General features: G+C 37.9%; 1 protein-coding gene across 1 annotated transcript; it reads right to left on the bottom strand.

Annotated features, from left to right (window-relative positions):
* Positions 1-95018: 95018 nt before the first annotated feature.
* On the bottom strand, positions 95019-270305 carry ASXL3 (ASXL transcriptional regulator 3). Its single transcript, XM_060613566.3, has 13 exons — positions 270128-270305; positions 237621-237703; positions 226644-226646; positions 202950-203058; positions 201609-201717; positions 185561-185682; positions 173991-174108; positions 172913-173032; positions 160398-160561; positions 111332-111428; positions 109137-109242; positions 102159-104100; positions 95019-99316 (listed from the first exon to the last, which is right to left on the bottom strand). The coding sequence occupies exons 1-13, from the start codon at positions 270179-270181 to the stop codon at positions 95606-95608; spliced, it is 6738 nt and encodes a 2245-aa protein (XP_060469549.2). The 5' UTR covers positions 270182-270305; the 3' UTR covers positions 95019-95605.
* Positions 270306-288358: the final 18053 nt, after the last annotated feature.

The following is a 288358-nucleotide window of genomic DNA, read 5'->3' as shown; positions in this document are numbered from 1 at the left end:
TGTTAATATGTTTGAGATGCAGAGATTTGGCAAAGTAAGGATTGAGCAAACGCTAACCTCCAAGAGCTTACTGTATTGGAGCTCATATCCACTCTTAAAGATTTTGAAGGGAGATAAAACGCTGTGAGTAACCGATCTCCAGTGTTAAAGTCAATGATATTCAACATTTAATTTTGTTTTTTGTTTGCAAAAGAAACTTGGGAAATAAGACAGAAGAAAAATAGTCCATAGAAAACCATTACCTAAACAAGTATATAAGTATTTTCGTGCAACTTTACTGTCATATAGTGTTACCTCAGCTGCTTTTCTAACCTAACATACCATGATTATTTCCCACATTACATGTTCTTTTTTCTTTTTAATGTTATTTTTGAGAGAGAAAGAGACAGAGCATGAGCCGGGGAGGGGCAGAGAGAGAGACGCAGAATCCAAAGCAGGCTCCAGGCTCTGAGCTGTGAGCACAGAGCCTGACACAGGGCTCAAACTCACGAAGCTGTGAGATCATGACCTGAGGCAAAGTCAGAAGCTTAACCGACTGAGCTACCCAGGTGTCCTACATGTCCTTCGTAAGCATTATGTTTTAATGACTGTGTACTATCACATTGTCTGACTGTACCTGTATTAGTGTTCTATTGGTGCTGTAACAAATTACCACAGACAACAGAAATTTATGACAAATATATTTTAGTCCATGAGACTTCCAACCTAAGTTTAAGTAAAAGTGTTCCTCTCTAGAGGCTCTTGAGGAGAATGTTGCCTTGTCTGCTCTGCTTTTAAGGGCCCTCGTTGACTGGTGGCCCCTTCTTCCATCTTTAAATCGAACTCTGACTTCTTTTACCCTCCCCTTCCACATATAAGGACTTTTGTGAGTACCTTGGGACCACGTGGGTCAAACAGGATAATCTCTTTATATTAAAGTCAGCTAATTAGAAACCTTAAAATCTTCTTCAAACTTAATTCCTTCATTTGACATACAAGCAAACATTGACAGGTTCTGGTGATTAGAACGTAAACCTCTTGGGGAGCATTATTCTGACTACAGTACCTTAATTTCTTTTAAAAAATACTTCTCTGTGCCCAGATACTAGAGACGCATTTTCCAGTCATCTGTGTAGTAAAGATCCTAAGTGAGCAACGCAAACATTTTTCAAATACTGGTCAGCGGCTGTACCACACTTTTTTTCCCCTGTATAAAGGATATACTCTTGTGGAAATTTTAATGGAATTTTCCTCAAATGTGTCATATTCAAACTAAATATAATGAATAAATATGGTAAAAGTACCACTAAATTTTCCAAGGGAAATAAAAACAAAAATACCTCTGAACCCTGTCTTCACTTTGATTTCTTAGAAGGTGGTCCACCTAAGAAATTCCCTGATAGATGTGGAGAAGCTTCCAATTCATTAGGCCAGAAAGGGTACATGAGAATCTAAGCTTCACTAAATTCAACTGCATTTATAAAACTTCTAGTGCTAATTCCTAGTGGCGTTTTATTTACTCTGAACAAATGATATATTTAACACTAAATGTTATCAGGTGACACTTCTTTTTAAAAAGGAGAGTTTCGGGGTGCCTGGGTGGCTCAGTTGGTTGAGCGTCTGACTTCAGCTCGGGTCATGATCTCGCTGTCCGTGAGTTCGAGCCCCGCGTCGGGCTCTGTGCTGATAGCTCAGAGCCTGGAGCCTGCTTCGGATTCTGTGTCTCCCTCTCTCTCTGACCCTCCCCCATTCATGCTCTGTCTCTCTCTGTCTCAAAAATAAATAAACATTAAAAAAAATTAAAAAAATAAAAAATAAAAATAAAAAGGAGAGTTTGGCAATAACAAATATATTGTATTTAAGATGACCAGCTGAGTTTAAAAATTAAACCTCTTTGTTTCCTTGCTGGGACAACTATTTTTATCTACATGTTAAAATTTTTCTTTACTTTTCTTTACTGTTTTTCCCTTGAAAGGCTAGCCACCGAATGAAAGAAGATCAAGATAATTCAAGACCATTTTTAATGCTATGAGAGAAAAAAATGCAATAAAAGCATAGACCACAGAGACCAAATGCTATTACTAACTGTGTGGGATTGGCACCATTCCTTTTTTTTTCCTTGAAAGTTCTGATTTCTCATATTTTTTACTGGAGAATGAATTAGATCAGTCTGCCTGCGAGAAAAGTTTTCTACTTGTTGAAGGTGCTCCATGATGGTGACCCAAGTGACCAAATCCCAGCATAGATTATTTATTCGTAATCCCTTCATGGATGGAACGATTCTGAGGTCTGCTCTTCTTGGAGTAGTAAGCCTCTTAGCTCGTTTTAATTTTTCATGTTAATGAATATATATTCTTTGACCTATTATGTGCTAGACATTGTGCTGTCATACAGAACAAAACTATTCCTGCTTCAAGAGGTCCCAGCTAGTGGAGAAGAGGGACAGATAATTACAATTCAAAAGGATAAAGATTAACAGTGCAACATGTCACAGTAGAAACATGCCAGACAGATCAGAGGAGAACACAGACCCTGCCTTGGCAGTAGAGGGTTGGGCTGGAGCTAGCTGGTCACCACAACTGGAGCTGTGGGCAATACTTGGCAAAATTGTCGGTTGTGTTTAGGGAAGAAAGAGGAAGAAAGATGCATCAGCGAAGGCCATTTCAACTATAGGGGGCAAGACAAGGAGAGCATAGAGGAGATGCGAAATAACACGATGTGCACAATAACTCAAGCAGCTTAATGTTGCGATCAGTAGCATTCAAGAATGGAGAGAGATTCCTGCCAAGGAATAAAGGAGGCCTAGCATGCAGAGCCAAAGAGGCCTCGCCTGCCATGCCAAAGAGCTGGGCTGGGAGCTGCAGAGGATGAAGAAGCAATGTCCTATTAGTGAGATGGTTAAATGGCATATGCTGCCTCCACTTTTGACTCTTTGAAATTCTGGGGAAGGAAATGAACTAATGCTGGATCATAGGACCTCCCTTCCCGAGAGAGTTAAGTAAAACTCTTACCGGTAAGAAAAAAAAAAAAAAAGTATTACATGAGCAGCATGCTGACAAGGAAGGACAGGCTTTGTCCCATAACCGTTGAGAAGTAAGAACCAGGAAAATTCAGGAAGGGTCACAGATTAATGTGACTTCTTCCTCAGAAGGCAAATCCAAGAAAAGACAGGTAAGTAGAAGGAAATTGTGAGAAAACTCCACTATGAACTCCTTAATTTGAAAAAAGGGAGAATGAGGGGAAGGTGGACCACCTGGGGAAGTAAGGACACAATGCTTCAAGAATGCAAGTCCCTCCCTGTCCCCACGGGTCTCCCCAAAATAGAAGCACTGGCAAAACTTGCTATTTTGTGCATCCTCTGGTGGAAAAAGAAAGTCTGAAGAGTAAAGGAAGGAAAATGGTGATACCCAGGGCAAATGTCCTATAAAAAATGAATTAAGATTTCAGCCAACACCCCATCTTCCTGTCCTGTCTTCGTTCTCCTTTCCTTTACCTCCTCCCCACCCCTGACAACACGGTAGCCAAAACTTACGAGCTCAATTTTTCTTGCTTGATTTTCTCTGAGAGGGAAGCGGGGGGGGGGGGGGGGGGGGGGGGGAGGACATTAAGAGAAATGAATGATTGGGTTTCATTGCCCCCTGTCAAAAGCAAAGTTTCAAAGGACCCACCTTGAAATTGAGCAATTTAGAAGTCTTCAGATTAATTTCCCATTCCTAAATCCCGGTAACATGAAGTCCTACCCAAGTGGAGTTATAAACCAAGGACACTGCAGAATAAAATTATCATAGACTGCTGTTATCATCTCAGTGACTAGCAACACCTCCTAGGACAGATAGTAAAACAATGAGCATATCCCATGAAAATGAGTAAGATGTAAAGAAACAGCATGACCCCCAGATATCCAACCGATAGCAATGAGTGGAAGGCAGGCAGGCAGACAGGAAAGAGTTCATAAATGTGAAAAACAAAATACATTTGAAATAAAATAACCTCTGAATACGTAATTTTTTCTGCAATAAATACTTGGCTTGCAATAAACTGAGACCAGGGAAACTTTTTTTTTTTTTTTATCTCATTTGACAACCTGAAATTCTAACAATGTCACCCATGACAAACCTTTCACTTTAAGAATCGTTCTTCCATACTTCCTAAGTACAGAAATGTCTTTTACTGCACACGTTTTCTATCCACTATAGAAACAGATAGGGAGGATGCCTTCTACACCACACCAGACCAAGGCATACGTGTGGCGCCTCTGGAAACTGGATAAAGATCATCAGAGTTGCTGTAGGGAGCATGGCATGGGAGAGGGTCTTATTTGGCATAGATCTTGCAACCATATAACATGGTGTGCCTGGTGGGATTTCATTTTATTTTGTTTTCTACCGGTGCTATGAACATTACTAATGAGTTGTGTTTCCGTTGGGAGATGTGACAGTGTCACATTCCACGTGTCACTTGTGTTCTACACCTCCCATGCAGAGAGCAGAGTAGTGGGACTTCAGACCAAGCGGCAATGGGAGAAAGTGCCTCTCTCACTCCTAAATCAATTATTCACCTTCTCTTCATTATTATGCAGCTCAGCCGCAGATACTGCCAACGCCAAAGGTCAAATTCAATTTTCTACATAAGATCTTTCAATTAAATAGAAAGTCATACTCCAGACTGGTGCCTTCAATGTCATGTTTGGATAGGATTTCTCTCTCATAGGATATGCCCCATCCAGGACTTAATCGGTATATCCTTTCCAAAGCCACTTGCAGTCTGGGAATCTTCCCTCTTATTCTACATTTATGGGCAGACCGGGATGGGTTTGACTTTGCTGAGCTATCCGAGCTCAGATTCTCAGCAGCCCACTCTCACCGGCTCTTGGGTCCTGGGTGAGCGATTGCAGAAGGCTTAGCCAAGTGACCCCATGTCCAGACAGGGTATGGCTGAAGCCCGGAGCGTGAGGAGGAACAGCTGGAAATGGAAAAGACCTTAGTGAACTGTGGATCTGTCCATGTATAACTGGGCACCTTGCTCCGTGGCCAAGGTTTCAGGCCAGCAATGTGTTCTCCTCATTAATCTAAACACTGCAGTTGGTGTTGTGACAGAAAAGGCCTGCTCTACTGATATTTGAAACGAGTCCCAAATATACAGTTGTGGATGCTCAGGAAAGGAGAGCCTAGCTCGGCTTGGCAAACCAACAGCACCCATCTCACCACCTCATCAAGTCCCTCTCAGGACCTCACTGAATCATAGGCAGAATATCATAACTTGTGAACGGATTCTGATTATACATGTAATAGCACATTGTGTTTGTGTTTATTTTTTTTTTAATTTTTTTTAACGTTATTTTATTTTTGAGACAGAGAGAGACAGAGCATGAATGGGGGAGGGGCAGAGAGAGAGGGAGACACAGAATCGGAAGCAGACTCCAGGCTCTGAGCCATCAGCCCAGAGCCCGATGCGGGGCTTGAACTCACGGACCGTGAGATCATGACCTGAGCTGAAGTCGGACGCTTAACCAACTGAGCCACCCAGGCGCCCCTGTGTTTGTGTTTAAAGATAGAACTTTAATGGGCAATTTTGAGAGCTTTTAGAAAGTACCCCCCTAGACGTGGATTTATTCAATCCATATTATAGGGAAGACAAGATTTTATCATCCTTTTCTGAAACTGAAGCTCAGCATTTTGAGACTTCTAATTATTACAGCCACGAAGAGAAATCAGGTCTTCTAATTCTGAATCCCGTGTTTTCCTTGGCCCCTACCCCATTATTTCACAGTGCACTTCGAAGAGTTGTTTCTCCCGTGTGCCACAAACATGCATTATCTGGGTTTTCCGGCTCATTTCCGATACCCATTCTCTGACATGGTCATAACCTCAGAGACATTCAGACCAGAATATCTTTTGATTTTCTCTCCTCCTTTGCCTGTAGGTTTGTCTTTTTCTTAATAAAAATTCATTAGGAGAGTCATTCAAGCAGAATATATGAAATACAGAGCCCCGTGCTATTCTGGCGTCGGAGGCGGGGGGTTTCTATAGAAAAGAGGTACATGTTTATGTGGAGTCTGCAAGCCAGCAGTGAGGGTTTTAGCACCAGGCCCTTTGCTGACAGCCACTGGGCTGGATCTGTCTGTCCATGTGTAAAGTGAGAATAAGCCTCTTCACAATATAAACACGGCAGTGAATATGAAGGGAACAGGTTTTGAGGCACACACTAAATAAAATTTAGAACCTTAGAGTGCCACTCCTTACATTTCCACTTGAAGCCCTCGGCAGTGTTACCTGTAGAAACTAAGACCGACTCCTGCCACACCAGTATAACCAAACGAGAACCAACAACATTAGGAACCTGTCCCCGTACTTGGCAAGACACGTGCTTCTCTGTGCCCCTTTCCACTCCTAGGCAGCCCAGTGATGGTCCTGAACATTCCAGAGGTCGCTTACACCAGGTCTCTGTTGGGTCTCCATGTACACTAAAAGCACCATGCGTCAGAAAAATAAGGCACGCTTGAGCCAAACCTAATGTTCCGTCGGTTTGCTCCATTTTAGACACAGATATTTAGCAATTGGACATTTGAGAAAACAGCATCACGGGGCGCGTGGGTGGCTCAGTACGTGAAGCGTCCGACTTCGGCTCAGGTCATGATCTCACATTCCGGGAGTTCGAGTGCTGACGGCCCGAAGCCTGGACCTGCTTCAGATTCTGTGTCTCTCTCTCTCTCTCTGACCCTCCCCCTGTTCATGCTTTGTTTCTCTCTGTCTCAAAAATAAATAAACATTAAAAAAATTAAAAAAAAAAAAAAAAGAAAACAGCATCATGCATAAAGTTTCAATTCCTATTTAAAACCTGGGTGGGTTGCTTTGCTAATTCTTTAAGGCTATAATCCAGACAGGCCCCAAACCTACGTCCCTCACCTATAAAAGTCACCAAATTGGTTTTAAGGAGTCCTCTCCCTCTCCTTGCTGGGCCATGGGATTCTCTCCGTGTCCCCTTCCTCTGTCGGTCACCAACCCCTTGGCATTAAAATAATGCCAATAACTAATATTTGGTGAGCTCTTACTATGAGGCAGGAACTAAGGGTTTCCCATATTTTAGTTCTCAAGCCCACTGTGAATTCAGGAAAGCTTGTATCATCCCAGTTTTGTCCCTGGGGAAACTGAGGCACCAGCAGCTTAGCAGTTGTGATACCCTGGTAAGTGGTGAATATGTGATGCGAGCTACCGCTGTCTAGCTCCAGAGCCCATGATTTTGGCCACGCTGCTGAAATGCCTTTGCCATGTATATGCCACAGAACTGCATCCCTGTATGAAACTCCCACCAAACCCCTAAAAACGTAGCTCTTGTTCCTTTTGTTTTTAAATGAAAAAGGAGAATCAGTGCAGGACTTACTACATTAAATGAAGAGTTATGATGCTCCGGTCCATGATAGCCAGTGTGCTTTGAACAGTACCGTGTGTCAATTCTATTCGATTGGTGTAACTTATTGCCCTTTTATCATATATGTGAGGGAGACAGCATGGCCTTCATTTTACAGACGAGAAACTTAAAGCACAGACGGGTAAAATTAGCTTTTCCAATGCCATTCAGCTAAGAAGTGGCAGTCTTTTTTTTTTTTTTTTAAATGTTTATTTATTTTTGAGACAGAGAGAGACAGAGCATGAACAGGGGAGGGGCAGAAAGAGAGGGAGACACAGAATCTGAAACAGGTTCCAGGCTCTGAGCTGTCAGCACAGAGCCCGACGCGGGGCCTGAACCCACGGACCGTGAGATCATGACCTGAGCCGAAGTCGGACGCTCAACCGACCAAGCCACCCAGGCGCCCCAAGAAGTGGCGGTCTTAATTACCACACTACTCTGCCGAATAATTTAGTTCACATTAATGAAAAATCCTAAAAGTTTTACATAAAACCTTATGATGAGAAAATAACATGAGCGCACTATATAAACACAAAGGCACATGCCAAGTTTCCAGTCCTAATTCTTAAATTCCCCTAATGATGCCTTTTTTTATGCCATAAACACCATCTTTATGCCATCGCACATCTGATTCCAGCTCATTTTTTACCTTAAAGAAGACTTTCTCAGAACATGAGAGTAAAATTAGTTTTGACTAATCTTTTGATTAGGTTTTTGTGGGGAGAGGGCAGGGGGAGGCGTGCAAGGTAGCCATGTTTACTTGTGAAAATGTTTACGCTTTCTCTCGTGATCGATAGATGACACCCGGTGCTTCTCTAGCCACAAAGAGGTGGCATCTAACACTGGGCGGGTCTCTGTGGGCTGGGCCCAGCCTCCAAGGCGTATTAAAGGAAGGCAGCCCGCCAGGCTGCACATCTTCACACATGCTTCTACTTCTCTTCCCTCCCAACTCCCTCTCAGGGCCCTCAGTTCCCTGTGTGCTTCCCTGGGTGCCAAACTTCCTAGTTAAGGTGATGAGAGGTAGTTCTGTGGCGTCAGAATGGCCTGGCGAGGAGAGAGAAAGGAAAGAAAGAAAAAGGATCTGTTTTTCTCTCCTTCAGAGAAAGGGCCTTGCCGTTACGCCAGTCCGTAGTTCTCCAAAGGCAAACAATTGTTTGAGGTAGCGTCTGTTCCCATCATTACACAGGGAGGCCATTGCTGCAGCAGCCTACGTAAACAAGTCAAAATCTAAGCCTGTCAATGCCTCGTGGCTACAAAATCAAACTCTAAGGACAACCAATCACCAACAGCCCACTAGGCTTTAAGCTCTCATCAGTTTCTTTTCTTTGCTTCCACACTTTCTCTGCGTAAGTCTCTCCCCGCACCCCTGTTGGCCGAGTGTGCCTAAACACTTCTGGTTCAGTGCTGCCCTATCGAGTCACGTTTTGTTGAAATGAATTCTTCAAATGTTGACTATGCCTCAATAGATCTTTTAGCAATTTATAGGTGTGACTAGTCTAGACACCTGAGCACCAGCATAGTGGTATCTGAGTCAGAATGGGGCAGGTAGGGGTGGGTGGCCTAACAGTGTAGTTAGGATAAAGCAATCTGCCTTTTTTAAAGTCCTCCCAAGTGATTCTGATGCAACTTTATCATTTCAAAACTAACTGAGACTGGAGAAAAGGAAGAGAGAGGGGGCCAGTAGGTGGGCATGTTTGAAGGAAAATAAAGGGATGCCCAGAAAGCTCGGAGTTTCATAGCATTTCGCAGAAGTCACGCTGTAGAGAAGATTTGAAGCCCATGGCAACTTTCCCCACAAGTAAATCACCTCTCACTCATCCTAGAGATTCCACTATATCCCTGAGCAGTTCTGCTCTGACAGAAGCACAGCCCTGGGGCCATGGACTACTTCTGACTTCTAGCAAGAAAAGACTGGGGAGGTAGGAGAGTCGCTAGCTCTCCAACAGGCTAAAGGCAAGTTCCTGGCACAATGGGACACTACTGAATGCCTTTTACCACAGAAATAGTGCTACACCGGGTGATTTGGTTCCGTTTTAATATATTCCAGTTACGAGTACTTTTATCAATAGTTATATATACATATATTCCAGGGCAGGGGTTATAAAATTATGGCCAGCTGGCCAAATCCAGCCTGCTCACTGTTTTTATAAGTCAAGTTTCACTGGAACACAGCCACGTTCATTCACTTACATGTTGTCTATGGCTGTTTTCACACTGTAATAGTCAAGCAAATGCAACAGAGACTACATGGCCCATTAAGCCAAAAAATCTGACCATTTATAGAAATGCCTGTCAACTACTGGTCTACAAGATTATATTATGGACCATAGCTGTTCTCCACTATATGCCTGGCAGTCTACTAGGCCCCTTTCTTAAGTTATCTTTAATGTTCCCAATAACCTTGCTAATTATGGTATTTTCATGATCTTACAGGTGAGGAAAGAATGTTAGGTCAAATGAGCATCTAAAGCATACTAGGATACTAATAAGTATTCCAACCAGAATTCAAACACTGTTTTGTTTTGCTTCGTTTTGTTTTTTTCTGACTCAGTTCTTTTACGAGCTGTTTTAGGAACATAATCCCCATGTTTTATTTTTAGTGGGAAAAGTGGTTCTCAGTGGCAAATCACGGACCTAAAAATGAGCTAGTAAAAAGCAGCCCATTTAGAATTTGGGGACTGCCTCCTAGTCCAGAAAGCTCTTCCCGACCACCTGATCACTTTCCAACCTATTTCATTTTGTAACAATTATGAGTGCCTATATATATTTTATTTAGGCAACAATTTCTGTGTGGATCTGTTCTGTAGAATGCAGGCCGCTCACAGGCAGAGCCTTTGCACCATTCACTTCTGCGACCCACAGCCTGGAAGAGGGCCGGGCAAAGCACCTCATACGTGAACCCCTCTAGTTAAGAATAAACATCTACGTGGTCTTCTCATCCTAGCATACAACACCTGGGTAGAGCCTGGCATGTGTAAAAATTTCCATTTGTTTATTTATCAACAATGGAAAATACTCCCTTGAAATCTGTGTAAGCGTATAGGCATTCTGGAAGAGAACTGGGCTACGTGTTAATTTGTTACAATACAGTATTTTGCAAATTATCACAATCTCACTTTGGGGGACTTAATTAATCAGAACATATATATCAGAGAAAAAATAACAGCTTTTTAATTAAACAGTAACTTCAAATGAAGGTGATACTGCTCCTCATTTAACCCCTGAGAAGTTTGAGTTTACAGATTGCTACATCCTGCCCCCTACTGGAAGAGAGACTAACAACAAATAGTAACTAGCCCAAAAGCTAGTTTTTCAAGCTTTTACAAAATTTTTCTTTTTGCTAAAAGAAATTACATGCTCAGTTGCCTTTTACCCACATCTAATACTTTCTACTTCCAAAATAAACAGTGAAACAAGAAGGAACATAAGATGGCTACCAGTAAAATAGAGGGAAAAACCAATATATATATATTTTAAAGCCCCTATATATATACATATATATGTATATATATGCATATGTATATATATATGCTTAAATATTATATATACACACAGATATATATATATATATATATGACACATTTTTAAAATTTTTTAATGTTTATTTTTTGAGAGAGAGAGAGCACAAACAGGGGAAGAACAGAGAGGGAGACACAGAACTCAAAGTGGGCTCCATGCTCTGAGCTGTCAGCACAAATTCTGACGTGGGGCTCAAACTCACGGACCACGAGATCATGACCTGAGCCAAAGTCGGTTGCTCAACCAAATGAGCCACCCAGGTGCCCCAGACACGTTTTGAAAATAAAGATGATTTGTGATTTCTGTAGGGTTATTTAAAATGTGACCAGTTTAATAATTAGCTCTATATAAACTTACCATATAGCATAACCTGAAGGAATGTAAATGTAAGGGTGAACTTCTAAAAATCAAACTCTTTCTGAATATTAAAGGCAACACATATTCATTATTTATTAGTATTAACTCATTTATTTCGGGTTCTTTTTAACTCTTAACTAATGGAGTAAATTTCATGTGTAATATAATATGTACGATCCCTGATTTTAAAATGCATATCTTGTAGGATACTTTCTTTTATAGATAAGAGCATTTAATTACATAATTACACTGGACGTTTTTTTTTTTCCTGCCCAAATTGGTCCCTTCCACTTCCATAACTCCCCATACCAAACCCCACGTCTATGTGGAGATAAAGCAAGGCATCCCTAACCATTACCCAGTGCTCATTGAAATAACACCATTCTACAAACCAGCATTGTGACTTTTATAGGTACAGGACTTTAATCAATAATCTAGACTACATAATTTTTTTTAACGTTTATTTATTTTTGAGACAGAGAGAGACAGAGCATGAACAGGGGAGGGGCAGAAAGAGAGGGAGACACAGAATCTGAAACAGGCTCCAGGCTCTGAGCTGTCAGCACAGAGCCCGACGCGGGGCTGGAACTCACGGACCGTGAGATCATGACCTGAGCCGAAGTCGGACGCTTAACTGACCAAGCCACCCAGGCACCCCAAGACTACATAATTTTAAGCATTGGCTAATCTGTGCTAAGTTATGACGTTATAAAGCCAAGTGTGTACATCTCTAAGTTAATTAGCTGTTCCCCTAATTTTAAGATAGCGACACAAGAAGTTGCCGTGTGGAGAATGTATTGTTTCTCTTGCGCAACTGGGACCAAGATTTTGATTTTCATTTTTCTATTACATTCTATTCTATTACATTTCTATTACATTACATTTTCTATTACATTACTGAATATATTTTTCTTAAACTCAGGGCAAGAAAGTCTTTACCTCATGGTGTTCCCTTACTGGAGAGTAAGGAATCATTGTGCTTAAGAGCATAAATCCTCAAGTCAGATTATGTCAGTTCAGATTCCAGCTCTCAGGTACTAGCTGTATTACCCTGGGCAAGTTATTTACCTCCCTCTGCCTCAGTTTACTCATCTGTAAAATGTGCATGTCAATAACCCTTGCCTCATAGGGGAGTTATGGGAGTAAAAGAAATTCACACATAAAAAGGCCCTTAGAATTGGGCCTGACACATGGTAAACATTCAACAGATGTCAGCAACAACTCAAATCCGTTTATACATCTGACCCTGTGGACAGAAGCCTCAAAGCTAAAGCTCCACACTTCTGTCATAACTAACTCATCCCAGATACCTGCTTCTTCTGTCTCCCTCCTTTGTGATTCACTTATAATTGTTTTCTACCACTGTAATAGCAGCTATCTTTAAATATTTTAAGGAAATAAACAAGATCCGAATTAAAATAGACTAAATTGACCTTGGCCTCTTTAGCCAATTATTTCATACCAGATTACTTAATTTTCTGCTTTGGAAAATACTCTTAAATTAGGTCACATAAATTTCCAAAAGCACATCTTAAAATATGATTATCTTCCATGTGCAGGAAAATCCAGAATTGAATAAATCTCGCCTTCACATGAGGCTACTTTGATGGCACACATGGCTGTTAATGGTTTAATAAATCCATAAAAAGAGCTCTCAAAACATCACATGTGCTGATGGGTTTTCACGCTCATTGGCGCTCACATGGATAAGGAATAGAACAGAACAGTTATAGACCACTGGCCCTGAGCTTGGAATAAATTGAAATCAAGCTTCCAGCAGAGTACAATTCCAGTGAAAAGTGGAAGAGGGAACCCAGTACGGAGTTCAAGTGCACCAGAACAGATTGCTCTGGCTTGCATGAAACTCTTAGCACCCCCAGGAGACGTGTGCAGAACACTTTTCCAAATGGATAGCTGTCCTCAGAACTTAAGCTCTTGAACACAAGTTAGGAACAAAGGCTTGTTCCCCCTCCTCCTCCACCAACCCAACTCAAATATCTTTACCACTTATTAGACAAAGCGATCCAATACTTCCTGGAGAGTGCCCTTCCAGATGAAGGAGGATCATTCCTCAAGGGCTCTACTCTGGACACTTCATTGTTAAGATGGAAAGCATTAGTTTTAATGTACTCTGATTTGTCCTAAGGAAATATCCCAAAATTTTCGGAAAGAATGTGTCTGAACATGAAAAAAATTGAAAGAGGTGAAGCACAAGAGGTATCATCAGCAATTGATGGAACAAGACTGGCCCATTAGGATCGCTGGGAGTGGTGATGGCAACAGGGTTACTCATAAAAGAAGAAAACAACAAGAAACATGCATTTTCATTGTGGACTATCAGCCAGCTGAGCGTGGCTAAGAGAACTGTTCAGGAATGCTCGCAGGTAATGGCTAAGGAATTTTTTTGGAGGCGAGTGTAAAAAGAAAGTGTTGAGATTCCAGTGGTTTCACTTGAGGGAGTTCAGAGACAAACACTCATATCCTTCCTACCCTGGTTATTATTCTCTTAGGCCATGAAAGCTAGAGAGTGTTTTTTTTTTTTTACAGTATCAGTAACATACAGGTGCTTCCTTCCTGATTGTTAAAAGACACAGACTTGCAATTTGAAGTCAGCTATCCCCACAAATGGTACTTGTACCCCACACTACACTGAAACAGATCTCAGTACCCTGTGGCACCAAACAGGTTATTCATAAAGTACATTTAGTCATCTCATATTGCAGGTGGGAATATGGGAAGGTTACAACACTGAATTACTAGAAAAATACTTAAAATCTTAACTAGATGGGACTGTTTTCTAAAACTCACTATTTGCAGTACCAGCGATGAGTTCCTTCTATGCTCGGCCTCCTTAACTTTTGTCTTTTCCCTCCTGGACTCTCCCTCCTCCTCCTCCTCCAACCCAACTCAGATAGCTTTACCACCATGCAATTCAATGCCTCTAATTCTGCATACCATCATCACTATCCTCATCCTTCTGGCCATGACCATAGCAAACATTCTGTACTTAAATGTCTAATACTCCAAGAATGGACTCATTTCATCCTTGTGAAGGTCCAATGGATTAGGATTTACTATCATCATATGCATTTTTATACTTGAGGAAATTAATGCACCGAGGGGAGATAACCTGACAAGATTACATAGATGGTATGGTTGGATATAGAGCAGGGCTATCAGATGTGGGCAGCTGAAACTAGTCTGTGTTTTCAGCCATGGACACTGTTTCTCATACTGTATACCCCATACTGCTCAGTGAACAAAGGCCCGCTGGTCAACAGTATACACCTGCCCCTAGGAAACAAAAGATTTAAAATTCATTTTTATGCTACACATATTAAATAAAATAGAACACAGAGCAACTGAAACTGCCAGAGGGAGGGACCCTTCAGTCAAGTCTACATAGGAAGTAAGCTGAGCTTTAAGAGATGCATAGAAGTTCAAGTAAAATATGGCATAGCTATAAGGCCATGTGGAAATGTGTGGTTTATGTTGGAACTGGCTGGATGTGATTGGAGGAGGCATTATTTGAGGAAGGTGCAAAAGATGCAGCTAGGAGAAAGACAAAGATTTGATGCAAGGTAACAAATTGGCTTGGAATGATGATATTAAACATGTGGTTAATTTTAGGTTGTAGGAATTCAGAGAAATAATATAATCAAATTCATATTTTGGAAAATTCTCTGAGTGCTTAGTGGGGGACAAATTGTAGGGAATCAAGAAGTGTGTGCATATGAGGATTAGGACTGATGCAAAAATACTAGATAGGCTACAATGCCTGTTAAAACTACAGCCCTAAATTCATTCTCAGTTCCAAATTCTCCCAAATATCTGCTTTTCCTTTGGTAAAGGGAGGTGACTGCAACAACCGTTTTTGTTAGACTTTTTTTTTTTTTCCCAATCTACTTTTCCCTCATATTCTGGAAGTGAGCTCATCAGAAAGCACTCAAAACCAACTTACTATCTTGTCTCAAATCTACTTTCCTCTGCTTCAAATTTCTAGACCTAGTTTCATTCATTCCTCAATTCAACAGATGCTTACTGGGTATCTACTACCCAGTAGGCATATACATTTATTCCTTCCAAATTGTCTTCTGCCTTAAGGTGGATTGTTGCCTTTGGGGGAGGGCTGACCGGTTGAGACCTTGAGACGATTTTGCAACACAAGGTAGAGGGTGAATGGCCCAATGAAAGGAACCCTCATATGAAAAGGCCACATCTCCAGCCAGAACATGGTTGGAAGGATTTTTCACTTCTCTCTGCCAATGCCTTTGGTCTTTAGTAGATTGACAAACATTTGAGAAGACTCCAAGGGGTTGGGGAGAATCACCTTTGCCACAGAGAAGCTACTGGAAGATTGGCAAAGAGGTCACTTGCAGGCAATTCTAAACTTAAATGAAGTAATCTGTATCCTGTAAACCACATAATATTTCTGTGATGAAAATTTCCCTGTGTTATCTTCAAGTCTTTTTAAAAGTCTTGCTCCAAAGTTCCAGCAGTCTCCATTAAGACTATAAAGTGTCTTATTTCCATACTTAGGCCCAGTAATTGAAGAAGAGGAATGTCCCCTTAAGGCCAGTAGGATGAAGATAGAATTACTTTTTAAGCAGCGAATCTTACCAAATAAAAATCAAGGGCAAGAAATTTCCAGTTTTAGCTCTGCTGTATAAAGAGCTTAGAGACTGTGTTTCCCATACCAATAACAAGAAAATACTGGGCTGATAATCACTTTTCTTGGACCCAGAGAACTGAGGACTCAGGGCCAACTGCCACTCAGTAATGTGGAAACACAGACAAAAATAAAGGGCCTTGGCCAAGATCTACTTACTTGGAACAGCAACCACTAGCATAACTGGTAGGAATACCTAAATGATAACTGACAAGTTTCTGGAGGCTGAGTGTAGACTAGCATGACAGAGAGAAACTCTGGAGGGTTGCATTCTTATGAGAGGGCCAATAATCAGCAATAACCAGTGACTTTATCTACAAAAGCTCCATTTGGCTGTCCTGGGGAAGATCTAAGCAAGATCCCCTTGTGACTTAGGAAGAGAAAAAGAATAATCATTGTGAAATAAGGAGCATTTGCCATAGCAGCAGCCTTCTTTTCATGGGGAAAGGCTTTATCAGAGTTTTAGCCCAACTGTGGGAAAGACATCCCTCCCATTCTTCCTCTACACCCAATCCTTCTGGTCTTAACTTGGCGGGGGGAGGGGGGGGCGCTACCCTACAGTAGAAACTCTGCAAAGATCAAGCCAGGAGACAAAAGCCCACTTAAAGGCTGAGATTGAACTATAACATAGGAAGTGCCCCCTCCCATGCACCATGGCACTATACCAACAGGGTTTTAGTATAATAACAGTGGGTTATAGCTAAACAAACAGCAGGATGCATACTCTCTGAGAAGGAGAACTTACGAAAGCCAAACTCAAAAAGAAATTAAGACCAACAACAAATAAAAACAAAGTTACTAGAGGAATTTGAAGCCCTTGACACTCACTGCATTAGCCATTATTAAACACAGCCTAATACCTAGACACATGAACATAAATCCTAACAGTAAAAGCCTATTTACTTCAGTTCTCATTATCCAATAAAATATGTCTAGCTTTCAACAACAACTAATAACAAGGCATAGGAAACAGCAAAAGACCCCACCATTTGAAGAAACACAGCAAGCATGAGAACCAGACTTGCATATGGCACAGATATTAAAAGCAGAAGATGTGGAATTTAAAATAACTACAATCAATATGTTAAGAGCTCCAGTGGACACAGAAGACAAACATGAAAGAATAGGTAGGTAAACAGAGTTGGAAACTCTAAGGAAGAATAAATATTAATGCTATAAATCAAAAAACACAGAAATGGAGCAGCTTTTGCTGGGTTCATCAGTGAAGTGGACAAACTGAGCTTGAAGACAGGTCAATGTAACCTTCTCAAACTGAAATGGAAAAAAGAAAAAAACTAAAATTATAAAAGTCTAATAAATGTGGGACAATTTCAGAAGATGTAACATATGCATAATTGAAATATAAGACAAAGAATGAAGCAGAAAAAAATATTTGTGTTAATAATGGTTTCAAATTCCCCCAAATTAATGACAGAAACAAAACCACAGATACAGGTAGTTCGGGTACAACAAGCTCAAATACAGGAATACATAAATTGCAGGTTAATCAAGCTGATGAACATTAAAAACAAAACAACAACCAAAAAATTAGGAGACTTCCCATTCCCAGTTAAGCATGTAAGAAAAACTTGGCAGTTGCCACTCTATACTAGTAAGTAAAAAGTTGAAAAAACTGAAAAATCAATAGGTGTCCTTGTATTCTTAAAGAGAAGTGAAACCACAGGGTAAACCACTGCCCCCCAAATTGGGGAAACCAACAGTAAATACAAAGAATCAAAACTTACTGTACCAGAGCCCCATGAAAGAAACCCGGGCAGGAACCAGTGCTAAGGTAGGAAAACCTGAACTGTAATGAATCGCTAGAGGCTCAGTGTGGACAAATCTGAGAGTTGTAACTCCAGGGAGATCCAGTCATAAAGCAGCCTCCATACTGTTGTGAATTTTATCCCCGGGAATTCTATCAGGTACTCATGATGAATTGTAGAGAAAAATCCCCTCGTGCTTCCAGTAGGAAGAGGGGAAAATAAAACATTTTGAAATACACCAGAGCATTTTGTTCTTCTTGAATCTGCCCACAGGAGAAATTATTTCACCCACGCCTAGCCTGATGGGGTTTTATCAGAGCCTCAACAACCTGGGGGACAGTAAATACCCAACTCCAGCCAGCCCTAACCCTTCCACATGGAGGAAGGAAAATAGCAAGCTCCAGCCATCCTGTCCCACTGAAGGGGGCAGAAATCTGAGAAGCACATATGAAGTTCACAATCCAGAGACAGAGGCTCCCTTGAAGACTGAGAGCTGAATATAGAATTATAGAACACGCCCCTCCCCCCCCACACCTCACCATCTATTACTAAAGGTCTATTTATAGCAGTTCATTTTACCCAGATCCAGCTATCAAAAAGACTTACAAGGCATACCAAAAAGCCAAAAGACACAATCTGGAGAGACAGCGCCATAGAATCAGACATGGTAGAGATGTTAGTGTTACCGGACTGGGAATTTCTTTTTAAAAACTATGACTGGTATACTAAGGCCTGTAACGGATTAAAAAAAAAAAAAAAAAAAAGACGCTATGCAAGACCATATGAGCAATGTGAACAAAGATGGAAGCTCAAAAAATAATAATTGCTAGAGATAAAAAAACACACTGTAAACTGAAATGAATAAATGCCTTTGATGGGCTTATTAGTAGACCAGATACACATGGCTGAGTAAAGAATCTCCAAGCTTGAGGATATCTTAGTAGAATCTTCAAAAACCAAAAATCAAGGAGAAAACTGAAAACAGAATATCCAAGGATTGTGGAACAATTACACAAGTTGTAGCAACAACAATAGAAATACCAGAGAAGAAGAAAGAGAAAGGAACAGAAGAAATCTTTGAAATGAGAATGCTCAACTGACAATTTCTCCAAATTAATGTCAGGCACCAAACCACAGACCCAAGAAGCTCAGAGACCAAGCAGGACAGAGGCCAAAACAATTAAACCTGGGCATATATCTTCAAGCTAAGAAAAACAAATAGTTTTTTTTTAAATGCTGAAAGAAATCAGAGGGAAGAAAACATTTATAGAGGAGCAGAGAATTATATTCAACTTCTCAGAAACCATGCAAGGCAAAGAGAATAGACTGAAATAGTTTAAGTGTTAAGAGAAAAAAAGCCACCAACCTATAATTCTACCTAGTAATGCCTCAAAAGTGAAGGAGAAATAAAAACTTTCTTGGAAGCATAAAAATTAAGGGAATTTGTTGACAGCAGACATTCCTTGCAAGAATTGTTAAAAAAAATAGTCTTTAGAGAAAAGGAAAATGACATAGGTAAGAAACTCAGATCTACATAAAAAGAGCATCAGAGAAAGAATGAAAAAAATTAAAAGCTTTCATTATTTCTATTTTTTAATCGATCTGAAACGGGTTTGTTCAAAATTTAACAGCAACAATATATCCAATGATGTATGCTTACACATAAGTGCATTGAATGACAGCAATGATACAAAGGATAAGAGGGAAAAATTAGGATTATTTTGTTATTACTAGGTACTTGAATTATCTGTGAAGTGGTATAGTTTTATATGAAAGGACACTTGAATTAGTTGTAAATCTATTACAAATTATACAGAAAACACTCAAAAAATTAAAAGAAACAAGTATAACTGATATGCTAAGAAAGGAGAGAAAATAGAATCATAAAATGCTCAATTGGAACAACAAAATGCAGCGGGAAAAGTGGAAGACTAAACAGTAGCTAATATCATAGATATTAATCCAACTATATCAAGAATCCACTGTGAATGTCAGTGGCACAAATGTACCAATTAAAACACGTATTATTAGAGTGGACAAAAAGACAAAATTGAAGTGTTTGCTGTCTACAAGAAACCCACTTAAAAAATAAGGACACCTATAGATGAAAAGTAAAGAGATGAAAAAATAAATATCATGCCAACAGTAATCAAAAGAAAACAGGAGTAGCTATATTAATTGCAGGCAGAGAAGATTCAGAGGAAGGAAAGTTATCAGGAATATAGAGGAGCATTAATGATAAAGGGCTCAAGTCTCTAAAATGGCAGAATAATCGTTAATGTGTATGTGCCTAACAACAGAGCGTCAAACTACATGGAGCAAAAACTGATAGAACCACAAAGAGAAATGGATGAATCCGCTATTATAGTCAGAGGCCTCAAAAACACTCTATCACAAAAGGATAGATTCTATAGGCAGAAAATCGGTAAGGACATAGTTGAACTCTACAGCACCATTAGTCAACTGGATTGACATAATTGACGTTTATAAACTATTTCATCCAACGATACCAGAATACACATTCTTCTAGTTCACATGAAACATTCACCAAAATAGACAACATTCTGAACCATTAAACACTCCTTAACAATCGTTTAAAAAGTGAAGTTAGGGGCTCCTGGGTGGCTCAGTGAGTTAAGCGTCTGACTCTTGGTTTTGGTTCAGATCATGGTCTCATGGTTGGTGGGTTCGAGCGCCACGTTGGACTCTGCACTCACAGTGTGGAGCCTGCTTGGCATTCTCTCTCTCCCTTTTTCTACCCCTCCCCTACTTGCTCTCCCTTAAAATAAATAAATATTTTTTTTTAATTTTTTTTAACGTTTATTTATTTTTGAGACAGGGAGAGACAGAGCATGAACAGGGGAGGGTCAGAGAGAGGGAGACACAGAATATGAAGCAGGCTCCAGGCTCCGAGCTGTCAGCACAGAGCCCGACACGGGGCTAGAACTCACGGACCGCAAGATCATGACCTGAGCCAAAGTCGGCCACCCAACCGACTGAGCCACCAGGTGCCCCTAAATTTTTTAAAAATTAAAAAAAAACCAACCCTGAAGTTATACAACATATGCTCTCAGACCAAAAAGGAATCAATAACAGAAAGATAGCTAGAAAATACACAAATGGAGATTAAACAGTTCTAAATAATGTACAGGTCAAATTAAAAAATTACATACTTTGAATTAAATGAAAATTCAAATTTATCAAAATTTGTGGGATACGATGAAGGCAGCCTTTAGAATGAAATTTATAGCATTAATGTATATGTTTAAAAAGTTCTAAAATCAACAAAACATTCAATTTTAGGAAACTAGAAAAAGGATAAATTAAATCCAAAGTGGGTAGAAATAACAAAAATTAGAGGAGAAATAAATGAAATTGAAATAGTAAATCAACAGAGAACAAAACCAAAAGATGATTCTTTGAAAGATCATTAAGATTTATAAGCCTCTAGCCAAGGTAATTAAGAAAAAAAAGAGAAGATGCAAATTACTAATATCACAAATGAGGAAATATCACTATATATCCCAAGGATAACAAAAGGATAAGAAAGAAATAGTATTAACAACTTTATGCCCACAGATTTGATAACCTCAATGAATTGGATCAATTCCTTGAAAGACACAATCTGCCAACACTCCTACAAGAACATATAGATGATTGGACAAAGTCTTTAACTATAAATGAGTTCATAATTAATAACCTTCCATAACAGAAAGCACAGGTCGATACGAGTTCACTGGTAAATCCTACCAAACATTTAAGGAAGACATCATACCAATTCTCTACAATCTCTTTTAGAAGATAGAAGTACAGGGAATTCTTTTAATGAGGTCAGAATTTTCCTAATACCAAAACCAGACAATGATATTACAATAAAACTACAGACCACTATTTCTGATGGGTATAAGTGCAAAAATATTCAGTAATAGCAAGTAACAAATCAAGTCCCACAACGTTTAAAAAAGGTATATAACACTACTCAGTGGGATGTAGTCCAGGTATGCAAGGCTGGTTCAACATTTGAAAAATTAATATAACCCATCACATCAACAGGTTAAAGAAAACTTACATGGTCATATGAATAAAAAATTACATGATCAGAGTTGAACTCTACAGCACCATTAGTCAACTGGATTGACATAATTGATATTTATAAACTATTTCATCCAACAATACCAGAATACACATTCTTCTAGTTCACATGAAACATTCACCAAAATAGACCACATTCCAAACCATAAAACACTCCTTAACAATTATTTAGGAGAAACATTCAGCTCCCACTCATGAAAAACTCTCAGTAAACTAAGAATAGAGGGGTACTGCCTCAACTTGATAAAGACTATCTACAAAAACCCTCCAACTGGGTGTCCCTGTGGCTCAGTCAGGTAAGTGTTAGACTTTTGATTTTGGCTCAAGTCATGATCTCATAGTTCATGAGATTGATCCCTGCATCAATGCTGTCAGGACAGAGCCTGCTTGGGATTCTCTCTCTCCCTCTCTGTCTGCCGCCCCTAACTCACTTTTGCTTTCTATCTCGCTCTCTCTCAAAATTAAATCAACAAACAACAGCAACAACAACAAAAACCCTCCAACTAACATCATACCTAATGGTAAGAAACCTGAAGCTTTCCCATAAGATCAGGTACAAGGCATGGATGTTCTCTATCACCACTCGTTTTCAATATCATACTGGAAATCTTTGTTAATGTGATAAAATGAAAGAAGAAAATAAACTGTATACAAATTGGGATGAAAACATAAAATTGTCTTTGTTTGCAGATGACATAATCATCTATATAGAAAATTTAAAAGAATCAATGAAAATACTCCTGGAACTAATAAGTAATCATAGCCATGTTTCAGAACACTAGTCAAAATTGACAAAAGTCAATTGCTTGCCCATATTCTAGCAGTCAACAAGTGGAATCTGAAAATAGAAGCAATACTATTTATATTGGAATCGCTGAAACTGAAATACATAGGCATGAATCTAACAAAATATGCTCAAGTTCTACATGAGGAAACCTATAAAATTCTGATGAAAGAAATCAAAGAATTCAATAAATAGAAGGATATTTCATGTTCATGGAAAAGACTCAAGTTCTTCCCACCTTAAGCTCAATCAAAATCCCAGCAAGTTACTGTGCAGACTAAAACAAACTGATTCTAAAGTTATTTTAGAAAGGCAAAAGACCCAAAATAGCCAACAGAATATTGAAGAACAGTGTTGAAAGAGTAACAATATCTGACTTTGAGACTTATTTCAAGGGGACAGTAAATATTCAACAGTGTTTCTTTGGCAAAGAATAAACAAATCAGTGGAATAGAATAGAATCCAGAGACAGACCCCTATAAATATAGGCAGTTGATCTTTGACAAAAAAAGCAAAGGGAATGCAATGGCAGAAGATAGTCTTTTCAAAAAGTAGTTCTGGAACAACTGGACATCCACATGTAAAAAGGAATGAATCTAGACACAGATCTTATAGCTTTCACAAACATTAATTTAAAATGGATGAAAGATGGACTGTCTGGCTGGCTGAGTTGGTAAAGCATGTAACTATTGATCTTCAGGTAGTAAGTTCAAGCTCCACATTGGGCGTGGACCCTACTTTAACTAACTGATTAAAAATTTAAATTAATTAAATTAAATTTAAATTAAATTAAATTAAAATTAAATTAAATTAATTAAATTTTAATTTTCATTAAATTTAATTTTTAATTAAATTTAATTTTTAAATTTAATTTAATTTTTACATTAATGAAAACTAAAATTTAATTAATTAAAAATTCAATAAAAGTAAAATGGATCACAGACTTAAATGTAAAATGCATAACTATAAAATCCCTAGAAGGAAAAAAAATCTAGATGACCTTGGGTATGATGATGACATCTTAGATACAAAACAAAAGACACAATACATGAAAGCAATAAGTGATTATTTGGACTTCATTAAAAATTAAGAACACTGGTTCTGTGAAAGGAATTATCAAGAGACTGAAAAGTCAAATTAAAAACTGGGAGGGGTGCCTGGGTGGCTCAGTCGGTTAAGCTTCCGACTTCAGCTCAGGTCATGATCTCTCGGTCCGTGAGTTCAAGCCCCGCGTCGGTCTCTGGGCTGATGGCTCAGAGCCTGGAGCCTGCTTCCGATTCTGTGTCTCCTTCTCTCTGCCCCTCCCCCGTTCATGCTCTGTCTCTCTCTGTCTCAAAAATAAATAAACTTAAAAAAAAAAAAAAACTGGGAGAAAATATTTGCAAAATGACATATCTGAAAGAACTGCTCCAAAATATACAAAGAACTATTAAAACTCAACAAGAAAACAGACAACTTGTTTTAAAAAAAAATAGGCCAAAGAGCTTAAGAAACACTCCAAAGAAAATGTACAGATAGAAAATAAGCGCATGAAAAGATGTTCTGTATTACGTCATCAGGAAAATGCAAATTAAAACAATAATCCAATACCACTATGCACATATCAGAATGGCTGAAATCTGAAACACTGCCAAGACCAAATGCTAGTGAGACTGGTGTAATAGTAACTCTCATTCATTGCTGGTGGAAATGCAAAGTGGTATAGTCACTATGGAAGGCTGTTTGCATTTCTTACAAAAATAAACATACCCTTACAATGAAATGCAGCATTCATGCTCATTGGTATTCACCCAAGGAAGGTGAAAACTTATGTTCACCCAAAAATCTGCTTACAGGTATTTATAGCAGCTCTGTCGATAATTGCCAACTTGGTAGCAACCAAGATGTTCTTTAGTAGGTGAGTAGATAAATGAACTGCAGTACATCCAGACAATAGAATATTATTCAATGCTTAAAGGAAATGAGGCTTCAAGCCATGAAAATCCATGAAGGAAACATAAATACATATTACTAAGTGAAAGAAGCAATCTGAAGGCAACTTACTGTATGATTTCACTCATATGACACTCTGGATAAGGCAAAACTATGAAGATAGTAAAAGAATCAATGGTTGCCAGGGATTAGATAGAAGAGAGTGATGCATGTGTCAAACACAGGATTTTTAGGGATATGTGGCAGGAAAACTACTCTCTATGACTCTATAATGGTAGATATAGGTCATTATAAATTTGTCCAAACCCATAGAATATACAACACCAAATATGAACTCAAATGTAGACTATGGACTCTGAGTGATAATGACGTCAATGCAGATTCATCACTTATAACATAAGCACCACCACAGGCAGGAAGTTGATATGGGAGAGACTATGCATGTGTACAGACAAGGGATAAATGGGGAATACCTAGCTTCTACTCAATTTTGCCATGATCTTGAAGCTCCTGTAAAAAGTAAACTCTTAAACAAACAAAAAGCTATAGGTAGGCATAACATATTCAAAAGGAAGAAATCAAAAGACAAATTCTTGAAATAAACAAGGGGACTTTTGAAGCCTCTTATGGAATAACATGAGTAAGAGTTAAAGCAGAACAGAGAACCCAGAAATGGACCCACAAATATATGGCCAACTAATCTTCGACAAAGTGGGAAAGAGTATCCAGTGAAAAAAGACAGTCTTTTCAGCAAATGGTGCTGGGAAAACTGGACAGTGACCCATAGAAGAATGAAACTGAACCACCTTCTTACACCATACACAAAAAATAAACTCAAAATTGATGAAAAAAAAAGAAAACTAAATGTGAGACAGGAAACCATCAAAATCCTACAAGAGAAAACAGGCAGCAACCTCTTTGACCTCAGCTGCAGCAACTTCTTACTAAACATATCTGGAGGCAAGTGAAAGAAAGCAAAAGTGAAATATTGGGACCTCATCAAAATAAGAAGCTTCTGCACAGTGAAGGAAGCAATCAACAAAACTAAAAGGCAACTGAAGGAATGGGAGAAGATATTTGCAAATAACATAGCTGATAAAGGGTTAATATCCAAAATCTATAAGGAACTTATCAAACTCAACACCCAAAAAAACAAATAATCCAGTGAAGACATAGACAGAAGACATGAATGGACACTTTTCCAAAGAAGACATCCAGATGGCTAACAGACACATGAAAAGATGCTCAAAATCACTTATCATCAGGGAAATACAAATTAAAACCACAAAAAGATACCATCTCACACCTGTCAGAAACTCATGAAGCAGATGTTGGCAAGGATGCAGAGAAAGGGGGACACTTTTGCACTGCTAGTGGGAATGCAAACTGGTGCAGCCACTTTGGAAAACACTATGGAGGTTCCTCAAAAAATTAAAAATAGAACTACCCTGTGACCCAGCAAATGCACTACTAGATATTTATCCAAAGAATACAAAAATGCTGATTCAAGGGGGACATGCACCTCAATGTTTATAGCAGCACTATCAACAACAGCAAAATTATGGAAAGAGCCCAAACGTCCATCAACTGATGAATAGATTAAGAAGATGTGGTATATACATACAATGGAATATTACTCAATGATCAAAAAGAATGAAATCTTGCCATTTACAGCAACATGGGTGGAAGAATCAATGATGGGTGATGGGTGCAACTAGAGTGTATTATGCTAAGTGAAATGAGTCAGTCAGAAAAATACAAATATCCTATGATTTCACACATATTTGGAATTTAAGAAACACAACAGATGAACATAAGGGAAGAGAAGGAAAAATAAGATAAATACACAGAGGAAGGCAAACCATAAGAGACTCGTCAATACAGAGAACCGAGGGTTGCTGGAGGGGTGTTGGGTCGGGGGATGGACTAAATGGGCAATGGGCATTAAGGAGGGCAGTTGTCGGGCTGAGTACTGGATGTTATATATAAGTGATAAGTCACTGGATTCTACTCCTTAAACCAATGTTACACTGTATGTTAACCAACTTGAATTTAAATAAATACATTTTAAAAAAAGAGTTAAAGCAGTCAGTAGCCATGCAAACAAGTTAACAGATAAGATATTTATAGTTTTGAAAGATATCAAGCCCAACCTATAATTCTGTCGAGCAAAAGTTTTCTTCAACAATGAAGGAAAAATAAAAACTATCTGAGGAAAAAAATAATAAAACAAAACCTGAGGGAAGTCATCTCCAGCTGACCTGCCTTTAAGAAATGTTAAAGTAAGTTCTTTAGGAGAAAAATTAAAGATCAGAAATATTGGATCTAGATAGAGCAATAAAGAGTACTGGAGAAAGTATATATGAATGTAAGATAATTTCTTCTCTAAATGACAACCATTTATTTCAAATACTAACAGTAGTAATGTATCAGGCCATCGCCACAGATGGGATAAGTGAAATGAATGACAAGGTCATAAGGTCTGGAAGGTGGAATTAAGAATACTCTGTTATATGGTATCTGTGTTACAGGAAAAATGATATAGTGTTATTTATGGCATGCCTTTGGACACTAAATCACAGTATCCCAAATTCATCTTATATAAATTTTTCTTATGGTTTTGTTTTCTTTCTCCACTTTTTTTTTTACCATGTTATATTCTGTGGATATTTCTTTTTTTTTTTTTTAATTTTTTTTTAACGTTTTTATTTATTTTTGAGACAGAGAGAGACAGAGCATGAACGGGGGAGGGGCAGAGAGAGAGGGAGACACAGAATCAGAAGCAGGCTCCAGGCTCTGAGCCATCAGCCCAGAGCCCGACGCGGGGCTCGAACTCACGGACCGCGAGATCGTGACCTGAGCTGAAGTCGGACGCTCAACCAACTGAGCCACCCAGGCGCCCCTCTGTGGATATTTCTAAGGTAACTCGAAACCATTCAAAATAATATGAGTAAATGAATCAGAATTGTTCTAAAGATACTCCTGAGGAACAGAACAAAGTTAGAGCTATCACTTAGAGTGAACCTAATGGCATTGATCCTTTCAGTCACTGATGAAGTTATTTTTAGTTGCATCATCATCTTTGAGCCACACTAAGGGAGCAATAATGCCACTATGGTTTTGTCATCCTTTGATATAGTTTTCTTATGTCACACAGTCATTATAGTACTTGTCACTCTGGGAAGAATTAATTGCCAGCAAAATAAAAAGTATTATAATTGTGATGTGGTTTATTGTCATTATTTCACAGAAACAATTCTAGAGTTGGAATCTATTTCAAAGGATCAGTTGTTCTAGTCCTTACTATCAGCTGATGATTATTTATAAAGCTCCCAATTACAAAAACCCTGCAGGTTCTCTTAGGGCTTTTGAAGGATCTTTACACTTTTTTCATCCAAGAAACTCAGACTGAATATTGAATGCCTTAATTTACATACACATATGAACTGTCCTTACCTGCAGTCAACACTTTAGTGTTTCTCAAAAACATTTAATACCATAATCAGTAAACATCGTCTGTTTCTGGGAAATGGCCATTAGAACTCTTAGTTGAGGAAAAAGAGGAAAAAAAAAACTAACCACATTTTAAAGAGAACTATAAAAATTGAAGTCAGATTACCCTTGGCCACCTGGGTTTACTAAGAGGCTGCCTCAAAATATTCTGATACCACCGTATGAGTATGCCAGGTCTCCCTCAACTGCCCCTAGGCTCTATGAGGAGAAAACTCAGGCTTATATCAAAAGGGACAATCATTGGCCCATGGGGAAGTATGGTGCTGTCTGCATTCCCTACACATGTCCTTTGTCACAAACTGTGAGAAAAGCTGTCTGAAAAATTCATTTGCAAAGACTGAGGATGCTTCAGTTCACATCTGGGTGGCCCCTCAAAAACTATTTTTACAGAAAGCAAAAAAAGGGGTGCCTGGGTGGGTCAGTCAGTTAAGCACCTGATTTCGGTTCAGGTCATGATCTTGTGGTTTGTGAGTTGGAGCCCCACGTCAGGCTCTGTGCTGACAGATTAGAACCTGGAGTCTGTTGCAGATTCTGTGTCTCCCTCCCTGGCCCACACTCTGTCTGTCTCTCTTGGAAACAAATGAACATTAAAAAAATTTTTTTTAAGTAAAGAAAAAAAAAAAGAATTCTTGCAAGAAAGACAGAAGAAAATTTCATTCCTTATTTGGACTTAGGTGTAAGAAACTGCCAATTATATCATCTCAAATTGATGGGGACTCTTGAGTTGCCCCTGTGTGCTCATCCTGGCTTGCCTAGAGAATAGAACCCATTCATTTTTGTATTCCCTCTCCTCCCTCAAAATATGAAAATTAGAAAACAAACATGAAGTACAAAATCATTTACTTGTAACATGTATTTTACAGATGACTTGAGGAGATAAGAGGGCAAACTGTTCATTTCAAGGAAGGGCAATATAATAAATGTGTTTCCCCATTTATGAAATCCTTGGATTTCATTTCACAGATCATATTGTGGGACCACTGTTCTATGGAGTACATGTTGGAAAATGTTGCACTAGACATTAAAATTAGCAGCAAGAATGTTCAACCACTTCTCATTATTACTATTTAATATTCTTTTACATTTTAATCAATGAAATAAAACCAATGAAACAAATTTAAAAAGCATAAACCTCACTGGTAAAGGAAAATATTTAGTAAATGTAGATTTAACCTTCATATTACCTTTAAAAGTGATAAAAGACAAGTGTAGTGAAAATACAATTAAAATAATTACTAAATATATAAAAGATAAAAAGATGTAAAATGTGACATCAAACCAAAACATGATAGGAGAGTTTCAGAATGTGCTCAAACTTATTTTGTTATCAACTTAAAAGAGTTAAAAATATAAGTTGCTATATGTAAGCCTCCTGGTAACGATAAAGCAAAAACCTATAGTAGATACACAAATAAAAAGCAATCTAAGGATAACACTAAAGGAAGTCATTAACCACAAAGGAAGAGAACAGAAGAAAAAGAGAGGAACTACAAACCATCCAGAAAACAATTAATAAAATGGAAGTGCATACCCTCAACAATTAAATGTAAATGGACTAAATTTTACCATTTAAAAAAAAAAAAAAAAAAGAGTGGCTGAATGGATTAAGAAAACAAAGCCCATCTAGTTACCACCTATAAGAGACTTCAGATATAAGGACATACAAACTGAAAGTAAAAGGATGGAAAAAGATATAAATGCAGGTGAAAATCAAAAGAAAGCTTTTATCAAACAAAGTAAACTCCTATCAGACAAAGTAGACTTTAAAACAAAGACTGCAATAAGAGACAAAGAAGGTCATTGCATAATGGTAAAGTAGTCAATCTATCAAGAGGATATAAGACATGTAAATATTTATGCACCCAATATAGAAGCACCTAAAGTAAATATTAAAGGAAGACTAAAGGAAAAAAATAGACCTCAATACAATAATAGTACTGTAGTAATACTACAATAATAGTAACAATACAATAATAGTAACAAATTGATAGATCATCCAGACAGAAAAATCAATAAATACTGGCCTTTAACAACACTTTAGCCCAGATGGACTTAACAAACATATACAGAACATTCCATCTGAAAGAAACAAAACAAGAGCACACGAAGCATTCTCCAAGATAGAGCATATATTAGACTACAACTTTCAATAAATTCAAAAAGACTGAAGTCATATTAAGCATTTTTTTCCAACCACAAGGATAGTAAACCAGCAACAAATTATAAGAAGAAAATGAAAATTCACAAATATGTGGAGATTAAATAACATACTACTGAAAAATAATGGATCAAGGATCAAAAGAGATTTTAAAAATACCTTGAGACAAATAAAATTGGAAATACAACATACCAAAACTTATGGGATTCAGTAGAAGTAGTTCTAAGAGGATTGGTCATAGTGATAAATGTCTACATCAAGAAAGAGGTAAAAGAAACATTTATCATACAAATATATGTCAAAGAAAACCTGGGGTAGCAACACTTATTTGGGATGAAATAGACTTTAAAACAAAGACTGTAACAAGAGACACAGAAGGACACTGCATAATAAAGGGGGCAATCCAACAAGATAATATGACAATTGTAAATATTTGTGCACCCAACATGAGAACACCCAAATACATGAACCAGTTAATAATAAACACAAAGGAAATAACTGATAGTAATACAATGATAGTAGAGTAATTTAATATTCCACTTACACTGATAGATCATCCCAACAGAAGATCAATAAGGAAACCGTGGCTTTGAACAACACATTGGACCAGATGGATCTGACATATATTCAGAACATTCCATCCTAAAACATCAGAATACACATTCTTTTCAAGAGCACATGGAATATTCTCCAGAGTAGATCACATATTAGGCCACAAAACAAGTCTTAAAAAATTAAAAAAAAAAATTGAATACCATGCATCTTTTCTGACCACAACACTGAAACTAGAAATCAACGCCAAGAAAAAATCTGGGAAGAGCACAAACACATAGAGGTTAAATAACATGCTACCAAACAATGAATGGGGCAACAAATAGATGAAAGAAGAAATTTAAAATTACATGGAAAATGAAAATCAAAACACAAACTTCCAAAACCTTTCAAATGCAGCAAAAGTGATTCTAAGAGGGAAATTTAGAGCAACATAGGTCTACCTCAAGAAGCCAAAAAAATCTCAAATGAACAATCTAATCACACACCTAAAGGAGCTAGAATAAGAACAAACAAAACCCAAAGCCAGCAAAAGAAAGGAAATAATAAATATTAGAGCAGAAATAAAGGATATAGAAATTTTTTAAAAAGAACAGATTAATGAAACCAGGAGCTGGTTCTTTGAAAAGATCAACAAAATTGAAGAACATCTAGCAAGAGGAGAGAGAGAGAGAGACAGAGAGAGACAGAGAGAGACAGAGAGAGACAGAGAGAGACAGAGAGAGACAGAGAGAGACAGAGAGAGACAGAGAGAGACAGAGACAGAGAGAAATAATAAAATCACTAATGAAAGATAAGAAATAACCACAGAAATACAACCAATTTTAACAGAATATTATGAAAACCTATATGCCAAAAAATTGGGCAACATAGAATAAACGGATAAATTCCTAGAAACATAATCTACCAAAATTAAAACAGGAAGAAATAGAAAACTTGATGGGGCGCCTGGGTGGCTCAGTTGGTTGAGCGTCCGGCTTCGGCTCAGGTCATGATCTCACAGTCTGTGAGTTCGAGCCCCATGTCGGGCTCTGTGCTGACAGCACGGAGCACGGAGCCTGGAGCCTGGAGCCTGGAGCCTGCTTCGGATTCTGTGTCTCCCTCTCTCTCTGCCCCTCCCCTGCTCATGCTCTGCCTCTCTGTCTCAAAAATAAATAAAAACAACATTAAAAAAAGAAAAAGAAAACTTGAAGAAACCAATTACCAAAAATGCAACTGAATCAGTAATCAAAAAACTCCCCAAAACCAAAATCCAGGACCAGACATCTTCACAAGCAAATTCTACCCAACACTTAAAGAAGGGTTAATACAGATGCTTAAACTATTCCAAAAAACAAAAGAAAACAAAACAAGAAAGAAGAATAAAAACAAAACAAAACAAACATACAAAAAACCTTCCAAATCCATTCCATGAGGCCAGGATCACCCAGATTCCAAAACCAGATAAAAAAGAGAGAACTATAGGCCAGTATCTCTCATGAACAGAGATGCAGAAATTCTCAACAAAATATTAGCAAACTGATTCCAATAATACATTTTAAAAATTCATCTACCACAATCAAGAGAGATTTATTCCTGGGATTCAAGGGTGGTTTAATATTTACAAAATAATCAACGTGGGACATCACATCAACAAGAGAAAGGATTAAAATCATACGAACACTTCCAGAGATGCAGAGAAAGCATTTTACAAAGTACAACATCCACTCATGATAAAAACCCTCTGCAAAGTAGGTTTAGAGGGAATATACCTCAACATAATAAAGGCCCTATATGAAAAACCCACTACCAACATCTTATTCAATGGTGAAAAACTGAGAGCTTTCCACCAAAGGCCAGGAACAAGACAATGATGTCCACTCTCACCAGTTTTATTCAACGTAGTACTGGGAAGTCCTAGCCACAGCAATTAGACAACATAAAGAAATAAAAGGCTCCATACTGGTAAGGAAGAAGTAAAACTATTTGCAGATGACATGATATTCTATACAGGCAATCCTAAAGATTCACCAAAAAAACTGCTAGAACTAATAAATGAAGTTACTAAAGTTGCATGATACAAAATCAATATACAGAAATCTGTTACACTCCTATACACTAATCATGGAGCAGCAGAAAGAGGAATTAAGAAAACAATCCCATTTACAATTCCACCAAAAACAATAAAATACTAGGAATAAACTTAACCGAGGAGGTCAAAGGCCTATACTCTGAAAATTATAAAAGACTGATGAAAGAAATTCAAAACAATGCAAATAAATGGAAAGACATTTCATGTTCATGGTTTAGAAGAACAGATATTGTTAGAATGTCTATGTTACCCAAAGCAATCTACAGATTTAATGTAATTCCTATGAAAATACCAATAGTATTTGTCACAGAACTAGAATAATCCTAATATTTGCACAGATCCAGAAAAGACCTCTAACAGCCAAAGCAGTCTTGAAAAAGAAAAAACAAAACAAAACAAAAAACAAAAAACAAAAAACTGGAGGTAACACAATTCCAGATTTCAAGTTATTTTGCAAAGCAGGAGTAATTAACACAGGATGGAATAAAATAGACACATGGATCAATGGATCAGAATACAAAACCCAGAAATAAACCTACAATTATATGGTCAATCAATCTTTGACAAAGGAGGAATGAATATACAACGGGAAAAAAGACAGTTTCTTCAACAAATACTATTGGGAAAACTGGATAGCCTCATGCAAAAGAATCAAACTGGAACACTTTCTTTCACTACATACAAAAATAAACCCAAAGTGGTTTAAAGACGTCAATGTGAGACCTGAAACCATAAAAATTACTGAAGAGAGTACAGGGAGTAATGTCTCTGTCATCAGCCACAGCAACATTTTTCCAGATATGTCTCCTGAGCCAAGGGAAATAGAAGTAAAAATAAAATATTAGGACTACATCAAAATAAAATGTCTCTGCACAGAAAATTAAACAATCAAGAAAATTAAACAATCAAGAAAATTAAACAATCAAGAAAATTAAACAATCAAGAAAATTAAAGGGCAACCTACTGAATGAGAGAATATATCTGCAAATGACATATCTGATACAGCATTAGTATCCAAAATATATGAAGAATTTCTACAAGGCAACACTAAAAACAAAATATCCAGTTGAAAATGGGCAGAAGACATGAACACACATTTCTCCAAAGAAGGCATCGAGATGGCCAACAGACACATGAAAAGATGCTCAATACCACTCATCATCAGGGAAATGCAAACCAAAACCACAATGAGATATCACTTCCCACCTGTCAGATGGCTAGAATCAAGAAGACAAGAAACAGCAACTGTTGGAGAGATATTAATGAAAGAAACTGAAGAAGGTATGAATAAATACATTTAAAAAATCATTGTAGGGGCGCCTGGGTGGCTCAGTTGGTTAAGCGTCCAACTTTGCCTCAGGTCATGATCTCACAGTCTGTGAGTTCCAGCCCTGTGTCGGGCTCTGCGCTGACAGTTCAGAGCCTGGAGCCTGCTTCAGATTCTGTGTCTCCCTCTCTCTCTGCCCCTCCCCTGCTCATGCTCTCTGTCTCAGAAATAAATTTTAAAAAACATTAAAAAATTTTTAAAAATCATTGTAAAAATGATCTATATTAATTGTCACCATTTTCTCACTTCCTGCTCCATTTTCTCACTTCCTGTTCAATTATAAACCTACTTTAATCTGGGCTCCACTCTTATCTTCACCAAAATGACAGTTGTTAAAATGTAAATGACTTTTAGCATACAAATTTCAATAAATTTTACTTTTCTGTCTTTGTCTTATTTGACATCTGCCCAGTATTAGACATCTGTGAATATTCACTCCTTTTTTTGACCCTTAATTTCTTCAGCCTCTCAGACATCATGTTCTTCTAATCCCTCTGGCTATTTCTTTCCCTTTTGGCCTCCTTTGCAGAATTATCCTTTATCTGGCTTGAATGGAGTCTTCCAATGCCAAATCCTAACATTCTCCTTGTCTCATGCTAGACTATCCTCTGAAGGAATTTCATTTATCCCTACAGTGTCCATTATCACTATAGACAGAGAACTCAAAATTTTAGGTTCAAGCTCCCATATCAAACTTTTCATCTCCAAAGTCTTTTTAAAAAAAATTTTTAATGTTTATTTTTGAAGGAGAGAGAAACAGAGTATGAGTAGGGGAGGGGCAGAGAGAGAGGAAGACAGAATCCGAAGGAGGCTCCAGGCTCTGAGTTGTCAACACAGAATCTGACGCGGGGCTTGAACCCACAAACCGTGAGATCATGACCTGAGCCGAAGTCAGACACTAACTGACTGAGCCACCCAGGTGCCCCTCCAAAGTCTTATATAAAACTCTTCCCTCACCATCTCAAATTTGAGGTCTTAACTATTATCTTTAAAAAAACCCACTTTTTTGCAAAACCAAACTCAAAATATATGCCCAAATATTACCTCTTTCCAGTATTTATTAGTGATGGGTAACACCATTCTTGTTACACAATCCTAGCCACCAGAAGTTATCACTGACATTTCCTACTTCCTTGTCCATTACCAAGTCCATTATCCAGTCCATTACCAAGACTTTCAGAGTCTTCCGATTATATCTTCGATACTCTCCTCGAATGCACATATACTTCACTATCATTGCATTTGTTATAGTTATAAATTAAAAATCATAGTAATATATTAATTATATTTAATGTTCATGCAAATTACAACTTATATGGGAATTTCTGTTGGAAGTTTTAATAAGTATCTGAGTAGACTGTACATGAGGGCACTTCCATACCTGTTTATCTTTCTATCTCTACGAACTGTTGTAGCCCCTGACAATACCCCTGACCTACCCCAAAAATTTATTTTGATAGAATTAACACATACACCTCAGTAGACACTGAGATCTCTTTCAAAATAGCTTTAAGTACTGTTTCTGCCAGGACAAGAACTGTACTACAATTGAACTCTCTTTATCCGATGTCTAGTAGGAAATATGTGAACTGTGATTCCCCTTCTTTTGCACTCTTCATTTGACTTCTGTTCTGAATAGTCACAGCTTTCCTGTAGCTTTAAGTGTCCATTATTTTTCTATTTTTTTTGCTTTATAATGAGAAAATATCAGGAAGTTCATTGTCTACTTTGATTAAACTCTCTACCCTATCATTTTGGCAATTTATATAGTTCACACACTGTGCTAGTTGCTGGGAAGTGGCTCAAGATGATGTAATATAAGACATAAAGCCCACACCCCAAGCCACAAAATCTAGTATGAGAGATATACTTTAATAAAGGTATGATGGTTAGAATTCAGTTTCAAACGCAAATGACAGAAAACTCCAAATAACAGAAGCCCAAATAAGATAAAAATGTATCTTTCTCATTAAACATAAGTAGTACAATATAACTATTAGAGTCCTAGGATAATCAAGATCATGAACTCCTACAAAGACAAGAAATAGCAAGTTTTGGCAGGGATGCTGAGAAAAAGGAACCCTCGTGCACCATTGGTGGAAATGTAAATTGGTGAAGCCACTATAAAAACCAGGATAGATTTTTCTCAAAATACTAAAAATAGAACTACCATATAATCCAGTAATTCTACATTAGTATTTACTCAAGGAAACCAAAAACACTATTTCAAAAACACATATGCACCCCTATGTTTATTGCAGCATTATGTATGAAAGCCAGGATATGGAAGCAACCTAAGTGTTCATCAACAGATGAATGGTTAAGATGTGGTCTGTATACAAAATGGAATATTACTCAGACATAAAAAAATAATGAAATCTTGCCATTCATGGCAACATGGATGGACCAATAGGGTATTATGCTAAAATAAGACAGAAAGACGGACCAATAGGGTATTATGCTAAAATAAGACAGAAAGACAAATACTGTGTGATTTTACTTCTCTGTGGAATCGAAGAAACAAAACAACAATTTAAGAAGTAGTTTAATACACATAGAGAAAAAATTAGTAGTTTCCAGAGAAGTGGTGGGGAGATGGGTGAAGGCGATTAAGAGGTACAAATTTCCAGTTATAAAATAAGTAAGTCATGGGGATGAAAAGAACAATGTATGGAATATGGTCAATATTGTAAAAACTTTGTGAGGTACCTCATGGTAACCACTCTCATAGTGAACATTTCATAATGTATGTAATTGTGGAATTACTGTTAGTACAAATGGAACTAGTATATTAAATACTGACCATCCTTCAATTTTAAAAGAATCACAGATTCTTTTCTCCTCCTAGCCCAGCATGGCTACTCCTGTTCCAGAAATTTTATCTATATTCTGAACAGCAACAAGATAGAAACAAAGAAAAAGGACATGAGTTTTTCCTTTCATGACATCTTCTAGACCTCTTACATGTCAATTCTAATTGTTCCCTTTTGACAAATTTTAGCCACAAATCTGCTCTGGGCTGAAATGGTGCTTGGGAAACCATCTGTGAAAGAATAACGAGTTCCAATATTGAGGAAGAAGGTGAAAATGGATAGTGGGAAACATTCTCGGCCACAGTAAGAAACTCTAATATAAAAGGGAAAATGATAAATAAACTAGGAGTATAAATAAAATGTAATGAGTGAACATAGGAGACTTCTTACTGACTTGGAAAACATTTCACCATGATGAGAACTAGTTTTTGATATATGAAAGACATTTTAACAAACAGATTAAAAACAAAAAAAGAAGAAGGGCAAAGAAGGGACATAATCAAGGTATGGAATCCAAACACTACTAAGTAGTGAAGAGAGAGAGTAGTTCAGAATGGCCAGAGCCCTGGAGGTAGTGCATGTATAGCAGGGGGAGTAGGTCATTGTTATAGAGACATAAGGATGAAAAGGTGGGTTGAGTTTAAGATATTAAGAACTGCAAATGACAGACTGAATACATTCTTGGCACTCATTAAACAGTCAAGAAAATGTAACCATTCTATTTGTAGATGGTTAGCTATTAATTTGTCTATTTTTTTTATCATTCTTCCATTATTTCTGGAAACTTGTAGCTAGTACATTCAATGTTAAATCTTGTAGATGGTGGAAATTTGAGCTTTGCTAATAATCCAGGTATGACACCTTGAACCATCATTGTTACTTTATAACAGAGAGGAAGTCACAGAACGGAAACCATTATCACTACCCTGGTTCATTCTGTCAGGTTGAAATTCTATTCCTCAGAGGCACAGGCACCAATGAGAACACGTGTAACAAATTTGAGATGTGCTCTTATGACGAACCAGCTTTTTGAAAGTAAAGCAACTGATTTCTCCCTTCCATTCAGTCCCCAAAGCCTTCTGCTCCTTCAGCCAGATGAGGAACATGCCCTTTTTTTCCTCAGGATACTGATAGGGAGAGAATGGCATGGGATAAGAAAAGATCAACAGCTGCTTCTTGTCAACCTCCAGGACCAGCTTGTGAAAATAACCATCTGAAAAGGGCTCAGGCTGAGCTGCAGTCATTGGCTACAGACACGCATTATTAGGAAAGCCGGCAGGGAAGCGGTTTTCTTCCTGGTGCATGAGTATTTGGATCAGGGGCTTTTGTTTTAGCTCTCTCGCTGGGAGGAGCTCAGACTGGTAAAGTCAAAACAAAACATTCATGCCTCTGATATTTATGTTTGCCAGTCACTTTTCTGCTTCCTGTAATTACGCAAGACATGACTAATACCAGTTTTGCTTTCTGACTCATTCTGCAAGGAAGACCCTATTTTCTTCTGGCCTGGAAACTGGGTGAGGTCCCAGGACCTCCATAACTTTCTCCTGGAGACAAAGACAATGCTGTTATAGACAGAGCAAGAAGCTTGGCTTATAACAATTGCCAAGTACAGAAACATATCCACCATGCAAGGTGGAAGGCCATGGCGATATGCATCATGTAAAAGAGGTCCACAAAGGAAGAAGTCGTGGAGGTTTTCATTTTTCACTTTATTTTTTATGTAAGGTAGAGCCTTTCAAACTGTTCTTCAGTCAGTTAATTCCTGAGCCCGGCTTTTGAAATTCATTTAAACACATACCTTTTTCTAATCAAACTCCCTGATGAGGAGGTAATGTCTCTACCAGTTGAGAGTTTTTCAGGTATAACTCAGCTTTCACCAGGTCTCCTCTCCCAGTGGGTTTGAGAGACTGTATTAGGACAGCACTGAGCTGATAACTACCTCACCACCGGACCTCACCCACAACCTGTGGGCGCCTCACTTGCCTCTGGGAGCCACAGGAGATCCTCCCTGCGCTCCGGGAGTGGACAGGCCCCAAGGTGCATCTCAAGTCACGTGACGGAAGAGGCCCTCATTCTCCGGGCCAGTAACACGCGCATGCTCGGTGACAGGTTCTGCCGGTTCAAAGCTGCTGTACGACCATGGTGTGCGATGCTTTGCTTTGATGCTTGGTTGTTCCAAAGCCGCACTACATTCCTTACAGAGAATTTGGGTCTCTCCGCAACTCCTGTTGCACTGTTGTCTGCTAGGATCCGAAGCAGCACAATTCATGCCAAAATGTCCTTGGTAAAAACGGTCTCTTAAGTTTTTCTTTGTTGTGGTTGGTTGGTTTTTATAGCCTCTCCCTGTCTAGAGCGCAAGCTTAGTCCCCATGGGCTGAGTTGGGAGACCCATCACAGGGGTCTTGGATTCACCCAAGTTTCCCATTTCTGTCTCCAGGCACCCAGCATAACCATAACCGGTCATCAGACCAATGTGCGCATACTTACCCGGAGGGACTGGGGAGCTGCAAGGTAGGGTCAGTTAAGATCACACTTCCCATACTAATTAACGCAGTATTTCCCAAAGCACTCCTGCCCTTAGAGGAATATTTTTAAAATGCAATGCTTGTCTCTCTCGGCACTTAAAAACAAATTTGACTCTTTCAGTCCATCACAAGAAATAGTGACAGTCACCCTGGATTACTCCCCCAGGTTCTAGCAACTGATGGGAGACCTGTATGGTAGCCTCTAATAATGGACTCCTCACAAGACTTATTTTCTTGGTCTAGGGCCAGCCTCCCTATGATTTCAGTGTTCCCACCTATTACATGACACCAGGTTCTGAGGGTTGGGGAAAAAAAAATCTCTATTTAGTTATCTGGGCTGAAAACCAACATTACTTACATCTACTATCTCACCCCATCCCACATGCAAAAGATGCCCCCAGCTTCTTCCTGCCATGCCCCAGCTCTGGCAGGGACCTCTCAAACCCTACCTCCGCTTACCAACCAGCTCAAAAAGCAATTTAAGAAAAGATTCACACAAGAACTCAACATCATGATCCACTAAGGTAATGCAAATCAAAACCATCATGGGATACCACTGTGTCAATTCTAATTTCAAAATGGCTAAAATTACAGGGGAAAAAGCTAAAATATCAAGTGCTGATGAGGATGCAAAGTCACTGGGACTGTCATGAACAGCTGATGGGGAAAGCAGAATGGCACAACTACTCAGGAAAGCAGTTGAGTGGTTTCAGATAAAGTGAAATGGACGTTTACTATGTAACTCACAACTCAGCCCCTGGGTATTTTACCAAAAAGAATGAAAGCTTAAGTTCCTCCAAAAAAGTTCTGTTTAACCTATATTTATATTACTGTTTATTGCAGCTTTATTCATAATTGTCAAAATATGGAAATAATGCAGAATTCCTTAACCCAAGAATGGATAAACTGTGCTCGGTCATGTTAATGGCATACTACCCAGCAGTTATAAGAAGCAAATTATCGGTTCACACAGCAACATAGATGACCGCTAAGTGCATTTTGCTAAGGAAAAGAAGCCAGACACGAAAGGCTTTCCATGCTTTCATTCCCTTTACATGACAAGGCAGAACTTTAAAGATGGGAGCCAGTCATTAGTTACAAGGGATGGAGGGTTGTGTTGATTGTAAAAGAGCAGCACAGAGAATTTTGGGGGTTGATGGAACTATTTTGTAGTCTATATTTGTCAAGGCGAAAGAACCGTGCTCCACAAAGAGTGAATTTAACTGTATGTAAACTTTTTTTTTTTTTTTTTGAAGAAATCAGGCTCTGTTTCCAGCTCCTCATGTAAGGAGCTTAGAAGTTTCCATTCCATCCTAATAAATAAAAGCTGAACAGACAATAAATAAATAAATGAATAAATAAATAAATAAATACATAATAGCAACTGTTCTTGGGTCCCTAAGAAAGGGGAGTACACAGGGTAAACTGTTAGCCTCAGGATTGGAGAGAACAACAGAAAAATAGAATAACGACCTACCAGAGCAGGGACTGCCAAAAGGCATCTGCTGTAAGATCCAGGGCTGGGTCAGGAAAATCTGAGCTCTGAATGACTTCCTGCTGGAGGCTCAGTGTGGACAATTCTGAGAGTTACAAAATCTAGGGGGACCCAGTCACGACGAGGCCTCCACAGTATGTGAGATTTACTCCAGGAGTGTAACCAGATTCCCACGGTAAATAGAGAAGAATCCCCTTAGGCATCAGGCAGAGGGAGAGTAAAAGGAACCATTTTGAAATATGCCAGATTACTCCATCCTCTTTAAATAGGCCTGCCATCAGGAGGAACTAATTAAAAGCCTGACCTGCTGGGGTTTTGTCAGAGCCTAACTGGTATAAGGAAGGGAAATACCCAAGGCCAACCCACTCAAGCCAACCTATAACCTTTGGAGGGCGGAGGGTGGAGGGAGGGGATGAGAAACACTTGTGAAGTTCACAGACCAGAGGCACAGGCTCAGTATAAGACTGAGACCTAATCATAGGACTAAAAAATATGCCCCTTCCCCCACATCTCACCACCACATTACTAAAGGCCAATTTATAGCAGTTCCCTTTACCCAGTACCGAATGCCATGTTTGTCTGTCAAGAAAAATTATAAGGCATACCAAAAGCCAAAGCAAAATTTGGAGAGGCACCTGGGTGGCTGTCAGTTAAGTATCCAACTCTTGGTTTTGTCTCAGGTGATGATCTCAAAGTTTGTGGGTTTAAGCCCTGCGTCAGGCTCTGGGCTGACAGTGAGGAACCTGCTTGGGATTCTCTCTCTCCCTGTCTCTGCCTCTCTGCTCATGCTCTCTCTCAAAATAAATAAAGAAACTTAAGGGGGGGGGGAGCATAATTTGGAGAGACAGAACAGCATCAGAATCAGAGATTGCAGGGATGTTGAAATTATCAGACTGGGAATTTTTAAAACTGTGATTCATATGCTGAGAGCTCTACTGGATAAAGTAGACATCAGAAAGATGGAAAAACTTAGAAAAAAAAAAAACAAAAGGCAATGATAGAGGTAAAAAAAAGCTGTAACAGAAATAATGCATTTTATAGGCTTGGACACAACCTAGAAACAAAAAGAATCTATACACTAGAATTTTCAAAAACAGAAAAGCAAAGAGAACAATGAGTGAAAAAAAAGGGTAGGATATTTAAGGACTATGGGGAAACTACAAAAGGTGTAATGTACACATAATAGGAATAACAAAGAAGAAGAAAAAAGGAATATTTGAAACAATAATGATTGAGAATTTCCCCCAAATTAATGTCAGACACCAAGCTTCAGATCCAAGAAGCTCAGAGAATACCAGACAGGATAAATGTCAAAAAATAAAAATAAAAAATACAGGGGAGCCTGGGTGGCTCAGTCGGTTAAGCATCAGACTTTGGCTCAGATCATGATGTCATGGTTCGTGGGTTGGAGCCCCACTTTGGGCTCTGTGCTAACAGCTCAGAGCCTGGAGCCTGCTTTGGATTCTCTCTCTCTCTCTCTCTCTCTCTCTCTCTCATTCTCTCTCTCTCTCCCCCCTTCTCAAAAATAAATAATCTCTCCCCCCTTCTCAAAAATAAATAAACATTAATTTGTTTAAATAAAATAAAAAATACACTTAGGCATACCATTTTCAAATTACAGAAAGTCAAAGATAAAGAAAAAAAAAAACCCTGAAAAAAGCCAGGGTGGGTGTGGGGCGAACACCTTAACCTATACAGGAACAAAGAGAATAATTAAATCTGACTTCTCAGAAACTACGCAAATAAGAAAAGAATAGACAGAAATATTTTTAAAACTCCACCAACCTACATTGCAAAATTATCCTTCAAAAGTGAAAAAGTGAAGGGGAAATACAGATTTTTCTCAGACAAAAATTGAGGGACTTTGTTGCCAATTGACTTGCTTTGCAAGAAGTTCTTTAAAGAGAAGGAAAGGAATATAGGTCAGAAACTTGGATCTGCATAAAAAAAGAAAGAATATTGAGGAAGAAATAAGAGAAGGCAAAATATAAACTTATATTTTTCTTATTAATTGATCTAACACATAATAGTTTATTCAAAATAATAGGAACCATGTATTCAATTATACCCATGTATATATTATATATAATACATATATATAAGATATACATATATATAATACATATATACATATACACACACATATGCTTATATAAATGAAATAAATGACAATACTACAAAGGATAGGAGGAAGAAATTAGGATATTTATTATTATAAGATATTCACACTACCTGTCAAGAGGTATAGTGTTATTTGAAAGTGGACTCTAGAGCAACCACGAAAGAAGAAAGAAAGAAAGAAAGAAAGAAAGAAAGAAAGAAAGAAAGAAAAGAAAGAAAGAAAGAAAGAAAAGGAAGGAAGAAAGAAAGGAGAGAGGCAAGGAGGGAGGGAGGGAGGGAGGAAGGAAGGAAGGAAAGAGGGAAGAAAGGAAGGAAGGAAGGAAGAGGGACTGATATGCAAAGAAAGGAGAGAAAAATGGAAAAATAAAAGGCTCAGTTAAAACCACAAATGGCTGGGAAAGAGTAGAAGACAAAAATAGGAACAAAGAACAAGAACAAAAAATAGCATATAGCAAGAAATATGGTAGACATTAAACTGACTTTATCACTAATCATGTTGAATGCCAATGGTCTAAATATACAAATTAAAAGGTTATCAGAGCAGAACAAAAAACACAACCCAACTTTATCTTGTTTACAAGAACCCTGCTTTAGATATTAAGATACACAAAGATTAAAGGTAAGTAGATGGAGATAATATATCATGATAGCAACTATAAAAAGATACAATAACAATAAAAAGCAATAGTAGCATATTAATTTCAGACAAAGTGGACTTCAAAGTAAGGAAAGTAATCAGAGATAAATAAGAAGCACATTACCTAATGATAAGAGATCAATTCTCCAAGAAGACATAAACATTCTTAACGTGTGTGCCCCTAAACAACAGACTATGGAACTACATGAGGCAAAAAGTGATAGAATTGCAAGGAGAAATAGAGGAGTTCACTCTCATCATCGGAAATTTCAACAACCTTCTTTCAGAAACAGACGGATCTGGCAGGCAGAAAATCAGTAAGGGCACAGTTCATTTCAGCAACAGCGTCGATCAACTGGATATAAGTGGCATCTATAAACTACTTCATGCAACAGCAGCAGAGTATGCATTTTTGTCAAGCTCACATGGAATATTCACCAATATAGACCATGTGGCCTGTAAAACATACCTTAGCACATTTAAAAGATAGAAATCACACAATACCTGCTCTCAGACCACAGTGGAATTAAATTAGAAATCAATAACAGAAAGATAACTAAGAAATCTCCAAATATGTGAGGATTAATCAACTTACTTCTAAATAACACATGGGTCGAAGAAGATATCTCAAAAGCAAAAAATTAAAAATAGAACTACCCTATGACCCAGCAATTGTACTACTAGATATTTATTCAAAGGATACAAAAATGTTGATTCAAAGGAGCACACGCACCCCAATGTTTATAGCAGTGCTATCAACAATAGCCAAATTGTGGAGAAAGCCCAAATGTCCATCTACTGACAAATGGATAAAGAAAATGTGGTACACACACACACACACACACACATATATATATAATGGATATATATGTGTGTGTGCGTGTATATATATATATATATATATATATATATAATGTGGTATATATACACACACATATATATAATGGAATACTACTCAGTGATCAAAAAGGATGAAATCTTACCATTTGCAACAACATGGATGGAACTAGAATGTATTATGCTAAGTGATATAAGTCAGAGAAAGACAAATATCATATGATTTCATTCATATGTGGAATTTAAAAAACGAAATAGGGAAGGGAAGGGAAAATTAGATAAAAATAGAGAGGGAGGAAAACTATTAAAGACTCTTAAATACAGAGAACAAACTGAGGGTTGCTAGAGCGTGTTGGGTTGGGGGATGGGCTATTTGGGTAATGGGCATTAAGGGGGGCACTTGTTGGGATGAGCACTGAGTGTTATATGTAAGTGATAAATCACTGGATTCTACTCCTGAAACCAATACTATGCTGTATATTAGCTAACTTGAATTTATATTTAAAAATCTATTTTTCAGTCACTAGTTTTATTTTTTAATTGAAGTATAATTAACATATATTATATTAGTTTAAGGTGTACAACATAGTGATTTGACAATTATATACATTATGAGATGCTCACCATGATAAGTGTAGTTAATGAAAACACAACTTATCAAAATTTGCTAGATGCAGTGAAATTAGTGCTTAGAGGAAAATTTATAGCACTGAATGTATATATTACAAGAGAAGAAAAAACTAAAATAAAGGATTCAGAAGAAAAGAAATAATAAGAATTAGTGCAAAATCAGTAAAGTTGAAAGCAAGAAGTCATTAGAGAAACTCAACAATACCTAAATATGGTTATTTGTAAAGATAAGTAAAATTAATAAGCTTCTGGAGAGGCAAACAAAGAGAAAAGAGAGGACACAAGTTACTAATACTAGAAATAAAAGAGGGGCTACCACTACTTATCCCATAAAAAGCAAAAGAATAATGAAAGAACACTATGAACAACTCTACACCCACAAATTTGATAACCTAGATAAAAATTGAATAATTCCTTGAAAGACACAAGCTGCCAAAACTTACACAAGAAGAAATAGACAAGCTGAATAGCTCTATATCTATTTTAAAAATTGAACTGAGATGCTGGATGGCTCAGTCAGTTAAGTATCTGACTCTTGATCTCAGCATGGGTCTTGGTCTTGGGGTCATGAAATCAAGCCTCACAATGGGCTCCATGTTGGTGGAGCCTACTTAAAAAAAAAACTGAATTAATAGTTAATAATAATAAGACTGCGCCAAAGGGTTGGTGAAGAAAAGAACTACCATACTTATGTAGGAAAACAATATTTTGAGCAGATACACAAAGGCTGAAGACAAAAAGATCTGAATACAACTATTGTACTTTAGTTAGCAAATGTGTTTTTCATGAGAATATGGGTTACCAATTCTGAAGATACTTTATGTATATAGTAGAATTAGACAAACATGTAAATATAGATAATGAGAGCCAGGCTTCTCATTGTGGTACAAAGAAGTTACAAATAAGGAAAAGGGAAAGTTTGGAATGAACATTGTGATGTTGGATTGGAATGAAGAGTATCTGCCATTAAAAAAAAATATTTAGAGATAGATGCAGAAATAAATATAGATGTGTTTGTATACGTGGATTAGGGCACATATACATATTCCAACCTCTGTTTGATGACAGGTTTATAAGTAATGACCCTGAAGTGGCAAGGAACACATCTAGGAGCCCAGATCTTGGTTTATAAATATTATTCTCCAATAAAAAGAACGAGCGCTCCCTGGAGAAGTGGTTGATTCTAGGGCTGGGGCATAGTTTAGTGCCAGAAAGTTAAGTATTTCTCAAATAGAATGGGGCTTGTTGAACAGGCACAGGAGTCAACCTTAAAGAGCCCCCAGTGGCCAGAGCTGGAGTGATTTGAGCACATAATAAATAGCTATAATTTTGAATTATAAGACAGCATAAAATAATACCCATAAGTCTATACTGACATATGTAAATTAGTGAATAAATTACGGATTTATGGAGGCGGGGAGAATTCTTCCTTACAGAATTCTGATTAATGAACGTTGAAGGAATAAGAGAAAATCACCTTTAGAATGCCACAGTAATAATTATTATAGGCAAGATCCCCCAATGGGGGTAAAAGTTTAAAAATAATGGGTATTTATATAGTGGCAAACTGAGAAGGAAGTGTGAGACCTGACAAACCCTTGGTCTAGTGACAAAGATTAACATCACCATTGATAAGACATATCAAACTTACATACCCTGGGATGTGATGAAGTACCAATAAAGTCACATCACTTTTGGGATATTCTTGCCAAAAATTCATAACCTCAAACTAATCATTACAAAACATCAGACAAACTCAAATTGAGTTACATCCTATAAAACAAAACCAAAAAAAAACCTGATTAATATTCTTCAAAGTTATCAGGAAAGACACTGTCACAGTTTTGATAATTGTGCCGTGGTTATACAAGATATTAATGTTAGGGAAAACTGGTTAAAGAGTATACAGAAACTGTGGCATTTTTGCAAGTTTTCTCTAAGTCTAGAATTTTTCCAAAATACACATTTAAAAAAAATTCTTTGCAAACATGGGAGAGTTCAGGGAAAATATGGTCCTAATTAATAAACTCCAAAACATTTTATCCCCAGCTCATGCTCACAGATATATAAATATAATATGACCAAAATAAACATTTTACAACTGTATTAAGGTCAAGAAGGAAATGGCATCCTGCCTCACAACATATATGTATGTTTTATATTTGTGTAACTAAATGTTTTATATTTGTGTAACTAAAGGGTTAATTCCTGGAATTTCCTTAGCACAAAAGACAAGTCTGTTCCAAATGTGAGTTGAAGGCTCGATTTCTAGAGAAGAGAAGAACCACTGGAAACTTGTAAATGACAGTTTTTTCCCACTTCCTGTCATCAAGATTCCAAATCTTTACGTCTGGATTCCTCCAGGGCAACCTGTTAACAATAATGTAATTTGGAACTTCTCTATGTGCTATATATATTGTACCAAAAAAACAAAAATGAAAAAAGACCACTCTCTGTGTGGGTAATTATAGAGCCTTATGATATCTCTGCAATGAAAATGAGATTTTATGATAAATGCCAAAGCCTCCATTTCAAAAATTGAACAAAATTTAGCTAGCTAAATTTAGGGCAATAAAATAAGAGTCCAATCAAGAGAATTCTTTGGCTTTAGGCCCACCTCATTCATTTGATTGTGAATAGAATACATTTCCATTTACAATAATCACTTGCCTTCTAGCACTCGGTTATTCTGAGACAGGCAACAAGAATCAATAACCGTATTTGGTCCATGATAGCTGCCGTTTTACATGAAGGATCTATTTACATTTATTATTGCCGGCTCAAGCTGGCCATGTGCTTCTTGAGGGTTTACCTGAACAATCCATCAAGACATGTTTTTCTTCCTTGGTTTGCAGGGCATGCAATTTATACCCAGGCAGCCCCACCCCTTCTTCTTTTTGAAATGTTTCTCCTGGTCCCAGCGCCTGACTAGAGACAGAATCCAAGATTCAGCATGCATCATACATTATTGTTGCAATAGAATAAGATGTATATATATAGAGTATACACACACACACACACATATATATATATATATATATAGATATATATAGATATAGATATAGATATATGAAGAGTATACTATCATCTTTGACCTTGGAACATTTTTATGGTTAAAGAAGTTTGACACTATAATCACCCTAAATTTTACTTGTTTCACCATGGACCCCATCATCCAGAAGCAGGTAATGTTTGGGGTTTTGGAGAAATATTCTTTAACAAGTTGAGGAAGTTCTGTCCTAGCTTGCTCAGCATTTTCATCATGAATGGATGTTGAATTTTGTCACTTTTTTTCTTGACAAATTTGACATTCATTTGATTCACTAATGTTTTGCTGAGAAATTTTGCATCTATGTCCATGAAAGAACATGTAGTTTTCTTTTCTTGTCCTTGAATTTGTAAATACGTTTGCAAGTAATCCAAATCCTCTCTCAAGTAACACTATACCATTTCACAAGTAGTGTGAGTACCTTACAACGACAAAATATTTCTGATACCCCTCTCCCATCCCTTAGAGTATTGCTGTCATTAATTTCACTTATCCATATGCCATACATTATTGTTATTAATATTTTAAACAGTTGTCTGTTAGACCAATTAATATTAAGAAAAACTAATTTTATTTATTTTTTTAATTTTCAAAAATTGTTTTATTTATTTATTTATTTTTGAGAGGGAAAGAAAGCACAAGCAGGGAAGGGGCAGACAGAGAGGGAGATGCAGAATCCGAAGCAGGCTCCAGGCTCCAAGCTGTCAGCACAGAGCCCCATGCGGGGCTCGAACTCACAAACTGTGAGATCATGACCTCAGCCTAAGTTGGATGTTTAACCGACTGAGTCACGCAGGTGACCCTGATTTTATTTTTATTTCTTTTCTAATACTTTTCTTTTCTTTATGTAGATCTGAATTTCTGAATCATTTTTCTTCTCTCCGAAGAATTTCTTTAAACGTTTCTTTCAAGGCAGGTCTACTGGCAATACCTTTCCTCAAGTTTTGTTTATTTAGAAGGTCCTTTTTAAAAAAAGTTTATTTATTTGAGAGAGAGAGAGAGAGAGAGAAAGAGAGCACGAGAAGGGGAGGGACTGAGAAAGAGGGAGAGAGAGAGAATCCCAAGTAGGCTACGCATTGTCAGCGTGGAGCCTGTTGTAGAGCTTGAACCCACAAACCACGAGATCATGACCTGAGCCAAAACCAAGAGTCCTGCGCTCAACCACCAAGCCACCCAGGTGCCCCTTGAAGGAAAAATTCCAGCCTGGTGTTTGTTTGCTTGTTTGTTTGTTTGTTTTCTTTCGTCACCTTAAATGTTTCACTCCTTTTCTTGCTAGTATGGTTTACTAAGAGAAGAGTGATGTAATTCTTATACCACATAAGACACATACATTATGTGTCTCCTCTCCTTAGTTTCAAGACTTTGTCTTTGCTGTTTTGCAATCTGAATCTGCTCTTCTGCAATCTATGTGTGTTGTTTTGGCATTTACTCTGCTTGTTGTTCCTTGAGCTTCCTGGAACTGTGGTTTGTTATCTATCATCACTTTTTGAAAATGTTCAGACATCATTGCTTCTAATATTTCTCTTCCTTTCTCTCTTCTCCTGGTGGTCCCATTATTACATCTATTGTAATTATCCTACAGTTCCTGGATGTTATGTTCTGTCCTTTTTATTTTTTTTCTCTATGTGTTTAAGTTTTGAAAGTTTCTACTGACATTTCTTCAAGCTCAGAAAATTTTCCCTTGGCCATTGAAGTCTACTAACGGGTCCATTAAACTCCATTAATTCATTTCTGTTACAGTGGGGTTTTCTTTTCTAGCATTTCCTTTTGATCCTTTGACTTTCTATTTCTCTGATTACACTGCTCATCTGTTCTTGCATGTTTCCCACTTTTCCACTATAGCCCTCATCATATTAATGATAGTTGTTTTAAATTTCTATTAATTCCAACATCTTTGCCATATCCGAGACTGGATCCAATGCTTGCTGTCTCTCTTCATACTATGTTTTTGCCCTTGGTAGGCCTTATAGTTTTTGTCGAAATCCAGATATGATGTACCTAGTTAAAGGAACTCGGTTAAATAGTTTTTAGTATGAGGTTTTATATTTGTCTGGCCAACGGTTTGTGTTTACGGTTTGCTATAGCTATGGGTGCCAAAGGCTAAAATTTCCTCTGGTTTTATTTTTGTTTTTGTTGCTGTCTTTGGATTTCCCTATTGACCTCTTCTTAAATAAAGTCTTAGACATGTAATAATTTCTGTTATATTTTCCTGTTATTACACAGGAACGCTACTGATGCAGTGTATATAGGGAGAGGAGGAGCATTCTATAGTCTTATAATTAGGTCTCAGGCTTTTAAGTAAGCCTCTGGTCTATAACCTTTACCCATGTTTCTCAGATTTCCCCCCCTTAATGAATCAGGAAGGCTAGGAGGGGCTGGAGTGGGATATTTGCCTTGCCTCAGGTCAGTCAGGCTCTGATAAAACACCAGTTAATTACACACTGGTAAAGTAGTTTCCCCTGATGACAGGCTTTATTAAGAACCAAACGCTTTGGACATCCTTCAGTATGGTTATTTTCTCTTTCTCCATGCCACAAGCACAAGGGAATTTTTTTGGATCTTTACTGTGCAAACCTGGTGGGGCTTCTAAAGGTAAGCCTCACTGTCATCTCTGGTCTCTCTGGGCCTGGATCCTCTAGAGTTTTTAACACTCAAATTTGTCTATCCTGAGCCTCCAGCAAGGTGTCCATTGCAGTTTAGGCTTTTCTACTTATTTCTTAGAAGATTTCTGCCCCTGAGCTTCTGCTCCAGTAAGATGTGTTATTCTATGTACACCTGTCTCTTTATTAGTTTTGGTGCTAGCAATTTGTCTTGTGACCCCAATTCTCTTATGAAGCTAAGAATTCTGCGTTTTTGATTTTCAGTGTGTTCAGCTTTTATGAGGATGGGAGCAATGATTTCCAAGCTCTTTACATGTTGGACCAGAAACCAGAAGTTCTCAACATGTACTTTTAGTTATGAATAATTAAAAACATACAAATGTCCATTACTGGGGGAGTGAATAAATACATCATGTTATATTTATATAACAAACTACTTTACATCAAAAAATTAACAAACTAGAACTTTCTATCGCAATACTGATGAATATCATAAACATTTTGCTAAGGAAATAATCAAATATATTTTGATACTATTTATATAAAGTTTAGAAATGCAGAAAAAATACGTTTAGGCATACATAAATATATAATAAAAATTATAAAGAAAGTACAAAGAAATGCAAAGGAATAGTCAACTCCAAATTCAAGTTTGGAGTTATTGGAGGAGGGAAGGGGGTATGCTAAAATCATGGAGGGTTACACTGGGAACTTCCATAAGGTTGGTAACATGCAACTTCTTAAACTGGACAGGGTTTTATGGGCAGAAATATTTATATATTTTATTTTAAATATTGCCAAAAATGAACATACATACTTTGTAATACTATACAGCTATTAAAATGGATTAATTAGAATGATGTACACAGACTTGGAAAGATTCCCCCCCAAAAGCAAGTCATATCACCATATGAATGAAATGAGCATATCTGGGTATATGTAGATACCATATACATGAGAGTTTACATATCAAACTTTTAATGGTGGCTACCTCTGAAGAGGACAGTTTCTCTTTGGAGGAAGAGAAATAAAAAAAAAAATTATGTTGGACTTTGCCTATTTACGTATTATTAGATTCTTTTATACAAAAGAATGTATTTACTACTTACGTAAATAACAAAATGGCCTTGTTCCTCTGTCTTAAAATCAGCTTCGATCCTCTGTTTATTTGAATCATATCAGTGAGAGGGAGAAGCTCATGAAGAGCAAGGATATGGGGAGAAAGTGAGAAGGTGAGAATTACCAGGAAAACAAAGATTCAAAGTTCCAAATTGAAACAATAAAGTTAAGATGAAGAATTCCCTCTGTGTTAAAATTCATTACTGTATGGGAACCTGGGTGGCTCAGTCGGTGGAGCCTCCGACTTTGGCTCAGGTCATGATCTCCCCGTTCAAGAGTTCAAGCCCCGCATTGGGCTCATTGCTGTCAGCCTATCAGTGCAGAGCCTGTTTTGGATCCCCTGTCCCCCTTTCTCTGCCCCTCCCCTGTTTGTGCTCTCCCAAAAATAAGCAAATAAATAAATAAAATTCATGACAGTAGACTAATCAAGGTACGGAATACCCCAGAATCTGTGAGCAGTAAATACTGTGATGAGTGCAATGATGGTTCAACAACCCAGGGACCTAAATTCTTTGGAAAAGAAATTCCAGGAATACCATTATAGTGCCCTATTAAAAGCCTAGTGGTTTTCTTTGCTGTGTACATTTGTAGAGTAAATCATGGATATCACCCAATGAACACCTCATTCAAAGAGATTCAAGGAAAGAATCTGCTGTCTGAAAAAAGTTTCCTTCCTTTGTAGTTGGTTAATAAATCTCAAAGAGGCACTGACTCCATATTTTGGATCTGCCTAGGAAAAGGACAAACATGTCACTGGATACTTGGTTATGCTCTTGAGTGATTTGCTTAACATTTAAAGTTTTACAAGAGTTTAATACTCACATTTGGGAAATAGAAATTATAACCTTAAAATTTTGACCCAGTGTTGTTAAAACTAAAATATAGATCACAGAAATATTTTATAAACTTAGGAGGAAAGACTATTATTTATTGATACTTTGACATTTCAAAGTTATGATGACAGAGTTAGAATATTTATATTCAGTGACCATAGACTCAGAGTAAACTAAGTGCATGATAAGAGACAAGTCAGAAGGGAGAAAAGGCTATTTACATTTATGAAGGCTCTATCTCTTGCTATGTCCTCACTATAATATTAAAAAAAGAGCAGAAATCTCCAGGAGATATTCAGTGGGAATTGTAAGTTAGTTTAGTGTTTGTTTTTCCTGGGATTTTAAATCGTTATTGTTTCATCTTCCAGGAACAGAACACTCGACCTTCATGAGGCACGCAAAACGTTGTATTTACAATTTTGTCTACAGAATGTATTTGCGACAAAAAGTGGAGTGTTTTCACTTAAATTGAAAATGAACTGGCCAATGGCTTGAGTTTCAACAGGTAAATTACGTCAACTACTCTGTTAGTCTGAAAGACACTCAAACCTCTGGGTCTAGTTTTCTCCTGCAGATTACAAGTAAAACATAACAGAGTCTCTAGCAGAACACAATCCTACTTCAACACAAAGTTCTTTGACGATCATACCCCAAATCACCCTCTGTGTATATGTTGGCCTGATTTTCTTTGTTTTTTCTGTAAGTCAAAACCATTTAAGCTAACTTGGATGGTAACTTCCGCATGACAAGGTAATATGCCTTTTCTAATTGGCTGTTCCATTCCACTCATGTCCACGAGTCCTTAGGCATTAATACCATTCTTTTAAGTATAAAAATCACTTTTTCTCAGCACTCATTTTCTTTTCTTACTGGCCATCTGACATGGAGAGTCCAAAAATATTAAGATATTAACATATTAATATAAATTCAATTTCATCTTCATTGATAACTGCATTCGGAGAAAACAATTTCGAGATCTCTTCACATTTGCAATGTGGGGTTTCCACATTTTCACCTAAAAGGGAGAGAAAACTTACTTTCTGGATGTCAGAAAGCAAGCCAGAAGAAAAAGACGGTGTGTTGTGCTTTCTGTAGAAATGATTTCTTCTAAGAAAATTACCTGTTAGAAGCAAGTAAATGAGCTAAAATCTAATCCTAATAACTAATAACAATAATTAGCAATTAGTATTTATTTACTGAGAGCCAGGCTTTATTTTAGAATGCTTTCCTTGCATTATCTATTTAACCTTTTCAGTAAACTTATGAGGTATAAAGTTACATCTCATCTTACTAAAGACAAAACTGAAAAAGAGGGGAAATAACTCACCCAAAGCCCTGAACTTGCGAGAAATCAAAGCTAGTTTGGATCAGGTCGGTCCTTTGTTCTTACCATGACTGCTCCCAACATTCTACTCAGAAGTGTATGGTAGTGTCCAATCTGCACCCAGGATCCTTATTCTGTTGCAGTTGCTGCCAGTAAAACAATAAATCCACTTAAAATTGCAGTATGGGGGAGCCTGGGTGACTCAGGCAGTTAAGTATCTGACTCTTAATTTTGGCTCAGGCCATGACCTCATGTTTGCTGGGATCAAGCTCTGTGCTGGGTTCTGTGCTCACAGCATGGAGCCTGCTTGTGATTCTCTCTCTCTCTCTCTCTCTCCCTCTCTCTCTCTCTCTGTCTCTCTCTTTCTCTCTACCCATTCCCCATTCACACGTGCTCATGCTCTCTCTCTCTCTCTCTCTCTCTCTCTCTCAAGATAAATAAATAAATAAATAAAAATTGCAGTATGAACATCGAAAACAAACACATGCCAAACCTACAGTACTGTGTTCCCCTTTATTTCTAATACTTAGAAATGGAACCTTAGGAGCTTTCTAAATGTAGTTTTTCATATTTTTTCTCTATCTTCTTTACAATCTTTTTGTTCACCACATAGTTCATTATTCTTTTTCCTCCTGCTTCCCTACCTAGAAATTGACTTTGACTCTTTTATGTTGTTTCCTACAAAAACGCTGCCCTGCTTTCCTTTCAAGATCAACTGTCCCACATCTCTGTCTGATAATGTTAACTTCTTATAGCATCCACGATGGAGTATATCTTTGAACTGTCATGGAAAGAATTTTATTTTCCTGTGTAAATTCTACTTGCTTCTATGCCACATCCTTTTATCCTTCTTTCCCATGTCCAACAATGGCAAAAGGCCAGTTCTAGTTTATATAAAATGTATATTTGCCACCTGGTTCTTTTCCTGATTTAAAAAATCAGCTTCTCAACATGGTTTAAAATATATTTTTTTTTATGGAGGCAATGTAGGTTCTTAGCAGAAACTTGGAAATGGTAAGGTATAATAACCTCTAGATTATTCAGTGACAGCTTTTAAATGCTACCTTAATCACAATGGTGAACATTAAGGAAGGTTTTTGCCAGATGAAATGGGAAGTTGAAGGTCACAGGAAGCTTGATATACTTAATAAAACTAACTTTGAGTTTCACAAGCATTAAATCAGATGGTTATGAACTATTTCCTTGAAAGATGGGGAGGAGATCATCAAAGACTCACATTTCACACAGCAGTCTTTTCCCACAGAAAGTAATAAATCCTATGCTGAGTGGTCCCCGATAACTACAAATGCCAAGATGTGGCCAGTTTCCACCTCAGCGAACACGAACCAGCAAGGGTGTTCTTAGAATGGACTTTATCTACTGAAGAAACTTTGACCAGATCTGAATGTAATCAAAGAAAGAAGACCACAATTTCTCTAGTGTTTTACCTGTGTCCAGTCCTGTCTTGGGTGGTTTCATACATTGTCATTTAATTGAAATCCCCTCAGTAACCTATTGAAGGTGCTGATACTGTTGTTTCTGTTTATGTAGATGACAGAACAGAGGCTTAAGATGCTACACTTGGTTGGCAAATAGAGAAATGAGGATTCAAATCACTGTAATCTAAAAAACAAACAAATGAAGAGACAAAGAGCAGAATCAGACCTCTAAATACAGAGAACAAACTTGGTTGTCAGAGGGGGGAAGGTGAGGGAATGGGCAACATGGGTGAAGGGGAGGGGAAGATACAGGCTTCCAGTTACAGAATGATAAGTCACAAAGATAAAAGGCACAGCATAGGGAATACAGTCAATGGTATTATAATAGTGTTGTATAGGGTGACAGTGGTAGCTGCACTTGTGATGAGCACAGCATGACGTATAGAGATGTGAGATCACTATGTTGTACACCTGAATCCAGTGTAATGTTGTATGTCAACTATACTCAAAAAAAAGTAAAAACAAAAACCAAATCACTGCTCTATCCAACATTCAGCTGCCCCTCAGAAAACACAAGTGAGCCTCATTAACGATTGACACAGAAGGACCAAGCATTAAGTAAGTGCATGCAAACCAGAAATGTCTTTGTGTCCCCAAATACCAACTCTTTATCTTCATTGATCCTTAACATGGAAGAATAAGGTAGTTTTGTGTTGTTGTTGCTTTTTTTTACTCTTGACATAATATTAGTATTTTCTCCTAAAATGTAAATGTTCTAGAAACAGTTTACAGACTATTCTATACCAGTCATTGATGTTTTAGTACGAATACCTGTTTCAACTTCTTTCTGAAAGGCAACTTTGAATAGAGGAAAGTAAAAGGGGTACATTATGGGTAGGTTGAAAACACACTTTAAATACCAAACTGTTGGCTCTGTATGGCTACCTTGTGGACAGAATATCAAGCACCTTCTCAATGGAATATTAGAAATATAAAGAATATTGTTCTAAGATACCATCATTTAGACTTCTTTATAGAATTTATTGTGTTTCCACAGTTCTAAACTTGATGGAGGAAATCCTTCCCGGTAGGTGGCTAACACTTGTCCAGTATGTTTTAAAAGGAAGTCCATGTGTCTCCTGTCACCTGGGTTTATTTTACCAAAGAGAAAATAGTTGTGATCTAACCTTTGGAAAACCTCCAGATTTCTATTTCTTTTCCAAGGAGCTTTCCGCTGTTTGTGAAAAGGAAAACTAAAGAGCCCAAGTCACTTACGTGTTATAAATAAATAAATAAATAAAATCCAAAACTGTAGTGATTCTTTTCACTCGTTTATCTCTAGTACGAGAATTAAGGTACTTTTCCTATGTCAACTAGTGTAAGAACAAAACCGTAACTAAAGGGAAAGACAGTGAGGAGCTTTTCAGCACTGGGAGAACAGTGTTTGATAGTATTTATTGCTTCATAAGTCAGTTTGGTAACCATAATTAATAATTAACGTTGTATCTCTAGACAACCTTTTTTTTTTCTATTTGGAGGGTTTTCTATGCTCTCCAAACACAGCTGATAAATGGAAAGCCCTGAAATCTACTTAATATCTAAAATATGCTTGTCTACAGTGGCAAGCAAGAAAGTGCTTACATATCATATCTCTCAAGCCGTGGTGGAGGGTATTGTAGCTATGCTTCCTGCTCTGTCAGCTAAACCCACAGAAGATTAAATGCTATGTACATAAGAGCCAGTTAGCACAGGTCTGTCTCAGAGGCTGACAGGTGTTTCCATGAAATTTTGCCCCACCTGTCATAGTGCACAGGGAAGCCGGCACCTGGCAAACTAATAAACAGCACACTCTTTAATTGCATTGAGACGGCACAAGCGGCAGCTGCTGCGGCCAACATTGTTAAGTAAACAACAGGTTTTGCACCTGCTGGAGCAAAATCCTGACCTTACTATGGTCAGTCATGTGACACCAGGTAACTCAGGTTACTCAGGTTGCCTGTCCTGACGACGCAAGTGGCCTAGGAGATCAGGAGCAGTCCATCTGCACTGATTCTTACCCTGGGTCATGTGATATTTGCCCCCCGGTTGCCTCCAGAGGTCATTTAATTCAGCCCCTTCATGTGAAAATCAGAATAATTATATTTGGCTTGTGGACAGTTCCTTTTAGTTCTTCCTTCCTTCCTCTGCCTTCTTTTGAGGATGATAATGAGAAAAAAATGACTTAGGTCTAATTTTCCATTTTCTATGTTATCAACAATACCTATTTACAGATCCAGAATGGAAGATGCCAGTCGGCCAGATGAACATTCTACCAGGGACTGCTCAAAGCTTTCAGACCATGACCAGAAACATGAGGCTGAGGCAAAATATATTTGTAAACAAATAGGACAGTCACCTTTTGCAAAAAGAGATCGTTTTCTCTGTTTTTAATGTTTTATTTATTTTTGAGAGGGAGAAAGAGAGAGAGAAAGAACAGGCAGGGGAGGGACAGAGAGAGGGAGACAGAGGATCGGAAGCCGGTTCCATGCTGACAGCAGACAGCACAAAGTGGGGGTCTAAACCATGAACTGTGAGATCATGACCTAAGCCAAAGTCAGATGCTTAACTGACTGAGCCACTTAAGCACCCTCAAAAGAGATAATTTTCAGTGTTTTATGACCTTGTATAGATATCCCTTTACTATGCACTGAGACTGGCCAGCTCAGTTTTTATCTGCTGACACAAGAGTGAAGTCACATTTAATTCTCCCTCCTACTGGATACTCCCCCTTACCCTCCACAAACACACATAGGCTACGCTGAGGTTTTTAGCAGACCTGTCCCAAGGCTTAGTGGCAACACAGGTCAGGCTTTAGGGAATACAGGCCAGAAAGTGGAACACAAACAGGGAATGGAGAAACATGGCCCCAAGGCATTTATGAGAATTTGACCCCTTGTTCACAACTTCCGTATGCTGTTGAAGTCTCTTGTAATGGATGAGGCATTGGTTTTGATTGAAACACACATGCGCGTCTAGGTGGGAAAATATAAACTACATAAGGCTATTTCATATGCCAAATCATTTGATTCTCTCAAACTCAGCATATTATATATGCTGAGCTCAGCATATTATTATATGCCATGTAATCCTCAGAAGTCTCTGACTTGACTATTTTCTGAAAACAGTAAAGGAAAAGGCTTTGGTTGATCAGAGAGGTAGTACATTTCCAACAAGTGAAACACAAAATAAGCAAAGCCTTGAGAAGGAAAGAAAAAAAGGAGTATTGTGAAGCATGGGTGAAAATACACGAGAACATGCGATGTGTTTGATTCTCCTATTTTAATCATCACAAGCACTCAGAAAAGTCAACCGCGTAGAACAAAGATCAGATGGGCCTGAAGGCAAGTGATCAAAAGTCCGTTTCAGAGCCTAAAGCCAACAAAGTGTTTGCCTATAGCTTGTTTATGCATGTTGATCAAAAAGAATAATGCAATTGTGAGCTAGTCTAAGTTGGAGAACATTTCCAATGAGATAAATTAATTATTTACTACTATTGATTCGGGACATTTCTGCAAAATCAAAGTATATTTCTTTTTCCTTAACATTTCTAAGAATCTTGTAATAACTCCACAAAGTTGTTACTAAACCAAACAACATTTTTTAAATAGCATTCGTGAAGTAGCTGGTCCAGTTGCCATATCAAACACATGTATTCATATACTTAAAATAACATACAACTTATGTTCCTCATATATAATAAATGAAGCATAATGATAAGAATGTAAATTTTCATGTTTGGGCTCTCTGCTGGGTCATACTAACCACATTAGAAGCCTAGTAGTGTACAAATGGAGAGAAACAAACCCAGAAATGAATGGGGAAAGCTCTAGGGGCCTGTTGAACCCAATCTACTGAAGTTCCAAAGAACAATTAGATTATTTTATCCAATATTTATAGATTATAAAAGTGAAGTGTGAAGAAAAGAATGAAAAAAAAAATCACTCCAATTTTTTCCTCTTATTCCTTTTTTTAATGTTTTGTTTTTTAATGTTATTTAGTTTTGCAAGAGAGAGAGAGACAGAATCCAAAGCAGGCTCCAGGCTCTGAGTTGTCAACACAGAGCCCGACGCAGGGCTGGAACTCACGAACCATGAAATCATGACCTGAGCCCCAGTCAGACACTTAACCGACTGAGCCCCCCAAGCACCCCTATCTTTTCTTTTAATGCAGCAACATCAAAAGGAAAACAGATATTTAAGATACAAAGGAGGGACCAGTTTCATGATTTGGATTATAGTCGGACAAGAGTAGCACTACTTATTCCTGAAATGTATTGACAAGTATTTGAAGTATATAAATAAAATTATACAATGAAAACTAAGTTTTCATAAATATGAAAGGAGGGCATCATGACACCTGAATCTTAGAGTTTTTGTGTCATGGGTTGTGAGTCTGAGAACATTATTTGGCCTGAGCTTTAGTGTTTTCATCTGTACAACAACAAAAACAAACTTACATTCAAGTAACTATTGTATGAAATAACTTGTAGGAATGACAATGAAAGCTGGGCGCTTACCTGTTCATCTCTCTAAGTGTACCAGTTTTTTAAACATAGATGTGGCTACATCTTTTCAAAACTAACAAAACAAATAAAACTTCTTAAAATCGATTGTTCCTTATATCAAAACGCCTTAAAAAAAGTAAAAATAAAAACTTGGGGCACCTGGCCAGCTCAGTTGAAAGAGCACGCGACTCTTGACCTCAGGGTTGTGGGATCGAGCCCCATGTTGGGTATAAGGATTACTTAAAAATAAAATATTCAAAATAGAATAAATAAAAACGAAGGCAGAGATAAGTGATACTGCATGTGGGTGAGAAACGTAGATGGCAGGAAGGAGGGAACACTAAACATAGTTTTAGGAGAGGCTAATATCTATAGAGCAAAGAAAAATCACCTTTTGTGAGGAACAGGAAATGGTATGTTAAGGCTTTGTAGCCAAAATTTTGTCTTACATGCACTAGAACCTAAATCATTATTCAATTACAAATTTTATAAGTTGTGATGAGGTTTGATTTACCTGCAGTAAGTTGCACATTTAAAATATACAACTGAATGAGTTTTAACAATTGTGTATACTTATATAACTACCACCTTAATCAAAATATGGAGCATTTCTATTACTCAAAAAAGTTCTCTCATGCCAACAATCCCCTGCTCCCCTCTCATCCTCAATAGGCAACCAATGATCAAAATTCTGCAACTATTTTTGATTTCACCTGTTATAGAGTTCTTTCTTTTTTTTGTTACAGACGTTCTTATAAATGGAAGCATGCAGTATATATATATATATTTTTTTTAATTTTTTTTAACGTTTATTTATTTTTGAGACAGAGAGAGACAGAGCATGAACAGGGGAGGAGCAGAGAGAGGGAGACACAGAAACTGAAACAGGCTCCAGGCTCTGAGCTGTCAGCACAGAGCCCGACGCGGGGCTCGAACTCACAGACCGCGAGATCGTGACCTGAGCCGAAGTCGGCCGCTTAACCGACTGAGCCACCCAGGCGCCCCATATATTCTTTTATCATACTTTGCCCAACATGTTCGAAAGACTCATCTATGTGACTGTATCAGTATCTTACTTATTGTTATTGCTGACTAGTGTTCCATTGTATCAATATGCTGTAAATATTTTTCATCTATTAACAGACATTTGGATTGCTCCCAATTTTTTGGCTACTATGAGTAGGATGCTACAAATATTTAAATACAGTTATATGTGGACTGCATTTTCATTTAGGTTATCTAGTTTATTGGTATAAAGTTATTTTAATATTCATAATATTTCCAATTTTTAATTTTAAGTTTTCCTGCTTTCTTTGTTTTAATTGAAGACTATTAGGATTTCATTTTATCTCTCTCTGGGTTTTTTTTTTTGTCTTGTTTCTCTGACTTTGGTTCATTTGTTCGCTTGTTTTGTTTGTTTGTTTGTTTGTTTTTTAATGGATGAACCAGAGTTTATACTTCTAAGGCATTTACTCTAGTTAGGGTTATCAAAGAGCTCTCAAATAAAAGAAGGCTAATTTTCTGAGGCACTGGAGTTGGAAACTAGGGCAATCCACTGTGATGGAGTATAGTATTTCATACACAAAATGAGAATCTTTCCACTTCCTCCTATGCTAGCTATCACTGTATTGACTTGGCTCCAAATTCATCCACCTTCTGCTGCTCTTTAATAATATAGCAGACCTATAAATATTTTTCTTTTGTGAACTGACACCATGTTAAGCTTTGTCAGGTGAATGTATTGGAGAGATACTGGAAGAGGAAGGTCTCCTTCCCGGGTTCCGATGTATCTTCTTTCCTCTAGGCTCCTGCACTGTGTGATTTCTCCAGCACCCAGCAGCCAGCAGTTCCCCTGGCATCCACAGGAGGTCCTATGGGTTCAGTAGTCAGTTCTCTGAGGGCAGCTTGCTCCATCACGACAGAGGGCAGAGTACCAGCAATTTCCACCAGTACAGCACCTTGGTGACTTCTCTGCCTTGCAATGACCTACACCATGCCATGAGTGACAAGTTTTGGATACTGGGTTCCAGGACTGGGTCTCTTCCTTGGGCTCTCTATCTTAGCCCTGGGTGTAAATGGAATAAGTAAAAAGTGTTCTTTTATTTCTCCCTAGACCCTCCCCTCACTACATTCTCTGTTAAAGGTAATAATACAGATTTAGCATGAGGGGAAAAAAAACAAAACAAAACTCTGGGCCAGGTAGCTTGAAATCTGACTTGGTTTTACTCTCCTGTTGGGTCCAGTTTCCAGCCCTGAGTTAATTCACAGACCCAGAGCCCCTGGATTGAAGAAAAATTCTGGTCCCCATGAAGAAGGATCCTGCACCATTGTTACAGCTGCATACTATAAATCTTTACTGAAGGCTTCCCGCAGGGACCTGTGGTCATTTACTAGAGGTATTGTGCATTCATGAACTGGAAATACCCAAACCTTTGGAGAATAACTGGACTTTGGCTCTGAATTGAAGGTAATACCTGGGGACCCAAAATGCCAATGTGGTCAGGTGATAGATGGAATATTAGCTCCAGTCCAATTTAAAATGATCCAAGTTAGTCCCTAGACCCATCTTGTGAGTATGTACCCAGCTCCTAAATGTAAAATTAGAAGAGAGACGTGCAATGGTCAGAATCCGTATATTGGCTCTCTGGTTCATAGAGTTGGGACCATTATTATATAAAGGACCAAGAGAAAGCCCTTGGAACTTCTCCCTCCCTACAAAGGTAGGATACCAGAAGCAACACTGCATCACTGGGAGAATTTCAGATATTAATGTCATCATCAGATATTTGAATGAAGCAAAAGTGGTGAAATCTGTAATATCCATATATTATTCCACAATTAAACCTGTAGAGAAATCAGGCAGACCTTGGAGAGTGAATATAGATTTCTGTAAGCTTACTAAGGTGGTGATTTCAATGGAAGCTGCTATCCCAGACATAATATCTTCACTGGAACAGCATGGGTCTTACCACTCCATACGTAGCTATTCATGGTCAAGCCAGAAGTATACCTTCAGAGACCTCTCTTAGGTCTCCTGCTCTTGGAAGAAGTATGATCTGTAAAGATCTTGATCTTCTTGACATTCAGTAAAATACTGCATCGGTCTACTATATTGATGGTATTTGCATATTAGATGTAACCAACTGAAAGTAGCAAGGATATTAGATGCCTTAGTAAGATATATGCGAGCTAGAGGGGGCCATGTGGACAAAAATTTAGGGGCCACCTCAGTGAAACTTCTGAGGGATCGGTGGTTTGGAGCACGTAGAGATACCTCGTTCAAGGTGAAAGATAAATTGCTGTACCTTACATCACCTGCCACGAGAAAAAGATACTCAGTAGGCCTTTTTAGATTTTGTTGGTAACTTATATTACATTTGAGTGCAGACCTCAATACATTTATAGAGACTCGTCCATGAGACACCAGTTTGTGGTAAAGACGAGAGTCAGAGAAGGCTCTGGTACAAGCTCATTGTGCCGCCCAATCTCCTCTATCACTTTGGCCTTATGATTAAGCCTGTCTTATGGTACTCAGGAGCAAATAAGGCTGCTGAATGGAGACCCTGGCAAGAACCACAGGGGAAAACCACAGTGCATATCTCTAAGATACTGGAATATCTATATCTTCATCTATATACTTCTATACATCTATATAGACTTATAGCTATATCTAATAGAGATGACTACTCTTTTCTTCAAAAACAGATTCTTGTTCTGATTTTCTACTGAGCCTTGGTAGAGACTAAACACCTCAGAGTGGGACATCAGGTGACTGTGTGGGTGGAGTATACCTTCATGAACTAGGTTGTTGGAGCCACACAGCCCTAAGGTGGGAAACCAGCAGCCACAACAATCTATCATCAAATGGAGATGGTATAAAAATTGTGTATAAGAGACTATGCTTGGGCAGGTCTAGAAGGTATGGGTAAGTTGCAGGAGGCGGTGGCATGGACTCCTTCAACATCAAGTAATGTTGCGTTGCCTCTCAAATTCATACCTGTGGCCTCCTGGGATATTTCCTATGACCGGTTGTCTGAAGGGGGGAAAAAAACACCTCAAGTCTGGTTTCCAAATGGGTCTTTACAAGATGATAGTTCTAATTTAAAGGGGATAAATACAGCATTTGAATCCCACAGGACATCCCACTAGAAGCCCTGAACGACATTAGTGACATTAGTGAAAGAAATCTTTGCAATGGGCAGGACCTTGAGCAGTTCATCTGGTGTTCACTCTGTCTGGAGTGAGAGGGCCAGAAGTCCAAATCTATGTGATTCCTGAGCAGCTGCTAATGATTTGGCTGAAGGGTCAGGAACTTGGAAAGAATATAATTAGAACATTAATGACAAGTATTCTGGGGAAGAAGTTATGGATGGGGAGCAAGGGCTGTTGCAAGAAAGGCATGACATCCTACCCAGGTCCTTCTCTCCCCATCTCCCCTACTGAACCAAAGTGTTAAATGAGGCTGGATGGGGATAAGTCAATGTGGACAGCCTTAGAACACTAGACAGAAACTTTTGTATCTGGGGAAGGAAATGAAAGTTACCTTTCCTCTTGGCAGTTGGGCAGTGCTGGGCCCAGAATTACAGCTTAAAGGGAGACAGGTGCCCTGGGAAGGCCACCCTCATGCCACTCAAGGACAGTGTCTGCCTAACTGAGACACTGAGACTGAGGCATAACAAGAACCATTCCTGCAGGCATTTTTTGTTCTTCATATCTATCAATAAACTAGTTCTAAAATTTAAACACAAAGCCAAAGGAGCTAGAGTAGCTGAAACAATTCTGGAAGGGCAGGCAGGGATTGGAGGCATTTTGTTGGCTTTTTTCTTTAGCCTACTTTTAAGATTTTTCTCTATATCACTGGCTTTTCAGCAGTTTAACTAGGATGTGCCTGGATGTGGTTTTCTTTGTATTTATCCTGAATACGGGAGTTGTTATTTTCTTTTTAAATCAAATCTGGTCATTTTTATCCTATATTTGTTCAAATATTCTTTCTCTTGTTTTTTTTCTCCTATTCCAATTATATGAATATTAACCTGCTTGATATTAGCCTATTGGGGTTCTGTTCTCACGGTTTTAATTTTTTTCTCTCTTTGCTTCCATTGGATGATTTCTGTTGGCCTGTTTTCAATTTCAATGGTCCTTATTTCTGTTTAGTCTGGTGTTAGCCCCCCTGCCCACCCCACCCCAGTAGATATTGTTATTCCAAATATATATTCATCAGTTCTCGGTTCTCCATTTGGTCTTTTTATAGGGCTTCAAATTATTTCCTGAAATTCTCTGTCTCTTCATTCACTGTATCTATGCTTTTCTAAGGATTTTTTAACATTTATTACAGCTATTTGAAAGTTTTGTTTGATCATTTCTATATCTTAATTATCTATATGTTTGTATTTTATGACCAATTTTTCTCATTAACTATGAGTTTTCCTGCTTTTTTGCATGTCTTTTTTATTGTATGTTGGGCAGTCCACCTAAAGACTGTGTGTGTATATTATTTGTTCCTTTTTTTGTATTAAAAAAGACCACTTTTTTTCTGTTAATGTTACATACCTAGGGTGATATAGGGTAAAAAGCTGTTCAACCTGATTCGGTCAAAGGCTGAGTTGGTTTGGAATGAGGTGGCTTTAATTCCTTTAGCAGAGCTTTGGAATTAGAACACCAGGAATTTAATAGATCTCTCTATCTCTCTCTGCTTGTCAGCCCCATTTCAAACAGCACTGATATATTTGATCTCATCATAATTTGACTTGGGTAGTAGTTGGTTATGACTTTGATTAGACTCCCTTCATCTCCGGCTTCAACTGGCTTGACACTGAGTTAGTTACAGTAGGATCCAAAATGCACAATACTGGAAGACCTAAAGACTTCATATCTGTGAAACCATGAGATTATGAGACCAGGAGGCTTCAAGACTATAGGAATGTGGATCATAAACCTGCAGAGATTTTCCTCTTTTCAGCCCCACTCCCAGCTTCCCCTGACTCATCAGAATTCCTATGTAATAGCAATACTTGGTAGAAAGAATTGTCTCTGCTTTTGAAGCTCCGGCAGTTTCAAATCCAGCATGCTAGTACATGGGCATGTTAAAAGGTAGCTGGTTTCTTCTTTTTCTAAGCAAACATTGTGCAAGCTTGATCGTCTACCAGTCCTACTGCCTCCCTCAGCAACTGTCCTAACTACAAACACATGAGCTGTCTCTTTCTCACGTAGAAAGGGCTTGCTTCTCTGGACTTTAGTTCTTTTAGGTTTATTGGTATCCAAAGATCTTTACTAGTTTTAAAGAAATATATGATCTTAAAAAAAGGGGGGTGGGGTGGGGGAAAGGGAGTGCCAGGGTGGCTCAGTTGGTTAAGTGTCCGACTTCGGCTCAGCTCATGATCTCACGGTTTGTGGGTTCGAGCCCTGCATTGGGCTTTGTGCTGCCGGCTCAGGGCCTGGAGCCTGCTTTGGATTCTGTGTCTCCCTCTCTCTCTGCCCCTCCCTCCCTCACGCTCTGTCTCTCTCTTTCTCTCAAAAAATAAATAAACATTGAAAAAAAATTTGTTGCTGTTGTTGCCTAGAGATGTCTTATTGTTTCAGTGAGAGTAAGGATTATCAAAAAAGACTATAGATATAGAGTGTCCATGCCTAAGCACAGAAAAATACCTTTATTAAGGTAAAGGTCAGATACTGAAACTAATAAAAGTTAATTTTTAAAAACAAAAAGCTATAAATCCCCCTACTTCCTTTTTAAGTATTTATGCTGAGAAGTAAAATTATCACTGATTTCAGACCCCAAAGGTAATCATTATTAACATTTTGGTGAACATAAGTTAAAATATTTCTCCCCTGGAATTTTTTGCTACTTCTTATATGGATATAGCCATATGTTCATATAATCATATCTATATATTTATTAAAAAATAGAATAATACAACACATATTGCTTTTAACTTGCTTTGCTCGCTATTACCTTCCAAATCAAAACATACAGATTTTTTTTCTTAATTGCTATGGAGAGAGCCATTGCACTGGTAAGCCATAATTTATAACAGTCCTCTACTGAGAACCTTTTATGTTGCCTCCACTTTTCACTGCCTTTAATATTCTTATAATTATATATTTAAACATTTCTAAAAGAAGGATTTCTAAGACATAAAATGTAGGTTTTAATAGATAAAAGGGCAGTTTTGTAAGTTCAAGGAATAAGGTGAAGCTATTGCATCTGATTTAATGTTCGAGCTATTTTTTTTAATTTTCTTAAAATTTTTTTAATGTTTATTTTTGAGACAGACAGAGACAGAGACAGGGCATGAGTGGGGGAGGGGCAGAGAGAGAGAGGGAGACACAGAATCTAAAGCAGGGTCCAGGCTCTGAGATGTCAGAACAGAGCCCAACGTGGGAGTCAAACTCATGTACTGTGAGATCATGACCTGAGAAGAACTCTGATGCCCAACTGACTGAGCCACCAAGGCACCCCTTAATGTTCTAGCTTTCATGTCTTCTACCTAGTGGTTATTCATATAAATGCCTTAATCATTGTTTACAATAGCCTGTGGTTAAGCTTTCTTTTGGGCCAATTTTTTTGGTTTCTAAAATATTTAATACATAATCATAAATGCTTGAAATATTACAGTCAAGTGCAGTAGAAAGAACAGGGGCTTTATGAGGTGTATGTAGCCATGAATCCCCAGTGTGTGATGCACCTGCTGTGTGTAAAGTGGACATAGTGACAACTCTGTGTTTCACAGTTGTTGTGAGGAATAAAGGAGTATATTTGCAAGGCACTTAGACACTGCATAGGTATATACTCAGTAATTTGTAGAAACCATCACTATCTCTCTGGAACTGTTGATCCCAATGGAAAGAGGGTAAGGACCAGAAAAAATTAAATTGAAAAAATTAATTATTAACAACTAACATATGGCTAGAGATAAAAATCAGTGCAATAATACATAAGGAGGATAAATCAGGGTAACGACATGCCAATTTTACTTTTACATTTCTGAAGTGGTTAAAATCAATACCAAGGAAATTGGATTGAAATAATGGGTAATCAATTCCCTTCTTGAAAGGTAAGACCATCTTAAAAGGACTTGGATACAGAAAAGAAGTTTTAGGAAAAATATACTTTCAAAAGAGCAGAGTAAAGCTTTTGATCTCAGAGATAGAAAAAGCTGATGGCTGGGAAAATAGTAGACAATTTAAAAACAAATGATGTCCTTATATACGGGGTAGATTTGTTTACTAAATATCCAAATAAACAAACAAACAACCCCCGTTTCATATTGTACTGCTCAACTACAGAAAGCCAAACCAAACAAACAAATTGCATTCTTTCCCCTTTTTATAACATGGAATCCATCCAAATTTAAGTCCAATTTATAGACGTTTTCTGCCAAAATTACCAGGGCTCAGTGACTGTACTACACCCGTCTTCCTGTAGAGAGTGGAGTCACAATGGCTAGAGAAATGGATCCTCCTAAAATGAGGCCACGAGGGGAACACTCCCCTGGGACACCATATGACATGGTGAGATGAGAAGGAGCCTGACCTACCGGCCATCCCCTCTTAAGTAACAAAAACACCTGAGATATTCAATTCTCTGCTTCTGCCCATTGGAGCCTTTGCTCAACTGTTCCTGCCAAGCCCAGGAGAGAGAGGCCTTCTAAGCAAGGACTGACAGTCCCTGTCGACTGTCCTCTCTGACACATTCAGAATGTCAGCTATGATTTCCATTTCACCAACAGAGTAATTAATTGCAAATGGAGGGAACAAACTGAACTATGGGGAGAGATATGGGTAGCAACTCCACCCAGATCCCTTTAGTGGGAACAGGAGAAGGGTATCAGAATCTAGCTGTCTACTTTCACCAAATTTCCCCTTGCAAGTCCAGATACAGTGAAGTAGAGAATGGCGAGTGTTGCAAGGATCCACTAATGAGCCGGCAGTGCAGACAAGGCCTCTGCAAGCAAATGTTGTGCTCCCTCCCACTCAACCTCATTCTGTGCATGGAAAACACGGCAACCACCACTCAGTGACCGTGCTGTTACTGAATTTCTCTGTACATGAAGAATAAATAATAAATTAGCTGTAACCATGGAAATATGGCCTGATACTAAAAAAAAAAGTATTTTCTCTGCAAGGGTTAGCATGCACATTCTCTGTATTGCAAACTCTCCCCTCACTGAGTTTTTGATAACTCAGGAACAGGAGTTTTAACCAAGCTAGATTTTATTCAGATTTCCTTGGGAGCCCTGTCTTACAGTGTTTGGGAAAGTTCTTCTTCTTTTTTTTTAATGTTTATTTTTGAGAGAGAGAGAGCATGCACACGAGCAGGGGAGGGGCAGAGAGAGGGAGACACAGAATATGAAGCAAGCTCGGGGCTCTGAACTGTCAGCACAGAACCCGACATGGGGCTCGAACTCATGAATCGTGAGATCATGACCTGAGCTGAAGTTGGACACTTATTTGACTGAGCCACTCAGGCACCCCTGTTTGGGAAAGTTTTAACACAAAGCAGGGAGCATCATATTATCTCAATAAGTGTTGTTTTTAGGTCTCACCAGTAGGCTAGAGAAGAAACCCCATAATGAGAAAAATTGCACGGAAAACAGATCCACATACAGCCCACTGTTATTTGTTATTCAGGGATATACTTGCACAGTGTATGTGCTGTGCTTTTCTTCTTTACCTTACACTATCCATTAGCTGTCCTACCAGAGAATATACCAAAATTAAAAAGAAGTGGATAGAGTTATATTTCATTAGGTGTCAAAGGTATGGTTAGCACAAAGATACCATCTTGAAAGAAAGTTACTGCATACCATTGTGCTAGGCAGGGAGGAAAGGTCAGGAACCTGAAAAGCCTCTACTTTTGTTCAAAACAAATCGGTGTATTGTTCTCATTAAGATTCTCTTTTTAATTATAAAATACTAACAGTTGTAGAACATCCTTAATTCATTTATTTGTTCATTCAACCAATCAACCACCATTCACTAAGTGTGTGTGTGTGTGTGTGTGTGTGTGTGTGTGTGTGTGTATACCCTGGATTATGCTAAGAGCTGAGAACTAGGAGTAGGACACTCCCTGCCTTTCATGGTTCACAGCCCAGGAAAGGAACTGAGACTGACAGCCCTAGTGAGTTTCAAGCCCTGGACAATATTCAGGGATTGTGTCTTGCAGCAAACATGCAGGAGGTTTCTGAACTGTATTTTATAAATGAGGACACCGAGGCTCCGAGACGTGAAGCCATTTACTTGGGGACGTTCGGCTACTAAATAAAAAAGGGTGAGATGCAACCCAGTCCTTGTGACTCACGCTCTTCCCACTGTGCCACACTGTCTCTAAAGGGAGACACGAAGACGGGCATAGGACAGCCCAGGGGGAGATGGACAGCTGGGCAATACAATGCACTGTGTCTTCTGCCCTCTAAAACAGTACATGCAGGTTAATCAGAAGGAAAGTCAGTATTAGGCCTGCGTGTTTTTATATTTCTGCCTGACATTCCAGATAAAAGTCTTTAATTCTGAGCATCTTTGAGAACACAAAGCCTTGGAGCTCTGAAGCATTGATTCACTAAGTGCTTCTAATTAAATGGTTTAATAGGCAGTCCTTACACAGTAACAGTCATGAAAAATTTACATATGCTGTCAATGCCCCACCCCCTCACTCTCCGCAGATTCTGTCTTTTCCAAGAGCGAGTGGACTGTGCTCTCCCTGCCCCCCAGACTTCTGTATTTGTGCTCTCCTAGCTTCTTTTCTTCTAATCGAAATCCCTCTAAAGGCCAACATTAACAACCCACTTCTACTCCACTTTTCCCAGTTCTTTGTTCCTCTAGTATCTCCTCACTTCCCTCTATCTTCAACATCTGCCTCCCACCAACAACCCCCCCCCCCTCCTCCCCAGCCCTGGAGGAAATTCAGTTCAATAAACATGTGAAAGTCTCTTCCATTTAAAAATAAAAAAGAAAGCAAAACAGAAACAGAACCAAAAACCCTCTTAACTTTCCATGAGCCCTTTTCTATTGTTGTCTTCCTTTTTTTTCTCAGTTCTGGGAAGTTTTGTCCATATATGCTGTGTTCAATTTCTCACATTTAACTCACTCCTCACCACTGGTGTTGTTGCCTCTGGCCATTCAAAAAAACCCAAACAAACAAACAAACAAACAAACAAAAAACACCTCTGAATTATTGTAGAACTCTGTGTGTGTGTGTGTGTGTGTGTGTGTGTGTGTGTGTGTATAAAATGTATCACAAAATGCTTTGGAAAATCTCAACCCCATGATTCCAAATGTTCTGGACATCTTTAGATCCTGACTTCTACTGGTGCTTTTAGCTGCGTATGATCCTGCTGATAACTTGCCTTCTACGACATGTCTTTTTGCTCCTTTTTTACTCAAACCATCACTTCTTAGTCATATTTTGGAGTGCTTATGCATCCTGTCCCATTTGTGTAGGGGTTCCCCGAGTTCGGTCCTCAGACCATCAGTTTCTTCTCTCTACACGCTATCCAAGAACATTCTCATTGATTCTAATGTTATGAATAATTATAAGTTGATGACACTCTAATATTTAGGTTTTACAAAGCTTCAGAATCATTTGTTCATTTGCATACTACAATTACAGTTTTCATGTCTCACAAGCACATCAAAGACAATATGTATCAAGTTGAATTTTACACCATCTCCCTACATGGGTTCTCCCCCTTTGTTTGATAACCCAGCTCTTGATGCTATTCTACGGTCAACACTGAAAGCCAAGGGTTCCTGTGGTCTCATCCTTCCCTGTCCTTTATCCACCCCTTTTCCATAACACTCATCCTCTAAAGGGGTTCCCAAATCCTATTTAGTCTAGCTCTCAAATCTCCCCAATCTATCTCTTATTAATTCTGCTACCATCTCTTTCCTGAACTACCACAAGGTTCTCTATGAGCACCTCCGTCCTTACTTTTCTTGTTCTCTGCAGTGACAAGAGAGTAGTTTATCCAAAACATAAAACCAACCATGTCTCAGCATTGCTGAAAATCCCTCACCAGCTTACACCCACCTCTGGGATAAAGCCCAAACTCCTAAGTGAGGCACAGGAGGCCCTCCGGTCCCCGCCTCCCGTATCCCTCTCCAGCCTCCACCCCATCACCAACCTTACTTGTACTTTATGCTCCAGCAACAATAAATTGCTTAAAATTTCCTGTCTATGCCATACTCTCATCTATCTTTATACTCTTCCTTTGCTTGGAATATTTATCTCCATTTTCTTTGCCTGGATAAGCTCTACTCAATATTCAAGTTTCAGATTCAGCATTGCTTCTCCAAAAGCGATTTTCACCCCCAAATCTAACCTAAGTGATAATTCTCTGTGCTCCAATAGCTACCCCTCTATCATAGTATGTATCACATTATTTTTAAATTTCTGTTTCAATGCCATCTTCTCATCTAAACTAAAACATCTTGAGTACACTGACCATTTGTAATTAGTTGCTTATTTTTGTAGCCTACCCCAAGGGCTTGCCTATAATAGGAGCTTTATGCTGAAATATCCATTAAAGCTTTGCTGAAATGTCCATGGCAGCTCTGCTCCTGAGGAATTTGTTCTTCTATGTTTTAGTTATTAAAAAATGAGTCTAGTTCTGTGGTCTAACTGAACCAGATGGAAGATTCACAACATTCCCAAAACAGCATACTGTTTCTTTGATTACTTTTAGAATAATCAAAAACATCGTGGCTGGTTTGCTATGAGTTTCCATTTTGGAATCTCTATTATTTCTTCTCAGGATTATTTTGAGATATCCCCAAAGATACCTAAGGCATAGTTCTCCAAGGGAGAAAACAACAACCACCACAGAACTTTATCCATTATTAATGCTTTGAGGGAAGACAAAGAACTTTACAATGAGTAATAGGCTACAACATTATTGAGATAGCTCTCTAATATTTGCTACTATCCTTTTACTTCATAATTAAAGTATCCAGTTTAAGAATATCTAGAAATCTAGATGGTAGCTACTTCTTGGCTGAAAGTTTTCCATTCAGTGCCCAAACACACATAATATATATTCTTGAATTATAGGATTAGTATTATTTTATGTGACAGTGATTAGTGATTATTTTTAGAGTCTCAAATAATAAAACCTCATTTTTGTGATGATTAGAATTTTGCAAATGGTTTGCAGAGACATTATCCCATCTTTAAGAGAACGCTTTAGTAGATATTGATATACCTATTTTATAGCTGTAAAGCTGAGAGGCCATTGAGAATATTAAGCCAATGTATTTTATTCCCTCCATTGAGTCATATTTCTACGTGGTGTTCTGTCACTATAATTTCTAAAAAAGAAAAGGGATGAATGACCCACTGGGAAGAAAGAGGCCATCCTGTAGGGTAAAGCCACAGCAAAATGACTGAACAAGAGAAGAGTCCAGACTTTTTGGACCTGGGCAATTCCTGGGATGAAGAAGGATATACAGTGTTACAGCTGATAAAGAGACAAGATTCTCATGGCCTCCCTCCTTTTGAGATAAAAGTCCACAAACAAAATTGTTAGAAATGTTGGGGGGAAAGTCAGGGACAGAGGGGCTTTTGGCCAATTGACTAAGATTCTGAGAAAGACTTGTCTCCCAGATGAGCCTCTGCCCTGATTGGAGTTACGGGAAGGAAGGTCAGATACATCCCTAAAGAGGCTGTGCAGGTCTGAAGTTTCATCAAGGTTAACGTGGGGCTGGGTCAGCAGAGAGGACTACCAAAGGTCATGGGCCCACCAGCCACAGACCTCAGCTGTCGACATTTGCTAATCAGGTATGCAAGTGACACCTCTGGGAAAACATGATAAGAAACAGAGCACAACAAAAACTTGGGAACATATATAAGGACTCCATTATATCTCTCTACTATAGAATCACATATACCCCTTCTCCCAGATGCCCAGAAGCTATCTTAGAAAAGAGCAGGGGAAGAAGAAAGGAATTCTTTGGTTTGCAGATGGATTTTCATGCACAGTATTGAAGTATGATTCATAGAAGAAGAAAAAGTTGGATTTATGAAAAATTCCTACTCCGCAAAAGACATTATAGGATAATTAAAACACAAGCCATGGTTTTGGAGAAAATATTTCTGAACACAACTTGACAATGTACATGTATTGAAACTATATAAACAACCCTTAAACTTCAACAATAAACAGATAACTCAGTCAAAAAATGGACAAAAAAATCTGAACAGAGGAATTACCAAAGACCATATGGAGATGGCAAATAACCATATGAAAATACAAACATCAAATGCCATTAGGGCATTGTGAATTAAAACCACAAAATGCCATTATACATGTATTAGAATGGTTAAACTTCAAACCTGACAACACTAAACACTGGTGAGAATGCAGGGCAACAGCAATTCTCATTCATTACTGGTGGGAATGCAAAATGGTACTAGATTTTGGAAGATAGTTTGGCAAATTCTCATAAAGTTAAATGTAGCTTGACTATGTAATCTACCAATTATGCTCTTATTTACCCAACTGATATTTAAAATTTAGGCTCACACAAAAACCTGCATGCAAATGTTTAGAGCAGCTTTATTCATAATCATCCAAACTGGAAGCAATGAAGATGTTATTTAATAGATGAATGGATAAACTATGGTACATCCATTCAATGCAATATTATTTGGTGATAAGAAGAGATGAGCTATCAAGCCAAGATTCCTTTCAATTATATGACATCCTAGAAAATATATAACTATAGAGTCAGTACAAACATCAGTGGTTGCTAGGGGTTTGGGAGAGGAGAAAAAAGGTGAATAGGTGAAGTACAGAGTATATTTAGAGGAGTATAATTATTCTGTATTATACTGTAATGATGGATATATAACATGCATTTATCAAAATGCATAGAACAAAGAGTGACACTAATGTAAGCAAATTACAAAATAATAATTTATGAGGCCAGGGGATTTCAGGATAGTGTAATGTATGAAATAGGATATATATATAAATGTATATATGTAATATATGCAGGATATTACAAATGTGTAAAACAACTTCACTGATAAGGGTTGTAGGAAAAGGTGCTGACCTAAGTGACTTTGGAAATGAATGGTTTGTTAGACTAAAGGTAAGATGAACTTGCCTTGTACTCTAGTTGATAAAATTGCTTCCTATTTTGGCACAGGAATGCACTTCTGATACTGCTATACGTGTACACTGGAGCTGGCTATTAAATAAATGGATGGCAGATGGAGGGAGCCAGCTTTCTCACTGTAGAGTGAGAATTTAGAGATAAGCAAGGAGAAGAGACTAGGATGATCCATGGAATAATGGATTCGAATTGGAGGTATTACAACGAAGTTACATTTAACTTAATATAGAAATGGATACTTACCCGTAAAAAAATATTTTATATAGGTGCACATAAGTTAGAATACCCCCTTTTTTACATGCTCTAGAACCAATGACAACCCAACAGCAATGAGTACACCTACTGACTAGATCTTGGTTTCCAATACTATTCTCCAATAAAAGGAATAAAGATTCCTTGGAGAAATGGCTGATTCTAGGACTGGAGCAAAAAATATACAATATGAGCCTTCAGCAACTTTTAGTACCAAAAAGTAAGCAAATGCCCCCCATCCTCCCTGCCAAAAAACAAAAACAAAATTCTACATTAATGTAAATATTCCAAAGGAATACAAGAGACAGCTAAAGGAGCTCCGCAAGGCCAAAGCTGAAACAATTTGTGTAATAAAATAAATACAGTAGTACTGGATTATAATTTAAAATATAAAATAAATATCAATGAGTCCATACTGATATAAATAAATGATTGAATAAATACATAAATGGAGAAAAGAGACAAATCTCTCTTGAAATAATTTATATAGATACTCCAACTTCAAGAAGGATATAGTGAATTGACTTCACAGATGACATGACACTTTACATGGAAAACTCAAAAGACTCCACCAAAAAGCTGCTAAAACTGATACATGAATTCAGCAAAGTCACAGGATACTAAATGAATGTTGCATTCCTATACACCAATAATGAAGCAACAGAAAGAGAAATCAAGAAACCAGTCCCATTTACAGTTGCATCAAGAACCATAAAATACCTAGCAATAAACTTAACCAAAGATGGAAAAGATCTGTATGCTGAAAACTATGGAAAACTTATGAAAGAAATTGAAGAAAACACAAAGAAATGAAAAAACTTTCCATGCTCACTGATTGGAAGAACAAATATTGTTAAAATGTCAATACTACCCAAAACAATCTAAACAGTCAATGCAATCCCAATCAAAATTGCACCGACATTCTTCTCAAAGCTAGGATAAAGAATCCTAAAATTTGTATGGGACCACAAAAGATCCCAAATAGCCAAAGTAATGTTGAAAACGAAAACCAAAGCGGGAGGCATCACAATCCCAGACTTTAGCCTCTACTACAAAGCTGTAATCATCAAGACAGTATGGTACTGGCACAAAAACAGACACATAGACCAATGGAATAGAATAGAAACCCCAGAATTGGACCCACAAATGTATGGCCAACTAATCTCTGACAAAGCAGGAAAGAGTATCCAATGGAAAGAAGAGTCTCTTTAGCAAATGGTGCTGGGAGAACTGGACAGCAACATGCAGAAGAATGAAACTGGACACTTTCTTATACCATACACAAAAAAAACCTCAAAATGGATGAAAGACCTAAATGTGAGACAGGAAACCATCAAAACTCTAGAAAACAGGCAACAACCTCTTTGACCTCAGCCACAGCAATTTCTTGCTTGACACGTCTCTGAAGGCAAGGGAAATAAAAACTAAAATGAACTATTGGGACCTCATCAAGATAAAAAAAAAAAAAAAACTTATGCATTGCAAAGGAAACAATAAAAAAAACTAAAAGGCAACTGACAGAATGGGAGAAGATATTTGCAAATGACATATCAGATAATAGGGTTAGTATCCAAAAATCTATAAAGAAGTTAACAAACTTAATACCCAAAAAACAAATAATCCAATGAAGAAATGGGAAGAAGACATGAATAGACACGTTTCCAAAGAAGACATCCAGATAGCCAACAGACTCATGAAAAGATGCTCAACATCACTCATCATCAAGGAGGTACAAATCAAAATCACATTGAGATAACACCTCACACCAGTCAGAGTGGCTAAAATTAACAACTCAGGAAACAACATATGCTAGTGAGGATGTGGAGAAACAGGAACCCTCTTGCACTGTTGGTGGGAATGCAAACTGGTGCAGCCTCTCTGGAAAAGAGAGTGGAGTTTCCTCAAAAAATTTAAAAAATAGAACTACACTATGACCCAGCAATAGCACTACTAGGAACTTATCCAAAGGATACAGGAGTGCCGATTCATAGGGGCACATGTACCCCAATGTTTATAGCAGTGCTTTCAACAATAGCCAAATTATGGAAAGAGCCCAAATGTCCATCAACTGATGAATGGATAAAGAAGATGTGGTTTATATATACAATGGAATACTACTTGGCAATGAGGAAGAATGATACCCTACCATTTGCAGCAACGTGGATGAAACTGGAGGGTATTACGTTAAGTGAAATAAGTCAGTCAGAGAAAGACAGGTATCATATGCTTTCACTCATATGTGGAGCTTGAGAAACTTAACAGAAGACCATGGGGGAAGAGAAGGGGAAAAACAGTTTCAGACAGGGAGGCAAACCATAATAGACTCTTAAATACAGAGAAAAAACTGAGGGGTGATGGGGGTGGGGGGACAGGGAAAAATGGGCGATGGGCATTGAAGAGGGCACTTGCTGGGATGAGCACTGGGTGTTGTATGTAAGCGACGAATCACAGGAATCTACCCCCAAGACCAAGAGCACACTGTATATACACTATATGTTAACCAACTTGACAATACATTACATTAAAAAAAAGAAGAAGAAAAAAAGAAGGATGTAGTGAATTGAATGCTGGCTTGACAAAAGATATATCTGCCTGGAATTTGTTAGTGTGATCTTATTTTGAAAAAAGGTCTTTGCAGATGTAATTATGTTAAGGATCTTAAGATGAAATCATCCTAGATTATCCAGGTGGGCCCTAAATCCAATAATAAATGTCTTTATAAGAAGAGGAGAAGACAGAAGACAGAGGAGAGGGCTCTGTGAGGATCACAGCAGAGATTGGCATTATGCTATTACAAGCCAAAGAATGCCTGGAGCTTGAAGATGCAGAAAAGGATTCTCCCCTAGAACTTTCTGAGGGACCCTGCTAACACCTTGATATCAGACTTCTGGCCTCTAACACTGTGAGAAAATAAATTTCTATTGTTTTAAGCCACCAACCTTGTCATAATTTGTTATGGAAAGAAACTAGCATTGGAAACTAACACAGATGGAGGCTCCTTTAGTGTTGTATTTGCAAAGTGACCACTTTTCAAAGAGTATAGTACAGAAAGGAAAAAAAAAATGACTAACTTTATAGTAATGAAACCCAACAAACACTACCTCAGCCACATGATCAAGGTCAGCATCAACAGTGATAAATCATGTTGATAGTGTTAACTCTTAATATTGTGTCATGAGAATGGCATTTTACCCCTGTTCTTTCTCCTCAAAACCCATATCACCAGTCTAATCATGAAAAAGACATAAGACAAATTATTGCAGTGGGGATTTCTATAGAATACCTTACCAATTCTCTTCAATACTCTTACAGTCATCAAAAATTAGGAAAGTTCCAGGGAACTGTTACAGCCAACAGGAGCCTAAGAAGACATGATGACTAAATGTAATGTGATATCCTAGATGGGATCCTGGAACAGAAAAAGACATTAGGTAAAATTAAAGAAATACTAGGGACTTTAGTTAATACTAATGCATATAGTTTCATTATAATGAATATACCATACAAAATAAGATGTTAATAATAGGGTAAAACTGAACACAAGGTATATGCAAATTCTATTGTCTACTTAATGTTTATATAAATCTAAAACTGTTCTAAAAAATAAAATCAATTACTGGGACGCCTGGCTGGCTCAGTCAGTAGAGTGTGCAACTCTTGATCTCAGGGTCATGAGTTTGAGCCCTATACTGGGTATAGTGATCACTTAAAAATAAATAAATAAACAATTATTTTTAAAAAATAAAATCCATTCCAAAAAAAAAAAAAAAAACCCTTCAAATAATTAGATCAGACTAAGATACCATGTTGGACTAAATTTAATTTCTGAACTTCCCTCAGCTACAACATAAAGACAATACATTTTAACCAAAAATAACACACTCTTCTTTCAAGCAAGCTACATTATGCTTATAGAAAATCCTGTTGAATATGTGAAGGAGTAAATTTCAGATAATCTGAGAAAGGCAGGCTGTATATTTCAGGAGGACAGTACAGAGAGAAACAGTGTGGACACAGAACATGCAAGACATATAATGAAGACAATGAGTCAATTTCATTTCTGTAATGGTTCAAAGAACCATAGTCAGGAATGAAATGAGAACAAAGTGAACTCAATTATTCACATCAAGAGAATCTTTATTGCTGTGTCTTTTATGAGCTTTTCCCAGTGTCTTCTGGTCATTGTGGATCAAAAGCTTAAAGGTCTCACCTGTAATTTAAATTGTTATGGTTTGTTACTGTTTTATAATCTAAAGGCTAAGAAAAGTGTAATTAGTTCACTTTACCACAGTAAATTTTTAACATTGCAGTAAGTATCCAATATCTGAAATATCCTCTTGCTTTCAAATTCTAACCATCAGTACTTATTTCAAAGCATGAATAGTAAAAGTAGAGAAGACAAAACTTAAAATTGTTTAAATTGCCTATTAGTAGTTACAAAGGCAAATGTTATACAATTAGCCAAAATCATGTTTAGTGATTAGCTGTGCAAATTCAAAAGTTAGTTGGAGGATATTATGACTATAATAATATTAACCCTATGAATGAAGTGCAATAAAATTAACTCCATATTAAAGGTATAGTATATGATTTCACATATATGTAAACAAAAATGGTACAAGATATCTAGAATAATACATATTTATTAAACGATGGCAATTTCCTTTCACTAAATATACACTTTTAGTTTTTACAAAAATAAATTATTACTTAACTCTAGTTGATTTAGCATAAGAGCTGATTACAAGCTAGAAAATAAATGAAAGCTAATAAACTTCACTTTTAACCAGCAGAACACATTTGTTTTTCAAGTAAGATGCTCTTCAGTTAAAAGGCTAATAGAAAACAATATTAAGTACATGAAAAGTCATTCAATGGATTTAATTTGTCAAAAACTTACCTTTATCCCTTGACTCAAATAGCCTATGGGGTGAACAGTCAGATAAATTATAAAGGCAAAATGAAAACACAGAAACCCAGGATCTGAAACTAAATTAAAAAAGCAAGGAAAAGGAAAAATATCATTTGTCAATGTGCGCCACTGTGAAATGAACTCATTTCATATATTTGGAAATTCCCAGCCCATATGCTTTTCCCACAAGTTCAACAAATTATCCTCCTCAATGTAAGCTTACCTGTCAGAGGTATCCATATTATGGCTTTCACTGTCCATTTTTTTCCAGGAATTATTAACTTCTAAAAGAGATTATTAGTGTTACACTACCAGCCAGACTATAGTAAAAGCAGATGACAATCACATACTTCAAATCTCTAGACTATGTATATCAGAATCACCTGGGTTGCCCATTGCATATATGGATTCTTGAGTTCCATTCCTGATATACCAATTATGATGGCAGAGACCCAGAATCTATCTTATCAATGAGCATCCAAGTTGATTCTTGGCACACTAATACTTAAGACATTTGCTTCATGCTAATATAATTGATTATAATGTAAGATAGTTGAATCACTGTATTATACACCTGAAACTAATGTTACACTATATGTTAACTAACTGGAATTTAAATAAAAACTTTTTTAAAAGGACATAAAACTAGTGAATAGGAACTAAAAGTGGTAACAAATAAAATATAAAAGTTTAATCAACTAACACCTGTATTTGTTTGTTCACAAAGTTAAGTGAGAATATGTCTAAGAACAGCACAATACAAATTAAGTAATAGTGATAGGGATCAAATCCCAAATGTTTTCAGACTGGTTGAAGACAGTTTGCATTTAAAAATATGCTTCTTTCCTTCTTTTTTTCATTCTTAAGAAAAAGCAAAACAGTCTCATATTTGAACTGATTTTGAGATCAGAAAAATAAACAGTGCCATATTTATGGTATATAACTGATTGCTTTGTTTTTATTGTTATCCCAAACCATTATTTAAGCTTTGTCTTTGGTAATGATGGTTATTCAGAGGAAAATAAAGCATGGTGAGGAGAAGAGAAGGAGGTGAGTGGGGAAGCCTATTTTATACAGGTGGTCGGCAAACATTTAACCTTATAAACACATAGAAACAAAAATTTTAATTGGTCTTAACACATTTCCTGTGATTTTTACTCAGTGTTAGTAGCTTCATCAGTGATATAAATAAATGTATATCAACCATTACACTAATAAATTTTTACACTAAATAAAGTCTTACACTAATAAATTTTGATTAATTGTTTTTCAAACAGCTCAGAAATGTAATTTAAACAAATATGTGCTAAGTTATTTTACATGTTCTTAATTTAAAACCATAAATCGCCTATGTTTCTAAAGTGGTCAATAGAAGTCAATCAAAAGTTTACCTCTTTTCAGTATGAAAGGAGTTAATTCTCCAAGAAGAAAGAAGGAAAAAACAGATCTCAATATATCTTTGCGGTTACAGTCTTTCAAAATCAATATCTGACAGCAACAAGCCAAACAAAAAGGGTATCATAGAGACAAGAGTCCTAGGATATACACATACAAATTAAGTGAAAATCATGCATATCCCTCTAAACTCAAATGACAGCTTTGTTCAGAGAGTATCTTTACAGGAATAAAAGATTCCGAGACCCAAATCTCTACAACTGACCAATCCTTGCCCTACTCTCCAAATCCTCCAAAGTCCACTTCCCTGCTTCAGAATGAATAGCCCGTAGGCACCAGTTTATCTGTAGGATTTTCACAATTCCTGAAGGGTTTTCCATTCTGTCCTGTTCGGAGCAACCGTTGTAGGTCACCGTGGCTCAATCAGAATTTGAAATATGCCATTTTTCCCTATGAGTACTTTTTTTATTCATTTCCCTTTAGTTCCTAAATTACTTTTTGACATTGCCCTTTCAAAAACTTGATTTCATATTGGCTTCAACTGTGTGAGTTACTTTTCAATCAAAAGATATTTCCATTTTATATTTGTTTGACCTGGTTCTACTGGGGCTCCAAATTGCCTTGCTTTGTGTTGAGGCATCTCAACCTCTATCCTTTCCTGCATTCATGTCTTCTTTGGGAAAAACAACCCTGTTACAGCCCTGAAGACAATTCAAGTTTGCTTTACCCTCCTACCCAAATACAAGAAGGAGCCACCAGACCAGTTATTATTGTATTTTCCTTCATTTTACAATAAATATTTTATAAGCTTTTCCAAAAAAAAATTATTGTTATGTCTATTCACTCTAACAATTAAAAAAATAGAGAGGGAAGAAAGATCATTTTCCTTATTCCAGCCACATCATGTATCCAGTGATAATATTTTGATGTGTATCTCTCCATTCTTACCTCAAGGTTTTGGCAAACCTCTGCAAATACTGATTTATATATTTGACCTTTACTCTTATTTGGTTTTCTAGATGTGGCTTGATTTCTAAAATTTATTTGCACCGGGATTGGGACTGTTCCTATATTGTTTTTCCTTTTTTATTTTTTTTCATGCTTTTGCATGTTTTCTTTTAAATCATACTCTTTGCTTCAGCTATTAGCTGACCTGCCAGTACCTTTTTGTCTAGCTATGCCCTATTGAACTGCAGCTGTCTGCCTTCTGGGGATGTCCAAATGTAATTTGGCCTCATCCTTAGCTTTGCTTTTCTCTGAGGGTTAAAAGTGACTGGATCCAACTCAGTGTACAGGTGTTAACGATTGCCACTGTGTGGCAAATGTCTCTTGCATAGGACTCCTGAAACATTAGCTTTAAGAGGCACTCTTATATAGCAAGAAAGAGGTTCCAGAATTTGTGGAACAAACAGGGTATATGGGCAAATTACTCATGTGGACCCAAAATGTCTTAGTGATGATCTATTGAAACGTTTTTCTATTATTTGATATAGTTTAGCTGGTCATTTTTAGAACTAAATCATCACTCTTTCTTCAAGATAGGCTGATTTTTGCCCACGAATGTGTTCCTCAAGAGCAACTTTGCTGCTCAATTAGCTAGGTGAATGATATATGTAAAACAGATTGGGCAGCCACTGGGTGGCAGCAGAAATTTGAAAAATACACAGCATGAATGTATTTTCTTATTGTTTTATTCTATCTCTTACTGTTGTGCATACTAAAAGACAACATTAGCTTCCACAAAATGTCTTGCGATACATAAAATTCACTCACTTATTTCTCTAATGTAAACTAGCATATTCAACTATGAGAAAAAATATAAAACATTAAACCTTATGAGCCAATATTCTATGACTATAATATACATTTTTAATATTACTCAGGATGACTTTAGATGGACATGTTATTTTCCAAATAACTAAAAATTGGCATTACTTCTAAGAACTTGATAAAACTGCTAACAGAACTCTTACATACTCAAAGAAGAAAACTTGAAGAATTTACAAAAGACAAAGAAAAAAATTACTAAAAACTCCCAAATCTAAATTAATCATTGACAGTCACTATATATATGTATATAATATATACGTATATGTTATATATACGTATATATTATATATGTATATGTTATATATAGTATATACATATATATCATATATACATATATACACACACACACAGTATTTTTTGACGTGTACTTTTTTTTTCAACAATAAAGTCTTTCTTTTTACATAATACTTTAAACTGCTGGGTTTTTTCATTTCGTACAGTATGAATTATTTCCCCATGTCATTAAATATCTTTTACAATGTTGTATGTAGCAAATGAATAATATTCCCTCATATGGTTAGACTAGTTCATAAGCAATTTCTTCTGGTTAAGCATTTACCAATTATTTACCAATTTTTCTAACATTTACTCTTACAGACAACTGTCGCTAATTGAAAAGTCAAGATAGCGGATGTTTTTCAGGTTTCCGATGTTAAGTGGTAAATTAATATTTTATATAGGGAGAGATCCTGAACTGAGAGCGAATCAGAACCTTCTGATCAGCATTACTTGGACTGATCCTAAGTCAGAATGTCAAGTTTGAAGCCCAGACTTCTGGGATATTTATGTGAGCTATTTAAAAGCATACTAAAGTTTAGAACCACTGGCACTCTGATTCAAACTATATAGTCAGAGGATCTCAACAATAACATTAATAAGGAAGTGCACAAACTTGGGAGAAACATTTAAATTTCACTCGTCTCCATTTCTTCCCTTATTAAGGGGAAACGATGACATGTCCTAAGGTTGGAGTGATGTCAAGGGAATACTGGTGTTTATTGAGCCCATTTTCAACTTTAAAATGCAGGCTTTGGAGACACTATGGGCAAGAAAACCTTCTTTAAATACTAGAGATCATTTATTGTGACTGTTACAAGCAACAAACATTATGCTAAGCAATTTACACGTATTGCTATCCCTCATAGCAATATGGCCAGGTTGCTTTAATATGGTGCAATTCTTTTTTTTTTTTTTTTTTTTTTTTTTTTTTTTAATTTTTTTTAACGTTTATTTATTTTTGAGACAGAGAGAGACAGAGCATGAACAGGGGAGGGGCAGAGAGAGAGGGAGACACAGAATCTGAAACAGGCTCCAGGCTCTGAGCTGTCAGCACAGAGCCCGATGCGGGGCTTGAACTCATGGACCGCGAGATCGTGACCTGAGCCCAAGTCGGCAGCTTAACCGACTGAGCCACCCAGGCGCCCCAATATGGTGCAATTCTTAACTACACGTCCTAAAGTGGTATATGTGTTGTTTAGAGGTTTTGGAAGGAAATGTAGTAAAATGCTCCACCAGACAATAACATCCCTGCTGACAGTTTCTTTAAAATGTATAGCTACTCACAACTAGAAGGGGGCTGTGGCAGAGAAGCACATTCTGATGTAGTTCACCCAAACTGACGTGGAGCTAGAACTGTGTGGTGTAAGAAGGGGGTCGGTTTGGGAGACAGAGAACCCTTTCCAGGTGACTTAATTTGTCTGACTTTACTTTCCTTCTCTGAAAATGGGCATCATACTACTTTCTTAGCTCTCAGAGGTGGCTTTCGTCCTGGCAAGGCACCAGATGATACAACACATGAGGCCCTTTTAATATCTTGCTTGGTGGACACATAATCCAATGTTTTATGAGAAGCCTAATGACATGGGCAAAAGGAAAAGTAACTTATTTTAATCATTTACTAGGAAACTTACACTTTCTTCTCATGGCGGGCCTTTGGAAACAGCTGATCCCATCAGTCATGCAAAAATCTTGCTAAGTGCAAGGCGTAGGAAGTTGACTATTTGCCTTTAGTAAGAACCTCTCCTACTTAGAGGGCCATTTTGAGAATGAGAGAGACGTTAGTGTGAATTATCTACCAGAGCACAGTGAGACCTAGTGCCTTACATTTGCTCTTACCAATAACCCAAAGGCCTCTCCATCAGATATCCACTTGGCATGCTCCTCTACCCTCATACCTTCTTCAATTCTATACTTAAAAATAACCTTCTATATTAGTCACCTTGCGCGGCCACAACAAAAGATCATGGACTGGGTGGCCTAAACACAGAAGTTAATTTTCTTATGGTTTTGGAGGCTTAGAAGTTCAAGATGAAGGTTCTGGCTGATTTGGTCATTGGTGAGATTTCTTTTCCTGGATCGTACATGTCACTTTCTGCTATGTCTTTACATGGTGGGGAGTGGGATGGAGAGAAAAAAACACTGATACCTTTTCTTATATGAACACTAAACCTATGGTATCAGGCCCCACCTTTATGACCTCATTTAATTGTAATTACCTCTTTATAATTCCTATCTCTATGACAGTCACATACGGGGTCAGGCCTTCGACATACGAATTTTGAGGGGAGACACAGTCCATACCATTTTCTCAGTGAGGAAATCTTCCCTGGGAACCCCGTATACATTTACAACTTCCACACCACAATACTCCATGCCCTTACCATGATATACCATCCTTTGTAACACATGCCATTTTCAAACCTACTATATATGTCATATATTTATCTCGTTGCTACCTGTCTCCCGACACAAGAATAAAAAGTTAGGAATTTTGACTGTTCATTTCAGGATTATAGCACCCATGATACAGCCTGGTACAGAGGAAGTCAACAATATAAATACTGCTGTGCACATGAATGGACTATCCTCCGTTATGCATGATGGAACCAGATAGAGAGACCAACATAGATGAGATACTACACCAGCTGTTCAGTAGGTCTCAGTTGTGTTACATAGACAAGGCTCAGTATGAGTGAATGGTAGCTCTCTATAAACTATAACTCAGGAAATGATTGCAAAAGAATGCAGAAATCTGTATTGTGCACAGTCAAGGGAGATATTTGTTTCTCATGCAGGAGCGAGCCTCTTCAGATTTGCATAAATCTATTTGCTGAACCATGGGTCAGGAAATCACATTTCCCATTATTAAAGTTATCATTCTTTCTTGGCCATATTTATATGAGCCAACTGCAAACCTTAAGAACAGGTCCAATCTATGTGCTGAAGTATGTTTTGAATATCCATCCTCACAGGCAAAGTAGACAAAGAAATATCCCATGACAATAGTTTAATAAATGACCATGTGTAAGAATAGCCAATTGTAAAGCCCAGGTTTTCCTTTCTGATAAATTAGTTTGATATTCACTTAAAAAAAAAAAAAGACATGATTTACTAGGTCTCGGCCAGAGAGCTTTCTAAGTCATCCAAAATTTTATTAAGCTTGCAAAGGTTTTTTTAAGCATCCCCTCATTAATTTGGATGTAAAATTATAGGAAAAATAACCTCAAGTTTAACTAGAAGATAACGTTCATTTTCCTGCTAAGGTCTAGTGACAAAACACTGTTAATGTACATCGCAACCTATTACTGCGACGGTGGAATCCAAAATGAAATGAGGAGACGCTGACTTACCTTGTCTGGTGAATCAAGCAGGGCACGAAATCACAATCCTGAAGCAAACCATACCATCTGTGTTGTTTTCTCCAGATGAGCCAAATTGGGTGACAGACCATTCTCCATACAAAGGAGATTTCCCTCTTTTTAGTTTTCTATTTTGTAAGAAAGCATAATTCCCCCAGTAGAAGATGCAGAAGAGTACTTTGCTTCCTGTATTGCCTAAATATCTTGACTCTGAACCTAAAGTAGTTAAGTTAAATTATGACTTCAGAGGAGATTTTTCTCTCCAAAACTTCCATTTGCTCAATTATTCTCCCATTCCACACCCAAGCTGTTCTGGAAAATAGGATGTTTCCTGGAAAAAATATATTTAAATGGCATTTTGTACTGGAATTAAAGTTACGTTTTTTTAAATGGCATTTTCTGAGAAAATTCCTTTTATTTTATGACAGTGTTTTTTGATACAACTCTGAAGCACTAAAGTAATGCTTGGTAACTATTTTTCTTGAAGACTCAAGTCACCAGTAAAATCTTTTGTCCCCTATAATGCAGCACCTAGATGGGGTGATCAAACAAAACAAGTTTGCTCATCGTAGGTTGGGTAAATCTTGGCACCAAAAATGACCCAGTTGTTGGAATCCCCTTACAAGCACTGAGGGTCAAGGAGTACACTCTGCTTGTATTCAGTGAACCGACATACTCTCCGTAGGTAGAAAAGAAAGTTAAAGCATCTCTTTGGGGGAAATAACAAATTTCTCATACAATATACACTTATTAATGTATTACTTTGATATTTCATCAAATAATCACTTATTAACATACTTAAAATATTCGCTTGCCAGGTGGCTTTAAGAAAAATAGTATAAGAGTTGATCAAAGATGATTTTGTCCTCTGGGGAAGATGGTGAGTCAGACACTGAATAGGAATGTGAACAGCCCAAAGTCGTGCTCCTACCCTAGTGGCGTGAAAACATGCAGAGGGCAGAGGCCACTGGGAACTACTGAACAGGCTTCTCTGTATGGTAACAGCTACCACTATGTTCCCAGTTACAGGCTAGAAAGAATGAAGCAGTAGGATTCACTTATCCAGTCAATGTTTGCTTGGAAAAATATTGATATAGGTGAAGTTGATCTGTGGCACCATATATCCTGGTGTTATCTGTCGGCCGTCTCATCTATGCTCTTTCATTTTCCCCCGTGACCAAAACATTTCCCTCTTGTGATCACCAGCAATGTGGGAAGCTTTGATTTCTTACAAGTAGTAGATGAGGCACTGTGAATTTCCTGACTTCAATCCAAACCCGCAACTTACAGGTGCAAGACCCGCTCTTTGTTTTCTTATCTGAACTCCATTGAATAACATAAGTAGTCAAAAGCAATGTCTTCTCCCTTAAAAAAAGAATAGCCCACATTGCATCTCATATCAGGACACGGCAATTTTTTGCTGTAGTCCCTGTAATACAATTTGACTCTTTAATGTAGAAATGTGTGTCACATTGATCTAATAAAAGTATTAAAAGGTCAATGACCACCAAGGACATCTGGTGCCACAAACTTGTTTCCATATGTCGTTAACTTTTACAAATCAACATTACCAACATCTAAACAAAATCCTAGATCCATGTAAGAAGGGCCTGGGGACAGAGCTCTAAAATGTGTAAAAGACTATACACGTTGCAGAAATCATTATCAGGCAGGACTGTGTCTTTAGTGATTAGCCCCATTCAGCAGAAATGATGGGGAGGCTGACAGGGAGGAGCATGCCCCCGCCCCCATACTATGTCAGGTGTGGGCAAGGGATGTTCCTCTGGAGGTTTTGTTCTCATCCAGCGGCAGCCCTGATTGGTTTCACCCACTTGGTTCTCTCTTCCCCACTGCACCTTGTACATGTCTTGATTATACTCTTGTCATATTAAAATTATTTTATCATCCTTCCCACCAGCCAGTACTTTTTTTAAGTTTGGGACCCTCTTATTTTTCTCAGAATCCCCAGTATATAGAAGTCTGCACAGTGGCCATCGCATCTCGTAGCAAATAAGAGGATAGGCTTTGGTCTCTGAGCAATGCTGTTATACTTCAGATTTTTGCTGTGTATTCTTTTCTTTAAACTCTTTAAGCCTCGGGTTTATTTATTATATGGTTATAATAACAGTGCCTACCTTAAAGAATTTTTCTAAGGATAAAGGTGATAATGTGCTTTGCAGCACTCCGTACTAGCATTTCACAAGTATTATCTACTATGTTTTTAAGTACAATCTGCCTTTCGGGAACAACTCTGGGAAATTGCTGTATTTGCTTAGTATACTGTTAAAACTCTAAAAGTTTATTTATATGAAGATAATTTGTGATATCTCTTTCATATTCAGACAATGAAGGCTAAAGACTTGGGAATGATTTATTGAAACATTAAGTCTAGGCAACCTATAATTAAAGTCTTCGAATACATTTTCTAGGATATCTGTTCAATTGCCTTCTGCAGGAGAAAAAAAAAAGCCCAAATTGTTGTATCAACTTCTCTTCTGGCTAAGTTCTTTCAAAATAAAATACTTATCTTTGATGACAATGAAGCGTCTATGTGAAACTTGATGAATCACTGGGCAAATTACTTGTTCTCAGATAAGGCCTATGATGGATACAAATAAATACTTCAGATGCTAAGAGCAATTTTTACTCAAACCAGGCCACACTATTAGGAATAATAGAATATTTATATAAAAACTGCATAACCGTACCAATTTTATGAGAATAAATGAGTCAAAACTATATAAGCATTCAGATCAGTTTCAATAAACATCGGCTTAAAATTCTGGACTGTTCAACTTTCTCTAATGAATTTTGAAATAAAGGATGCCTGCAGAGTAATGCAATGAAAATAAAAAAACTTCCACGTTAAATAAAATTAAGAAAGCACTTTGTAAATATTTTAAGGGAAAAAATAGGACAAAAAAAGGACTGCCATCTTTGTAGTGAAAATATCAGTTAGAATTATCCATTTTCCATTGACTTACTTGGATAAGTTGGACTTTCATTTTTATAAATGGAGGAAGTAGCATATTTTGTTCTTTTCTTCCCCCCTCCAAAAGTAAACATACTCTTTCGCCATCTGGTGGCCAAAGACAGCATTTTCCATGTAGATGAAAACAGCTGAACTCAAATTTAGCCAATCATGTTTAAAGCTTTCTGATTCATCTTACTGTAAAGATATGAGTATTTTTTTAACCAGTATAACTGACGCGATTTTGTTTGAATGATTCACAGCATTTTCTGCAAATAACTGTAGCTGTTAACATTCAATGCAAGATGAAAAAAATTAACCCAATTGTTTTAAAAAACAATTTGGAAAGTTAATTCATTTGGAAAGTTAAAATTAAATACGGTAGTTAACAATTTGACCTGAATGTCTTTCAGTATAAAGAATTAGCAAGATCTTTAATGAAAACAAGGTCCAGATATATTTTTAAATGGTAAGCACAACAGATACTGTGAATTTCAAATAGGTTTCAGTTTTGGACAGTTTTAACAGTAGTTGGAACTGTATGTTGACAATTCACCAAACCAGAAAGGATAGATAACTTAACAGTATGTGTTTTTCTTCCTCCCTATAATCTTAAGTGAAATTTCCAATGTATTTAACACATTTTATGTAACTACATTTCATTAAAAAATTAAAAATGACAATGATTTACTGTTGAATTTCTTTATTTTCTCCAGAATATTTTAATATTGAAACCCAAATTGTTACTTTGAGAAAGGGATAAACAGAGAAACATGGAAGAGACAAACATTTCATTTAACTTATGGTATTGTGAGCAGTCACTTTTGTAGGCAACACTTTTTTCTTTGTAGAAAAGAAATAAAAAAACAAACAGCACCATTAAAGAATGCATGATCCCTGAATTCTAAACAAAACACTGTCTAAAAATTGTTTAAATGCTCGTTGCACTCAGTCACATTTAGTCAGGTATCAAAGCAAGCATAACAGTATTAAATTGTAGCAGTCTTACTGAACCAACTGCTCTCCCTTCTGAGGGTTTTACACACCTTTTCTGAGTTTTTCCTGTGGGAACAATATATTCTTTGGTAGAGGACTGAAGGAGGGTTTCTCTTTTCTGTATGCTGATAGAAAATGTCTGTATGTTCAGGGCCTTCGCCCCCAATCTGTGTTTGTCATGCATGTTATGTTTGGGTTGATTTCACATTTTGCTGTTACACTGTAGGAGTAATACCGCCTTTTTTTTATTTTTATTTTTTAAAAAGGCATTAAATGGCTAATGTCAAACAGATGTAAACATTCAGAATACTGACCAAAAAAAAAACAAAACAAAAAAAAACCCACACACACAAACACACATTTAAAAAAAAAACAAAAAATTGTACTGTACTGAAAATATGAATCAGATTAGGTTTCCAGGAAGCAGGGGGGCAAATACAGCAGTACAAGAAAATTATGGCAACCAAGTAAAGCACTTTTCTTTGAAACATTCATGAACAGTACAAATACAACAAAGTTTTTCTACAGTCTAAATTATTCTGCAACTATCAAATATAGTACAAAGCGAAATAGTATGTGCTATAAAAAAGCAGCTCCTTTAAATTATAGTAAAAATGCTTTTTGTTCGCTTTACAGTGACAAAGCATGAGGACTGAAGATTTTTATATTCAGTGACATTTTGGCTACATAGGCCCCTGACAGTCTGATGAGTTCCTTTTCTAGGACTCTTCACATTGTTCTCTAGAAACACAGAAAGACAGTGACTCTGGGCTCTGCATGCTCAGCGGGCGTTGGCGTCCACACTGGAGAGACGACGCAACCCTAAGCCTGGCTTCGGCTTCTCTACCCTGGCACCTCAACAGACCGAGAAGGAACTGGGAAACCAAGGCCACAGTAACTTCCTCTTTTGACATTGGGCGAGGGTTTAAAAATGGGGCTGCGGCGTCACGTATTCGGACTCTTGACTGCGTTACGGAGCACCATATGCACGAGCTTCTTGGGCTTTGAATGCTTATTTTGACCGACTAAGAACATCTGAGGTCTAGAAGTCATCTAAACCTGCTATAATAGCTCATCCCAGAAACACATACCACCATAAAGTCTTTGTAGCAACCAGGCTCAACCTCAGAGGTTTGTTTTCAAGTTTTTCTCCTTCAAACTAAGACCTTAGCAGAGAAATATTATATATAACTGTGGTGCTCTGGGTTCACCAACATTTCTGCTATTCTCACTTTGGAAAAGGAAAAATATTTTCATTTTGAAAATGAATTTGCATCAGAACGTTCTTATTAACATGCCCATTATCTACCTAAATGTTTTTATACACTTCAGGCATATGCATATCATAGAAGAGGGGGATTAGGGAATAGCCATTTTCTTCCTTCCCCTGCTCCAAAAGTGCTACTTAGGGAAATACATCCTTTGTGATAAAAAAAAAAAATTACATGTTACATGTGCAAGTTCTATTCCTGATAGGGATATCATAGTGTCCAATAATCAGGATAATGCACACACTAACATTTGCACATTACACAATAACCATGTAGTAAATAACATACTACCTTTGCACATAGGCAGACACCTGTGGAAATCAGGAAACTAGTAACCTATTTACCTAATCCAAATACACTGGCTTGTGTGTGTGTGTGTGTGTATACATATATATGTGTGTATATATATATATATATATATATATATATATATATACACATATACATATATATATGTGTGTATATATATATATAAGTGGACACTTGTAAAATATCTGACCCACATTTTACTTCTGAATTTTTCCTTCCATCATTATTTTAGCCCAAAGATATCAACTTTTCAGTTATATAAACCATATGTGAACACAGCGAAGATAAACTGGGGCAAAAAAGAGAAAGGGCACAGAAAAAATACCCTCTTTGGACCTGGGTGACTGAATCCATGCCCGATCAACAATCAATTCTCCCAAACTATGTGAAAAATCACCTACTGTGTGAAAAATCAAAACATACAGAAGGACACTTTATTCCCAGTAACTTGCAGGCAGTATTCCACAAAGATGGAACTGATAATGAGCTCAGCATCACTTCAGGCTCAACTGTATGTCGTATACAGAGTGCAAAGCTTTATAGAATGAAGTGTCTTTCAACACCGTGCCAGTTACTGATGTAGTGATTTTGAATCTGCTGGTGTGGACAGTACCTGACCAAAAGAGCGGCAACTGGATCTGGAAGGAGTTGGCATACAAGTGTCTCCGTTTTAGGGGTGCCCTTCTGTGAGACTAGAGCATGCTTTTCTGAACCAAGATACTACTGAAGGCCAAGCAGCCCACAGAGAGGACGCCACCCAAACACAACCTGGTGCAGAGTGGACTAAGTAAGGATCCACTGGAACTTACCCTGCCTTCCCTGGACCGGCTGGTTAAGTGCACCTGCTAATTTCTCAGTCATGAAACTTTGTTCCTTTCAGTGTGGAAAAACAGAAGCACAAGTACTGAAGCACCAAATCTCAGCCACGGAGGCAGACCCTTCTTTGCTTTTCTTTCTTTTTAAGTATCTTTCACTATTAGCAATTTCTTAATAAATGTGACGTCTGCATCACCTAACAAAATTTGGCAACATCACAATAATAAATATGGAGGAAAAAAATACATGTACCATAGTGGAATACTATTAAAAAAAATCACAAGTGTTCTTTCTCCCCCCCCCCCCCCACCCCCCAGGAATGTAATCTCTGCTCATTCCAGGTAATTTTTAAGACACGTTTTTAAGGGAATGTCAGAAGTTTACATTGATGCGAAAATGTCTGTCATTCTTACCCTGGATACAGATGATCCCTCCCACCCCCATGTTCTGTTTCTTTTTTTTAATTCTACGGCCACAGTCAATCAGTGGGTTAATGGCACTCCGCCTTTTGTGCTCTGTAACCTGAAGTTAAATGGGCGTGGTTTTTGCTGCCTTTCATCTTTCCACAATGTGCATGTGCTTTTGAACTTGCTTTAAGGAACAGAGCCTGCTGACCTACAGCTGTTCTCTGGCATGAGGGTGGCCAAAGCATGTGGAATGTAGCTCCCATCCTCAACATTCAGACTTCACTGGATAAACATGGACCATAATTGTAAGATGCAGTATCCCGTTTTCAAAAGCAGTTCCACTCCCCCAAATATGAAGAATGTACTGAATTCACCTGAGGGGGTTAAAAACCCCAAAACATGCGATACCTAGAACGGGTTTTTAAAATAAGGGCTATTTTCGAGTCAAATATATAGATTGTGAATCATAAGAAAAACATTATTCAGAAATCTATCAACACTTCACCCTTCGGTAGTTCCTTTTTGTCATCAATGACACTTTAAAAGAGAGGTGGCCAACCTCTGCAGAGTCGGAAGCCAGAATGTACTGGTGTCATCCATAAAGGGCTACAATTATTTCTGCCCCCCTTCCCTTTTAGTGTTTAGTAATTGTCTTTAGAGTGAACAGAATGAACCAGTATTAACATTACAACCCATTGGTACGTGTTTGCATACACAGCGTTTTATTTGCTTACTTTTAATTTTAGGGCATTTTTTTTTCATACTTGCTCTTTAAAGCTACACATGACGCTCTGAAATCCTACGGGCCCATGGCCCTCTGCTGGTCAACTCATCTGACGGTATCAGGTGTCAAAGGGCTCGAACCAGATTACCGGGCATGAGGCCCACACTGCAACTTCAGGTAGAAGACACATTTCACTACAATGTGTGCACAAGGTCCAAGGAAGAGCCAGACATCCTGCCAGGCTCTGAAAAGAGTGACAAGGGAGGGAAGAGAATAAGGACAGTGGAGTTCATGAATGGCATACCTCCTTTAATGTATCTTTTGAGATAGGAGCAAATACAAGGAATCGTACATTTAAATAAGATTCCCCTTTCCAAATACGATTGCATCACTGTGGTAAAGGTAGGTCCGGAAGAGTCAACCGTGAAAGCCTTTGTTGCAATGGTTAATCTACAAGAGAATGAATCACCAACCACCTTAAATCACTTTTCCCATTCTCTTTCTACATCTGCATTTCTGGTTAGCAGTAAGTAATTAAAAATGTCCTTTTCCTATCTACACCTGGATTAAAAATAATAATAATAATAATAATAATAATAATAACGAATGGGGTAGTGACCTGTATACACGTGGACAGAAATTTTCCAAAGCTGGGAATGGCAACTTAATCTGTAAAAGACATGCTGATGAGCCACTCTGCTGGGACGTGACCTCCCCTTTCTGGGAAATGCAAGTAAATAATCCCCAGAGAGAAAAGATAATCTGTTCCAAAGTAAAATAAATTATCACGATATAAACCACTGAGTTACTCAATTTGTTGCTGCTGACGCCGTTTGGCTTTTCCGTGTTGAAAAGGGATACTGCATCTTTCACCAGCTCTTACCGCACAACCAGGCAAGCCACACAGAGTTTGGAGGGACCTATGCAGTCGTCGTGGCAGAAGGCCCCACAGCCTTTGCACACGATCATGGCTTTCAGCCGGCAAGAGCATTTCAGTTCCAACTCATCCGCGTTGCTGCTGTCGGCAAAGTTCTGCACGGGCATCTGAGCGTTCTGACCAGGCAGGCCCGTGGCAGGACTGGAGCCGCTTCCCAAAATCCCAATGGACTTTTCAATTGCAGATGCCGCCCTTTTGAAGCTCGTGCTACCAAAGTGTATTGTTGGATAATTTCCACAGAGCTGCTGTTGTTGCTGCACCTGCATTTTCTGAGCAGCTAATTGGGTAAAAGGCTTTTGTGGCTCAGAAAGCAAATAGGAAGAGAAATCTGCATTTTTTAGCGCAAATGCTTTTAACTGTTCTTTCATTTCATTCTGGTCATAGGAAACTTGTTTCATGCCCAGTTCACAGCTGCTGCTTAAACCTTCCTCAAAAGAAAGAGGTTCCGATTTTATATTGCTACATATGCCCGTGGACTGTGGCCAACTAAGTCGCTTAGTGGTTTCCATGGCAACCGGCGGTTGCTTCGGATCGGAGGGGACTTCTGCATTAGGAAGAGGTGGAGGTAGCGGAGGTGGCGGTGGGGGAGGCGGGGGCAAAGCCAAGGGTGGGGGGGGCGGCGGGGGCGGGGGCGGGGGATGCACCAGTGCTTTGTTCGGCATGGAGTGCGCGGCCCCTCCCACGTCATCGCCTTCTTTAATGGGCACGTTGGGGGATATCATGTTGGCTAACCTCAGCTGGTGAGGTGCTGAAGAAAGGCCAACGTCTCCCAACCCCTTTTGTTCGAGATGCCTATTGAAGGCGAACGCGTTACAGCCCACTGGGGTCTTGGCAGAGGCCTGTAATAGCGCGGCGCTGGGGACGGGGCCCCGGGCAGCCATGGGCATTTGGTAAAACTGCTGCCGGTGTGCGATGCCAGCCTCGGGGTGGAAGCTGCCGTTCTTATCGACGTGAAATAGGTTCTGCTGGAAGCTACACGAGGGGAGCAGCCGCTTTTGCTGTTTGACCTCAGGGCTGTGAACAATTCTGTTCTGCATGGAGTGCTTGTTCAGCCACTCTTGCTTAAAAGGCTGGCCGTGTCCTAGCTGGTTCATGCCCGAATTGATGACACAAGGCACCCCCTTAACATCTGGCTCCACCAACAACTTCCCTGGCTCACATTTAACTTGCGTATGTTCCCCCACAGTCCTGGCGACTCTCTTTTTGGGGTGGTTTTCTCGCTTTCTCATTTGCAGCGGTGCAAGGGTCCCTGCCAGGTAGCCCTTCCCGTCTGGATTTGGAGAGCTGGACGGCATTTCTACAATGTTCCTCTCTGGTGCCGTTTTACCCGCTGAGGTAGTTTGAAGAGGCAGAGGAAGTCTGTTGATTTCGAGCTTGGCTCCCAATCGGGGCTGAGGCAACACTTTCTCCAAAGGCAGGTTGCCCTGGAGCAACTGTGTCACCAGTGGATTGTTAGCCTCCACGGATGAGAGACGGCAGCCGGAGCTCCCTGCGCTGGGGACTCTTTTCAGGGGGTCCACAGCCAAGGAGATCGCCTCTTCCATGGGGCCGGAGGTGGAGGCCTTCACGTTTTGTGCCTGCGGCACACCAGGGGCGACCTCTGTGGCCGGAGGAGGCAGCTCGGGGCCGGGGAAGTCTTCGGTGTCCATTCTAAAGCCCTTGTCCACTTCATGAGGTTCAGACTTCACCGGGAGAGGGACATTTGTCATGAGATTCCTGGGGTGAAGCTCTGACATGTGTGAGTAGCCAGCGTGTTCGCTTTTGATAGGCTTTGGACAGCTCTGCTCCAGGTAGTCTTTCTGTTTACTTGAACCAGAGTGACTAACCAGAGGCTGCCCTGGGCCCCTCATCCCGTCCTCAGTCCAGCAAATCCGGTTGCCTGGGTTGTACTGATTGCTACAGGTGGTGTCTGTTTCACTCTGGAAAGTGGCTGGGCCCCGTGCCTGCTCAGCAAAGCTATTACTAGGAGCAGTCGCCTCATTTAACTTATCTGGCACAACAAGGGGTCCTTCTCGGAGACCTGAACAGGCCGCCTGCATCGGTTTACAGTCTTGCTTTGCCGCGGGAGCAGCAAGGAAACTGGAAGTGTGATCTACGCCTTCGTTTGCAACTGGCTCAGGCCTGCTGATGACAGATACCTGAGGACACGCCACGGGCTGGACGGAGGCTTCTGTCCTCACTGACCTGCCCTGGAGGTCCAAGCTGGCTTCCGCGCTGTCGACGGAGACGGTCAGAGACAACGTGGAGGTCAGCGTGGCGCTGTGGTCAACGATGACTTTACATGGAATCGATCTGTTTATGGCTGCTGGTGCAAAGCCCCCCGGAGGCTGCTGAGGTTTCCCAGAACTGTCTGCCCTGTTTCGAAGCCCTGAATTTTTGTCCAAGCTTTCAGCGCTCAACTTGGGAGGACTCTCGTAAGAGTTTATTGTTAGCATGCTTCCAGTAAACATTGCGACATGTGGCCGTGCAGCCAGGGCGTCTGTGACTGCTACCGACTCCCTGCAGCCGAGGGCGGCTCTCACAGTGGTACCCAAGGGTCCGGGGGCCTGTTCTTCACTCCCAGGCATGGCTATCTTCTCAGAAGGGTATCTGCTGTTAACTCCCGCTGGGGGAATCAAGACAGAGCTAGTGGAGAGATGGCTGGGCAAGTTATTCCCGATGGAGGGAGTTGGCACAGAGGTGTACTGACTGGAGACTAAGTTACTAGCACTGCTGCTGGACAGTGGCGCCTGCTTGTCATCCATGGGGCTCGATCCACGGCAGCCCTCTGTCGTGAGGGGGATAGGAGTGCTTTCGATGCATTTTGGTATGATGGCTATGCACGGAGTGTCAGTTCCCTGGATGGTTTTTAACATGCTTCTATTACAAGCAGAAATCGTAGTGTTTGCACTGTCCACAGACATTAGAACAGAGGATTTATCAACAGAACTCACAAAGGGATGTTCTTTAACTGCTCCCGACATAGCAGTGCTGCAAACAGACACGGGCACAGAATTTTTATTAAAAAGCATGGGCACACTGCTATTTTCAGAAGAGGTAGATGAAACAATTTTCTCAGATAAATGCGACACAGGTACATTTTCGTCAGAGCTATGCACAGATAAGTCAGTGGCAGTTTCTGGAAGTTTAGCTGGGTTAAGAGACTGCTGCAATACAGTGCTGGTCTCCCGGAGGTGCGCGGACTTGTTGCTAGGAGATCTGCAGTTTGGATTGACAATAATCACGCCGGTAGACCCTTCGATTTTTGTTTCAGGGGCAGAAGAGACTTCTAAGCTGGGAGGCCCATCCTTTGAGCCGAGCACAGGCAACCGGGACTCTTTAGTGTTCTGGAAGAGGTGGGCTCGGGCTTGATGCTTTGCAAAGAGCTTCGCCTTTGTCTGCTCTTTGATGTGTGCCAGGGTTCTCGCCTTTCCACCCTCTCCTGGGCTCCCCATGGCTCCAGAGACGATGCTGGCCGCGGCAGCCACAGCAGCGGCTGCCGCGGCCTCTCGCTGGGCCCTTGCCTGCTGGGCCCGGGCCTTGATATCTGCAAGGGTCCTGGCTCCTGTGTTCCTCCCACCGCCGACCGACGTGCTAGGGGATGCGCGAGACTCTGGTTTGGAGACTGGCTGGCTCTTGATAATAAAAGGTGGCCCAATTTTGGAAAGCTGGATCTACGGGAAGGGGAGAATGGAAAGATAAAGCGCTTGATACAGGATCACAGAGGAGGCATGAGGAATGTGATAACGCAAGAGGAAAGAGGAGCTGCATTCTCTCTTAATGTGGCACCAACTACACCTAAATCCCCGAATGGGCCTTCAGGGTATAAAGCAACAATAAATGTAGCATGAACGTGAAATTAAAATTTCTAATCTCTGTTTTTCATCTACAGAAACATCAACCGGTGACTTCATTTGGTATGGAAATGAAACATCTTCTTAATGCCTCATATAAATGGAAACAAAATCCATGCTTCTTAAAATGAGGTTAGCTAAAAAAGACTTAGAGATATTTAGCTTTTAAATTATCTTCCTTGCTGGCATAGCAAACTGGGACCTTAACTCTACATGAGTTGTCCTCTTAATGTGACACAGAGGAAAAAGCCCTTAGCCAAGAGGTCAGGAGACTAGAATTTTCATCCTGGCTTCACTCAAAGGAAATCCGTGATCTTAGGCAACTCACCGTGTACCTCAGTTTCTCCAAGGACCTCCCTGGACCAGAGACCCTGTGGTTTTTAGGTACTCCCACTCCACCTAGCATGCCGCCTCATACATGTGTAATAAGCACACAATAAGAGTTTGCAAACTCACTTGTAAAATGAGACTAGTTATTTCTGGTCTATTTCCTTCACAGGGCTCTTATAAAGATGGAATGAGACTGTATCTGTGTGAGTGCTCTGCTTTCCAGAGGGATTTGAAAGCATTATCTTTTCATGAAAGCAAGGGTGACTCTGGTTTTCTGCCTCTAAAAGCAACTATGGGTTGGGCAGTTTCTTCTGATACTGGTAATCCTCAATTTGCTGAATTCCATAAATACCCCAACCCACAGTGACCACCTCCTCATGCTAATGAAAGAGACTCAGTCATCACCAAATTCACGAGGCACAAGGCCCAACACCCAACATCCCATAGCAATGGCTGGGATGCCCCAGTCACTAAAAACATCCTTAGAGTCACAGATTTGTAGAGCTAGAAGGGTTCTGGTTAAGGCACCTCATTGTACAGTTGAAAAAACTGAGCCCGTGGAGGCTGCCCTGGGGTCATATAACTAGTGAGTGACAGTGAGAGTCTTCGGGCTCCCCATTCAGGGCTGTTGACAGTACTGTGCTTCCCTTGGTTTTGTCTCTCTGGACAAAGCTTTTCCTAGAACACTTAGCTCTCTTCTTAACACATGTGTATTTACACTATAAACCCCTGACACTTACTAGAGGATCCTTTCAGTCTCCAATTATGCTTTGGAACTTTGGTAGAAGAAATTATCTTACTGAGCTACTTATTTCTCATTTTCCACCTCGCGAGGTCTCTCTTCTAATCGAAAGGCTCCAAAGGGGGGGAAAAATGAATTTAGAGAGGAGATTTTGTTTTTTACTTTTAAATATTTCCTTCATTAAAAAAAAAAACAAACCAAACTTTCTAAAAACATTAAAAAACAATTAAGCCTGGATATACTGAAGAGCTCAAGGTTGAACAAACATCAAATATGGTATCTATCTTTACATAAAGTGTACATTACATTGAAAATAAGCTTTTGACAAGAAAAATTAGCCTGCTATGTTTAAAAATATTTCCTATGAAAAGTTTGCTTATATTTTTCCCACTGCTTCAGAAATTAAAATGCACAGTAGAGTTTTAATTGCAGCTTAATGTTCATCTTTCACATCTCTAGAACCTTATTTAATAGGTGTTACTTTATTAAATAGAATAACTACAGCTACACTCTTCGAAGTCAGCCTTATGGATATCATGAGTCACATACAAAAAATAGATGTCAGGTTAGAGCAAAATAAAGAGAAAGAGATTAAGAGAAACAAAGCTAGAATATGTTTATAATTCTAGACCAAACCTATGGTGCAATAATCCATTTTATTGTAAGACAATATAAATGGACTGAGATGAAAGCACCAAATAAATACAGATTATATTGGGTAAGATTTTTTTTATTATTATTAAACAGAGTGTTTCTTTTGAATTAACCTCAATTTTCAGTTTACTTAGGCAGAGTCAATTTATATAAAAGGCTTGTTTTCTCACCTTTAATTCCTACCTGGGATCAAAAGAAAATATATAAATAGGAATGCCTGACTACAGGCTTTATTATTTGTAAAGTTAAATACTTCTTTACTCTCTTGAAAATAAAAATAAATAAATAAATAAATAAATAAATAAATAAATAAATAAACAAACAAATAAATAGGATCTGTATACCTCTACATCTACAGCATTTTCCCTCAGGGTGTGTTAAGCAATTTCACTGAATTACTGAAGAAATATTTAATGAGGTTCTTCCATATGTCAGGTCCTTTCTGCTAGGCAGTGGTGGTGGTCAATGTTTGCTGGAAAATAAACCGATTACCTATACCTTCACCTCCTTAGTGCACACCTCTGACTTTTGACTACTTTCCCTAGTCCTACTGGACTTTTCTAGGACACTGAAGTATCTTTCAACTTGCCCCAACTGTATGTAGGTCTCTGTCCTATGCCTTGGAGTCTCTGAAAGACCCTGTATCTCATGGCCTATAGGTTCCTCCAGGCCCTGTTCTCCCTCCTCATTTCTTTTTCCTTACATGCTGAGGTCTAAGTACATATATGTGTGTATCTAAAATTATCATATGAGCTCAGCGCACAGCCTTAAAAAAGATCATTTAATATTAGACTGGTGTTGGACTATTAGACTGTAAACTGCTACAGAAAACCTGGAGGGAAGAAAACCTTATTTAAAATTAGAAAACTAAGCATCAAAAAATAGGAAAAGCCTATCTATGGAATTGTCTTCATTGTTATTATTATCATTCCATACCTTGAGAGGTGGAACCCTGGGCTCCTCTCTGGGGGGCTGCTCTTTCTCAGGGGGGCTGCTGGACGATATGTTCCGCACTGACTGATCATCTTCTATCCTAGCCCTCTTTTCCTTACAGATTCCAAAACTGTGCTGCTCTGCTGTTTTCCTCTTTGATATCTCGGATTCTCTACTTTCATTTCTTATCCCGTCGGGTGACTTGGAAGGCTCGGACAACTTGGAAGAATGCAAGGTCTCCAATCGGTTCTGTGAGCTTCCTTGCTTATGGGTTTTATTTCTAGAGCCTTCTGAAAAGGAAGCCTTATCCACTGATGAGGCATACTGTTTGTCCTGTAATTTAGCTGATGGAAGCTCGTTTCCCTTACTCTCTGTCTCTTCAGAAAAGACCGGTAACTCCAATGGTGAAGATGCCCCTTTCTTCTCTGTTCTTTGCAGGACATTATGATTTTTAACTTTTATCATTTCTATAGAAGGAAGTTCTGGAATCGAAGCAGGATAGGGCTTCTCAGTTTCAACGTGTGATTTACAAGGCTGCTGACTCAGAGTCTTACTGTGCAATTCTTCAGATGGAAATGCTTCAGGAGAAATGGAAGAACCCATACTGACGGGTTCAGGAGTATTTGATAGAGTCCTCTGTTGAGAGAGAAGGCTCTCGCCCAGGAGCTTGGCAGGGGCAGAGCCTTCATCTTTTTGTGGGGAGAGTGGTTCTTCAGAGATGGAAGGGGACTTTCTCTGCTGATGCACCATTCTGTCATTCATGGAAGAATTAGAAATTGGAGATGTTTCTGAAGGAAGAGGCAAACTGGATATAAAAGTGGTCTCAGATGTGAGAAGCATGGAAGACACTGAAGACGTTTCTGAGGTCAAAGGTAAATCCGACATGGGTGACGTTTCTGATGTTAAAGGTAAATTTGATACCGGGGATGCTTCGGATGTTAAAGGTAAATTGGACATGAGAGATGCCTCTGATATCTCAGGTGAAGTGGATACTGGAGATATTTCTGACATCAAAGATGCATGAAGGTTTTCATCAGGGGGGTTTCTCTGGTTATATTTGTCTGCATTTTCAGTGCTGGACACCTCAGAACAAAACGTTGTCTCAAGGGAGGCTGGAGTACATGATTCTTCTGAAGTGGATTGGGTTTCCCCTCCTGGGGATGTCAGGCTGGTACAGGCTCCCTCTGGGCTCTCGGAAGAGAAGGAAGTTTCAGAGATGCAAGCATTTTCAGAAAGCTGTTCATCAGGCTCACTCTGTAACTCCATATCTATGGCAATTCCTTCACTGGGAAATTGGCCTTCTAAAGAAGACGACCCTGTCTTTATTTTTGGAGTATTGGTCTCTACTGCAGCTTCTGGCTCCTTATGTTCTGTGTCACTGACATGAGTCACAGATGAAGTGGAAGGAACGAGAGAATCACAGACCTCTAGTTGATCAATAACAACCGACATTTCTTCCTGGGGAGATTCTGATTTCTCTTCCACTTTAACTTCAATATGAGGCAAAGTTTCTAAAACATCATTCATCATAACACAGGATTCCAAGTTATCTTCAGGAGGTGCTACCTGGGGCTCTTCGTGAGAGGTGGCTGGACTTTCAGACCCCTCAGAAAATTCAGGTATCGTCTTATGATTTTCATCCTGACATTCGCAGATACTAGTCTCTACCTCTTCAGCAATTTCCTCCTGAATCACAGATTCTTCAGGGATCAAGATATCTTCTGATTCTGATTCTGCCATTATGTCTTTACCTACATCTACCATAGCACAGAATTCCGGCTCTGGTGAAGTTGGACTTTTCATGCTTTTTGGCTGTTGCTCTTCCAAGGGAGTCTGTGCAGAAAGACCTGGGAAGCCAGTGGGTCCACATGAAGAACTACTTTCAGCGCCATCATTGTTTGGTCCAGAAGTAAGCTTTATTGAGTCCTCTCTTGACATGCCCAACCTGAACAGAAATTAGAAATATTAAATTACTGTCCAACCACAAAACACGAAAGGGACAACTTGGAGATATGTATAGAGTATTCAACGGAAGTAAATGAATCAAATTGATTTTATAATCACTAAATAATACGCTTCATTTATGTAAACTGGTTTATGATGACTTAGTTTTTCTACTGCTTTTATAATCGTAACTAAAATAAACTCTCCTTCTGGTTAAGAAATGTATTATGCATTTTTATATTTACCTATTTATCTACCAACTTATTTATTTTTGGTATAGATTTTTATTCTGTAAGTAAGGAGATATGAACTTTGCCAAGTGTTGGTAAAAGGAATAAAAAAAAAATAATGTACTACAAAAGATTAGAAAATATTGGACAGAAAAGCAAAAGAATGTATAAGATCTAAAATTTAAAAAAAAGTTTTAACATTTATTTATTATTGAGAAACAGAGAGAGACAGAACATGAGCATGGGAGGGGCAGAGAGAAGGGGAGAAAGAATCCAAAGCAGGCTCCAGGCTCTGAGCTGTCTGCACAGAGCCCGATGCAGAGCTCAAACTCACAAACTGTGAGATCATGACCTGAGCCGAAGTTGGACACTTGACCAATGAGCCACCCAGGCACTCCAGATCTAATTTTTTTCTTATCAGAAAGTAGCAATTCTAATCGAAAGCAGCACAGTCTTCAAAGGATGCAACATAAGCAAGTAAGATCAACGGAAGATGGGTATGGTGTAAAATCTTGAAATTGAAATGATTTCCAAAGATTAACTTCTCTTAAACCAATGTAAGAGGTGTTACCTTATTTTAGTCTCTAAGTGTCTAACTTAAAAATAATATGGGGGCGGGGGCGCCTGGGTGGCTCAGTCGGTTGAGTGTCCGACTTCGGCTCAGGTCATGATCTCACAATCTGTGAGTTCGAGCCCCACGTCAGGCTCTGTGCTAACAGCTCAGAGCCTGGAGCCTGCTTTGGATTCTGTGTCTCCCTCTCTCTCTGCCCCTCCCCCGCTTCTGCCCTGTCTCTCTATATCTCTGTCAAAAATAAACAAACATTAAAAAAAAAAAAACAATATGGAAATTTCACTAAAATATAACAAACATATTTGGGGTCGACAAAGTTGATTCTGCTAGGTTACATTTGTATGAGGCAATTTTGTATGAGGCAAAATTCTTTCATGTGATCACTTTCTGTAAAGATATTCCAGAGAAGATAGCAAAGAGTATCAAGAAAAAATCCAATCTGATATTCATGTCATAAGGAAAGTTCATCAGAGTTACAAAGATATTGTAAATCACTATTTCCTGTCATACTAAGTCATACTAAGTATGCCATACTCAGTTATACTAAGTTAACGTACTAAGTTACGATGTCAGCCTCACATGGTAGAGAAATATGCTGTTCTAAATGAAGTTAAATTAGAGTACAGAAAATTACAAAGACAAGCAGAAGACAGAACACTTCTCTCTTCTGGGGAAGACATATTTGAGCGAAGAAATACAGCTATAATAGTATCGAGACAGGAATATACCTCAGTGAAATCTTCAACTGCTTACCAAAATCCTCAAAATGAAAGGGAAATAAAGTTGAATACAGTTTTTGGGGTGTCACTGCCTTCTTTACTAAAATTCAGAAGGTCTTAAAAGAAGACAGAAGATAGTACCCTCAAAGTTAGTCTCTTTTCTTTCAACTTTCCCTGAGATGGGTTCAAAGTAAGCTATAATTTATAACTATCCTACACTGAGAGGAACAGAACAACTACATTACAGATAAATTTAAAGCAGAATAATCAACTAGAAATAAGGTCCCTTGGGGCTAGGCCAAGCATCGATAGTAGGTTAGGTGTGGAATATACAGTATCCATCCACTGGCAGCCAAACTTCTGCTAGTTGGTTGATAAGGATATAATACATGTATTAACTTGTATTAAATATAGTTAATATTAGTAAATACCATATATGTATATAATATATGCATATGTATATATGGAAAACAGCACCGTACAAAATATGCCTATGTCAACATTTTATTATTTTCTCGAAAAAAAGAGATTTAAGATGGTACAAGGCATAGCAGGTTGATCTTCACAGCACAGCACATAGCACCACAAAGGAAAACACTGAAGTCCAGAAATATAGACTGCAAATCAGCAGACCGATGCCCATAATTCTGACTTAGCATACATATGGCTGATCTCTAACTAAAGAAAATACAGGACAGTACTCTGTTATAAGGAGAGTAAGTCAGTAAGAAACAAAATAAACAGCTCAAAGAGCTGAAAACCAAAGTAGACAAATCTTAACTGAGGGGAGTTTGGACGGCAATGTTCCTGGGAAAACTTAAAGCAGGGAAAAGTCACAGGTCAACCGAAAATTATCTGACACTAGGAGAAATAATCTCTCACATACTGGGGGAGCGTAGGTAATCTAGAAGTGACCAAATTAGAAGGGCAGTCAATGAAATGTCCAAAATACATCCGTTAATCCAATGTGTAATCAAAGATAGAAAAAGTCAAGGAAGAAGTTCAGTGACGTAAGCGGACAGAAACTCTATGGATGAACTACAGCAAGAAAAGGGTCAAATAAAAGAACCATTTGTATTCAGAACTCCGGGATGATGACAGGGACCCACGCTTACTTACAGTATTGTAGCTGTCACTCCCCAGGGCATATGCATGAGAGTCTGAAAGCCCCCCAAATTTTATGTAAAAAATATATATGTGTGTGAATTTTTCTGAGAAGGAACTGCAGCATTAAGACACTGAGCAAATTACTGAACCACACTGTGTAAACCTGGGAAAATCAGTTTCATTGCATCTCAATTTCCTAAACCCATTTTTAACGTAAGAATAATAACGGTATCCACCTTATAGGACTGTTGGGTGGGTTAAGCGACATATTCCCTGAAAAGCTGTTAGAAACGTATCAGAGCCCAGCATGCTCAATGACGACCCGGATGAAGGAGAGCTCTCTGTAACACATGGTGCCTCGGGTACAGGCCGCCTGAGGGCAGAGCCTAGGCAGCCCTACAAACGTCCGCACCTCAGTGTCTGGCACAGATGAGATGTTGGAACAATTTTTGCTGCATTCAAAAAAAAAAAAAAAAAAAGAGGGCCCGACACTCAACAACTAAGGACCAGTGCTTTGGAGGTAACTGGCTCAGTTATCTTTGCCAGCACTGGAAAGGGTGCTTTCAACATTTCCTTTGTCGACAAAAGGTGAGGAAGCCTCCTGAGTGGTCTTCAGGGTCATCCTCCAGGGTGCTTAATCCCGCTCGGCACCAGCATGACCTGGAGAGAGCCTAAAGATGCGTATTCCTGGGCTCAACTCCTGGAGACTCCCAATCATTATGTCTGGCATGGGTCCTGGAAAACTGTATCTATTTTTAAAAGCCCCAACGAGAGGGTGCCTGGGTGGTTCAGTCAGTTACGCGTCCAACTTTTGATTCTGGCTCAGGTCACGATCTCACGGTGTGTGAGATCAAAACCCATTCCACACTGACAGCAGGGAGCCTGCTTGAGATTCTCCCCCTCTCCTCGCCCCTCCTATGTGCTCTCTCTGTCCCCCTCTCAAAATAAACATAACATGACACAACACGGCACAGCACAGGACAACACAACACAACACAACACGACCTAACATCTCCAATGAGGACTTTGATGCAGCCAAGCTTGAGCAATATGCTGGTGACAAAATATGAAGGCATAGAAGTAGTCTGCTGCATTTTTAATTTTTGAGAAAACACATGAATTATCTCCTGTTAGTTCTGTTTAAATATGTATACGCATCCATGGTTCTAGGAGAGCAAGTGAACACAAGCCTTCCTCCTTGAGGGTACTGCTAGTTAGGACACTCCACCAATGCTAGCCTCCTCTGAGTTAAGCAGGCTGTTAATCATAGGATTCCTTTTCTTTTTTTTTAAATTTTTTTTTTAACGTTTATTTATTTTTGAGACAGAGAGAGAGACAGAGCATGAACGGGGGAGGAGCAGAGAGAGAGGGAGACACAGAATCGGAAGCAGGCTCCAGGCTCTGAGCCATCAGCCCAGAGCCCGACACGGGGCTCGAACTCACAGACCGCGAGATTGCGACCTGAGCTGAAGTCAGACGCTTAACCGACTGAGCCACCCAGGCGCCCCATGGGATTCCTTTTCAAGAAGAGCACTCAGATGAGCCTCTTGACATCGTTCTCCCTGTTTACAGGGGGAAGTTTGTGAAATTAGATCAAATGGTACGGATTTTGTTACTTGCCACCACCTCAGTATCATTTACACGAAACAACAACTCTTAAGTATTAATTGTGCATATGGGAGTTCAAGCACAAATTCCTTTCTAAGGAGGATCTAAGGCCACTGTCCACTGTCAGCTCCTAAATCCTTCCTCCTCCCTTAGGGACCCTATGGTCTCAGAGGCTCTAATTCTGCTCCAGTAAGATATGTCCCTTCTAAATGTGAGGCAGAGGCGAAACTCCTTTCAATTTAATTCAGTCACTACCACACTTCCATGTGGCTTATTTTAAAAAGAAATGCACACGCAGAAAAATAATAAACTAAAAGCTGATTACACTGACAAAGGAAGATGGAAAGAGTGAAGAGTAATACCTCAGGCTGTCCCCCAGAACAAGGACTACACACGTGTATATGCACAGTCAACATTTTAGGAAAAAATGTGAGAATCGAATGTGTCTAAAACTATTTATCTCTGAAGTATCTGTTAATGAATATGCTTGGATTAAAAACAGGAGATTTTTACTAAAATCTAGTTAAGAAAGCCATAACGGACTTCTATCAGATTTCATGTGCAATTTTCAGTCCGAAATGAATTTTCATGGACAGGTTATAAACCCTTGAAAATGCATTTTTTAAAACTTTAAGTGCTGATACGCTGCTATAATTTTACCTGCGATTTCTTACACTGAGGGACTATTGCCTTTTATGGCAGCCTTATTAAGCTTTACAGCTTTTCGTGTGCCATGTGAAGGAGAGAATTACACTTTCATTTCCTTCAGAGAGAAATGAGAAAAAAATGCTCTCGTACTTACTTTTCTCCATAAAACCTTTCAAAGAATTTTTCTTTCCAAGGTTCTGTTTTCTTTTCCTTCTCAATTTCTTGCCTTATCCGCAACTGCATTTCTGGAGTAAACTCTCCTAGAAAGAAAATGTTTATGTATGGAGTAAGAGTGGCCATAGCTTCTGCCAATTAATAAAGAAAACACGTAATTAATTTGAGTAAACTTTTATGGATGTTGAAAAGTAAAAGGCTGAGTACTGATAATATTTCTACAGCTTCTCTTTTTATGGACATCGCTCAAATAGTCATTTAGCCCTAGATGAACTTTAAAACCCTCAGCAAATATACTGTATGGTAGGGGCTGCGGATGAAATAGCGTATATTCAGTGCCCTTAATGAAATCAGTCTGGTGGGAGAAAAGGCACACAAATTGACTATAATATAATGTCGAAAGCCCTGTATGGGCCATAAGAATAAAGGTAGAAGAAAAGGCACTTAATTCTGCCTGAATCGATTAGGGAAGACCACATACAGGAAATGGCTCTTGAGTTAGCTTCTGAAGGATGACCAAGCTTTTATAAAGTAATTAACTCACAAGGCACAGAGATATGAACATGTGTATTTATGTTCTTTTGAGTGGCCAATTGTAAGCAGAATGTAGGAGTAGGAGGAAATGAAATGGGAAAGGTAGGCTGAGGCCAATTAGCAAATACATGGTTTAAAGAGAGTTCTAGGGGCACCTGGGTGGCTCAGACAGTCGAGCATCTGACTTGGCTCAGGTCATGATCTCACAGCTTGTGAGTTCGAGCCCCGCATTAGGCTCTGTGCGGACAGCTCAGAGCCTGGAGCCTGCTTCAGATTCTGTGTCTCCCTCTCTCTCTGCCCTTCCCCTGCTCATACTCTGTGTCTCTCTAAACATTAAAAAAGTTGAAAATAAATAAATCGAGTTCTACATTTTCCCTACAAGTGACAGAGGGAGGCCCTGATGGCATTCACTCGGGGAGAAATATGGCCAAATAAGTGGCTTAGAGACAAGATGAAGACACAAGAGAACTCCAGCCAGGAGGCTGTCGAACAGCACAGAGGAGAGGCAGAGAGGACAGTCAGGTCAGCGGCTGTGGGAATGCTCAAGGGGATTCAGATTCACAGCACAATTAACAGTTCATGACCAAGTCAGCCTGGGGAGAAGAAGAGGACCAAAGAGATCATCAAGTTTCAAAGTGAGGAGCTCTGAGGACAGTGGTGACATTAGAAGAGATGGGGAACAAAAGGGACAGCAGATGGTAAAGGGAGGATGGTGAGGTTAATATTGGCATTATGGTTTTAAGGTGCATGCTATCGGCTAGGGTGATCCAGCAGGCACGTGGAATAGAACGCAGGATTAGGAAAGAGGAGCCAAAGCCAGAAGGTTTTTGGCATATATGGGCCATACACCATGGTGGGGAAGGAGGCTGGTTAGCAGATGTGCACAGCCCCAAGAGAAAACACCAGAGAAGAAAATGGCAGAGACATCAACATGCACCATCAGACGGAAGAGCACAGCTCCCACAGGAGGCTGAGGAATGGCTTTCAGCCATGTGGCCGCAGGAAACAATTTAAAATATATTATGAACATCTCAGGTACATGGTTTCAACTTGGATGAGGTTAAAAAAAAAAGAGAGAGATTGCAGAAGGAACGTGCAATGTCAAGACTAAGAAGAGGACACTGCCTTTGCCATTATAAAACCCTTAGTATTCTCCAGGAGGGATTATTTCGGTTGCCACACCCACCTGGAACAATGTGAGCAGTTTAGGGAGTAGAAATGCGGAAGCACTGGTTATTTTGAGTCTTTCAAGAAGCTTAATGACTAACAGAAGAATAAGGTGAAGCGGTGGTTTTAGGGGAAGAGAGTATTAAACGAAGATTCTCTAGGTTCTAGGACATTAAGAGAATACATAATGCCTCAAACAAGCGATTAAAATTCCCACTCTAAAGGGACTCGAGCTACATCAAAAATTGTTGTTCTGTTCCAGATAACCTCACGTTTCCTTCAAAAACATCAGACATCAAAAATGCCAAGTATAACAAAGAATTAGTGAAGCCATTTGGAACAGATCAGGAGTTTTTGCTAAATTCAAGTTTACTTCAGGGGGAGAAAAAGGCTCGGAAATCAGAGAAAGGCGTGAAGCTCGGTACAGTGTGTGTACTCAAACATGTCAAATAATAATGGAAAAGAGAAATTTACCTTCTGCCAGTCGCTGTTTCCATCCTTGTGCTGCATATGCAAAGAATTCATTATTCAGAGCTGAAGAACTGAGGCGTAAAATTCCATCACTTCCCATCTAGGAAATAAGCCGAAGAAAACAAGACGCCATCAAGAATAACTCAAAACAAAAGTACACAGGAAAGAAGAGAAAACTGAGGGTGGGGCAGGAGAGAAATAGCGCGGGGTAGAAGGGAGGACAGGAACCTTGCAGAAGGTGAATCTCCTGGTAGGAAAAGTGCACTCTACATCGACTATTATATTGACAAAAATACATGAAGTTAAAGGAACTCTTTATAAGGCATTTCCATCACAGGTGGTGAGTATAACTACCGATCCCGATGTGTGGGATTTCATCAAAAACAGTTTTATACCTTTTATCATTTCAATATGCCTTAAATGGTACCACATTAAAAATCAACATGTTTATACCTTTAGATCGTGTTTATAAATTAAGTTTTCTAAAATCTGTGGAGGCTAAAGAAATCCAATCTGGTCACTTGGACTCTTTTGCCGGCTGAGGTTTAGACAACAAAAAGTTCTAAAACATTAAAACAAATACACCCACACTGTCAGATATACCCCGCCCCTCTCTCCTCTCCAACTGGGAAGCACACAAAAAAAACAGGTAAATAGTAAAGTGTAAAACAGGGGCAACTTTATGCTACTAACCTTTTTCCTCAAACATACTCCTTCTTTTAAAATTCACATGTAGAAGGGATTCGGATAAGCATCATCAAACTGGATGCTTTTACCTTTCCAGTTATTTACTGCACCTTCCGTGTGCATGTAGTCTGCTTGCTGACACAGAGAGTGAAAGAATCGGCCATTGCCCTTGGCTGGCCGCCCAAGCGGTTGAGGAGTAAACATGGAACACCACACCATTAGGTGGGTGGGAATTAAGAAGGGCAAACAATAAAAGCTGAGGGATGACATCTAGGTGGACAAGAATGGTGAGGAAGAATGTGATGCCAGAGGCAAAACCGGTGCAGAGTCTTGCAAGATAGGATCTGAACAGAATGGTTTCAGAAATAAAGCACGTAGTGTTACTGTCACCGTGACCAAGAGCTAGCTCTACTGCAGAGGCAGGACATCACAGACAACCGTAACGGGACCACGTAAGAAGGTGCGAGGTGCTTCAGCCTGCTGGTCAAAGGCCTGGCAAACTGTAGCTCCAATTCAATTTTCAAAGATTTCCTCTTACGGCCATAGACACACTTCACGTGTACTAAGCCCCAATTGTCACTGCTACCTGAAAGCGTGCCCAGAGATTTCTCATCCCCATGTTTGTTTGTTCGTGGCCTTTTCCACACTCCATGTCACCCCTGAAATACCACCCCTTTTTAAAAATTTCACTCAAATGACACCTTCATGAATGTGTCAGCTGAAGCATCGTTCAGGAGCAAAGCAGAACACTGAATCTCAAAGAAAATATTATATAATTACTCTAAATTGGATAACAGTAGATCGAATTCAGAAGAGAGACACTGTGAATAAACATGAGGGATGTTGAATGCTGCCATCACGACATCCACAGGGAACCGCGGAGCTGACATTCTGAGTTTCTTCATCTAAGAAGATACTGATAACCATGCTAAAATATTCAATACACTTCACAAATCTCAGGGAAGACTCCATTCATTCATTGAACTATTGTTTACTCACTCACAGCTCCTTCAGCCTTTGTCAACAGACGCTTATTAAGCCACTCACGTGAACCCGTGTACCCGGCTCTTGTATACAGTGGCAGCAGAGAAAAAGCCCCCGCCCGTGTGTCGAATATGTTCTACATATAGCAGATACTTCGGGTCCCCGTGTATCTCTTCCACCTGCCTGAGTTCAGCGTGGCTGTAATACAGTTATATCACCAAGCCAGCATCCCACCTCAGTGTCCTCCCACAGCCCCAAGATCCGAATGGGTAAGTTACCCAGCCTTCCCACCTTCTGACTGGACAGTTCTAGGACTCCGGCTTCTGGAATGCCGTATATATGCACTGAACCGATGGATACCGTTTGGTCGTGTGCTCTCAGCAGCTGGACTACATGGGCCTGGGAACCAGGCACAAGACTGTGCCAAACCCTGTAAAATTAAAAGTCCGTGCCCCCGGGGGAGAATCATTTCTACTATGTCAGGGTTTCTCAGCCTTAGGCACTACCATCACTTAGGTCTGGAGACTCCTTTATTGTGGTAGCTGCCCTGCGTGTTACAGGCTGGTGAAGAGCATCCCTGGCCTCTACCCACCAGATACCAGTAGCAATTGTGACAAGTTGAAGCGTCTTCCAACATTACCAAACGTCCCTCAGAGGCAAACTCATCCCCAGGTAAGAATCATCGCACTATTGCACACGGGCTCCACTTGAGCCAAAACTCTGCCTGGTTACTTTGTGTCTCTCAGGTATCAGCGGGCAAGGGGAGGACTTACTGGACAGGTGAGATAATCAGCCCTAACCATCACGAGGGAGGGGGACTGCTGCCATAGTGTGGGGGCAGAGAGAAGGATGTGGGGGGGAATGCTGGAGATTCCCTGGGACATATGTTGGCGCTTCTGTGTCTGGTGGTAACAGTGAACGTGGATTATAGCAAGGACAGTCAGAATAGGAAAGGCAGCCAAGGGCTCAGACTCCTCAAGGATGGCAGTTGGGGCCACTGAGTCAGGCAAACTAGCAGAATTACTGGCCGAGTGTAAGGAAATTCAGAAATGGGTGTCAGAGAAGGGAAATGATAAGCTTCAATTACAGCCTTAAGACCAGCTTGAGACCAGTAGAGCCTGCAGCTGGTCCGCTAACCCCCTGGTCAAAAGTCTTGGTCTGCCCCCCCCTCCCCACCCCCACACCAAAGTATGAGCAGCCACTAATTAAAGTGACAGAGTGAACTTAACATGAACCACAACAAGGTCTGAGTGGTGCAGAGGTAGACCAGACGGGACATTTGTGATTCCACATCTAGCCTACAGGAATACAGAATATCTGGGGCAACAAAGCGCACTTGCCCGGCTCATGCCTACAAAACTCTAGGACTTTCTCGGATGCAGATACAACCTGGAAGTGCAAATCTTGGTCCTTGGGGCAACGCCCAATCTATGAGAGACGAGGGTTTGTCATGGTGAAAGGTCCTGCTTTCCTGCAGTGCTGGGACAGTTTTGGGACTCGTTCTACACATTTTCCTAGAAAGTCCTCCATAGAACCGAGACCTGGTTATCTGGAGGGTTTTTCCTCTCCTTGTCTTCGCATCATCTAATCCCTGGCTTCTTCTTCCAAACTGACTATACTTAAGTTCTTATTCCAGGCTCCACTTTTGGAGGGAAGGGGCAGGGGAGGATCCTAAGTAAGACTGAATCCAAGGGGTTTGGGCTTTATCCTCTATGTGGAAATGGTCCAGTGAATGTACCATATAAGGTAAACCTGAGCCTTGAGGCAGGGGTTGAATCAGCACGGTGCCTCAGGCTAGTGGCCTCCAGATCCAAGTTAGCCCCTTGACATACCCCTGTATATTAATTGCCTTTTTGGTGTGTGCCACAACGGGAGAAAGGTCTAAAGCACTGCTCTAGGTAACGAGAACTACCATTAAAAAGGTCTAAGCCTAGGAAAAGCCCCCAAAGATTTGTGCTTAAAATGATAATTCTGTCACCTTTAAAAAGGATGAAATGGAGAGGAATGTAGAGATGCAAAGGCATCGCTAGAAGGTAATGGAATCCTTGCATGAAAGATAATAAAAGAAAGGCAAATGTGAGATATTCAGGACTGGGTGCAGGGCTTCAGGACTGAGCAGGTAAAGGCAGCAGATGCCAAATGGGGTCAGTATGCTTCCTGGAAATGGGGTGGATGAAACGGCAGCTAAGCTTCAGAACAAGTCTTCAGGCAGCGCTATGAAAGAGGTCTGGCAAAGCCCAAAGGATGAAGAGAAAGTCCATCAGAATGATACCTCTAAGAATCCTGAAATGTTCTGTGAATATTGACTCTGAATGTCTGTGCATGGTTTGGGAGCCTTGAGAAAAAACTTCACTTAGGAAGACTAAAAGGGAAGAGGTTTTCTTATTGTGCAGATTTTAAATAGGACTAGTAGGTGGAAGGCAAGTCCCCTGAAGAGGTAAAGAAATTTACTTGCTATGAAGTGCATTTATAGAAGGTACAATGAATAGGTCCGAATTTTTCTATATTTGAAGACATGCATGGTGTCTCATCACCTTCTAGAGTCCATGCAATTCCTAGGTTGCCTAGATGGAAGGTACTCAAATAAATGTTTATTGCTCCCCTTGCTTTGTGTAATGAAAGATTTAAAATTTAACTCTGGTAGCTGATATGCAGGATTTTAGTTGTGTGTATTTCCCAGGCCAAGGGCATGATTAGTTATTAATTGAAATTTCGGCATAATTTTAAGACACAAAGAAATACCAGATCCAGATTAGCTCTGACAGAATCTCAAGATTTCAGCACATGAGAATGTGAGGCAGTGTGAAATAAACACATTCAAAAATATGGAAGCCAGCCCTGAAGGAAAATGTTTTTCTTTTAAAACAGAAAAATAATATTAACTGCCAGACTTCCAGCCTGTATGAGACAGCGCAATTAAACACTAGGGCTAAATTGGACCCAGGAAATACAAGCCAATAAAACTTTTAAAATACACTATTAATTTTATGGCCTTTAAGAAATACTGTCCAAAAGACATAACATTTTAATGAGCTGGAACAATAAACATTTCTGAAAGGTTTACTTATTTATTTATTGCTGAGCTATAAATTCTTGTTTTTCAGAATACCCACACTAGAAATGCTCATTCTAAAATCTCCCTCAACCCTCTCATAATGAAGTGTCTAACTAAGCTGTTGATAAATTATGCTTCCTTTTTAATTAGGAGGGGAAAAAAACTTTGAACATTTTAGTTGTTACAGAGGAAAATAAATATTAGTAAAGGGAAATGCATTCGTGCAGAGATCGTTTCACAAAGGTTTAAACTTCTTATTGGTGAGTGTATCATTTGCCTTTGATACTGATTTTAACAACACCCATTTTGTGGGGTGGATGTCAGTGGAATTCAAAGGGCTAAAATGCCAATGCTACTTGCACACTATCCAGTTTTTGAAGTTTGACAAATTTTAATTCTGTACACGGATACATCTATGTTTAATAATAATCCTTTAAATGTCTAATACATTCTTTATCACTTTTTTCTTATTTTGGGTTTCTTGTAAGTGATTCAGAATGCATGATATGTGGGCTGCAAAGTGGAACAGTGAGAGATGTGTCGGGAGAGTTAGAAAATAGCCAGACAATAATGGGACACCGAGATATACTAAGCAATGTGGATTTCATTCTACAGACAATGGGTGGCCATTCAAAGTGAAGCCACATCATGCTGAGTGCACCCAGGTAAGCAGGCTGCTGATTGAGATGGGGTGTTCAGGATGGGCCTCTCAAATGCTCACGATTGGTACGGGACGTTCACAGAGGCACCTGGGAGCAGCAAGGAAGCAGTCATGCAGCCAGGTGGGGAAGAGTGCGCTAAGTGAACGGCCCAAAGACCTGGAGACATGCTGGGGAGTAGTGGGACAGGAGCTGCATGGACAGAAACACGCTGGGCATCAGACCCAGCGTACTGACTGGCGTTTCCCCAACGTGAGCTGGAAAGCCTTGGAGGGATTTTGCTCTGAGGAATGGGAAGTTCTGGCATTTCAAAAGGATAGCTCTACTGCTGTGTTTAAAAAAGACTTTAGAGTAGTGCCATCCAACAGCAATAAAAATGTCAGCCACATGTGTGATTTCAATTTTCTAGTAACCACACTGAAACAATAAAAAGAAACGTGAAATTAATTCTCATACCACCTTTTATTCAACCCAAACTATCCAAAATGTTACTGTTTAAATTTATAATCAGTATGAATTCTGATATTTTTCATTGTTTTTGTATAATAATTCTTCAATATCAAGTGTATATTTTAAAACACCTCAGTCCAGGGGCACCTGGGTGGCTCAGTCGGTTAAGCGGCCGACTTCGGCTCAGGTCATGATCTCACGGTCCGTGAGTTCGAGTCCCGCGTCGGGCTCTGTGCTGACAGCTCAGAGCCTGGAGCCTGTTTCGGATTCTGTGTCTCCCTCTCTCTGACCCTCCCCCGTTCATGCTCTGTCTCTCTCTGTCCCAAAAATAAATAAACGTTAAAAAAAATTTAAAAAATAAAATAAAATAAAATAAAATAAAACACCTCAGTCCAGATTGGCCATATTTCTGTTGCTCATCAGCCACTGGTGGCTGCTGGCAGCTACTGCATGGGACAACACAGTTTTAGACGACAGAGACTTCTCAAGACACACGTATGTAGTTACTGTGATAATCCAGAAAAAGATGACAGTAGCTTGCACTAGGGTGGCAATAGGAGAAATGATGAGAAATGCTTGAGTATGATTATATCCTGACTCAGGATCAACTCAGTTTCAACTCAGGTTGAACCCACAGAAGTTGATGATGGATTGGATGTGTGGTGGGAGGGAAAGAGAATAGGCAAGGATGCCAACAAAGACTTTTTATTTGACTTTGTCAATTACGATTATGAAATTTTCTATTTACTGAAAGGAAGAAGACAGGGGAGCCTGGGTTGCTCAGTCAGTTGAGCTTCCAACTTCGGCTCAGGTCACGACCTCACGGTCTGTGAGTTCAAGCCCCGCGTCGGGCTCCGTGCTGACAGCTCAGAGCATGGAGCCTGCTCTGGATTCTGTGTGTCCCTCCCTCACTCACATTCTGTCTCTTTCTCAAAAATAAACATTAAAAAAAGAGAGAGAGAGAAGAAAATGGGAGGAGGTTTGGTTTTAAACCAATTAAGGCTGAGATGCTGATTATGATTCCAAGCAGATACCTCAGATCTATCATTCTGCATAGAGTGTAGGGGATGCCCTGAACATAGGCAAGTTTAGGGAAAGGGACTCCTCTGTCAAGAATCATCAAGAGAACGCCAAGGTATAAATGATGAACTCTTAAGACTGTCAGGGAATGGGGGTGCCTGGGTGGCTCAGTCGGTTGAGCTTCCGACTTCGGCTCAGGTCATGACCTCACGGTCTGTGAGTTCAAGCCCCGCGTCGGGCTCTGTGCTGACAGCTCAGAGCCTGGAGCCTGCTTCAGACTCTGTGTCTCCCTCTCTCTCTGACCCTCCCCCATCCATGTTCTGTCTCTGTCTCAAAAATAAAATAAAACATTTAAAAAAAAAAAAAAAAGACTGTCAGGGAATGGAAGTAAAGAGAAGGGACCTGTTCAAGAAAAAGGTATAGGGACCAGACTAATGGAGCTGAGTGCATATGCTGTGGGTGGTAAATGAGACAAAGGTGTAAATGAGGAGTTCCAGGCATAAGGCCTGGATAATCTCGTGGATGGTGGTAGCAGAAATCAGGACAGGAAAAGGCACATGGAAGAGCAGTATTCTGGACAAAGAAATGGACGGTTTTTGCTCTGGATATGCTGATATGAGGATATCTTGAAGGCATTCGAGTAAAGGTATCTAATCAATAACCAAGACTTAGAGAAAGAAGCTCAATGGCAAGGGATGAATCAAACAAAGAAAACTAAGAATTCTTAGCAAAGAACGTGTATTTGAAAACATGGATATGGATGAGACCATGCAAGAAGAATTTACCAAAAGAAAGAAAAAAAAGAAAAAAAAAGATGACTTTAAAGCAGAGACCTAGGAACACTAATCTAGAAGGAATGGGCAGAAAACATAGATCTGGCTACGAAAGCTGAGCAAAAGCTGTCGGGGGAGGAGGAAAATCAGAACAAGGGGTAGAGAGGCAAGGGAAGAAAGTGATCCGTACTGTGTGTGTGCTAGTATTTACCAAGCCGTGTAGAATTATTTAGGTCAGCAGTATGTGCAGCAGACTATAGAAGTTGCTGTGTCCAATAAAAAATTCCACAGAGTCTTTAGAGCAAAGACAAGCCAGGTAGAGGGAGACCAAACAGAAGACAAACGCAACAGCCAAAGAGTGATGAGCAGACGAAGTATATAAGTTGTCATCACTGATCCTCTTATACCTGATCAAGCACCCAGGGCTCTTGTACTATGTATCCAGTAAGAATTAAAGTCAGTGTATTCATGGTCTCTGAAGGGTAATTTTTCATTTTTTACCTTATCATCTAATAGGATTCAGGTGGCTCAGGAGACTCCAAATGCTCAAGGTTTATCCATAAGGGAAGATGTAATTCTTATGCATGAAGTTAGACATAAAAATGAAAGAAGGTTGCCGACAGAGAGTGTCAGTAAGGGGAAGAGGACCAACGACAGACTAAGGACAATTTGGCCAGTAACTTTGGAATGCTATTTCCAAAACTGCATTAAGATAATATTCCCCAAACTGTATTTTGCAAAATAGGAATTTTAATAGGTAATTTTAATTCTAATGGGTAATCCATCTAAAAGGAAATGGATTCTGCCATCCAACAAATATGGCTTGTATTTACTAAATGTGATTAAATAGTTTTCTTTACCAAAAGTATTTTCTAATATACTATAATTTATTTTAAACACCCAAGAATATATCTATCATGCAGTCTTTCCCCAGTTTTTTAACCCTGTAATCCTCTGACAGAACAATGATCAATATCTCATGGAACAAGTATTCTCCAGAACATAATTTGGGAAATGATGCATGAAGAGTTGTAAGTCAGTCAGAAGCAATCAAATGAAATAAACCTAAGCACAATGAATTTACACAGAATAGATACTAAATCCCTGTTGAATAAACGAACAAAAATTTCTCTCAGATCTGGACACAGGATAATTTTTGTTACATTGCAGAAATCAAATGTCCAAAGTAAATAAATAAAATAGTGAAGATAAAACTGGAGAATATTATGCTAAGTGAAATAAGTCAGGCAAAGACAAATGCCTGATTTCACTTACATGTGGAATTAAAAACAAAACAAAAGAATAACAACAACAACAAAAAACCCCACGCTCTTAAATCCAAACTGGTGGTTGCCAGAAGAGAGGTGGGTGGGGGATGGGTGAAATAGGTAAAGGGGAGTAAGAGGTACAAACTTGCAGTTATAAAAGAAATAAATCACGGCAATGAAATGCAAAGCATAGGGAACATAGTTAATACTGTACCAATGCTGTATGGTAACAGAGGGTGACTATACACATTGTGGTGACACTGAGTAATGTATAGAATTGTTGAATCACTATGTTGTAGACCTGAAACAAATATAGCACTGTATGTCAACTGTACTTCAATCATCAAACAGAGGAGCAGCTAAGCGATGTTTTTTAAAGTAGTGAACACTTACAAAGAATGTAACGGATGATGTAATAAGCTTTAGACCATAGGCCTAAACAACTTCAAGTTCAAAGCCCACTTCAGGAAAACAACCATTTGGCATTTCGTTATAATAAACACATCAGAATTTAAGTAAATACAACAACTTTTCTTTTAAAAAATAGAGATTGTGATTTTAAAGTTGTAACCAAGACGATTTGGAATTACATGGAGGTTAAAGAAGAAAGAATATCATACCAGGTCCATCCTCTTTCCACCTAATTCAATTTCCACATAGAATTAAGCTTAAACAAAAAGGAAATCTAGAGAGAATATATTACCTCAAAAAAAAATCAACATTTAGACAGAAAAGTAGGAGACTTTTGTGTCATCACTGTTATGACAGGGCTTTAAAGGTGATTTTATCATCAAAGCCTCTCTTCTAAACTAAACTGATGCCTTTTCCATTACTTGCTGCTCAGGGGATCACTGCTGAGCACTAGGGCAAAAAGGACAAGGGAAGAAGTTCAGCATGGAAGGGCTTGGGGGATGGAAGCTCCCCCCCTACTCTGAACGAGGCCAGGAGTAAGGCTTAACTAGAATGAAGTTCTTCAAGCAGAGGAATACAAAGGGAGTACATAGCACCAGTTAATTATTCAACGAGATTTTTGTGTACATAAATTGCAAAGGGCTTTGAAACTAAAGAAGATTATAGGATGGCGTAATGGTAACTAATCCTGTGGGAACTGCTTACTGCCTTCTCATTAACAAACGCACAGAAACATATATGCATATGAATCTGTGTATCTGTATCTCTACGGGTATATATGTGTATCCATGCATATACATATATGCATATAAGTGTGTGTTTGTTGGGTGTATACCATACACACCCAACAAACACAAAATTTTCTCCTTCCTCTGGAAACACAATTTGTAAGCATTCCAACCACTTGGCTAAGATAATGGTCCTCTTTTAAATTCTAAGAGAAAGGTTGTCTCTCCCAGCAGATAACCTCCCAAGCCTCTAAGTCCACGGAGGAAATGTTCAATCAGAGGTTGTAAGGCCATCCCCTAGAGTACGACATGTTTGCAAGCAGTTTCGCGAGACCCAAGCAATGGGAAAAAAGAATTCCTTAGCAATAAGAGAAAAATAAAAATTTTCTCATAATTACTGCATATACAACCAGGAAAACCACATTTTTTGAGGGGAAATATATGAAAAAAAAAAGAATCTTTATATTGATTCTTAAAAGTTTTCCATCATTGAGTTTTAATTACTATACTTACATGGGAAATGCCTTAATCTTCCATACATTATTAACAACAATAATCATTTTCTAATGACTTTATTCTACGTTTTTACATACTGCCACCTTTTCTAAGAATCATCCCATTTTCAGATTTTAAAGGGAGGAACCTCTTTTCAAAATGCTGTACTGTCTTTAATGTTTTAGCAGTTTGCTCAGAAGAAATAGAGCCTGTGATGAAACAGGTGAGAATAAATGAAATAACGACGTCTGATGGCAAATATAAAGTCACTGACAGATTAAGCTTTGTTCAACTTCTCAAAACTAGAGAAGTATGTTTTCATGTTTATATGGTTCATCTCTTTTATTTAATTTTGTGGATAATTGGGACAATTTGACAGGGCTTGATGAGAAATTATTTCTTTATACAAATGCAGATAAATAAAATTGGAACAAGTTTTAGCATACGTGAGAATGTGTATATGTCTTAAAGGAGGATCTCTCTTATAACTGTATTTTCATCAACGTTCCTTCTGTGGGCAGGAAATAAAGAAAACTTCCAAGGTATCCAACCATGAAACAGAATACTAATGCTTTATTTAGTGAAAATCAAGCTCATGTTCTTGTATAGATAAAATAAGCTTATGTCATAATGTAGTGGGAAGCAATGACTCACTGTTTCTACTTGTAATACACTGAACAGCTGTGTTTAAGTGACTATCTATTAGTCACTCATTTCTTTAACAAACATTTCATAAGCATCTACTACGTGCCAGGAACCATGAAGTGGACAGCTTCTGCTGCCACAAAAGCCTAGCTCCTAGAGTGAGACAAGAAAGGGTAAAGTCCCTTTCAATAGTATAGGACCCAGAGAAGAAAAAAACGCTATGAACCCCTAGGCCTGGGTGTCTGGGATGTTTTTAATTCCCCCTTTGTAATCTGTTAATATTCATGCCCGAAGGTACCTCCTTCCTCCTCTCTCTAGTTTAACAATGGCTCTCAATCCACTTTTGGTCAATAATAATAACAACTAAAATCAATAATTATAATAACTGTCACTAATTTCATACCTACAACAAATCCTGAGGGTAGGTAAGTGGTGAAGCAGGACTTAACCCTCCAAAATGATACCTCTTTATATCATATGTCTTCCTTTAATTAACATGCAGGCATTCATTCTTCCACTCAAAATCTTCATATGCTAGGTGCTAGAAATACACCAATAAAAAATATATGGTCCCTGTCCTATAAAGTTATAACAACAAACTGTGTTAAGATTCCTGAAGGAAAAATAATAAATAATCTAAAAGAATGTTCTAGGTGCAATTGTATGCAGGTAGGATTCTCTGAAGTATTGATATCTAAGCAGGGATTTTTAAATGGAGGATGGAGAGGCATGAGCTCTGAGGTGAGTAAAGTAGAAGTCCAACAAAATATTAGCAAACTGAATTTAAAAATACACTAAAAGGATCATAAAGCTCAATCAAGCGGGCTTTATTCCTGGGATGCAATGATGGTTCAATATCTGCAAAGCAATCAATGTGAGAGACCACATTAACAAACAAAGAATGAAAACTATAGGATCATTTTATTTTTTTTTAAGTTTATTCATTCATTTTGAGAGACACAGAGATAGTGCGAATGGGAAAAGGGCAGAGAAAGAGGGAGAGAGAGAAAATCCCAAGCAGTTCCTCGCTGTCAGCGCAGCGCCCAAAGTGGGGCTTGAACTCACGAAACTATGAGATCATGACCTGAGCTGAAACCAAGAGTTAGGTGCTTAACCAACTGAGCCATCCAGGTGCCCCTGATCGTTTTAATAAATACATAAAAATCATATGACAAAATTCAACATCCATTTATGACGAAAACTCTCAACAAAGTGCGTGTAAAGGGAAAGTACTTCAACCTAATAAATACCATATATGACAAACCCACAGTTAACATACTCAATGGTGAAAAGGTAAAAGCCTTTCCTCTAAGATCAAGACAAGAATGCCCACACTCATCATTTTTATTTAACACAGTACTGGAAATCCTAGTCACAACAATTAGGCAAAATTTAAAAAAAAAAAAAAAAGGTAAGAAAAGTCATCCACATTGGAAAGAAAGAAAGTAAAACTGTCACTATTTGTAGATGACATGATTCCACAGATAGAAAACCAAAAACTCCACCAAAAAAGACTAGAAGAGGTACTAAATGAATTAAATAAAGTAGCAGGATACAAAATCTATATACAGAAATCCGTGACATTTTAATACACTAATAATGAATTATCAGAAAGAAAAATTAAGGAAATAATCTCATTTACACCTGAATTGAAAAGAATAAAATACCTGGGAATAAAATTTAACCAAGGAGGTAAAAGACCTGTACACTGTAAACTGTAACACTGATAAAGGAAACTGAAGGAGACACAAATAAATGGAGAGATATTCCATGCTCATAGATTGGAAGAATTAATACTATTTAAATGTCCGTACTACCCAAAGCAATATAGATTTAATGTAGTCCCTATCAACATTGCAGTGGCATTTTTAATAGGACTGGGACAAATAATTTTAACATTTGTATGAAACCAAAAAAGATCCCAAATAACCAAAGCAATCTTGAGAAAGAAGAATAAAGCAGGAGGTACTCATGCTCCCAGATTTCAAAACACACTACAGAGCTACAGTAATCAAAACAGTATGGTATTAGTATAAACAGACATACAGATCAATGGAATACAATTGAGAGCCCAAAATTAAACCAACACATATATGGACAATTAATTTACAATAAAGGAACCGAGAACATACAACGGCAAAAGGACAATCTCTTCAATAAACGGTGTTGGGGAAACTAGACAGCCACGTGTGAAAGAATGAAACTAGACCACTATATTATACCATACACAAAAAATTAACTTAAAATGAATTAAAGGTGTGAATGTAAGACCCCAAACCATAAAATTCCTAGAAAAAAACACAGGAGGTAAGCTGCTTGACACCAGCCTTATCAATAGTTTTGTGGATCTGACTCCAATGGCAAGGAAAAGAAAAGTAAAAAAACAAAACAAAATACAACAAAAACAAACAAAACCCTTACAAACAATGGTTTGTGTTTACATCAAACACAAGTTTCCTCATGGTGAAAAAAAAACATCATCACAACAAAAAGGCAACCTACTAAATGGGAGATTTTGCAAGTGATATCTCTCACAGGGCTTTAATATCTAAAATATATGACGAATTCATACAAGTCAACAATAACAAAATAACAACAGCCTGATGAAAAAATCGGCAGAGGACCTGAATAGACATTTTTCTAAGAAAGAGATACAAACGGCCAACAGGCACATGAATAGGTACTCAACATCACTCATCATAAGGGAAATACAAATCAAAACCACGATGAGATATCATCTCACACCTTTTACAATGGCTATTATTAAAAAGAGAAGAAATAACAAATGTCCACAAGGATGTAGAGAAAAGAAAACCCGCATGCACTGTTGGTGGGAATGTAAGTTGTTACAGCCACTAGGGCAAACAATATGAAGGTTCCTCAAAAAATTAAGAATAGAACTACACTATGATCCAGATGTTCCACTTCTGAATGTCTATCAGAGGAATAAAACACTATTTGAAAAGAGATATAGACCCCTATTGTTTACTGAAGCATTGTTTACAATAGCCAAGACATGGAAACAACAGAAGTGTTCATCAATGCATGATAAAGATATGGTGTGTGTGTGTGTGTATACACAGACATTAAAATATTACTCAGCCATTAAAAAAAGGTTAAATCTTGTCATCTGCAATAACACGGATGGACCTTAAAGGTATTATGCAAAGAGAAAGAAGTCAGATGGTAAAAGAAATATCAAATGATTTCACTCATGTGGAATCTAACAAAACAAAACAAATGAACAAACAAAACAAAAACAAACTCATAGACACAGAGAACAAATTGGTAGTTACCATAGGCAAATGAGGTGGAGGTGGGTGAAATGCATGAAGGGGGTCAACTGTGTGATGATGGATGGTAACTGGACTTTGTGACCATCACTTTGTAGTACACATGAAAATATCAAGTTATAATGCTGTATGCCTGAAACTTATATAAAGTACCAATTTTATGTTGAGAGAGAGAGAGAGAGAGAGAAGCCACCAAACTCTGAAAAGGGAGGTAAAGAACCATGTTATAAAGGAAAATGGAGTGAATAGTGGTAGCTGAAGGAGTATGTGACACCAAGATTTGTTGCTATTGTGTTTGCCTGTTTACCGCCCCCCCCCCCACCATTTTTTTGATGGATAGTCTTAGCTGACAAGGTCCACCTCTCTACAGTTTAGTTTCATCACATGTAAACTAAGAATTACCAACTCTTTACTTCAAAGAGCTTTTGTGATTATTAGCTCAATAAATATATGCATAATGCTTTGAACAGTGCTGGTTTAGGGAAAGAGGTCAAGAAGTGGAGCTCTAATGCTAATCATTATTATTTAGTAGAAGGTATGGCAGACACACCCTAGGGTACCCTAGTGAGTCACACCTTTGTATAATCCCCTTCCCTTGAGTATGGTAAGAACCTGCAATTTGCTTCTCGCCAATTGAAAACAGAAAAGATGATGGGCTGTCACCCTCTTGATTATGCTACATACAACTCCATCTTAACCAACAGAGGCAGAAACACTCTCCTGCTGGCCTCGAAGAAGCAAACAACCAACCATGTTGTGAATTGCCTATGGAGAGAGGTGACCTCAAGAATTGGGGGCTTTAACCCTACAGCTGTAAGGAAGTGAATTCTGCCAGCAACCTAAATGAGCGGGGAAGAGGATTTCAAGCTGCAAATGGGAATGCAGCTAGCCAAGACCCTGGTTTCAGGCTGAACAGGGAAATCAGCTAAGCTGTGCACAGACTCCTGACCCATGGAAACTGTTGGGTAATAAATATGCGCTATTTCAAGCTGCTGAATTTGTGGTATTCTGTTACACAGCACAGAGAACTAATACAGGAGAGGTGAGGAAAATTTTTTTGATTGTTTCTTCTTTATCAGTTGAGAGAAAATTATCTATTGGTGTGTGTGTGTGTGCGTGTGTGTGTGTGTGTGTGTGTGTGTGTGTGTGTGTGTGTGTGTCTGTGTCTTGGGGATAGGAGGAGAGAACACAGGAATAAAAGGATTATCAAAGATAATGGGATATAAGAGCAGACTGATCTCCATGAGGGCAGTGATTTGCATGCCATGACGGAGTACGTGCCTAGTAAATATTATTGAATGAACTACTTTGTTGCAGTTTAATTCTATTTATTATTTGATGCATCTATGTGAAACCCTACCCAGTCTTTGGATAAGGCAGTGCCCACAAGACACTTTTGTTAGGATATATAGACAACTGATTTTGTAAGGAGCATACAGGTAGCAGAAGACACTTTCAGTTACTCTTTAATATAAAGTAACAAGGAGGAAAAAAGGCAGACAAAGGATTTCAGTTTTTGCCTAGGGATCATCAACACTACCATTATGTTAATGTAACATAACATTCCAAAGTGTGAACAATTTATCTCTTCAAGTTCAATCAATCTGTTGTATGCAAACCAGAAAATGGAAGCCAAGTAGGCTTTAAACTGTGTGTATAACCTGGCTCCTCTCATATTGCCCTAGAAATTAAAAAAAAAAAAAAATCTGATATATGGAGACCTTTTTGCTGGTATTCTCCTTAGGTAAGTAACCCAGCATGCCACAGTGGAAAGAGGGCAGGCTGGGTTTAAAGTTAGAAAATTGAGCTGCTGATCCCAGCTCTGCTTTTTCATAGCCACCTGAAGATGCTCCAGTTTTGTAATAGCTTTGAGTCTCTGTTTGTCTCATTATTCAAATGGGAAAAATCAAACACACTTGCAAAGCTGTTATATGAATTCCAAGTAATAATTTTAAAGAACCCAATATACTACCTAGTGAGTAGTGAAAGTGTAAGACACTACATATGAAACATGAGAATTTAAAAGATTTTGTAATTTATAATAATGCCAACCATTGTTTATAAGGTGCTTAGTTTGTGATCTTTCAAATCATGGAATTCTCAAGTATGTCCTCTTAAGTTTACATCACCTGAACACAGATACTGTGATATCTAAGAAACAACATTTGGAGGGGACTATCTACTCTGAAACTAGGCATCACAGCTGGAGAGGCGTAGGCTTTGCTGCCTTACTGCTAGTTGGTCACATGACTTCTACTACCTCCCTGAAAACTCAGCAACTTAGCCAGGAGCAAAATCAGTTCTACTACCCACGCCATAGCTGATTGGCCATGAGACCAGTACACGGCCAGACGAAGTTGTCACAGAGGAACACAGTATGACTTCAGATAATCACCTTCTCCTTGTTTAAGGGAAAGAGATAAGGTCGGAAATACCAGAAGATATCCTTAAGAAGAATAAAGATACCCCAAAATGATAGAGCAAAAGAGATGAGAGGTTTAACTCCCTCTTCCTCCCCTGCAATTAAAGTTCCCCTTGCCCCCCATGGATTTCTATTTCTTGCAACCTGAGAAAGGCCAAACTAACATAACTAGAAAGTATTACACTGAGTAATCTATTAAACATTTTCCACTTTGAAGAGAGTGTGCAGTTCATTGGAGAAGGAAATTCCATTTGCAAAAACAGCCAAAGACCATGAAAAAAGTTGGACTGCAATGCAAATTAATAACGAGCCAGCAGCTCAACTTAAAGCACACTGTAAGAGTACAGTTTCATACAGATAAGGCTCTAAATCAACTTTTAAATTTTCCTAACAAAATCCAAACATGCCACCTAAATCACATGGACACCAAGCACCTAGATGAAAATCCTAAGACACACAACTCTCCTGTTGTTAGTAATAGAGAATGCCTGCCAGTCACCTAAAATTTGACATACTTATGTCACGGATTAGTGACATACATGCTAAATCTTCATTCCTTTATTTCTTCACTTCCCAAAAGACATTCTATGATAGTAATCCATGAGATGTTCCTAGGGAAATAAGAGATTTTATCACCAATTAAGTTTGAGAAGCATTGTTTAACACCAAGTTCAACAATTTTATCCACTACCGAGCTTTGGAGCCTTTACTATGCAAATGAGTAAAGCATTTCTCAGACTCCTGTAAAGCCAGAGCTACAGCTCTCTACTGGATAATTCTGTGGAACTGAAGTTCTACTGATTGTGTTCACTACAGGAAATGTTGCCTTACAGTAACAAGGCAACTACTGTGGCAACTATAGCAAGTTAGAGCACTGGAGAATCACAAAGCTAGACTCTACTTTATTACTCTATTCCTGAACTGACACATCTTTATAAATTCCAATTTAACGAACTCTCAATCTGTTGTCAAAGGCCAGAATACGAAATGACCTTTGTGAACTACATCCCCACCATTTTTACAAAATTGCCATTGAAACATTATTCAAATGCTGTTTGGCACTTGCTCCACGTAAACCAATGACTCCTTTTTCAAAAAAAGAGGTCTGTCTATATGACTTTCTGTGCTTGTCTTTTGCCTTTGATCTCAGCAATCTTTAAAATAAGCTGTGTGCTCAAATTCAGGGACTTCACTCAAGACATGCTCAGTAGTGACCACACTGTATTCCCTTTATGCTCAATAACGACCCTACCGTACCCCCTCTCTTTATTAGCTGCCATGCATCTCTTTACCTGTATCTCAAACATTTCACTTTTTAATCCTATGTATCCCGATACTTTTTAAATGTAAAGAGATCATAAAAAGTGAAACCAGTTTTAACATTCTTTATTTTCCTGTAAACATTTCATAAATACCAAGAAATATATTAACCTTCCTAAAACTACACATAAAAACAGAAACATCATTGCTAATGACAACAATATTACTCAAAGATAATGTTTCAGGAATTAATCACATGTATTTTTGATAACTGTTAAGTCCACAGTGGGTCTACTCCCTGCAGAAAAATCATCTTTCCTCCAATTACTACGGCTTGAGAGATAATAGAAAGCAGAGCTGAATGCGATCAAATGTCTACATGATATGTATGTAAAAGGTTGATGTGACAGAGAGATAATATTCCAGCTGATGCACAGGCCTCCTGTGAGGTTTTTTAATACATTAATGCACAAGGCAGACCCGTATGTGCCACATTGGTCTCACAATGTCAGGAATGAATTTGTAGGGTTTTTAGAGAGTTTTCTGGTTCAAAAGCAGGAAACAGGACAAAAATCTGGACAGAAGAGACAGCTTAAGAAGTCTTGGTAAATTCATGCAAATTTAATTTTTTAAATGTACACATGTGCACAAGCTAGTTAGCTCCGTGAACTCACGCAGGTCTGTAACATGGTACTTAGCACCAGCATATGGACACCATGAAGAGCTTCACTGGGAAGCAGGAATAGGTAAAAAAGTGTTGTACTCAACTTCTTCCCGGTTAAGTAACTTTGCCAATTATAAATCTTAACTAGACCAGTCATCAAAATGGACAAGGATCTTGAAAAGGTCCCTACCAAGAAAATGGATTCAACACTAATGAGAAAATTAAAGCAAACCAAAATACAGTAGAGCTAACACAGGTTCTTCTAGTATCTACCTACTAACTCAGGAAACAAGTTGTGGTCTAAAGCCAAGTTGGGTAAAACCTGGAAAGAATAAAAAGGATGCCTGCTTCTCAAGGGAAATATGTAAGCAATAAGAAATACCCTTGGCTCACTTTAGAGTCAGAACTAACCATATGTCCTTGGGCAAGTTGCTGTAACCATTTGGAACTCATATAAAAGGTCTGTAAAATGAAGTGATTAAAATAAAAGATCGCTAATGTTTTTTCCAGACCCAATGCTCTACGGCACAGGTAGAGCAAAGGGGGGAAAATAAATGACAGTAATCCCAAAGATCAAGCCCAAAGAAGCAACAGTTAAAACAGGGTAAAATGGGGTTGGAAGAAAGCAGGTGCCTACAAGTGCAATGAGTGTTGTGATGCTATGAGCTGGTGGCCACATGTACTGAAGGTAATCTGAACACTTGAAGGCGGCTGTACTAAAACATGTGAACCCACCCTGCTGAGATGCAAAAGATTAGGGTGTGCATGTGTGTCAAGGACTGAAAGAGCAAAAGGCAGGATGAGTTTCTGGGGGAGAAACCTTATAAAAACAAGACATGCCACTTGAAGTGTATGTGTTGTGGGGGGAGGAGTATTTTTAACAATTATGGGGGGCGTTGCTGGTCTTTAGCGGTCAGAGAGGAAAGATACAGAGGCCACGTTGTGCGCTCATGGTCACACACACAATGGGGAATTTCCCTGTGCTCCACAGGCCTTACAAATGACTTAAGAGAGCATGTAAGTGTGGAAAACTTCGTATACAACTGCTAGGATGATCCAAGATTAGACTATCATTGCATCTTGCTGCATGGATTTTAATATATACTGTATTTTCTTTCTAGGAATGTACCTAACATGTATGTTGAGGGAATACAGAAATCGTTGTGTTCAAAGGTTTTATAGAAGTTGTTCATGGAAAATTGCACTGCTAGAGCTAACTCCGGTTTTCTAGACGACCTATCAGTCTCCACCCACAGCTACAGCCACCACAGCCATCCCACATGTGTGTGTAGTAATCCTACTCCCCACCATGGCTGCACGGATGCTTGTGTCTGACCGATGATGTACTAGAACATAGAAGGTTTAGTAATCATAATGTCTTTTTTTTTATTTCTCTCATCTATATGTTACTGTATGTTATTTACATGTTTAAAACGCGTGTGTGGGAAAATTACATATTCTGTGACTTTAAAGGCTGTCAATGGACTTTACAAAATATGTATTTTAGAATAGGGTCACTACCTTCAGAGCTTTCATTCTAAAATTTTTTAAATGTTTGTTTATTTTTGAGAGAGAGACAGAGACAGAGTGTGAGCAGGGGAGGGGCAGAGTGAGAGGGAGACACAGAACCTGAAGCAAGCTCCAGCCTCTGAGCTGTCAGCACAGAGCCCGACGCGGGGCTCAAGCTCAGGAATGGTGAGATCGTGATCTAGGCTGAAGTCAGGTCACTTAACCAACTGAGCCTCGCAGGCACCCCCAGAGCTTTCATTCTTTAATCACGGGTTTTACATGTTTTGGGTCTACAGTGGCTCTTCTGTATTTGGTAAAAACTACAGATGAAAACGGTAGTTTGTGTGTGACACACTACTGTCTCCTAAGTATCCGTTCTGTGCTTCATTCTCGTATGTAACAAATACCTCCCACAAGTTTGAGCAGCATTAGCCATAATATTTTGAGATTCTTTTACAGTTCACTGTGACCACAGGATAGAGTTCTCATGTAAAGATGTAAGCAAACATGATATGTGCATCTTGTGGGTCACTTCTGTAAGCTCACCTTCCACAATCCTCGAGCTGGAACACACATGTGTGAGCTTCAACTATGGAATGAGCCACTGTGAGGGCAGAACTGTTTAATCACCAGAGGCTAACGACCTGTCTACTCGTACATTGTTATGTAAGGGGAGAACTGTTACCCTGTTTAAGCTGCCCTTTTTTGGGACTCTTTGTTACAGCAACATAGCTTCTACCTGGACTGAGGCATCCCGAAAACAAACAACAGAAAGACAAATTCACATGCATGTGCATGCACATGCGCGCGCACACACACACACATACTCACGGGGCAAAATGCGACACAAAACTTCAGAATTTCATAGAACTTAAAGCCTTTCTTGATGCTCTGAGCTAAAAACATGGCAGTGGTTGGGCACAGCTAAAGAGTCTCTTAGGAAAACTAGCTTAAAAAATATCAGAGGAGTTTTTGTTTTGGAGCAGACATAGAGAAACTCATTTCGTCAGCCAGTATCACAATCTATAGGTGAAACATGAGAGCACTCTGAAATATAAAAGTATGATTCAATGATTGGCTCCTTCCCCAATAACCTAAATTCTTTCAAATCTCTTATCTCTATTTTCAGGCCTGCAAGCAAGAAATCTTAATGAATGCCACAGTGCATTTAGCTGTGTTAATGCAAATACCAAGTAATAATCATCTCGACTCTAAAACTGTAATATAATTCTTTAAATGAAGGAAATTACTCAAATGCCATCATCCATATTCTTTTTCAGTCATTTATAAAGGGTGAGTTTCAAAAGCAAACATCTTACAACAGGCATATGAACTAGAAAACAAAGAGCCAAAGACAAACTTATGATTAACCACTACAAACGGGCTTTAAAAAGAATACGAGAAGAATTTTATCAAAATAATAGCAACTGTAAGATCAACATTAGTTCTCAAATTTTTGCCAAAACAATATTATGTTTTCTCTTTCTATATCTTTCTTCTATTATCTCATCATAGCAAGTCATAATACATACAAAATAATCTATTGTCCATAAACTAGAAATTGCAACAGTATGTGGAACTAATGAATTAATTTCATATAGTATGAAAATGGATTTCATATTCTATGACTGTATCACCAGTTTTTCCAGCAACTGCAGGAACGGATAGAATTTTAATCTTTTTGACAGAAGTTTTGCATTGCTGAATGATACTCAAGTGACTAGACCACAAACGTGAGAACGTGGGAGCCCTGAAAAGAATTCTTAGGGAAGCAACACTGTAAAAATGCAGCACTATCTCTGCAAGAGATTCCTACCCCCCTGCCCCCAACACAGAGGGATCCAATCATACCATATGCTCTCACCCACAGGACACATATGACCTATGTGCAAACAATCAAGTCAACCACCAAATTTTATTCAAATGATAAAGGGGAGAAATTGCTTTTAAAATTCCGAGCTGTTTAAAAATCAGTTACCAGTGACACAATTCATTATCATAATAACTGAAAAGTGTTTCCATCTAATTAAATAATAACTGTACACTGACAAGGTAGCAATTAGTCATTTGGGAATTCAGAGAGTCCATGGTATGGCTTCTACTTCATAAACAGGAATACAATGGAGTTATGAAAACACTGCAAACAATTCAGGAAAGGGAGCCAAACTAAAGTTTAGAAGAAAATCATGTATATTTTGAAGGCCTGTTTAAGGCATATGGCACAATATCAAATTAAAAATTAGATGGGAAGAATACTCACCCAATTCTAAAGACAAAAAAAGCAAATGCGAATGCTGAGATTAGAAATTAAAAAAATGATGTATTTCGCCAAAAGGAATACAGAAATTATGGCAATAAAATAAATGCTAACATCTGTTTACAAAATAAGACGTAATTTAGTTAATTTAGAAATCAATTCAAGAAAACCATGATATCAACACATTCATCTCAAATGACAAAATTGCTCTGTTGGGCTAAAATACAGGAAACTAAATTGAAAATCTAAATGAAATAATAAATCTGAAAAAATGAAAAACATAACATTTTAAAACAACATTGTGGAAAACAACACAATGATACACATGAAATTTAACTGTGTTTTATATATATATATTTATTTTACCATAACATTTTAAAAATTTTTATAAAAGAAAGGGTTGGTAAAATATTTTTTTCAAAAAAAATCAAACAAAATTTCCCAAGTATTCAGGAAAAGACATAGAATGAAAAGTTCAATGTGGTCAGAACAAAGTGAAATTTCATTTCTTTCATTATATAGTTAAAGCAATAACTTGAGGTACAAACCTCTTATGGCTGAAAGAAAAAAAAGGATAAAATGAACTTTGTTGCTCTTCACCAATAGACCCATATTTAAATGAGCAGGGAATTGTAAATTAGATAAATCAAGGACAAAAATACAAGGAAATTTTACATTGGTTGGAATCAATACTATTTAAAAAGCCAACTGTAGAGATATATACCTTTAAAAGGACTAAGAGGGAGAATCTACTTTTTGTGTCTTTGAACATATATTCCAAAGCTCATAGGCATCCCTTTCAAAGTGAACTATGATCAGATGAAAGAGAAAAGCCTCATTAAAAAAAAATGCTAATTTTGAGAAACATTTTTTGGTCAAGACATTCCAATGGCGGACACAATTTTTTAAACTGAAACTATTGCTAATCACACTTTCCTGGCTGGCCTTAATGAAGTACCCACGATACAGCAAGGAGAAAAATAACACATTTCAACCAGAACAAAAGCCATGACTCAGCTTTTAAGTCAGACCGACCAACCTCAGGACATGGCAGGTGAGGGGTAGTGGTGGGTGTGGAGGTGACTGGGAAGTAATGGAGGGAAGGACAAGCAAGGTGACTCTAGTTGCATGTGTGACAGAACAGATAGGCTTACTGCACAGCCAAATTACGGGAAGAACAGTGGTTTTAATTTTTGCAACTTTTTATTGAAGTGTAACATAAATAGAAAGTGAACAAATCACAACTACATAGACTGATTCATTTTCACAAACTCAACACTGTCATGTCACCAGCACCCAGACTGAGAAGCAGAACAGAACACCACTCAGAAGTGCCACCTCCCAGGTCCTCATCCCCAAGGATAATATAACACCATAGATGTGCTCTGCTTGCCTTTGACCTGTGTAGTGATGGAATTAAACAGCACATGCACTTTTCTACGTCAAGGACTCTTGTTCTACGTGTTTCTGCGATTCCTTCATACTCCTACGTGTAGCATTAGACTGTTGATTCTCACTGTGGTAAATTCAAACACTGAAATACTCTACAGAAATGTACCCATTTTGCTGATTGTGGGTATTTCAATCGTTTCCAGGTTTTGACTCTTGTGAACAGTATGGCTGCAATAAACATTTTTGCTCATGTCTTTTGGGAAATTGTGGGTGTGTGTGTGTATATATATATGTACATATGTATATGTGTACATATATGTATATGTATGTGTACACATATGTACATGTATACATATGTACATATATGTGTATATATACATATATACACACATATATGTACATATATGTATACACACACACACACACAATTCCATTGGCTATAAATGTGGGAATTTAAATGTTCAACCAACTTTAATAAATACTGTTAAATCATTTTTCAAAGTGGTTGTGTACTCCCACCCAAGTGACAGTGTGCTGTGTGCTTCACTTCTTCATCGATACTCGTCATGACCCATGAAGGGTGCTTTGTCTGTAATATTAGCCATCTTCCTGGGTGTGTCTTTGTACTGTGTCATGGCTCATTTGTGTTCGCTTGATGACTAATGAAGCTGAGCCCCCTTTTTTAAATGCTTATGGGCCTTTCTCATAACATACTTTCTGAAGTGCCAACTCATGTTTTTTTGCCTAAAGTGATAAAAATGATTAGGACTAACGAGAAAATGTAATGAAATTTTTGGATCACAATCCACCAAATTCAATGTCACCAATGAATGGCAGCCCCAAAGACAAAACAGAAATTTATCAAGATACTAGTATACACAATAGCATGAAAAATACTTTGGGATAAATAAATCCAAATGAAAGATGTATGAGACCTCTCTGCCAGTGGTTCTCAACCTCTCAGCCTTGGGAAACTTGCCCCTAACAAGACATTGGCAATATCTAGAGAAAACTTTTGATTACTAGCACAGGAAGTGGGGGACCTGACTGACCTCTGGTAAAGGCCAGGTATGCTGACAAACATCTTACAATGCAGAAGCCAGTCCTCTCCAAGCCTCGCCCTCACCCCCTCCCAACAAAAGATGATCCAGCGCAAAGTATCCTTAGTGCTGAGGTTTTAAAACCCTGCTGTATACTGAAAACTACAAAAAAATTTCAAAAATTAACAATCTAAGTAAGTGGGGGCAAGAGAGTATACAATGCTTACAGACTGGAAGACTTAACTATTATTCAAATGTCAGACGGGTATGAGGAAATTCTTGGGAGGTAGTGAATATGTTCATTATCATCACTGTAGTAATTGTTTCATGGATATATACGTTTGCCAAATTTATCGCCTTGGACACTTTCCATGTGTGCAGGTTATGTTATGTTAATTATACTTCAAGGAACTTAAATTTTTAATTCTCACCAAGTCATAATTTACAAAAACTGAATCTAAGAGAAGCTGTACATCTGCTAAAGAACTTGAATCTGTAATTTCAAGTTTTCCACAAAAAGATATCCAGACCTACATAGCTTACAAATTAATTATTCCAAACATTTAAAAAAAGTAACAATAACCTTATATAAACCGTGAATCAAACAGAATACTTACTAAGCGATTTTAAGAGGTCACAGCATTACTTTTACCAGCAAAACCTGACAAGGACATTAGCAGAAAGGACTATGGAAGACCAAATGCTCCCTTGATCATAAATGTAAATATCCTCTACAAAATATCAGCCAATTGCGTTTATACATGTGTATTGTTTATTCTAGGAATACAAAGTTTGTTTGATATCTGAAAAGAAATCAGTCATTTACTACATTAACATAATAAAGGAGAAAACAATCATCATCTCAATGCAAAAATATATCCTTTGTGATTAAAACTCAGAAAACTAGGAAAAGAATGAAACCTCCTTAGTATGATAAAAAGCTTCTTTTAAAAACCATTAAGCATTTAAAAGCATTAAGCTTCCTGCCTAAAGCTGAAACAGTAAAATCTTTGTCCCCGGAGCTGAAAACAAGAAACAGACAGCAGCCAGCACCACTTCTCCTCAACAGCCGTACTTAAGATATTATTCAGTGCAACAATGTAATAAGGACAAGTATTTTAAAAGAATAAATAAATCATAATTATTATAGACAATTGTATACTCAGAATCCAAAAGAAACTACACTTTACAGTTAATGACTTAGCACATTCATTGGGAAAAATCAATATACAAAAGTTTAGGCCCATATTATTGACAAGAAGTAGAATCAATTTAGAACAGTAGCAAAAAATCAGCAGGCATGTAGGAACAAATCTATTGAAAGGTGCACAGGACCTTTCCTAAGGAAACTATCAATGATGATTGAGAGAAATTAGAGAAAACCTAAATAATTAGGACAAAGTACATACATGGGTGAGAGGACAGCATGTGGTAAAAGTTTCAATTCTTCCCTAAATCGTTCTATGCATTCCCTGATCAAAATCCATGCACTTTTATGGAAACTTACACTATTATTCCAAAACTTCTGTGAAAATACAAAGGGCCACTGAGAGCCAACGGAAAAAAAAAAAGTTGGTCAACTGCCTCTACCCGATATTAACCTACCAATTATCAAAATAAGATGATTTGGTGCAAGAAAGGACAAAAGAACAATGTAAAAGAAGTGTCCATAATAGATGCACAGGTATCTGGTCATTTACTTTTTTTTTTTTTAACGTTTATTCATTTTTGAGAGATGGAGAGAAACAGAGCATGAATGGGGGAGGGGCAGAGAGAGAGGGAGACACAGAATCCCAAGCAGGCTCCCGGCTCTGAGCTGTCAGCACAGAGCCCGACACAGGGCTTGAACTCCCAAACCCTGAGGTCATGACCTGAGCTGAAGTCTGATGCTTAACTGACTGGGCCACCCAGGTGCCCCTGGTCACTTATTTCTTTTAAATACAGGTGACATTCCATTGCAGTGGCAGAAAGGATTTTTTTTTCATGATAAAACATGTTTGGCAAATTGAATATCATAGAAAATAAACCAAACAATCTGTGCCTCATCTTCACAGTTATATTCAACTGCAGGGGATCTGTAGATCTAAATCTAAAGGTATCATAAGGACATTTTTCATCATGACACAAAAAGGCTTATTAACAAAAATCAAAAAATTGGGGTACATTAAAATTAAGAAGTTCTCTTCATTAAAGGACATCATCTGGAGAATCAAAAGACAAACCAAAATGTGAGATACCACCAAGAACAGCCAGAAATCAGTAAGAAAAGGGTGACCCAACAAAAAAGGTGGACTAAAGACTTGAACTGGTAGTTCATGAAAAGGGATATCCAAATACCCAAAACCATTAGTAATCAGAGAAATGGAAATTAAAACCACAAACAAAATTATAAAGACTGACAATAACCCATCATGGTAAAGATGTGAAAGAGTCTGAATGCTTACCTACTCCTGATGGAATTAAGGTAAGCACTTTGGAAAGTTGTTGATTACTATTTTAAAAAGTTGAATACATTTAAACTCTGTAATCCAGTAGTTAGACCCACAGTCATCTACCCCAAAGACTTTTGTACTTTGGTAAAACAAAAACATAGACAAGAAAGTGTGCAGAGCAGTACTACTCAAAGCCTCAAACTAAAAATATCCAAATGTCCACCAAGAGAGTCAATAAGGAAATTATAATTACCCAGTGACATACTATACAGCAATAAGAATAAATTAATTACTGCTACACATTACAAAAGGTATGAACCTTGCTAACATACTATTGAGCTGAATAAAACAGACAACATACTGAATGACTTCATACAGACACAGTTCAAAATTAGGGGCGCCTGGGTGGCTCAGTCGGTTGGGCATCTGATTTTGGCTCAGGTCACTATCTCATGGTTTTTGAGTTCGAGCTCCTTGTCAGGCTCTATGCTGACAGCTCAGAGCTTGGAACCTGCTTCGGGTTCTGGGTTCTGTGCAGCCCTCCCCCCCACCACCCACCATGCTCTGTCTCTGTCTCTCTCTCAAAAATGAATAAACATTTTGAAAAAATTAAAAAAAAAATTGATAAAACTGATGGTGACAAAAGTCAAGATAGTGGGTTTCTCGGAGTATTAATGGAAGGGGGCAAAAAACAAAATAAAACAAAACAACAACAACAAAAAAGAGTTCTGAAGTACCAGAATAGGTTCACTCTTTTTTTAAAAGTCTGTTTGCCAATTCAAGGGTGTGCTCTTTTTAAATTCACAAAATGACACAATTAACATACACACATTTGTGTGCATGCTACACTTCAGCAACATGTTTACATAAATATAAAAGAATAATTATGTTTTCCCTCCATTACTCCCTCAATTTCAGAAATAGCTGACATACAGAACAGCCAGGATTCCATAAAGAGGGTAACCAAGGAAGACCTGCTACTGATAAAATGAGAAATGACCAAAAGTACATTGGGGGCTTGTTTAGTGTAACGTAAGCTTAACATTTTCTATAATTATCTGTAGTTTGGCCTATGTTCAAAAAAATCTAGAGTTCAAACAGTTTTGGTGCTGAAGATGGATCCTTTTATATAAAAGTAAAAGCTTAGAGTAGTTAACTGACCACATTTTTAAATCTAAATAAAGTTGCCAATCACATGTGGCATAAGAAGCATATAGTTTCAGTTATATACATAAAAAAATTGCAGTGTTATCTTCACGTTTTGGAAGTGGATCTCAGTGGTGGGATAGTATCCCAATACTTTTTATTTCCCAATGAAACACACTCTTAATGGATGTTAAAAACACAAAGTGGGGGGCACCTAGGTGGTTCAGTCAGTTACGCCTTGGGCTCTCAGTTTCAGCTCAGGTCATAATCTCATAGTTTCTTGGGTTCAAGCCCCACGTGGGGCTCTGGGCTGATGATGTAGAGCCTGTTTGGGATTCCCTCTCTCTTCTGCTATCTCAACCCCTCCCCTGCTCACACTGTCTCTGTCTCTCTCAAAATAAATAAATAAACTTAATTTTTTTTTTTTTTTTAAACCACAATGGGGGGACCTGGTGGCTCAGTCACTTAAGCATTTGACTCTGGATTTTGGGTCAGGTCACGATCTCATCGTTCATGGACTCTGAGCTGACGGCGTGGAGCCTGCTTGGGATTCTCTTTCTCCCTCTCCCTCTGTCCTCTCTCTCTCTCAAAACAAATAAATAAACTTAAAATAAAAAATAAATGGTCGCTTCATATTGTTGTAAAGTAATCTTTAGTAAAATAAAATGTAGGCATATATATTGTAAGATATCCAGAGAGCAAACATATTCCTCATTTCTTAAGAAACAAATGCATATAATGTATTGAAATATATTAATATATCTAAGCTATTAAACATATCAAACAATATCTGAACATTAGTAAGAGTTTATTCAATTCTGTTTCATAGAGTGTTTTTTTTTTTTTCCTAGCATCCTTCCTTTCCTTTCAATGGAATCTCTGAATAGATAAAACATTAGATGAATAATTTAAATGAGAACACAGAGTACAAAAAGTAACATTCTGGAAACTATCCCAAGAGAAGATTAAAGAAAATGGGGAAACTGAACCACTTGAAGCATTTTCTCAACCGTCCATTTAATGCATTCTTTCTTTCTTCCTTTCACTCACCATTTATTTAATGATCTTTGTGTACAAAACACCAGATTGAAATAACCAAAGTTTTGGCACTAAAACACCAATTAATAAAAACATATCTATAAAGGCTTGATTACTCTAGGAAGAAAAATAAATGAAACATATATTCTAAGTGTCACTGTCACCTCTGAACTCCCACATTTCAATGACATACTTCTGTTTTAGAACTTATCATACTTTTTTCAAAGACTGTAAATCCTTGAGTACAGGCATCTATTCAATAATTTTATCCTCACTTCTACCAAAGAAACAGGATACTTAGAAATAGGCTTTATGGGCTGCAAAATGCAATTTTATTGTGACCACTGAAAACCTAATATAAACTAATTACACCATTCTCCAAAGCAAATATAAACTCCCCAAAATCATGAAAAATGATGATAGATTAAAGGTACAATCAAAAGAAATATCCCCCTTCTTTGAGGAAAAAGTACTTTAAACAATTACTACAGGTAATTAATATAGGTATTAATAATGGTAACTGCCAAGCTCTCTGCACTGTTTGCAGATAATCTATGCTTTAATACAACTCTGTCTTTATAAGCTTCTGTAATGTAAAAAAAAAAAGCTTAGCAAAACTGCAACTTCTCACTGAAATATAAATGTGAAATATAATCTAAGATGATAAGACAAATATAAAACAGGTTTTTTTTGAGGCATCTTTACTCTTAGAAATAAGATATTACATCGAATTTCATTGAAAAATTTATTACCTACTACATAATAGCATATATCAAAATACCCATCCATTATTAATATGTCACTTTTGGAAAAAAAAAAAAGGGTGGTTTATTTAATGAACAACTTTGGCATACTTGGTAATCCAGCAGAAAAAAGCAATTTGAACTCAGTATTTATTACCGTATATAAAAATTACATTAAAAATCTAGTTAGTAATTTTCCACTTCCAGAATGGTGTTGTGAGTAGCTGTATGAACATGTTTCCCTAGTGAAACAACCATAATAGTGAAAACTATTTTTTTAAAAAAAATACTTAGGGGCTCCACAGTGACCCATTTGGTTGAGCATCCGACTTTGGCTCAGGTCATGATCTCTCATCCATGGGTTTGAGCCCTGCAATGGGCTCTGTGCTGACAGCTCAGAGCCTGGAGCCTGCTTGGGATTCTGTGTCTCCCCCTCTCTCTGGCCCTCCCCTGCTTATGCTTTCTCTCTCAAAAAATAAAATGTTAAAAAAATTGTTTTTAATATTTAAAGTTTCTGAAATTTGTCCTAAGAACATATAGCAGATGAAGAAACAGTTACTCAAAACCTCTACCAAATCTTTGTAACCACAGCAAAAGTCTGTGCCACTTAAGCCCCAGCACACTCCCTCTACTCAATAGGTTTCTGTGAGGAAATTCCTTTGCAGGTAGTTGTAGCCAAAAAGAGAAATCTCAGCTTCCAGTCAAGGAATGTAGTCTCTCAGAGGAAGGGGCAAGCCAATTTCATTTCTCATGCCCTCTAGCCCTGAGTTGCAGAGGCTAAATTCTTGAGAAGTATAGCCAAGGACTCATGGGGTCTTTTTCACCACCTTTTCTAGGGTGGTGGCTCTACCACTGGCGTAACAGGCCAATAATAGTGGGGCGCCAAATGCCCTCACTTGAGCTCACCTAGAGGCTGAAGGTTCTATCCCAGCAGAGGCAACGTGAGAAAGACCACAGGCTGCCACACCTACCCAATGCTCAGCTATGAAAGCAGAAAGGTCACACCTGTTCCCAGCTCTGGAGCAGTGGCTCTATGACCAGGCAGAGAGGGAGGTCATAAGAACAGAGTCTCCAAGTTGTCCCAAAAGGAACTGATTTTATTTAAAACAGAATGTAGCGGGGATAAAAAGAGAACATAGGGAAGTTCAAGACAAAGGGTGGTCCTGAAACCAATGGAGGTTTTGCTGGTGAGCAATTAAAGGAGACTGATAGCTCTCTGAGAGCAACAAGCTAAACCAAGGCCGACTAATTTACCGGAGAGAACCAGGGACAGAAGTAGCTAAGAAGAGCCCTCCTGGGGGGCCAAACAAACCTCAAACACTGGTCTAAAAATTATCCCTGCAAAAAGGGTCTAATTTAATTGGATCAGACTCTGGAGAAATTTATGCCCCAGGGCATTGTTGAAAACAATAAAGTAATTAGGCAACAATTAATGGAGCCCAAGGGTTGGGTGTGATACCAAAAGAGACTGTAAAATTTTTGAGCACAGTCTGTATTTACCCATTAATTTTATCCCCCTTGCTTTCCAAGGAAACAGAACTCTTAGAACAGGCTCACAATGTTTATGAATGGCAAACGTAATTTCATTGTGACCATTGAAAACTTAATATAATTATCTCATTTCCCAAAGCAAATACAAACAAACCTCTCAAAATTATGATAAATAATGGTACAATAAAGGTATAAACAAAAGAAATACTCTTCCTTCCTTAAGGAAAAACATACCTTAACATAGGTATTTATAATGGTTTAACAGAGAGATCAGGGAACAGGGAACAAGACAAAGAGAACTCCAGCATAACTGAGATCTCCGCCAAGGCTGTGCTCTTTGAGAAGCAATGTCAGAGGCTTCACACTGCAGGGAAAATCAATTTAAATAAAATAATCCAGCCAAGACTCTAAACAAATAAGTAATAAAACAACAACAAAAACATTCCCAGAGATGGGAGTGAGGGATCACTATACAGATTGTACAAGATAGAGCTTAAAATGTTCAGAGAGAGAGAAGGGCAGGGAGAGGGAAAGGTAGGAGGGGGAGGGAGAGAACTGCAAAGAAACAGGAATGACCCCCGGAATGGAAAACAACCAAGAAGAAACAGTGTGGTGAGAGACCCTGACTTTGGATTCAACAAAAAAAGGCTTCAAAAGCTTCAAATATTAAAGATAGATATCTTTAAATAACTAAATGAAACTTTAAGTAAATTGAGGAAGGTATGATGAAAATGTCTCATCAAATAGAAAAACATCTGGGGGGCACCTGGGTGGCTCAGTCGGTTATGTGGTTAAGCGTCTGACCTCAGCTCGGGTCATGATCTCACAGTTCCTGACATTGAGGCCGAGTCAGGCTCTGTGCTGACAGCTTGGAGCCTGGAGCCTGCTCCGGATTCTGTTTCTCCCTCTCTCTCTGCACCTATCTTGCTCATGCTCTGTCTCTGTCTCTCAAAAAATGAATAAACATTTAAAAACATTAAAACAAAACAAAACAAAAACATCTGTGAGATAATAATTATGAAACAGAACCAGTGAAAAATTCTGGATTGAAAAGTGAAAAAACTACAATGAAGATTTCACTAGAGGGGCTCAACAGGAAATTTGAACAGGCAGAAGAATCAGCAAACTTGAAGACACAGCAATAGAGATTATGTATTCTAAAGAACAGAGTGGAAAAAAACCAAAACACAAAAACAAACCAGAGCCTCAAAGAAATGGATTAATACAGTAGGATAAGTACAGAGTCACAGCCAGACACTTCATAGTAACAATGCTGAAAGTCAGAGAAAATTTTGAAAGCAGCAGAAAAATGACTTATGTCCAAAAGGACTACAATGACATTATCAGCTGACTTCTCATCAATCCAAAAATGAAGGAAAAAAACAAACAAACACAACAACATTCACAATAACATTAAAAAGAATAAAATAGGAAGGGATAAAATGAACAAAAGAAATGTAAAACTTACTCTTTAAATAAAACAAAACAAAGAGTTAAAGAAATCAAAGATCTAAGTAAATGGAAAGACATCCTATGTTGATAGATCAGAAGACTTCATATTAGGATTCCAACACTCTCCAAAGTGAACTACAGATTTAAGACAACTCCTATCAAAATTCTAGTTTCTTTACAGAAAATGACAAGCTCATCCTAAAATTCATATGGAAATTCAGGGTCCCAGAATAGAGAAAACAATATTGAGAAAGAAAAACACAGTTGCAGGAGTCACAATTCTAAAAATACAAAGGGAAAAGTTTCAAAAAAAAAAAAAAAAGATTAAAATACTTTGGAGAATATTTGTTCTTTTCATATTGATGTAAAGAATATATTCTTAAGCTAGACACCAAACTCCATAATTACAAATGAAAATGTAAATGTTTTGCAGAGATACTAATAACTAAAAAAAAATTAAAAAGACTACAGACGTTTGTGGGAAAATAGGAAAATCTTTCAAACTGCTCTGTCACTATAGCATTTAATTATATGAATACTATGCAGACCCACCTCCCTCCTTCTGGCTTGCTTGTTCACACAGCCCTACTTTGACCATTCTTGACTCCTTATGACCTGCTATCCACTCATCCCTTTGCTTCCACTCAGTCTATTTTCCCTCTTCTTGCATCATTCCCTTCCTTTTCCAGTTGAGATTTTCTGATCTCTTGTGTTAAGATTCTTACTCTTATCATTTGGATACACATATGACAAAGGTCCAATCCTTGGCGGACCTTACCATTCTACATCTACTTGTGGTAAAAATTCACTCTTCTAAGAAATCAGGTTTGAAACTTAGGTCTTCAACTCTCGGTCACTTATCACTCTCCAGCTAGCCTACAGTGCTTTTTCAGTGAACTCACTTTCTCACTCTTCAGTGACTTTTCCAAACTCCATTCTCCTCAAGCTTTTTACCTTCCTCCCTGTCCTCATCCTACCCATCACTACCTGTCCATGCTTTTGATTTCTTTTGTAGAGGAAATAAAGAACCCATACTGATCATATAGGAAACACCCATCTTCTTCACCCACTTTCTTCGTCTCTTCCAGTTTTCTGGGAAATGGTGCACTGCCTCCTTTCTAAGGAAAATCTCTCCACTGGTACTTTAATCACTACCTTCTCTTCCCCTGCCTTTTAAGGGATCACTATAGTAAGTAACCAACTTCCATTTTCATCTTGATTATTTAACAGCTCCCTCTCAACAGGATCTCTATTCCTTTGATAACTAAACATGCTAACTCCTCTCCCAACTGAACAAATAAATCAAATAAACAAAACTCCACCTTTATCTTTAAATTATGCTGTTTCCATTATCCTCATGATTATTCTACTTCATAACCAAATTTTTTAAAAGGCATGTGTCTATATTTTCTCCTTTGCTTCTTTAACTCAATCCTCATTGAACACTGAACTGGCCTTCTTACTATCAAATAAATGAAACTGGTTCTAAAAGGTATACTAATTAGAATGGAGATATAATCACCATTCTTAGTAAGTGATATGATTAGCTGGGAAACTCATGAGCATAAAACAAAAAACAATTGAAAGTTATCAAATACTGAGTAATAGGATGGCTAAGAAACATACAGCTTTCTTATATACCAAACTAAACAACTGTATTATGGAAGAAAAGACCTTGTTTTCAATAGCAATCTTTTAGAAACACATTGGCCTCAATGTACTCAACAAGAAATTCTAAGATCTACTGCTCCATTTCTCTATTCACTTTACGTATAAGGGGAAGATGGGTGTTCTATCCAAATTCTCTCCTTCTATTCTCTTTGGAAGCCCCTCCAAACTGGTATATCCTCCCTACCATGCCTCCAAAATTGCTCCTGTCAAGATTATCAGTGAACTTCATTGATGAAATAAGTTAGTTAACTTTCAATCCTCATTGTATTCAATACTTAAGTATTAATAAATCCCATCCTCCTTCTTAAATACTCACTCCCTTGACTTCAGTGATACACACTTAGTGTTCAGGTCCCTTACTTCACTGGCTATTACTTTTCAGTCACCTTTGCTACCTTAATCTCTTTTATTCAGCCATTAAGATGTGGAAATCACAAGCCTTAATCTTGGGCTCTCTTCTCATTCTATTCTATAGTACGTATCACTTATATCCATGGTTTTAATTAACATCTAGATGTTGGTGGCTCTCAATTTTTTTTTAACTCCAACTTTGAACTCTATTTTAACCTTCACCTTTATACAACCAACTTCTTATTCGAAATTTCCACATAGATCTTTCAAATGCACCTGATACAACATGCTCCACAAATGAAAACATGCTCCTCCAGCCTTACCTACTTCAGTAAAACTCACCATCCAACTAATGGGCTAACAAGACACTGAAGCTGAGATAAGAAACCAAGGCGGTTACTGTTCACAGGAAGTGAACCAGAGCACAACAGAGAGAAAATTCTGGCGTTCTTCCGCGGAGTGTTTATCAGTGTGAAAATGTGAGGAAGCTACCAGAGGCTAGGCAAGAACTACTTGAAATGAATAGAGGTGACAGGGCCCAGTGCTCACAGTGTCTGTTCCCACCTGTCAGTCTGGAAAAACACATGCCTCAGCTATGAGAGGAATTTGCCAAAGATTGAACACTGTTCTGGTTCCACCGAAGGTATCTTAAGGTTTTAAGGCATCAAACTGTTTCCATGTCACCCAACAGATGAGGCTCCCTCAGATGCCTCCTCAGAAGCTTTGTCTACAAAATTATATTCCCAGGGGCTCCGTGAACGTGCACTACTTCCAATGCTAGATGCTAAGCTTGATGAAGGCAGATACACAGCAGTCTCATATAATATGATAGCCCAAATGGCCATCACATTGCATGGCCCACTATAAATCTTCAATTAATACTTGTAAAAATTACTGGATTCTCATAAATCTCCTTGAGTTTATTAACAGATGTTGTCAAGATCATTTTTACCCTCTTTTAGTAACACTTATTCTTGTTCTCTGAATTGTCACACTGGGGCTCTTTTTTGAACGGCTGAATCTTTCCTGTGCCGCATTACTGATCCCTATCTTTCCATCCTGACCTCTTGGTCAGCAGGTGTCGGATCAGTATTAGCTGCTGAGATGGTTTCTAGAAGAAACTTTGTTGGACTTGGTACAAATCCTTCAGGCTCAGATAAGGGATCAGGGAAAAGGACATGTTTACCCGATTGATGCTTGCTCAAGTAGAGGTTTGGCAGATGTGAGGAGTAGGGATTGATTCTTTAATAAAGAACGTCTTAACCATATATTTAAGGATACATCAATGAAGCTAGGCCTCCCTTTAGCTAGCAAAACATCTAGCTTTTGGACAGAGAACACAAGGCAACCCCCCAGCAAGTACAGACCGGAAACATCATCTGCAGTGGTAGGTTGCTGTTCAGAGACTAAATGCTAGCAAACATACTCAGAGAGCAGGCGTGAGTATAGAGATCTTTGCCTCTGGAAGGCTCCACTCACCCTTTCCTCTTGCCTGACCACTCGCTGCTGGTTGTGTCTGAGAGAAATCTACAGCCCCTTTCAGTGAGACCCCACAGAGTGTTCTTCCCCAGGCAACCACTTTCATTTTAGTAATCTCTTAGCCCAATCTTGTCTCACCTTCCTTACCTCCTGCAGAACTTACTCCCGGGTTTTGGCATCTGGATGGCATTCTTCCTCTAGGTTTTGGACTGATAAAGAAATATACTGGGAAAAGCCAGGGTCATTTTAGTGAGAATTTAGAAGCAGCTGAGGGAATTATATAATGTTGCCACCTTAATCTAGAGCCTCAAACATTACTACACTGTTCACTTCCTGCTTATAATTGATTCTTTACTTCGTTACAACGATCTTTAATAAGTTTTCCAGAGGGCGCCAATATCTCAGGCAACTACATTTTTTGAATAGGGCTTAATAACTACCAGGAGTTCTAAAGGTGATTTAATGAGTGAAATTCGTTTTCTCCTTTCTACCCTTGAGCCTAATTTAGGGGTGAGTCACTGGAGGACAACCATTTATCACAGTGTGTGGTGATCCAGGTATTAGGATGTCCCTTATTAAAAAGACAGGCACTAATGTGTAATCTGCCATCTGCATGACTCCCTTTCTCAAACTCTACTCCCTTGTATGATAAAACAAAGGTAAACTTTTTTACTCTTTGTTCTCATATAAACTGAATTAAGTGTTACACGTACACATATTACTTTAAATTTTACATAACAAAGTAATTTTGTAACATTAGATTACAGAATCTAATACTTGATCATCCAGTATGCCAGTGGTAATTGATCACACGTGGCCAAAGATATCCTCTCAGGCCATGAGGGTGCCACTCAGTATCTTATACAAAGGAGGAAGAAAGTGGTTTAATGCATACAGTAGGATGTTCTCCTGGTTAAATGAGTGTGTTCCTCAACTTCCTTATGCACAGGATTGAAAGAAACTCCATTTGTCAAATTTCCTATTGCATGCAATTGCTTGTACATAGGTACTTCAATCCAGTTTGCACATTATTTGACATACTTTGAAGCTGACACTGATAAACAGGATTTGATGTTAACTCTCCAGTTAGCTAAGAAATGGATAATATCCAGGTGGAATTACTTCCCTCCATATGCATAAAGCTCAAATGGCGAGCATGGAAATATCAGGAGTGGCCTGCAAGGATATCTTTGGCCATGTATGATTTACTATCACCAGTAAGTGACTTGGACTAGAAGGAATATTGGATTTCCTAAGTACTTTAAGATATGCTTTCAGAAGCAGGGAAAAAGCCAGTGTCAGTTCCATTAAAATAATTACATCTCAAGTACACACTTACTTTAACCTAAAGGCTAAAGATACTAGTATTTTTTCATATCTTTAATACTTCTGAATTTTTATAATCTGTTAGGTAAATTGACATTTCATTATAAACGCTATTTGTAGAATAAAATAACGGTATAATTTTTAAATCAATATATACAGTACATAGAGCAATCTCTAAGAGGAGCCTGAGTTATTGCAAATGTATGAGCTATTTCCATGGAGGAAAAAGATGGAAAGCCCTTTCCCATTTGCATTTATAAAGGCTGCGTGACTTCTTTAAATATATACACTGATGCCAACAGAGCCATCAGAAATCAATAAATCACATTCTCATGTGCTGTAAAATGTCTGACACACACATTCATTTTCCTAGTCCAAAATTCTCTGCAAAAGGAACTGTGTAAATGTTCCATTTTAGTTTAATGACATTCTCCACAGTTAAAATTACGTGCATTATTGCCAGTGAGTGCAAAAACCTGAAGAGCACAAAGCTAGATAGGATTTTAAAGAGCCTACACAGTACATATCCTTCAGTGGCTAGTCATTTAACAGACCATAGAGACACAGATATGAATGCAGAACAAAATTGGGAGATTAGTAAGGATGGATTGAAATGCTGCAATTACCATTTGGAGAAAAATAATAGGCATAATTTATTTAGAAGCAGTTGGGGAATGGTCTTGTAAGTATTTGGAGAGACAGCCCTAATAGCCCCAAAACCACCAAATGGAGGCAGAGATGAACACCACTTACAAATGATACAGATGACAGAAATGACAACAACCTATTCATCAGTGATGTTCAATTTGAAAGTGTAATAAAAACCTAAATATGACTCCACTTTAGTTGACATTTATTCTGCCAGCTGCTATATATTTTTAAAAGGTCACAGAATGGTTCTATGTAGGTATAGTTTAGGAAGTACAAATTCTTAAAGAAAGGAGGGATCTGCTATGTGTGGTCGAGGAGGTTCTAAAAATTCCCCAATCATATTTTGCAGAGAAGTATGCACAAAGCCATGTCTGGCTGCAAACACAATCACTGAACTTATTCAGGTAATATTCCTACATGGGAACTGAATAAAGAACTAGCTACAATTCTACCTGTTTACTAGCACTAACTAATGCTGCCCTCGCCTCTTGGTTTCTCTGCAGTTGATCTCTGACCAAAATGCTATGGCCAAAAATAGCTTTCGACCTATGTGTTTGCCAAAACCTGATCATATTGGAAATGTGTTATTTTGAGATCCTACACCACTTCATTCAACAATATATCTTTCTTCCTTTAAAGCCTTATTTTCCTCCCCCTGAGACCTCCCAACTGGCTCCAGCTCCTCTGACCTTAGCTTCTCTCCCTACAGCCTGGACCCCATCATCACCACTCCAACAAGCATATTGTATGTCTTCTAAAATCTCTCAGCTCTTTCCATGTGAGCCTTTGAAAATCTCTAATCTCGGCAAAACCCAACTCCTGGCACATCTATTACCAAACTAAATGCATAAATATTTAGCATTGCTGGATTGAAGATCCTGAGTAGACCACTTGGATTTCCACTGCCATCTAACCTAAAATGGGGTCTCAATGCTGTTCAGCAAACACTTTTGCCCCAGGACGGATCCACAGTACAACCCTTCAGGCTGCTTGCCAAAAGCTCTCCCGAGACCCCTAACCCTCTAGTGTCTGAGCAGGCAAACATACCACCACCGGCTGAAAACCCCTCACTTCCCACTGTACCCTTCACATTTAGCTATTTCTCCTCTCCTTTCTTCCTGCTTCTCTTCTCTCTGATCTCAGAAATCAGTACTTTTTCCCCCCTTAAACCAGCCTCTTCCCCAATATAGTCCATCCCATCCCATCCATTCTAAAACTTGGTCAATAAATCAAATTCACTTTCTTCTATCTTCAATTTCTCCTATCAACTGCCTCAATTTTTAGGACAAAAACATGTTTAAGCTTACCCTGGCTTTTAAGACATAACAATCTTTTGCTATTCTCCAATGCACAATAAATACTTACTGCCTAATATATATATAGAATATATATATATATATATATATATATATATATATATATATATATATATATATATTCAATTCCTCCTTCTCATCCAAATCCAATTACCAAGTCATGATGATTTTATTTCTAAAATGTCTGTGTTGGATTGACTTGTGCACCCCACCGCACCCCCCAATTCCTGTGTCAAAGCCCTAACCTCCAATGTGTCTATACTTGGAGACAAGGCCTTTAAAGATGAAATTAAGCATAAACGAGGTCACAGGGCAAGGCCCTAATCCAATATGGCTAATGTCTTTATAAAAAGAGGAAGGGACGCTAGGGATGTGGGCACATAGAGAAAAGGCCATGTGAGGACACAGCAAAAAGGAGCCTCTCTGCAAGCTAAGGCCTCAGGGAAAACCAACCATGTCAGCACCTTGATCCTGGACTTACAGCCTCCAGAACTGTGACAAAATAAATTTCGTTTTTTGAGCCACCCAGTCTGTGGTATTTTGTTATGGTAACAATAGCAAACTAATACAGTGTCTCAGGAAGTAGGCCTTTCTTTTTCATTCTTTAATGGCTTTGGCTAAAGCCATTGTTATCAGCCATGTTACACCAGCTTACAAGTGGATTCGCAGCCTATTTTCATTCATTCATTCAAAAAACATTTACTGAACACTTACTATATGCCAGGCACAGTGAATAGAAGAAAGTCACTGTCCTGGGGCTTTTATTCTCATGAGGGAAGACAAATGAACAACTACATAAGCAAGTAATTATTGACTATGGTTAAGTTCTGGGAGAGAAATAATCAGGAAAATAAGTCAGAGAACAACTGAAGAGGACACTTTGGATGGGAGGGAGGACGAAAAAAGCCTCTATGAAGAGAGGACACCAACTGGGTAGATAAGAATTAGCTGGCCTTGCTGAAAGCTGCTGTAAAGCATTCCTAGCAGAGCTCTTAGGAAGTACAGGGGTTAGGAACAGGAGGTTTAGATGTAAGGGTCAGGAAGGAAGACAGAATGGCTAAAGCACCATCGGGTGGGGAGTGCCAGATCTCTCTCCTCTACTTCATGCTTTATTCCTTCAATGGAGTCCTCTTTTACAGTATACATCTAATAATGTCATGCTCCAAACATAAAACCTTGGTATGTCCTACATTGCTTACTAACACAGGAGGCCTTTTTTAAAGATTTGTTCCAACCTTCCCTTCTAACCTCAACTTACCCACCCCGTACCCACCATCTCAAAATACATGTTGACAGATAGCATATACTTTTCTGCCTGTGTCTGGGTGGGGGGCAAGGAACACCAGGTAGAAGAAAGAGCATGAACTTGGGACAGTCAGACAAATCTGTGTTCAGAATTTGGCTCTCATGTTTTTACTTGGAAGAAGTTGGGTAAACCTTTTTTTTTCCCCCCCTCCCTGATCCTTATTTTCACATAGATAAAGTGGGGTTAAAAATACGAATTCTTTGGAGAGTTATAGTAAGGATTACTGATAATTTATGTAGGAGGCTTAGCACTATAAGTAATCAATATTACTACTGGCACATACTGTTTCCTCTATTTGGAAGGCCCACCACACTTCTTTTCCTGGTAAACTTCCTCCATCTTTCCAGATGCAGTTTAGAGGACACATTCTCTTTGAAGCATTCTGTAACGCCCATAAAATTATCTCTTCATTGCTCCCATAACACAATGCATATATTTCCACCATGGCACAGTTCTATAACAACACAGGCTTTTACATCTCTCTCTCACTTCTATAACCATCACTTCTCTCAGGGTTGGAACTGTGACTTATTGTACGTTTGTATTATCAGTGCTTACCTGGCACATAATAGGTGTTAAGTAAACATTGGTTGGATGAATGAATGCATAAACTATATATTCCATTCCTTCCCCAAACCACTAGGATTTGCCTATATACATAATATTCTACTTCTTCAATAAATCTGTCAGTGAGGAGTCCCAGCAGGCACAGATGGCTAATTCAAGTTAGCATCATTTGAAGACAGTAGATTAAAGAGACTACTTACAAAGAAAAATATGGTCAAGGTGCAAACCACCAAGGATAGTGCAGTAAACGAAACCTAATAATTCGGAGCTGTGTTTGACCTGAAGGGTAACAGGAGAAAGAGTTTATCAGAACTTGGACAGACAGAGGATTGTACGGAGAAGACCTTCTGATAGGAGCTGGTTGATGTTTGCAGACTGTGCTGACCACACAGAGCAGGTACAGGGCTCAATCTCACTCTTCTTCCTTCACCCAAACTCCTGTTGAGGCTCCCTAATAGCTGAACCCAATTAGAATCCATGGGGCCTTCTCCTCCCCCCTTACAAGTCATTCAGGCCTGAAACTTAAAACAATATAGGCCTCTGTGCCAGAAAAGCAGAGGGACCATGATGCTCCAAAGTGGGATCACAGAGCCTATTTGGTGAGGGAGGTATCCACGGAGGGAAGCCTGGAGACGAGGTGCAGAGGCATTGCACAGTGAGGAACACCTGCATGGAGGAGGGGCCCAATATGCAATGTCAGAGGTCAAGCAGGAAGGGGAAGGTGCCCAAGCTGGATGAGTGGATAGGTGGCCTGTCATGGAGTCTGAGCCTGAGTATAGTGAAGGAGACCAACCACATGGAGCTGTATAGAAGCATGGCTACTACCTATAAAGGGATTAGTCACATATTTAGATATATTAAGGGTAATAAAAACTGGGTTTCTCACTGTGTCAGCTACGGAAAGGGAGAACACTAGAATAAACCATGGGTATTAGATTAGGACTGGAGGTATTAGTGTAAACTCATGGTTTACAAGACGTACACATACATATAGAAATAAATGTCGATGTAAATTATGCTATGTTTATATATTCCAAAAGACTCATCCTCTTTCTTCTGTATGATGATCCTTGTCTCCAAGACACAGGAGTATTCACACACACACACACACGTACACACACACATGCACTAACTGTACACGTGCTGTGAGATCCTGATTCCTAAATACCATCGTCCACTAAAGGGAACCATGGCTCCTTTAAGAAAGGGTTATTCCAGTGTCTGGGCAAGAAAAGTATAAGACTGGAACAATGTGATGTGCTTCAAAGTAATGGAGTGATCAGAGGGAATGGAGACATGTCAGAAGACACAGGACTCAGCTTGAACAGGCTCCCAGTGACCAAGTGTGGGACAATTCAAGCGTAGTCATCTACTGAAAAAATAGAAAAGGCTGAACTCGTACATATACAAATAAATGAATACATTGAGAGTCTGAGGAGAAAGGATAGTTACATAATTTAAAAGAGCCTCCTCACAAAATATTATTTAATTACAAAGAAAGAAGAAGTAATTTTGGAATTTTGGACTGGAGAAGATTGCAGACAAATTTTAATCAAATGATCAAATGAGCATCATCAATATTGGGACAAATCAAAAATATGTGCCAACTAAGAAGTTCAAGGAGAAGAATACATCATCATTTATCCTATTCCAGAGGTATTCTGAATGTAATCACAAGGAAATAGCACACAAACTCAAATTGGCTTATAATCTCCAAAAGTGTCAAAATCATGAAAGTCAAAGGAAGACTGAATAACTATTCTAGAAATGAGACTAAAGAAACATGACAACTAAATGCACTGACAGATTCTGTACTGGATCTTGCTGCTATAAACGACATTATTGGGACAACTGGCTAAATATGAATACAGCCTAAGAATCAATCACATGGTAAAAATGATCACTGTTAATCTGATCTTGATTGTGTGGATTTTGCTTATGTAAGAGAAATGTCCCTGTTTGTAGAAAATAGAACCTTACCATTATAAAATATTCAAGGAAGGGGATCCTGGATGGATCATCAGATGCAAACTAATTCTCTAATGTATCTTCCAATTTTCTAAAAAGTTTATGATTGTTTAAAACTAAAAAACAATATGGGAGGCATAGGTCCTCCTGATGCAGTAGTTCATACATGGTTTAGCTTCCTGGAACAAAGCGGGTGAAGAAGGCTGAAAGGTGGATCTAGGTGGACAAAGGAAAGATACCCCAGTTACTCCCCAGTGACCTCCTAATGTCCATTTGACACTGTTGCCTGTATACAACCTGCATGTGATGATCTCTTAAGAATTTGCTATTTTCTGTCCGTTCCCTGGTTCTTTCCCACACTCTTTCTTACCCACATCCTTTCATGAATATGTCTTTTATATAAGACTATATCTTGCAGTCTTATCAAATCCCATAGTTGACACCATAATCTACGTAGATGTTCTATGTAGCTATAATCTAACTCCAACTTCTTCAGTTTTAAAACTTGAATATGTAATTGCTTCTCGACATTTCTTATGTAGAAGCATCTCAACCCAACATGTTAAAACCAAACTCAATACCTATCCCACTACAGTGGGCATTGTTAATGGACTACCAAGACTCTCCCTCACCCCCAACTGCATATCCTCTAACACAACTTCCTAAAAACTAGATTTCTAAAGTGTCCTTAACCTCTCTCACAGTACACCATTTTACTTGAGGAGACAGTGAGCACACGAGGTTCAAGAATAGATCTAGCTGCTTTAAACCAATTTGCATATTACATTTCCTTAGCTAGAAGTGTTAAGAAGCGTTCATGTTATCTAAGTAGTACCATTAGAGTGAATCTTAGATCTTTTCCTTTAAACACTGGGACAGAAGTATTTTCCCCATGAATATGAACCAAGAGTCAAGTACCCATTTTTTGATTCAGGTAACCATCCTACCACAAAGGGATTAGAATAGTACCAACAACAAAAAAAGACTATTTTTAAAATTAATTCATTAATAATGAAATGGGTTCTGGACAATAAGTGGATCCCAGGACCAACAACCAGAAACCCACTCTAACTTCTATCTTCCAATTACCTCAGTCAATAAATCCCTTTATATTTAAGTCAGTTTGAGTTTGATTTTGTTACTTGCAGTCTAATGTGTGAAGGAGAGTAAAATTAAATATAAAACTAGATGTGAAAATGGTATACAACAACTAGAAGTTAAAAAATATACATGTGTAATTTAGATATGATATAATGTGTGTGTATATATATATATATATATATATATATATATATATATACATACGTGTGTGTGTGTGTGTGTGTGTGTGTGTGTGTGTGTGTGTGTTCTAGGATAAGCAGGCCTCTGTAAAAGAAAAAAAAAAACTAGAAATATGGAAAAACAAAATACCGGACACATTGGCATAATGACAGTAGGCACTGGCAAGCAAGATAAATGGGAAACCTAGCTTCCATATTTTGGAGACATAATAACTGAATGATCCCCAGCTCTCTACAGTCCAGAGTCAGAGGCTGGTAGGGGCTGCTTCAGGGGAGAAATCTGGTAGAAATCTGGCAAAGGAAGGAAACGAGAAACCTGGGGCTTTCAAATTCTGTAAAAATATGTAAAGACAAGCTTTCGTACAAGCAAAATTGTGAGGTATTTCACGTAATTATAGTACTTTCTACTGAGTTCAAATAAATCTATGTAATCAGATTCTATTCACATTCCTTTTCTACTCATTCTGGCCCAGAAAATGGTGGGATTCATCCCCATTCGGATATTTCTAAGCTGTCGTGAAACAGCACTTTTGGGAGCTTGCTGCATCAGGTCCTGCCCCTTTCTGATAGGAGAGAGGGCTCAGCTCACCTCCAACAAGGCACACAGACACAGAACTCTAAATTTCTCAGTATCAAATGTTGATAGGCCCACAGAGCCTTTCTGTCCTCCCAAGTCGCCCTAGATAAAATCTCCAGTTGCCTTCTGGACCTTTTACAACCTTATCCCTCAGGCAATCTGTCATATATTCCTACTTTTGTGGGTTGAAACTATGTCTGGAATTCAGTCCTTTCTTTTCATTTCCAAGGCCAATGCCCAAGGCCAGACCCTTATCTCACATCTCAACTACTGCAATTGTTTCTTACCCAGTCTCTCTTGTCTTATCTTTCTGCCTGTCCTATCCATCATTTACAGGGCTACTAGCTCCTAAGAGAAAATATGGAATGCATTTTATTTACCCCTTTTTTCTCCCCTATGTCCAGGCACAGAAATATTTGCTTAAATTATTCTATGCATCCCATTTCTCATTTGAAAAAAATCTCTGACGGTACCCAGTTTTCAGAAGAAGTTCAAAGAACTTAATATGCAACCACATCATGAGACGTTGTAAACCATACTCCCCTTTAGAGGAATATCTCACCCCTCTGCCCCCACAGGGCGGTCCAGTCACACTGAACTACTAAATCTTCTCGAACACAAAAGCAGCAAATCTTTATAAATGATAGGCTCTTCCTCTACAAAATTCACTTTCCTTTGGCTATACTTACAAAACACCTATTAGTTTTTCAAGGCTCAACTTAAGTATCCTATCCACCATAAACTCTTCTCCAATACTAGTTTCAGATTAAATGTCATCATCCTCTGTGCCTTCAGAAGGCTTTCTTTATACTACTATCTTGATGTTTCAGTTGTTCTGCTACATCATCTGGGCCAGGTTTACCCAGTTACTAGACTTCTTACCTAGTAATGAGCTAAGTCAACTGCATTTCAGCATGAAGTTAGCTGTTATTTCCCCACAAGATTTATTCTAATATCCTCTGTATTTAGCAAAGTGTATATAGTACATAATACATGCTCGGTCAGGACTGCTTGAATAATTTACCAGTGGACTAAATGTGATATGAGGACAGGTATTGTGCCTTATTCATTGACACTTCTTATAGTGACTAGAAAAAAATGAGGAACAGCAACTGCTGTTACAAGCTGAATAAAATACTGGGCTTAGAATGGCCTTCCGGGTTACCAAAATATTCAGCTAAGTCGAGGACAATTTGTCATTTCTTCATTCAAAAAGATTTACTGAGTATCTTTTACACGCTAAATCTTATTCCAGGAGCTGGGGATAGAATGGTAAGCACGAGAAACCACATGCACATTGAGGCAGAGGGAACAGTTCTGCAGCTTAGAGATCAGGCTCTCCCACCTCCCCAAAATAAAGTTTTCCTTACCTCCTGAGCTCAGTTCTCAGCCACACAAATTTGAAACCTCTGAGTCATTAGTGCCTCCTCCCTATTTTATCAAGTGTTATTTGACAAAATGTAAAACTGCTACCACTGGATGATGGTGGTGATGGTGATGATCACATGATCTTCCTCTTTAATTTCAGTGCTATTCTCCAAATCCAAGCCCTCATTTTGCCTTTTTGGAACAACTAAAATTGCTTCCTAACAACTCTTTCCACTTTTATGCCTCCCATCTCTAAATTTCCTTTCAATACTACCAGAACAATTTTCTTAAAAAGCAACAATCTTACTATATTATAGCTGTGCTCAAAAGCCCTCAATGGCTTTGCAAACACAGGGAGAACACTGTTCAGACTCTTTAGCCTCATACTCAAGGAATCTTCCAAAACTGACTTCCAATTTGTCTGTCCAGATTCTTTCGCACTGTTCTTCCAACAATCTAGACTCCCACAAAATTAGCTTTTGATTTTATATCTTTGAACCTTTCACTTGGTACATTTCCATCCACCTTATTCAAATTCTGCCTACATCTCAAGGCCCAATTCAAGGACCTTAACTTTGTCTCTGATTTTTCCCTCCCACATAGGAAAGCTCAATATACTTTGTGCTTTCCCCTCTAAGCACACCTGCTTCTACCTCATATTTTGATTATTCACAAATACAGCCTATGTATCCAACCAAAGCATATTTAATCATTAATAAATACTTCACAGGCACTTACTAACTTTCCATTACTCCAAAGCACCTAAAACATACCATATTGATAGTAAATATTAAACAAATTTCCATGGAACGAAAGCAAACTCTCAAACAGAAATGTACCCAAAATCAAAATAATCTTTTCCTAAATATGAACAATAATCTCCACCAAAAAGATACATTTGAGTGGTAGAAAACCATAGCTCATCACATTTTAAATATATATGAAAGGAGACAGCTAAGTTAGAAGAAAATAGAATCAAATAAAAAGCTAAGAAAATTTATTCAAAGTAATATGGAAATATTGAATCAATCTCACCCATTTCAGTATACGGATGTATCTCTCATTTTGCGATGCAAATAAACACACACACACACACACACACACACACACACACACACACACACTATGTCCATCAACTGGAAACTACACATGGTGTCAAAATTTATTGAAATAAGAATCACAAAGAAATTTTTCCTAGTTGCCATTTAATAACTTTTGTGAAATTTAATAAAAGTTTATGTGATGAAATATTTTTTTCCTTTTCTTCTCTAAGGAAACAGCTTTAGATGATTGATGCCTGCTATTATGGGTCTATATTTGTATTTCCTTATTTTAGAGGCTTTTCAAAATACAAAAATAAAGTTAAAGCATTTCCAGTTATACTAAAAAGAAAAAGATAAAAGGTGATTATTTATAGGCAATCATATTCATGATGATAGACTCTCAGAAGGCAACTGCAAACATAAATTTTAAATGCTTTTTGGAAAGAGTTGAGAATAAAAACATTTACATAATTTCTTAGAAACCCTGGCTTTTTATTGCTGCACTTCAATATTCCCTCCAGGCAAAGGAGCAGCTACTTCAAAGATTTATTTGATAATGGAATGTTTGATTTCTTTGTTTCCCCCTTCCAATGTGGAAAGGTCTGTTGTTTTCTCTCTACAGCAATGTGCTGTATTTTAAAATTTGAACTGGCTCTCTACTGATAATAAAAATGGCTCTGTTTTGGTAAATTAAAGAAACACACCAATGCTAGCAATGAATATATATATTATAAATACACTATATTTTTATAAAACGGTCCATCCATGTATCAGTCATCTTTGATAACAGAACTGCCATTTCACAATAATATATCTAGTGACTAATATCAAATGTCTAAAACTCCTACTTACCTGCCTATCCACTTCTGGGAGCAAAAGCAGGAGGTATTGTTGAAAATGCTGAGGTAAGGAAGCAAACGTATGTTTATTTATTAATGCCCTCAAGTTAGTGTTGACAAGAATAGATCCTGGGGTTTCTATGTCAATGTCCTCAGCTTTGGTCCATTTCAAGTGTCCTGTGATAAACAAGCAAGAGCATTAATTCCCTGTAGATTGGGAAAGACATGCACATGTACATACACATATATGTACATATCAACCATATTCGATAGTATGTTTAATTCTGTCACTTTTAAAAGTGGCATTTCAGAAAAACTCTCCAAAGCTTCTTTGGGTTCCTGTCTTGTCTTAGTTGTCTTTTATTTTCACAATGTATACTTCACTCCATACCGTCCACATAGTTTTTACAGATGCTACTCAAAGTAGCACCAGGTCTAGAAAAGGAAGTATTTTAATTATGGTCTTCCAATTAATCAGAAGTGTAAAATACTGTGGGAGCATAAATGGTAACAACTACAATTTTTATAAATCCTGTAAGACCTAGGATTAAGAACGGTTCTATTCATTTTAACAGAGATACTGATAGCTAGCTGATAGCTGTGTGATTCCCCATGTATCAGGTGGAACGCTAAGCACTGGGTTGTTTCAAAAGATTCCTATTCAGGGCAGTTGGAGGGTAACAATTTAAAAAGTGATTCTTTGTAAAAAATACTAGCTTCAAGGTCTAAAACACCAATGCATTTTGAAGGATAATTTTACAACTCAAGGTACACTGACCTCCAACAGAAGGCTGTGTGTAGAGTTCACAACTCAAAATTATAACATACAAGAAAATAATCCACTGTGAGGAATAGTCAGTTGATGCATCAAACAGAAGAATTGTCACTTTCAGTCACGTGAGTTAAAAGAACACCTTGAATGTGAGTTGTTTTATCAGGGTATGTTTTAAATCCAGGGCCAGCAAATTACGGTCCATGAGCTATATCCAGTCCAATTTTTGTTTTGGTAAATAAAGTTTTACTGGAACACAGTAAATGCCCAATTGTTTAGCTACTGTCGAGGTCTGCCTTTGCACTACAATGCAGAATTGAAGAGCTGTGCCAGAAATAGCATGACCTGTATTTACTCTCTAGCCCTTAACAGAAAAAAAAACTGTCAACTCTTGTTTTAAATAATTAGAGACAAAAGACAGAATAAAGCCATTATTAATAAACAGGAAACCATGATAAAAGAACAGGCAGCTTTGAAACAGAATCAGACAGAACGTCTAGAAATGAAAATTTAGTTCTTCAGTTAAAAAATGTAATGGACACAATAAAGAATTACTAAATAATTAAAATACAGAGTTAATGAAAATAGCTAGAATGGAGCATAAAAAAATGATGAGTCAAAAAACAGGATAGTGAAGAAATACGGGGATAGCATAAACAGTCAGAATGAACATCTATAGGAGTTTCAGAACAGTGGACAGAAGACTGGCAATATTTGAAGAGCTAATGACCAAAGTTTTTAGAACTGAAAAAATGGCAAGAGTTCTCAGGTAAAGGGATACATCAAATCTCAAGAAGGACAAATACCCACTTTTCGTCTGATGTGTTGACATTATAAAACATCAACAATAAAAAGGATATTATAAAACAATTTTAACAAAAATAAATTATGTCCAAAGAGATGACAATAAGAACACAGAAATCTTATCACTAAGTAACAGATGGCAGTGGAATATCTTCAAAGGGGCAAGAGAATGTGAGCTACAATCTAGAATTTCATTAATAAGAAAGTCTCTCAAAAATGGCAATGATGGCAATGAGAAAAGAACATTTTTGTATCCAAAATGGAAACTATCCTTTAGAGAATCTCACTAAATAATCAGTAGTGGATATTCTCAACAAATGAAAAATTAAATCGAAGAAGGAATGAATGGGTTGCAGAAACAATGGTAAACTAAAAGACTAATAGATCAGAGCAACTCCAAGTAAATATAAATAGTGAAAAATAATACTAATAATTAGTAAGAGTTAAGTAAAGAAAATAAATAAGTTAAAGAGGAAATAAATTGGAAAATAACTGCATGCAAGATGTGAAGATGTGATTGAAATAAGAGCGCTATCAAACCCTGGCATTATTTGAGAAGGAAGAGGACAATAGCCTAGTTCTTTACTTGGTTAAAATTGTGTAGATCTCACAGTTCACAAGTATGAGCCCCGCATCGGGCTCTGTGCTGACAGGTCAGAACCTGGAGCTAGTTTCAGATTCTGTGTCTCCTTCCCCCTCTCACGCTCTGTCCCTCTCTTTCAAAAATAAATAAACTGTAAAAAAAAAAAAAAAAAAAAAAAAAAAGAAAAGAAAAGAAAAAAGAAAACCTCTATAGGTAACCACTAGAGGCAATTAAAAAGAATTATAACTTCCAAATAAATGCATGGAAGGAAATCTCAATGAATCAAATGGAAGGCATAAAAGTAGAAAAACAATAAAAATTAAGTCCAACAAAATCAAAATAATATAAATGGATTTTCATACTTGATTTACAAAGTAATGCAATCCACCTATGTGATGCTTACAAGAAATATACTTAATGATCATGAGGAATGGATGAAAATGAAATAAAGACATACTAGCCAGAGACTCAAAACAACAAAATAATACAACAATATTAACATCAGACAAGATACACAAAGGTAGAAAACCTTATTGGGGATGAGAAAGATCACTCCTTAAGTATAAAAGGAGTAATTCACTGAGAAGATATAATGACCTTAAATCTGCATCCATTTAAGCAGCACATCATTCAAAAATTAAAACTGAGAGAATTAAAAAGAGAAAGTGCCATTACACAATGCTAGTGAGAAGTCTTAACACCTCCTACCAGAAACTGAGACATCAGACAAAAAAACTTGTCTTAATACAGAGAACTTTAACAACTCAATAATCAATGTTGAACTAATGAATTTAACATAGGTCACTGCACTGAGCTGTTAGAGAAAGCAATGTTTTGTCAGCACTCAAGGAACAGTAAAACAAACAAACCTGACCTATGAGTCTCCACAAATACTGATGAACAATATAAAACTTCATCTAATTAGGTAGCAATAACACAAACACAGCAACTCTCCAATCCTCCAATACCCATTATTTGGATATTCAAAAGCATACTTTTAAGTATTTCATAAGTAAAAGAAAAACAATTCAATGGAAATTAGAAAAAATTTGGATTCTAAATGACAGTGCCAAAATTTGTGAAACACAGCTCGATTTAAAGGTAAATTTTACCAATTATAGAATAGAAAAAGAATTGAAAATTCAAAGTTAAGTGTACAAATGAACTATGCAAAAACTTGAAAAAAAAAGGATTACAAAAATAAGAGTATACATTCATGAAACAGAAGGACAATGAAGACCATAAACAACCAAAAAAGGGTTTTATGTCTCGTTTTTTTTTTTTTTTAATTAGGCTAATAAAATAGATATACTTCTGGTGAGAGATCAAATAAATAAAGAGGAATGAAAGGTAGGGCCATAAATCTAGATATAGCATACAAGGCAGATATAATGAAAAAGAGGTGTTAAGTGGTATAATACTATGACTTTATCCAATATCTTTGAAGACTATTTTTAAGTTTATAAATACTCCAATTCAAAATAGAAATCCTGAATAAATTTGCAAAACCCTTTAAAAAAATGGATAATTAGGCAACCTCCCCTACCCCACATACACACAAAACACATAAACAGCTCTAAAGATGACTTTTACCAAAACATTAAGGAGCTCTCTTAGCACTTCATTTTGTACATATTCCAGGGAATAGGTAAAGAAACAAAGATTTCCAATTCACTTCATGAAGTTAATATAAGCTTTATTCCAAAATAAGGACAGGGGTGCCTAGATGGCTCAGTCAGTTAAGCATCTGACTCTTGGTTTCAGCTCAGGTCATGATCTCATGGTTCGTGAGTCTGAGCCCTGTGTCAGACTCCACGCTGACAGTGTGGAATCTGCTTGGGATTCTCTCTCTCCCTCTCTGTGCCCCTCCCCTGCTTGCTCGCTCTCTCGCTCTCGTGCACTCTCTCTCTCTCTCAAAATAAAAAACTTAAAAAAATAACTGGGCGCAGGGGTGGCTCAGTCGGTTGAGTGTCTGACTTTGGCTCAGGTCATGATCTCACAGGTCATGATCTCACAGCTCGTGAGTTCGAGCCCCGCGTCGGGCTCTGTGCTGACAGCTCAGAGCCTGGAGCCTGCCTCAGATTCTGTGTCTCCCTCTCTCTCTGCCTCTAACCCACTCGAATTCTGTCTCTGTCTCTCTCAAAAATAAACGAACATTAAAAAAAAAAAAAAAGAACAAGGCCAGTATAAGAGAACAAATATTCAGCCAACCCCACTTACAAAGACACAAAAAAGGTACAAAAGTTGTATCATTTAAAAAAATCTAAAGCAAATCTGACATTTATTTAGTCAAGGAGGTAGGTATATAGGTGTCTGCTTTATTCGTACTGTATCTGTATTTTTCTGTATGTTTGGTCTTTTACAATTAAAACAACAACAAAAAAAAGTCCACAAGGAGAAAAGAATTAGGGAGAAGTTTCTGTTGTCAGCAACAGAGGCAAAAATAAAACCTAGAGACAAAAAGGGTGACAAATATAGGAAAGGAGTCTACTTAATTCCCATTTATGGCCTACATATTCTCATATGAAGGAGTTGAGGTCATTTACCAAGAGTGATTCTGACTGGGAGGAAGGTTGGGGAAATGAGAGAATTATAAGACTTTGAACCATGTTATAAGCAATATGAGAAGAAGGACCTTTGTGGTTGGTTACTATTTAGTATGGTTCAAAATCTTTAAGAATATCATTGATGAAGGAAGATTCAGAGAGGTATATAATCTTTTATGACAAACCCAAAAGATCTATTTCAAAGATGTCCAACTAAGCAAGAATATGTTCTATAATTTTGGAACAAAGACAGAGCAGAGAAACTTCTTGCTAAATTTGTAGCCATACAGGATGTTTAATTCCATTTTAATTATCCTTACACACTTACTCTTAATTGGCTTAAGAACAATCCAATTATATCTGATTGTCTTATCTCATTAAAGCTGGTACCTCATCTCCCTACAGCATTCAGAGGAAGAAAAAGATGTCATTTTAGTGTCTAATTCCTGGACACTAGAGACTATAAAGTAGCTGCAGTCTGGAGAAGGAGGGATGAGAAGCATCAGTCGCCAAACTGCCAAAGTGAGAGTCTATGACATACACAAAGACACTAGGCTGGCCGCATGATAAAAATCATGGGGAAATACATCCAATCGGGTCAGGGAAATTCTCTATTAATTTTGCCCAAGGGGAGTTCAAAGACCACCAATCTGAGTAAAGGCTGCTGACTGGAGCAGTTGATCAATGGGTAGTCTGTTGGCTTAAAGACTCCTATTTCGAAGAAGGGAACCCACAGAGAACTTATGCATAAAATGCACAGAGACACAGACATAACCCTAACCCAGAGGGAAGAGGCACATGCAAGAAGCAGACCAGGGTCTTTTGTTAGAAGAGGCACTGCCCAAAGAAATACAAAAAGTTCAAAATGAAAAAGTTCTTTATTGTTGCAAAGAAATAAGAGAGGAATGATTCTAAAAGAGCACAGAGAATAAAAACAGCCATTCAAAGAGTCAGTGTAAGGTAGAGGGGATGGAGAGAAATTATCAGAGGACAAAAGCTAATCATCTACAATGTGATGCAATGTAAACTTCACAAATGAGGCAATTGTATAAAAAAGTCTATCGAGTAGCACTGAATCTATTAAAATATAGTACCGACATTAAAAAACTATGGGGATTATTGTTAAAAAACAGAATATAAATGTTAACAATGTTGATGTTTAAAAATAATAAAGCTAACAAAAATATGGAGTAGGAGGGACTATAATTATTCCCCTGTCCTTTATACTATACTGTCCGAAATTATAACGAGTAATCAAAAAAATCAGTTTTTCATAGTTTAATATCTTTGGAGACAACTTGTAGCAATGAACGTATCTTGTGGCGATGTTTAGCAATTTTGTTTTTTTGGTTTTATTTCTGTTCTTTTTATTATTCAGCTAAAATTAATTAAATTTAGCACTTTTAATTAAAATGGTTAATACAGTTTTTCTAAGATGATCTCTGGCTGTAGATACACATTAAGCAATGTAAAATCACCTTCTTCCACCAGGTGAGGATAAGAGAAATCTGAGTTAGAAGAGGTCCTTCATCCCACTCTGCTGGCACCTTGATCTCCGACTTTCAGCCTCTAGAACTTGAGTTAAGATGCCAGAGTAGTAGGAGGACTCTATGCTTGCCTCATAACTTGAACACTGCTAGATAAATAACTGGATCATTCTGAACACCCAGGAAATCTGTCTAAGGACCTACAGAACAAGCTGCATGACCAGGAGGAGAGAAGAGGCCACATGGTGGAGGGTAGGTGGTGAGGAGATGTGATTTGGGGGAGAAAAGGATCATGGGTACTGCGGAGAGGAGGGAGCCCTGATCACGGAGAGAGGAGACAGAGAAAAAGACAGAGGGAGCATCGCACAGGGGCTCACACAAGGAAAACTCTTCTCCAATGCCACTGACTGGAAAATGAGAGGGGCTGCTTATCTTCAGTGTTTACAACCAGCAGAGCTCCAAGACTGGAGTTTCAGAGTTCTGCACCATGGATGGTATGGAGCCAGCAGGCACTGCAGTGCTTCTGTGGAGAAGGCAGGCAGAAGCCCAGGAGTAGATGATGCAGTCTGAGGATCCCCTGGGGCACACTGGGCGAGATGTTTCCCCTTCTTGGAGTGCATCTGGGAGAGGTGGCATTGCCACACAGGGGGCAAAAGAACTGGCAGGCACTATCGTGCTGCCCCATTCATTGGCACAGGCATAGTGATACCTGCTGAGGGTGGCTAAGCTGGACTCGGGCTTTTTGCTGTGCTTTCCTCTGAACTCCAAGCTCCTGCGTGTTGGTGTGACTGCCCTTCTAGGATAAACCAGCATCAGCTCCTCAGTGGCATGACCTTCCCCCAGAGGACCAGCACGGTCTGAGCCACGCTGGATCCCTAAAGTTTGGAGTTTTGAAACTCACCAGCAGGTCTGATAAAACATGGGTTTACTGTGCTGCTAAGCGAGCAGACAGCCCTGACACAAATGTCTCAGATCCCTGGGACTCACGAGGGGAGACCGTCTGCTCTCCAGTGAGGACTTTTCAGACAGTGGCAGGTGTGAACGCACCGGGGACAATGGAGAGGGCTGGTGCCATTCTTCTCCCCTGCCCATCAGCATGACCGAATGATAGCGACCAGCCCAGCACCCACAGTGGAGGCCAGAGCCACTTAAACCAAGCCCTGTCCCCCTGCACTCTGCAGGTGCTTCTTTACTAGGGCAAATGAGTGTGAGACACAGAGCAGCAGGTTCCTCCCCCAGAAGACCAGCACAAACTCCTACCAAGCCTGCTCACCACAGACTGCTGTAAAGCTTCAACTCTAGTGGCAACAGATTAGGCCTCTTAACAGGCAGACCAGAACACACCTAGTTAAGATCTGGCACATTCTGGACAAGGTCCAAACACTGTCCACTGCAGGCAAGGAGACGTTCTCCAAAGGACTGACCTCAGAGAAACAGCAGCCCAACCATGGAACATAGCATACACCAGAAACATCTCCTAAAGCACCAGGCCCTAAGAAGTATATGACCTCTTCTTAATGAAGCCATTACTCCGGGGAGCAGGAAACACAGGCTCTCCCAACACAGCAAAGGAGACAAAGGCCTAGACAAAGTGCCAATATTTTTTCCACCTGTGCCAACTCACCATGTTATCACATCTATTCCATCAGAGAGATACTCAGGGAAATATTCTCAAAATTTTCATACATAACCATGGTCAAGAACAAAAAATAACCAAGAGAAGACAAAAAAAAAAACCCCTAAGTCACAAGTAATGGCCTTCCATTCTGAGTGATGCATTTCTTTTAAGTTTACTTATTTATTCTGAGAGAGAGTGCATGAGAGAAACAGAAAGAGGCGGGGGGGGGGGAGGGAAAGAGAGAGAGAGAGAGAGAGAGAGAGAGAGAGAGAGAGAGAGAGAGAGAAAGGGAGAGAGAGAAAGGGAGAGAGAGAAAATGAATCCCAAGCAGGCTCTGTGCTGTCAGCACAGAGCTTAAAGTGGGGATTGATCTCACAACTGTGAGGTCATGACCTGAGCCCAAATCAAGAGTCAGACACTTAACTGAGCCACTGGGTGCCCCATGATAAATTTCTCATAAAAGTTTCAACACTGGGGTGCCTGGGTGGCTCAGTTGGTTTGAGCATCTGACTTCAGTTCAGGTCATGATGTCACCGTTCATGAGTTCACGCCCTGCCACTGGACGCTGTGCTGACAGCCTGGAGCCTGCTTCGGATTCTCTGTCTCCCTCCCTCTCTGCCCTTTCCCTGCTAGCTTACGTATGCTCTCCCTCAAAAACAAACACTAAAAAAAAAAAAAAAAAATTTAAAACAAAAAACCTTCAACCTCACTATCAGAAGAACTAGAATGACTGAGGGATACTAAAGCTCAATTATTTTTTATTGTGGGCTCCTAACTGTCTCCAGGGAAACTGGCATATGAAGGGACCTGACAGAGGTCTATGGTGCTTTCTTACTGCCGTGTCCTCAGGGAAGCACACCAGAATCCCTTGTGCCCGGGGCTACATGCATGAGCTTCCAAGACCCAGGAGACATCTATACCTGAATAGGGTGACTATCTTGTAGTTTGACTAGTTAAGTAATTGCTAGACAGCAAAAGGAAGCACCTAGGGGACAATCAGAAGAACTGTATATCCTGCTAAGGAAATCTCACGATAAGGATGACAATTGAGACTGGATTTGGACTGGATTTACTTTAAGTTAGAACAGACTTACACCATTTGTTTTAATTCAGAATGATAGCAACAGGAGTTTTATACATTTACTGCCACCTAGAGAAGGCAAAGATAGTTAAAACTAAATGTCTATAACTGTATGAATTAGAGGTCTAGCTCTGATGAGGAAAATGCTCTTCCTGTCTGGCTGGCTCCTGGGTGTTGGCTGGGTTCATCTTTCCTTGCACTGGTTCTGCAACTCTACAAGAATGACCGGAACCCCAGGAGCACAGGACCATTTTTATTGAAGGATATGTAAGTATGCTGAAGCCTGTAGGATGCCTCATTCATCCAAACTTACAAACCCATTCAGCTACTTATAAATAATCCACTCAAACCTTATCCAGCACCTGCTAAACCAGAGGCATATAATGGGTGTGTGAGGACCTCAAAGACAGACATGAAGGTCCCTATTCCCAAGGAATTAACAAGTTAGCGGCAAAGAGGGAAGAGCAAAATGCAAATAAATATGCCTGAAGAACTATTCAATACCATCCTGATTCTAAAATGCTTCACAGCATGGAGAATCTTTTACTCTGTAAGATTCCTAAAGTCACAGAACATCAAAAATATTTTTTAAAGTTTTTATTTATTTTGAGGGAGAGCCAGCATGCATGAGAGCTGGGAAGGGGCAGAGAGAGAGGGAGAGGAAGAGTCCCAAGCAGGCTCCATGGTGTCAGGGCAGAGCCCGATGCCGGGCTTGAACTCATGAACTGTGAGATCATGACCTGAGCCAAAGCCAGACACTTAATCGACAACTGACTGAGCCACCTAGGCGCCCCCAAAACATTACTTTCTTAAAAAGACGTGGGTCATTGTCTAGAAATGGTTACATTAAGGCTCTTTCTTTTATTTCATTTACATTTTTTCACTGTTTATTTTACAGGAGGCTTCATAGCACTGCTGACTTCACTTGCACAGGATAAGCTATTTCACCCTGTTTGCTGGTTAGTCATCAGTCACCTTTCTTTCCCTGTAATCAGCTTATTTTTGACAGTTTTTTACCTTAATTGACTTAATTTTAAGTGCTATCTTCTTCCTCCATCTGCTTGATTTTACAGGATCAGCCAGGATGTCTTAAGAGTGGCTAGCTTTCGCTTCATGTGTAACTAGTGTAGCTGCATTTGAACACTGACAGCAGACTCATCCTGTCACAGAGTGTTCTGCTGCTCCTCAGTGGGGCCTACAGGTCCAGGGCATGGGCTAGATGATTTGACATAGATAGCCAACATAATGGTCAAGTCCAGAGTACAGGCTAGATGATTTGATATTCAGATACCCAACATAATGGTCAAGTCCAGGGCACGGGCTAGATGATTTGACATAGAGAGCCAACATAATGGTCAAGTCCAGAGTACGGGCTAGATGATTTGACATTCAGATACCCAACATAACGGTTTAGACTCTGGAGTTAGCTATGTCTTGGCTTTTATCTTAGCCATGTCATTTACGAGAAGCCTCCTTAACCCTTGGGGCCTCAGCTTCTTCAGCTGAAAAATGAACATAATTCCACTGTACATAACTGAAGGCAGTATTGAATGAGATAACTTCTGTCAAAATACCTAGACCATGGCATTAAATATGGGCAGTGAATATTATTTCACTTCTACATTCTTTCTCAATGATGTAGCTTCATTATTCTACTATTTTGCAGTCTTAAAAAAAAAGGTTAAAAAGAACTCGGTGGTCTTCTTTATCACCTTTGTAATTTGCTAACAAGCCAGCTGAAATATTCTGACAACACAATTTTTAACATGTAAGATGTTTACTGCCATGTAGGGCTTCTAGGTAACAATAGCCGGAATACAAGAGATCCTGACTAAAGACCTGAACACCTGACAGGATCCTGATCACCTAATACACACTCCACTTGACTTCCAGTACTGAAGTTAGCTAAGTAATTAAATAGGGTGGCCCCTGTGCCTTGAATTTTCTTAAACTCATGATATGGCATTGGCTTTACTGAGGTTGGTAGCAGGCCATTTTTAACTGAAGGTCACTGACTTTTAAATTACTTACGATACAATAACATGACTTTTTTTTTTTTAGTACATTCTTTACATGTCACTCTCCCAGTATAGTTTTCTATTTTAGAAACTACTTCTATTAAATTACAAACTTTACAATACCCAAAAGACTAGAAAACAAACAAACAAACAAAAACCCATCAGTATATACGTAACTGAGGTTATACACAAACACATATTCATGCATTGGGGCTACACAAAAATTATAAAATTATTTAGCCTTGGAAATAATGCAAAAGAGGTAATTATACTACATGCCAAGAATGTAAAACAAAAATAAATTCTGCTTCCCCAAAGAGATCTTATCTGAAGATATATAAATCCTATTCAAAGACTTTTTATTGAAAGCAACAGGGTGCCAGGCTGGCTCAGTTGTTTAGAGCATGAGACTCTTGATCTTGGGGTCATGAGTTTGAGCCCCATGTTGGGCGGAGAGATTACTTTAAAAAGTTAAAAAGAAAGAAAGAAAGAAAGAAAGAAAGAAAGAAAGAAAGAAAGAAAGAGAGAAAGAGAGAAAGAGAGAGAGGGAGAAAGCAAGCTCGCTCCCAGGACTTAGCAAAATTCCTGGTATATATGATTGATAGGCAATCAATAAACCCAGATCAATAAACCTTTCCTACAAAGTTACTAACCTGAACTTTATTCTATATGTAAATATAGAATCAAGTTATAAAGTTAAACACTTGCTTGAATTCTATAAACACATGAACTGCAAATAAGAATTACCCTAAGTTGCCAAGAAAGTAAGTGGCAGAACCAATAAAAAAGTTCAGGTCAGTAACTTTGTAGTTTCTACCAACCATTTTACAAAACATTACAAAGATCCAGGCCATTATCGTTACCCTTGCTCAGAGGTGAAATAACTGAAAGAAAGAAGCCATTAGGTCCAGACATCCAACAAGGCAGATTCGGTAGAGAATTACAATGTTCAGCCCCAGATGTGTTTTCTTTTTCATCTTTTTCATTCTCATATTACGTTTTCCCTGAATGCTGCTGTTGAATTCCTGGTGAAAGTTATCAGGAAGGAAATCTGCAGAGGAAAACCTGGTGCTGAGTCTCAGGACCCAGGGACTGTGTCTCCCACACTTGTCGGCAGTTTTACACTGTTTTTCCGACAGGCACTGCTGAATATTTCAAGCAGCACAGATGACAAGCGAGGCAGAGCAGTTTTACTGCAGCAGGACCCCACTGACAATGTCCTCTATGGTTCAATGAACTCTTTACAGAAAGTTGTCTTTTTCCCCCAATACAGTATATCCCAATAAACTGAAACCCGGCTGCAGGAACAAAACATGGCATAGGAGATAAAATCATGACTTGGCAGATAATTTCTTGAATACACAGATCGTTTTAAATCTCCAACCTTTAGCCTCTGCTTCACCCAATAATATCGTGTACAGATTCAGCAATACACTTAAGACCAATCTGTTGGAACTGTATTTTCTTATTTAGTATCTTTTTTGGTTTAAATAAACTAGAAAGAATTTTAAGTTTCCTTGTTTATCCATTAAAAAAATGTCCTAAGAATTTTCTGTAATTTCACTGAAAAAGATACAAATCTCTAAAACGTGAAATGTCATAGGCTATTGAACACTCACCCAAACCAGACTTTTTTAATCGTTTTAAGTGCTGACTTGTTTGTTTTCCAGTGGGAGATTTTTGCCCATGTTTCATTTCTTTATCTGAACTGTCTGCTTCACCATTTTTAGATTCGGAGCCTAAAAAAGGAAATAGTTATTATGTCATTATCTTCCTCTTGCTGTCCTTGAAAAGAAAAATCTAAAATTGTTTCAAAAACCATAGATATAATCTCCTTTTCTATAAGTTAATTCACTACCTTTGGCCACAATCTGATTCCTCTACTGGATATAAAGAGAAAAGCCCAATAAATCAATCAAACAGAACAAAAAGCAGGAACAGATGGCCTAATAGTGGAGTCAAAAACACGTTCTCTGATCTGATAGCTTTTAAAAGAAACACTCAGATCTTTTGTAAAAACACACGAATAAGCTTCAACAATACTATACCATTTAGAGACCATGCAAGACAGAGACAGAAACATGAAGGCAGAAGAGAGGCTTGAAGAGAAGGAGAGAGCAAACCTCTAGAAATAACTTTATGCTGAAACAGGAACAGAAAATACACACATCAACCTATAATAAATAGAATGGTACATAGCTGATAAAGTGACAGAAGGTAAATTAGAAGAAAAGGTCAGGGCTGCGCTGAGGTGAGAAGAATGTTCCCAGGACACAGAAACTAATAAAGGATGCCCGATTTTGCCGAAGACTGAAAAACAAATTCACACTCACGGAAGAACTGCTTTTGATGGCATTACACACCAGCATGGGGTCCACCATTAAAGTTCAACATTCAAACAAAAGCCAAAGCCACAACAAAAAAATCCACCTAGCAGTCCCACACATTTTCTTGCACCTATTGACATCAGCAAATGAAGTCCTTTGATGATGAACGAGCTGGTGCCTTTTATTTTCTTAAGAACAAAATGCCCTGTTAGGTTTGAATCACTGAAAGAGTCAAAAGTATAAAAAAATTAAAATGAAACCTCAAGTAGGAATATTATTCAGTTGCAGAGCAAATCTGTGCCATCTCTCACAGTGAGGAAGTCTCCTTCGGGCAGAAACTGGCCAAGCATACAATATTTGAGCTCTTTACCTGAAGGCGAATCCGACTGCTCATCAGACACCTTTAATGGTGTCAAAACAACACGAGGAACAGTCTTGTTTACCATCATTGAGACTCCATTTCTTCTTTTCTGCTGCTGCCTCAAAGCCTACAAAACATGATAATAAAATATAACATAAAACTATAGCCAAAATGATTTCTCATGATCGAATTCAACGGTCCATTTGCCCACCACTAGATACCACCTCTTAAGAGACTTAAATTCCACAGAGTCACTAATTTATCCTGATTCTTAATGTCATTTTCATGTCATTTTCCCTCAAAAGCATAAAATCAGGCTTTGGCAAAGGGTATCAACCTGAGAGCGTTTTGGGGTACAATTCTGAAAACAAAGCAGCACTTAAAGGTTTGTTCTACCTCGGCAGCATGGCTTGGGAGCCCATGGAACTTGAAGCCATGGCTCCCAAGTAAAATAAATGCAAAATAAATGTTTCAAGACCAGGATAAAAATATATGTGTCTGCACTTCTCTTGCAGGTGCGTCCTCTCCAGTGCACTGCTCAGTCAATCAAGTTAACACCGAGTGTCATCAGTATGTACAGCAGGTAAGGACTACAGTATTGATGCACTCACTCAGCCGTGGGGAGTGCTGCACAAAATCACTGAACATGGCAGGAATCATTTATTTCTGTGAAGGGAATCAGTCCTAATCTTGGAAACCTTGCAGCACTCGGCTTCTGTCTGCTTGACTTTGGGCATTAACCTTCAGAACACGAACATGACGGCGTTCTGGCAAATCCAGGAAAAAAAAAAAATTGATACGAGAATAAATCTCTCCAAATGGGAGTGCTTTGTGTTTCATAAATGAATCAACCACAGCGATGATAATGTAATAAAAGACATTTAAAAGTTCTGAAATACAGCTTATCCAGTGGATCGCTTTACACAGAAAATTACCTGTAATAAAAAGGGTATTCAGCACACGAAACTGAAGAGACATTAAATTCCCAGTTACAGGGAGGCTAAAATTCCTCAAAAGGTTAAAAGGCTGACCACAGACAGTCTCAAACATTTTTATTCCTGGCTTCTGTGTCATTTCTACCAATTTTATAACAACTCAGTTACTTGATTAATGTTCTTCGACCAGAAGTTGTCACAACCTCCTAAAATACTGCACTGACTATATATCCCCTGCTGTCAGAAACAATGTCACTGTATTTGCAAAGGGTATTAGTTGAATGTCCAACTTGTAGACCATAAGATTTAGCAATCAAATAATTACAGAAGTGAAAAATTAAACACCACTTAAATGAGAGAAAGCAGATTCAGATGAGATTTAGAACCAGATGGCAAAGCGAGTGGCTGGGGGAGTCTATTACAAACGATACTGTTGGCTATTAGTAACACAAGCAACTTCCCTTCAATTCCTACATCTCCTGGGCTTTTGTCAAATACGAGGCACCATGTGGGGACAAGAGATCAAACCCGAATAAAATGCCCTCCTCCTCACCTTTTGCTTGCTGTCAATAATATATTTAATGAGAACATGTGTGCCATAAAATATTTAGGACATTTACTACTTTTTTTCATCAAGGTGTACATAACTGCATAAATGTCTATAGCCTGGTGTAAAAGCTCAAAGCTTTTTATAGACATTAACCTATCAATCCAATAACAAAACAGAATGAGGCAACACAGTGCCTCAAATTACAATCAAGACCATTTTTGCCTACTACGTAAGACTTCACAAAACAATAACCTGTGTACAAAGAATGATTAATTTTTAGGAGTCTATACATCATAGATTTCGACTATTTCCCTTTGCAATCCAAGTGAGTATTTTAAAAAATATTCATTTTATGTTAGGGTGGATAGGTATATATTTGAAAATACCGCTTAAGAAAAAGAGATTAAACACAGGTGCTACCTAGAAACTGGAATCATAAAGTTAAAGATGCCATGTCTTTTCATAGCATTTTTGGTAGATAATAACTAAAGTAATAAACATTTTGTCCTGAGAGGACTCTACTATAGAAAAATTAGCAGCTGGACAGACAGCACACATGACAGAGATGGAGGGGGAGGGGGAGGGGGAGGGGGAGGGGGAGGAGGAGGAGGAGGAGGACGACGACGACGACGACCGGGAGGGGGAGGGGGAGGCAGGAGGAAGAGAACCACCACCACCGGCCATGCCAGCACCACCCAGAGCGTCAAGGTGCAGCCAAGGTAGGGAAAAAGGAATACTAATCAGTATTGAGAACATTTCAATGATTTTTTAAAATAAATACGTACACAGAAATTTGAATGAATATTTCTTAACACAGTATTTTTAAATACTGAAATGAAACAATGTCTCTTGGTGACCAAAACTAAATGTCCCCAATTAAAAAAATTATTTTAAGTGTATTTAAAATATGCACACTTTCCTGTTTTACTTCTGAAAAACATGCATTATATTTGACCCCAAGTAACATTTCTACGGGCAGATAAACAAAAATTGGGAAGTCTTTGTTTACTGCAAGGCCAGTGACAGCAGTGAAGCAGCAGGCTATGAGGCAAACTCAAGGAGTACCACAGTTCAGTTATTAGAAGGAGCATCTTGATCACATTTACTAGATTCATGGTCACTTTAGGCTAACTTGCAGATTCCAATTCACTTCCCAGAAAGCAGGATTTATTTGACTCTGGACACTAAGGACACCTTCCAAGCAGATCAAAATGTGGATGGAGGTAGAGGCAAACCGTGCTAAGTGAGGGACTTGGGATCGTGTGGGCTCCAAACAAGAAAACTCTGGCACTTGTCATGTCCATGAGGCTGGCTGTAGTACAATGGTTCCTGTATTAATAGCGATCCCTGTTTTCTTGTTGTAGGGTGTTCGTCCTGCAAGTAACGAAGCTGGTCGTTCATGGGTTGTTTGGTTACATAACTCTATTTCCGCAACGGCGGGCACATCCACCACTCACACATATGCTGCATGTCTCCTCACAATCCCTTGAAAAATGTGCAGTACTTTTTTGGAGCACATCGGCTGGGGTGAGACAATGACAGTGGGACGCGGAAGTGAGTGGGAAAGCACATATCCCGTTGGAAGAGGCAGTAAGTACTCAACAGATGCGACACAACTAGATTTTTAGGTGAGTCTTCCTGTTTTTAAACAATGTACCAGACAAAACAAAGATGACTGAGCTAAACTCGGGCTGAGGGCACCAACCTTCGAGACCTACTACGCACCTATCCCAATGGTCCTCACCTCACCAGATAAATGAGTCTAACCACTGCCCAGCAGAGGGCTTATAATGTGAGGATCTGTAGAGGAACAGGGACTGGCGCGGAGCCATCTTACTGACTGTGTGGTGCACTGGGTAAGGGCAAGGTTGCAGAGGCAGAGAAAGAATTAACTAACCAGCTGAGTAAGGCTGGGTAAATTACTTGGGCAAAATGTCCCTATAAAACAGAGACAACAGTGTTGGTAAGATGTTTTAAATACGAAATCACAGAACAATATTTAACACTATTTGTAGCACATAGTAAATATTCAATAAATGTTAATTATATCTGTCTAATGTACTCATTCTGTAACGAATGCATTTTTTGAGGACTTACTGTTGTAGTCCGGTATACGCACTGCTGATCCATAGCAATGAATAAGACAAAAACATTTTTGTCTTCATTATTTCACATTTTAGCAAAAGACTGACAAGGAATCACAGAAAATAAACATCATAGTTTTACACACACACACAAGTACTAAGAAAATTATGCCAGGATGATGAGGGAGAATAACTGGGGTGGGAAGGAAAACCTCTTGGGGGGTGACAGTTGAGAGGAAATCCAAATGACAAGAAGAACCAGCCACGTGAAGATGGCAGAATCTCCAATCAGTTTAAAAAACAGTATTGAGACCCCTATCAGGAAAATTCTTTGGCGGTTCAAGGAATAAATAGCCAGGGTAGCTGGAAAAAAAGACTAGGAAGATTACAGAAATGGAAAAGAATTCCCCGAAATGATTGCCAAGGGTTTATTAGGAACAGGGGATTTATGGCCAAAGCAAAAGGCAGCTGTACAACCCCAGTCTCTTCCCACAGCCTACAGTGACCACACTGGTACTTGTGCACTGGAGATGTGAAAGAGGCCTCGCAAAGAGAAAGCACTGGGTGTCTTCCAAGAAATAAGTGTACTCTGTCTTTACACACTTCTTCGGCATACATCTATAAGGCTCCACTGCATGCAGTACCTTGCACCCCACACCTTGGACAAGCTTCCCAGCAGTTCTGAGCATTTTGAGCCCTTTAGGGAAGGTTCCTTTAACACTCCAGTAACACTTCTGCCTCAGAGCCTCTGCATGAATTCTTTTCTGTGCATGTACGCTCTTCCCTCAGGCATCTGAATGGTTCATTTCCTCATATACTTGAGTCTACTCATTGCCTTTGCCCATCTGGGCTGCTAGAACAAGGTAACACAGACTGGGTAACCTGTAAACAACAGAAATTCACTCTACACAGTCTGGAGGCTGGAGGCCTGAGATCACAGTGCCAGTGTGAACCTGTGAGGGCCCCTCCTTTAGACTATGGGCTTCTCTTTGTATCCTCTCGAGGCAGACAGGGGCTAGGGAACTGTGGTAGGGTCTCTTTTGTAAGAACACTAACCGCGTTTAGGAGGGCACGGCCCTATTGGCCTAACACTTCCAAAGACCTCATCTTCAAATACCATCAAATCGAAGATTTCAACTTATGAAATGTGGGGGACACAAACATTCAGGTCACAAACTCTTACACTGCATTTCCCACCATATTCTCCATCCCCAACACCCACTATGCCTTATTCTCCTCCCATGGAAAGTATATTATACTGTGTAATGTCATTTTCTCTTCTCTTCCCCAACCTAGAATACAGACTCTATGAAAGACAAGGATTTTCATCTTTTTTTTGTTCACTAACATATTCCCAGTGACTAGAAGATGATATGGGCTATACTAGGTGCTCAGTAAATATTTACTAAGTGTAAATAAAAAACTCATAAAAATAATTTTAATAAAAATAGAAAAGCTCTCATCTATTTCTCTGTAAATTATATTACTGGTTTATTCAAAAGGCAGAGATTGGCATGGAACAATCAAGAAATAACTTTATTCTCCTAATGTTGCCTTCATATGTGTTCTGACCAATTTCCCTTTTCCATTTCTGGACAATACTTTACATACAACATACAGCTTTTCGGGTCATCTTCAAGTATTTACACAGTCTCATTTTTCAGGCTTAAAAACATGAGTTTGACTATAAAGCCTTCTTTCTGCTCTCCCAGATCACACCAATGCTTCGGGTCAAAAACTACATTAGTTAACAGATTCCTGATTTTACTCTTCCTCCATTTTCTTCCTCCATATCTGGGCTCCCCAGGATTGGGAGTTGAAAAGGAGGTGAATAATAGGTCAAAGTTGTCTCATCCAGTATTACCACAGTCACAGAATTACAATCTTTGGGGAGGCAGGAGGCCAACTGCTAGATTTGGATGGCATACATTATCTAGTTATATAGATAACGTTACCTATGTACTTATCATCTAGTTATAACTATATATGTATATACACACACACACACACACACACATATATATACACACACATGTAAAAGTGTGTATGTACATATGTATATATGTAGGTGTGTGAATACAAATAAAAATAAACATATAAAATATAAATGAAAAATATATATATGTATACATATATACATATATATGTATATACACATACATACATACACATACATACATACATATACATACGTATATACATACATACATATAAAATCCCATCCTTCATGAATGTTTCTGTCCGAGTCTTTCTCTCACTTAGACTGTGCCTCCTTTCACCAAGAGAGAGGATGTAGCAGAGCTCTATCCACTTTAATAAAATCTCCTTGGTTAATACTCCTCCAAATAAATCTTGAGCTATTTTTTTATATCAACTATTGATCCATGATCAAGGGCCATCTAGGCTTCTTTCACTAAGTCCTTTGAGGTTGTGTCTGGCACCTCTCTTTACAACAGGTATACGTGTATCCCATTGTCCTCAGTTTTGAGCTTTAGCTAAAATTCCAGAAGAACAAGAAAATTCCTGTTTTATACTCTGCTACAAATATCACAGAAGTTAAATGTAACTTAGTTTATCATTATCTAAATTTGGATATCCCAAGGCCTGGACAATAGAAAGCCACATAATAGATTAAGAAAATGAGACTAGGAGAGTCACTTTAGATGGTGGTGGGAGGTTTGTTCTTCACAAGGGTACCCTAAAAGGGAGATTTTATTTCGTTGTGATAAATTACAAAAGGTGGCTTTTTCTACTTCACACCAAAGGTCTCAATTAGCTAGAGGCAGCCCTGTTGATCAATCTATAACATTGTATTATTTTGACACTGACATTATGTAATGTCTTAACGTATTAGTCTTGATTCATTTTAGGGGGATGATATCATTGAGGTACTTCCAACTAACCAAGTCTTAGCTATACTTTGAAATGCTAATGGAATATCTCATTGAACAAGTTTAAACCCTGTAATTTCAAAGCCAGGAACACACGTTATCAAAACATAAGAAGATGGCAAGTGTAAATGAGTCTACTATGAAGGAATATACCTTTCAGCTGTCCACGTATATAATGTCCAACACACCCAAGCTACACAGAGTACATGGCACCAACCAAGTTTAATACTTCCAGGTACTATTCAGTATGGAAAAAAAACAAAAAACAGGCTTCAACTTGGAAATGAACTCACTTTCTAAGTAAGTTCTAAAGGAAAACATAACAGGAAACAAACAGAGCTAAACCAGTCAGGGAAAAGTAAAGATCCTATCATACATCAATTACAATTCTGGCTTTAAGCAAAAGGAAAGAAATCAAAAGATGCTGACTGAGCATCCTTTTCTCTAGAGATGTATTGTGATATTCTCTTGTAAAAAGAGACCCCAAAAAAGCCTTTAAATAAACATTTCATTTTGTAAACAGAAAGGCTTGTCAGATAACTCTAAAAAAAATTGAATGGTTCTCGTTTTACTCTAATGAAAAATAAAATAAAACCTAAAATCACAGGCTCTGCGCTCACTTGGAATTTGCATAAACCAGTAATGCCTGCTTTATTTGAATAGAGAAACAACACTAACAATGTAACTTAAGAATGCACTGAATGCAATAAGTCCTTTACTGAAAAATGTGAAAATACCACACGCTGTGAATGCTAAAATAATTAGAAATACACACATACAAAACAGCTGGCTGTGTCAGGCACCACCAACTTGCATTGTTGCTAGTATGATAAATGTCAACGCCCATGTTCAGAAACTGCCATCGCGCAACATAACCTTTGGAATTTCACAGTAGTGGTCAAACATATAAAGCTAAAGCAAAATACCAAGACCATATCTGCTTTGTGATATGAAGAGGGAAAAACTGCCTAAAACTGCCACTTTATGAAAAAATTCTACCACCCTAAATAATGAAGGAACTCAAATAAAACAACAGCAACAGCATAGAAAGGTTCTACTCTGCACCATGTTACATCCCATAACAGACTCATCCTTCCTTAATGTTACATTTGATTCTGCTGTTTAAAAACTTCCAAAATTTAATCTCTCTTAATTATCCTTCTTTAAAATTCAAAATCTAATCATTTCATACTTTTTAAGATCATTACAACTAAAAAAAAACAAGGTGGAAAGAAGACAGGGAACAAGGTAATAATCAGCAATCTGCTACTCTCCAGAGGCTTCTGAATATGTTTTATTTGGAATATGCTTATTCAGAAAAAAATAATCTACTGAGATGACAATATATTATTCAGGTAATTGTATCTAACATATGATGCTAACTAACATTTTGATGATTAGAAAGTAAAAGGGACCCAAATATTTAGGAGCAATGACAATATTCTGTATCAACAGGCAAGGGACATTCTAGCCTCCCTATCGTCCAGCCTATAATTACACTGCAATCCGGAGTGCTGCGAAGTACAAGAGCCACTCTCTATGGCAACATGCTTCAGGTGGGGGTGGTGGTGGGGGCGGAGACAGGGCCTCAGATCTGAGAAATCATGTCTGGCTTAGTTTGCATGAAGGCTTATTTTAAATTATTATTATTTTTTTTTTTGCTACATTTAGTCTTACAAAGCTACTGGGTTTTGTTTATTTTCTTATTTTCCACCTACTTCTTTCTAAGATTCTACATGGGCCAATATACACTTATATTACTAGAGTCCTACTGACTCAGAATATACTTCTAGTAAAAAAAGAGCTATATATTTGATATAGTTGAGTGTCTACCATTATAAGTGTTGACGCTGAGCATAAGCAGTCTGTGTTCGAAAATAATATTAATGACTTTGCTGTCTTGCTTTCCTTACATTATACAAATACTGAAGAATGTAAATGTCCTTGGATATCATACTACATACTACATACCATATGCTAAAAGGCAGTATTCGTTAAGAGGGAAGAATCTAAAACTATGATTCCGGGTTCAAATATCATCTCCCAAACTCACTAGCTGGACAATTGTGGGCAAGTTAGCTAAAGTCTCTGGGCCTTATTTTCCTCATTTGAAAAATGGGAATACTAGTACACACATTAAAGGATTTCTATAAGGATTCAATGACATAGTATATATAAAATGCAGAGCATAGTGTCTAGAATTCAGAGCAGTAAATATCAGCTAATGTAATTATTATTAGGGTCATTCAGCTGGCCCTGCATTCATGAGATTATGACTTATACATGCATTTATACACACAAGAACATATTCACAAGTAGAGAAAACACACACACACACACACACATATATATGTGTATATATATACATATATATATATATATATATATATGTATATATACACACACACACACACACACATACATACACTTAGAGCGAATTCTATTTGGTCATAGCCATCCAACTATCCAAAAGAAAAGAAAGCTGCAAATTTGCTGAGGCTGCTACAATTTAAAATGCTTCATGTTCAGTCAATTTTTGAAATGCTGTCTTAAGAAATTCAGCAATTACAGGGAATCTGGGCAAAATTCTGCAAGAACAGCTTTTTTCTAAATGTATTTCCAATATGAATTTGATTATTAATCTAACATTAGCATATCTTTTACATATTGTGCCATATTCTCACTGTAGCTAATTTGCTATTTGGTTATATAATATGAAATCTTAAGAAATTAATACTCTTCTAGGACATGAAGAAGCTTACAGGACAGGTTTCTTAAAACAAGGCTTAAATCCTAAGCAAGCAAGTGGCAGTTCCCATGAGCACATGCTCTACAGCAAAACAAAAACACTAACTCAAAGTTAAAAAATGTTTTAGTAATGGCAAAACATGTTCCAGTAATACGAAACATGTTCCAGTAATATGAAACCTAAATGAAGAAAGTAAAAAATAATGGGACATAACAATACATGGATTTGAATCTCTATCTTTACATTCATACACAGGGATGTTTCATAATGTACATAGTTTTTAAATCACTGCCCTTCAAAAGTATGACTTTCATTTATGATTGTATCTATGTTTCTTAAGTGCTACAAGTACCAGTATTCAGCTTTACATCCTTTGTTCTATCCCGGTTAGTATTTTATTATCTGCATCCTATTTGCTGCCTGAATGAGCCTTTTCCTAGACTTCCCTGTCATCCGTCCTTTATTTCATCAATTAAAAAGGGATCTCAACACTGAATTCAATTTTGTTCTTTGATTTAAAACATTTCACAAGACAGAAATGGCAAGCTCACCAAAGATTATTTGATGCAACACTAATTACCTTAAATACAATACCAATGAAAGGAAATACTGCAATTTCGATAATTAGTAGAGAATAGAAAAGTAATTTTAATTCAGTACAAAAATGTTGAGTTTCTTTCCTAAGTGTCCTTGTTTGAAGTAGAGGAGAAGGTACATGGAGACATTCTAAGTCTAGGAGATTGGATATGACTATTAAGAACTTTACTGGTTAGTGAGACTTAAAAAAAATTAACTTTATTTAAAAAACATGATTTCTCGGGGCGCCTGGGTGGCTCAGTCAGTTGGGCGTCCGACTTCAGCTCAGGTCATGATCTCACGGTCCGTGAGTTTTAGCCCAGCGTCGGGATCTGTGCTGACAGCTCAGAGCCTGGAGCCTGCTTCGGATTCTGTGTCTCCCTCTCTCTTTGACCCTCCCCCATTCATGCTCTGTCTCTCTCTGTCTCAAAAATAAATAAACATTAAAAAAAAATAAAAAACAAACAAACACGATTTCTCTTTCCTTGTTATAAATTTATCTCTAGAATGATACTTCTCTTCCTAGACTTGGTAAGGGCCTGAAGGAGGTGAGATTGAGGGGGCTGTCACAGAAGGATCAAAACAGGAGTGCCTGGGTGACTCAGTCAGTTAAGTGTCCAACCCTTGATTTCAGCTAAGGTCATGATCCAAGGGTCATGGGATCGAACCTCATGTAGGGATCCACAATGAACATGGAGTCTGCTTAAGATTCTCTCCCTCCCTCTCTCTCTCTCTCCCTCCCTCCCTCCCTCCCTCCCTCTGCCCTGCTCAGGCTCTCTCTCTTTCTCAAAAAAAAAAAAAAAAAAAAAAAAAAAAAAAAAAAAAAAAAAAAAAAAAAAAAAAGGGATCAAAATAAAATATGTAAGAGATGTAAGAGAAAAGCAGTTAAACAAGGGAAAGCTATGAATTTTCACATGAACAGCCACATACATAAGCTTTCCACTTACTGACAGTATTACCATCCTGCAATGTCCCCATCTAACCACGGCATCTCCTTTCCTCTTGCACACACAATTCAGAATCTGCCAGTGTGGCAGCAATAGCTAACATTTACTGAGTGACTATAACGGGTCACTCATTGTACCATGTGCTTTCAACTTCTCACCTCACTTAATCCTCAGGTCATTCCCATGTGAAAGGTACTATTATTTTCCACATTTTCTAGAGAAGAAAGTCGAGATTCAGGGAAGAAAAGCGTCTTGCCAAGAGTTGCAAGAATTCAAGCCAGGGTATCTCAAAGCCTGGAGGCCAATCTTACAACCATTCCCTCCCATCACCATCTCAGGGCAAGGATGCAGAATTCAAGACTGCTTATGTAATATCAAGATGATACTGCAAAATTAACCAAACACTCACTGATGGACATTCTTGCTCAAAGTAAGCCACAATTACTGTTTTTCTTATTTGTAACTTAATGCATCTCAGTAACAAGAAAGAAATTATCTATTTTTTTACATCAGCTATCAGTTAGACATGAGACCACAGAGGCATTATTCTCAACATATGCAATGCATTTATGAACCCAGTATGTTTACTATAAACCTTACTCAAGAAAATCTTAGTATAAGTTTTTATGATTCCAAGGACATTTTCCCTCTTCTTTTTTACATCGAAGTTCTCAGCCAAGCCTCTCCTAGTTTTCAGCATAGAGTAAAATTAGTGTGAGAATATTATGGAAGTGGTTGAACGTAGGACACGTCTGTTGCTTTCTGATTGCTGTGTTCTTATCTATTTTTCTTTCTCCACATAACACCTTAAGAAGGTAGAACAAAGAACAAATGCCAGCTCTCTTACCTGTTTAAGAGCCTTTTTGGTGTGTTGTTGAAAGGAAGACACTAACTTGCTCTGCACTGCTGTGTTAGCAAGGCTTGAATCTCGAGTGGAAGATGCTTCATCAGTTACCTGCTTTGCACAAACTAGAGACACAGAGAGATAATGATATTACTAATTTGAATTCCTTTTTTTATACCCACTGTAATTAACTCACTTGGAGCTTCTCTCCAATTGAGAATGGATACCTAAAATAAAGCCAAATAGCACAGTAAAAAGAAGAGTATCTAGATTTGAGAGAAGAAATCGGTTAACAACTGTGTGGCCACAGTTTCATGTAACCTCTCTACACCTCCGTTTCCTTACCCACTAATTGATGATAATTTCTATGTCATGGGGCTGTTGTGTGGACATAAAAAAGAAAAACATAACATGTGCCTCAAGACTTGGGCAATGCATAGTATTTTTGAAGAAACAATGTAAACTAACGAAACTGTTTCAAATCTACCAACCTCCATGTTGTTCTTCAATTTACCAGCCCTCCTTCTACAGACTCTACGGCCTACTGTGACACGTTTATCTTCTCCTATGGGCCAAGACATCTACCATGGAGAAGGAAAAATAAAATCCGAGATTCTGGATGTCAATTTAAGACAACTGTGTTCAAGGAAACCGTGCCCTCTTTAGATTACCACGTACTCTGCCCACTTGTACCACAGTCAAGCTTTCCTGTCACCTATTCTACAGAGGACATTTTCTTCAAAAAGGCTGCAGAAGAGCCAATGTCTTGCTGTCATGGGTGACAAAGGCCCACATTCACTTTCTTCTCTATGATGCCTGGATTATAGCTAGAACTCCTCTTCAGTCCTCAAACCTTCCACCCGAGAGAGAAGGTCAACCACTGAGTAACTTCGGCAGCAGCACGGACGCTGGCCCTTTTCTATGCACAACAGAGGGGAAAGAGCTATTTGGAAAATCAAAGTAAGGAAGCACTGTAATTAGTGGCAGAATGGAGGCATATGTCAAAGGCAGGAGGCAAGAGGAAGTTAGATGGAAAAAAATAACTTGAGAACATATTGGAAAAGCTCAAAATATGACTTTTTAAGGGCACCAGGGTTAACATTAATCCAAGAAAATTTCCAAGGAACAGTAACTTGAGAGGATTCTGACCTGAGCTCTAGAGGCAGGTGGAGGAGTAAAAATTGTTCTAGTCAAAAATGGAAGCATATGCACGTGCATAGTGTTGAGAACACTAAAGCTGCTTTAGATAGACTCAAGCACATGCTGCCTAGAAATTAAAAATGTGGCTCATGAAAGAGAATGTTAGGAAAAAAAAGAATTAGTCAAGTTTTTTTTTAATACAGAAATTAATCAAGGTACTGATTACTAAACAAAATGAACAAGTTTTGGACCATGAAATAATTGTTAGTTATTAATGCCAAGCACTTTACATATGTGATCTCATTTCACCCTTGCCACTTCCTTGCTGCTTCCTTGCAAGATGGAAAGGCATTGTCTCTGTTTTTGAGAGAGAAAACTAGAGCTTAGAGAGGCTCAACTACTTGTCAATAGTATCACAGCCAACAAAATAGCAGAGATGGGAGCCTGGGCCAGACCCATAGTTTCCCACTTAAAATATTCGGCCTCAAAGCCCCGCAACTGATGCAAAAACTTAGTGTCTAAAGAAGTTTAATTTAGTTGCATCCTGTAGAAAGTGCTGTAACAGGAAGTTAATAAAGGCAGGGAGATCAAGTCATTTAGTCACCGACATGAAAAAACATGAGAGCGAACGGCCCAGAGAGTACTAGGGTTGAAGACGCAAAAGTATTTGCCCATGGATGGAGTCAGAGAAGCCCCTGAATTAAAGATCAGGTGATACCATACGACATTTTTCCTTAAAACACTCTAAACGTTGTAGTTAAGAAACATTTTATAACACTGCTTGCATGAACTATGGCTCCTAGGTTTTTCTCCCTGAAATGATCACTTAAATCTTAACACACTGCCAAATCTTACTCAAGAAAGATTAGAAATCAATCATCGGTTTACATTCCAAAGATAAATTGACTTTTATGGTGATTATACACATGGTCTTTTCGATGTTCTGAGGTCTCTATGAAGTGTAACAAACCGGGAACTGAGAGGAATGTGGCCAACAGGTCAAATGATGCCAACTACACGGGCCTCAAAGCCGAGCCACAAGCAAAGTGGGCGTTAACAAATGCGTTTCATTACTTCACGTTCTTAGAGTAGTATTTCCACCTAGACAAATGGAAACTTACTGATTAGTTAAAAAGGAGAACAAAACGCAGATTTTGGATTTTAGGGAATTGGATTTTAGGGAATTTATGGAAAACAGGAGAATGCTTCTGCATATTGAACATCTACACAAATTTACCAATTTGCTTATTAGGAAGCACTTTTATTCCTAAGTCTTTCAAAGGTAAACTCCAGTGAGGCAGGATCAAAAAATGACAAATGCTGGGGCACCTGGGTGGCTCAGTTGATTAAGTGTCCAACTCTTGATTTCAGCTCAGGTCCTGATCTCTCGGTCATAGGATCGAGCCCCACATGCAGCTCTACACTGAGCATGCAGCCTGCTTGGAATTCTCTCTCTCCCTCTCTCTCTGTCCCTCCCAATAAAAATTTTTAATTTTTTTTAAATGACAAATACCGAATTAGTACGTATGTAATTGAAGCCTGCTATTCCCCTCATATTCTTCTGACTGCAGCAATAAGCAGTACACAGCTCTCCTTCCTGAGGATGACAGGTACCTTACAACTCACTCTATTTCTCTCTGACCTAGAAAGTCACTGAATATCATGATACCTATTTCAGTATCAGAAAATATATTGCATTGTTGGATTTAAATTCACTACTGCACTATGTCAATAGTGATTCACATGTATTTTGTGCTTCCAAAAGGAAGATTCTGTTCAACTTAAAGCCCAGAATTTCAGATGGCAGGGCGATAAAACGAAACAGCATCAAGGAATCCTATGAAGTTTTTTTCTCAAAATGACTCATTTTCCTTCCACTAAATTCTATTTTGCTCTATCTTCCAGTCCATCCTACACTCGAGAGAAGCATCATGAGGACTCCTTCCTATATAGTTTATTTCCTCCCTGATCCCCTCTTCTGGAACTTGCTCCTATCTCCTGGGACAAAACCATTTTTTCCCCTAATTATTTATTTCTAGTAACATAATTATAGAATCTTTAAAAAAGTAAATACAATAGTGGGGGCACCTGGGTGGCTCAGTCGGTTAAGCATCAGCTCAGGTCATGATCTCACGGTCCGTGAGTTTGAGCCCCACTTTGGGCTCTATGCTGACAGCTCAGAGCCTGGAGCCTGCTCCAGACTCTGTGTCTCCCTCTCTCTTTCTGACCCTCCCCTGCTCACGCTGTCTCTGTCTCTGAAAAAATGAATAAACATTAAAAAAAAAATTTTTTTAAGTAAATAAAATAGAAAATAAAATCTCTAAGTGAGTGTTCCTTTGGGTTAAAAAAACCAAATACCTTATTTTTAAGGAAAAACATCAAGAATAAAATGAACAAAGACAGGAAAGACTAAAATGCCCAATGCAATGCATCCATAAGCTCCAAACAATGCACCTGCATGTGTGGTGTGTACGTGCCTGTGTGTGCTGTGTGTGTATATGTGTGCACTGACAAAAATAGACCCTTAGCACGCGCATATGAGGATTTTATTCATTCTTCTGCCATGTATCTGGTGAGGGTGGCTGAATCGAAAAACACTCACTAAGTAGCTGGATTGTGGAGGTTCACGCAGATTCATATTCTGACAAAACACACGGTTTTCACTTTTATTTAATTCTTGCAGCTTTCTTAATAACAGATGTGATAAATAAATAATACAGGGCTCATTTTAAACAGTTGCCTGAATATTTATATAAGGGACTGAGCCTGGCCTATGAAATACAAGCCAAAGAAAAACTAATGTTAAAGGAAGGACCAGGGGAAATCCCTTGTATGTGAAATTATAACAGAAACCAGGAAACTGAAGAATTAGGGCAGATGTTTTATCCAATAAATATCAAACACTGACAAGCAGCTTAGAAAGTGATATGTTCTTGGTATTCAAAAACGAATGCAGATTTTTTTCCCCCTAACTTCACTGGCATGATCACAAAATGAATGTCAGGATTTATACCTCAAAACCCTCCAAGACTGCCTGCCCTTCCCATAGGTGGAAAAACCAAAGACAAGAAGACATTTTTTTAAAAGGTACAGAAGTATTATTTCTGTCTACGATTTGCTTGGCTGCCAAAACTAGGCAAAGCCAAAGACATACTTAAATGCTCATCTGCTAGCTTTAAATTCAAACAGGTAATGAGATTATCAGTATTTGTTTGTCAACCACTTCCAATCTCACTAACACTCACATTCCCAAAGCCCTCATTCAAAATATTCTACTTAGAAGGCTCAGGAGCAAAGAGAAAGGGAGGATTACAGGTCATCATGAAACAGTCCTGAAGGCTGGAGCAACTGGTGACTGGCCAGCAAGACTGGATTTCTGACTCTAGAGTCTCCATGCTGTCCTCCTCTCTCCCCTTTGTCATTCACCATTCAACTTGAAGATGAAACTGAATAGAAAATACGGGTTAGGGCTCCTATTTTTAAAGCTGCGTGACAGAGAGAAGGTATAGGACATTCTCCCCACAATGTAATTACTAATCCACTGAAAAGGGTACAGGAGGGCTTCGACCTTTAAACCGAGACCTAAAGAAGGGAGAAACCAGAATGCAACCTTGACTTTGTCTCTCTTTCTAGTTTCACATCTTGTCTGCCTCCCCAACTCCCATCGTCTCGGATCCAGCCAACTGAGACCCTGTGGTATTTCCTGAACACAGTGACTTGCTGTATTTACTGTGCTTGCTCTAATCATTCGTCATTCGAATCCCCTTCTCCATCTCTTCGCCTAGCAAATTCACCTTGGCAGACCAAACTCAAACAGCTTCCCCCAAAGCCTTCCTGACTGTGCCAGTCTCCGAGGTAGGCTTACTCCTCCTTCCTCCATGTTTCGTTGGAACTTAGTGTATGAATTCATGGCATTCACCGCAACTGGTGCTTCTGCCTGCCTCACCAGCCACAGCTTCAGCAACTCAGGACTTACTTATGTGCAAAGACAGGCACAGAGCAGTTGATCTATAAAAGTTTATTACACTAAACTGTGAAATGTGATTTTCATTATATTTATCTAAAGTATCTATTTTTAATGTTAACTTTCGATTACGGCTTTTTAAATTTTTAATGTTTGTTTATTTTTGACAGAGAGACAGACAGAGCATGAGCGGGGGAGGGGCAGAGAGAGAGAGAGGGAGACACAGAATGTGAAGCAGGCTCCAGGCTCCGAGCTGTCAGCACAGAGCCCAACGTGGGGCTCGAACTCACAGACCGTGAGATCATGACCTGAGCCGAAGTCGGACGCTCAACCGACTGAGCCACCCAGGCACCCCCAATTATGGCTTTTAATAAGAATTCGTGAATGGGGATGTCAGCAAAGTACAGTTTATTGTTATGGAAAAGCATATACAAGAAGTGAATTTTTTTTTTTTTTATCTTAGGAAATTGTTTGTAATTATCCTAAAGTCAATTAGGGAAAATATGAAAACCAAACCACAAAACATCCTATGAAGGTCAGTGGAAAGTCATATGACCTGCCATTCAATGCAGATAAATTCCCTTCTGCCATCCTTACTTGTTGCCTTATTTTAAAAGGAAAGTCACAGTTTGGAGGTTTTGCATAGTGGAATAAAAATAAAGATAATTTAAAAGTCAAAATTAGAAATCACAATGCTTACTTAAAATGGCAGGAGCTATAGGAGGGCAGAACTACAACACAGACCAGGATCTGTGCACAATACAGTCACTGCAACAAAGATATTAATTGCTGTATCCCACTAAACCACACAGTAAGTAATAGGCTATCAGAGGTAACTGGTGTTTGAAGGTCTAACTCAGGCAGGAAGAAGAGCAGCCTTTGATCCATTCCATTTCTATCAGTTCTCCCTCCAATTACTCCCTTTCAATTTTCTGATCAAACTAGATGCTCTCAAATCAAAACAGTTTTCTGTAGAAATAATCCTGCTATACACTATAAGCTTAATACAGGTTTTATAAATAAACAATTTAAATTGAAGAGCACAGAGTATGTTAGGGATAACACAGTGACACATGGTTAGAATTCAATCACATTTCAAAAGAGAACGAAGTCTTAGAGGAAGCTTATTTATGAATCATTCATTTGGTCGCAAAACTTTTACTGAACACCTTCACGCCAAGCGCTGTTTAAAATGCAGGGGGAAAGCAGTGAATAAAACCCAACACCTGACTTTGAGATGATAAAGCTTTTTAAAAATGTATTTTTTCTAAGAACAAGGATATAAAAATATTAATTCTATGTGAGGAAAACCAAGTGTACGAAAACCTACCAGTGATAACTAAAATTTGTTCTGAAAGATCGGTAAGTAAATAATTCAAAAGTATCCCCACATGACAAATAATAAAAAAAGCTTATGTTTGGATTATGTGTGTTTTATGTATCGTACTTACATTTGAAATTGTTCATATCAGACGTTCCAGATATACATGGCAACAAAATACATGCCAAAAACTTTTAAATGACTTAATGAGGACCAGGCAAATCCATTTGACCCCCAAATCACATCCATTTGACTCCATTTCTTTCAGAGAAGAGGTAATTCCTTAATTATTTTTGGATCCAGACTAAGGAGAACTCCCCTCTCTAAAAGCATTCCTTATTGCAAGATGGGTATAGATATCTGGATTTAAACAACTTCCCTCGTTGCAATAAAAGACAAAACTCAAAGTGTATGAGTTGCCAAGAAAGGCCAGCAATTAGATAGAGAAACACTAGCAATAAAATAAAGGAAACAGCAATTTTTCCCTAAGAAAATTTCAAGGGAGAAATTGTCTACTAAACACTGTAGGTATTGATACTTGATAATATTTGCACTATCATCTATGAGTAAGATATAGCTAATATAACTGAAATTTTTACTGTATCATTAGCTCAAAAATGCCCTCTCTTTAGTCAGAAGAGGTTTGCAGAAAAGGGAGCAAAATAAAACAAAGGGAATGGTGAATCATATGATAATAACGCTAGCAATGTCTATCAGTGACAACACGCTCCAACAAGATGTAATCAGGCTGATATCATAGGCTGTAAGTGATGCTCCTCTGATATTATGGAACTGGACAGACGGCAATTTCATTGCAATGTCTGTAAATGGTTCACAGATATTTCGGTTTGCCCTGGACACGACACTGAAGCTCCACAGGTAACTAGGAGGAACATTTGCGCACTGAAGGTACAACTATGGGAATCCCTTCTATGGGCACTCAATTTATCACCAGAGCCTTTCAGTTACACTAATATCTCTGGATATCCATAAAAAAATATCCCTTTAGGGGCGCCTGGGTGGCGCAGTCGGTTAAGCGTCCGACTTCAGCCAGGTCACGATCTCGCGGTCTGTGAGTTCGAGCCCCGCGTCCGGCTCTGGGCTGATGGCTCGGAGCCTGGAGCCTGTTTCCGATTCTGTGTCTCCCTCTCTCTCTGCCCCTCCCCCGTTCATGCTCTGTCTCTCTCTGTCCCAAAAATAAATAAAAAACGTTGAAAAAAAAAATTTAAAAAAAAAAAAAAAATATCCCTTTATAGTCAAAAGAGAAACTCAAACCAGAAATAAGGATTTAATAGGAAAAGCACTTCTATAGGTACTAGCCTTTCACCACCTAATCCATTCCTACCACAGAACCAATATAAATTCCTTTCTCAGAATTAGGGAGAATAATAACACAATGAGCTGCCTGAATGGGGGGGAAACAGTAGAAGCTATTTCTTTTACACTACACAACACCTGTGATCTTCTACACTGTATAAGGTTCTTGAAACATCTACACAGAAATACAGCAAAATCCACTTAGGAAATGAGAAATATCAAGAAGCAGGCAGGGAGAATATCATTAAAATGTTGGTACAGGTCAAGGGTAAATGTTTCCTTCACTCGTGGGCATCACGACTAAGTACTTTATACTTTGACACATAAAAGATAACTCCAGTACACAATAAAAAGGGAGCTAGATAAGGCACCGAGGTGGTTTGCTGAGAAATGGTTATACACTGTCGCTTTAAAAAGGAGAGAACGGATAATCTGGCATCAATGAAAAAAAGTGCTTTACTCTTTAAAGAATAGGTGCTTTGTTCCTATATACTAATTATAAACTAATAAATCAGATAGAAGCTTCACTAGTTAATATGAGTAACTGAGGGAATACCTTTAATTCTGGTTTTATTTGAGAGGGAGTTTGCTTTTATTATGAGATCATACTCTCTTTCCAATCTTTATATTATGAAATACTTTTCTCATAGCATGAGAAAAGAAGGGAAAAGTACACTTAAATGGGTCATTTTATCTGCACTTAGAAAACTTCCTTTTCTTCCATGACTCTAGGCTATTAAAAGTGACCAAAATCCATTTATACAGGAACAAAGTCCACAGTTCAAGGGGAAGTATGTAACAAAAAGAAGTCCCTAATGGGTAAAAGAAATGAAAAATAGTATCCATAAGTAATGTTTAAAAGAGCTGGGATAAGTTATTTGGAGGAGATGAAGGGGGTGGGGTCTAGATGATGCTCAGCTGTTCTCCATCACCAGAGAGTTAAAAAAACAACAGGGAATGAGTTTAATTAAAAGCAAAAAAAAAAAAAAAAAAAAAAAAAATCAGCATAAGGAAAAAATTCTTGACTCTAAAGCTTATCAACAAAGAGACAAATATAAAGGAGACTGAGAGATTCCTATCCCTCTGGACACTTACTATTAGAATAATGTCTAATTGAATTGACTGGTTTAAGTCAAATGCTGGCTTGAGAGCCAGGCTGCATGAACTCGAAGTCATGAATGCTGTGGGTTGGGATGAGAGAAGGAAGAATAAGAAAGAGGAGGCAGAGGAGCCTTGATATCCTGCCAATGGTCATTTCTGACTGTGAAGAGTATTCTCTTTCCCCCGTATTTCCTTCCATACGTAACTAAAACAATATAATTTTCATATACTTAAGTTTCTCTAGGCCACCAATGTAGAACAGGTGTCTCCAAGAGCTAACAAAGCTGTTGAGGAAAAAGAAATGTGAAAGAGAAGACCAATTAGCTTAACCTAAGAAAAGCAGGAGACCTGGTCCAGTCATTGAAAGCGTCATCTGCAAGATTCCCTCATCTGCCAGATTCATTCTAGGAATGGCTGTCAGGTAGAAATTAATCATGAACACAGAGGCTATCCTATGTAAAACCACACAGGAGCAATCACAGACTAGCTACTGAAAAATCTCCAGCAAGACCAGACCAATACCACCACAAGGAAAAAGACACCACTTACATTAGCAAAATCTTCCAAAGTTGCTCAAGACACTGCCTTCACAGCTCCACCGTCCCCTCATTTTCTTCTCCCCAACCCCTTATATAAAATTGTCACTGATAAACTGTCAGTGTGACTGCTCCCTGAGGGCACCTACAGCTTCATTAGTACACTTCTCACTTCCTCCAGGAAGCTCCTCATCTGTATGTAATTGATGTCTCAACAGAGATCCTATCCACACACTTCAGGCCATCTTAAAGCACTTTTCACTTCTGAAAAAAGACCCCTTAAACTGTGGCCTCTGAGCCAACGAAAACAAAGAGTGAGCTGAATAATGTTTCATTAAGTTAACACAACTCTGCCAAGAATCATACAATCAGAAACCCACTTATAAAGCTGGCCATAAAGAATAATGAAAAAAGACCATATAAAATTCTTCAAATGTTGGAATCATTATTTACCCTGGGATCTAAGGGCTAAAACATAGGATATATGTTCTCTATAATTTTTCCCCTAAATAGAGACTTTTAAAATACTAATTCCCCTGCTAGAGTGCTGCTTCCTCCCTGAAAGCCATTAGGGTTAATAACAAGCAGAACCTTTTTTGATCTCTGTGGATGAAAATTGTACATTCTCCAGTTTTTTCCTTTTAAATAGTAGGATGGTTGCTTTTGATTTTAAACATGCAATATAAATTAGGGCCACGAAAAGAGAAATTCATTTTTTTCTTGTTAATAACAAGTTATAAATAGAAGGTGAAGAGAGTGAAGGCTCTGTAGTGATACGATCATTTCATATAAAATATGTATGGGTTCTGCAGCCAGCAATGCACTGTAAGTCAACTTAATATGTGTGAGCAAACTCATGATATACCAATGTATTATCCTCAGAAAACAACTCAGACACAAATATACCCATAAATCTCTGACTAAAATAGCCCATAAAATTCAAAATATTTTCTTTGGGTGACATAGATCTATACTTATATTGGCATAAATGGTCATGGGTTGTCAACAAAGATATATCAAGTGATTCACCTAAATCACTCTTCAATCTCTATAGCTAAAGCCTGTAAAATCTGAAGAGTTTACCTTCTTGAGTCTGCATGTCTAATTCTTATTAACTTGACAAACTGTTTAGTAGGAGTCAAAGAAACGTAACTATAGTTCTGTGTCTTGTAAATTCTATAATCGATAATATACCACTTTTGCCACTCTGTAAAATTTTCAACAGAACTTTAAAACAAAATACCTTGGCAAAAGATCACCCATTTAATAAGAATGTTTCTCTGGCCAACTGACTGCAAGAGGAGGACTAAAGCATTACTGTTATTATCTCAAATCTAAAGATTCAAATATTACTGACTGGAATCAAGCTGCTAAGATTTCTTATTACCACTTTTTGTAAGGGCTTTTTAAAACAAATACAAATTTAAAATATATTAAAAATACTTAAAAAATATTTCTCTGCTTACCCCCTTTAATGGTGCAGTGGATGTCAGTTGATCTTTATTCATTTGAAATAACTCTATAATAGCTTATTCTCTGGATTGCCACAAGGCGATGTTACCGATTGATAGTTATTATTCACATCAACACTTCCGGCTCTTTCATCCCAAAGGAGGAATGAGAGAGGAGAAGAAAAAAACCAGATGGTGGGACCCTCCCCTTTCCCTCCCCCTCTCCCCTCTGCCCTGGCTCCCAGGTCCACACATCCCCACCTTCACTCTCTGATTATATTTTCAAAGTATATTTGTACAGCTGTTAAGAAGTGCAGAACTTGCATCCATTCTAACTTCTGGTTCAAATATGTATTAGAAACAGATTCAGCAAGGAAACCACCTGAGCTGGCTCAGGACTTTACTATCAATTTGTAAGAAACCATGTGATACCCTACTCCTTAATTTGGATAAGCCAGGGGTTCCTCTTTGTCAAATTCTCAAGTCTATAATCAGAATAGATTTAAACAAATGTTGGAAAAGCAAACTGTAGCAATGACTCCTGGCCGTTAGTGTTCCTTGTGATTCCAAGAGAGTTCACAGTGGTTACAGCCTGGCTTTTGGTGTCACATACATCTACCTGGCTTACCACTTGGATGAGATATTTAACATACCTAAGTTTGTCTTCTCACAGGTGAAAGAAAGAGAGAGAGAGAGAGAGAGAGAGAAAGAAAGAAAGATTCCTTTCCTTCCAAGAAAGAAAGAAAGAAAGAAAGAAAGATTCCTTTCCTTCCAAGCAAGGAAGGAAGGAAGAGAAAAATAAAAGTAACAGAGCCTAGAAAGACTAATCATCTCCTAAGAATGTTGTGAGGGTTAAACCATATACATGTAAACAACTTACAGAGGCTGGGTCTTAGAGGCATTCATATTTTCAATATCTAGGTCTGGCAAGGTTCGTGGGATATAAACAGAAGAATATGGTATTTACGTGGATAGGAAATATAGTTATCCTAAAAGAAGCATTTGTGGTTTGCCATAAGATGCAAAAGTGTAAAAGTCAAGGAATATTCAAGGAAATAAGCTGTTTACTGTCCGTTCAGTGATTCCCCAAAGCAATTTCTCTAATGCAACTTCAAAGGAGAAACCAGAAAATCTAGTCTCGGTCACATTAGCTGGAGATGTGTGGGTATGTGTTATTGTGTGAAGTACCTATCCACATTTCAAATTAGGGGAATTTACTCATCCTGCTTTGTTTTGGTTATTGGCTGAGTGCTCTCACCCTGTCTCCACCCCTTTCCAGCCGCTAAAACCCTCCCACTGTTTCTTCTGAAATTCCGAATTAGTCATTTAGCAAAATCTCCCATTAACCTCCATCTCTTCTCAGAATATTCCACTCACATCTTGGATCTACAACAAAACCCGACTCTCTCCAGTGAACACTGCCACTTTCCCTGGAAGCCTCTCAGGCAGAAGTCCCTCACTTTTCCATACATCTTGTACTACTGGGACTGGAGATGGGATAGGTGGTCTCTGTTTCCCCTTGCTGCTTATTAGACGCCTCCAGCATGCTATCTCACTCCATGAGACCATAGTAACAACTACCGCTCCTTCCTGCACTCATCTACCAACTCCTGGGTTACCCCTCTTCATGTTTTGAAGATTTTAACTCCTAAATGTCACACCCTTTCAGTGCTAGTTCTAACATAATTGCCTGTTTCAATATCCACACAGATGATTCTCTAATACTTTACACCTGGGCTACCACCAGCCTCTACGTCTTTGTGCAAATAAGAAAAAGCAACATTTCCTCCAAGGAGACCCAGCTCCATCCCATAGCACTAGGCTGAGCAAACAGAGGGCTGCTGAATTTCAGCCACTGATAATGGTCCCTTCAGTCAGGCCACTCTGAAGAGGGCGCACACTGCCTAACCATTCATGACAGCCTTAAACCTAGCCCCCTTCTTTCTTTCCTCTCATCTCAGACATAAATTCCATAATATCGTCCTAACCTCAATTTCGTGCATTCCACTCACATCACCTATCCTTCTAACTCATTTTCTCTAGAACACCAAATCAAACAATCTTATAAGGCCAATCTCTTCATCCATTTAATAGATCCCATTTCCTCTCATCTAATCAAGCACACGGCCACAGGTCACCTTCCTCATTATCAAATTCTCCTCAACTGGATTCTCCTCATCCTCATCCAGTTGAGGATATCAACTCAATATCCTCATTATCTAGAATAATTAGAATTATTCTAATATTTATCTCTCATTTTAAAAAAAACTTTATTTTTTAAAAAAAATGTATTTATTTATTTTGAGAGAAGGGGGAAAGGGCAGAGAGAAAGGGAGAGAAAATCCCAGCAGGCTCTGCACTGCGGGGCTCAAACTCACAAACTGTGGGATCATGACCCGAGCCAAAACCAAGAGCTGGACACTCAACTGGCTGAGTCACCCAGGTGCCCCAAAACAACTTTCTTTTGATTCCACTTTCCCTTCTAGCCATTTTCCCATTTCACACCTTCCCTTTATCTCAAAAATCCTTGAAAGAATCATCTTTTGGGGACTCCAATTTCTGTCCTCCTATTCTCTTGAAACCACTCCACTCAGGCTTGCAGTCTCAGCAGTGGACAGAAATTGTCATTGCCAAGTTCATCACCAACCTCACAAAGCTAAATCCAATGGTTATTCTCAGTCTTCACTATAAGCTGATCCATCAAAAGCATTTGGCACATTTAAGGTGCTTCCTCCCCAGAAACACTTTCTTCTCTTGGTTTCCAGGACAGACATGTTCTTCTATCCATTTATCTTTAGTCGCATTTGTTGTAATTATTTCCTATAATTTCTCCAAGTTCTTAAAATTCAAGTGCCCATGAGCTCAGTCTTTGGGCTTCTTCTCTCTTCTATCTGCCTTCAGTTCTTTGGTGATCTCATCTGTTTATGATCTTTGAATATCATCTATAAACTGACCACTTTTACACGTGTATCTCCAGCAAGATCTTCCCCATGAATCCACGACTGATAAATCCAATTATTTAACACATCCACCTGGGTGTTGAAAATGAAGGTCATACTTAATATGTCCCAAACTGAGTTCCCTATCAACAATTCTGTCTCCTAAACTAATTCTCTTGCAGATTTTCCATCTAAGTTGAAGATAATGCTAATTCTTCTACCTGCTCACACTCAAATTTGGGGGTTATCTCCAGCTCCTTTCTTTATGTCACAGCCATACTAATTTTAGCAGCTGCTGTTAGATCTAGCTTCGTATATATCCAGAATCCAATCACTTTCCAGCATATCCACTGCTACTCTTTTTATTCAAACTCTTATCTGATTATGGCAAAAGCTTTCTAACTGGTCTCTGGTTTTTGTCCTTGTTCCCCTATATATATATATATATATTTGTAATTAGTGCTCCTGCTATACTTTAGCTTCTGCTAAAATCTATGTGAGCTCCTTGTCTCTCTAGCTCAAAACCCTACAAGAGTTGAACATCTAATTCAAAGCAAAAGGCAAGATCAAGGCACCATAATATCTGGCCCCATAACTTCTCTAACTTTGTATCTTACCATCCTCTCCTTTGCTCACCCTGGCCTCCAACCACACTAGGCTCTTGATGTTTTTGGAATATTCCAGGAACTCTCCTGCTTCAAGGCCTCTATAATTGCTGCTTCTTCACCTAGAACTCTTCATCCTTAGATACCTGCTGCCTTCCTTATTCCCCTCAGATCTTTCTCAAATGTGCCCCTTTCTTTGACTCTTATCTCATTTATTTTGCCCCATATCACTTTTTTGGAACTGAAGAAGCTATACATTTTACATACTTATTTTGCTTAATGTCTGTATCTCTACCCATCTAAGACCCAGGGGAGGTCTCTTTTTGTTCTTGTTTTTACTGCTGTAACTGCAGTGTTGAAAATAGTACAGGACACACAGAAGCTCAATAGTTTGAGAGAGAGGGAAAGAGGGAAACACAAGTGCCCATTGAAGCCAGTAGTGCAACAAGAGGGATAATCCAGTAAGATTCCCCCTCATCTTTCTGAAGGAGAACAGTTTGCTCCATCTAGCAGCCCCTCCAGAAGGCCAAAAGTTGCTGTGCATCTCTGCCTTGTTCTCTCTGTAACCACAAGGCCCCGTCAAAATTCACAGTACTACCACAACGATAGCATGGGGGTGAGGTGAGTTTTCAAAAGGTGTAAGAATAGGGACCTCAAATTCAGTGAGAGTTGGTTTTCAAAAAAAAAAAAAAGTCCACAAAGCTAACTTCAGCCCTTTTATTAAGAATCTGTGTTTCCTACTTTAATTCACAACCTCTATTGCAGATCAGATAGGCACTGAAGCAAAATCAGTCTCCTGGGGACTATCAGAAATCATACCAACTTACAGGGCAGGAGTGTCCAGTCAGAATACAAAGGGACTATGTGTGGCCGTTAATAAAATGAATGGCTTTGGGCTATTACTGAAATACGATATTTCTGCAAGGATCCTTTAAGATTTGTTTGTGTAAAGATAATTTACTGATTTCTATGAGTCCACCAACAGAGGCTTTAATGACACAGTCTTCCTCCTGAATCATGATCTGGGTCCACTTTGTGAGACTAGTGGGTAGGGTAGGAAAAAGTACAGCAGCATTTGTGGAACAAAGATTCGCTAAAACTGCAGTACAGGAATTATATACACTAATGCAATCATAATGCACATGTCTTGAGAAAGATAAAAATGAATTAACATGGGCAGAATTCAGAGGCAGAAAATGCCCCCTTAGAATTCTGGAAGGGTTGCTCACTTTTCAAAAGGGTTTCACGAGAACATAACTTATTTGGTCCTTGTTTCATTGTTAGGAATACTAAGATCATCAAACTACTTGTGATCACAGGAAAAAAGAAACACAATCAAAGACAAAACAGCATTCTCTGTCTCACATAAGAATAAAACCACCGGATACCCCCAGTAACACCCTCATCTTACAGGAGAAATATACTGAGAGCACTTGAGAATATTACCCAGAAAAGTCCATACTTTAAAAAATAACTAAAACAAAAAGCAAATAAATGCATATTTTTCTTAGGTGATAATCTTTTGAATAAAAATTACTTGATGCTGAATCTAAGCAAGTGGTAAAAACGTAGAGAAGAAATTATATCTATAATGGTCAGGAATTCAATCTGTGAATTATTGGACTTCTACGTAATTTCTAAGAGTAAGGTTTATATCTTAAAGTTCATCACACTTACCTCCATTTCCTTCTCCACTGGCATTGGCCTCTGCCATTTCTGCGCCATCCAGTTCAGACTCACAGCCTAAATCCAATGTTCCATCAGCTGGGCATGACGACTCCTCTTTCTATATTATTTTTAAAAAATGATGATTTATGGAGATGTACTGGCAACTGAAAACATTTAAAATACTTTCAGAGTCCTAAAGTATTACTACTGTTACTTATAACTTGGAATTTCAACAGATTTACTTAATGTAAAATTAGTCCTTCAAAAAAAAAAAAAAAACTAGGAAAAGTACGCTGCCACAGATGATTTTTTGTAGATAACCTTTTAAAATCTATACAAAAGTGACATATGCTGCTTCCATTTTTTTTTTCAATTCTACATTCCTCCTTATATTAGGAAATGGTTTAACAACTCAGAATTTTACCAGTACATTAAATACCCAGGTACCTACAAAAAGCAACTGAAATAATACAAGTCTTTTTGATTAACCTGGGTTATTTTGTGAAACGCACACAGTGATGAGGGCCTAATGCTTAATGGCGGAGAAAGAACCTTTGCTTCTTTGCCAGGTATAACGTTTAGCATTAAAAACAGCCTTCTCAAAGGAAATTAATGACCTTTAAAGGTAATCCATCATTTATTAAAAACAGTGACTTATTTTTAAAATATAAGAAAAATAAGTTGACTTATTATTGTTCCAAGTTACACAACCATTTGGAGACCATCGGCTTTTATCCTCTGGAACTTTGCATCTTAGATAACACTTCTCATTCTAGTTGGGAAGGGGATTACACTAAAATAATTAAGACTCAATCATCTGAGTCTTTTTATGTCATTTCTCTATTCTTCTCACACAACAAGAATGCATTATTTAAAATTCCCTTGCTGTTTTAAAACTGAACGATTAATTTAAATCAGCAACTTTTCAAGAAGGATGGATAAACTTATTTTTATAAAAGACAGAAAGGCACACAGGTGTGAAGTCTGTATATCAACTGATGGTCATTAAGTCAAATAGTTTACGGCAACTGTGATCATCTTAAGCTCTTGGCTGATGCCTCATGGCACTCCTCCATGTAAATTTTTAAGAATCAAGAATTTTAAGGAAGCCACAACTATTTTCCGTTACCATATGTTATACTGAAACCACAGATATGCTCTCCTTGAAGAAAAATGTCATTGTTTATTCTTAATATGAAGTCACTTTTAAGACATCTGAAAACATTTAAAAGGCATAGGGGTCACTTTTCTACCCTTCACCCAAATCTAATTTTGTTTACCTTCACATGTCTGAGAAAACGCATGATACGCAGTAATAACAGACATAATACGCAGAACAATCCAACTTACTTTGAGAGCATAGAGGCCTGACTTTCCAGGGATTTTGAAGAATGTTCCATCCCCTATTCGAGTGTTAGTGTGAAGCATTGCATTCAGACAGGCTAATGGAGAAGTTCCACTAGAAAATAAAAGTGTGCAAAAATGAAGCAGTCTGAGATGCAGTTTCTGTGGCAAAACTGTTCTCAGTCTCTCAAAAAAAGACCTTCTCACATGCCTTTTTAAAATATCCTTCCAACCCTGAAAACATCTACATTACAATAACAGGCCAGTCCAGTTTTGCCAAAGTTAATCAGATGCATCTGTCTTATAGGCTTCAGGCAAAAAGTCTCCTGAATTGAAATTATGCTTTTATTCATAAAGCAACCAACACTTTATTTCCAAGAAACCAAAGCCCAAACGTTAATGTGCTGTTATTTTACAAATAATACCACGAAGCCTCAGTTTTTAAATATTACAGGCAACTTGATGGTTGCACTTGAATGATCAAATAAACCAAGTTCAAGGACAGCTCCATCCTATAGGTTGAAAAGCAACAAAAGAATAATAAGAAACCAGGGAAGAACTGATTTGAAATTACAAGTATTTAAGTTACTCACAGGACTGCATTTCTCACACGGCCAAATAAAAATGTCTATCTGTGTTTATACCTCTGATACAGCTTCTACGATGACATCAGTTGCTCAGATTCGTCAATAAAAAAGTATGTGTTTGGGAATTCTACCCAGTTAATAATTATGTTCTGTAGTAAAACTGCAAGTGACTGAATTATGAAAACAGATTTTTTTAAAGAAATCAAACAGAATTAAACTAATAATTAAAAATATCAATGCACATATGTACAAACATTGAAATGCATTCATTATACTTAGAAAGATGTTTATGAAATGTATATGTATGTATTTTCTGGAGTAGACTTTAGAACTTTTTTTTTTGTTTGCAAACTAGTATTTTGCAAACCAGAAGTTAGAGCTAGTATTATTACTTTCATTTGCTAATGTTGCCATTTACATTTTACTTCCTAATATGCTAAAAGATTGATATTTGATTGAACCAATATTGATTAGAAGCCCTACTCCACCCCATTTGTGTCATATGGGTTCTGGGTATTTAATCCAAAATATTCTCAGAGAAGAGAACCTCTAGGATATTAAGGTTTTGAAATTTGAATTTCTATGACAGAAACATAGTTTTGCTTACTAAAAGTTTCTAAAAACGAAGACTATTAAATCTCTTACCTACTATGAAAACTCACAATAAAATTAAAAGGCTAAATTTGCCAAGTTGCAACAGCATGTGTGTGTGTGTATATTGCATATATTGTATATATTGCATATATATACATCATAGTCATAAAGGTTTATGAGAATTACAATAAGAAGAACACTCTCATTTTAGGAAGAGGCTTCTCTTTGCCAACATGTCAGTATGATCCCATTGGATCTGACAGGAAGCAAGAGCCCTAACATAAATTTGGTCATAGAACAATGCAGTGATAACACTAAAGTATACGTGGTAATTCTACTGTGTGCATTTATGTAATATCTTTCCTTGGGAGGCTTCTCCAAGTTTACAGACCTCATTTCATTATTTTTCCTCACAAAAGATTTTTTGCTCATATTTCAAGTGGGCTAGGCATACCTTATACAGTAAAATATATTCATCTCTCCCAGAAATATCTCTGTTCATGAACAAATTCCAGATAAATAATGCTATACATGTTATACTGAACACTCCAAAATACCTATTTTTGTCATTTTCTCTTTAGATAAAAGCACAGACAAATTGAAGCTGGGAAATTATTATGCCAGATTTGTGGAGTTTTAATTTAGTGAAACTGTCAGAAACACAGACTTTCTGTAGGGACTTGGCAAGAAAATGTTAACACTATAAGTAAAATAGAATCCAATACATAGAAATGAAAAAAAATGCAGACTTTTAAAAATGTAACAATAAAATTGCCCACCTAACAGCAAACCTCACACACATTCTTCTTGCTTTTTCCTAAAGTCCTAACACAGATTTAGAATATGAAAGAATACTACAAATTTAAAGACAAAAAGTGCTAAACAAATGCAATTTAACATCACTACAATTTACATTTTCTTTCTAAGGTGCAGTAAATGAAGATAATTGTAGAAGATAAATTGACTACTAAGTAGCAGTTTAATGCTATGCTTGCTGCAAATGTAAGTGATAAGCACCCAGTTTCATATAAATAATAAGCTCTGTGGAGCATGAATATATTATTAAATTATACTGTTTATTAATTCCATAAAGTAAAGATTTACTATGGAAATATTTAAAAATATGTACTTCACAATCACATGACAGTGTATCCCCAAGTCTCAATGACTACCGTCATTCTCCCAAATCATTCCCAAAATAAACATACGAAATCTGTTTTATTTCAAAACTAAACAACATTTGCATTTTAGAAGAATTAGAAAATATTTTGCAATGAAATGCAAATTTTACAAATCAAATCACTGGCTGATTAGTCACTTAGTTTTAAGCTTACAACCTGCATTTCTTTACAGAAAAAAAAAACCCTATATTAGGTCTATTTTTTTAAAAAACAATAAAACATTAGCATCAACTGTTTCATCCAATGCAGAACAGACATAGGAAAATGCATTTTAAAAAAATCCTTCATACTATTTATTTATTGCTATTAGCCTCAACAACCCCATACAGTCTAGAAATTTGGATTGCTTTTCCTGAAGAAATGAATGTCTTCACGAACTATTACTGAACAGTAGTAAATAAAAGTCTTATTTATATGTTTTTATTAATTTCGTATTAAAAAATTAAATCTAGCAGGCATGCCTTGGCCTGCTTTGAAGAAAATATATTTATATATGTTTATGTATTAATATATATTACAATGACTTACTGTGGGCATGAAAGAAGATAAGACAAATATATGTTAGAAATGTATTCTTAGATAGCATGAACAACTTTTACATAGCATTTCATATTTGTAATTAACAAAAAAACACATTTCGTTCACAGTTAAGGCAAGCGTTAATTACCTCAGTTGGAACTTTAAAAGTTAAAAACTCTATAATAAAATATGCATGTGTGTATATGATCTGAAATAACAAAACAACATTTTAACAACAAAAAAAACTCTGAACTTTCAAAAGTTACTTACTTTCTAAAAAGATGAGTTGGAAGAATCGTGATATCCCGAATTATAAAAGGAAAACCAAGAAAAAAGGAAGAAAAGAAAGTTAGTTTTCCAACTTTAAATACAATTCTGCATCTTACCATTTCAATAAACAGGGCAATATACAAGACACACACTGAACTTGTAGTTTTGGCTGCCAAGGGGGAGGAAAACCTGGGGAGCTGGGGTAGAAGGTGACTCATACTTCCTTCCCTAATGCCTCCACAACGTTTTCATTCTGTCCACAATGCACATGTATTTCTGTATCATAAATATAATTAGAAATAAATAAGAAGGACAGTATTTGTCCCCCGTTCTTTTCTTTCTGCCATTCCCTTTAATTGGGCCCTTTCCTATACACCTGCCAGGGTAGATATACAGCTTATTCTACTTGTTTGTTTTTCTCCCTAGACTGTAGGGTTGTGGAACCCTTCTGGTTTGTTTTCATTTCCCACAACCCCTGAAGCAGAACAGGGGTGGAATTTGGAGGCAGGGGAGCAGGCATAATTTAAACTGTCTAGACATCAAAGAACCCCCAGAGATGCTTTGCAGAGCCCTGGTGCTGTGTGAACTACAGAAAACCCATTGCTTTATCACATCAAATTGCTGACAGAACACATAAAATTTTACTAATAGTGCACACTTAGTGAAGGGAATGGATAGCCTATCTATTTTAATAATTTTAAAAACCACACACACACACACACACACACACACACACACACCCAGGGAATACAACTGGAAGAAACATACCCAGGGAACACAATTGGAAGAATATTTATAGACATGACAAAGAAAATATCATAATTGTGGTACTCCATTCCTTTATGTATAAAATAATAATGCTATACAATATTTAAGTAACACAACTTTTAGACTATTTTACTAAGTATCTCTTAAAAATGTCAGATAAAAGCTATTCCCAAAAAACATTTTCAATCTAATTTTTCAAATATGGGAGCATCAAAAAATTAACCCTGAACAACATAAGTCTAAAAACTCAACAAATTCAAGAAGCAGCTGTTAACAGCATTTATTGTGTTATTAACAGTTATGTGCTAAGTGCTATTAATATAAATTAATAGAAACAATTATACGTTCACTCTCCTTTCAAAAAAATTCTTAATAGCTCCTTTCAAGTACTTCCAGTATTGACGGCTTAAAGACAATATCTTAACTGTAAAGGCTATATTTTTAAGAGGAAATTATGTGGGCCTCTGGGGTGCAAGTAATATTTTAGCTCTTGATACAGGATCTTTGTGTTCACTATGTGAAAATTAAATTGTTTACTTAGGATTTGTGCATCTAACTATAGTTATACTTCACCAAAATGTTTTTAAAATCATAAAAATGAACAGTTCATTTTTGGATTTGTCTATTCATTTACATATTCAATGGGCAAGTCATTACTAGTGGAGAAGAATAAACAGTGAGTGTTGATGACTCCTTAACACATACAGGCACACTGTACACCTGATGTATCAGTAACCTACATGATTAAAAAAATTCTAGAAAGTCAAGGCCAAACTAACTTCTTACTCTTGAGAAAAATTACCACCAGCCTGGAACTCTTGAAAATGACTGAAAATAAAAACTTAAAAGCTATATACATTACCTAAATAATCCCAGCACATAAAATTTAGCCAAAGAATGACCTAACGCAACCTTGAAATTTGATTTTGAAGACAAAAACAGTGTTCCAAACTCTTATAGTGCCTCTAAGAAAATCACTAATGAACAGTTTTAACCAGCACAGACATGAGATATAAGTCTTAAAAATATAAAAATAAATAGGAATAACCAATTAACTCGAGAGATGTGTCATAAAAGGAAGATATTTTGCATATTTCCATGTGAAGAATATCCACATGACTTTCAAAATTCAACATGTCTCTATGGTAAAATTAGAAATGCAGCACTGGTACTCTCAGGAGGTAGATATATCGAGGAATGAAATAATTACCAAGTGACACATGTCATGCAATGCTCAAATCTAGAGAAACAATTTCCAAACCTAAGCATGTCTCTGATTGGCCTGAACAATACAAAAAGATACTCTTCTTAGGATAAACAGGAATTTGAACTTAGATCTTTTATTCACTTTGGAGACCTTACCCAGCTACCACCAGGTAGACTACAGTGGTTCATACAACCACGTTCATTAAAGTGACCTTTTGTTTTAGGAGGCAGGGTTCCCAAAACATTAATACAGGACAAAAGTATGCCCAGTATTATTTTAAAATAGTACCTATAAGGAGAAAAAAATAGGCCTCTACAAGTGTCAATTAAAGCCTATAATCCAAATTATAATTTTTAAAGGCCCCCAACTAAAATCTGAGGTGAGGCATCTATAAATCCAGACACTGAATAACAACACAGCACACTATAGCTGGACGTTGACAACTGTCTCTCCCCATGCCATGTTACCACTGCTATACCAGGAGAGACAACAGAGCACAAGGAGTAAGGCTGGGGCTTCTGGAGCCTGTCAGCTTGAATTCAATGGAGGCTACACCATTTACTAGCTGTGTGACTTCAGAATTGACCCCTCTGGGTCTCAGGTTCCTCAACTACAGAATGTGGTAACAGGAGTCACTATTTCATAGGGGATTATTCTGAAGGAGCAATGACTTAAAACATGTAAAACACTTAGAAATGTGTCTGGCATACTGTTAAGTGTTCAAAAGATTGTGAACTATCATTTTTATGAATACTCCTCCTCCTCAAAGAGACCAACATCGAGAGGTACACAAGATGGCTAATGGAAAGAATTTAACTATTTTGTAACTTGTCTGAAGAACTGGTTCAGGTTAAGATTTGGTCTAATTTCATTTTCATTTCATTAGCAAAAATAAGTGAAGACGTGGAATGCATAAACTCCAACCCCATCGCCTTTCACATGTGAATAACAGTGAAAATAAGATATTCAATAAAGGTAGTAGGGAAAGAACAATAATAATAAATATCTGTTATTACAGTTCCCATTTACCGAGCGTTTCGAATGTGACCGGGCTTTCACAACTATTATTTATATTCCGTGTAGCCACCATGAGAGGTAAGCATGATTTCCAGTTTCGCAGATATAACTGAGGCTGAGATGTGAAAAATCTTACTGCAGTCAAATAACAACTAAGTGATACAGCTGAAATCCAAATTCTATTCTGATTCCAAAGCCCATGCTTTTTCCACTCTCCCACATTCTTCTCCCCACAGTTGCCTCCTCCACTTAATTAACCCTGGATACTAAAAAAGAAAATGTAGCACTTGAAGGAAACACACAAAGAGAAGCCAGATGCTGGCAAACGATAAACGTGGTTGGTTCCATCCTCACTCAATGCCACCTATAGCAATGACGCCCTCTGGGTAGATTCCATTATTCCAAGAACTAGGCTGCAGAAGATGACATCGCCGTTCATCTTCCTTAGGTAATGCTACCTCTGCAAATTAAAGAAGAAAGAACTTTGAGAGAATATGGTAGAGAATTCAGGCCCATGACTGAGAGGACTCTGTAGAATTGGATCATTAAAGAATAACACGACCCGTTAATTGAATAAACATTTATTGAGCACGTTATATATGTCAAGTTAATCTTGAAATAAATTTGCACTCTGACAGCGCTTTGCACATAAAAGAAATGCAGACTGAGCTCAGCTGAATTCTCTGAATACATACAAAATGACAAGGGATTTAGGAGAAAGGAGCCTTGAGGCATGTGGCACGACAGGAGGAAAATCATTTCAAATTTAAATGTTATCCTTAGTTTATTCCAAGAAGATGACTGAGATGGGTTCATGTGCCAATTTCTTATGTCACCAACTCTAATGCAGGGGCAACCAACCCATGGGCACTGGTGGCTCTTCAAGACTTTATACTATTTCTCCGTTACCACAATCTCAAAGAGAATATTTTCAATTAGGCCAAAAAATATATCTTTCAAAACAAAATGGTGAACTTCATACATTAAAAAACAGACATTACTTCTATTTGGTATGATAAATTAGTTTAAATAATGATTTAAATTTCTATATTCTATGTGTACTCTTCCTCCTCTCCCAACTTGTTAGCAATGGCTAATACTACAGCATTTCTGAATGTGTTCTATAGGATATTAGTCCCAAGTGCCGCGCCCAAAGACTGTCATATGAATTTTGGAAAAGCAGCATACTGTATGCTTTGCAAACTCACCAAATACATTATTATATAATAAAGTCTGTGAAAAAAAATCCTCCTTAACTCAAGAAACCTCCTTAACTCAGTGTTGCCTAAGCATAAGCAATTAAAAAAAAAAAATCTTTCCCACCATAGTATTTAGCAACATACCCTATTTTAGTATGCCAAGAAATATACTTGGGAAAATGCTATACTATATTTATGACTAGGATCATTAGAAAAATCTACCTAGCAGTTGTAACTCCCAGGAATGTTTAATTTTATTAGCTGAATGCTTAAAATCTTATTTTAAAGGTATACAAAGCATGCGTTACTCTGTGGAAAAAACAATGCACTGTGATGAGTATTTTTCACTGTGTATATTTGTAAAATTGAAAAACATATCCAGGGACTTGAAATAGCATTGAATAATATAACGGAAAGTACTATATATTTGCAGTATTACCCAACATAAATATCATCTTACTCATCCTCCCACTGGAGATCTTCCTCCTGATCCTCTATCTCTCTCACCATCCTCCTTCTCATCACACAGGACTGAAGCATTTCTCAGACCCCTCAAATTATTGTGCCTCAACAAAGTTCATCTCTCAATTTCCCTTTTCACTTCCTCGCATCCTAATTCATGCAGTGTTTGCGTCACCGGTGGACAGTGCTACAGCTCCCCTAACTGTGCCTTCAACATCTCCCTGCTCCAACGCAGCCTACCCACTGGTGCCAAAGCAATGCTTCTATTCAGTTAACAAACAAAAACACTGCTTAGACTCCTCAGGCAAGGCCACACACTGGATTTTATTTATTTAATTTTAAAAACGGTGGTTTCAGAAGCACAAACTCCCAGGCTGAAATCACAGTCCTACCTTCTCCGCCTCTCGGATTACTCTCAGACCACTCTCCTATAATCTGATCTAACCCGGTAAATCATGTGCCTCCACAGTCTCCCATCTCTCGTTTGCTTCGAATGAAACCCTCTGTCTGCATCCCACTCCTTGCTCCGTTTATCACTCAAAATAAAATGTTTAGGGGTGCCTGGGTGGCTCAGTCAGTTGAGCGTCTAACTCTTGATTTCGGCTCAGGTCATGATCCCAGGGACATGGATACAGCCCTGCGTTGGGCTCTGCACTGACCATGAAACCTGCTTGGGATTCTCTCCCTCTCTCTCTCCCTGCCTCCCTCTCTCTCTCACTTTCTCTCTCTCCCCCTTTGCCCCTCTTTCCAGCTCACGTTTTCTCTCCCCCCATCTCTGAAATAAAAAAAAAAATAATATTAAAAAATAAATAAAAATAAAACCTTTAACTACCACCTGTATGGTGACACCATTTGTGATCCCAGGACATCTGTGTATTACAATCTCAACACTTTGAATATCTCATAGTTTCTTGTGCATCAACACTTTTAAGCTTATAACTTTCCTGCCCCTACTACTTACAAGTTTGGGAACTCCATAGGGGATAGGCATATATTTATCTTTGTACTATCTGACAAGCAATACCAATGCACTCAGAACATGTTTGTTGAGACGATCACTGCTATAAAGGTTGCTACAATCATGCATTTGTGGACCAGCAATGAATATCATCCACAGTCTATTTTAATTTATGACTATAATCATGGGTGCCAAATACCCTACACTCCACTCAGCCACACTGGCCATCTTATACATGCATACCATGCATTCCTTTCTCTTAGTGACTCTCCCGCCTCAGTAATGTGATTCCAGGTTTCTTATTAGTGAAATGGTCCTAATTTCCCCACTAGGAAAGGCTAGGCAGACTGAACTAAATGGTCAAATGGTGGGAGTTTGGGGAACTGATAGAGAAAGAAAGAGGAAAGAGCATACATTATTTTCCATAGAAATACAAAAGGTACAAAAAAAAGATTAGCTGGTGTCTACCTCTGCCTCCAGAAGTAGAGCCTGCCGAGAATAAAGCTAACCAAAGAAAAGCAGAACAAAACATGCAAAGAAAAGAGTGAGGAAAGGTGGTACCACTTCGACTCCTGCATTATTCCTTAGGGTTTTCTGTGTTCCCCTCACAGGCCCCTACCAGGCTGGGACACTCACGAAACGTTCAGGGGCTGCTGATAAAGTAACATTTCACAATTTACAGAGTAGAACAAAATTTAAACCTTGGCAATACCAAGTACTGCTTGAAAATGTCCAGAAATAGAAACTATGAAATACCCTGGTGAGAATATAAATTGACACAACCAATTTGGAAAGACATCTGGCAATATCTAGTGAAAAACAAAACAAAACATAAGTATGCATGCTCTACAGACCAGCAATTCTACTTTTTGGTATAGGTCCTAGAAAAACTCATGCACGTTCACAAAGAGACATGATTTTTTTAAGAGGAAAAAAATGTCAATAAACTGAATATTCAGCGATGGATTACAGCTATAGACACAGATATACTTTTACCTATATATTCATAGTAAAGCTATAAATTTCTGAGCTACAATAGTATACAGAAAATCTCTGACACAGATTGCCTCTGAGAAAAAGAAGGAAATCAAAGAAGCTCCAGTTCTTTCTGCTAGACTTAATTTAAAAGAAATCCAAAGCAACTACGACAACATGTCCACAACAGTGAACTCCAGCCACTGGTTGTTGGTCTGTGGCATTTTATTGCATTTTCAACATTTTTCAAAACAGAAAATCACTGATGATTTTGTTCTTCTATCTGAAATTTGGCTTCTCTCTAAATCTATCAGATTCTTCCCTTGTGTCCACTTATGTTATTGTTTACAGATTTTTATGCAAGCAAATAAACACATGGAAATTATATGGGAAGTGTAAAGGTACATTATCACACAGAATTCAAAGTAACGAGTTCCTCTTAGGGCTCCTGTCACTAGAGCATGCAACCTTTGATCTCAGGGTCTAGGTTCGCACCCCATGTTGGGTGTAGAGATTACTTTAAAAACATAAAATCTTTAAAAGTAATGAGTCCTTCCCAACTTCCTCCAACTGTACCTCCTACTTAAAATAATGACTATTAAGGATCTATCATGTTTTCTTCCAGAGCTTTTCCTATTTGCATTCATATACACCTGTATTAATATATTTTAAATTTATTTTTGAAATTTTTAATTTTATTTTCAATACAAATGAGAGCAGTCAGTGCATACTGATAGGTACATGCTTTTTACTTATTAACGCAACCAGGAGATTTTCTCACAGAATATCTTCTCCTCTTAACATTGTACAGATTACTGAATATTCTTAATATTCATATAGTACTTTTAATACCCCATAGAGTGGGCATATCATAAATTTTTAAAGTATTCCCTTATTTAATATTTGGTTTGTATCTAATTTTACCCATTAAAATAGTTCTGCACTAAATAATCTGGTATATACTTCTTTATATATGAGGTATAGATTGAATGTTTGTGTCCCCAACCTCCAAAATTTGTATGTTGAAACCTAGTATCCAAAGTAATGGCATGGGGAGGTGGAGGCCTTTAGGAGGTCATTGGTCATGAGAATAGAGCCCTCGTGAATGGGACTTGTGTCCTTATAGAAGAGACTCTAGACAGTTTTCTGCCCCTTTCCCACATAAGGACTCAATGTGAAGTAGGATGTCCAGTGGGCCAGAAAGCAGGCCCTCCCAAGACTCCAAATCTGCAGGCACCTTGATCTTAGACTCTGTTGCAGCCTCCATAACTGAGAGAATCAAATTTCTGTTGTTTATAAGCCACCCAGTCTATGGTATTCTGTTAAAGCAGCCCAAACAGACTGAGAAAATATGTATAGCTATTTCCTAGAATAGATTCCCAAAAGAATTTTTAGATTAAAAGGATGATTTTAAAATTTTGATAGTTACTTCCAAACTACCTTCCACTGAGAATAACTATTTTCCTCACCCTGGTAAATGGTGGACAGTATTAATCCTTAAATTTTTGTTAATCTATCCAAAATGGAGGTGAAGAGGTGATTCCAGGTAGAAGGAGCAGCATGAAGGCGGCACAGGTAGACAAAACTGAATGTGGTGCACAGAAACATGATTAGTTCTTTGATATTTCCAGAGAGTGAATGGAAGGGAGAGTAGGGTTGGGATCAGCTTCCGGAGGGAAGATGTACACACCATGCCATGCACATGACATTTATACCACACTTTAAATCCCATGGCCAAGAGCTTAGACTTCATGCGAGACATGATAAAGAGCCTCAGAGGACTCTAAGGAGGGAAATGGCCTTGTCCCTTTGTTACCATGAGGATAGATCTAGAATGAGACATGCCTAGAGACAGATCAAGTAGGAGCCTCAATACTAGACTGCAGGGAGGATGACAAGAACGTCACCAGAGCAAGGATGGTAGGGCAGAGATGGGGATAAAGAGTGAAGAAATGCATGAGAAGAAATACAGTGTGAGGAGGGATCAGTGAGACATAAACACTAACTAGATGTGTGAGATAAGGCAGGAGAAGGAACTTGGGATTGCTTTAGCTGCTGCGGCGGGGGTGGGGGAGGACAGTGGTACAATTAGTTAAGACAGATAACAGAGAAGAGATTGGTTTGGGAAAGAAACTATGGTGAATTTAGTGCTGGACTTGCTAATTTAAAGGTATGCATCCAAATTCAGATACATACATGCATCACAGAGTTAATGCTGGGGTTAGAGATAAACACTGGGGAACCATCAGCATATAGGTGATATTTAGAAAGGTGAAAACTGATAGGCACAGATGTAGAGTAATAAAAAAAGAGAAAAATGACTGACTTGAGATTATTATATTCCAACAGTCAGAAAACTACATGAGAAGATATTTCTGAGATGACAAAAAGGAAAAAAAAAAGAATCTTATGAAGGATTTCATTATAATAATGAAGTGTAACTCTAACCTCAGGACATGATGATTTTAGAAGTCAGAATAAATCTCTGTATTCATAGGTAGAAATAACTTATAAATAGGAAATTACCTAGAAGATCTCACCAGCAGGAATTTTTCTTTTAAATACAGTTTTTCTTTAAAAGGTAATATAAGAACATTACAAAATTATCTGTCAATGGATAAAAAGATGAAAAACAATCACTCAAAATCTCCTTAAAACAACTCTGAGCATTTTATAAATTTTCTTCTAGCCTATTTTACTGGTGTGCTTCTATTTTCAAGTTATAATTTGACTAAGCATTGAATTACAATATTTCATTTTACATGATACCCTCTCCATACTATAAAACCATTGTAAATACATCAAATGTTAAACATATTCTATCAACTTGTTTCAAACCATGGTTTTCAATCTGGCTATATCTTAGAATTTTTAGGGCAATTCTTTTAATGCAAATCTTTAGGCAACTCCAAACTAATTATTAAGTAAAAATCTCTGGGTGGCACCCAGGTATCAGCATTTTCTTATATCTTTCCAAATGATTCTAATTTATGGCCGAATTTGAGAACCACTGATATCACTGGTAGGCATTTAAATTATGTCCTTTGTAACTGAGACAGCATTAATATGAATCTCTTAGCACATGTTTTTTTTTTTTTTATTTTCAAAAATATTTTAAGATAGGCTTGCAGAAGTGGCATTATTAATTCGGGATGTTTAAGTTATGTAATGACCTTTTGCAAAGCCAACTGGCTTTTCAAATGAGTTATTTTGGTTTACACTCTCACCAGTAACATAGAGCGGGAAACATCATTCAGAGTCAAGGTGAAGTGTGTGGACTGATTAATTCATTAGGCAAACGAAGAAACAATCTCCAGTGGTTACTTTACCTTGCATTTCTATGATTATTGGTAAGATCAAATGCTTATCCACATACTTGTTTATTCCTTAGTTTTCTACATTGGAGCTCTTTTGTTCATGTCCTTTTACCATGATGCTCTGAGGTCATTTTTTTTTCTTAACTGTTTTAATAGTCTCTTTGTATCATACCTTCAGCATATTAATTGAAAATGTTTTCCCCACTGTCACTTAATATTTTTGATATGAGCACATAAAAATTTATGTAGTCACTTATGCCCATCTTCTTTTCCTTTGCACTTTGTTCTATAGCTTTTAACTGTGAAAGTCACTTCTTCATCAAAGGTGGATTCACACATGAGATTTGAATTTTTCTAACCTTCTCCCAATTGTATGACTTTTCGTTGGTAGGTTTTCAACCACGTATGTATCTTCCTCAACATAAAATACAACTACCGCCATTACATGTTCAATAAACATTTCTCACTTTTCATGGCTTTCTATGGTTCAGAAAGAAGAGCAGAGTTTTCCTGCCCATAACTGATTCATGTTCCTATTCCTTCTCTGCGGAAGAATCTGGTACTAGTCATGGGAAATTCCTTGGTCAGCAGAATGTCAAAAGAATTCAGCTCAGAGTTTTGCTGGCTCTGGGGAAATTTTTACCTTTAAATGTTTGATAAAGGAAATGTCTAAAATTAACTGCACCCACCACTACTGTTAAGATTGCCATTCACATCACAGAACAAATGTCAACTTAACTTAGTTGTGTTCTCTCCTCCTTCCTCCTTTTCCTCTTTCTTTGTCCACTTATATTCTCAAGACAATTTGTTCAGTGGTAGTTATCTGCTTTAATTAGAACTATTACCATAGAAAGATATTAAATAAGCACAGCTTTCTGCTATAAAATAGAAGATTTGTAAAATTCAGCTATCATAGTTACTTGGAAGGGCACGAAACACATCCATAGAATTCATATCGAATTATAAAGTAAAAACAAACTTTACAAAGGGCCTAACTTCTAGGCAAGATCTCTTATGGAAACAATATGCTTTGAGAAAGGAAGAGTAAATACAAAGACCAGTGAAGTTAAGCATCCTTCCCTTCCCCAGACTTAGTTTTGACACTTAAAAATACATCTAAGAATCTGGCAGTAAGCCTAAAAGAAATTTAATACACCTAGTTCTTTAATTTCACCCTCAGGAAAATATAATTCATGAGAGGCAGAAGTTGGGAGCAGGGATGGCAGAAAGGCTTATGTTCCCTACAAGCCATATTGATACTCATCCATATAGGAAAAAAAAAAAACAAACGGTAAGATAAAGTTAAGAATACCCAAGATCAATGCAAATGTAAAAAGAGAATAAACAATGCTGTTTCAGGCTAATGGTTTTGGAAAACTATAAAATTATACACACATACATATTAATAAATTCCAAAAGTAATGGTACTAATACGTTATATATGCGTTACCTCTGTTTTACAGAAATAAACATCTTCCTTAGGAAAAAATGCGCATTTTGATGACCCATGGGGAGAAATGTATCTTTAGACAAAAGAAGACTTCCTGTACATTATTTTACCGCAATATCAATGTTCTAGCCAGACACACAGAGACCCTCCAGACAACAATTCCAGTGACAAAAAGGGAGAAAAATATGTAAATGTAATAGGAGTAGAAAGGAAGAGAATTGGCGAGCCACAGTAATTCAAGAAAAATTATTTTCAACCTGGAGCCCTATTTAATCAACTAACTAAATGGTAACTGATTAAGCGGTTGTTAGAATTATAGAGAACTATCTATGTTTATGCAACAATAAAGGAAATAGTCATCTGCCTTCCTTCATTTTTCAATGTTTCAAAAAACAAAACTTGAGATATCATGGCTTCTGGCCATTTGGCAAACATCTTAAGTAAGCACAACTCCAACCCACTCATTTAACCTGAATTAATATTCTTGAGGTTTTATATAGCCATTTAAAGCTTTCAGGAAATAGTTCCTCGATGCACCTGCCACCTAATTCCATGAAATCAATATTTCACTAAAGCTAAGTCAGGAAATCTTAAGGTGCTGAATTCAATTATGACTGTTACTTCATGAGCCACTAGTAGATAAAACATATCATTGAAATTGAAAATCATTACAGTTAAAGAGCTTTACCTCCTTTGGGGGGGGGGTGTTTTATTAGGTACCATTAACATAATTAATAACAGTATATCACGTTAGGATAACAATAACAACTTTAATATATGATACAGTACTTTCCTATTGCCAAATGCCAGATAATAAGCACAGAGACAACATTCTCTCTGGCTATGCCTGAAATAAATCTATTGTGATGTGGGAAGAAGCTGCCTGTCAATATGAAAAGGAAAACTGATAGCATTGATTCAAACTTCATTCAAAGATGAAAACAAGTATTTACCGAAACCCAGATATATTACTATTTAAGCAGAAAACAAATATTCACATCTTTAGTCATAAGCACATTACACATGAAAGGCAATGGTAAGCTGGGGTTCCACATAGAAAAGTTTTGTAGACACATTAAAAAAAAAAAAAAAACTTTTGTAAACAGTAAACACCTGGAATTGGTCTTCAAATGCTGTCTCTTTTCAGATAATTACTAACTACCTGACTGGCCTCCTTGCATTGATCTTTATAATATTCTGGGATCCAATGTGGGGTATCCCAACTTCATTTCAAAACAAAAGAGAGAATGAACAAATGTCCAAACAGATAAAAATCTAATGTTCTAAACCTATTTATCCCTTAAGTGGCAAACCTTTGGTAATTCTAAAATTGTTCATTTGTCACCTAGCTTGTTAAACTGAGTTTCAAGAAAACTCTAGAAATTTTCAAAACAATCCTGATGCTAGTACATTCCTGTCTTTCATTTCCTCCTAGGTTTGCTCAGGCCGTGTGATAGGCATTCTTTTTCTTCTTTTTTTCCCCCTTTGGGACCCCCACTTCAATTCTAACATTTGCCTGTGGCTTAACATTTCACTGTGATGGAAAGAATGAGCTTTGGAATCAGCAAGACCCAGACTGAAATACCAGATCTTCCACCTATAACTGTGTGAAGTTAGGCAAAAATACCTAACTTCTCTAGCATCAGTTTCCTCATCTGTAAAATGAACAAACATCACCTACTTCTCAATGTTACTGTGTGGATTAAGTGAACTAAAAAATAGAAACTGCTTGGCTTAGTGCCTGACACTGATCAGTTACTGCATAAATGTTAGTTTCCTGCCCTTTTGCCAAAATGACATTCAACAGACAGTTCTAATGATATTTACAGACACACACATCTGTGTTTCTTCTTTTCAGTTTTTTACCTGTATTCTACTATTAGGCTTAATAAACTTCCTCCAAGCTTTTCATTGCCCTGAAGGAAAATAACTGAAGTAATATTTCATAAATAAGCAATAGCCAAGAAAAGGCACCAAGTTTCTAAAGCACATGCTCAAAAATTGAAGAAACTCTAGCATATTCTCTGTAAAAACTTTAAATGCTTGGGCAATTTAAAGAGAAACAGAGACAGTATTTGTGCTGCAAAACTCCTTAAAAGTACAACCCAATTTGATTCTTAGGAAAACAGGGTTAGAATAACGAAGTGCTCTTAGTGAAGATAAAGCAAAACATTTACTGGGAAAACCCAGCCATCACCCTCCAGAATATTTATTAATGTAGTCAGGCGACTTCGCTTAGAAGAACCCCAAGGACAAGGGTGAACAATCAGACTACAACTTCAGCAAGAAAGATCACGGAGATGCAGTCAACGTTCACAGGGAAGAAGGGTCAGATATATAACGAAAAGCAAAATAAAACATTTCTATCTAACGTTGCGGTAGGATTTGCATGTACAGATAAATTGGTAGTCAAAATATGGCCACAGTTTACACAAACTGTAACTCAGACAGAGGAATTAGAAAGCACACCAGGGCCTCCCGAATTTTCCCTTTCCAACAAGTCACACTTCTCAGTTTCAATTCTAGTCTGCACTAGCACACTGACAAAACAGAAAAAACGTATGTGAGCGACATCCATCTGGGAATCACCCTCATAACCTTCTACACAGTCATTCGAATCACACTGCCTGGCCTTCAGGCGTCCAGTTGTCTTCTCAAACCCACTCAACGTGAACAGGGGAATGAGTGACAACTACGCGGTTCCATACAGGAAGACCCTCAATGTCCATTTTCACCCGTCACTAGCTGGTACCTACCCGGAAGGAATGAACGGAACCACTCCAATGCAATCCCAGCCACTCCTGCTAGTTCAAGCATTCGGTTCAGCATCACCTCATGACCAACACGAAAGCAGCTGAGGCTCTAATATAATCATCATGGAAAGTTGTCCCAAATCCTTCATTCGAGGAAGATCCTTCATACACACCAACGCTGTCTCCAAGCCATGCCGGGGTCTGAAACCAGACTGGAAAATATTATATATGTGTATATATAGTAAAACTCCCACAAACCACTCTTCTACTATGTCATACTTATTTATAGCTGCTTAATCCATCCTATATATATAAATATATGTATGTATATGTATATATGTGTATATATATACATACATACACACACATATTGCCTTCTCAAGGTGAAATATGAACATTCAAGGAAAGATCCTTTTCATAGTAGAAGGTAAACTGAAAGCATATGAAGAGCTGGTGCTGCCTGGCAAGGTAGTTGAGGTGGTCCCAAATGGAATATACTCTGTCCTGAAGGGGAGAGAGAAAACACAGTATTGGTTTCTGAGGCTAATCTTCCAGGCTTGGTATATAGGATCACACTATTCTGAGGCTTAAAAAAACAACAAAACAAAACAAAAAACCTTGGCTTTTTCGAGAGATGAGAGAGTAATGCCAGATTAACTCTTGACACTGTTTCATATTACCAAACATGTGCCTTCTTACTCCTGAATCCCAAAGTGGACACCACTTTCATAATCCTGGCTACCACTGCCTTGACTGCATTATCAGAATCTCTACTGATCAAGGAACCCTCTACTTGCTCATCATGCAGACAGAACCAGAAAACTTTCAATGACTATCAACTTCAAATGGTAGGAATAATAATAATAATAATAATGATAATAATAATAATGATAATAAAATCAGTGGAGCCCCAAGAGCTATTATATGTTAAAGAGCAAGAAAAAACCAACTTATTTAAAATATCAATTTCCCCTCTCACTTCTCAATGAATAGGCTCTTAAGAAACAAAGAGATAGATATTATATAGAGTTTTCAAAATTAAACCAGAGAATTCACTATTTTTATCTTCTTGAGACCTTTATTACAATATTAAAGACTATATATTTCCTTTTGGTACCCCTCTCTCAAACTAATGCTGAAAACTAAAACTTTCAATTGCAGCACAAAATCTTACTAAGTTTCTCTATTTCCAGAATGTGTCTGGAATACAATTAAATGGGTTAAATCACTGCAGCATTATTTTCTATGTACTTACCCTCAATTATTATTTGCATTAAGCAAATGGCTATCTGTTTGTCATATATAATTCCATTTAAAATTAATAGAATTCTGTCTTCTAATCTCCATTTCACTTGCTCTACGGGCCAGACTAATCCCATCCTTGTCAGCTACATACAGTAGACACTAAAATGAAAAATCTTGGTAATGTCCATCCAGTGCACTGCCTCCTCTACCCACTCAATATTTACTTTGGTTCCAAAGCCAACTATTCCATTGACATCAAATATCCAGAAACCTGTTAGATAGGTTTGGATCTGAGGTTCCTATCAAACATAATACTCACTATGTTTTTTCCTGGACACTCTCCCACTAATTTCACTGCATCTCATAAAAAGTGACATAGCTCTCAGAAGGAAAATGCAAAACCTAAATGGATCACCTAGGCAAAGGACTTACAAAATACCATACCGAAAAGGAGACCAGCTGGTTGATAGCTCAAACTTACAGTCCACTCGGTGCTCAGCAATATACTATGCTTCTCCTCCTAAAATTTTAAGTCCTCTTGTTTGACACATCGACCCTCTGTTGTATAACTTGAGAGGCTGACCAAATGCAGTAAGTATAATAGTCTTCTCAAACCATCCCTTATACAGATGTCAGCTGAAGATGTGTATAATTAAATATGTTCTATAGAATAAACATGTGCTGAGGTATGCACTATGATGTAGGAACTACACAGGATATACAAACATGAGTGAGGCAGGTCACTAGCTATCTTGCAATTCATAGTTTAGATGGGAGAGAGACATATAAACAAAAACAACTGTGGTAAAGATACATTTAAAACCCCCCTTTAAATACAGAAGAAGGAACCATATTTCTGCCTGGGAATCATGGGGAAAGTTTCCCAGGGGAGATGACAATTTGCATCCTAAATGATAAGCAGGTAGCAGGGCAGCAGTAATGGTTAATAATCAACAGAAGCTAAGGCATCAGCATACATGTAATTTAGTAGAATCCTGGAAATCAGATCACTACTCAAAAGTAAAATATATTCTGTCCTATATTTAGTGTAACAGACAGTCAAACTATTTCAGTGTAATGGAAAACTCCTAGTATACTATGAACATTCAATAAATATTAAACGAAACTGTGAGAACCTTAATGACAGAAGCACACGAATAATCACACAGATTTTTTTCATAAAATTAATCATTTCCTACATGTTCAAATGGAGACCTCCTCAGAGATAGCAAAGTGGATTTTTCAGTAAAGTCTATTCTCCAAAATTTCATTTGGTGTATTTGAGGCTTCACAGTCACATTTCAAACCAAATTTGGATGACAGTGCAAAAACACAGGACTCTGAGACACCTTTCCCCTCCAAACATACCAATTAGATACTCAGGAGGAGGTACTGTCAGGACACCACATGTTAAAACAGGGAAGCTTAGAACGTGGGAAAGCAGAAGAAATATCACATTGATATCATTTGCTCAAAGGGCTAAAGTGTTCCAAGTATGAAAGCTAACTAAAGAAATACAGTTTCTCAGTTACAAACAGGACCTCCCCAAAGCACCTCATTTGACTAAAAATTATTTACTTGCTGGTATATTGTAAAATGGGAAAACCCTTGCCTAAAGTTCCAGCATTGGTCACTGGCAGATATGTTAAAAACGACTCAGGATCTGCTTAATCTAGTAACAATGGCTTTCAATCTTATCACTGAGTCTGAGTTAAGAACATAAACTAAAACCCCATTTCTAACTTCTCATGAAATTTTAGATAAAAACTTGGGTATTAAATAACATTACATACTTCTTATTGAAAACAACACTTTGGCACCAGTGTGCCAAAACATTACTGTGAAGTATCTTAGAATACAAATTTGACTTGAAACCCATCTAATCTTGATTAATTTCTCCAAATTCTTAATAAGGCAGCAAACAGTAAAATCTCATTAATCAAATATCTTACAATTGACAGCACATTTTCCAAATTACATTATTTTCATAACAATCTTAAGATGCAGATAAAGAGTTACAATTTTCCCCCCATTTACTGGAAAGATTAAAAAATGACTGAATGACTTATCCAGGAGAACGCATTATGTTAGAAGCAGAAATGGAGAATTAAAATTTCCATTCACTCAATCAGAAAATATCATGAGCCTATTATATGAAGGGCACCATGGGGAAGAGACAAATCAATGAGACATGAACCCTACCATTAAGGAAATTGCAGTCCTATTATAACAAGAGAAAATCTGAGCGAGTTTATTAGATGCTACAACAAAGGAACACACACATTATGTTATGATGGAATAGGGTGGATAAAATAATGAATTAGAGCCAGAATTAAACAATCCTTTACTGAGGAAGTGGTATAGGAAACTGGAATTGGGCTTTGGAGGTGGGGGATGGAGGACAAGCAATTGGAGGTCATTGCAGGCTGAGCAGAGACTTGAAAATATATGGAATGTTTGCATAAAGTCAAGTGTAGGTAATTACTTTTTCAAATGTCAAAAATGATACTACATATTTAACCTAAATCAAGCCCAAGAATGAGATTTAATTTAAAAATAGATATAACAGAAGTTGGTCGATTTTCCTCAAAAACTACCTTTCCCTATAGTTAAGGCTCTTAGATTTTAGCTGGGAACATGCTTCCTTGCAACAGACTATTCTCCAGCTTCCCATTCAGCTAAGTGCAACTCTGTATCTGGCCAAGGGACAAGAGGAAAACTGATGCACTCAACTTTCCAAAGATATCAGTAAAGGGACTGCATGTGCCCCTTCTCCCAGCTGCTTCTTGGAACATAGATTTGGTGGCAAGCCATGTTAAGACCATCAGGATGAGGACAAAATCCTAATGATAAGGGAGCAATAAGACAGAAGGACCTGACTTCCTGGATATCCTGATGTACCTCAACTCAGCATTCCTGGACTACCTACCTTTAGAATGTCATGTGAGAAATTAACTTTTATTTTTCTTAATCCCTTATTTCGACATTCCATGATACCCAGGCAAACTTATACACTAGCTTATATAAACAGGCTGTGCTGTAAACACAAATTAAAAGTAGTTTCTTGGATCTCAATTCTCAAAACCTAAGAAAAATAATCCGAACATATTTAAATTAATTGCAAAGGGTTTAATATAATTAGCAACATACAATTTTAATAGGCTTTCAAATCTATTTTTACATTTTAATCTATATAACAACGCTAGGCAGAGTAAAAGTCAGAAATCAATATTATCATATTGTAAGTGAAGAATATCATGAATTCATTACAAAAAGAATTTGATAGCTCCAAATTGTATTGAGTTTAACCTCACTTAATCCATAAAATAATCATTACATATATTCCATACTGCACTGATATACTAAAAATCCATTTATAAAGAATGTCAAATGATCTGTCAATGCCGGAAAAAAGAATCAATAAGTGAAAACCAGATTTTTACTTTAAGTTCACATTAGTTTACAATTTACCCATTGGACTTCTCAGTCCACTCAATTTTATTGTGATTACATCTAAATATTTAATTGCTGTCCATTTTTAAAATAGAGAACAGAGGAAAATTTAATACATAAACAAAAATATATTATCACAGTGTGAATGAAAAAGCAGAGCAAGCTGTAAGAGCCCAGAGGGAAAATAGCAACAGAGAACAATGGGTGCTGGATGACCTGTTCGCATCAACTTGTCCACACGCAAATCCATTCACCCTTGTTTCACATATTACCACCTCTGACAGCCATTCCAAAGAACTAGAATAAGACTATTCAATAAAATGATCTAAGGCATTTGCTGAGCTCACTGGCTGCCTACATCAGCCCACAGAGGAAGGAACGTAAGGTGATTGCAACCTCTTCCCCTGTTCTTCCCGTAGTCCTTTGGGCAAGGTCTTGATGGCAACAAGGAGCCACTGAGGCCAGATTCAAGAATCTTAGATCACTAGCAGAAGTATAAATGACAGTACAATCTCCCTTGCACCCCTAACTCCTGCCAACAGTGTTACAAATATGTACTATAGGAGGCAAATAAAATCAGGTAATAGAGGGTGACTGGATCAATGAAAACCCATTGCTTCAGGAAAATCAATTGAAAGACATGTCCCTTCTAATAGTACCTTAGAATGGAAGATTTATCTTTTCTTTACACAGACTTACCTTCACTTACTACTAGGCTTTTGCACCTTCTTCTCAAATTCAAAACTGATTGGTCTCTTCTAAGTTTTAAGATGAGTCAAATATCTATTAGTTTTATTATAATGGACCACTCATTTTCTCTAAGCCTTAGTTTATTGATCTGCGAAATAAAAGTTTAAGACTATACGATCTGCAAAGTCCTTACCAGAAAGAAAATGTTATAGTACTGAGTTAAGCTTCATCTCATCTTACATTGCATCTTAATGCAGTAGAGACTGCTCTGAATGCACTATTTTTAAGGAAGCTTGCTTCCAAATAAATTCTCAAAAGAAATGCTCAAAGTTGGGATAGTAAAGACAACAGCAAATGACCCCTTGTGTAAAATAGCCCTGATGTTACCAAAGGCTGTAATTCTTCAACTGTTAGGAATTATTCAGCCCCCTATTCTTCTATCACAAGAAACTCTTCTAGGTAAGACTAGAAAATTGCTAGAGTGACCAGGTGGTTCAAAACTGGGCTAAGGGAAAGACTAGATTTAAAATTTAGTTAATTATCTGCTCCTACTCAAACTTCTATAGACACTATTTCACAATTTTTCATCACACTTTTATGAGAAAAGAAGAATATACCATTGTATCCAACATAAATACTAATTTATAAAACTTTGAGGGGCGCCTGGGTGGCTCAGTCGGTTAAGCGTCTGACTTCAGCTCAGGTCACGATCTCGCAGTCTGTGAGTTCGAGCCCTGCGTCAGGCTCTGTGCTAACAGCTCGGAGCCTGGAGCCTGCTTCCGATTCTGTGTCTCCCTCTCTCTCTGACCCTCCCCCGTTCATGCTCTGTCTCTCTCTGTTTCAAAAATAAATAAACTTAAAAAAAATTTTTTTAAATAAAAAAAAATTTTAAAAAACCTTTGAAAATTAAGTTATAGGTGGCTGACTCAAAAGGGTGGTATCTAAAAATAGCAAACTAAATAAATTCTAATTTAAAAAAAGTTAGCACTTCTAACATTAAGGCAGGATAAAATAAGTGAGCAGTAAAATCTGTTCTAAGTAATTCCAAATAGTACTTTCTGCATTCCTGATTCAGCACTTTCCTTCTTAGGGTGGAGGTGTAGGGGGATTCCAAAGTAATCTTTGCTAATCCTAATGCTTCAGAATTTAAGATGTGAGCCATTTAGATTTTCCCACTAGCAACAACCTGTTCCAATACATCGTCATGAATGTTATTTTTTTTCTGTATCTAGAACCAGCAGGTCACCTTCAATAAACACTAATTAAGCAACAAATTGAATAATAATCATTGTACAAATTGTTGTATTTCATGCAGACGTGCTAGAAAAGCACTAAGTAATGAATTCAGGTTAGCTGTAGTGGCCTGACGGAGAACGTGCTCTGCTTGGAAATCTTACATCTGCCTTTTGAAAAATGAAAAATAAAAACAAAAAGGAACGAGTAGCATTTTTACCCCTCCCAGTGGAAATACAACGGATGGATGAGATGAAGAAGGACAGAGAAATGGTTATGATACAGATTACCTATGACAGTAAAGGATATCTGATCATTCTTTGCTTAAGATAATTTCCCGCTGCTTCTGAAACCATACTCACTTATCCATTTGAGCCTCCTTTTCTTCCCCTAGATCCATCTCTTAGAAGGAGAATGATGATGTTCCTAACTTAGACTACCCCCATGGAAGCATAGTTTACTCAATCCCATCTATTTCCATTCAGTTGTTTTACAAATGGAGTAGGCGGCACCCTCTAAGATTGCCTTTCGGGTTATCTACATTTTGTTAGCAATTATGCTTTGACTGGTCACAGTTAGGAAGCTCCCCAGAAACAAGTTTCAATCTGTAAGTCCAATATCAACAACAGAGTGAGAATCCTATGAAGCCTTTGATCCACCCCTGCCCTGAGGCAGGTTTCCCATTCACAGCATTACCTTGGAAAACAAACAGGAAGAGGGCGCATCCAAATATGCCCCGGTCCTGTCTGTGAGCCCAAATCTTCACTCATAGTCATCCTCCTCACACTGGACAAGCATAAGAGGTAAAAATTCATCTGCCGCTTTGCATTCTCCAAATGTAAATGGGTTATGGAAATGTCTTTTTCACCCTTCAATCCTATTTATAATTAGGTTATAAGCTAGAAGAGTCTCAATACACCTATCTATAGGCTAGACTTTAACCTCTGCAAGTAACATATAAGACACTCAATAATTAGCCCAAAAAGCTTCTAATGGGGATATGTATGCCATGAGGGGGGAGGGTATTTACTTAATAGAATCACACAACCAGTACTTTTCTGCATCAAAATTGTTTTAGGCTCAGGCTGCAAGTATTGTAAAAGGTTAAATGCAAGTGGTTCTGAATCAGGCATCAAATCCCAGATCTGCCACTTGCTAGCTGGATGAATTGTCTCAAGTTACTTAACTTCACCTGCCTCAATTTTCCTATCAGTGAAATGGGAAATACAGTGCACCGCAATTATCTTTTAAAAAGATAATTCATGTAAAGTCCTTAGCATTGGGCTTAATATAAACAAATGATTTTTTTCATTAGGAATTTTTTTAATCATCAAGCCCCTACTCATTAATTTGCCTGGCATACTCCACAAAGCATGGTGTCTCAATTCTATGCCAAACAAATTAATGAACACATAGATGTGTATTCCTTACCATAATGGCCTTATATTTGTGATGGAAAGACAACACTTCTTGATATGTTGGAATATCATATGTTTTATGAAGAATCCAAGAGAGAATTAGAAATCCCTAAATTTAAAAAATATATGTGTGTGCATCTATACATATACATATATAAGTATGCGTGTGTATATATACATATGTGTGTGTGTATATATATATATATACATATATATATACATGCATTTGATCATCATGCACTAGGATGAAGACATGCGTCACAGAGAAGAGATTAAAAGACCTAACTGAAAAATGACACAGAAAAATGGTCTGGAACCAGCTTGTTAAATCCTCAAAAACAGGGACTACATTTTATTCATCGATTAATCCAGCAACTTCTACAGTCCCAAGAACATTGCATGAGCTTAATAAATGTTGATAGCATGAATACATGCCTTAAAGCTTCCACAAAACCTCAGGACCTAACACTGTCTGCTGAGTAGGCACTTAGTAGGTGCTGAGTTGATTAACATCATGTTATGATATCTACATCTCCACAACTTTATTTTTATTTCTCTGATGTCCTAATTTGACCACCAATTTCCAGACAAAGCTCTCACCTACACACCTGAGTACTGTGAACCTGGTCAGACTGAAGAGTGCGTACAAGCCTCGCGCAGCACCTACAACAGATCTTAACTTCTTTAAACACACGCACACGCACGCGCACACACACATGCACACACACACACACAAACACATTGATAGAAATCACCCGAATTGCTGGCAGAATCCCAGTCCACAATTGTCAATTTGATTCTGCACAGGCATCTCAGGAGTTGTAGGATAAACAGTCTCTAATTGTCCTGAAAGAACTAAGGCTTGTTCTTAGGAATTACACACTGTAGCTTTTAGAAAACCTGGCTTAACAAAATGTCATAATTTTTATTCTTCTGAAAACAAATGAACTATAAAAAGAAGTCCCCATGTCAGCATATCAACTGTTTTGCATTTGAATTATGTTGTCAACTTCAAAACAACAAAGCAAAACTAAAATCATTTAGGCATGTGGCAATTAAGAGCACAAGCAATGAAATTAAGAGATAAAGAGAAAAATACCACTTAGAAAAAAATCAAATAAAATCACCCCAGTTTAATGTCTATTCCTTTCCAAAGGTTTTCATCTGCATAGGATACTTAGACTCACATACAATGTAATTTTACATCCATTTCTGCTTCTATTTCTGTACTGAAATATTTATAGAGAGCTCAGTATTTCTGGAGTAAATTATACCTAGATCTTGATAAGGCTGAAATCACCTAAATTACCTTTTTTTGTTCAATTATTTGGAAGAATGGAGAAAGAAAGCTTGACAGAATAAAAAGATGTATTAAGAAATGGCTATTTCAAAGCTATAATTGCATTCCTTAGTGAATATTGATGCCTTGAGGGTTATATGTAGTCACCAGAGCTATTTTTACCAAAGGTTGCAAATAAAATCCAAATCAATTTATGTTATATGAATATACACATTATATTTGAACACAAAATTTAAGCCAGGTATTCTATTGGTTTATACATTAAGACTAATATATGAAAACACATTATTAGGAGTATATAAAAACAGAAGCACGGTACAGTGTTAAGCATATTGTTATGAATACCCTCCAAGATTAATCAGATACTCAAAGTTCTAGAACATAATTCTTATGTTATGCCATAAATTCTAGCAATCTAAAGTTCCAAATTCTGAATCACTATTATGAACTGAAATTTTGTGTCCCCCAAATTCATATGGTGAAGCCCTAGCCCCCAGTGTAGTTGTATTTGGAGATGGAGCCTCTAAGGAAGTGATTAATGTTGAATGAGGTCTAAGAAGGATGGAACCTTGATCTGATAGGAGTAGTGTCCTTACAAGAAGAGACAGCAAAGAGCTAACCCTCTCTCTCTGCACACACACACACACACACACACACACCCAGGAGAGGACATGTGAGGACCTTGAAAAGGGGACCATCTGCAAGCCAGGAAAAAAGCCAACACCAGAAACCTACACCACTGGACCCTGACCTGGGACCTTGAGCCTACAGAACTTCGAAAAATAAATTTCTATTGTTTAAGCCACCCAGTCTAAGATATTTTGTGACGACAGCCTGAGCAGATTAAGCCAATCACTATTAATATGACTTCAGTCAGGGAACTAGGAAGAGGCCTGTTCCGAATTTATTACATTAGCGTGAGGCATTCGATCTGAAAAGTGCAACCTCTCCATTCAGCGACCTGATCTTACAGCCTCTTACGAAACAACGTGACAACCAGTAGAAATGCACACAAATGTGCATGCACACACCCATGACACAGCTCATGAACGCCTCATGGGGCTCTGCTTCTAACTTCCAAAATCACGAGAAGCTAACGGGGGAAATGTGAGAGCCAAAGGCACGTAGTCACCTGTGGCTGCAACATCAGATGCTTGGCTGTTAAGGCTTTAAAGCTGCCGAAGCCCAGTTTGATTAGGTAGTGCCAGGAGCCGGAACCTTGTAGGGTAATGTTTCACACAATTATTTTTTAACCTGGGAAATGCTTCCAAAGTAATATACAATCTTATTCCCCTGAATCACGTTTTCACAATAAGAAAAAAAAAAGTAGGATGGAATAGAAGAATAGGATCAAGAGTTATAAATTTCCTGTCTTAAAAAAATTACGTCATGGAGGTTACAAGTACAGCATAGGGAATAGAGTCAATAATACTGTCATAACGTATGGTGACAGATGGTGACTGCACTTATGATGAACACTGAGTAATGTAGAGAACTATCATATCACTATGTTGTGCACCTGAGACTAAAAAAAAAAGTTAAAGAAAGCTTAATTTATGACAGATTGCAAAGCTATTTTTAAACAATTAGTGATATCCATGTATAAATGTTAAATTCTTTTTTTATTCAGTTTTATACCATTTAATTTGAAACAAGTTAATTATGCACAATGCCAATGACTGACATTTTAAGTGACATATTTTGGGAAAAACCAAACATACATATAAATGACTGGATTGGAAATTCAAAATCCCAGCTATAAAATGTAATGTATGTTTTCATCATTCGCATCATAAAGCCTACGTTATTGGAATATCATGCATTTATTCAGATAACATGTAACTAGAAAAAAGTACCATACCCAATTTCATCTAATTATCACCAAACATACAACTGACAATATCTTTTGATTCACAGTTTACTAGGTGCAATATATTCTCTGGAGTATTATGGATTGTCAGTTAAGAAATCTACCATAAATGGCAGTGTTTGTTTCAGGGGAAAAAAAAGTATTTAAAAAGGGGGAGACTGGATTTGAAGAGACCAGATAAGAAGATACTACACTAAAACTAGTTAAGAAATTATAAGTGCAAATTTCTTAAAAGAAGTTAAGAAACTCTAACTGCAGAATGAATGGCAAAAAGTAGGGATACAAAGAAGGAAAGATGTAGTTAGGCAGTAAAACTAACACTACCTAAGAACCAACTGGCAATGGGGGCATGACGAAGGGAGTTGGGACTGACTGATTGAGACTTCTAATCTGAGTAATGATGAAGAGTAAAATTTTATGTCAGCTAAGAGGTAAATTATTCTCAAGGCTTGCTTACACACTCACATTCACACACCTATACACATACGTAAATAAATGCAGATTGCCCTATGTTTCTGTTTAATAACACCATTGTCTCATTTGCCCCCGCTAAGTAGCTGACTGTGCACACCATTTACACAATGAGAGGATTAGATGTTAGCAAATGGCAGGGGTAACACTGTGAGTTCACACTGTAATTCTAAAATGCCTCAGCACAAACTAGACCACCATTTCAGTGTGAAAGGAGGGATGCCAACATGGAGTCTGGAGATAAGAATTGATTTTGCAGTAGAAATTATTTGTGTTTCTTTCTTATCTCTAGACAAAACATTTCAGCAGCAACAAAGAATCATCTCCTATAGTACTAATTAGAAACGTAAATCTCACCAAGAGAAATGCCAAGAAATTTTATTGTTTGTCACTATACATGGTAATAGAATTTTCTGACATTTATCCCCCTAGAAAAATGCAACATCTTTAATAAACAACAGTATGAAGTGGAGATTCTAATTTCAGCATATCATAACAGAGATTGCAAAACAGAAAACATGCAAAACCTTAAGGCTACTAGCTCAAAACAAATTTATTCTAAGAATTATCAGTAGGAATAAAAAGTTCTCATTGATACCAGAATAATTACAAAATCTTGGGTTGTCAATTGCATGTTCCACATTGCAAAATCAAAACTATGTCCATATTCTGAGTAACACTAAACACAACAGAGACTGTTTGTAAAGCTTTTCAAATGTCCCTACTGTGGTATGTGATTATAGACTGTTGCTCTGCAAATGGCTGATGAAATCTAACAGATTTAAGTAAGACATCTATAATCTTGCAAAATGTACCTCATAAATATCACCCTGCCCCCACCCAACAGAGGGTTTTTTTGTATTGTGTGTGTGTGTGTGTGTGTGTGTGTGTGTGTGTGTGTTTTATGACTGCCATACCTCCACCTCCATTAGAAAACTATTTGCCTATTAGCAAATAATATGAAACCCAAATCAAAGTTCATGTTATATTAATAACAGCTATCTTGTAATGATAACACCCAGCACCTAAGAAATTATCCCTCACTGATGAGTGACTGTTCTGCTCTCGTGACGTAAGGGCTGCAAGCCTTACTCCCTGACTTTGTGGCCCCTGGATATGTCGCTACTTGAAAGCACATACTTCTTGGGAAACATCACTTTAAAAATTACATGTGCAGAGAAAAATATATCCTGAGGCATTAAAAATCCCTCAGTCCTCTTTGTAAAGGAATTATAACTTCTGAAAAAGCAAACCATAAACAGAAAAGCAGAATTAGGACAACCCCAAATGTCATCCAAACCAACATGGTAACTAAAGTTACTCCTCTATTTCTACAAACATATTTCTAATTACTGGAGACAGGTGCTCACTTTGGCAGTACATACTAAAATCACTGCAGACAAGACCATATTCTACAGAAGCACCCTAACTCCGTGAGGAGGTAGGAATGTTTAGCCAAGCAGTCCAAACAGGCGTATCAAATATCCATCCACAAAAGCAGATTGGAATATGCACATTTTAATCCCCTCTATACAAGCAACATGGCTATTTGATTGACTCTGAGATTCTGATCATCTAAAAAGCATTCCAAACAGCTATGCCTTATCAATTGTTCACAACTCAGAAACACAAAGTGATAAAAGCCTGGAAATACTCAGAATCAGCAAAGCAAACATAGATGGACCAGAGGAAAACTGTATTGATAAAAATCTTCTATGTTATTATACAGAAGGGAATTAAAACCTATCAAATACATTTTCATTAAAAATTCTAGGCAACCATGCCATGATGTTATTTTTTTCAACAAAAACCATATGTCCTTCTGACCTTTTTTAGCCACATGGAAAGAACTTATTTCAGTCTGGCTTTTCCAAATAGAATTTAATCACACACTACACAGTTCATCAATAACATGAAAAAGATACACAGAGCATGATATAGAAAAGCTGTCGTCTTTTTATCATGTCTACTTGAAAAGTATGCAATTTAAAGTGTCACTTGAAAAGAGGAAAAGATAGCATAAAACGTCAAGAATTTCATCACAGTCAAATAAATTAACAATATCACATATACTGAACACATTCAAATACTCGTATCAGCTTTGCCAAAATTATTGGTGTATTTTTTGTAAATTACAAGTTTAAGCCAGAGGCACTTAACAGCGTTTGAAAACAGGCAACCATACAATAACCTTACTTGCTCACATATAATCTGCCAAAGACTATTAGCGTGCATATATTTAATGGGGTTCCCACAAAACTGTTAAGTTTGTTTTGATTAAAACACACAAACTATTAAATAAGATGAAAAAATACAACACATAATGTTAAAAAGAAGCTTCTGACTCTAAATGGAAGCCAAGTCATCACCAAGCACCAGAAAACTAACATTTTTTAATTGTTTTAATGCTTATTTTAGTTTTGAGAGAGAGACAGACAGACAGAGCACGAGCAGGGGTGGGGGTGGGGGGGCGGAGAGAGAGAGAGAGAGGGAGGCACAGGATCCAAAGCAGGCTCCAGGCTGCGAGCTGTCAGTCCAGAGCCCGACGCGAGGCTTGAACTCGTGAATCATGAGATCATGACCTGAGCCGAAGTCGGCGTTTAACCGAATGAGCCACCCAGGTGGCCCCAGAAAATTAACATCTTGAGAAAGATTGTTTACTCAACAAATATTTATTGACTATCTGCTGAGTGTTGGGAGTGTTATATACCCTGCCCCTGGAGAGCCCACAGGTGGGCGCAAGTAGACAAACAAGGACAAAATTACAGGACGGTGAGGTCAGCCCTACAGGAGAGCTGTCTGGCACATAGAATGAAGCCCCACCCCCCATGGTACTTGAAACAAATGGCATTACTTTAAATCCAGGTTCACAATGATGATGGATAAAGACCCAATCTCTCTTTTCTGGAAATGCTAGGTACAAGGGTGAACTGTTTGGGGGAGGACCACTACCATCACCTCCCACCCACAGAGACCACCAGAAGGTCATGGCCACCTTGGTACCGTTCACAATAACTCCCCTCCATGTTATCAGGTATATCACAAATCTGCATTTCTTGGAAAACACATTAATAAATACCTAGAAATTAAGCAGCTATGTATGACCTTATGATGAGGGAATTTCTAAATGTAACTTAAGAAAAATAAATACAGTTATACTTTGTTTACTCAGTTACCATAAATATTTGGAAAACATTTAAGAACTTGGGAGGTAGCAAAACAGTACATTAAGTAGGGAAAATAAATGTCAGAATCTGCTCCCTAAAACAACACACATAACAGGCAGGAAAGCCCAAAACTCACTGAAATCATGTACTTTTATTTTTGAGATGATTCCAATAAGCAAAGTAGAAAACGAGGTAAGAGTGGTCACAGACACACTGGCCGTAAGTAACCGGTCACAATTGGCAGGAGAGAGGAGAGTCAAAGAAAGTAGAAAGAAATGAGAACATAAAATGTATGGTTGGAGGCCCTTCAATGCAGAACTGATTTTACAGAACAGAACTTTAATAGAACTCTGGTCTCTTTCTTTGCCTGTGCCCTTGCCTATTTAACTTGTGAATTCGTTGCAGGTACTTTCACTACTACCATACTGGTTTATCAGTATTTGTAACAACAATTTTTTTTTTCTTTACGGAAGGACACAATAACCGGGTGGAGGGGGCAGAGGGAGGGCTATGTATTCTGAGAAATAGCAGGTTACGTCTTCCATTTCAGTGTTCTTCACTCTTTAAAGACGCTGCTTTGCGTTTTGTTAACTACATATGCTTACAGCCCTTTAATATACCATTCTGGGAAGACCAGCATTTTGAAAAATAGGAAATAATGCTGTTACAATAGTCAGTGTAATTAAAATGCTGTTCAGAGGCATGGTACAGGAATTTTATATCTCAAGGTGCATAACAACTGATCACAGAGTAGTCACTCCTGTTGAGAAGGATACCATAATGAACAAATTTCAAAAGCCTACTTCTAGGAGATGGTTTTTATGTCTACGTTGGCAGATTCCACTGGCATAGAGCCCACATTCAAGAGGAGTTGATATCCTTAGATTTTTTACCTCCTCTTTTCTTTTGGCTGCTGCACAAACACTTTCAGTGCCTTCTAAATGGCATAAATATTTTCAGGGTTTTTGACAGCAACAAGGAGAAAATTAATTTCCAGGTGTTCCCATTTTGTTCCCTAACTCCTCACACTGACGTCCGGCTCTGAAGAACAGGATTACCCTTACCAGAGCTGTTCGGCTCGGTCAGCAACTTCTCTCCCCACTGTTGCCTCCAGTTTGTTGGGGGAACAATGATCGAAAATGGTGTCATTACATTATCTCAGCTTCTGTCTTCAGAATGGGCAGGAAAGGCCTCCAACATAGAGATGAAAGTTTGAGCCTAGATGTCCTACACCCCTCTAAATTGTGATGTTCATGGATCGAACTTGCAAAGGATCCATTTTAAACACCTAAAAGCTACTCACCCTTTCCAGTAGTAAGAATTACAGGTAATACCGATATGTTTTTAGGAAAACTTGGCCTCAGGAGGATACTCATTTCTCTCAGTTCTATCTCAGTCTCAGTAAAAAACATCCGAAAGGTAGCTCAGCAGCTTTATTTTCACCAAGCTGCAAATACTGTCTGCCAATGGCTTGTAGGTAGACAAGTTCATACAAAAAAACATTCACTCTATGTAACATGGATGATTACACACTCAGATGACAGCTCAATGTTTATTTTACTTTGTAACCAACTTCTTTTTTCTCCTTGAGTGGTATCATCAACACGGCCCTAAACTGATGGCTAAAGCCCAAATTGTCAAATTTGGACAATCAAAGACTCTCCTAAATAGAGAACAATCACAGATAAACAAAATGCAGTATGCATCCATACAATGGAGTATTATTTGTAACAAAAAGGAATGAAGTACTGATTCATGCTACCACATGGATGGACCTTGAGGACATTTTGCTAAATGAAAGAAGCCAGACGCAGAAGGCTACACACATACTGTATAATTCCATTTCTATGAAATGTCCAGAATAGTCAAAACCAGACACAGAAAGTCAAATCGTGGTTACCAGGGGCCAGAGGGAGTAGGGAATGGGCAATGATTACTTGATGGGGATGAGGTTTCATTTAAGGTGATGAAAATGTCCTAAAATTAGATAGTGGTGCTGACTGCACAACTTTGTGAATACACTAAAAAACCACTGAATTGTACCTTTTAAAAGGGTGAATTTTATGGTATATGAGTTATATCTCAATAAAACTGTTATTTTTTTAAAGACTCGCAATAGCTGATCAATGACACTCAAAGTAGGAGAATTCTACATATAAGAGGGCTAAATTTGTAACCACATTTATTGGCACTTGAGGTTTTATCAGAGTGATCCTGGAATCTATCTCTTAAGCCTGTAAAAGCGGTCCTCTTATTCATTTTCAGAAACAAAATCTCCTCTTACAGGAGACAGAGAACAAGGAGTAACTCCAGTGAAGGGCTAATTCATGCAGCAGGGCTCTTTGTGAACAAAGTACATTCTATATTAACCTGCCGAATGTAATTTATTAAGCCAACAGGCAGTTCCAAGGAAATCTTGGGTCATCTAAATATTTGGCAATCACAAAAGAATCTGCAGGTAATTACTTAATTCACAGTCAACTACAGTATCAAAATCTAGATACATCTATTGCTTTGCAATTAATAGCAATTACTAATCAATGAAAATAGAAAATGTAAATATGAATACTGACCTTGTTTCTTTTAACCCTTCTTTCTGAATGACTTCTAATATCTGCTTCGCTGTCATTGGTGAGTTGGGGTGTTTTTCTAGTGCCTGAAAAATAAAAATAAAATTCCTAGATTATCATATGGAAATGTACAAAATGAAAATGTATGTGAATCATGCAATGCTTCTTTAAAATTTTAAAGGGGAAGGGGCTGTTGTATCAAAATAAGTTCCAATTTTACAGTTCAGGTGTCCAAAGAGAGAATGTAATTCTTTTCTGGACATTTATGGCAATTTCTGCAACATGGGGGGGGTCATTCCTCAAAAAATTGTCACAAAGGCATACACACCAAAAAAAGAAATGTGAAAACAGAAAAAAAGCAAGTTAATAAATATATATAATTTCCTTTATTAAAAGTTGCTAATATTTATACTTAAAGACAGATTTTCAGGTCATTAAAATGTGTCCTAAATTTCCAGGACCTTGGAAACACGGAGCCTGGACAATACTAACAGCAGAGAACAAAGTGCTGGTTAGAAATAACCTCACTGGATTCACATTTCGATCAACCTCTTTTGTATTAGGGAAAAAAAAAAGAGGGAAAAAATTCCTTCATGGCCAAAATGGAAAAAAGCATACAGAAACCCAATAAGTCATTACAGTGTGTGTTTTCCAGTTCAGCTCAGTTTCCTTTCTTCTGCCTTTTCCAATTAATTTCAAGTAAACCCCTTCCTCTTCCCATTCAGCCCATCTCAGTTTTATGAACTGAGTCCCATTTTTCTTCCTCTCCCCTTCTGGCCTCCTTATTTTTGAGTGAAAGGGACTTGTTTTAAACAAAGTGTGAGGGATACATGGGACATGGCTAATTATTTCCATGGTCATTAGACCATCAGACCCGGAAATCAAGTTCCTTTATTTACCCAGGGGTTTAACTACATGCTGGGAAAGCAGTAAACAACAGTGCCCACGCTGTCACTAGCACAGACTACAGGGGCCACCTCTGGGTATAAGAAACAGGTCTACACACATCTTCACAATGACTTCCTCCAAGGGTAGACAATACCCACTTAAAGATGCTGTACAGAAGCTTCTGCACATTGTAGAGTTCTAATTTATGATTATTTACTGGAATGATCCTAATTATTAAGAATTAACAGAGCCACCTTAACAACTAAAAAGGCTTCTGAATCTGTTCAAAACAGCTCTGTGGTCTCTCCTACTACCATGGCCAAATTTCAACCAGGTCACTAGCAAAGGTTCTATTCACCAAGGTTCTCTGGTGATTGACATACAGCCTGCCCCACTTCACTATTAGGGCCCCTTTCCTGTTCTCCCCTCTCTCGTTCCCAGGAAATGTCCCCATCTTTCCCAGTCCAGATCAGTCCCTTAGCCGTTGTGGTATGTCCTTGAAAGAATACAGAAATGTGAGCTACACTAGAAAGAGGGGACGGCGACAAGTATGTCAGTAGGAAAGAAGGAAACCTGTCCTCACAGAGGAGGCCGCTGGAGAGCTGAACTGAAAACTGGGAAGGGGGATAAAGAAACATAGGCATAGCTGTATAGGGAAGAGGACTAACGTGTAAAAATGTTCATTAAAAAAAGGCAAGAAGGAAACTGCATCATAGAGCTGAAAAGGGGGAAGATTAGATCACAAAGAAAGGCGGGAAAGAAATAGACGTGAAAACAAAACAGCTGACAAAATTTGTAAAATGAGAACTATAAGTAGAACAGTGCATACTTATGAATTACTGAAAGGCGATGCTGTGGTCACATGGACTATATATAGGGTGGGCATCAACCCAAATGATAGGCGATGCTGGGGACACTCACGGGCTCTCATAAAAGATACGGGCAGAAGGTCGATAGACACAGACATACACAAGTAAGCAAGCAAGGAAGAGGGAAACTGACGGGGAGAGGCACAGGATGGCAGAAAGAGGGGGAGAGGGGACAAAGGAGAGAAAGGAGGAAAATTGAGCTGAACTGGGAATGTCCAAAAGGCAAACTGATTAAATCTAGAAAGGGCCGAAGAGGAAACTCTAGTGTACTGGGCAACGTTTTAACGGAAATTTGGGTGCACTCAAAAGTGGGGTTACTCACTGTGGAGGATTCCCTGTTTCTCTTCCTGAGTACAGGCCCCTCAGCACACCTGGGCAGCTCCTCCCAGCAATTGAGAGAATTTGGATAGCCCTGTCCCCTTCTCTATGACATCACATCCTACTCTACAAAGGAAGTAAAAGTGCCAAGAATTACATCGTGAAGTGGATGAGAGGCAGGAAGGAAATGATGAAGCCACAAAACACCAGAAGCCACCCTCCGTTCCTGCAAGACAGAGAAAGGAGACAGAGAAGGAGAGTTCCTGGTTGTGAACAAGCTTCACTGAACTAGCTGTGTGAACATTAACAAAGGAGAGAGAGAAATTACCTTCACAGAACAAAACATTGATACCATCAAAATAATGTGACACATGGTGGAGACACGAATCAGACTCACAGGCAGCCATACTCAAACACTACAGTGGGAAGAAGCCACAGTCAGAGTGAACCAGCACCCTAGGCCATCAGCAGACTGAGTAACTGCCCGTTGCCCCAACACTCTCTTGGCTATGAGGTGTTACGTTCCCTACACCCTGCAAAATTCAACTTTCTCAATTATCCTTCCTGACATTTTCAAGCACAGCTAATATCTGAATATGTCTTCATGGTTATGTAACACTTGTTTTGATTTTACCACGTTCCTCCAATTTGTTTCCCATCTTGTGCCTACCTCTTTAGAAACTGGGGTCAAGGATGCATTAGAGCAGGGAAGAGAGTTAAGATTACTCACAATTTTTAAGACAATCATAATAAGATTATACAGGGCCAATAAATATTTCAGATTATCATGACAGGTTGAAACTGGCTAGGGCAATAATGATGTTAATTGTGACAAAACAGAAAATAGAATTCTGAAGTTTTCTATGGATAATAATCATTTAAAATGACCTTATTTGGGGCACTTGGGTGGCTCAGTGGATTAAGCATCCGACTTTGGCTCAGGTCATGATCTCACAGTTCATGAGTTCGAGCCCCACAATGGGCTCTGTGCTGACATCCTGAAGCCTATTTCAGATTCTGTGTCTTCCTCTCTCCCTGACCCTCTCCTGCTCACGCTTGTGCTCTCTCTCTCTCTCTCTCTCAAAAATAGACATTAAAATGACCTTATTTTCAGATAGTAAAAATTAGAAAAATGCAAACTCATACCTATATTCTAGAAAACAAAATGCACCCATAAGCCTACAAACAAGAATACTAACCATTCCTAATATTTGTTTTCCTTCTATTTTTTTCTATCCACACATAGCAATTTAATATAATTATAAAAAATATGTGCATATATCATTACCTATCTTATCTCCATATAATATGAATTCTTCAAAATGGGCATCATAATTAACACTTCACCAAGGACAGGCATTTATGCTGTTTTCAAAATTCAATAAATAAAGAATATATTGAATGTAACATTCTTAGAGTATTATTGAGTCAAAGGATGTGAGCTCTGTCATGTCTCTTGATACACTGCCAATTGCTTCCAGAAAGATTTTAACAATTTATACTCTCACCAAGCAGAACTAAATCTGCCTCTCATAACTTTGCCAGTATTCAGCGTTATCTTTGAGTAGTGTTTGACAACTTAGTAGGTCAGAAAAGTAATGGCTTATTGTTATTCTAATTATACTTCTGTAAATACTAATGAGGACAAAGGGTTTTTTTCCCCAAATGAGTATCATATGGGATAGACACCAGATATTTCCTTATTAATGTATAAAAAGTTCTTTATATAGTTAAGAAATATTTGTTGTTTTGAATATTAACAATATTCACATATTGAATATTAACAATATTCAATATAACAATATTAACAATAGCTATTATTTTTGTTGCTTTTGGGGATATTTTAGGGACATATGTAAAGTTTTCTATTTTCACATGAACAATTCCATCAGTTGTTTCCATCGTGACTCTTGCCTTATGTTTAGAAATTCCTTTTACCCAGAGAGCATGCAAATATCTACAAATATGGTTTTCATATTTTTATGGTTTCACTTTTTTTTAATGTATGTCTATTTATTTTGGGGGGGGGGAGAGAGAGAGCATGCACACATGTGCTCATGTGAGCAGGGGAGGGGCAGAGAGACAGGGAGAGAGAGAATCCCAAGCAGGCTCTGTGCTGTCAGTGCAGAGATCAACACGGGGCTCGATCCCACAAACTGTGAGATCAACGATCTGAGCCAAAATCAAGAGTTAGACACTTAACCAATTGAGCCACCCAGGAGCCCCTGGTTTTACTTGTTAATTTACCTGGATTTTACCATTTTGTAGCATGGTGAAACACTAACTTACGCCCCACCACCTATAAATAAGATTCTCCACCATAATTTGTTTCATAAGTCAATCTTGGTTATTGAGTCACCCTCTACTGTATATTAATATTAGGACAATGAAAACTCTTTTGGATGTGAAACCAAATAAATGTTGGCATCCAATATATAATATCCACAAAAGCAGAGCTATTCTTGCTAAGGTAGAGATGAGAATGCTCAGAGCCCCCATACGTATTCCCTCTAATGGCCAAACCATAAACCACTGTCCCTGGGGCCTGTCTGGGGGCCTGTCAGATCCCCTGATCTTTCAATCAACTGCTGTGCCAACACCACACTGTTTCAAATTGCTCTGATATTATAATACACTTTACTATCTGGATCGGCCACTGCTCTCATTATTCCTTCTTAAATTTTTAATTGTTCACTTCTTTATATTTCCAGATGAAATTTAGATTGGAATTAAATGAGACATCTAATTAAATTTTCAAGCAATTTACACAGTGTTCCATGTGTTTAAGTTTTGTTTTATAAACTGTAATAAGCATTTTATTGTTTATATTTTTAGTTGCGACTATGAATACACTTTTTCATATAATATTCTTGCATTTTATTGCTAAGACATACAAAAGCCACTGAATTGTGATAATTATTATCTATATAAAGAGCTAATTGAATTCTTACTAGTTCTCACAGTACAGAAATACAGAATCATATTTTCTACAAATAATGTGAATTGGGTCTCCTTTCTAATACTTCTATGTTTTCTCTTTCCTATATTATTTACTTTGGATAAAAACTGATCCTTTCTAGTCCCATTCAAAAAAAAATCTACTGAAAACTGAGCTGCTTTGGAATTTATCTCCTCAAAAGCAGGCCCCCAAAACCTCCGAGTTTCCCCCAAAGAATACCCTTAGCTGGATCTATCAGAAACCTCTGGCCAGATATCAAGGTCTCTCCTATACAAATCAGTCTGCCACAGTGTTCAATCTTTACATAAAATGCCCTTTCTTTCTTTGTAAAACAAACTGTCCTCCAGTGTTAGAGCTGTGTTTGTGAGTCCACTTCAAGCTCACGGTCTAAGAGCTGGGTCTTGCAACTCTCGTGCCCCTGCCCTAAACACTAAACTCCTTTCAATCTCCATAACCTCCTTTCTTCCACAGGGCTGGTCTGCAGTAGGTTTCAGATTCAGCACTACTCTCCAGAAAGGGGGATTTCCATGGCTCGGGACACAAGTCTGTATACAATCAGCTACCTTCAGAGCAGGGGATCCTCTTGTATTTTTCAGAGGACCTGAACATATGTGTAGGACTACACTTCTGGATTTCACCCTCTCTACTTATGTGACTATCTCAGAGCCTATCTCAAGAATATCTAGATGCATGCTACTGTCAGACAAGACAGACATCCCAGAAACCTCCTCCTCCAGACATCTACATGTCCCAGGAAGAGGGAAAAAAAAAACTGCAAAGAAAGGGTGGTAATACAGTTAAGAAGAGAGAGATGGCTTGCCATTATCATTAAGGGCACAGACCAACCTAGGAATGGATTTTTCTATGTTTTAGGTTCAAATATTTTTATCTAATAAATAAAATGTTTTAAATATTTTAAGGATTACTCAAGATTTCCTGGGTGTCTCTCAAAACACAAAAGTCATCTCAAGTATCCCTTAGATAAACACATTAGACCAATGTTCATCTGATGGTTAAAATCTCGATCCTTCAGACCCTAAATAAAAATTTCTGAATTTACTTATTTTTAATTTTTTAAATGTTTCTATTTGTTTTTGAGAGTGAGAGACAGAGACAGAGACAGAGAGGGGAGGGACCAAGAGAAAGAGAAAGAGAGACACAGAATCCAAAAAGCAGGCTCCAGGCTCTGAGCTATCAACACAGAGACTGACACAGGGCTTGAACCCATGGACCACAAGATCATGGCCTGAGCCAAAGTCAGATGCTCAACCAGCGAAGCCACTGAGATGTCCTCTGAGCTTACTTATTTAATTGCAAAATAAAAAGATTTCTACAATTTAAAATCACGTCATTGATACATGGTGAGATTTGTAGAATCCTAAGTGAGTATCCAGCACCAAGCTCTCTCCCTTTTTCTAACATTATTGCATCTTCCCTTAATCCATGCAGGCAGTTCATTTAAATGTTTAGCTGCCTATGGTCTCATGTCTTAGGTAAATGGTTTAGGGGTTATAACAATAACCATTATATAGTTCTCTATATGATTAAAGAGTGCTTTCACAGAACGTATTTTACTTGATGTCATTCAACGTATATTATTTTATTTGACCCTTACATCAACTCGGTGAGATACATAAAGGAGGCAGGATTAACTTTCTCGGAGATGCACAAAGTGGAAGGGAGTGGAAGTAAGTGGAAGGACAGGACTTGTACACATTGTAACCCTGATGATGACAATGTTTAAATGGAATAAGAACAGTTAACACTTATTAGATAATTCTGTGCTAAGTCTGTAGGAGCTTTACATATATTGCAATAGACTCTGGGATTCATGTATTTAACATTCCCTACTTCCACTCTTCTTGAGAAGCCTCAAAGGTCCGTGTCATTCTGATGAAACATGAATCTGGATCACTGGTAGGATTCAGATGAGGAAATCACTCACATAAAAAGTGACAGCACCTTTCCCAACTGCCCAGTATCTGCAGCTCAGTCAGCTTGTTCTCTAACCGTAACGTATGTGGTTACCAGTTAAGGGTTTAAAGATGATCCAGTTTTTCTATTCTACTTGCATGCATTTTATGGGGGAAAGTACATGCTTCAATAGCATTTATGAATGTGTGACTTAAAAGATACAGAAATTTGGTGTTAATACCCTTGAGAATCGGGATCACTTCACTCAGAAGAAAGCAGCCTCCAAGAAGATCAAGTGCCCCCAGGTTCAGCAGCCAGTAAATGATGGGTCTGGCCCATCTGACACTGAAGTCTGCTTCTTCTACTAAGTTAAACTGTTTCTCTTCATGAGCACAGGGGTTTTACAGAAACTGAGGACCTCCAGTCAAGATATTACACACAGTATCTACCTCATAATACCCACTTCTGCAATCTATCACTTAAGAAACATTGAGTATTTCTTTAAACTCTCAGATAATGGTTTAAATTGTACCTTCCCTTGGAGCACTTGTCAAGCAGTCATTAATTAGAACTGCCTGTTTAATGATATTCTTCCTGCTACACTGCAAGCATTGGTTCTCATTCAGGTCCACCCTCCGCCCCCCGACCCCGGCTGACTGCAGCACTACTAAGTAAGCTTATACAGAGACCAAGGTAATTTGGGGAGATGTTTTCAGTCGACCTATATTTGGAATGATTATAGAATAATAAAGAAGGTTATGGGCTTTGATGTCAGATGAACCAAGAACCCCTACTCACTAGCTATCTGATCTTAGATATCTAACCTCCCTGAATCCCAGTTTCTTCACTTGCTCATTTATAAAAATGCTCTGAGGACAAAACGAGATAATGAATATAAAGCGCTTATGATTCCAATACGCCAAATGACTGCCTGTGGCAATATGTGCTAATAAACATTAGTTAATACTATTGGTTTGGCAGGGAGAGCTCTGAGAATGTCCTAACATGAGGAGAGCTATTAAAAAAATGATGGACGTTAGATATTGTCTCTCTTTGAGATTTCCTGCATCAACTGTACTTGAGCTTCTGCAAATAAGGCTAGCTACACAGCGCCATTCCTCATCGTGTGACCACAGCCAAACTTGTCCCACAACAGATTCACAGGTAAACCTGCACACGCTGTGTCCGGTTTCATCATCCAACAGTCTTTCTGTGTTTAACAAGAGGGGTTATACAATATGGTACTCTTTCAGACACTGCTCTGTTACCTGGAAAGAAAAGCACGCTACAGGGACAAATTATCCTGTTATGTTTGTATTACAAATCAAGCAAAAATACTGAATACCAACAGTAACAACTTACTTCCAACCATACGCACTTAAAGACAAACTTTCAAGTAACTATAAGTAGTATCATACAATATCCATGAGGAAAAAAAATCTGTCAAATGATTTTACTTGACCAGCCTCATAAAACTGAGCACAACTGAGAGTAGAAAGATGGCTTTCTAAGGCCTAAAAGAGTTCAAAGCGTGATCACTGCCTGAATTTACAGATAAAATTCTACGCAACGGAGAGGTGACTTCTAATTTTCTGTGGGATTTTGGTAACTTTGTTCTGCCTCATTAAGTCTCTAATCTTTTGAAACAATTACCATTACTTTTAACACAGAGAGAAAACAAAGTGAGAGATACCCAGAATTTCTACAATGTTCTCAAAAATGTAAAAGAAAAATATTAAAAACTACTTAAATGATGTGCATGAAACCTGTTTTAAAAGTAAGACATCTCTTTAATGAAAACGAAATACTTCTCCCACAGAAATCTCCAGGCAGGGTACTCTATTCAAACCCACCAATTATTAAAATGCTTTTTCCGTGAATCAAGTAAAACTTCTGCTTTCCTATGACTTCTACAATAGTCCTGGCCTTTGCCTTTGAATGTCACAATTATTTAAGGTTAAATTACAAACGCTTTCCTAACATGAAAGCTTAAAGTCAGGTGACTGTGTTATGTGATTTGCAAAACGGGGCCCAATCATTTACTCATGATACACTGCCACCTGTTTGAATACACTGCTAAGAGACCCGTCTTCTTTTATCTCTAGGCTAATGGATCCTCAGTTTCTTCCACCAATCCTCACATAAAATAGTTTGCAGACACTGTCTCGCACATCACTCTTCTTTGAACATTGAGTCTGCCGATGTCACTTCTAATTTACGTGCCTGAAGAATTCTACTAATTGAAATAAATCAGCTAAATACCATTAATAAATGTTCCAAATGTAGTTTGAGTGAAACATAATATACTGAAACTATGACTTCCCTTTCCCTAACTCGTTTAATTACATTAATACAACCTAATAGGACACTCACTCTTTTTTAGCAGGCCTCATGCTGTCAACCAACTAAAACTTCCAGATCTTTCAACATTTGTTTCTGCAATCACACGTATAATTCTATGGCATGTATTTCCAAACATGCTGGACATAAATGCTTGCTTTATGCACTAGTGTTTGTTTCAATTAATTTTTACAGGCTCTGAAATCTTACTATTCCCAGATTTCTGATTATTCCAGGTTCCAGTTAAACTTTATGGTATCCACACATTTTAAAAGTATTTACCTCAAATTTCATCTCTTTAGATGAAGGTTGTTTGTTCAACCTTATAAAGTTCTTTGGGAATCATCATTCTCTTGTTCAACTGTCTGATTCCCCCTATCTATTTTGTGATATCCCACACATTTGACAAGCATCACTCTGATGTATTCCTTCAAGTCACTCATGATAGAGCTGAACCAAGCAATGGAAAACAAAGCCACAACCATGCAGCTGCTGTTGGAATCTCCTTTCAGACTCATCCCAATTAGCCAATCAACATACTTGGCTATAGATGTTAAATCTTCTAGAAATTCATTTAATTATACCCCAAATGACCAGCTGAAACTCAGCTCCAACAGGAACATCCTCTTGATATGTAAGTCTAATAATCCTATCAAAAATAAATTAATTTAGTTTGACATGAATTAACTTGGAGAATCTATAATGCCTTCCAGGGATCACTACTTCCATTTGCAAATGCTTACAGTCATCTATTTAATAATACAGTCTAGAATTTTCCTGAGATTTGAGATAAAGCTCAATAATCTGTGACTTCAAACACTTTCTTATATCTGTTTTTATAATCATCACAACAGCAAATACTTACACAGCGGTGACTCTGCATTAGGCATTATTCCAACATATATATAAACTCACTTAATCCTCATACCAACCCTCTTACTGTGGAGGGACTGTTATCACCCTCATTTTATGACAGATGAGGTAACTAAGGTGCAATGGAGGTTATTTAGCTCTCCCAAAGTCACACAGCTACAAAGTAGTAAAGCCAAGATTTGAAGGGCGGTGGTTCAGTTCTTGGACAATTCCTCCCCCATTCTCGGTGATTTTCCCCATGATCATCATCATCAGCAGTCCTGAGTATATGTGCAGATGCTTTAGGTGTCTCGTCCCCAAGCTCATATGTCATCATTTCATATCTCATCTAGATTCGATGGATATAATTTCTATGTGACTTTATCACATCTTCTTTAAAAGAAATTTGCACCACTTTATTATTTTTTTCTGCACTATTTTAAAGGGGAAAAACATAATGAAATATTTCAAAGCTGAGAAATCATGCCCAGTAGTAAAGGTGCTACCACTCTGACCGTGAACATCAGACTAATTTAATGGCAGTTAAAACGCACAGGCAGTCAGTTAACTCCTGTTAGTTGAATGAAGGAAATATTCACTTGTCAAAGGTGTTAAGGTTTTACTATTTCTAAACTAAGAGAATTGTCTCCTATGGAAATTCATATAGTCGCATCAGTTGGTAGTGAAGATCTTCAATGAGTTTCACAAAAGCAAGCATAGAACATACATAGGTTTTGTTGTAGAACCTCTCATAAAAATCTAAACATAATAATATAATTGAGCATAATTAGGTAAAGTAATCCAAGTAGTCTTCCCAAGGTTCAATATGATTAAGATTATATACTCTAATGAGTTGGGAGTTTATTTTTTTTTTATTACTATAGACATAATAACTCTAAAAACCTGGTTTGCAGAGAGGAGAATACAACATTATGAAAATTAAGGATATTAATGTGTATTTTTGTCCACACATGGGAAGCTAAATATTGTCTACATGGAAACCTATGGCCAAAGCCAGCATTCTCCTCAAGATAACATTCTAAAGCAGCAATCGGCTGAGACCCCAAATTTCCTTATTTTCGGAATTCTTACAGGGTGTTTGTGTTAGTAACAGAGGGTAGTAATAATGTAATGCTAGAAAGCATTCTGTAATAGAAACATGCTAGGTACTTTTGCAAGAACTTGAATTATGTTAACATATTTCATTCTTACGACCACCTCTCAAGGTAGGTACTGGTGTTACAGAGAAGAGAACTGAGACACAGATGTATTAGTTCATTTACACCAAGCTATTCCCAAGTAAGAAGTCAGCCTGGGATTCCAACCCATGCCCTCAGACTCCAAGTGTTTCACCATTAAAATATACTATCTTACAGCAAATGGTGCCAACTTACTTGGAGGGTAATTCAGCAAGACTGCTAAAATGTAAAAGGTAGGTGGTCCCATTTGTTCACTTTTAGGAATTTTTCTTACAGAAATCCACAGCCCATTCTGCAGGTTCAATGAAGTATTGTTTGAATTTTTTAAAGCACAAGACATAATCTAAGAGGGAGATAAGTAAATAAATGAAGGCACATACATACCATAAAATAATATACTGCCATTGCAAAGAAAATATGCACTGACATAGAAAGATGTCCATGAGAAAGCGATGAGTAAAAATAAACAAGCCGAAGAACAGGATGTATAGACAAAGCATGTATTCAAATTATGTGGTGTCCTTACACACATACACATGCGCACACACGCATCCACACATTAAAATATTCTAGTAGTTAAATATTACTCTGGAGAGTGGTAGAAAAGTTCAAGGAGGAAATGGCATACTTTTATTTATATTTGTGTATGTAGAAGCATAAATGCCTTTTATAATCCTTAAATTGTATATTAATACAGTGTGTCATTTAGCTAATTTATGTCAATATTACATAATATAAGTTACATAACTTATATAATCTATATACCATATAAAATAACATATACCTAATCAATAATTTAAAAATCAGTTCCAAACATAATAAAAATGGATACTCAAACAGCAACAAAAACCATTATGCACCTTATACTGAAAAGCACAGTGGAGAAAATAAAATCTAGGTATATTGAATTTTTTTTAAAGCAAATATTACTCATCATTCAATAGGAGTCAGGAAAATTCTTCAGTGTTATACTCACAGACTGTTTTGAAATGACACAGCATCCAGATGTAGCTGCCAGAAGGAATTAGTTGCAAAATATATCTTGAGATAATTGTAGAAAATGACTTTGTTATATGGAATGATTTGATTCTGACCACTTAAATGTTGAAGAATGACAAAGACAATGATGCTTTCTTTGTCCCAGTTAATAGTAACCTTTTTCTCCTGACTATAGTTACAAAACAACATCACCTCTTCAATAATTCATTGATTTAACAAATATTTACCAAGCACACACATACACCAAAATGAAACACAATAAAACGTGTCACCACCACCTCTAGAGACACCCATCTTCTGGTTTACTACAGTTAGGGAGGGGAGGGTGGCAAACAGCTAATTTATTTAGAAATGGATTTAAAATAAAAGGAAGGAGACCAAGCCATATGCCTTCTTTCATATTCATTCAAAATGCTAATTTAGTCTATATAGAAAGGACCCTTGCCTACCCCATTTCCAGTGGTGGTATTACATGGAAGTAATGATAATCATCATGGTATTTTTTTTTCTCTTTGGTCACTGTTTTATTTCTAGTACCTGGCACACAGTAGGCACTCAAAAAACTTGCCTAATGAATGAAAACAAGATGAACAAATGACAAGGAAGAATTGATGTACTGAATTTATTGTCTTGTGGACACAACTCCTTATTCTCTTCTTCTGAAAAATAACCTTTCCTACTTTGATTTAAATGCATATTCCTGTAGATACTTAATGATGGGGTGGTGGGATGGCAGGGGTCAGGCACACAAGGAGGGCCAATCATTGATCTTCCCCAGGACACATTACTTAAAAATTCGAGAAAACAAATCTCAGTTCCTTTCTGATATTAACCCTATGTGATGAGCGCCTCAGATTTGGTAGAAGCCAAGTTTCTATCTATGTGAAAGAAACCAGGCTCAGAAAAGAAGGCTTCTGTACAGAAACAGAGATGAGGGAGCCCTGGACATGTTCACGCCTTCTTTTCAGATGTTGCTAAGGACCTTTGTTCTCCTATACCGGTGTAGGTTTATACACGTCATCCAATAAATTCTTCTCACTAAATTGGTTAGAGTTGGATTTTAGTCACTGTTCATGACCAAATGTTCATGACCAATCTGTGTGTTATACTAATTACTAAGCCCTTAGTTGGTTCCTTTCACAGGATATTTTTTTAAAGTACAAAATATATGTCTGTAAGCCTGACATTAATTTTTTATTCCCTTAGAAGATAAATAAAACAGTACCTACTGCTAAAACTTACTTCTTCATCATCGGAAACCCAAATTCTTAGTGAAATGAAACTTGGGAATGCAGAATGTTTAGCGCTTTGTGAAATACGCACTTTGAACCATCCAGAGACACAGTTAAAAATTTAAAACAACTGTATAAAAGTGGGAATTCACCAGGCAAAGCTAGACATAATTCTATCAGTAAGAGATTTTTATCTAGAACACAACTTTGATGAGCAATAGCTAAAAAAACATTCCTCAATCCCAGGCTTCAGCAAAAGGGCCAACATTTTAAAAATATGAAGCAGGTATCCTAATATTTTAGCGATACAACCTAGAGGCCTTCTGAAGGCCAAAAGGCTTATGTGATATGTGCATCCCTGTTTCTAACTGGAATCATGCAGAAAAATCCAGCATAACTGTTTATACAGAAACCAAGTCAAAGATCTCCCACCAGATTCACTGCACTCAAGTAATGAAGACATAATTTGAGTATCTGCACAAAGATTTATGTAAATACATCCGTGGGGCAATTACTTTTATATTCCACTTGATGTACTACCCACCTCAGTATTAGCCAAGTTTTCCAACCCTCTCCATCCTACCTCACTTTCTGTCCTGTTTCTTAAACTATGTGCTGGAGGAATAAAGGCCATATTTATCAGGGCACAAAGGAAACAGAACTGGTTTCAATCAGCCGATATTTGTTGATATGAAATATGGGCTGAGTCTCTTTAAGGAGGTAATGGAGCATTAAAACTTACCTTTGCCAACAAAAGACTCTTTATGAAATCAGATAGTCCCTATTGCTTTTGAGACTTCCTCAGTCCTGATTTTACCAGTTGGGTTCTGCAAACTAGTAGGCTGGGAGCTCATTATACTATAATACCACATTTAGATGTCAGAATGAAGAAAAATGATTAGCTCTGATGTGATCAAAATATCTATTCCTTCGAAAGAAACACAAATAAGAATTACCTATTAACCAACTCTAAATTAGTGGTTACATAAAGTCGTACTTAGATTTTTCCCAGAGGTTGCCATTCAGCATTATTAAATTATGCCTGAAGATAAATTAGGCCAGATGTTTTTCTCTTAGATTCACTCAACTACAACAGGAGGCATTAGCCCCACAAAGAATCAAATCCTCCCCGCAGAAGCTATCTGTAGGAAAAGTGTTGAGAGTTCTATTAACTACTCTGACATTCAGGTTTTACGAGATAACTAAGTCTGCCATCAGGTACAAAGAACATACAAGAGAACAAACATTGGGATACTCTGTAGGTATCCTAGTGCAAAGGGGAAATAAACATAAAACACATTATCTCCATATCACTGCAATTAAAACAGGAAAATGAAAGTCTGTTTTGTGACCACAGCAATTCAGAGGTGGCCTTGCCTATGATAATTATAATTAACATGCCCCCATATAAAAGGCCAAAAAAATTTAAAGATAAGGAATACACTGTGAAAATCAATGTCTCCTGCAGATAAATTGTTTCTTAATGAACAATATAATTTAATATGTATGGGACTATGCACTAATAACTCCATCCCTATTTGAGCATAAGATTGGTAGAAAATTGGTAGGAAATCTGGTTTTGAGTTTTTGCTTTAGAGCATGGAACAGATATGGTTGTGCACTGGTGAGCCGGAAGGGCTGGACAAACATTGTTCATCTGGTTTTAAGATGCATATGGTCAACACATTCCTTGTGGTGTGAATGGCCGCAGGCTTTCAAGACAAGTTTTCTTCATTTTCCCCCCTTTTCCTACATGAAGGAGTAGGGCTCAATGGGGAGTCTGTCAGCTGTCAGGAGTTTCTGTATGCTATATCTAGAGGAGAGTGGAAACCGGTGGGAACAGCCCGAGGGTGAATGAGCCCTCAATGGAAGGGAAATGTAGACAGGAATCTCTGAGACAGACTGGGAAATATAATCCCTTAGTGGGGGTGCTCCCTCTACCAGCATTGCCCTAGGCGAAAAGAGAGAGAGAAAGAGAGAGAGATAGAAAGAGAAAGAAAGAGGTGTTATTACAGTGTCTGCTTTCCTCTTCTCAATGGTTTGGAAATCTGGTCATACCTTTTCAATGAAGCACAATTTGTCTGCAATTGGAAACTTGAACTAACTTAAAATGTCCAGGTGCCCTTTTTCTATCTTTTCAACTATCTTGGAATTCAATTCTCTATTAACAATAATTGTTCTACTCCTTCTGGTTAGAAAGTTTTCCTCCTCAGCAGACTGATAAAATGAAAAGCAATTATTTTATAAAGCAAAAATATGAACAGAATTATCTTAAGATAGAATATAAAAGAGTTTCCCTTGTAATGAAAATTCCCTATTGTTTACTGGTTTAAAAATATCAAAGAGTACATACTAGAGAGGATGATTTTACAAAGCAATTTCATGTAATGGAGAAGAAAAAAGGGATTTAACCTCTTTGCCTCACTTGCCTCTTAAGCATGTAATTATGCATTTAGTGTCTCATAAACAAAGGTAAAAGGTGTCCTGCAACAAAAACACCCATTTTGCTATACAGGCTGTATCTGTCAGGATAGGCAAGGATACAAAACAGGAAGAAAAAACAAAAGAAATGAAAGAAAAGAAAAAAAAAAGAACCCTGAAATCTCAGTGGATTAAAACAAATGCTGATTTCTCACTCAACATTTCTATGTCCAACCAAGAACCGGGATGACTGAAATTCCATCTTGTCACCAGCTTCTGTGATCAACACAACCGAGCAAAAAATAAGGGGAATAAAACACTAGCTAGAGGGGACAAAACAACTCACATGGTTAATGCCTAACTTCAAGGGGGCAAGAAGTGCAACCCTACCATTTGTCCCCAAGGAGGAAAAATGAAAGAACTGTGTAGCAGTCTACAGACTAACAAAATAGCCAGTCAACCATTCATTAAAGACAGAGAAAGATTGTTTCAAATAACTTAGAAGACCATCTTTTTTCTTCCCTGTAGACTCTATCCAACACAATTAAAGATATATGAACAAACACACAGAAAAAACTGTAACAAAACACTAAAGTTTATTGAAGTCCTATTGTTTGTTTCTTCATCATCCATTTTTCTGGATGACACCTCTCATGGCTTGGTGTTGCTCTTTTCCCTCAAACTGCCTACCACTATCACCCAGCACCAAAGAGAATGAGATAAAATGTCACGAGAAGATAGAGCGGAGGATGGGACGAATTAAGAAAAAATCTCATTCTTCACTGCAGCTTTTAACAATGGGAAAAAAATGTTTAATTTTCATGCATCTTACATTTCCTACTATGAAGCTGAACTCAGTAAACAGTGAAGTCTGGAAAAAAAAAAAAAAGGCAGAGTCACTGGAAGATTTTTAAAAATGCAGTATCTGTATTTGTTGATTCCCCCCACCTCCCGCTAGCAGTTTTCCTTATTCAGTTACTGGAAGTTGGCTTGTAAAGACAGCATTAGCCAAAAAGTGACAAGATACACGTGTAAAAATTGGAGAAAGGATAAGAACTGGAGAACACTTTTGCATTTGTTTAGTAGTGTCTTTCGTTCTTCTCATTCCCTCATCAAACATCCTGGTGGATTAAAGGTGTTTTTCTCTTTATACATAGTACCATCTCTGCCTAGAGCACACCACACAAACATTAACACTCAGGACCATCACCTTCATCCAAAATGAGAAAGTATGGCCAAATTTCCACAAGACTGAGGGGGGAATGGAGGACGTGGGAGCAAAGGAAAAGAAGATATTTCCTGAAGTACTATCTTTGTTTCACTTAAGCTCTAGAAGAAGAGAAATAGCATTAGATGAATAAACAAGAAGTGACAGCAATAAGATTGTGATGCCCATATAATTCTACGTGAAATAAGGCTCATTCTGCTGATCTCATCTCAATATTCAGAGAAATAAATAAGGATTTACACTACAGAGAAGTTCGCTCTCTTTTGCTAAGCTCAGATCCTCCAAGGGTCATGGTCAGCACCACAAAGAAAAGTTGGAATTTAGTTGGTGAATAAAAATATTTACTTACATCCAGAAAGTACCTGGAAGCTTCATCCAGAATTATATATTTTGTGAATTCAGATCCTAAATTGCATTAAACTATGTTATAAATGTTGTATATAGACTATTCATATCAAATGCTAAAACTGGTCTGTGAGGGAAAATAGAACAGAAACCATCTATGGTAGTTTTTAGCCTCTAAGTCAAGAAAATAAATTTCTGAGGAAACAGATGAAAGAAATCTTTAGAACCTTTGCAAAAGCTGCCTTGGTTTTAATATTTTTTAAATATGAAATGAATGTCATAAAAATAATACCAGGACAAATGAATGAGGAAGTATTTACATTAACACACTTAAGGACCAGAGCCCCAAAACTGGGCAGATGTGGATTTGAATCACTGTTCCACTACTTACTAGCTCAGCAAGTTAACTCACCCTCTCTGTAGTAAAGACAAGAGCATTTATAATTTGTTTTCCCAGTATACTTTCCATCTGCTTTTTATTGGTGCTTTTGTGCAATTTTCCTCTGCTCCATGTGATCCTTGTGTGGCAATCAATCATGTTATCTGATCCTGGCCACTGCTGGGAGGGATGAGTACATCAGCCAAGTAGGGCATGGTGAAGACTTCCCTGGGATTAGCATTGAAATAATAATAATAATAATAATAATAATAATACGATTAATAATGAGAGAAAGATTGATTCCTTTTATACTGGTGTGCTAAGCTTAGAGGAGGCAGGTCTGGGGTGCCAGGTACCACCTTCTCTTGCCCAAAACTTGTCTTAAACTCTGTGTATGAAGACAAGCAAAAAGAAAAACAAAAGTGTAGAGAAAGCAAATACTTTGATGGCATTCTCTAAATGTCTCCATCCACTTAGAACTGAAGTCTACCCTTGGATTTCTCAGTTATGTGAGCCTTTTTACTTAAACTAGCTTGAGTTAAATTTATTTCACTTTCAACTGAGAGAAATTCAACTAAGAAACATTCTAAGTCTAAATTTCTTCACTTAAAAAAATGTGGTTAATATTATAATGTGTCTTTGTAGGTTTGCTCTCAAGATTAAACAATATAACACATATAACAAGTTAGGGCAGTGTCAGGCCTATCAGTACCCAATAAGCATTATTTCTTACTAGCCATTATTATTAATTAGTGTCACTTTAGTAACAGCAATATTTTATGACAATTGACATACTAAGGCTCATTCCTTTGTTATATAAGATTCTTATACTCTTAAAAGGAAGCTATGACACCAAGCTTATAAATATTTTACTTATATGTAAAAGGAGGTTATTTACTCTGCAAACATTTCCAATCTTCACTGTTAATCAATGTACTAGAAAATTCTTCTGTTGGTTTGGAAGTCATAGCAAGCCTTTATAAATCATCATTGTACCTTATTAAAATCAAATACAGAAGAAGGTTACTTTTAGGCTATTGAATTCCTACTACACTACATAACTTTAAATTTATAGCAAAGTATCTCTTGGGCCCTAAGAGGGTTTTTTTTTTTAAAGTTAATTTCCCAAAGGTCAAGGTCCATATCTTATTACATTCCCAAGGCACCTAACATATTAATGGCAGGAACTGAATATTTTCCAGTGCCATTAAGCATGATGACTATCAAATTATTATCCCAAAGTAGTAAAAGGTGCTAGTGAGCTGAAAGTAGACACAGGCTTTCAAAATCCATCAGCTGTCCAGTTGATTCTTGGGAAATCTGATCCCTTCTCTAGATTGTACAGTGCCAATTTAGCATGGCACAGAAATAAATCAAAGAGACATAAGTTTTATAGTTCTACAAATCTGTTGCAAACTTTTAGACTTAACTCTAACAGCTCCCCTGAACAACCCTCTTTGACTTCTTCACTTTATTCAACTATAATCAGCAACATCTTAAAATAAGGTAGTGCATTAGGCACTCAGGAAACAATTATAAACAAGTACACAACTAATTATAATACACTGTCACAACTACAAAGTGCTTTCAGAACACATAAAAGCTTCTCAAGGGAGACTGAAATCTGAAGAAAGCACAGGAATTTACCAGATAAAAAGAAGAAGGGGTGGGTGGAGGATGTTACACAGAGAAGAAACAACGTGAACAAAGTTAAGGGAATGTATGATAAATTCGCAGTACTTTTATATGACTAGAGAAGAAAATCAAGCAGTGAAACTGGAGAAGTATGAATGAAACAAGCCTATAAGATGTTGACACAAGTGGGCTATACTCCTAAATAAAGGAAAGCTAACAAAGGTTTTTGAAAAAGTCGTACTTTGTATATATTGTATATGCCCATGTGGCAACTCCAGATTCACTCTCTGCCTTCCTCCACCCAGCTCTGTGACCCAGCAGACTGACATCTATACATTTTCTCAACAGAGATCCCTGTCCTCTGACTTCTGGATGGGTTCAGCCAACAGGAGGTCAAGTGGAGATCAGCAAATAGAAGGGAGAGAAGTCGGCGTACTGATGTGATGAGTGCCCCCAGTAGGGGTGAGAGCTGGCAGTGCTGATATCCCACTACCTCTGGTCACAGTTTGTGTCAGGCACCATTCTCCTATAATCACAGCCCACATCACTGCAGTACCCACTCCCTACTCTTTTTGGTCCCTCAAGACTAAGGGGAGTGACAGCCTCTTGCTGGTGATATCCCTGATTTGCCTCACCCTGATTTGTTCTTTTCTTTAACTGTGCCCTAACTTTGCTTAATCACCCCTTTAAGATAATGCCATCTGTTTCCTACAGAAACTAAGTCAGCCTCAAGGGGTACCATAAACCAGTTTCACCTTTAAAGAAGCGGTTATGGATGCAATAAGAAGAATAATTCTGAGTGGAGGCAAGCCCGTAGTCAGTGAAATCAGTTACAAGGTTGTTACAGCCACTTAATGAGAAAAGGAAAACTACCAGGCATGAACATTAACTGGCATCTTCTAATGTCAAAACTATACTAAGTATGTTATACACATTACCGTATTTAAATATTCCAACCACTCTTTTATGTTATTCCCTTTTAATACACAATGGAAAAATTGAGAAATGTTAAATAATTTGCCCTAAGTCAAATACATAGTAAGTGGCAGAATTGAGACTGAAACATTATCTGCCTGACTTTCAGGCCTGTCATTATTCTATATTCTTTTCCTAACCTATATATGCCTGTATCAAAGTAAATTACAGTGGAAACGGATATAAGTGTAGGATGTAAGAACAAGGATTTGAAGATTTGAAGAAAAGGAGGTAGAACTGTGGAACTCAGTGATTACTGGATAAAAGGGAAAAAATACAAAAAGGAATTAATGATGACAAGAATGTTTCTGTCTTGAACAACTGTGAGGATGGCTTTCCCTGAGAGATGAGAGGAAGAGCAGACTTGCTGGGAGTAGGAGGTGGTGAAGAAATGAGGCATTTGGTTTTAATCTTGTTGACTTTATCACTGCTATGAAGACACAGATGGAGAGGTTTCCACTATGGTACTGAAGAGGCCATATACACCTTTTCATCAGTGCCTAATAACTGAGGTGTAGGTACAGGAGCCAGAGTCTGACAATTAAATGCATATGCCTGTGATTTGAATCTTGAACCTGGATGCACTGGCAGCAATGGCAGTGTCCTATGACAATGTTAAGTCACAATGGTGACCATTAATGATGCCCATAGCAATATCTCAACTAGACTATTCTTGTAGCATGACTGTGTGTGTGTCTGCTACCCAGCCTCTATTGATCCTTGCCTATTTTTCCAGCCTGGTGTTTGGATCTTTCTGAATAATTATATGAACTACTTTATGGTTTCCAAAAGACTCTTTTCTACTTAAGTTACCAAGACTTGTTTTCTGTTTCTGTTGCTTTCAACCTGTAATTCTGACTGATAAAGCTAACACATTCATTGCTGTATCCTGTTCAGTATTATGGAGGTCCTTTTTGCTTTGTTCTTAAAGCATTTCCAAACCATAAGCTGAATATACTAAACTATTAGATGTTGAGTCAACTCTCAAAGATTTCAAAGAATTCATGATCTGGTGGGTACACAATGCAAAAATTAAGTTTCTGTACTACAACATGATTAAAATTTTAAAACATAAAAAAGCACAAGTATACTCTAAAATACACACACACACACACAAACACACACAGTATCATGGAAAATAAATAAATCTATCCAAAAACACTTAAGATAGAGTATTAAAACTACAGAACTTAAAGGATAAAGAGAACTTGCAAGAACTCCCAGACACAAAAGCATATCACCTCTTAAAAACTAACAAACTCACCTCAGCCACAGTATCACAACCACTGACACAAGAACATAATGAAGAAACATTTCCAAAATATTAAGGGTAAAAATTGTCAGTTAAGACTTTTGTAACTAGCTAAATTATCACTCAAAGGTGATAACATTGTACCTTTTAGTTTTTTCCTATCAAGTTCTCTACTTTTATTTTAATAAAAGATGTGCTGAGGGGCACCTGGGTGGCTGAGTCGGTTAAGTGTCTGACTCTTGATTTCTGCTCAGGTCATGATCTCAGGTCCATGGGTTCAAGCCCCCGCTTTGGGGATTCTCTGTCTCTCCCTCTCTCTTTACCCTTCCCCCTTTCTTTTTCCCTCTCTCTCTGCACCTTCCCTACTCTCTCTCTCTCAAAATAAATAAATACTTAAGTTTAAAAGAAAAAAGATGTGCTGAGCTGTGTTAGAGATCGCTTTTTGAACTGTAATCTACATATTTGGGGGATAATCTTCCTAAAGGCTGCTCTTGGCCACTTTTATACACCCAATCTGGACTGTGCTCAGATTAAATTTATGAGGATAGGAAAGATTTAGGGTAAGAGTATGAATTACAGGGAGAGAATGTAGCAATTTGCTCATGGTTCTCTTTTTTAATTCTTGTAACTTCATGGGAGTCTATAATTTCTTCAAAATGTTAAAGTATAATAAAAAAAGATCTCTTAAGGGATGGGCAAAACAAAAACATTTCAGATATACAAAGACTGTTAACAAACCCAGAGCCCCTCATTAAAAAAAGGGGGGGGGGGGTGCCTGGGTGGCTCAGTCGGTTGAGCATCCAACTTCAGCTCAGGTCATGATCTCACAGCTTGTGAGTTCCAGCCCCACATAGGGCTCTGTGCTGACAACTCAGAGCCTGGAGCCTGCTTCAGATTCTGTGTCTCCTTCTCTCTCTGCATCTCCCCCACTCGTACTCTGTCTCACTCTCTCTCTCTCTCAAAAGTAAATAAACATTACATTTTTTTTTTTAATTTAAAAAAAGGCTGTTACAGGAGGCAATTTACCAAAAAAAAAAAAAAAAAAAAAAAAAAGAGAAAGTAAGATTCAAGAAATAGAGTTGAGCACAGAGGCAGATAAAATGTTGAAAATTCACTTCCTCCTGATAAATTTAATTAACTACCTCTGTTGTGTTTTAAAAGAATACAAAATAAATCTACATAAGGCAGTAGAAGTTAGAACATTTGTTGTGATGTATAATGGACATGTGAAATTCTTCATGTTATGAGGAAAAGCAATCACAATTGTTTCCAATATTGAAAAGGGCTTCCTATGACCTGTTGTTCTTTAACATGAAGATAATCACAAGAGTTTTTAAGCAGAGGAATGATTCAGTAAGATCAGATCTACTAGAAAGAGAAATACAGCCTCTGTAAGATTTTTAAAAGTAGAGACAAAATTAGTTGGAAGGTCAGAACTATGTAAAATTTAGTGAATGAAAAGAGGAAGAGCTAAATGTGAGCTATAATTAAGACAGAATTTACAACTCCCCGCAGACACCATATGTTTAGGTACACATAGATAAGTTTCCCCCATCCCAGACAAGAATGTGGTCACATTTCTCTTTGTGTGCCCAACGTACACTTTTGTGGGGAGTATCTAATAAATGTTTGTACTAGATACATTTCATCTAAAATCTCCAGAATATGTGGAGATACACAAAGGATTTGTTAATATAAGTCCAAAATACAGGGAAAGCTCAAAGATTGAGCTCTCATCATGAGAGAATTGCCACCGAGGAAGGGTTAGATGGCCAAAGGAGAGGAGGAAAATGAAAATAAAAAGGAGAGGGAAGGCAGCATTCTGAGATACACCAACACTAAAGCGGAAACTGAGAGAAGGAGAAGCAAGCAAGCCTAAGAATAGTGATGGAAAGAGAACAAGGAGAATATCAGAGACGTTTGTTGCAAAATGACTTAATTTAATTTCTTGGATTGTTTTAAAAGAGACAAGAAATTAAACAGAAAGGATTTAGGAAAAGACTGCTTCTGGTTGCAAGAATTTGAAGATATAACATATTTTCAAGTAAAGAGATTTTCTTATAAATACTTTTTAAAATAAGATCATCTATTGTGTGTGCCTGGTGGAGGGAAGTTTAGGCTGGAAGGGGTGATTTGGTCTTTGTCCTGTTTTGGCAGAGAGCTCCCAAAACCTTGGAATTTCTTGTGTTGCGAATGATAAAAGAATCTTTCACGACACTAATGAGGTGACTCCTGGAAAGCACCTAAGGATGGGGTCTGGTTGGCAATAGAGCCAACCGTATGATTAGAAGGTTGGAACTTTCAGTCCCATCCCCTGACCTTGGGGAAGGGAACAGGGGCTGGAAGTCGAATCAAGTGCCAATGACCAATGACTTAACCAATTGTGACTATGTACTGAAGCCTCCAGGAAAACCCAAAGGGGCAGAGTTCGGAGAGCTTCTGGGTTGGTGAGCACGTGGAGACGGAGAGTGCCTCACCTGGAGAGGCATGGAAGCCCCAAGCTCTTTCCCCATATCTTAGCCTATGCATTTCTTTCATCTGGCTGTTCCTGACTTATATCCTTTATAATAAACCAGTGATCTAGTAATTAAAATGTTTCTCTGAGTTCTGTGAACTTTTCTAGCAAATTAATCTAACCTGAGAAACAGGTCATGGGAAGCTCTGATTTACAGCTGGTTATAAGTACAGGTAGCAACCTAGACTTGCAACTGGCCTCTGACGTCCATGGAGTCATTGGAACTTCCAGTCTATAGTCGGTAGGTCAGTCAGAAGCACAAATAACAGCCACCGGGACTTGCTCTTGACTTCTGAAGGGGGTAGGGGACCACGCTTACAGGACTGAACCCTTAACCTGTTGAATCTGATGCTGTCTCTGGACAGACAATGCCAGAACTGAGTTGAAAACTCGGATACCCTGATAGTGTCTGAGAACTGCTTGTTGAATGTGTGAGGATCCCTTCCCTCACTGAAACTGAGTTTCAGAGCACTGAAAGGGCATCATACAGAGTCCTGATGGTCCAGACAACAACTCAGTTATTCAGCCTTGTCAACAAGGTCTTGACAGGAGTGCCTGGTTAACTCAGTCAGTTAAGCATCCGACTTTGGCTCAGGTCATGATCTCATGGTTTGTGAGTTTGAGCTCCATGTGGGGCTCTGTGCTGACAGCTCTAAGCCTGGAGCCTACTTCAGATTCTGTGTCTCCCTCTCTCTCTGCTCCTCCCCCACTCATGCTCACACTCTCTCTCTCTAAAATAAATAAGCATTAATTTTGTTTTTAAAAAAAGGTCTTCATATATGTACAAATTATATATGCAGTCATTTACCTTTGACACTAAAAAGAAACTAAGAATAACCAACGGCTTCACTATATCATGCATTCTCTATGACTGATCTGGAAAATAAGCCCAAAGATCCTACCTCAATTTCTAACTCTTTGAAACTGTAAAATAGGTTCTAATGCCTTATAGTTAAGAAAATCTTTGAAATGTCATGTCTTCTGAATAAGGTGAAGAGGGTCCATCCTATTTTCCCTCCCTTAAGTCATAAATAATATATTCAGAAATCAACAACCACATAACTGAAGAATAGAACCCTTGTCAAATAGCAATTTTGGAATTCTTTTAAACATCATTACATAGTTTTTCATGGACTAACTTATGCTAAAGACATGCAAAATAAACCCATGATAAATAAGTATTATAAAATAAATTATACATCTATATACCTAGAAAATTTTTTTGCAAGTTCTAACTGTGTCCACTAAGTATAGATTGCACTGCCTTGCAAGATTCCTGAGGTTCTAAAAGTTCCACCAAAGACTAAGGTCTTGGATGTCACTTAAGTTATACATTTTAGCTATTAAAGCCAATGTTCTGACAAGCCCTTTGGCTCTAACCCCAGGGCATGCATTTGCCTTAAACCACATAAGAATGTGTCAGAGGGCTATATGTCAATCAACCAGGAGAAGTGCCTATTCCCAATTTAATGTTGTCAGTTGCTGACATTAAAACCAGCAACAGTTAATTGTTACCCCTTCAAGTGGGAATACTGAGGGGAGAAGAGAGGTAGGTGTCTAAGTTCAGGCTGATAAAGCTGTTAATTGCTACCCTTTTATGTAGATTTGTTTAATAATGAAAACAATGTGGCTAATCATATAATGTTTCTATTTGTTCCCCAAGGGCTCTTCAGGGAAAGTTTCAATCCGGGCTAGATTTCCACAGCTACCAACTGTGCAGGGACAAAAGCAGAACAATCAAGGCACTCAGTGCTGGCAAACAGCTGAAAGTGGTTCTATACAGATGCCCCTCCTCCTTGCCCTATCAGAAAGGAGCCAGGATCTGCTATGGACAACCTTTGCAGGAGGGGTGCCGGGAGGATTTTAAATTATAAATTAATGATAATAATAATTTCGTGCAGATACTTAATGAAAAGGAAAGAGAGAGAGAGAAATGAAAAGCAGGCAATCTGAAAAGCAGGAAATAATAAGTCTGATGTAGGCTTGGATCCTCCCTATGTCTCCATGCAACAAATCAGCTAAATTCACATCATTTTAAAGTGCCTGTGTTAGTTTCTACAAATCAGAGAGACACGACACAGTATTTTTTTTTAATCCTGTGCCAGCCTTGCTCCTTATAGACAGGGTGATGATATTGGGCATATCATTAAACCACACATTTGGAGACTGAGTTACTGAAATAACCCTAGCTACCTACTGATCTCCAGAGACAGTGCCCTGTGTATGTTTTCTACAAACGGAATGCATATTACTCACTGATGTTTACTTTGCATCATTTGGCCAAGGCAATGGACAGAATAAAGTTGTGTTATTTGAAATAAAATATTTCTAACATCAATTTTGTTTTCAGACTCTATTACCAAGTAACGGAAGCATTCAGAGACATCCCCAAACCACTGGTGTCCCCTCTCTGTACAAGAGACAGTCATTCTATTTTGTGTTTCTGAAAAAAAAAAAAAATCCTACTTGTACTAGCACCTATCGCACCAGCCCCATGCAACAACTTACACGGTCCAACTGTCCTAAAATCACTTGCAAATACCCTCCCCCCAATCTGGCCACAATGTAATTTTCAACTTTATTGAGGTGCCTACCCTCTCAAGTCTTCAGATATTTCTAGACTTGTCTGCGCGTTGCCTCCTGAACCCGTCCTCTGGCCTGCGGGGCTCTCTTCTTAGAATGTGCTCCTCTCATGACCTGTTCAATCTTACTCATATTTCAAGGACAAGCCCAATTTCACCTAATCCGCTAAGCCTTCTGCAGTCACCTCATACCACACGGCTTCTCCCTTCTGTGAATCTGTAAACTAGCACCTGCTTGATCATTCATGTGACACCTACAGATGGTGTCTGCTCAGTCTTCCTCCAGTGTTCCTCGTCTCCTCTACTGAACTCAACACTCCTTGAAGATGTGTATCTTCGTATCCTCCCTAGCATTTGAGCTGTCTATGGAGAAACCCTCAAAAAGGTTAGGGACCATACCGCGCATTCCCAGTACATTTCAGTGAAAGTTGACATTATTACATAATTAAACATTAAACTTCATTACTTTGTAAGTTTGCTTTTCGGTGGTGAAATTCCTTTACAGGTATGACTCTACAAGTCTAAAAGTGACAGCATGCCAAGAGTCCATTTCTGACATCCGAGGAATCATCTGCTACCAAAGAATTTCTTGAAGAAGAGAAAAACTTAAGAAACAATCAATTCTTAAAATTCCCTTTCATGTCAGCAGGAAATAAAAAATTAACAACCTAAACAGTAGGCCTAAGTTCACATTTCTCATTTATTTCAAACACGTTTTTCCCAACTGGAAACTCAAAACAGGCAGAGAGACTGCTAAACTCTTTTCCATCTTCCAAATTGCAAAACGAAAATTTAGGTTCCACATCTGAAAGAAGAGATGATGAGATGCAAACATAAAGAGATGATGTTACATGTACGGATGATAGAAAACAGCTGAATCAAACCAATGGAAATGTAAGCGAATGAAAATAAAACTCCATTTGCCAAATACGTTAGCCAGGCTCATAAGCCAATAATCACCGTCACGATTATGCTCATGTGCACCTTTGGGGCTTACCTCAATCACAAGTCAAAACGTTCTCAACTGTGAAGGCCTGATCAAAACCTGAAATCTAAGCACCAGCAGCACAGTGAGAAAATGCCAAAACCAGTACCAATGCTCTCTCCTCCATCCCATGTTCATCATTCCTGAATAATTATATTTATTTCTAAAACACAAAGACAAAAGACAAGGCAACCAGTTAAGTTAACAATTATGAATTGTTTTCTATTTTAACAGCTACCAATGCCATTTGGCTTTATTTCACAGAAACCCTAAGAGTTTATTTAGCATATAATGCATTATGCAAAAGAATGTCTGTGCTAAAGATTCACACAGATTTCCTTTAATTAATAAGCCCCACTTAATTTTTAATAGAATATGATTTACAAAATTTCAATTTACTTAAAACCTTCAGTAACTCTGCTATGGCATAAAGAGATATGTATCTGTTTTCTCCTAAGAATGAGGCAAATTTGCCATTAAATTTTTTTCCCCAAAGGTCACCTTGAACTACAAAAAAAAAAAAAGCCCTACTAATAGTCATTATCTTTGGGAATGTACCTAAACTACAAGCAAATAAATCAGCCATGTTACCAAGCACAAAGCTATTGAAGATTGTTAAGATTTATTTTCAGGTGCCAGTGAGACTAAACAAAGATTGTAAGGAATGAAACAAACAGAAGAAACCCAGGGAACAAATTAATACATTGAATCATTATCTTACCAGCAGCATTCCCTATAGAACAAAGTGATGAAACTATCAAAAAGCACTTCTCAAAGCAACAACATTTTCGCATGTCAAAAAAAAAAAAAGAATTAACCTAGAATAAATATATAAATAACAGTATGTTCTGTGTTAAGCCAGTAACAAAGAAACCCCTTAGTGCAGTAAAACAAAGTCTTGTCAAATCCCCATTTTTTACAAAGAAGCATGAAGATCCTTTCACAATGGTTTAAACTGTATTTATAGTAACAGAGTGAAGACTTGAGATAAAAGTCAAAAGGATTAAAGTCAAAGCCCCAGCTCGACATGAGTTATGGTTTTGATTTTTATTCTTATTGTGGTCTACAAATATTAAGACAGAAGATACTTCCATGTGATTGTGGGATCCTCTGAGACTCTATAACCTTAGAAGAGCAGATAAAACGAATGAAAATGCATCTGGTTTGGGAGCAGCCTCCATATTAAATGGCAATGCGCAAAGTAACCACCACAACTGCAGAAGGCTGAGGGGGAGTGGGGAGGCTGAAGGCTGAAATTTCTGCAACTGATGCAGGGCAGGAAAAAAAAATGAAAAGAAGAAAGAAAAGAAAAAGAGAAAGAAAAAAAAAGATGTGGTATTACTGCTTTAAAATGGCACCCTGTTAATAATCACAACATTCCTGAAAATACAGAAAAATTATACTACCATTCCTTCTTTCCTGAGCTAAGCAAGCTCACCACATACAAACACTACATACTTCTGCAAGAAAACTGGTAGGGCTTGATAGCTGCATCTCTATCTAAAGCAAAATCCCTGGAGTTGCCACTCAGAGTTTGCAGATTTACGAACCACACACTTTTCTCACAAAGAAAGAAAACAAAATTTCTGTTGTCGACTGGAAGTTCTTACTCTACAGAGAACCATTCTTCTTCCACATTTTTTTTCTTAAAAATGAATGCAAAACTACATTTAAACATAAGCTTTTGGTCACAGTTCAAAAAATGTATTTTGCATTTCCTCTCCCGAAACCCTCTCTTTCAAGATAATCTCTCTCTCACACACACACTCCAGTAGGAGATATATATTATATACTGTATGATTGGAAGGTTATTCTTAATATTAATTTGGATACTCTCTCCTTTCAGTTCCCATATTGCAAGAACCACATGCATATTTTCCGTTCATCCTTAGTCTCTACTTTTAAAATCAGACACCTGGTTTAACACTTGATGTCTCGAGAAAAGGCTAAAAGTCCTTAATAACAACAACCACAGCAAAAGCAGCAGGGGCAGTGTAAAATATGTAACGATAGTATTTTTATATCACAGAAATGCCCTCCCAAAAGGCATTACTTTTTAAATGCGTGTAAATTAAAACTATAATTATAAGAGTAAAAATGGTTTTCACGTAAGTTGGTAAGAGAGTTTAAGTCTATATGTATGCATATAATCATAAAGAAAATACTTAAAAGTCACAATTGCCCAAATGGATCCTTTTCTCTTTTATTCACGAAGTAAGCCAAGAATGATCATAAAGCCACAATTACAAATCACAAATTCCTGAGAAAGATATTTCCAGTACAATTACTTGCTATTTCATTCAGTATTTTATTTCAACTGTCACATTTTGAATACATACACATTTGTGCAACTACCAGGGGAAAAATAACTTGAACCAAATTGAAAAATTACCATAACTACTAGTTCAATATGTCTGGTTAAAATAGAGACATCTGGTCTATCATTAGTTCTTTTGTGTTGATGACTCCTAGTGTGTCTTTTCCCATCAATGAACTTTGCAAGAGGAAAAGGCAACTTTTAACAAAAAGATGCGACTCAAAAATCCATCTCAAGATTTATCAATACAGATCTATTATGATTAGATCAAATAAAGCACAGTACTTTCAGGAACAGTAACAAATACTGTTGAATACAAATGGTTAGCTTTAAATTCCATCAGAATAATGTTATTTATTAAATAATTCTCTGCAAGCAGATATAGGTAATTCATGAATCATTATTTTAAAATATTTATAAGTCAACTCTTTCGCTTGTTTAAAACACATACACTGAAGCTCTATAATAATACTTGATTGCCACTCCAAGGAAACTGAATAATGCATTTTCAGAAGCCCTGCACACCCCCACACAATTCTGAATTAATGGCTGAGCAAACAATAAGTAATGTACTATGCTCTAGCAAAAATTCAGTGATAACATCAATCTGGCATCTACTTAACACGTACTGCTTACTTTTCACATATTCCTCACAGATAAGTTTCCTTTCCCAGATGCAGTTCATTAGACAATGACTATCACCTGCCCATTCATCCACAGACAGTGAGTGATTCAGTAATTAACACAATCACAGATAAGGGGAGAAATCATAACATACACTACTACAAATTAAGAGATGAGGTAAAGGGGCCTAGCCACTCCAGCTTCCAATAACTAGATTGCAATTAAAAAGGACTTTTGTCACTTCTTCCTAGGGTAATAGGGTCAATTATTTAAAACCCCTTGCTCCAATCCAGAGACAAACCAGTAAGGCCCTTCAACCAAACTCAGATAATTACTTTTGACAAATGTTCTCCTTGAGCATGATGTAGTTACTCAAAAGCTTTAAAGAAACAAAACAAAACAAACAAAACAAAAACCAACCCACAGTCATAGTAAAACAATCTTTACAAAGTCAACCCAATAACATGTTCTTTGGTCTCGCCCCCCCTACCGCCCCCCCCCCCCATATTGCATGCAGTCTGCCTTCTTTCAGCCAATTTATAAAAGATAGTAAGTTGCTAAGTAAATATTTAATTTATGCAGCCGAAACCCTGAAAGGCTGAGCTTCAAATGTAATGCTTTGCATTCCCGTGAGGCACACAGTACAGAAATATCCTTTTTAAAAATCCGTTTACAGCTGTCCTTTAAAAGAAGAAAAAGAAGAGAGAGAAAGAAAAAAGAAAGAAAGAAACCCACACATACACATGCATCAAACCAAAGACGCCGACGCCCCTCTGCCAACCAGCATTTCTATAGAGACATTCTTTCGATGATTAAAACGTAAGCTCCGAAAGGTTAAAGAAAAGCAGCCAAGTAACACCGCCCAGGAAGCCAGCATTAAAACACACCTAGCTGTACACTCTTAATAACCTCCCACTACAAATGACACTGACCCAACTTCACCAAACACACACACACTCGCCCCGACACACACACTCACAAATTGCACACACGTGCACAGAATGTACACACAAACATCGAACAGAACACAATACCTACAAAACACAAACGAACTTGATCCACACAAAACATGCACGTATCAGTGTGCATACATAATGCACACGACGCGGCACACGGACACGCACGACCTAGCCCACATGCACACGCCCCACAAGTCCGTGTCGGACACACACCGTGCATGCACGTGTAAAATGTATGAACTCACAAACGCCGAACACACACACAGACCGTGCACAGAGAGTTATTGATGAAATTCCGGGAGGTGGAGGGGCCGGGAGGGAGTGGTAATTGCCACACAAAGGTCTCCGGAGCGGCAGAGAGGGAAGTCGAGCGGGCCGAGCGCTCGGAAATTCACCCGTGGCGAAGGCACAGCCGAGCCCCGAGAGCGAAGTACCGGGAGAAGTGTCCCGGGCGGTCCCGGGCGCCGCTGGCGCGGGGCTCCCCGAGATAATCGCTGCGCCCCTCCGCGCGCGCACGCACGCACACACACACACACACACACACACACACAGGGGCCCCTGGGCGAGCCCACTCCCGCAGAATAACAAAGAGCAGGAGCCCGGCGAGCGGGCGGCGGCTCGGGCTGGAAGTGGCCGTCTCCGCCGCCGCGGGCCGGCGCGGGGCGAGCGGCGGGGCCGGCGGGACGCGCGGGCGGCGGGCGGCGGGCGGGGGGCGGTACGTACCAGGCGGGCAGCCTCGGCCCAGGTGCGGTCCTTCTTCTTCCTCTTGTCTTTCATGTTTGCATCTCATTGATGGTTCTGATGATGACGTGGGGGATTCCACGGGGTGCTCGGGGTTCGGGCGCGGAGACAATGACCCAGTGACCCGGTGACCCGCACTCGCTCCGCGGGGGGAGGCGCGCGGGCGGCGGCGGCGGCGGCGGCGGGTGGGAGGGATGGAGCGAGGGGGTGGGGTGGGGTGGGTGGGGGCGCGCGGGCGGCGGCGGCGGCGGCGGCGCGCGGCGGGCGGGCCGGGGGCGGGGGCTGGGGCGGCGGCGGCGGGGCCGGGGACAGGGGCGGGGGCGGCGCCGGCCGGGCTCGCTCGTGCGGGGCTCGCGCTGCGCCGCCGCCGCGGCCGCCGCGGTGACAGCTCCGGGGATGCTCCGCTCGGCCCCGCTCACAACAATACACTCTGACGTCACGGGGAATGGCGACGCGGCCGCACACTCGCCGCGCTCACACTCGCCGCGCTCACACTCGCCCTCTCGCGCGCGCACACCCGCGCACACTCGCCGCGCGCCCCCCACTCCAGCCACGCCCTGAAACCCTCGCGAGACCCCTCTCCCTCCAGCCCAGCCCCCCAAGTCCACGGGGCGCTGCCCGCTGGGTGCAGGCCGTGGCCCCGGGGCCCGCGAGGGCGGAGAACCGGAGACACGGTAGCCTTTGGAACTTGTGTACAAGTCCGTTCCGCAACTCGAGGCTTCTGTCCTGTGCGCTCACACTCACACACACACACACACACACACACACACACACACATTCTCACATAGTCACTCCGCACTACTTCCCTCTGCTGGACTCTTAACCCTTTTCTGCTTGGCTGGGTGGATTCCCAGAGCCTTGCTGCAAGGGTACAAAACCAGCCTCTTAACAGAACTCGTATCGAATGTGCAACTTGACTCAACATTAACCATCTACATCGTCTTAAACAATGCAAGACCAGAGAGATGTGGCCGTGGAGCGGTGCCTTGCTGTGCCTAAGCGCTAATTATGTTTAAATATCGTACGGTCATCATCCCGTAGCGTAAAACGTGAGGCATATGTAAACAACGGCACAGCTAACGCTTGCGTGTTTTTTAAATTATTTATAATTGCCGGGTTTGGGATGCATGAAGAGTTGGGTTGTTAACCTGGTTAGCGAACTACAAAATGTTATGTTAAGACTTGAAAGTTTATTATAACCTTTCCAACTTCTTAGACCACTGGTAAATTGTTTAGGTCAAGAAAATTACTGTTAAGCAAAGAAAAGAAGGGGTCCTATGACCTACACATTAATTTTGCGTGCATTTATCTTAAGTATCTAAAAAACAAAGAGGGCACTCATACTGGATTATTTATGTAAGGTTATTTCCTAAATGTGATAATAATGGTATGTAAATAGTACTTGACATTTTTTCATATACATTATCTCATTTGACCCTTTCAAAACAAGGCGCTCAAACATAGATCTTTATGTCTACTGCACGGAGGAAGTGAAACTCAAAAACATTACATTGCACGTGAGATCTCTTGCTAAATCAGTTTTAAGAACCAAACCCAAATCTTTTGACCCTACTCCCATGCTGTTTCTATTACTCTAAACTGCAATACTTAAAAATAAATACCCCTAACTAGAAATGAACATCTACATCTACTGAAAAAACGTATGCCCAAGAATGAGAACGATACTAGTAAGGTGATTCCTTTGAGAATAGTGTCAAATGACTGAAGTAATAGAAATGTTCAATTACTAAAAATTAAGCAGAGGCCGTTCACAACCATAAAGAGCTGATTATTTTATTTCTTTTAAAAGATTTACTTTATTAATTCATTATAATAGGAAAAAGCTATGCATCCTTTGAAGGAAACATCTCAAAATTACCTCCAGTTTCCTACTTTCTTTTTTTAAAAGGATTTAGAGAACACACCGAAGTTATCCCTAGGGGAAGAATTTACCCATGCAATTTGCATAACTCTATCCAGGTGTATTATATTTTTACTTTACATTTCAAATATATTAAATTTGAATCACGTTCACATCTGCTTTTATTTTCAACAATTCTCTTTATAACTAAAGTAATTGATACATTTCAAAGTACTCTCATACTAATGTTTTTTCTTCTATTCAGAAATACCTATTTTAAGCAATCAGACCATAGCATATAATTTGTTATTTTCAGTGAAATAGTGCTTAATAAAAAGTTTTGCAGCCAGCTAAAGGAAAATACTTCTTCGCTTGCTTTGCGGTAACTTATTATTCTTTAATAAACAATTCTGGTTATCACAGAAGAGAACATATATCATCCCCCTTAAGCGATGTAAATTGATTATACGTTAAAAAAAAAAAAAACCTAAAACTAAATGCTATTATTCGTGTACCCGTTCTTTGACATGAGCTAAATATAAATAATCAATATTCTGAAGACTCTTAGATTCTATCTCTACTTTTGGATATTTGAGTATAAATAGTCTGTGGTAGGTATGTCCACTTAAAGACTTGTGTTCTATGCCAAAATAATTTATTTCACAGAGCACCAGAACAGAGGTGGGCCACCATTGTCTAGAAGTTGTTGCTGTTGTTATATTCCTTTCTTCTACATTTACATTTGCATATCAGGCCATACTTTTCCTTATGACAATCTCTCAATAAATGTAGTGGAAGGAAGGAGCATATGAATCCATTACAGTTCTTTTACAGTTTAGTAACTTATGTGAGTATCTTTTTAAAAGGTAGAAAATAGTGAATGTCACAAACGTACAAGTAAAATTATGTGAAAATTAAGAAAAATAACTCTCCGCTGTGGACATTAAAGAAGGCTTTCAGAAAGAGATGTCCTTTAGAGTGGGATTTGAAAGATGGGAAGGATTTGAACATTCACGTTTGTAGGCCAGAGGAGAAGCTTTTCCAAATAAAGTGCAGTAAAAGTCAGAACAATTTAGAACTAGAAAAATGCTCAAATGGGTAGATGAAATATACCAAGTGCTGCTGGCATTCATTTCAATTTCATATAAGATCACTTGTATTTTAAGAACCCTTCCTTAAAATGAGGAGGAATAACACAAAGAACAGAGCTTCCAGTGAGAACTGCCCTATAGATTCTTTCTTTTCTGAGCTCTCCATCCAATTAGACAGAATAGGGATAGCTCCAAAGTTCATTTGGCATGTAACAGCTCCTTCTCTGCATTACCCAGCTTTCTTTATTCCCATTCCTGCTTTTAGGTTCAAAATTCAACAATTCACACTCCCGTTGTGCATGTCTACCTTCACCAATCCCAGCAGACCTTTTCATCTCCAGGAACGTTATTTTTATATTACGAGATGTGTAACAATTGATAAAGACTCAATACCAACCAAACCCAAACAGTAATAAATATCAATTTATGTAAGACAAAATACAGGTGATGCTGTGCTGGATAAGGGTTAACGGTCATATGAGACTCCAATACTAAGAGAAGAGAGACCTGAGAATTTGGGGATGGAAGTATCAGGACTGGTCTCAGGAAATACAAGGTTTTACCATGAATCTTCATCAAAGTGTTGACCAAATATGAGGGAGTTGAGGTGTGTTGCAGTCAGGAATAAGAGGCAGGGTTTGCTTTCATTGCCAACCCACACACCCATTGCATGTGGAAGTCTAGAATTAATGGAAGTCTCTTCCACCCTTCCCCCACACACACACATGCCAGCCAGCAGCACAATATGGAACAGAAGGTGGGGTGGGAAAGTAATAAAAGTTGAGAGGAGAGAACGGAGGCAAGGGTTGCCAGGGGGATGGAAGCGTTCTTCAGTGGTCTTGATAACCATGTAACCTGAGTTTTGTTTCTGAAATATATTTATTATGTATAAGCTGAGAATCTCTGAATTCTTCAAATAAGAACATTTAATAAACTTATTTTTCCTAAACATCTATTGTTAATGATCAATCAGGATCTCACTTGTCTGGAAATTCCATGAAGGTGGACACCTTGTCTACTTTGTCTGCTACCCAATTCATTGAATTTCTAGCACGAAACAAATTACTTGTCATCATCTGGTCCAGAATAAATATTTACTGAATAAAAAAAATAAGTGGGAATTTAGTAAATTGATCCCTTTTATTGTAAATACAAGTCCAGTCAATCAAAATCTATTTCTTTTCCTCATCATAGCAAAATGTTTTCTTTTTCTGTCCCTCTTCTATATTTCACTGAGCAGATCAGGAGTAATACAAAGCGAGGTGAAATAAAGCCAAATATCAGCATTATTAATTATGTATAGTCAGATATTACTGACTGGAGCTCCTAAAGGCTAATGAATTATGACCTTGTTTCTCCTTTTCTAATCCTGCATATGCGATGTAATGCACTTTTCAAGGCTCTCAATATATTCAAAGTCAGTTTATACTATGAATATAAACATTAGCTGTACTCCAGGAACATAGAGAAGTGTTTTAACACTATTATCTGAGACTAATTTTATCAAAACTCATGGCAATTCTTCCACTAGGAAATAAGTGGATTAACTGTGATTATTTTGTTTCTTTACTCGAAATCTACAATAGTTCAATATGCTGAGATTTTAGTGCACTATAATTATATACATGTAGCTAAAAAGAAAAAAACCACTTGTGAATTTTCTTCAAAACTTTTCTGTAGCTGATTTTGTTTGAATTCTCAATGCATGTAATTTTTTTTTAGTTGATTAGCACTATTTTGACACTCATTTTAAATTCTCTGGTCAATCTGTATTATTATTACATTTCATCGCACTGATTAAAAAATAAACATTTTCATGTTTTATGTGGAGATTTAGGCATTCTTAAATCTGAGGAGAAGTAGAATAAAGTGGCTCACATATTTTCATAGTTTTCTTCTTTTTCACTTAAATTGCTCTTTTTTTTCTGCTTTATCTACTTCCTTTGTGAAATCACACACTGCTTCTGAGTAGAGCCCTTCATTCAAGAATTTACCTTTTCCCCCTTTAAACCCTTAATTAGGCATAGAGAACACAGTCTGATTTATGGCCTAGTGTTTAACAGGACTCACGCTTAATCCATTACACAAAGAGGGATACACATATTCCCCAACAGCACCACTCATTAGTTTATACAAAATGAAAAAACACTTAGGAAATGTAAATAAAGCTTTGCTCGATACTATCTTCTTATGCATATGTAACGTGATCAGAATATCAACATTACGGTCTAACAGCTTTTTGCTTATTTTCAAAACTACAAATTAGATTTCTCTAGGTAAACTCTAATTCAATCCCACATTCAGTGGATAAGAAGGAAAATTACATGCTGCTAAATTCATCTTTGTGTGGAAAGAATGTTTTTAGTTCACAAAGGAAAAGACTAGAATTCTGATTACAACTGTTGTCTCAGACTCTAATTCACAGGAAAAATGGCCGTGTTACTGATATTCTGCTTGCCTCAGTTTCCACTTGTGATCTAGACATTTTGGATCTTTACTACAGAGTTAATCACCTCTTGGTCTAAAAAGGAGGAGAGTCTCCAGAGAAAAGAATTTTCTGCTAAATAATGCGCATTGATCAAAGTTCTTACCAGCTGATTCAAATGATTCAAATTCACATTTAGGCAAGGTATCCCCAGGGAAAAGAATCAAAGATAGTTATGACATTTAGATAACAAAATAATGAATCATGCATTTGAACAATGGGTGACTTACCAAAGGGTGACTTTTGTGGTTGAGACACCCAAAACAGAATTTTGGAGGCTCCAATTTCTTCCAGTAATTTCTTCCAGTAATTTTTCACCTACCTGCTATGGTAGGTTTTACCGTAAGGTATATAAAGTATACACCATAGGTATTAATCTAGTAGCGGAACTTCCTCTTCATTTGTGCCTAGCACTGAAAACTCAAAGGAAGATACAAGGCCATTCTGCAACTTTTACAAGGATGGAGTGAAGTGGGGAAATAGAGTTCCTTTTGTAACTGAAGAATTCTTATTGCTTTCCCGTTGAGTTTTATTGCAGGGGACATGGCTGATCATCTTAGCCAACACACTTCCAGTAACCATGGGGTGACATGATTGATTAGCCAAATAGCGGGAATAACTGGAAGATCTCTTAGGAGCCCATTGTAGCCAAGGAAATGCCATCCAATTGTCTACTGGTTTATGTGATGAGAGAAAAGAAGTTGGGGGGTGGGGGTGGGGAGTTGCACAGAAATTGCCACCTCCACTCAGAGTCTCACCTAGCAGTGAGGAAAGGCAGCGGAATGGTAGTTCAGAAGAGGGAACAATGACCCTGCAGTGTCTGAAATCTGCCCAGGATTTTCATTGCCCCAGTGACGCTTGGGGTGGGGGGTGGAGCTAAACGTATTTGCCTTTTATGTGAGAATAGAGAGATCCAGAAAAAGAGATTCTTGTTCACCCACTCCCCCTGACTTTCTCTATCACATTTAGGCAAGGTATCCCCAAGGAAAAGGATCAAAGATAGTTATGACATTTAGATGTCAAAATAATGAATCATGCATTTGAACAATATCTGGATTGAGTTGCTGGTAAGAACTTTGATCAATGCGCATTTTTTTAGCAGAAAATTCTTTTCTCTGGAGACTTTCCTCCTTTTTAGACCAATAGGTGATTAACTCTGTAGTAAAGATCCGAAATGTCTAGATCACAACTCCTCTGCCTCACCCATAAACATTTATTTAATTTCCATTTCATAAAACTAATTCCTTCTCCCTTTCTATTTGTGGGCTTATTACTGCATTCTTTAAACAGGTAAGGAGTGTTTTGCTCTTGTAAAAAATTTTTTTAAGTCTTTTTATTTCTGTTCTTTTTTTTTACTTGAGGTATAATTAACATATAATAAAATGCACAGCTCTCTAGTGTTTTAATGACTTCTGATAATTGTATACACCTCAGTAACTATCATTCACAGCAAATGCAGAACATTTCCATCACTTCTAGAATGTTTCCTTACGCTATTTTCAGTCATTCCTCACACCTCAGAGAAATAACCACTTTCAGACTTCAATCACCATAGATGAGTTTGGCCTGTTAATAGCCTGTTAATATTTCCCCCTGCCTGTAGCTTGTCTATTCATTTTTGTAATGGTGTCTGGTATTTAATGAGGTCCAATTCCTGATTTGTTTCTTTTATGATTAGGGCTTTTGAATATTGTCCAAGAAATCTTTGCTGACCCCAGCTTCAAGAAGATATTCTTCTATTTTTATACCCAAGTTTTGATATTTTCTTATACTTTCAGAAATCGTATTTGAATTTTATTTGGGAGCTATTTATTTACTGATGATATATAGAAATAAAACTGTTTTTGAATGTTGATCTCATAGTGTCATCTTGCTAAATTCACTTATTGGCGTTATCATAGATTCAAGGAAAATTTCTATGTCCATAATTATGTTGTTTACAAATAACAGAAGTTATACTGCTTTTCTGATTTAATGCATTTTATTTTTTCTTGCTTTCTGTAGTACATGCAAAGCTATTAATTCACCCTACTGTTTCTCTGAATCCATTTTATTAAAGTTTTATCAATTTTATTGAGGTCTAATTTACACACCACAAAGTTACCCAATGTAATTATAAAGACGGATGCTTTTACTTTTGTAAATTTATATGGCTGTGCAACCATAAACTTAATCTATTTTTAGAAACTTTTGATCACCCCCTCAAAGTACCCTCATGCCCAGATGAAGTCAAACCCTGCTCTTACCTCTAGGGCATGTAATCACACAATGTGTAGTCTTTAATGGTCTGGCTTCTCTCACTTAGCATAATCTATTTTACATATGTCCATTTTGTTGCATGTGTCAGTACTTTGTTTCTTTTTATTTCCACCTGGTATTCCACTGCATGGACATACATTTTTGTTTGTCCATTCACCAGTTAAAGGACTTCTGGAATGTTTCCAGTTTTGACTATTGTAAATACTACTCCTATGAATATTTTGTATGGAAATTTTTATGTGGACCTATATTTTCATTTTTTCTTTATAAATACCTACAAGTAGAGCTACTGTATCTTCTCATAAGTATATAAACTTTTAAATTGCTATATCTTAGTTTAAATATATGTTTACATTTTTTTAATTTATTTAAAAAAATTTTTTTTTAACGTTTATTTATTTTTGAGACAGAGAGAGACAGAGTGTGAACAGGGGAGGGGCAGAGAGAGAGGGAGACACAGAATCTGAAACAGGCTCCAGGCTCTGAGCTGTCAGCACAGAGCCTGACGCAGGGCTCGAACTCACAGACCGTGAGATCATGACCTGAGCCGAAGTCGGACGCTTAACGGACTGAGCCACCCAGGCGCCCCTATGTTTACATTTTTAAGAAACTGTCAAACCAGTGTCCAAAATGACATTCATTCTTTGATGAAATGAATATCCAAATATTTTTCCCATTTTTATTGTGTCACTTATGTTATTATGAGTTTTAAGAGTTCTTCATATATTCGGGGTGCCTGGGTGGCTCAGTCAATTAAGCCTCCAACTTTGGCTCAGGTCATGATCTCACTGTTTGTGAGTTTAAGCCCCGCGTGGGGCTCCGTGCTGACAGCTCAGAGCCTGGAGCCTGCTTCAGAGTCTGTGTCTCCCTCTCTCTCTCTGTCCCTCTCCCATTTGCATGCTCTCTCTCTCTCAAAAATAAATAAACATTAAAAATTTTTTTAAAAGAGTTCTTATGTATTATTTATATGAGTCATTTATCAATTATGTGATTTATGGTATTTTCTCCCAGTCTATGACTTTTCTTAATTTCTTAATGGTATCTTTTGAAGAGCAAAATATTTTGACTTTGATAAAATCCAATTAATCAGTTTTTTTTTTTCTTTTATGTAGTAGCTATATGGTATCATATCTAAGAAATCTTTGCCTAACCTGGGGCACCTGGGTGGCTCATCAGTTAAACATCTGACCTTTGATTTCGGCTCAGGTTATGATCTTACAGTTCATAAGATCGAGCCTCGCATCAGGCTCTATGCTGACGGCACAGAACCTGCTTGGGATGCTCTTTTTCACCCTCACTCTGCCTCCCCCCATTATGCTCTCCCTCTCTCTGTCTCTAAATAAATAAACATTTCGGGGGCGGGGGGAGAAATCTTTGCCTAACCTAAGATCACAAATATCGTTCTTATGTTTTCTTCTAGTTTTCTAATTTCAGCATGTAAATGTTTGTATATGATTATGAGTTTTAGTGTAGATTTTGTGTATGGTATGAGGTAAAGTTATCAGTTCATTGGTTGTGACATATGGATATCCAATTATTTCAGTACCGTTTGTTGAAAAGAATATCCTTTCCTCCATTGAAGTGTATTGGCACATTGGTTGAAAATCAATTGACCATAATTATGTAGATATTCTTCTGGGCTATTATGTTACATATATATGTATTCTTTATCTCTCTGTTGAGAGAGATCGAGATCTAGATATTCTCTCTATATACATATTGTATTTAATATATATATTTTTATACCAATATCACATTTTGATTATGATAGCATTATAAATTTTGAAATCAGGTTGTATAAAATCTTCAATTTTATTCCCCTTTTGAAGTTGTTTAACCTATTCAAAATTCCTCAAATTTCACCTAAATGTGAGAATCAGCTTGTCAGTTTCTGCCAAAAAAAGAGGTGGAAGGAAGCTGCTGGTATGCAGCCCCTATCAAAGCTCTCCTCTGTTTTCTCCCTTGTGTCACTTTTGATGAGAAATCTGCAGTAGCCCTCATCTTTGATCTTGAGCAACTTTAGTATAAAGTTTTTGGGTAGTTTGCTTTGTGTTTCTTGTGTGAGGTTCATTGAGCTTCTTGCATCTGAATTCACAGTTTTCACCAAATTTAGGAATGTGTCAGCCATTATATCTTCAAATGGTTTTTCTACTGAGTAACGCTCCCCACCCTCCCCACTAACTGCACGTTTTCTTTTTTTTTTTTTAATTTTTTTTTTCTTCAACGTTTTTTATTTATTTTTGGGACAGAGAGAGACAGAGCATGAACGGGGGAGGGGCAGAGAGAGAGGGAGACACAGAATCGGAAACAGGCTCCAGGCTCCGAGCCATCAGCCCAGAGCCTGATGCGGGGCTCGAACTCACAGACCGCGAGATCATGACCTGGCTGAAGTCGGACGCTTAACCGACTGCGCCACCCAGGCGCCCCTAACTGCACGTTTTCTAAAGAAAGGGGTGATGTCTTTATTGCCAGCATCGTAGCATTATGATTAGCCCAGGGTTCAGTACATATCAGCTGTTAAGCAATATCTGAATGAACTAATACACGAACTGCTAAGCACAACAAAGACAGCATTTGTTCTACTCACTTGTTTTGATTAAGTAGTGTGTCTCCGAACATCACATTAGTGGGATCATATACCGTCAGGTGGATCTAGGGTTGCAAAATTAAATGCAACCATCAAGCCAGGACACTCTAATAAGACCTCACCATTTTCCCTTGCCTTTTTTTTTTTTTTTTTTTGTAAATGCTGTCATTCTCACATTTGAAAAGAACAAGAAAAAGACAAGGAAAAAGTGAGAGAGAAAGTTGTGGAAAGGGAAGAGAAGAAAGGAGATAGATTTGGTCTTTCCTTTTCGATGCCTTAATGACCAATACGGAATTTTCGGACTATCACATCTACAAAGCTACATTAAGAGGACTTTTATTGATTTATTTTTATGGATAAATATAGTCAAATATTTGTCCATGTTAAAGACTATACATATGTGGAAATGGATGGTTCTTGGGGTTGTTCCAATTGTAACAATAGTCACTGTTTATTGAGCACTTATGCCATAGGGGCTATTATAAGGTCTTGTCTTGTAATTTGCAAGAATGTTATGAGTTATACAACATTATTATACCCCTTTTAAAATGAGAGAGTGAGATTGCGGAGAGATTAAGTAAATCTTGCAAGAGTTCATACAACTTGCGAGTGACAGAGCTGAGATGAAAACTTTATGCAATGAGTCAAAATTTTCTCCAGTTAAGTGCACCTCAACATGTCAGTGTGCATTTTTTCTACTATAAAATATTTGCCTCTTCTGTTTAATAGTGAAAATAAGGCTACATATTTTTAGGATATCTAGGATTCTGCTGCAGTATATATGCCACAAAAAAAGATACTGAGTCAGTTAAATTATTTAGATAACTTATCCATATACATTAGTAAAAGAAGCATGTGCTTCCCTGTTTTCTTCATTTTGTGTGAGTAGGTATGTTTATTTAAAATAACATATGTGCAACTTAATGAAAGTGCATTCCATAATGTAAGGAAATTACAGTAGTTTTATTTTCCAGCATAGCAACAAGATATAAATAGATACTAATAAGTAAAATTAGGTTAATTGCTGAAGAAAGTATAATTCTTAATAAGGTTGCATTATATAAATGTGTGCACATGTAAAAGTCCTTTAATATACATGGACTTTGCTGCATCGGCGTGGAAAATTGTCAGCTCTGCCCCTCCTAGCTGTGTGACCACAGGCAACTCTCTTCCCGTTTCTGAGCCTCAAATTCATTGGCTATAAAATGAGACTAATAATTTGTTACTTATGATAAAGGACCAGATAAGGTAATATGGGAAAGAGCTTTGAAAACTGGGAAGCACAATACTTTCCTTAGGTATTTAATAATTATTGTGACTAATAATCATCCACAATAAAAATATATTCAAGGAAAAAAATTAAATAAAACTACATAAAATTAAAAAAAATATCCAACACGTACTTAACTTTCTTAGGATCTTTGAGACAATTACTTTTTAATAAACTTAGCATTTTAGAATAGTTTGATTTATAGAAAAACCAATGATAAACAGTCTCCCCATGCCCCACACCCATTTTCATTTGTCACAAGTGATGAATTAATATTGATATATTGTTATTAATGAAAGTCCATACTTCTTTCATATTTCCATAGTTTTCTCCTCACATCCTTTTTCTGTTCTAGGAACTCATCAAAGATTTGACCCTACATATAGCCATCAAGTTTTCCTTGGCTCCTTTGGGCTGTGACAGTTTCTCAGACTTTCCTTGTTTTTGATAAGCTTCAGACTTTTGAGGACTTCTGGACAGATATATTTTCAGGTATTTTGTAGGATGCTCCTCTCCTGGAATTTGTCCAATATTTTTCTCATGCTTAGATTGGAGTTATGGGATTTTTGTGAGGAAGATCACAGAGGTTAACCACCATTTTCATCACATTGTTACAAGAGTACATGCTATCAACGTGATTTATCACTGTTGTTGGCCTTGATCATCTGAGATGGAATTTGTCGGATTTTTGCACTGTGAAGTTTCTTTTTCCTCTCTTTTCCATACTATACTTTTTGAAAGGTTGTTAGTATGTGCAACCCACACTTAAGGAGAGATAGGTACATTATTGGATATTTCTGCATAACAAATTGTATATCCTCCACATTTTATTTATTTGATCATTATGAATATCATTAAAGTTTATAAACCAAAGGAAATTTATTTATTTTTGTATTCAAAATGTTCCAAATTGGCCATTGGGAGCTCTTTCAAATGACCTCTATATCTTTTTGATATACCCCTATTATTGTATTTTTTTTTAAATCATATCTCTACTTTCTAGCACTGTAGGATGTTTTAGTCTCATCTTGTATATTTCCTGTCCTGGTCATAGAATCAGCCACTTCTCTAAGAAATCCTCATTCTTGTATGAGAGAATGGTATTAGAAACCAAGATTTGAGTGCCAGGTGTGAAAAACACCTGAGGTGTTTTTTCTAGCCCTTCTCAACTGACAGAGTAAGGAAATATATGTGTGAATACTAACCTAGGTACATACATGTATCTCTGTATCTGAATGTAACCATCTGTATGTATGTTAAGCTAAACATGAATTCATATAATTAGTCTTCAAGAAATTAATTACCACATGGATCATTCTAGCCTCCTCTCCTTGGCTATTTATAACCTTCCACTACGACAGTGAGAAACCTTGTTCCCACCATCTGCCATGTATTTATTTAATTGTTCAATTCCAGTATACATGCAAAGCTATATTAGAACTATTACCAAGCACTGCCATGGGGGGGGGGGAACCTTCAACAAAAACATAATAATGTTGCCCTCTACCCCTTTAATGACATTGTTTCATACATTTGTAATAAAGCTAGATTCCTTTGTCATATTCTGCATTCCACTTTGTTATTCTATAATGTCATGTATCCACCATTATGGGATCATACTGTAAAATTCTTGAAAGAATTCTCTGTGCTTCATGTATTCAAACCACTGGCTCATCCCCCTGAATCCCTGGCAAACACTGATCAGTTTACTGTCTCCATAGTTTTGCCTTTTTAAAATGTCATGTAATGGGAATTGTACAGTATATAGCCTATTTATACTGACTTCTTTCACATAACAATATGCATTTATACTTCATCCATATCTTTAATTGGCTTGATGACTCATTCCTTTTTGTATATTCTGAATACTATTCCATTATATAGATGTATGACAGTTTATCCAATCATCATTCAAAGGGCATCTTGGCTGCTTCTAGTTTGGGGTAATTATGAATAATGCTACCGTAAACACTTGGGTTTTGTGTGGACATAAGTTATCAACACATTTGGGTAAATACCAGGAGTGCAATCGATAGATCATACAGTGAAACTATTATTTCACTTTGTAAGAAACTGCCAAAAACTGTGTGCCAGAATGGCTGTAAGATTTTACATTCCCTCCTGCAAGGAATGAAAGTTCCTTGTTGCTCTAAATCCTCACCAGTTGTTTTTCTGGGTTTTAGGCATTCTAATAGGGGTGTAGTCATATCTCATTGTTGATTAAATTTGCATTCCTCTAAGGACAGACAATATTGAGCATCTTTTCATATGCTTATTTGCCATTTGTATGCCTCATTTGGTGAATTGTTCATACATATCTTTTGGCCAATTTTTGTCCATTTTTTTTACTGTTGAGTTTTAAGAGTTCTTTGTATATATTTTTTTATTTTAATTTTTTTAATGTTTATTTATTTTTGAGAGAGAGAGAGAGAGAGAGAGAGAGCATGAGTAGGGGAGGGGCAGAGAGAGAGGGAGACACAGAATCTGAAGCAGGGTCCAGACTCAGCTGTCAACACAGAGCCCGACGTGGAGCTCGAACACATGAACCGTGAGATCATGACCTGAGTTGAAGTCGGACACTTAACCAACTGAGCCACCCAGGCGCCCCAAGAGTTCTTTGTATATTTTAAATAGAAGTTCTTGATCGGATATTATTTCGTAGCTAGGTTCTCCCAGTCTGTAACTTGTTTCTTCATTCTCTTAATAGAGTCTTTCTTGGGGCAGAAGTTTTAAATTTTTAATTAAGTCTAATCTACCAATTTTTTTCTTTCATAGATTGTGTTTTTTTGCGTGTGTTGCAGCTAAAAATTCACCACCAAACCTAAGGTCACATACATTTTCTCTCTTTTTTTTTTTTTTTTTTTTGCTGAAGTTTTAGAGTATTACATTTTACATTTAGATGCATGACCCAGTTTGAGTTAATTATCATGAAAGGTGTAAGGTCTATGTCTAGGTGCTTTTTTTTTTTTCTTTTTTTGCATGTGGATTTCCAATTGTTCCAGTATAATAATTTGCTGAAAAAGACTATTCCTTTTCCATTGACGTATCTTTGCAACTTTATCAAAGATCATTTGAGACACAATTATTTGTTTGTAGTTAACTTGGTTGTTTAAAAGATGGTGCCATGAGGTCAATATTGAAGTCTTAGACAAAGCAATTTGGATTCATACAAACAAAGTGTTTGGAATATATGTGCCTCTGTATGCTGGGAGTTTTCTAGTCTTCTAACTCTGCCTGCTGATGCGCCGATGTACATTCTTGCTTATAAAGAGAAAATATTGTAAGTAGTTTACTCAGGTAAACCCAGTACCACCAAATATATATTGTGAAGATGGTGGGTTTTTATTGCCTTGCTGGGTGTAAATCAAAACAAAACAAAGATAACCAGGGGATAGGTAAGTATGTGCTGAATTAGCAGCCAAATAAATGTTGAATACTCTGGAAGTCAGTTGTTCTTTCCCAGTATGCAGCAGAATCGCAGGCTGCTTTTCATACTGCAGCACATCATCCTGGCTCCTGGAGCTAGGGGGAAGGGTGCCATGAAAAACTGAAGGAAAAAATATATATATTCTGCTGCTGGGGTGCATTATTATCCCAGTGCTTCTCAGCTCCCAGCAGTGAGGAGTCAGCCTCTTGCCCTAAACTTTATGGCTATAGTAACTTACGCTACCACACCCCACCAACGGATGAAAATGTTTCTGATCATCATCAGGTATCTTTTTCCTCCTAATAAAAGAAACACCATGCCTTGGAATTCTTGCAGCAATAAAAAAAAAATTAAACCACAAATGCCTAAACAAAACAACAAAAACCCTATTCACATTCATTTTTGCAAGATAAGTCACTTCTATTTAAAAGCAAATAAAAATAGCATCAGCCCAAGCTCTGTCCTGCCCCATAGCTTTGAAATACAATTGAATAATAAAAGAGGTTATGATGATGTCTATCTCTGAAAGTGCAGCGTCTCTTCCTTGAATACACAATTAACACAAAGGCAATAGGTACATCCGTAACGGTGAGTTCATAAAACCCACTTCGGAGCCCAAGTCAATGTCAACAAATTTCTCTCCTGTGAGATGTGCTCCTTTAGAATTTTGTTGGCTTGTCAGCTGTTTCATTAATATTTTATAACAGAAAGTAAATGTCTTGAGATTCCAGAATCATCACAATCTGCCCCAGCTCCACGCTATTGGTTATTATAATGTCATCACAATCCTTTGATATATGTATAGAAGCCTCCTTATAGGGAATAGTTTCTATTCTCAGTTTATACATATGCAGAAGTGAGAAAACCTATAAAATTCAACTTTAATGCAACTGAAGGTTTGGAAGGCTGTTCTGGAAATGTGTGTACATTTTTGTCTTCTGCATGGTTCCCATGGCAAAAGGTATTCAGCACCTTTTTCAGGCAACTTCAAGCCTCTTGAGTTTTTCATCTTTTTTATCTGGCCTCCTGTTTACAAATTGATAAAGAAAATATTAAAATGGAATGAATATAAATAGCAGCTGTAGAATGTATTCTGCCAAGAATACATCCCCTGTTAGAATTGCTAATGTATTAGAACAGTTTTATAGGGGAAAAAATACTTTTTATGACATTTCTTAGTGTAGAATCCACTCTAGCTGTAGTTGAAACAGGATTGTCTATATATACAGAGAAATATAGATTAAAGTGGGAAATTTAGGTAAATAGTAGAGAAATTTCCTTTCAAATACACGTTTTCATATAGCAGGGGTCCAGTAATTACTAATGGAATAGAAGTGATATTTAGGAAATAAATTACTATTAAAAATTAATTTTTTCATGCTAGATGTATGCATAAAGAGCTTTAGTCTTCACCTTTTTTACCTTAAAAGTGTTTAAACAAAGCTAAAAGCCGAATGAATACACGTACATAGTCCACTTAGATTCAATAATTAAAACTAACATATTGTTATCTTTGCACTTGCTCTATGTGTGTTTGTCTCTTTACGTGTAAATAGCTTTAGCATGAATTTGTGAGTTTGTGATGAGGAAACTGTCTTGTCTCCTGTACACATTGGTGTGGAGTCTTCGAGTACAATTAGCTTTAGGCAAGACCCAGTGGGGACTTACAGGGTCAAATGCAGGAGTTTTGCAATACATTTTGCTGAGCATACGTCCCAAAGAGTTTAAAAAAAAATCGAAATCCACTATATGTGCCACTATACCACTATATGCAATATTTATATAATAGCAAATCTATGTATTACTAAACATACATAAATTACAAAGTTAAAAGAAATTTCTAAAGATTAAATATATAAAAAATAAGGATTAAATAAAAAATTTAGACCACAAATACCTGAACAAAACAGCAACTTATTATTTTATTTTCAATTTAATGATACCAAATATTTTTGCTGTCATTGAATATCAAATAATTAATATTAGTTTGTAGTGAGAGCACAATAATTAAGAATATTACATTATTTTTAACAAAACAGTTTAATTCTAAGCTAACTTCTTAATTAACTAATTGAATTCGAAATAAGGCTAGATTAGTTCTAAATTAGGTTTACTTCAAGCCCTATTTTTAATGGCTATAGAACTGAAAAAAGTACTTCACAAAAATGCATAAAACTAATGGAAGAAAGATTTCATTGGCTGCATTTACTAAATTATGATACACATCTTTCAACTACATCTACCAGTAATGAAAAGGTTTTTGCTGAAGTTCACCTAACATATTTCCATTTTCTTCAATGCCAATTAGTTGCCTTAGCAAACTAATTGGAAGGTGTTGGATTTTAATCATTTTAGCAAAGTGGTTAAAAATAAATTCCTAAAATTTTTCACTTGGAAGATTAACAGGTTAGAAAATTCTGTTTCCAAGCATTGCTTTGTTTTTAATTTGACCAGATATGAACATCTTTTCTTTAGAATTGAAGTATTTAATATTATTCCAGCAAAAAATTCACTTAATGATAATATTTTCAAACATCTATTTTCAACATTCTCTTTTATTCTATGAGATTCTTTTGAAAAGTAGCTATTTTATCAATTATTGTTAAGATAGGACCTTAGAGCAATATAACTAAGTACGTATATTTTTTATGTTTTAATCTCTGTAGATAGTATACTTTAAAAATTTTATTTTAAGTTTACTTATTTATTTTTGAGAGAGAGCGCACACATGTAGGGGAGAGGCAGAGAGAGAGAAAGAGAGAAAGGGAGACACAGAATCTGAAGCAGCCTCCAGACTCGGAGCTGTCAGCACAGAGACCAACGTGGTGGGGCTTGAACTCACTAACTGTGAGATCATGACCTGAGCTGAAGCCGGACACCCAACCAACTGAGCCACCTGGCTCCCCTGTAGATAGCATACTTTTGACAGCCATGTATTATCATATAAAAAATCTACAAAATTGGAACATATTTTTTTTTCACAAGGAGTTAGAAAATTTACTATAAGCCAAGGTTCTAAATGTATGTTGTGCCTGATGCACTCCCTCCTTAGAACTGCGGGGAGGAGAGACACTAAGGGCAGTTGAGTGATCTTAAACACCTCCCTGTTTTCTTTGTCGATGGCTGCTTCAAGCCAAGAAGAGTCCATAATAAAGTCACCTTGACCATCAATGACTTGTTTATGCTCTCAGAACCTTTGTTTTTTTTTTTACAAAATATAATTTACTGTCAGT

This window comes from Panthera onca, chromosome D3 (genome assembly GCF_046562875.1).
Source record: "Panthera onca isolate mPanOnc1 chromosome D3, mPanOnc1 haplotype 2, whole genome shotgun sequence".
Taxonomy (NCBI): domain Eukaryota; kingdom Metazoa; phylum Chordata; class Mammalia; order Carnivora; family Felidae; genus Panthera; species Panthera onca.
Note: the sequence above shows the minus strand (reverse complement) of the source record. Positions and strands in the feature narration are given on the sequence as shown.

Bases quoted from the DNA above. Each gene is read 5' to 3' on its own strand.
- ASXL3 (XM_060613566.3), bottom strand. From the start codon at position 270,181: ATGAAAGACAAGAGGAAGAAGAAGGACCGCACCTGGGCCGAGGCTGCC. The intron at 173,033-173,990 runs GTAAAGAGCTCA...TTCCTTTTTTAG, and splicing joins GCAGTCGGATTCGCCTTCAG to GCTCCGAATCTAAAAATGGT. The intron at 111,429-160,397 runs GTAAGTAGGAGT...CTTATTTCCTAG, and splicing joins TCCCAGAAGTGGATAGGCAG to ATGGGAAGTGATGGAATTTT.